Source organism: Aquarana catesbeiana, linkage group LG06 (assembly GCF_042186555.1).
Source record: "Aquarana catesbeiana isolate 2022-GZ linkage group LG06, ASM4218655v1, whole genome shotgun sequence".
Classification (NCBI taxonomy): Eukaryota; Metazoa; Chordata; class Amphibia; order Anura; family Ranidae; genus Aquarana; species Aquarana catesbeiana.
This window is the reverse complement of record NC_133329.1, coordinates 275,929,482-276,217,839: the sequence shown is the minus strand read 5'-3', so window position 1 is coordinate 276,217,839 and position 288,358 is coordinate 275,929,482. Positions and strand designations below refer to the sequence as shown.

General features: G+C 43.4%; 1 protein-coding gene across 1 annotated transcript; it reads left to right on the top strand.

Annotated features, from left to right (window-relative positions):
- Positions 1-116,159: 116,159 nt before the first annotated feature.
- Positions 116,160-287,102, top strand: CPO (carboxypeptidase O). Its single transcript, XM_073633393.1, has 12 exons — positions 116,160-116,996; positions 166,342-166,431; positions 181,766-181,841; positions 196,527-196,651; positions 249,866-249,977; positions 257,867-257,968; positions 258,051-258,155; positions 261,192-261,302; positions 273,841-273,931; positions 280,891-281,093; positions 284,542-284,626; positions 286,400-287,102. The coding sequence occupies exons 1-12, from the start codon at positions 116,899-116,901 to the stop codon at positions 286,663-286,665; spliced, it is 1,464 nt and encodes a 487-aa protein (XP_073489494.1). The 5' UTR covers positions 116,160-116,898; the 3' UTR covers positions 286,666-287,102.
- Positions 287,103-288,358: the final 1,256 nt, after the last annotated feature.

The window sequence follows — 288,358 nt, the reverse complement described above, 5'->3', positions numbered from 1 at the left end:
ATTACCGGAATGAGGTGCCTTATCTACTAAGGACATTCCAACCACTACTTCCTTCTTTTTTTACTAATACATGTCAAAGTTCCAGAATTGGTTTGGTGCTTTAAAGTTTGTTTTGACCTTGGTCATGAAGGGGTTAAAGCAGTTGTCCATATTTCTGGAAATTAAAGTCACCATACATAGGCTGATAAGCAAAAATTATAGATCAACATAAGCTTTACTTGAAAACGTCTGGGAGTTTAGGGGATTCGCTAGAGTATAGTATAAATCCCTTCCCACTGATAAGTAACATTTACATTTTAGTCTTGGGTGCCTTGAGATTTTGCATACTTTTAGAGTGTCATGACTGAAAAAAGGTAAAGAAATGCTGCTCTAAGCACATTACCTTTATACTTTACAAAATATTTAATATTTCCTGGATGGTGACCCTTGTGTGTGTTTCTCAGTCAATGTACATTGAAGCTGAATTGTGGTCATCTTAAAAAAATTGAGGCTGCCCCCCCTCCTCTATATTCAGAATATAATGCTCTGTTGCTCTAGACCAGCGATATACATTTAGCGGATCTCCAGCTGTTGCAGAACTACAAGTCCCATGAGGCATAGCAAGACTCTGACAGCCACAAGCATGACACCGAGAGGCAGAGGCATGATGGGACTTGTAGTTTTGCAACAGCTGGTGGTCCACTAATTGCATACCCCTGCTCTAGACTCTAGAGTAATAGAGAGGGATACTTACCCTATTCCACAGTCACAAGGACACCCATTACATTTTTTGGGCCAGCCTTGAGTTGGGAGCTAATGTTTTACTTTACCCTTCCCATTCACACCTGCAACACCACTATATCTTTACAGATGGATACCTTTTTTTTAAATATATTTGTTGCTGAGTTCATCAACACCCCCAGTTGGCCCCCATCAGTCATCCCTGCCATATTGGGCATTCTTTAACTTGCATTATTTAAAAACAGTCCTTAGCAATTTGCCTGTTATATAATAAAAGATATTTGAAATCAGGATTCGAAAACACATTTAGTAATCCCAAAAAAATGTCAAAACTGGTATGTTTCTAAAAAGCTATAGCTGTTGGCTTGGATCCAGAGATAAATCCTGGACACTGTGACAGCATGAAAATTAAGCTTCAGGCCATATAGAAGAGCTGAACAGGAAAGGTTTCTTTTTCTTACAGAGAACGCTTTCCAACTTATCACCACTTACATACTTTATTCTTATTATCTGTAAACCTGCTAGTCAGACATTAATTCCCAAGCACTTCTTCGGATAACAAAGACTATATTAGAAACACATGCTTTGCCTCTTCCTTCAGTAAGCTTCTTAAGCAAGCTTATATATTATCCAGCCATGTACAGTAGACATTTTGCTGTCTTAGGCTCCTTCTCCCAGATCCCACCTTTATAACAGGGGATCAAAGTGTGGCTCATCGTATTGCATTAACTCCTTTGTTATGGCACAGCTGTAATAAGTATCTTACAAGTAAAGCTGGCCATAGGTGAACAGGTGTCTCACAGATAATGCCAGTTGGTGAGGCATAGGGATCAGCCCACATCGGGGGTTCGTTTATTATAAAACAGACCAAACATATGGGGCTTTCGCAGAAAATTCGAGCACCGCGGAACACCCCATAATACACTGCGAGATTGCAGTGCATTGATGTATGATGATTGGCAAAACCATGCACCTGACCTGCATGCTTTGGCCAATCACAGCGCCCTGCTGAGAGAGCCATAATTGGCCAAAGGCAGGGTGCCTTTGGCCAATCATGGCTCAGGGGAACTAAGTCCACGCCCCACACTATATAAGGTTGCTTACAGAGAGGCCGTGTGTAGTGCTGTTGGCGTGGACAGAGAGATAGCTTGAGTTAGATTAAGCAGGCAGGTTATTCAGTTAGTGGCAGTGTATTTGATATATATATATATATATATATATATATATATATATATATATATATATATATATATATATATATATATACTCTGCATTTAGCATAGACTATATATTCAGTGTTTACTTGATTTACAGTATACATATATACATTATATATATATACAGTCTTGTATATATACAGTATCTCACAAAAGTGAGTACACCCTTCACATTTTTTAAATATTTTATTATATTTTTTCATGTGACAACACTGAAGAAATTACACTTTGCTACAATGTAAAGTAGTCTGTGTACAGCTTGTATAACAGTGTAAATTTTCTGTCCCCTCAAAATAACTCAGCACACAGACATTAATGTCTAAACCGCTGGCAACAAAAGTGAGTACACCCCTAAGTGAAAATGTCCAAACTGGGCCCAAAGTGTCGATATTTTGTGTGGCCACCATTATTTTCCAGCACTGCCTTAACCCTCTTGGGCATGGAGTTCACCAGAGCTTCACAGGTTGCAACTGGAGTCCTCTTCCACTCCTCCATGACGACATCACGGAGCTGGTGGATGCTAGAGACCTCCTCCACCTTCCGTTTGAGGATGTCCCGCAGATGCTCAATAGGGTTTAGGTCTGGAGACATGTTTGGCCAGTCCATCGCCTTTACCCTCGGCTTCTTTAGCAAGGCAGTGATCGTCTTGGAGTCTCCGAAGGGGATCATGCTCTGCTTCAGTATGTAACAGCACATATTGGCATTCATTGTTCCCTCAATGAACTATAGCTCCCCAGTGCCGGCAGCACTCATGCAGCCCCAGATCATGACACTCCCACTACCATGCTTGACTGTAGGCAAGACACACTTGTCTTTGTACTCCTCACCTGGTTTCTGCCACACACGCTTGACACTATCTGAACCAAATAAGTTTATCTTGGTCTCATCAGACCACAGGACATGGTTCCAGTAATTCATGTCCTTAGTCTGTTTGTCTTCAGCAAACTGTTTGCGGGCTTTCTGGTGCATCATCTTTATAAGAGACTTCCTTCTGGGACGACAGCCATGCAGAACAATTTGATGCAGTGTGCGGCGTTTGGTTTGAGCACTGACAGGCTGACCCCCACCACTTTGACCTCTGCAGCATTTCTGGCAGCACTCATACATCTATTTCCCAAAGACAACCTCTGGATATGACGCTGAGCACGTGCACTCAACTTCTTTGGTTGACCATGGCGAGGATTCTGAGTGGAGCCTATCCTGTTAAACCTCTGTATGGTCTTGGTCACTGTGCTGCAGCTCAGTTTCAGGGTCTTGGCAATCTTCTTATAGTCTAGGCCATCTTTATGTAGAGCAACAATTCTTTTTTTCAGATCCTCAGAAGAGAGTTCTTTGCCATGAGGTACCATGTTGAAATTTCAGTGACCAGTATGAGAGAGTGAGAGCGATAACACCAAATTGAACTCACCTGCTCCCCATTAACACCTGAGACCTTGTAACACTAATGAGTCACATGACACCGGGGAGGAAAAATGGCTAATTGGGCCCAATTTGGACGTTTTCACTTAGGGGTGTACTCACTTCTGTTGCCAGCGGTTTAGACATTAAAGGCTGTGTGTTGAGATAGTTTGAGGGGACAGCAAATTTGCACTGTTATACAAGCTGTACACTCACTACGTTACATTGTAGCAAAGTGTCATTTCTTCAGTGTTGTCACATGAAGAGATATAATAAAATATTAAATATATATATATATATATATATATATATATATATATATATATATATATATATATATATATATATATATACTCTGCATCCAGTGTGGCCTATGCCTATATATACAGTGCATTCTGTGGTGTACTGTTTATAATACACTTCAGGCGGTGTATTGTTATATAAATACAGTTTTATATATATATATATATATATATATATATATATATATATATATATATATATATATATACTCTGCATCCAGTGTAGCCTATATCTACAGTGCATTTGGTGGTGTACTGTTTCTAATACACTTCTTCAGGTGGTGTATTACTATATATATACAGTTTAGTTCCGTGGTTCAGTAGTTCCGTTTAGTTTAGTTTTATTCCGTGGTGTACAGTTGCTAATACAGTGCAGGCGGTGTACACAGTATCTAATACAGTGTGTACAGTTTCTAATACGCTTATGGTGGTGTACACAGTATATAATACAGTGCAGCCTTTGTACAGTTGCTAATACAGTGCAGGCGGTGTACACAGTATGTAATACAGTGTGTACAGTTTCTAATAGACGTCAGGCAGTGTATTAATATATATATATTTACAGTCTGATATATATATATATATATATATATATATATATATATATATATATATATATATATATATATATACTCTGCATTCAATGTAGCCTATATCTACAGTGCATTCCGTGGTGTACTGTTTCTAATACACTTCAGGCAGTATACACAGTATCTAATACAGTGTGTACAGTTTCTCCTACACTTCTGGTGGTGTACACAGTATACATACAGTGCAGCTGTTGTACATTTTTTATTACACTTCAGGCGGTGTCCACAGTATCTAATACAGTGTAGTGTGGTGTTGCAAAACAAAAAATACACCAAGAAGAGGCAGACGCTCTTAGGCCACTAAAAGAGGGCAAGCAGCATCTGTGTCTACAGTCAACAGTAGTGGTACTTAGTGCATCTTCTGCAGGTGGCCATGGGGCATGCTTGTCCATTTTTGCTGCTGCTGCTGCTGGCCGTGTTATTGAGCCACAACATGCAGAAGAGTTGGTGGAGTGGATAACAAAGGCCTCCACATCCCCCTCATCCTCTGTCACCCAGGCTTAGAGTAGTTTGCCTTCCAACGCAGCTCCCAAAGTGGCCTATTCCACTGGCTCCTTGTCCACAGTCACTCCTTCCGTAGCCCCACCATCATACAGTCCCCTAAATTATTCAACCACATTGTCGGTTATATGCTGCTGGAGGATGCGCAGTGATTTGAAGGCTCTGATGTTGGTTCCCAGGTTAAGGAAGGGAGTAACGTGAGCCTAGGAAGAGGGGGTGCCACAGAAGGACAAGAAACTGCACCACCCAAGGCCAAATTTTTCTGCCCCTGTTTAACAGGGGCATGTAATTACAACTTTTGATATAATTTTTTACAGCAGGGCCTGTTCCAGCATCCAACACGAGTATTTGTGAGGGGTTACAGTGTTGTAACACCACCACCACCCAAGGCTCAGTTTTTCCGCCCCTGTTTGACAGGGGCATGTAATTACAATTATTGATATAATATTTCACAGCAAGGCCCGTTCCTGTGCCCAGCAAGAGTAACTGTGAGGGCTTACAGTGTTCTGGTACCACCAACACCTAAGGTCCAATTTTCTGCAGAGTATATAGGGCAGGCCATATAGTATATATACAGCTGTTAAGAGTATATAGTGCCTGGGGGCCTGGGGGACCCCATGCCATTTTTTAAAAAATTTGTGTGCGGGGTTCCCCTTAATATCCATACCAGACCTGAAGGGCCTGGTATGGATTTTGGGAGGGACATCCACGCCTTTTTACTTGGTATATTTGGTATTTTTATCTATATTGCCAGGATCTGACAATACATTACAGCCGCTAGCAGTTTTAAATGACATTTTTTTCCTTTAGAAATGTCATTTTGCTGTGGCACTGTTATAAACATGGAAAAGATGTGCTATACAGGCATACTAAGGACACCCCACCTGCACGATATTTAAAGGAATATTTCATTTCTATTGTTTCACTTTAAGCTTTATTAAAATCACTGCTCCTGAAAAAATGGCCTTTTTCAAACTTTTTTTTGCATTGATTCATGTCCCCTGGGGCAGGACCCAGGTCCCCAAACACTTTTTATGGCAATAACATGCATATAAGCCTTTAAACTTAGCACTTTTGATTTTGCATGTTTGTGTCCCATAGACTTTAACAATGTTCAAACTAATTTTTTGCCTGTTCGCATGTTCTGCTGCGACCCGTACCAGGGGGGTGTTCGGCTCATCCTTAGTGAGGCATGTGCCTGTCCTTGAGAGCATCTCGGTACCTTTGGTACCTTCTGCTTTCATCTTTCTAAATCTGCCAATTAGTATTTGTAAGAGGTAAAAATCATGTTTTGTCTTTTTCCATAGCGAAGAGAACAAACAAAAGCACACTTACACAGATATTTGAAAAAAATTAGAATATGTCTATTTGTAAGAACAAGAGCTTTCAATGGTCAGATACAATATATATCACCATCTAGGAAAGCTCTTCATGCTTGCCCAATCCTGGAAAAAATGCAGAAATTAGTCAATATATGGCCACCTGAAGATTTACAAGGAAAATACAGACTTCTTTTTACTATGCTGCAAAAATGATTATGTGTTTATTATTCTAGAATGGTCTGACATGCAGGCTTATGCAATATAATAATTCAAGAAGTAAAGTACTTATTGTAAAGTGCAATAATCACAGAGCCAATCAAAATCCCTATTGTGTAGTAGTATGTCTTAAGTAAACACAGAGGTGTGTTGGCACAGTGGTAGTGGGTAGCACTCTTGGCTAGCAGTAAAAAGGCTTGCTGGTTTGAATCCCAACCACGACACTACCTGCCTGGAGTTTGCATGTTCTCCCTGTGCCTGCGTGGGTTTCCTTCAGGTACTCCAGTTTCCGCCCACACTCCAAAGACATGCTGGTAGGTTAATTGGCTTCTGTCCAAATTGGCCCTAGTATATGACTGTGAGTTAGGGACATTAGATTGTAAGCTCCTTGAGGGTAGGGACTGATGTGAATGTATAATGTATATGTAAAGCGCTTCGTAAATTGACAGCACTATATAAGTACCTTAAATAATAAACCGAACTTTGGTCATACATCTTACTCCTCTTCACAACAAATTTTTTGTTCTTTGCAATAATTATTGAATAACACTAACATTGTGAAAAGTAGTCGATGCAATGCTAGCAGTATAGTGCAAAGAACTTAAAGTATATCAAAAAGGCAAAATCTTTTAGTTAAAGTGGAGTTCCACTTTGAAGTGCAACTTCCCCTTATCTGTCTCCTTCTGTTTTTGACAGGTGCTATTCCCCACTTCCGGGAGATGGGGCCGCGGCCCCATCTCTCGGAAGTTCAGCCCCCTCCTCCTTCCTGCGCCGCTGGACCAATTAAAAACCGAAAGGCTTCACTGCTGGGTTCCCTTACGAGGAATGGCGGCAGCTGCACCCAACAGCCGATCCAAAGATCAGCTGGGGTGCCGACATCATGGGCTCCCTGGACAGGTAAGTGTCCATATATTAAAAGTCAGTAGCTGCAGTGTTTGTAGCTGCTGACTTTTAACTTTTCATGGGGGGGGGCTGGAACTCCTCTTTAAGTTTTATAGGAATGGTTAAAACTCCTGTCCCCCAAACTGTTCTGTCAGTTGTACCTCATTGGGGATATTTTCCTTCACTTCCTGCCCTGCAGACACAATAGGAGTTGAGTGTCAGCCCATCAAAAGTGAGGGAAATCCTCTCTTACACAGTTGTCGCCACATTAAAGCAGAATTAAACTGCAGCTGATCGCCACAAACTGAAAAACGATTGAATTCATTTTTAATATTCAAAGCAATCTCACCTATCCATCCGTGCCTCCATGGTTTATTTTGCTAATAAAAAAAAAAAACCTAGCATTTCTGGCTACGGCCATGTTGAGTAAGATCAGGTGATTTATGTAGCATTTACTGTACTTTATGGAATCAATCTGCTCTTAGACCAGGCCTGCATGCAGGAGAGTATGCTTAGAAATCCCCTCCTAAAGACTTCTGGGATGTATGACATAATTTTTCCTAGGCCTGGAAACCAGGAAGTAACTGAGGAAATGTAAAAAAGACTTTTTTAAAACAAGAAAATATGATATACTTTGCTATTTGCTAATGCTAACAGCATAAGGATTAAAAATAGTCAATGTTGATTGAGAGATCTTAGTTCTGCTTTAAGTGTTTCCATTGGAAGACATTCTTTATCTTCCAGTTTCAGTGACAACTCAAAATTTGGGATTTCCCATAACTTTCAGCATAGGTGTCAATGGTCAATTCATGAAGACTCTATAATTTAGCTTATTTAAGCTTGGTGCATGAACCAGAGAGTATTCTCATTGTTTCTTGTATAGTGAAAAGACAATGATTTTTCAATCCTGTACTCTGCAGTCATGAACTTAACGCACCAGCAGCATGGAGAGTGACTAGCTAAGGGCTAGTTAGGCACTGTCCTACCTATCCAGAAACAAAGGGGAGCGGGGTACAATGGAACATACCGAGATATAATAAACACAATACATGACTAGTGTAGTCCAGATGTACCCCATCTTATCCCATACTGTTAGCCACCCATACTCCACCCTCTTACCAACTTAAATAATGAGACCACACCTTTCTTCTGGAGTATAAATGGCCATAACAGCCTTTTATTAAACAACTGTATAAAATACCTCCAATATTAACTTAAATATATAAATAACATATAAATAACACATAACCTCAGATAAAACAACATGTTTTAAACAATCTGTTGGTCAATGACGGAGCTACCCCATTTTCACCACATATCCAAAAGAGTACACTGCAGGAACATGTTTCAAACTGATAAGGCCTCCAGCTGTGCCGCTCGGAGACAACCCCCTCCCGCAGTGCAACATACCGGTATTCCTTTCAGGAATACACAGGAGGGGCCATACTATTGATGACCCCCCACCCCTTTTAACATTTTATTTACCGCTACCGTCACCGACCAACAACAACAAACCAGCCACCACCCAGCTGTCATGACGACCAACTTCTTCCGATCCTGAAAAATAAACACACACATTAACAACACTAACAACACCATTACACAGGGAGGGAGGGTGGGTGGTAAATTCTGCCTCCTCGTGTCTCCTTCCCAGCACACTGCTCCGATTTTGCTCCTCCCCTCTTTTATATGGCCACTCCTCCCTACTTTCCTGTTATCTCGTCCCCCACTTCTCCTTGAAACATTAACCCTGTGTGTCACTAGACACACGGTCATGCCCGGCCCTGCACTATTCCTCTTCTTTCCATTATTCCGAGCCTCACTATAAGTGAGCTGCATAAGATTAGTGAATTTTGGCTCTATTCAAACTTTTATTTAAGTTTTTTTATGTCACTTGTATGATCTTTAAAAAATATATATATATATATATATATATATATATATATATATATATATATATTATGTCACTTGTATGATCTTTAAAATATATATATATATATATATATATATATATACCGGGTACCGGGTGAGAGATATATATATATATATATATCTCTCACCCGGTACCCTTCTTTAGAGCGGACGGTCGACTTTATTATAATAACAACCAACCTCCCCCCCTTCCGCTGCCTTCCACTGCTCGCCCGGGCACTGTCGTCCCACCGGGAGGCCCAAGCAACCAGCCGGCACGTCTGGGGGCTGGCAGAAGACGCGGCGGAACGGTGCTCCAGTGCACGCACATGCGCACTAGCGCACGTCCCACGTGACCCTTGGGCTGGCCTATAAAAAGGACTCAGGCACAAGGAACAATTGCAGGTTTGTCTTCAGCTTCCTGTGTATCTCTGCTTTCTGTTGTTACCTGATTACCTGCCTTTGACCCAGATTGACCTCGACTATTCTTCTTGTCTCCTGAACCTGACCCTTGGCTTGTTATACGGATTCCGCTCTTCTCTAGTGTTTGACCCTCTGCCTGTGAACCGGACCTGCCTGCTGTCTCCTTGCCCTTGAACCATTGCTTGTATCCTGGACTTCTCTTGTGTCTTCCTGCCGCAATACCTCAGCCTGTATTTGGATATACTAATCCTGTGTGTTTGACCCTCAGCCTGGTTCTGGACTTTCTCTTGTACCCGCTCCGGCTTACCCTCCACCTGCCAGTCGCTGCACAGCTACTCCTCTCTGACAAGGACTTCACGCCAGCAACCTCCTGCTTCCTGGGTAGCCTGTGCCTCTTTGTGCATCCACTCCCTGTCTCACCTCTAGGGGGCGGACTGCGCTTAGTCGCAAGGGTGAACCGCTCTCTGCATTTCGGCCTCGGTAAGTACTTCTCTTACAGTACAAACCTGTCATGTCTGAGGCCGACAGAGCACGTTCACCCCTGGAGATCCTTTGCCAGCAAATATCAGCACCTACGGATGCAGTGCAAAAATTGCAAGATGGCTACACCCAGATAGATGGTCGTCTCCGACAACTTGCTGGTCCATCCACAGCTCCTATCTCTGCTCCTGCACCCGCCAGCGGGTCCTCCTCTCAAATGGCTTCTAACCCTACAGTGGTCATGGCTACCCCAGAACCCAGGGTCCCCATACCCGAGCGATTTTCTGGTGATCGCAAAAAATTCCGAGCTTTCAAGAATGCCTGCTCTTTATACTTGGCTTTACAGCCCAGGACTTTCTCCTCCGAGGTAGTAAAATTAGGCTTTGTTATCTCTCTTTTAACTGATGAACCACAAGCCTGGGCCCACAGCCTGATGGAACAAAGGAGCCCGGTATTAAACACCATAGACTCTTTCTTTGAAAGTATGGGGCAACTCTACAATGACCCCCAACGCATGGCTACAGCCGAAGCCACTTTACATAATTTGTTCCAGGGACGCAGGCCTGTAGAGGATTATACAGTTGAATTTCGGAAATGGTCAGCTGACACCGGTTGGAATGAGCCGGCCCTTAAGTATCAATTTCGCCAAGGGTTGTCTGAAGATGAGCTGGCCAGGATGGAGACTCCTGCAACTTTAGAGGACTTGATTCAAACTGCCACCAAGCTGGACAGGCTCATGCGAGAGCGGCGCTCAGAATGCCTCCAGGTCCCTCGTCCCAGCTGGGTGACCCTAAACCAACTCCCATCTACCCACCTTGTACTGCCTTCCCAGCATCAACCACCTCTGATGTTGAGCCCATGCAATTGGGATTGGTCCAGGCTCCACTCTCCTCTGAAGAAAGACTGCGCAGGCGTCAGGCCAACCTGTGCCTCTACTGTGGAGGGTCGGGCCATTTCCTCCGCACCTGCCCTGTGAAACCCAGTAAGTCCTACTCACCAGTTATCATGAACTATTAAGCCTCTGGTTTTTTCACAGATTTATGTAACCCTCTTTGTTTCCCTACAGCTAACGGAAAAAGTAACCCGCCTGCCAGCCATAATTGACTCAGGAGCATGCAGCTGCTTCTTGGATGCCGCATTAGCTGCTAGTCTACATATCCCTCTGCTAACCAAGAAACAAAGTACACCTGGCTAATGGGTCTCTTCCCCGTTCCCGACTTATCACCCAGGAAACAAGACCCATTCTTATCACCACGGACTCCGGTCACTAGGAGTTCCTGCGTTTTGACATCATCCCATCACCTATGTTCCCTATCATATTGGGCCTTCCCTGGCTACAAGCACATGAACCCCAAATCAGTTGGAAAAAGAAGGAAGTCTCCTTTTCCTCCGAATATTGTTACCAGCACTGTTTCCTCTCAGTTCCAGCCTCTTGTTCCTCTGTTATACCAGTACCTGACAGCCTTCTGCATGTACCTTCGGCTTACCTGGAGTATAGGGATGTCTGCGATAAACAACAGGCTGACCATCTACCACCCCACCGGTCCTACGACTGCCCTATTGATCTTCTACCAGGCTCTGAAATTCCATTTGGGCGCATCTTCCCACTATCCGAAACCAAACTAAAGGCTCTCAAAGCTTACATCGGCAAAAAACTAAAAAAAGGATTTATTAGTCATTCCTCATCTCCGGCCGGAGCCGGCATCTTCTTTGTAGAAAAAAAGATGGCTCCCTCAGACCCTGCATTGACTACAGAGAATTAAATAAAATTACCATTAAAAACCGGTACCCGCTTCCTCTTATCCCAGAATTGTTTCAGCACTTCCGATCCGCCAGGGTTTTCTCCAAGTTGGATCTTCGCGGGGCCTATAATTTCATCCGGATGCGGGCAGGCGATGAGTGGAAGACCGCCTTCAGGTCCAGGTTCGGGCATTATGAGTATTTGGTAATGCCATTTGGGCTCTGCAACGCCCCGGCTACCTTCCAGCACCTGGTAAACAACATCTATCAGGAATACCTTGATGACTTTCTAGTCGTTTACTGATGTTATTCTCGTTTTTTCTGCCACTCCCGAACTGCACCAAGTCCATGTTAAGCTGGTCCTCGCAATCTTTAGGAAACACAAGTTGTATCTCAAAGCAGAAAAGTGTGAGTTTGAGAAAACAATGGTTCAGTTCTTGGGATTCATCATCTCCACCAACGGGGTTGCAATGGACCCTCAAAAAGTCAAGGCAATTCAGGAATGGCCGGCTCCATGGATAAAAAAGGAGTACAGCATTTTATAGGATTTTCAAATTTCTATCGAAGATTTATCGCTGGCTTTTCGGCAATTGTAGCACCCATTACCCAGCTCACACGCCAACGTAGCCGGTTTCTATGGTCCTTGGAGGCACATGAAGCTTTTACCAAATTGAAGGCCTTAATTTCTTCCGCACCAATCTTACGGCATCCTGATCCTCTCCTACCTTTCATACTAGAAGTTGATGCTTCTGAGACAGCCACTGGAGCCATCCTCTCTCAAAGGCAAGGTCCCAAGGCCCACCTGCACCCTGTAGCTTTTGCTTCCCGGAAGTTAAGTGCACCAGAGAGAAACTACGATGTTGGTGATAGAGAACTGTTGGCCATCAAGTTTGCTCTAGAAGAGTGGAGGTATCTACTAGAGGGAGCATCCCACCCTGTCATGATTTTTACAGACCATAAAAACTTGGAGTACCTCAGAACAGCCAAGCGTTTAAGACCCAGACAAGCTCGGTGGGTTCTCTTTTTCTCGAGATTTAATTTCCACATCGCATACAGGCCCGGCTCAAAAAACGGTAAAGCGGATGCACTATCTTGAATGTTCCATGAAACCACCCAGGAAATTGAAACCAGCACCATTTTATCGCCACAGAATTTTTGTATGATCACTCAGACTGATATGTTGACCACTATTAAAGTTGCATCCAGTTACTTTTTTGACGCTAAAATGCCTTTCTTACAGAAAAAAGATGACCTTCTTTGGGCTCTGGGAAAGATCTTCGTCCCACCAGAAGCAAGACCTCTAATTCTGAAGACATGTCACAACCATAAACTGGCAGGCCACTTTGGAACACTAAAGACTGTTGAATTAGTATCCAATTCCTTCTGGTGGCCGGGCTGGAGACAAGAATGTAAGGACTATGTGGCTTCCTGTATTCCATGTCAGCGCAGTAAAGGGTCAAATATGAAGTCATGGGGTTTGCTAAGACCACTGCCCATTCCTGAACGTCCATGGGCAGACATTTCCATGGATTTCATTGTAGATCTACCGCCCTCAGGAGGGTTCACTTCTATCCTGGTTGTCATTGACCGTCTCTCCAAAATAGCACATTTCCTGCCCATGGTGGGCACTCCCTCTGCTTCAGCTACAGCTGGTATTTTCTTCAAAGAAGTTGTTAGGCTTCATGGTGTTCCTGTCAGTATCACCTCAGACAGAGGGGTCCAGTTTACATCTAAGTTCTGGAGGGAACTCTGTAAATCTTTGGAAATGAAAATTTGCCTCTCCTCTGCATACCACCTCAGAGCAACGGATAGACGGAGAGAACGAACCAGACTCTGGAGCAGTATCTCTGCTGCTTTTATTCAGACTCCCAAGATGACTGGTCCTCCCTCCTACCATACGCCGAGTTTGCGTACAATAATTCTATTCATTCTGCCACTAATCAGACACCTTTCTGGTCAAATTTTGGCTTTCATCCTTCATTTCTTCCGAATTCTCTTTCAGAAATATCCTTCCCTGCGGTACAAGACCGAGTAAGCTCCATCCAGCTGAATTTTCGGAAGATCCAGGAAGCTATGCAAAAGGCCCAAGATGACTACCACAAGCATTACAATAAAGGAAGGAAGGAGAATCCAGTCTTCAAGGTGGGTGAAGAAGTGTGGCTGTCAGCTGTGAACCTTAGATTGCCAGTTCCAGCACGGAAATTAGGACCAAAATTCATAGGGCCCTTCAAGATCAAAAGGATGATCAATCCTGTAGCTTTCGAATTGGCCCTGCCCAACTCGTAAAAAACACACCCAGTTTTTCACACATCTCTTTTGAAACCTAGGATCCCTTGTCCTTTCCCTGGCAAAGAAGAACCTCCTCCACCGGTCCAAGTGGACAGTGAAGATGAATTTGAGGTAGAAAGAGGGGAAGACAGCTCCAGTACCTAATCAAGTGGAAGGGGTATCTCTCTGAGAACAATTCCTGGGAACCTTCTAAAAATGAGCATGCCCCACGTTTAGTCCAGATATTTCATCAGGAACATCCTGAATTGATGACCAGTTTGGGTGTCCGGAGGCCACCCCTCGGGGGGGGGCACTGTCAGGGGAATATTGCTTACGGACATCAAAGCCATGTTCCTGAACGCATGCGCGGCAGAACGGCACTCCGGCGCATGCGCATTTGCGGGCCGGCAATCCGTGCACTAGCGCATGTCCCACGTGACCCTTGGGCTGGCCTATAAAAAGGACTCTGGCACACAGAGCAATTGCTGGTTTGTCTTCAGCTTCCTGTGTATCTCTGCTTCCTGTTGTTACCTGATTACCTGCCTTTGACCCGGATTGACCTTGACTATTCTGCTTGTCTCCTGAACCTGACCCTTGGCTTGTTATACTGATTCCGCTATTCTCCAGTGTTTGACCCTCTGCCTGTGACCCGGACCTGCTTGCTGTCTCCTTGCCCTTGAACCATTGCTTGTATCCTGGACTTCTCTTGTGTCTTCCTGAAGCAATACCTCAGCCTGCATTTGGATATACTAATCCTGTGTGTTTGACCCTCAGCCTGGTTCTGGACTTTCTCTTGTACCCGCTCCGGCTTACCCTCCACCTGCCAGTCGCTGTACAGCTACTCCTCTCTGACAAGAACTTCACGCCAGCAACCTCCTGCTTCCTGGGTAGCCTGTGCCTCTTTGTGCATCCACTCCCTGTCTCACCTCTAGGGGGCGGACTGCGCTTAGTCGGGTGAACCGCTCTCGGTATTTCGGCCTCGGTAAGTACTTCTCTGACACCCGGGCAATGCATGCGGCTAGTTTCTCCACACAATAGGTGTCTTGAAGCTGTCATTACCAACAAAGAATGTTGAGTTAGCAAAATTGGGAGCCTGATCCCCAGTCAGGCTACCAAAAGAAAAGGAGGGCATTTGGACTATTGCGGTACAGTAAAAAATTACAATATAAATACTATAACAATAATGTAAAAATTATACAGTTGATTTTATTGATGCAGAAAACAAATCAACAGTTACACAATAAAACATGGTAGCAATACAGGTATATCACCAGTGGAGTCATTAACCCCGAAGGGGAAATATACAATAGGACAATTAATCTCAGATATCATGGTCCTCGACTAGTTTCACTAGTCACTGGCCGCTTCATCAGGAGGGAATCTGTAGATTGTTTATTCTGACTAAACAGTCTAAACCTAACAAATAAGAAAAATATAATGAGGTTTTGCCACAACACATAAACAGTAAAACCTTATAATGCAGCATCATAATTAAGAAGAGTATTGATGACATTAAAAGGGGGAAGGGAGCGAAGCTGCTTACCCATGTCCCGGCAGACCCCAGGCGCAGGGATCCACCAAAAAGGTGATCCCCCGCGGCGACCCGGGGGAGCTGCAAAAATGATGGAAAGTAATCTGGGTAAATAAAATGAAATAAAATAAAAGAATTGGGTATACTGGAGTTGCCACACTAGAGACAAGTGAGCCAGTGGATTCCTGGATGATGGTACAAGTCTCTATTAATGCCTACTTTAGTAACCTGCCATAGAGGCCACTCGGGTGTTTATCAACAAAGAATGTTGTACTAATTAAAACGGAAAATTGTATACTCACCTTTCCGTAATTTTCGTTTCCTGATGCATCTTCATGGCAGCACACACTGGGTTGTGACTCCGCCCCCACAACCTGACAGGATTGTTAGCTATAAATTTGAAGGGGAAACACCCCGCTGCATTCTCTGTAAATATATCACCATAAAACGGGGTGGGAATCTGTGTTCTGCCATGAAGATGCGTCAGGAAAGGAAAATTACGGAAAGGTGAGTATACAATTTTCCATTTTCCTGACGCCTTCATTGCAGCACACACTGGGAAATAACTCGCCAGGCAGGTGGGTGCAAGAAAATAATATTTATTCCTTATAATGTGGAAGAATTGGCTCTAACAACGGATCTACCGAAGTCTGCCATAAGGAAGTGAGCAGAGTCCACTCTATAGTGAGTAATGAAAGTGTGTCTGGAGGACCAAGTCGCTGCTTTGCAAATCGTCTCCGGTGAGACCCTGTAATATGCTGCCCAGGAGGTAGCCACTGCCCTAGTCGAGTGAGCCCTGATTTCTTCAGGAATTGCCAGATGGTGATAGGAGTATGCCTTCTTGATGGATTTGACTAACCAGGAGGCGATAGTACGTGAAGTAGCCACTTGACCTCGTCTGTTTCCATGGGGAATGACCACGAGGGAATCCATCTTCTTTAAAGGAGTTGTAGCCGCTAGGTAACTAATGATGACTGTTTTAACATCCAGTGGATGAGGTTCACCTCGATCATTAGTAAAGGATGGTAAGACAATGTATTGGTTGTAGTGGAAGGAAGATGCTACCTTCTGGATGAAGTGGTCTGAAGGTCTTAGTACTACTTTATCAGGGAAAAATACTAAGTAAGGTTCCTATGTCATCAGTGCTTGGATTTCAGGTACCCTCTTTGCTGATGTAATTGCAATGAGAATGACAGTTTCAGAGTTATATCCCACAGTGAGATTGATTCAGATGGAGTAAAAGGAGGATTGTTGAAGGCATTGAGGACTACTGAGAGGTCCCATGATGGAAAAGCTGGTTTCTTGGGAGGTTTGATTTTCAGACAGGCTCTCAGGAATTGGATTACCAGAGGATGTAATGTCCATCTAGTGCCTGTTTTGGTCAACAAAGCAGATACTTGTACCTTAAGTGTACTTGAACTTAAGCCTTTGTCGATTCCTGACTGGAGGAACTCTAAAAATTGAGAAGGTTCTCGAGAAATGGGGTTCCATCCCTTCTGCTGTGCCATGGAAAAGAACTTGCTCCAAATTCTTGTATAGGTGGTGTTGGTGGTATTTTTCCTGGCTTGCATCAGGGTTGATATTACTTCCTGAGAACAGCCTTGTTCCCTTAACCTAGCCCTTTCAACCTGGCCGTCAGATGCAACTTCTCCGGAGCTGGGTGTAGGAATTGGCCTTGAGATAGCAGATCCGAGGTTACCGGAAGAGGGATTGGAGGCTGAAGGCTGAGTTGTAATAGAGTTGTGAAATGGTCTTCTCGGCCAAAGTGGGATTACTGTGATTACTGTGGCTGAAGATCTCCGAAGCCTGGACAGGAATCTCGAAATTAACAGGGTTGAAGGGAATATGTACCCCAACTTGAAGTTCCATGGGTGAATTAGACAATCTATTCCCTCGGCTGATGGGAACGATGCTCTTGACAGAAACCTCCGACACTTTGTATTCGCAGGTGTGGCTGCTAAGTCGACCTCTGGCATTCCCCACGTTTCCGTAAGAAGGGAAAAGGCCTGGAGGCTCAAGGACCATTCGTTGTTCGCCAGAGTCTCTCGGCTCAGATAATCGGCTCTTTTTCCAATTGACTAGCGTCGTGAGTAGGATCTTCCAATGACATAGCAAAGTCTCCCGATTTTCTGCTAAGAGCAGGATGTCGTCTAAATAATGGTGGACTCAAAGACCCTTTTCCCTGAAGAATGCAACCAAGGGTAGCAGGACCTTGGTGAATGTCCTGGGAGCCGAAGAGATGCTGAAAGGGAGGCACTGGAATTGGAAGTGGCATTTGTTGATGGCGAATCGGAGGAACTTTTGAAAGGCGGGATGAATCGGAATATGTAGGTAAGCATCTGATAAATCTACTGATAGCATCCAGTCGCCCAGGTTCTCTGCCAGAATTATGGACTGAAGGCTCTCCATTTTGAAAGCCTCTATTTTGATATTCCTGTTGAGATTTTTTAAATCCAATACAGGGCGCAAGTCTCCTGTCTTCTTCTTTACCAAAAAAAAGGGGGAATAGAAACCCCTCCCCTTTTGACATGATGGAACTTCCAGAATCACTCATTTTTGCTTCAATTCTACTACATATTTTATTAGTAACTTCCTTTTGTTTAGTAAAGATGGCAGTCTTGTTGATTGGAAGTGATTTCCTGGGAGTCTGCCCATAAACTTCCATTTGTGTCCAAATCTGATTGTGGATAGTGTCCACAGATCCTTTATATGACTTGACCAGATCTGTATGAAGTTCTTGAGCTTGGCGCCCACCTCTGCTGGGTGGGCAGGCGAATCTTCAAAAGGACTTCTGCTGCTCCCCTGCCAGGGTAGTCTTGGACTTCTGCATCCTCAGGAAGGAAGGTCTGGCATTTTTCCAGTCCCTTCTAAACGGGGCGGTAGGATCTAGCTTCCTTGTATTTATCGGGAAGGTTGCGTCTGTAGGACGGACACTTTTGGGCCTTGGGTCTCCTGTCCGAGGGAATTAATCCCGACTTCCCTCCTGTTACCTTGGAGGTGGCGGCGTCCAATTTAGACCCAAACAGGTTTGAGCCATCGTATGGGATTCTGCACTAGTTTGTTTTAGATGCAGTATCGGTCATCCATGGTTTCAGCCACAAGGCCCTTCTTGCCGTGACTAAGGCTAGCATTGATCTTGCTGAAGACCTTATAATATCGACTGAGGCTTCTGCCACAAAGTCGCCTGCCAACTTGATTTCCTGAAGAGAGGAGATTATTTTCTCTAATTCAGTGCCGTCTTGAAGGTCCTTCTCCACCCGGGATGCCCATCCTGGTATAGCTTTAGCTACTGCTGCTGTGATAATCACTGGCCTGCAAGCGCCCCCAGCCGTGGAATATGCCGTGAAATATGCTTTTTTCAATTCTAGATCCAATTTCCAATCAAGAACGTCCCGAAAGGAAACTGCGTCCTTAATAGGCAGAGTGACATGCCGTGCAAGACGCATAAAGGAGGAGTCGACGGTAGGGGCGTTAATCAATGAATTGACTTTAGACTCTTTCAAAGGATACATCTTTGCCAATCTGTTGGTGAGGCTGGACCGCTTATCAGATCTTTCCCACACATCTTTAATTAGATCTTCCAGTTCACCTATACAAGGGAAGTATTCTGGATCTTTTCTTAAATTTAGGAAATATTTCCAAAATTTCTGTGGTTCCACTTTATCTTCTTCCCAGCCGATCGCTTCCTTAACTGATTTTGCAAAAGGTTCAACTAGGGAAAAATCAAAGCCTGCTGACATCTCCTGGTCCTCATCTCCGGAGGAAGATTTTGATGCCTGGGGCTGATGGAAGTCTGCTGCCGATGCGCTGGGAGCAGGCCTATCCGTTAGTGGTGACGTTGTCTCCATTATGGATTCTTGTACAGATTCTCTTATGAGCTCCGTAGCCACCCTTGCGTCTAATTCTTTTTCCTTTGATGCCTCATTGAAGCATGAGCGGCAGGCTAGTTTATCTGGCAAGGCCGGCATGCCGCATATATATATATATATATATATATATATATATATATATATATATATATATTTATTTATTTATTTAATTTTTTTTTTATTATTATTTTTTTAATACATTTTTTTTTTTTAAAGAAGGCTGGAGAGAGCCTGGAGCAGTTGATCAGACTTACCTGAGTTTGCTGAGTCAGTTCTGGCAAAGCAGGTCAGCTTTGCTGGTTCACTACAGCAAAAACACAGAGAAAGGCCGTGTTTCTAAATCTGGCGCCGCCGTTGCGGCAAAATGACGCTCCCGCGCATGCGCAGAGTGTCCTGAACGTCCCTGCGCCATCTTGGAGAAGGACACAGCTCTGCCTTAGGCAGTAACCTACTCTGGACACAATAGAGAAGCATGCAGAGTGAAGGAGAAGCGTCGTCGGCCATGACGGCTCCCGGTGGACAACTGGTACCAGCAATACCCTTAAGCAGGGAAAAAAACCTAACTGGAAAGAAAAATAAAGGGACAGGCATAATAGAGAGGAGGCCACTGCAATATATGAAGCTTCTTTAAAGCTTACTGTGCCAGACATCCAGACGCCCCCTGAGACCACCAGAACGGGGGTTCCTTCCATAGAAGCTCCTTTAGAGACTGTACAAGAGGGACTGCCAAACAGGAGAGGCTTGAACCTGCTGGGGCGAGTGCGGTAAGAGGCTTTTTCCTTGATCTTGTAAATAGGAGCAACCTTGTTCATCCCAATCTGTCAGGTGAGGATAAAAAAGAGAATGCAGCGTGGTGTCTCCCCTTCAAATTTATAGCTAACCAATCCTGTCAGGTTGTGGGGGTGGAGTCACAACCCAGTGTGTGCTGCCATGAAGGCGTCAGGAAATACATTTCTGTTAGCGTGTTCAATACTTTCTCCCTGTGTCATTTCATTTTATTGCACAACTTCATTTCTGAACTTATTTGTTTTGGTTTCTTGCATGGGTTCTTACTGACATGTGGTAAAAATTGCATGTCAATAGCACCTTTAGAAGTATATTTACCTAGAAAAGAGGTGACGTGTTCAATACTTCTTTTACTTGCTGTATATATAAAACTTATTTTTTTTTCTTTTTTACCGAGAGACTCAAAAACTTAGCTATTGTGATATTTAAATTGTTGGCAGCTCCTGTCACCAACTCTAGCTCTTCCCCTCGTGTAGACCTGTAGGTTAGAGAGGCCACCCATCATGGTGCCGCCCCAGTGGTGAGGAATAGCGATAAGCCTAAGGTACCTGGGTTTGCTCAGCAACCTTTACCAAAATTCGGATGCTGAATCTGAACCCCAATAGAAGCTGAATCTTGGAATTCAGTATGGACCATTTTCTGGGCTTATAGGCAATGCTTGTCAATCAAGCCTGCCTGAGAAGAGGCACACTGTATGATTTATACAACCTGCTACAGCAAAAAACTCAATAACAAAGAAAAGAAAATGTTGTTTAAGTTGCTAGTAAATGATAGCTCCTGGCTGCTTCGATATTCCCTTCATCTATATCAGACCCTTATCCTAGGTGAGGGTCTGATATGTATTTTAAGGGAGAACTCCATGCAAATCAACAAAGAAAAAAGCATGGTATCCCCTTCAAAAACCATATAAGATGCTTATACAAGAATGCAGACAGATGATGGGAGATAATCAGGCACCCCAGACCCAAACCATACTGGGCCATAAGCGCTCAACGTAGGGAGGGTACCTTGCCAGGGGGGGCCTGGGTCTGCAGATGGTGGGGGCTTATCGGGATCATTCATAAAATTCAATGTAAAGTAAAAAACACACAGACACACTTTGACAATTCCTTTATTTAAAAAGCCCCACAATGTAATCCATTATTAGTCATGTCATCCATCAATGCAGATACTCATCAATCATGGTAAACGATGCCCACCAACCTGCCAAAAGAAAAGACATGCCAAATGCTGACATGATCAGATTCTGACCACTGCTCACTGTAAATGGGCATGGGGATCTGGGCAGTGCCCATGCCCGTAGAAATATGTTTGTGCCTACAAAAAAATTACATGCTACTGTGTGTGCGTGTGTTTGTGTAGATGTGTGTGGATAGATAGTCACAGATAAAAAAAATATGTAAAAATGGTGTTTTCAAACTATCACATTTTCCATAATGGGAATGGATTTTTGTTATAACTTTTCTTTGTTTTTTCAAGTTGAAGACAAAAAATAAAATAAAATACTTGGATTCTTATTATCTTTGACTAAAAAAAATTGCATAGAGATTGTAATTTTATCTCCAGCTATTCAGCTCTATTGAAAACACTCAAAGTTGTACATTATTAGAAAAATGTAAGCTTGTACTCCACACACTATGATTGCAGTATATCTTTATTTTTATATTCTTCCAGCAGAATAACAATTCTGCTTATATTTTCCTTTTGGTACAGCATCCTCTGTACGTCTACCCAACCCCTCCACCTGACACTTGGGCAGTTTTGAATGACACCAGCACACTGTTGTCATGTCTCCATCTCTGTGTACACTTTCCCATTCACAAAACAAAGCCTGTAAAGACAGGTGTCAGCCAGAGGGACAGAGGCTGTACCAACAGGCAAAACTATAAGCTACATTTTAATGCTGTTGGAAGAAAAAAAAATGTAAACTGCAGAGGTAAAGCAATAACCACACATCTGCGCATAATAAAATCACGGTGCCCGGAGTTCAGCTTTAACCAGAAAATTTCATATGACATTGATTGTTTCAGATATACTCTGTAGTTTATGTGGAAATATCTTGAGAAGACAATGCACATACTGTAAGTATATTACGTGCATCAGGAGAAAGCAAAAAATACAAGAAGGGAAGATCACACTATATTTTTATTTTATGTTTTTTTCCATTTTAATCTGGCAGTTTGTATTGATCATACAATAAAGCTATTTTATCTCTGAAAATTGTGGTAAAGTCTGAATATTTTTTAGCCTAGTAATTATCATAGCTTTTAATAATTAATTATAAATTAATTAAAAATTAAATTTAAAAAATCAACCTCACATTGCTATGGCTTAAATCAGATCTTCCAAAAACCTGAGGTTGAGTAATACAGCAATCAAAATGGGGGCACCCTATAATAAAATGTATTTCAATTCAGTCAAAATGGCATATGGGCTTAAACAATATGACAGGAAATAGCTTATTAACCACCTCAATACCAGACACTTTCACCTCCTTCCTGCCCATGCTTTGTTTTCTGCGCTGTCACACTTTGAATAACAATTACTCGGTCATGCAACGTTGTACCCAAATGTAATTTTCATAATTTTTGAGACATATAGAGCTTTTTGTAGTACTTAACCACTTCAGCCCCCGAAGATTTGGCTGCTCAATGACCAGGCCATTTTTTGCAATGCGGCACTACATCACTTTAACTGACAATTGCGCTGTCGTGCGATGTTGTATCAAAACAAAATTGACGTCCTTTTCTTCGCATAAATAGCAGGTGGTATTTGATCATCTCTGCAGTTTTTATTTTTTGCGCTATAAACAAAAAAAGAGCAACAATTTTGAAAAAAACACAATATTTTATATTTTTTGCTATAATAAATATCCCCAATTTTTTTTTTTTAAGCAAATTTTTTCCTCAGTTTAGGCCGATATGTATTCTTCTACATATTTTTGGTAATAAAAATCGCAATAAGCATATATTGATTGGTTTGCGCAAAAGTTATAGCATCTACAAAATAGGGGAAAGATTTATGGCATTTTTATCAATTTTTTTTTTTTTTACTAGTAATGGCGGTGATCAGCGATTTTTATTGGGACTGCGACATTATGGAGGACAGATCGGACACTTTTGACACATTTTTGGGACCATTGGCATTTATACAGCGATCAGTGCTATAAAAATGCACTGATTAATGTGTAAATGTCACTGGCAGGGAAGGGGTTAACACTAGGGGGCGATCAAGGGGTTAACTGTGTTCCCTAGGGAGTGATTCTAACTGTGGGGGGAAGGGAACTGACTGGGTGAGGAGACTGATCATTGTTCATACTTAGTATGAACAAAAGATTGCTCTCCTCACCCCTGACAGCACGGAGATCTGTCTGTTTACATTGACAGATCTCCGATCTGTCTCTGTGTGGAGCGATTGCGGGTGCCCGGAGGTCATCGTGACCGCCAGGCATGCGCATCGGCTTTGGTGTCGTGCCACGTACAGTAGGTAACTGCGATATTGTGTCAATCTCTGCGCTGTTATCGGCGAGATTTGACACCTGCGAGCCCCGTCGCGGGAGCCAGCACTTTTTTTTCCTTTCGCGATGAGCGACAGGCAGTGCTGACAGCTGTCTGGTATGAATTATGAGGGGGAACGCCGCGCCAAATTTTATATAAAAAACTGGCCTGGGTTCCCCCCCAGGGGCATACCAGGCCCTTAGGTCTGGTATGGATTGTAAGGGAAACCCCCCTACGCCGAAAAATCGGCGCGGGGGTCCCCCCAAAATCCATACCAGACCCTTATCCAAGCACGCAGCCCGGCCGGTCAGGAAAGGGGGTGGGGAAGAGCGAACACCCCCCCTCCTGAACCATACCCTCAACATGGGGGGTTGGGTGCTTTGGGGGCGCAGACAGCGCAGAAGACTGGGCCACCACTAGCAAAAGAACGTCAGAAGATAGCGGAGGGGCCCATCAGAAGAACCGGACACCGGGAGAAGAGCTCGAACACCAGGAGAAGAGGCCGAACACTGGGAGAAGAAGCCGAACACCAGGAGAAGAGGTGGAACACCGGGAGAAGAAGCCGAACACTGGGAGAAGAGGCTGGAGAGAGCGGAGAAGTCAGAAGAAGATACCCGAAGTCGGAAGAAGACCCCGAAGTCGGAAGAAGACCCCGAAGTCGGAAGAAGACCCCCGTAGCTGCCTAATAAATTTCTTTTAAAACCTGTGTAGTGTGTTTTTTTATTGACACTTTTTCCCCTAGGTGAATGGGTAGGGGTACCATGTACCCCATACTCATTCACATAGGGTGGGGGGCCGGGATCTGGGGGCCCCCTTATTAAAGGGGGCTCCCGGATTCCGATGCCCTCCGCCCGCAGACCCCGACAACCAACGGCCAGGGTTGTCGGGAAGAGGCCCTTGTCCTCATCAACATGGGGACAAGGTGGGCCCCCCCCAAAGCACCCAACCCCCCATGTTGAGGGCATGTGGCCTGGTACGGTTCAGGAGGGGGGGCGCTCGCTCGTCCTCACACCCTTTCCTGACCGGCCGGGCTGCGTGCTCAGATAAGGGTCTGGTATGGATTTTGGGGGTGACCCCCACGCCGGTTTTTTATTTAAAATTTGGTGTGATGTTCCCCCTCATGATTCATACCAGACAGCTGTCAGCACTGCCTGTCGCTCATCGGGAAAGGAAAAAAAAGTTTTCCTTTCCCGATGAGCGAGCCAGCACGACATGCACAGTACCATGTCGCCGAGAACCAGCGTGATAGGATCGCGCTGGAAACACAATCTCGCGGTCAGGTACTGTACAGCTACGTCGGTTCCCCCAGGGGAGCCAACCTGCTGCAGTACAACTGTGGCGGCTGGTCGGGAAAGGGTTAATCACCACAGGGTTTTTTTTTTGCTATATAAACAAAAATATTATATTTTGAAAAAGACACTTTTATCTTAGTTTCCGTTATAAAATTTTGCAAATAAATAATCTTTCTTCATACACTTAAGCCAAAATGTTTTCTGCTACATTTCTCTGGTAAAGAAAATAACCCAAATCAGTGTATATTATTTAGTCTGTGTGGAAGTTACAGAGTCCACAAACTATGGTATATATATTTGAAAATTGATTAATCCTGTATTGACTGCCAATCTCATTTCTTGAGGCCCTAAATGCTAGGTAAGTACAAATACCCCCCTACATGAATCCTTTTGTGGAAAGTAAACAATCCAAGTAATTAGTAAGAGGCATGGTGAGTTTTTTGAAGTTGTAATATTTTTGGCACATTTTTTTTGGAAAAATAACATTTGTTTTTTGCACTAAGTTGTCATTTTAAGTTATGTCTCACACACAGCATAGGCATATCTATAATTACATCCCAAAAAACATTCTGCTATGTTTCTTGAGTATGGGGATACCACATGTATGAGATGTTTTCACAGTCTAGGTGTCTAGAGGGTCCCAAACTCCAAGGAGCACCTTTGGGCTTTGAAGGAGCACTCCAAAGATATGCTAATAGGTTAATTGGCTTCTGTCCAAAATTGGCCCTGGTATATGGGTGTGAGTTGAGGACTTTGGATTGTGGGCTCCTTGAAGGTAGGGACCGATGTGAGTGTGCGATGCATGTGTGGAGCACTGTGTAAATTGACAGCGCTATATGGGTACCTAAAAAAAATAATAATAATAGATGAGCATCTTAATGAATGTACGGGTATAGGTACAATTGTAGACACGCACCCACGCTCACTCAGGTTGAACTGGATGGACTGGTGTCTTTATTCAACCTGACGAACTAAATTCCACATCTAATTTCCTGACTACCTATCATATTTTATGAGGCTGTGGAGCACCAGGAAACACCCACACCCAATTTTGGAAAACAAACACTCCAAGATATTTTCTAAGATTCATAACGAATTTTTAATCGCACTGATCGCTGTATAAATGTGAATGGTTCCAAAATAGCGCCAAAAGTGTCTGATCTGTCCGCCATAATGTCGCAGTCCCGATAAAAATTGCTGATCGCCGCCATTACTAGTAAAAAAAAAATTATTAATCAAAATGCCATAAAACTATCCCCTATTTTGTAGACGCTACAACTTTTGCGCAAACCAATCAATAAAGGCTTATTGAGATTTTTTTTTACCAAAAATATATGGAGAAGAATACATATCAGCCTAAACTGAGGGAAAAAATGTTTTTTTATATATTTTTGGGGGATATTTATTATAGCAAAAAGTAAAAAATATTGCTTTTTTTTCAAAATTGTCACTTTTTTTTGTTTTTAGCACAAAAAATAAAAACCGCAGAGGTTACCACCAAAAGAAAGCTCTATTTGTGGGAAAAAAGGACGTCAATTTTGTTTGGGAGCCACGTCGCAGGACCGTGCAATTGTCAGTTAAAACAACGCAGTGCCGAATCGCAAAAAGTGCTCTGGTCTTTGGCCAGCCAAATGGTCTGGGGCTTAAGTGGTTAAACACTGAAAAAGTCTCACACATGTTTGGATTGATTATATATATACACTCACAGCCCACTTTATTAGGTACACCTGTTCAATTGCTTGGTAACACAAATTGGCAATCAGCCAATAAAATAGCAGCAACTCAGTGCATTTAGGCATCTAGATGTGGTGAAGACAACTTTCTGAAGTTCAAATCGAGCATCAGAATGGGGAAGAAAGGAGATTTAAGTGACTTTTGAACATGGCAAGATTGTTGGTGCCGGACAGGCTGGTCTGAGTATTTAAAAAACTGCTGATCTACTGGGATTTCACAGATTGCCATTGGCGTCCTTTCACTCCTCCATGATGACATCACGGAACTGGTGGATGTTAGAGACCTTGCGCTCCTCCACCTTCCGTTTGAGGATGCCCCACAGATGCTCAATAGGGTTTAGGTCTGTAGACATGCTTGGCCAGTCCATCACCTTTACCCTCAGCTTCTTTAGCAAGGCCCTGGTCATCTTGGAGATGTGTTTGGAGTCGACATTCACCTGTCCAGTGTTTTTCACTACTAATCCACAGTAGTGGAGTGGGTCCCACCGTGCATTCTGTGCAGGATCCACACGTGCACTTAACTTAACTCTTAAACCTCTGTACAGGATGGGAACCTCTGCAGCACAAATCTGCTTCTATTGCTCTGGGAGATAGAGTGCTGACAAGTTACAACATCTCCCTCACTGCTAGAGAGCGTTCCACCTATAACAGGTACATGCTATTGACAGACTGCTTGTTAATCTTCCGTTAATCTAGGTCAGCTTTTTTCAACCAGGGTGCCCAGGCACTCTGGGGTGCCTTCAGGTTTCTTCAGGGGTGCCTTGGCAAAATGATTAATTGCCCACAATTGTATATAAGCAGCGAGTTGATGAAGCCTGCCTCTTAGTTACACAAAGCCACAGGTTTTTATTGTGTACCATTACAACCTTCCAGCCGCCAGTGTCCTAACAACCATTGATGACATCAGTTGATAAGGAGGACATTGGGCACTTGCACAGCATCCTTGTTTGTTCCTCCCCTATCCCTCTCCATCAGAACTGGGGTCGCTGAGTGAGGGAGAAGAGAAACATTGAAATTCTAGTCAGTACCAGTGTGAAAAGGTGTATTTGCTTTGGAAGAAGAACTTGCCTTTAACGTTAGGTATCCTATGTGTGTTGATGTTGCTGTGCTCACATTATAGAATCGGGTGCCTTGAGATTGTGCATAATTTTAAAGAGTGCCTTTAAACAAAAATAAGGTTGAAAAACACTGCTGTAGGTAACCACTTGTGTCTTCACACTACTCCATCCCACACGAATGCCTTCATACCTCAATGCGTTGAGACCCACTCAAGACAAAAAAAAATGCAAAATGAACATTACACAGTCAAACATACAAATGCAAGATTATTTCTACGTCCCTACTCTTAACTACAGGCCCATTCTGCCCCAGCATACCTGCAAAGGTGAAGTCCAAGCAATTACAGTCCTTCAGAGGCACTCTCATGCAGACATAATTCCTTCGGAGGCATGTTCCAGTGTTTGTATCTTCAGGACAAACCCCAGGTTAAGAGGATTTTACATCCCAATGGAATTAGATGGCCTCATTCTGCTCCTTGCTTGTGTCATTCTACATCTCACTCCCTTACTGGCATTTTCATTAGTGATAAGCCTAAACTCTCCCAACTCTCTTGTTGAGCTCTCTGTATTAAACTCAAACCTCTGCCCCCTTCCTGTGCCCCCATATCACTCTCCCTTTTATATCACACAAGACCAGTGGGCCAGACCCAGAGAAGAACCCTCCAAAAAGACCAAAGAACTCCCACCCTCCCAGCCAGGACAGAACCCAACTATTTCGACCTGCCCACAACCAGATCAGCCTTTAAGAGCCATCCCAAAGAAATAAAGGACATGTATATGTTATAACTTTCAATTTTTAATTTACCAACTTTACACATCAAAACACACAATTCTACAGTCCCTCGTCAGTAAATAATTCCCGCCGACATCCGCAATCTTTAATTACATAAGCAATTAATAATTTACAACCTTCTTTTTATATAGACGCGCTCACTTAATTTACACTTCTGCTCTAGAAAGCAGAACAAACGCCTGTCTATATGATCTTACAACACTAAAACTGAACATTGCAACCATATTTTGTTACAATATTATATTATATTGTTACAATGAACAAGCTCCAAATCATTTACCACTATTGGTGGCTGCTACAAACCAAACTAAACTTATCCAAAAATCCGTTTATATAGATGCACTTTATATTATAATATACGTAGCTTCAGGGATTATTTTTTAACTGTTATATATGTGGGAATAAAGTTTGGCTTAAACTGGAAACCAGTTTTTGTAAATTTTTAATTAGATATACAGTCTGTACATAATAGATTTTTTTTAATACATTTAAAAGGGTTATAAACCCTCGAGGTTTTTCACCTTAATGCATTCTATGCATTAGGGTGAAAAACCTCCTGTTATGCAGCAGCCCCTCCGAGCCCAACTTTTACTTGCCTGAGCCCCATAATTTCTGCGTCTGGATTCCCGCCCCGTGCATTACACGTCATCCCGCTGGGGGTCATGTGTCACCGCGCCCGGAGGTATACATACACTCCGGCCGCGGTCTCCATGGGGACCGATGCACACGCCCCAGGCCCGGGAGGTGTTGACTTTTCACCTATTGGCCGCACTGGCCACCTATCGTGTGCCTGGCCACACCACTTAAACCCAGCAATCAGTACTCACTCTCAGGCTCCCCTCTACACTTGCACGCCTGCAGTGTACACCATCTCGATCCCAGGACCTGTCTCAGGTAAATCTCTCTCCACACACGGTTCTGTGGCGGCCCTCCTGGGCAACCTCAGACATAGACTCACTGGCTGTACCTTACCCCTATACTCTCTTTTTAGGCTGGATACTTTCAAACAACCCCAAACCCCCTCTGGTTTGGATTCTCGGCTAGGCACCTACCCCATGGTACTCTGAGACAACCTCTTTACCCATATCTGCAGCACCTGACCCCCACAATACCAGGCTTCATCTTGCTGGGGTTTGGTTCATGCCGCATTGGGCAATCAATTGACCTGCTGGTGCCTGCCCCCCCATATACATTCATAAAGAACCTCTAAGGCACAGCGTCCACCAACCACTCCAGGTACTTCCCTTTTTATCTACTTGTATACAACTAGGTATCATACAGGGCATGCATTATGCCTATGACTTCAACACCCTCCCAGGCATATACTTTATTCCGCCCTGACCTCCTCATACCCCTCTGTTTTCTCATACAGATTGGAGCCCACCCCAGGACCACCATACCCGTTGGTGCTTCTGACACCCTCTGTTGGGGAACAGTCCCCCCTGGTGCCCTTACTGGGAAAAGGTACACACGGCTCGCCCGACCTGGACCAGAATGCTTTTAAATGGATGCATTAATATACGCACTCTCCCAAGCAATACCACATGGTTAGTAATTATTGCTACACAATATTTATACATCTCTACACTTTTTCTTATGTTGATGATGAATATGTAATGTTTTACATCTTGCTCATAACTGTCTTTTTAAATTATAGACATACCTCTGTTTATGCTGTTTCCAATCAGATACCCCTGAAGAAGAGTGTATCTCAAAACGCGTCGGGTACTCCCCGTATGTGTATTCCATATGCACTCGAGTTCTATGATTGTGTATCTATGCATATTGTATTGCAATTTCTCTGTCTGTATTACGCATCCTGTAACCCCCCCTTTTTTTGTTGTGTAATCCTGTTACATTTACCCCGTGTACTACAGACCTCCTTAGGTCTATATCTTAATAAACACCTAATTTCATTTCAAAACACACACTGCTCATATTCTTTATTACTCCCAAGTAGGTTCTCCTTTTAAAGTCAAGCAAGAGGAACAATTTTCCATTTGCCTAGACATATTGGGGATGTGGGTTTACCCTACTCTCTAGACCAACTTAGTACCACCCCTATCTTTTTCCATAATTTTTGTGACGGGAACGAGCACACAAGCTCTGGCTGGTGTCTCGTATCCTGATTGGAAAGATTGATAGCAGCGCAGCCATTGGCTCACGCTGCTATCAATCAAATCCAGTGACGCGGGCGCTGGGGGGTGGGCCGAGTCCTGCTGTCTGTGTCAGTAGACGCAGCATCATGGCACAGGAGCGTGCCCGCATTGGTGCCCTGAAGGAGATCGCTTCTCTGATGGGGCACTCGAGAAAAGGAGGAGCCACAACCACCGCTGAGGGACCCCAGAAGAGGAGGATCGGGGGCCACTCTGTGCAAAACCAACTGCACAGAGGAGGTAAGTATGACATGTTTGTTATTTTAAAAAAAACATAAAACGAGGGTTTAGTAATTTGGTCTGTAGCAGTCACCAATGGTGGTAAATCATTTTGGATTTGTTATTTGGATCAATAACCCAATGATTACAGCTCATTTGTTGTATGGGGTGTTTGAGCCAATATTGTTACAATACCATATTAAAATTTACGTGATACCCAAAAGTTATGTTACTGTTTGTGAGGAGTACGCTTTATTTATTATTCTTATAAAATAAAAATACTGAAATTGAAAAGTGCAAAAACAGCATATGCCCCAAGATCTACCTTTTCAGTTTTTGTGTTATTTCATAACCTTAAAATGAGCACAAAAAGAATTGTATCGCACTAGCCTTTCCATTATCAGATATTAATTTGTTAGAAAAACACTCACAATATAAAATTGTGTACAAATATACATACTTATTTTTTTATACACTTCTTGTGAAAAGCTTAATGTACTCGTCAAAAATGCAAGTGCCCTTCAGACGATATTAATATTACATTTGCATATTTGATTTTGAATGGGAACGACCTGGCCCTCTTGCATCAATTGGTACTTGGCTATTGTTCAAATTTCCTCCATTATAACCCATCCCTTAATGAAAAATACACATACACCATTAAGTTAAAGCTAGTGTATATGAATCTTAACAATGAACTTTGATTTTCTCCCTTTTGTTCTGCTAAATTTACCAATGAAAGTGTTTTCTTATATCAGATCAACAAGCACAAAATATACCTGTGGTTCTAGAAATCCTATGGTCTGATAACTTTCTGTGTTCTCTGCCCGTGAAGAAGGAAGGGTTTAAGAGCTTTTCCCACAAAAAGGAACAGATTCCCCAAATGGGGTTTTTAGGCAGCAAAAAAAAGGGAGGAAGGCCAATATGTAAAAATATAAATTTTATTGTACAAAAGTAGCTTCAACACACTGGTTAAAAAGAATGAGCTCCAATAAGGGTATTTACCAATACATGACACTCAGCACATACACTGTAAGCACATGTTCATAACAACATAGCATATGCGTTGACGTATATCAGAATTGTAGACCTGACGCGTTTCGACCTATATATTCCAGGTCTTCTTCAAAGGTCAATCTGCTAAAATTATACCACAAAAATGCATGTGTCAAAAATTGAATATATATATTTGAAAACAGGTATACCACATGTTGATATGGCATATTTACCCAATGATGAGTGTCCTAGAACAAGAAGCTTTCTGTTGAGGAGATCCCTTTAAAATCGAAAAATTGCCTGTTCACTTTCCCCCAGAGGTCCCATGGCACCACCGCCGCAGCCCCTATTCCCAGGGGGAGATCCCAAAGATGTGGCTTACAAGAGATCACACTGTGAGACGCCCCCTATCTGTAAGCACAGACCACTCGGTCGGTCAGATGGGGAGGACACCTGCAGCAACAACCCAGGAAGGAAAAAACAACAAAATCGGGATAATATACATTAATATGCACTCCAACGTAGAGTCTAAAAAATGTATATGTGTTTGTATCTACTTGGTTATAAAATACCATAGATACATATATACACCCATTACATTGGCCGTAGCCTATGCATACTAGGTGTGTATGTCTGTGCGTAGAAAAGTCCACACACACATATACATATGTGTATACACATATATATATATACCATACTTGTGGTTTAAGGTACCTATTTTAGTATAGAAAAAATCGCGGAGTGCATACATAGGGTAAATACAATGCAAGATTAAGGGGGAAGTAGTTGATTCCATAATGATACCTCAACCATGTAGGTGAAGGGGTATGAATAGAATGAAGAGTGTAAGTAGTAGAAAATAACACTTGGGAGTGGAAGGAAGTGTGGAAACAAAAAGCGTGAATCCCTAATGTGGACAACAAAGGGGTATGAAAAGTGAACACACAAAGAGTGTGAAAAACAAAAACCACATAGAGGTGATGGGTGAATAATATGGAAAACAGGTGAAAAAGTGCCCACATGTGGGAAAAAGGCAAGTGTACAAAATATATTACCTAATAAACAAGGTGAAGATAGTGCGAAGACCACACTATGTTGCCCTGTGTGCTTGCACTTAGGTGTGACCTAGCCCGGGATTGGTCACAACCTTGAACAGGCTCAGTAAGCGCCCGTCCAGGTTACCATTTAGCAAGTCTGAAAGTATAAAATAAAGTGGAGAAATATTGTATACATTTAAATATTTAAAATGTATATATGGTCATTGTAGTAGACCAAGTATTGTATATGGGACAACAAAAGTGCGATGACATAAAAACAAAGTGGTGTACTTACAATGTGAAGCTGCAGAGAAAACCGCCAGCTGGACAGAAAGATATTCAGAGTGATCTGGGAGAGGCTGAGAGAATATATATAAGCCCTTAATTTGGGGCGTGAATCCGACGCGGGTTAATTGATGGCAGGTGCCAACATTCCATCCAATAGGGCCGCTCCGAGGAGACCGTGCTAGGGGGCATGGCAGCCATATGGCGGCCTCGTGTGGTCCCCCCGGCGTTCAGGGCGAGTGAAAACTCCGTCCGCTGACGTCATCGCCGTCGCAATTGCGTGACGCGTCCGCATCACGTGGTACGCGCGGGGCCCCGCGCATGCGCAGTGAGCGGAAACGTCCGGGGATGTCCCTGAACGCCGCCGGCAAGGAGAAATCCCCAACATGGTAGCCAGGACCAGCCTGGGTATCCAATGGGGGAAGGCGGGAGGAGGAGCCAACCATGCAGGAGCCCCTCCTCCCCGCCTTACCTTGCTGGGAAGGCACATCTAGGAAAAAAAAGCCCTGGTACGTGGGCAGCGGCAGCAGCCATGATGACTACTCGTGGGGGGAAGGGAAACAGAACATGAGGGGGACAAAGATTCGATTATTGTACAGGATCAAAAGAGAATAAGATTGATATACAAAATCACATATGTAAACATATCATCTTATATTAATGCATACATTAATTGACGAAAAGAATTACACATGAGATATCCATGTATGTAGAGTGAATTCACATGCCTGAGTATGTGAAAAATAAAATAAAACACATGTCTAGAAGAAAAAAGAAACAACAAAAAATGAAATAAAATGCAAAAAAATATATATACTGAATATCCAAAAAAACACAGAATCAATGCATAAATAATCATAAATGTCCCTAGGCTATCAGGGGGGGGGGAGAAAAGAAAGAGAGAAGAAGGGGGAAAAAAAAGGGGAAGAACATGGAGAAATGGTCGGAAAATGGAACAGAGGAAAAAACTATAAGAGGCACAATTGCTTTCTATTACTGACAAAGGGCAAGGAGGACCTTATTGGGTCTTGCCCGAAACAAACCCTTTTAGAAACGGGGCAAATGATATAGCATCATTTAATCCCGGGAACGAAGTGGCATTTAATTGAAATATCCACTTTTGTTCATGTTGCAACAGGATTTTGTTCCAATCACCGCCTCGATTTGGTATATGTACCCGATCGAGGGCGGTGAAGGACACTTTTGGCATTCTATAATTGTGTACTGACACTACATGTCGGCCCAATGGTAGGTAGTGGTTACCAATCTGCATATGATAAATATGCTTGGACATGCGGCGGTGGAATTCCTGTTTGGTCTTGCCAACATAATAAGCCCCACATTCACAAGACATAAGGTATACAATCCCTCTTGTTTGACAATTAGTGAAATGTTTAGGCTTAAACAATGCCCCATTTGGAAGACGGAAGATTTTGTCACGTCTAATATATTGACAGGTAGAACAATGTCCGCAAGGAAAGGACCCCAAGATTGAACAATGTTTGGATCTTTTTAATTCATCTTTAAACTCGCTTTGAACTAATCTATCTCTTAACGAGATAGCGCGCTTATAAGTAATTGATGGTTTATTGGAGATAAAATTGCGGACCTTTGGGTCATTCATCAGTATGGGCCAATGTTTTTGGATGATATTATTGACCACCTGATGTTGTCTAGAGAATCGTAAAATGATCCTGGTGGGGCCAGTGTTGGTACCATCCATTGGCTTTTTTTTGGATAAAAGTTCCGACCGGGATTGTGCAATTGCTCTATTATATCCTTTTCGTAAGCAAGAACGGCTGTAGCCTCGTGCTAGCAGTCTAGTTTGTAACTTATAGGCTTCCTCTTTGAAGAGGATGTCATCTGAACAGTTCCTGCGTAAACGCAGGTACTGTCCATATGGTATCGACCTCTTCAAAACTGTGGGGTGAAAGCTCTCGGCGTGCAACACTGTGTTGCCGGCCGTGCTTTTACGAAAGAGAGTGCTTGAGATCTTATTGTCAGGGGTACGTGCCAACTTGACATCCAAAAATGTCGTTTGATCACGATCATAGGTCATGGTAAACTTCAGATTATATTTGTTTTGGTTGATGCGATTCAAAAATTGGAGTAGCATTTCCTCTGAGCCCTCCCAGACGATGAGGACATCATCGATGTACCATAACCACAATTTAATGTGGCCCGTGTACACCGCGAGGTCCCCATCGTCTAGGAGGGCCTTCTCCCACTCCCCCAGGTACAGGTTAGCGTAGGCCGGGGCACAACAAGTGCCCATGGCCACGCCCTGCACCTGGAGGTAGTGGGAGTTATTGAAACAAAAAAAGTTGTGATGCAGGATATAATCAAGTCCATCTACGATGAACTCGTTCAATGCCTCATCGTATTTTTGGCTTCGATGCAGGAGCGCCCGCACAGCAGCGATCCCCTGAGTATGGGGGATCGAGCTATACAGGGCCTCGACATCGACAGCCACCAAAAAAGAATTCACTGGAAGGGTAAGCTCTTCAATTATTTGTAACAGATGTATTGTGTCCTTCAAAAACGAGGGCATACTCAGGACAAAGGGTTGCAGGAAAGAGTCGATAACTCGGCTCAGGTTTTCCGATATACCCCCATTACCAGAGACGATTGGTCGTCCGGGGGGGTCTATCTGACTTTTATGTATCTTGGGCAAACTATAAAAGGTTGCCACCCTTGGATGTTTAATACAAATAAACTCGTATTGGTCCTTGGTAATAACTCCCTTTTCAAATGCTGATTGAATCAGTCTGTAAAAATCAGTGTAGGAGGCTTGTATGAGTCTAATGGGGATGGTTTTATACCACTCCTCATTATCAAGAATATTTTGGCACATACGTACGTAGTCCTCATTATTCATCAAGACCACGTTGCCGCCCTTATCGGATGGTTTAATTGTGATTTTGGTGTTATTGCATAAGGAGTCTAAAGCTTGAGACTCCTCTGTAGTTAAATTTTCAGAACGTACATTTCTGTTATGTTGGAGCTTTAGGAGATCTCTTAGTGTTTGTTTAACAAAAATCTCTATACTTGGGTTCAAGTTGAGAGGAGGAAATTTTGCAGAGGGTTTCTTGAAACGTGTTATAGGATTCTTGGTAGGTTCATTGGCAGTGGAGAGTAGAGTCTCCAAATCAATTTGATCAATGAGATCCAAACTGTTACTTTCCTGAAAGAGAAGGGTTAAGTCCCGTAGGGCCTTAAACTCTCTCATGCTGAAGCTGGCCCAGTCCGTTGTATCAACATTTTCATCTACTTTTGCATGGAGGCTCTTGAGTAATAGCCGGCGTGCAAAGAGATGCAGATCAGTGATCACTTCAAAGGTGTCAAGGTTGTTTTGTGGGCAAAAGGTTAGGCCACGTGACAATACACTGCTTTCTGCTGCAGAAAGGAGATGAGATGACAAATTAATTACACTAAGGGATTCTGTTGTCCCCTCGTGACAAAGGCGTCCAAGTTTCCTGTTCCCCTGTTTGTCTGGGGTAGGGGAAATCCCCGTGTCGGGTTTAAAGGACTCTGAGGTCCAGTTTTCGGGCGCCCTGATGTTTGATTTGTATGAATAGTATTCATGGGAATGTTTGGAGGTAGAAGATCTGTTTCGCTCGTTCCAATAGTTGAGCCATTAGATCTAAGATTGGAAAGTATAGGTTGTTCACTTGTGGGGGAGTCATATACACCCTCCACATTATTGTCCACAATACGTTTTTTCCTTTCCTGCTCAGGTGAACCCCTGTTGTTCCGATTTCTTTTGAACTTCCCAGATCCCTTAAGGGATCCCTTTTGATTCTGACTAGGGCCAGATTTATCGTTGGGTTTGAATACGTTGTTTGTATTCTTTTTGTTATTAATATTCTTGGGTTGTTGTTGTGATGTATATTGTTTATTCTTTAAATTACGCGAGATCTGGGTATTCCATTTATATGCCCGCCCGTCTGTAAATGCCGATTTATCCCTCCAGAATTTTGACTCTTTTTTCTGTAGGATGCCCCTATTATGGGCCGACAGGCTATCCCGAAGGTTCCCCTGCAGCTCCCAAAAGAGGGCATGCTGTGTGAAGGGTTTTAGCGCTTCTTCTATGTGATTGATTTCTACATCTAATGATGCTATTTGTTTATTATACTCTCGGGTGAGGATAACCATCATCTCCCGAGAGCATGCATCAAGATTGGCCTCCCATTCGTTTTTAAGGTCGGCACTAATTTGATCCAGGTTAGGGAAAACCTGGATCCGTAGTCCCAGAGGGTTAATTTTTTCTTCAATATACCTATTTAGGGATTTGACGTGCCAGAAAAGTGCTGATTTTTTCTCCAAGATTTTATTTAACTTTTGGACTAAGGATGAGATCAAGGTTTTCACACGATCACCTTGTTCAAAATCCGTCTCATATCCCAACATTAGATTGGCCCATTCCTCTCCCTGATAGTTGCTCATTTTGAAATAAAACACCTAAAGTAACACAAATACCAAAAAGAAAGACATATGAATAACCCTACACTCTGGAGCTCATGTTTTTCCTCCCGTGTGTCGACGGGGAAAGGGGTGTTTAACCACCCAAATTTTAACAAAGAAAAAGAGGGGGACACAGGGAAGGAAAGGGAGTGCTGCTCACCCCTGATGATTGAGACAAAAAGGAACAGATTCCCCAAATGGGGTTTTTAGGCAGCAAAAAAAAGGGTAGAAGGCCAATATGTAAAAATATAAATTTTATTGTACAAAAGTAGCTTCAACACACTGGTTAAAAAGAATGAGCTCCAATAAGGGTATTTACCAATACATGACACTCAGCACATACACTGTAAGCACATGTTCATAACAACATAGCATATGCGTTGACGTATATCAGAATTGTAGACCTGACGCGTTTCGACCTATATATTTCAGGTCTTCTTCAAAGGTCAATCTGCTAAAATTATACCACAAAAATGCATGTGTCAAAAATTGAATATATATATTTGAAAACAGGTATACCACATGTTGATATGGCATATTTACCCAATGATGAGTGTCCTAGAACAAGAAGCTTTCTGTTGAGGAGATCCCTTTAAAATCGAAAAATTGCCTGTTCACTTTCCCCCAGAGGTCCCATGGCACCACCGCCGCAGCCCCTATTCCCAGGGGGAGATCCCAAAGATGTGGCTTACAAGAGATCACACTGTGAGACGCCCCCTATCTGTAAGCACAGACCACTCGGTCGGTCAGATGGGGAGGACACCTGCAGCAACAACCCAGGAAGGAAAAAACAACAAAATCGGGATAATATACATTAATATGCACTCCAACGTAGAGTCTAAAAAATGTATATGTGTTTGTATCTACTTGGTTATAAAATACCATAGATACATATATACACCCATTACATTGGCCGTAGCCTATGCATACTAGGTGTGTATGTCTGTGCGTAGAAAAGTCCACACACACATATACATATGTGTATACACATATATATATATACCATACTTGTGGTTTAAGGTACCTATTTTAGTATAGAAAAAATCGCGGAGTGCATACATAGGGTAAATACAATGCAAGATTAAGGGGGAAGTAGTTGATTCCATAATGATACCTCAACCATGTAGGTGAAGGGGTATGAATAGAATGAAGAGTGTAAGTAGTAGAAAATAACACTTGGGAGTGGAAGGAAGTGTGGAAACAAAAAGCGTGAATCCCTAATGTGGACAACAAAGGGGTATGAAAAGTGAACACACAAAGAGTGTGAAAAACAAAAACCACATAGAGGTGATGGGTGAATAATATGGAAAACAGGTGAAAAAGTGCCCACATGTGGGAAAAAGGCAAGTGTACAAAATATATTACCTAATAAACAAGGTGAAGATAGTGCGAAGACCACACTATGTTGCCCTGTGTGCTTGCACTTAGGTGTGACCTAGCCCGGGATTGGTCACAACCTTGAACAGGCTCAGTAAGCGCCCGTCCAGGTTACCATTTAGCAAGTCTGAAAGTATAAAATAAAGTGGAGAAATATTGTATACATTTAAATATTTAAAATGTATATATGGTCATTGTAGTAGACCAAGTATTGTATATGGGACAACAAAAGTGCGATGACATAAAAACAAAGTGGTGTACTTACAATGTGAAGCTGCAGAGAAAACCGCCAGCTGGACAGAAAGATATTCAGAGTGATCTGGGAGAGGCTGAGAGAATATATATAAGCCCTTAATTTGGGGCGTGAATCCGACGCGGGTTAATTGATGGCAGGTGCCAACATTCCATCCAATAGGGCCGCTCCGAGGAGACCGTGCTAGGGGGCATGGCAGCCATATGGCGGCCTCGTGTGGTCCCCCCGGCGTTCAGGGCGAGTGAAAACTCCGTCCGCTGACGTCATCGCCGTCGCAATTGCGTGACGCGTCCGCATCACGTGGTACGCGCGGGGCCCCGCGCATGCGCAGTGAGCGGAAACGTCCGGGGATGTCCCTGAACGCCGCCGGCAAGGAGAAATCCCCAACATGGTAGCCAGGACCAGCCTGGGTATCCAATGGGGGAAGGCGGGAGGAGGAGCCAACCATGCAGGAGCCCCTCCTCCCCGCCTTACCTTGCCGGGAAGGCACATCTAGGAAAAAAAAGCCCTGGTACGTGGGCAGCGGCAGCAGCCATGATGACTACTCGTGGGGGGAAGGGAAACAGAACATGAGGGGGACAAAGATTCGATTATTGTACAGGATCAAAAGAGAATAAGATTGATATACAAAATCACATATGTAAACATATCATCTTATATTAATGCATACATTAATTGACGAAAAGAATTACACATGAGATATCCATGTATGTAGAGTGAATTCACATGCCTGAGTATGTGAAAAATAAAATAAAACACATGTTTAGAAGAAAAAAGAAACAACAAAAAATGAAATAAAATGCAAAAAAATATATATACTGAATATCCAAAAAAACACAGAATCAATGCATAAATAATCATAAATGTCCCTAGGCTATCAGGGGGGGGGGGAGAAAAGAAAGAGAGAAGAAGGGGGAAAAAAAAGGGGAAGAACATGGAGAAATGGTCGGAAAATGGAACAGAGGAAAAAACTATAAGAGGCACAATTGCTTTCTATTACTGACAAAGGGCAAGGAGGACCTTATTGGGTCTTGCCCGAAACAAACCCTTTTAGAAACGGGGCAAATGATATAGCATCATTTAATCCCGGGAACGAAGTGGCATTTAATTGAAATATCCACTTTTGTTCATGTTGCAACAGGATTTTGTTCCAATCACCGCCTCGATTTGGTATATGTACCCGATCGAGGGCGGTGAAGGACACTTTTGGCATTCTATAATTGTGTACTGACACTACATGTTGGCCCAATGGTAGGTAGTGGTTACCAATCTGCATATGATAAATATGCTTGGACATGCGGCGGTGGAATTCCTGTTTGGTCTTGCCAACATAATAAGCCCCACATTCACAAGACATAAGGTATACAATCCCTCTTGTTTGACAATTAGTGAAATGTTTAGGCTTAAACAATGCCCCATTTGGAAGACGGAAGATTTTGTCACGTCTAATATATTGACAGGTAGAACAATGTCCGCAAGGAAAGGACCCCAAGATTGAACAATGTTTGGATCTTTTTAATTCATCTTTAAACTCGCTTTGAACTAATCTATCTCTTAACGAGATAGCGCGCTTATAAGTAATTGATGGTTTATTGGAGATAAAATTGCGGACCTTTGGGTCATTCATCAGTATGGGCCAATGTTTTTGGATGATATTATTGACCACCTGATGTTGTCTAGAGAATCGTAAAATGATCCTGGTGGGGCCAGTGTTGGTACCATCCATTGGCTTTTTTTTGGATAAAAGTTCCGACCGGGATTGTGCAATTGCTCTATTATATCCTTTTCGTAAGCAAGAGCGGCTGTAGCCTCGTGCTAGCAGTCTAGTTTGTAACTTATAGGCTTCCTCTTTGAAGAGGGTGTCATCTGAACAGTTCCTGCGTAAACGCAGGTACTGTCCATATGGTATCGACCTCTTCAAAACTGTGGGGTGAAAGCTCTCGGCGTGCAACACTGTGTTGCCGGCCGTGCTTTTACGAAAGAGAGTGCTTGAGATCTTATTGTCAGGGGTACGTGCCAACTTGACATCCAAAAATGTCGTTTGATCACGATCATAGGTCATGGTAAACTTCAGATTATATTTGTTTTGGTTGATGCGATTCAAAAATTGGAGTAGCATTTCCTCTGAGCCCTCCCAGACGATGAGGACATCATCGATGTACCGTAACCACAATTTAATGTGGCCCGTGTACACCGCGAGGTCCCCATCGTCTAGGAGGGCCTTCTCCCACTCCCCCAGGTACAGGTTAGCGTAGGCCGGGGCACAACAAGTGCCCATGGCCACGCCCTGCACCTGGAGGTAGTGGGAGTTATTGAAACAAAAAAAGTTGTGATGCAGGATATAATCAAGTCCATCTACGATGAACTCGTTCAATGCCTCATCGTATTTTTGGCTTCGATGCAGGAGCGCCCGCACAGCAGCGATCCCCTGAGTATGGGGGATCGAGCTATACAGGGCCTCGACATCGACAGCCACCAAAAAAGAATTCACTGGAAGGGTAAGCTCTTCAATTATTTGTAACAGATGTATTGTGTCCTTCAAAAACGAGGGCTTTTCCCACTTACTCCCCATTCTGCTAGAATGTGAGGAAGAAGTGTCCCATGCCTACATATGGTGGAATTGTCCACTAATTGGACCCTACTGGTGTGAAGTGCTTTGGCTAATAACTAATAACTAGGCTGTTCACTTTGTTTACTACAATTTTTTGTTTTCCTTGCACATAATTGGGTATTCTTTGCAAATTGAAATTTCACCACATTCACTAAGCTCTAGGGCAAATCCCCTTGCAAAGTGAACAGCCCATTTGCCTTTGATAAAGTAACCTCTATATTTTTGAAACATCAACAGTTATCTTTGTGTTTGTGTGTTTAAGCAGATAAGACTGTAGCAGAACCAGGGGCATGCAAGGGTATGCCATAGCACCCCAAAAATTATCCTACTCCCTCTATCTGCAGCTACCACAATCTATCATTTTATTGAAGACCTGCACTGCTGTACCTCTCTTCGAGTCTGTCATATTGGTTACAGGTAGACCTGGTCTCAGGCAGTGCTCCCGTCCCCAAGTCTGCCTCTTTGTGTATTTGCCGGCAAGAACAGGGGTGCAGTAAACAAGCACTTTTACCAGCCACTTCCATCATTTGCACCCACATGAATACCCTCCCCCCTTCTGCCACCCCACCAATATTGTAAGCATGCAGAGGGGGTAGTAATGAAACAAAGCCAAGCAATAAATGGGGACAGCCCACTATTGTAAAGGGGCACACTGAGGGGACTGAGAGCTATTGTAAAGGGGCACACTGAGGACTGACCACTAGTGTAAAGGGGCACACAGAGGACTGGCCACTATTGTAATTTTTTTTTTTTAAATAATGTGTATACAGGAAGATTTATTAAAAGGACAGGAACATAGCTCAGAAGATATTGTTTATTGGTAAAAAGTACAGCCCACAGCAATAATAAAATAAAATAAAAATGAGCGTAGGGCTAGCATGATATGGGACTCAGGGGAACTGGAGGTGACAGGGTTAACAATCTTGCAGTAAAGGGGACCTTTTAGGGGATTAGTGTGGAAAGTCATTTTGGGAGGGGCTTCATGGGAAGTTTTGGGAGGGGAGAAAAAGAACTCCAGACATCCGGGAAAGAAATGTGGGGGAAGAACGTTCCCACCTGCCCACCCTACATCGGAGTGATTCATCTTATGTAAGTTGTTTCATGCTATTACGGTTGGGTCTTTGGAGGCAGTTTAACCGCTTCAGCCCTGAAAGATCTGGCTGTTAAATGACCAGGCCATTTTTTGCCATTTGGCACTGCGTCACTTTAACTGACAAGTGCGCAGTCGTGCGGTGCTGCACCCAAACAAAATTGATGTCTTTTTTCCCCACAAATAGAGCTTTCTTGTGGTGGTATTTGATCATCTCTGCGGTTTTTATTTTTTGCTCTATAAAAAAAAAAAAGAGCGACAATTTTGAAAAAAAAACACAATATATTGTATTTTTGCGATAATAGATATCCCCATTTTTTTTTTAAAAAAAGCTAATTTTTTCTCAGTTTAGGCCGATATGTATTCTTCTACATATTTTTGGTAATAAAAATCGCAATAAGATTATATTGATTGGTTTGCGCAAAAGTTATAGTGTCTACAAAACAGGGGATAGATTTATAGCATTTTTATTATTATTATTTTTTTTACTAGTAATGGCATAAGAAAAAGGAAGGTGGGACTTTAAATGAGGCTATTGATTTGTGGGGGTGAGATAATTAGAAAATATATTTCATTGGCATATTGAGTCTGATAATACATAACAATAATGCACACAGTATAAAAGGTTTAATATGTATACACACACATACATGGTGTTGACCTCATAAATACATTACATATACATATCAAGAGGACGGCATATAAAATTGACAAAAGATCAAATATGGATAAAATGAACTATTGCAAATTCATATGTGTACACATCATCTAAATGGCACTATACAGTGTAATCAATGGTAAGAAACACTGTATAATCATTTGGTTGTAGATATTGAGTCTAAGTAGGTTCCTATCAGTAGGCTTGAGAATGCATCCTATAAGACTGACGCGTTTCGTGGATAATACCACTCTTATGGGGCAGATCCATGCAACTCTATAAAAGACAACAAAACATGAGTAGACCAGTATGATCAAACGTTATACCCCTCAACTGGGAGGGTGTGTACAAGGGAAAAGGGAGAAACATACTTACATCATGATAAGTCTGCAAAATGGGGGGACGAGGAATCAGAGGCTGTCCCAATTGTCTGTACCGGGAGCTGTGGAAGGAGCCTGCAGGAGAGGAACCGGGTGCACAAAATATCATCCCCAAAGAAAACGAAAGTCAGAAATCCAGATAGTGGTATGAGGGGCTGCATGTCGAAAAATATATACATATATTGGGTGTACTATAAATACTCTATATTGTGAGAAGTAGCTAATGCCTATGCCAAAGTGCAGGTGGACAAGTGAATGTTAAATGAGGAAGTGTGGGAAGAGAGAAAAAAGATCAGAGGTGAAAAAGAAAAAAGGAGAAAAAAGGGAAAAAAGAAGGAAAAAGAAAAAGAAAAAAGGAAAAAAAAGGAAAAAGAAAAGAAAGAGAAAGATAAATATCTTTCTCTTCCTTTTCTTTTTCCTTTTTTCTTTTTCTTTTTCTTTTTCTTTTTCCTTCTTTTTTCCGTTTTTTGTTTTTCATCTCTGATCTTTTTTCTCTCTTCCCACACTTCGTCATTTAACATGCACTTGTCCACCTGCACTTTGGCATTGGGCTCTAGCTACTTCTCACAATATAGAGTATTTATAGTGCACCCAATATATGTATATATTTTTCGACATGCAGCCCCTCATACCACTATCTGGATTTCTGACTTTCGTTTTCTTTGGGGATGATATTTTGTGCACCCGGTTCCTCTCCTGTGGGCTCCTTCCACAGCTCCCGGTACAGACAATTGGGACAGCCTCTGATTCCTCGTCCCCCATTTTGCAGACTTATCATGATGTAAGTATGTTTCTCCCTTTTCCCTTGTACACACCCTCCCCGTTGAGGGGTATAATGTTTGATCATACTGGTCTACTCATGTTTTGTTGTCTTTTATAGAGTTGCATGGATCTGCCCCATAAGAGTGGTATTATCCACGAAACGCGTCAGTCTTATAGGATGCATTCTCAAGCCTACTGATAGGAACCTACTTAGACTCAATATCTACAAGCAAATGATTATACTGTGTTTCTTACCATTGATTATACTGCATAGTGCCATTTAGATGATGTATACACATATGAATTTGCAATAATTAATTTTATCCATATTTAATCTCTTGTCAATTTTATATGCCGATATGATATTTTGATATACAATGTATTTATGAGGTCAACACCATGTATGAGTGTGTGTATACATATTAAACCTTTTCTACTGTGTGCATCATTGTTATGTATTATCAGACTCAATATGCCAATGAAATATATTTTCTAATTATCTCACCCCCACAAATCAATAGCCTCATTTAAAGTCCCACCTTCCTTTTTCTTATACCTGAACCAGGGATGGAGGCACATACTGTATGCTTCATTTAAAGTCGCAAACTTCCCATATTATTTTACTAGTAATGGCGGCGATCTGCAATTTTTATTGGGACTGCGACATTATGGCGGACACATCGGACACTTTTGACACATTTTTGGGACCATTGGCATTTATACAGCGATTAGTGCTATAAACATGTACTGATTACTGTAAAAATGTCACTGGCAGGGAAGGGGTTAACACTAGGGGGGCGATCAAGAGGTTAACTGTGTTCCCTCTCTGTGTTCTAACTGAAGGGGGGATGGAACTGTCTAGGGGAGATAACAGATCGCTGTTTATACTTTGCATGAACACACGATCAGTCTCTTCTATCCTCACGATCACTCATGACACACCGAGAACTGGGATCTGTGTGTGTAAACACACAGATCCCGGTTCTCGGTGTGTCACGAGTGATCGCGGCAGCCCGGCGGTCATCGCGACTGCCAGTCACCCGTATCGGATCCGGGGGGCGAGCAGCAGGTGCGCGCGCCCCTAGTGGCCACAGGGCGTCATTTCGTAGAGCCGTGTCATTCTGCCTCAGTGAAACTGCGGCGGCTGGCCAGCAAGTGGTTAAACAAAATGTGTGCTTATCAGATTAGGGACACATCTAAGTTATGGAGTCTCCGGTGGAATGCCAGTTATGGTGGATTAACTGGTAAGTTAAAATGTGGTATCTGCTGAATGTGGTTCGTCCCGGAGCCGGTGTGGTGCGGCTAGGGACCGTGTAAGTACTTATGCAGATATGAAATGTATAATTGATAATTGGGGCCTTCAAGGATCGGCACCTATTTTCTGGTGTTTGTTTAATATTTTTGGTTTCCTGTTTTAAGGAAGGTTTTTGTTATGTTTTTTTTATTGTTTTAATAAAGGGGCCGAGACGGCCATTTTTACTCCAACATTGGTGTCAATGTTTTTTTCTTGTAAGTTTAAGTTAGGGTAGAAGAGGGGGATTGGGTAATAGTTAGCGTTCAAGGGTCAGGATTGCATCTGAGGTACCTTAGTCATGCCCCTGGAACCTGGAAATTACTGAAGAAGACGCTGCTACTTCAGTGATCTCAACTTGCTTCCAAGTCTCCCGCTGAGCATCAGGCCTGCATTCTTAACATTCTACTTAAATGTGCAGTGGCTGCAAGCACTAACTTACTTCTGTGTCATCTCTGTAGCCTTACACATACCCCAGCACTGAGCAGAAGGTGGGCTAAGCGTGATAATCTTCTGGCCACACCCCCATCCACAAGTCCCACCCACTGAAACTGCGAACTTTGCAAGCTCTCCCTCTGCTGAGGATGCTTTTAGTGGATCGAGTCCCCAATGAGAGAACTGCCTGAAGACATCAGCTGCTGGGGGAGGAGGTAGGGAGAGAAAGCCCGGCAACACACCTGACCTCCTTATGCATGCTTTGGTGTGAAACACAGTTGCAGGCAGCACCAGTGGCACTATCTGTCCGTGATCAGCCTTGATTTCCAGAACGCAGCCCAGGACAAGGTCGTGTCGGGACAGATGATTAAAATCCATGACTGTCCCAGCCAAATCGGGACAGTTGACAACTATGGTATGTCACAATGCAAGCAACACCCCTATGAAATAGCCAGACTGCATTTAAGTTTTCTGAGCTAAAAAGTAATAGAAGAGGGGAGTAAAGGACATATTTGTTGTACATGGAGTAATCCCACAGCTCCCTGCAGCTCTCAGTTTTACTACCCCACTGACAGCAGTGGTTGTTGTTATCAGTGGCTGGGGATTATTGAGCCTGCCTTCCACCCAACACTTGCTAGAAGTTATTTGGTATTGCTGGTGGTTGTTATTGCTTGACCTGGTGCTTGCTGGGGATTACTGTGGTGGGTTATTGCTGGCTTTGCTAGCCCTGACACTTTCTGGGGCTTATCACTGCTGGCACTGACAACAATGCTGTGAGTTGTTATTGCTGCCACTGACACCAACAATGGGGCTTAACTTACTTCTACAGTCTCTTCAGTGTACTTCCATGTCTTATTTTGTTGAAACCATAGCAAAGCAAAGGGGGAAAGGTGGCACACTACAAGCCACACACCATGAAGCAACACCCACTTTATTGATCATGCCCCCTTTGTGGCCATGAGCACAAATCTATGGCATGAGGTGCGCATAGTATGCTGCATTTTTCTTCGCAATTTATGCAAGGCGCACAGCAGGTAGCCACATATTTCTTTTCAAATGTTGGCAACTATGGTTTATTTTTACACCCACTGACACTAATTATAGAGTTGATTTTTGTAGTTACATATTTCTAACCACTGTATTCTGTGTGCTTTATTGTGCTTAAAGGGGCAACAGTCTATGTTCTTATTACACTGTTCTATGTAACATTTTTTCTTTCATTTATGGCTAAGTATTTCTGTTCTAAGTTACAGTGCCTTGAAAAAGTATTCATACCTCTTGCAATTTTCCACATTTTGTCACGTTACAACCAAAAATGTAAGTGTATTTTATTGGGATTTTATGTAATAGACCAACGCAAAGTGGCACATAATTGTGAAGTGGAAGGAAAATGATAAATGGTTTTCAACATTTTTTACAAATAAATATGTGAAAAGTGTGGCGTGCATTTGTATTCGGCCCCCCATACACATCTAGAGAGCAAAATTTTTGCCCATTCTCCTTTGCAAAATATCGCAAGCTTTGTCAGATTGGATGGAAAGCATGTGTGAACAGCAATTTTTGAGGCTTGCCACAGATTCTGAATTGGATTTAGGTCTGGACTTTGACTGGGCCATTCTAACACATGAATATGCTTTGATCTAAACCATTCCATTGTAGCTCTGGCTGTATGTTTAGGGTTGTTGTCGTTGTTCCACTCAGAACAGGCCTCGCCATGGTCGACCAAAGAAGTTGAGTGCACATGCTCAGAGTCATATCCAGAGGTTGTCTTTGGGAAATAGACATATGAGTGCTGCCAGCATTGCTGCAGAGGTTGAAGGGGTGGGGAGTCAGCCTGTCAGTGCTCAGACCATACGCCGCACACTGCATCAATTTGGTCTGCATGGCTGTCATCCCAGAAGATAGCCTCTTCTAAAGATGATGCACAAGAAAGCCCGCAAACAGTCTGCTGAAGACAAGCAGACTCAGGACATTGATTACTGGAACAAATTAAGTTATTTGGTTCAGATGGTGTCAAGCGTGTGTGGTGGCAACCAGATGAGTAGAAAGACAAGTGTGTCTTGCCTACAGTCAAGCATGGTGGTGGGAGTGTTATGGTCTAGGGCTGCATAAGTGCTGCCAGCACTGGGGAGCTATGGTTCTTTGAGGGAACCATGAATGCCAACATGTACTGTGGCATACTAAAGCAGAGTATGATCCCCTCCCTTCAGAGACTGGGCCACAGGGAAGTATTCTAACATGATAACGATCCCAAACATGCCTTGCTAAAGAGGGTAAAGGTGATGAACTGGCCAAGCATGTCTCCAGACCTAACCCTATTGAGCATCTGTGGGCATCCTCAAACAGAAGGTGAAGGAGCACAAGGTCTCTAACATCCACCAGCTCTGTGATGTCATTATGGAGGAGTGGAAGATGACTCCAGTGGCAACCTGTGAAGCTCTGGTGAACTCCATGCCCAAGAGGGTAAAGGCAGTGCTGGAAAATAATGGTGGCCACACAAAATATTGACACTTTGGGTCCAATTTGGACATTTTCACTTAGCGGTGTACTCACCAGCAGTTTAGACATTAATGGCTGTGTGTTGAGATATTTTGAGGGGACAGAAAATGTACACTGTTATACAAGCTGTACACTCACTACTTTACATTGTAGCAAAGTGTCATTTCTTCAGTGTTGTCACATGAAAAGATATAATAAAAATGTGAGGGGTGTACTCACTTTTGTGAGATACTGTATATATATATATATATATATATATATATATAGATATATTATAATTTTTTTTAAATTTTCCTTGAGACTTTAAGACTTTTTAATGTAATGTTCTTTTGTGTTCCCACGCAATATACACTAGCTGCATAAAGGTTTAAATGTCTGCATTAAGCAATCTATATATTAGTGGTGTCTAAGCATCTGGATAATGAGGATGCCACTTATGTAACCCAACATTCACATTTTTCCACTGTGTTTTGTGATTACAGCTTCTCAAATAATATACAGATAATAACAGTACAGAGGATCACTGAACAGCAAGCTGTGCCATTTTTCCACATCTATGCTGTAAAGTGAATTGTATGAAACAGTGCAAAACTGTATATATCCAGCATCCCTGCATGATAACTGGATGAGTTTCTAGTAATCTTTGCTGTGCAAGCTGCTAACATCCTGGGTAAGTCATTGTCATGTGCAGACTTTATAATGACATTTGGTTACATTATCAGTGATGATCAGGGACAAGCTTATACGGTATGTCTGTTTAGTTGCTGCAGGCCAGACATATGCAGCATCTATTACATGTAAATTAGGTGCAGTGTGGAGCTGCTGCCGATCTTGGTTACTGTGCTGAATTCTTATATAGAAAAGCTTTTTCCATTTTTGCATGCCTGGCGACTGAAAACATAGATAGATAGATAGATAGATAGATAGATAGATAGATAGATAGATAGATAGATAGATAGATAGATAGATAGATAGATAGATAGATAGATAGATAAGTAGATCATCAGAGCAGCCAACATATGTGAATATGTACTTTAGGCATTTAAATGACATTTTGCAGTACCACTGATGCTTCTTTAAGAATACTCTTTAAAAAAATGAAATAAATATACATCTATGACTGTTTATGTACATCTGTATGTCTGGATAAATTCCATATGATCCTCATCCATCAATTACAGTAAATGTGTTTTTATTATAGTTATTTTTTCCTTTTGTTATATTATGCAATTTTTAATGCATTGCAAAAACTGGTATTATACCAGAATATACATATGGTATTAAGTAAGTTAAATGTATATTAAACACACACACACACATAGATTATACGGAGCCACTCAACTATTTCACTGTAACAAAGGAGGCAAGCACAATATCTCAAGGTCTCTGTTCTCCTGAGCTCAGCTTGTGTTAGTTGTAAAGGTGAAGAACAGTCACCTAGTGCCATCTAATGGCTATAAAACATTCCAGTCTCTGTGGATAGGAAATATTTATTGTGATTTTTACAGGGCTTCATTTATGATGCATTAGCTAATGCAGCTGTCCGCCTGTAACTAGGGATGCTAGAAATATTGTGTAAAACGTCTGGAGTCCAATTTCCACTGAATAGTGTTCAGTTACTAGCTTGAGGAAACTGTATAGAAAAAAGTAGGACAGCAAAGATGACCCTGATTACAACAAACCACATTCTCATCAGATTTACAAACAGCTATTTCTTAAAGAATACATTTTACCTTTTAGACCCCATGATTACCCACTAGGCACTGTAGGCATGTGCCTACAGGTGCCCTTCTTAGAGGGGCGCTCGTCTGTATGAGGTTTTTCTTTTTTCTTATTAAAACCCTTTCACCGCCAGGTCCATACATTGTACGGACCTGACAGTGGGAGATTTCACGCACCATCCAGGGTTGTGTTTAAAACTGACACACCCCCCCTGGTATGGGCGCTCAAACCCCCCACTCCCTCCCCCCCGTGCGCATGTGCGCCCCACAATATAATCCAGGGATCGCTTTCCCATCTTTGGACCCAGGACCGACTTGGCGGGTGCCGGCGGGTGGAGGGGAGGGACAACAGTGGACACACGTCCACGCACCTCCCCTTCTTGCTATGACCCGGAGAGTAACGCCATAGCATAGTTGAAAAGGGATGTATTGCAATTGCAATTCAGTGGAACCCAAAGGTCTTTTAGACCCTGCATTTCTCATTAAAGAGAACCTGTCACCTAAAAAACATCATATCTTCGACTTTTTGTCCCCTGTGTGATTAAAAAAAAAAAAAAAAGTCATAGTGGTTATAAAAGCAGAAGGTTTTTTTTATCTTAATGCATTCTATGCATTAAGATGAAAAACCTTCCGTGTCCAGCAGCCTCCCTCAGCCCCCCTAATACTTACTTGAGCCCCATCTCTATCCAGCGATGACCATGATTGCCTCGATAGTCCTTCTGAAAAAGAAGGTATTTCCTTTGAATTGCATGAGTACCTGACTTGTGCAGTGCAGTATTGTATAGTTCTCTTCATCAGCTATCCAGGTCCTGGAGGCGCCTGTTCTAGGACTCATCTTTGTACTTGTAATTTTGTAGTTTTTTAAGGGTCCACTGCTTTAGGATCAGCTGTAAAATAACTCATACCGTTTTTTAAAAATTATTTAGCAATTCACTAAAACACACATAAAATAAGGTATGCATTATTTCATCGAAATTTGCAGTATTTATCCCATGAAATCAATCAGTATTTTATTGCATGACATCACTGGGATGGATACAGGGGAGAGGGATTAGAACACCTGTCAGTTTTTATTGCTGTCTGTGCCCCTGTTAGAGAGATTCACTCTCTTTATTTCTACTATTTCTTCTTATCATTGAAAGCGAAAGAAAATTCCAAATTTTGGGTTGACATCGAAACACTAACGGAGGGGAAATCTCCCCAATGGGACATGGATGGGGGTTCTAACCCTCCCTTAATCTATCCGAAATAAAAAAAAAAAAAAACTTTTGCCATTATTTACACTTTAAAGTCATTTTTGCAGTGATATTTGTCAAATTCATTGCTATAGCTTTGAACATGTCTGTTTTGTCTTGCTAGAGAGTAGCCATTGGAAAGGATTTACTAAAACTGGAGCCCTGAGAATCTGGTGCAGTTGTTCAAAGTAACCGATCACCTGCTAAATTCAGCTTGTTCAATGAAGCTTTGACAATAGGGCTCCATTCACAGTTGCAACTCCAAAGTCGTGCGATTTACATTGTGATTTACATTGCGATTTTGAACTTTGGCTGGGTGTGACTTGGATGCGACTTTGGCTGTTGACTTTGGCTTTGACTATTACACAACTGTCTCATTGATAACATTAAGATGCAAATTTCATGTGACTTTTGAGCGTTTACACTGCAGTCTATGGTACTCAAGTCGCATGAAAGTTGCATCAAAGCAGTGCAGGAACGTTTATAAAGTTGCTGTGACTTTAAGTTGCAAAGATTTTAACAGCTTCTATTGAAATATATGGGCTGCGACTTGTCATGCGACTTTATGTGTCCAAAATTGCACAAGTGTGAATGGAGCCTTACTCCTAGTAGCTAATTGGTTACTATGCACAGCTGCACCAGATTCTCTGTGCTCCAGCTTTAGTAAATATCCCCCATTGTCATTCTCTGATGTTCTTCAAAGTGTCACTCTGGTATCCATCTGCCAAACCTTCAAATTGATGACACCCCTCTTCTACCAGCTAAAGTTCATCTTTGTAAGGATACTCGTCTATTCCTAATCCGCTTCTGTCTTGCGAGAATTTTCACCAAAGCTATCTCTAAATATATTAATGAAAAACAAAAGTACTCCCACTACATATGACATACACTATATTACCAAAAGTATTGGGATGCCTGCCCTTACACACACATAAACTGTAATGGCATCCCAGTCTTAGTCCGTAGGGTTCAATATTGAGTTGGCCCACCCTTTGCAGCTATAACAGCTTCATCTCTTCTGAAAAAGGCTGTCCACAAGGTTTAGAAGTGTGTCTATTGGAATGTTTGACCATTCTTCCAGAAGCGCATTTGTGAGGTCAGACACTGATGTTGAACGAGAAGACCTGGCTCCAAGTCTCCGCTCTAATTCATCCCAAAGGTGCTCTGTCGGGTTGAGGTAAGAACTCAGGCCAGTGCAGTGTCCATGTCTTTATGGACCTTGCTTTGTGCACTGGTGCGCAGTCATGTTGGAACAGTAAGGGGCCATCTCCAAACTGTTCCCACAAATTAGGGAGCATGAAATTGTCTGAAATGTCTTGGTAAGCTGGCGCCTTAAGAGTTCCCTTCACTGGAGCTAAGGAGCCAAACCCAACCCCTGAAAAACAACCCCACACCATAATCCCCCCTCCACCAAATGATTTGGACCAGTGCACAAAGCAAGGTCCATAAAGACATGGATGAGCGGGTTTGGGGTGGAGGAACTTGACTGGCCTGCTCAGAGTCCTGACCTCAACCCAATAGAACACCTTTGGGATGAATTAGTGCGCTGACTATGAGCCAGGCCTTCTCTTCAGCATCAGTGCCTGACCTCACAAATGCGCTTCTGGAAGAATGGTCAAACATTCCCATCGACACACTCCTAAACCTTGTGGACAGCCTTCCCAGAAGAGTTGAAGCTGTTCTAGCTGCAAAGGGAGGGCCAACTTTATGCCAATAAAGTTCATGTGTGTGTAAAGGTAAACGTCCCAATGATTTTGCTAACATAATGTATGTTTCAACAAGGAATTGGACCATTGGGATATGCATGGACATTGTATTATGTTTGAAGTGATTGGGAGGTCTACTCAGCAAATGATGTATATGCTTTTATATACACAAAAAAAGCCTTTAAAGATCTGGCAAAATGACACAAGAAAATAAATATATTTCACTAAATCAAACACTTCTGCATTTTTATCCATATTTTGATTTCTATGCATTACTGTTGAGAGACTACTGATCCAAAAAGGTAGAGAGGTAGAGACTACTCCACATTGGCTATTATATTTTTACATTCCTTAAATATCGCAAACCTGGATTACTACTTATTTATTATGCATTTATTTATTTATTCCCTTTAGTGAATTGACTTTAAAGCGGGGTTCCGGCCGGGAAAAAAAAAATGTAAAAAGTCAGCAGCTACAAACACTGTAGCTGCTGACTTTAAATAAGCACAATTACCTGTCCTGGGTGCCCGCGATGTCGGCCGCCTGAGGCCGACCCGTCCCTCGGCTCTCGTGTCCCGGCACCGCCATCCTAACTAAGGGAAACAGGCAGTGGAGCCTTATGGCTTCACTGCCTGTTTCCTACTGCGCATGCGCGAGTCGCGCAGCTCTTTGTGAATGGGACGCGATGTGTTGTGGGACACACACAGTTCCCATAACACACCGCGCCCCATTCCCCAGAAGACAACGCGGGGAGGGGAAGACTGAAGATCACTGCAGCGTAAGAAGAGGCAGATTAGGAAGACTGCCTAGCAACAGCCATTTCAGTCAAAAAATTTTTTTTCCCTCCATTTTTTTAGGAATTTTTTTGTGCAATTTTTTTTTTTTTTTTTTTAGGGTGGACCTCCACTTTAACGCCATTTTACTAAGTTTTTGCCTTTTTAGGTAATAGCCGCATAAAGATATGGCGAAATTACGTTTTCAATTTTGCATGCGCTATTTGGGAAAAATGGTCATGTCACCCAAATACCACATGTGATATGCTTTAGTGAATGTAGCCATATTGCTATCATAGCAATAAATGTAATGCTTCCTGCCCCTGAAGCATTTAGAGCATTTAGAGCAAAAGCACACTTTGAATGTTCACATTCAGGGCTGGATTTACCACTAGGTGCAGTAAAAGTTCAGTCTGCTGGACGAGAAAAGTTCAGTTAGCTGGTCGTTCACCAAATACTTAAAAAAATCCACCAACCATAAACTTAGCACATGACCCCAGACTATAAGAGACAAACCTTGTTATTTTCTATCACATTTATCCAGGCCAATTGATAAAAGCAAAAGGCATGGGTAGCTGGACAGTGTTATGGGGAACATGTACCAATGCACGAAAATACTGTGCAGCAGCAGCAGGTCTTTAACCTCCCTGGCGGTATGATTCTGTCTGGAATTTTGTGCTGAAAGCGGTACAATTATTTTGCATGGAAATTTGATGCTATGTATTATAGGCCTGCAATTCTTAGTAATTACTTACTTAAACCTGACCAAACAAGACTCTAGTAGACATCCCAGATGTGATAAAGTTTGAAACACAAAATCATGATTTTAAATTTTTAAATAATATAATTTTATTCAATAATGTAATACAAACTAAAGAAATTTGTCAGACAAAGAAAATTCAGTAAACATCCTGAGTGTGATAAATTTTAAAGCAAGGTACAGCACACAGTCCCACGTCACAATCCGGACAAAAGAACCTGCTTTCTTTTCGGATTTTTTTTCCCTTGTCATCTCTGTGTGAACAGCAAACCACACACATCCTGGTAGGTGCTGCCTTTTTTGCGGTTGGCGGTATATAGTCCATAAAGTGCCGACCTGTTAGGCATTCTGGGTTGGCAACACCAACAGCACGTCGTCCAGGTCTGTTCGCATCAACTGATGGCATCTGGTGTTTGGCAAAAATCTGCTCAGCCACCTTCCAGATAAAATCTGAATGAACAAGAGGCCTGTCACTCCCAGCTCGGTACAAGATGTAAGCGTTCCAAAGGCATTGTTCCAGAAGATGCCTGAAAATCTTTTTGTAATATTTTTTCTGCTGTTTCCGCATAGTCGGATAAAAGGTCATTGCCTGATCGGCTCGGTCGACACCTCCCATAGTGCAATTATAGTCTATGACGACTTGCGGCTTCAGCACATCTTTCCCACCTTTTGTGTGGACCGTGGCAGTGGAGGTATTGTGCACAGTGCTCATGAGACACACGTCCTTCTTGTCTCGCCAACGTATTGCCATCATCTTACCCTTCTGCCAGGCAACCATTTCTCCGGGTTTTAGTTTTTTCTTTCCAAACATTGATGGCATGTCACGTCTGTTAGGCCTAACTGTACCATAGGCATCCGTCTTGTTTTGAATCAAAACCTCAAACAGTTCCGGCGACGTATAGAAATTATCCATGGTCACACAATATCCCTGGTTCAGTAATGGCTCCAGCAGTGTAAGGACAGATGATGTGGCCATCCCATAATTGCTGTACCTGGGGTTGAACTTCGTGCCTTTACCGGTGTAAATGACCGAGTTCCATATGTATCCGGTGGATGACTCGCAGAGCATGTATGATTTGATGCCAAACCGCGCTCTTTTGGATGCAATATACTGGATCCAGCTTAGGCGTCCTTTGTAGGCCATCAAACTCTCATCCACGCTGACGTCCCTTTCTGGCACGTAGGCCTGCTGGAAATTGTTCCCAATAATTTGGCATACCTCCCAGATTTTTTTTAGCTTGGGCGCAGGATGCGTGGCCTCATCAAACTCTTCATTGTTAGTGAAGTGAAAATATTTCATGATGAGGGAAAAACGGTATTCAGACATCACAGTACCAAAAAACGGAGTGGCCAATAACTTGTTGGTGGTCCAGTACCATTTCTGGCGTGGTTTCCCCACCACCCCCTGAAGAATAATGAGTCCGAGAAACAGCCAGATGTCCTCTTTAGTCACCGGTTCCCACCTTCTGCTTCGGGAAAACCTGGCATGCAGCGTAGCGGATTGCTGCTGTTGGTAGCGATTTGTCTCTATGACAATTTTTTCAATTACCTCCTCTGTGAGAAATAATTGCAGGTATGCCAGAGGGTTGCCACGCTCAACTTCGACCTTCATCCCAGGTGATCCAGTGAAGGGAAATCTTGGGGGCGCTACCTGGTCCGTATCGCACTCAATAGGGCACCAAGTGCACACATCGCTGATGTCAGGTGCAGGATCATCACCGCTGTCATCGCTGTCACTTGTCAGATCAATGTCAGATGACAAATCTCCCCATGACTCGCTATCGCTGAGTTCTGGGAGCAACTCCATGTCGCTGTCGCTGTCGCTGTCATTCAACTGCTCCAAAGGCGATTTTGTAGCGAAATGGCGCTTTTTGGATTCCATTTTCTCAATATTTTATTGGAGGCAATGGGCACTGGGGCAAGGGGCACTGTATCAGTGAGATCTGAGATGATACAATGTAATCCTCTCAGATTACACTGTATCACCTCTTTTTATATGTGTGTTTTGTGTTTGAACTTTTCAACTTTGAATTTCCCGCCTAGTTCCGCTCCCGTGCGCCGCTGCTGCTCGCAGGGAACGGAACTAGGAAGTGAGATGCTGTGATCGCGCTGGCGATCACAGCGGAGCACAGCCGAGGACACTGGAGGGCATCGCTGGAACCCAGGAGAAGGTAAGGGCTCCGCTGGATGCTCTGCAATGTTACCCCGAGCGTGACTCGGGGTTACCGCTCCTGACAGTAAAAGTCAGACCCGAGTCACGCTCGGGATTACCGCCAAGGAGGTTAAATAAGGCTTAAAAAGTAATATTAAAAATACACATTTGCTTTATTTACAATGCTTGGAGGACGCGTTAAACCTCCAAGTAAAGTGGAACACCTGTAGGATGTATTTCAACAAAAATGGCATTGAAAAAAAATTCTGTTTGTAAATGAAGCATCCGGGGGATCCCAGGTGTTGTAATAGACTACATATATTCATGACCTTCAACCAGTATCCCAGGCCAGTTTGTTGACATCCAGCTGCCTGCAGGGGAGCTGTCATTTGCAGCGAAATTCATTATGTTTGTGTCATCGGGGGAGTCATTTATTGTGCTTAAAGGGTAAGTTTGCCTTTACAGAGGATATGTAAGGTGACCTTACACTGGACCCCCTCTTCTTCCCCCCTGTCCCGCTGTACCACAGTCCCATGATCACCCGCTGTCAGACACTGGGACGCCGCAGCACCGGTCCAGACATTAGAAATCCTACTGGATTTCCCTCCTCCAGCGCTGACAGGATGGACTAGATGGAGTCTGATTGGTCAATGCTATCCATGTGACAGTGATGACCAATTAGAATGCCTCCTATCCGTACACGCTGAGCGGTACGCATAGGAGAATAATTTGCTGGGATTTCAAATGCCCGAACCGGTGAAGCGTTGTCCCGGTGTCTGACAGTGGGGGATCGCGGGACTGCAGTACAGTACACTTTAATGATGGATCTACATGGATGGATGACATAATTGACATTGGATTTATACTGTGGGACACTTTTTTTCAATAAAATACTTTTTATCTGTTTCTGTGTGTTTACTTACCTTTTTCGTGGGGAAAAAGTAACAAGGGGTACTATACTTACAGTATTCCAGATTCCTATGAGTCCCAACCCCCCTCCTGTAGACCCCTACATCCACCAGCCAGGGATGTAGGGATGAGGCCCTTGTCTTCACCAACAAGGGGCCAACTTGGCCAAAGTACCCTCAGCATGGTATGGGCATGCAGCATGAAGCCTGGTATGGATGGTTAAAGAGAGGGGGGTCCCCCCATCCAATGCAGACCTTTTTCTTTGATAGGGTTTTGGGTTTGGTATGGGTTTTTCAAGGGGACCCCATGCAAAAAAAAACCTAGAAAATGAAATGGACACACCCCAAAATCCATACCAAACCCTTATCCTAGTTAGGGGTCTGGTATGAATTTTTAAGGGGGACCAAAGCAAAAAAATAGTGTGGGGTCTCCCCAAAATCCGCAGCAGACCCTTTTCAAGACACGCATCCTGCTGATCAGAAAGAAGAGGAGCAGCAAGCAAGCTTCCTGAACCATACAAGGCCACATGGCCTCATCATGGAGAATGCACCTTGCCTTGGAGGTCCCTTTAAACACACAGAAGCCATAGGAAAAGTATTTTATTGAAAAAAAAACATGTCCATGATCCATAAATCCTACTTCAGTCGTGTTGTCCAGTTATGAAGATCACAACAACCCGCGTCAATAATCTTCTTACAAATGACAGCACCTCGGCTGGCTACTGAATGCCCACAAACTGACCAATGATCTGGGCTGACGATAAATAATCAAATATCGTCATGACCATACAGTATTTGAGTTAGTGATAAATATGGAAGCATATGAGTGTGTTTTTAGAGAAAGATTGGTGGTGTGCATTACAATGAATCTCAGATAGACTCGTGAAGGCCTTTAGCGGTTCAGTCATTGCAAGCCTGGGGATGAAACTTTGTAGACGCTATTTAAAAATATTGATTGGCCCTGCAAGCATAAAGGCATCATATTGCTGAACACAATAGCATCCTTATGCAAGCCAAAGCACAATAGTTCATTGCAGGTCTCTGATTTGTTAAGCAATTGTTTGCTTTTATTTTTTGAATAAAACAGTGTTTATGACTCATATTCTAGAACGTAACACTAAATGCTTTGCTTGTAATGTTAATGCTTGTTGTAGTTTGCTTAGTATTTTGAAAGTGACAGAATAACGTTAAATGAAAGAAAAATTTTTAAAACAAAAGGCCGTTTAGGCCTGTAATGACTATTTATCAAAACATTTAATAATCCATAAAGCTGTTGAGTACTTGACTATATAGCACATTATTTGTAGTTGAGGCTGCTGTTATGCCGCGTACACACGGTCGGACTTTCTGGGAAGCTAGGTCCGACGTACTTGCCGCCAGACTTCCGGCGGACTACCGCTGGACTTTCTGAATGGACGGACTTGCCTACACATGACCGGACTTTCCGGAATCCAGTCTTCCCGACGGACTTCCGCTGGACTTTCAGAATGAACGGACTTGCCCACACACGGACAAGTCCGTTCATTTTTAACGTGACTTGGGTACGACAGGACTAGAAAAGGAAGTCAATCTCAACGCTTTTATCGGCGAGATTGAAACCTTGCAAGCCCCATTGCGGGCATCCCAGGCCCTTAGGTCTGGTATGGATTTGTAAGGGGAACCCCCTACGCCGAAAAACCGGCGTGGGGGTCCCCCCAAAATCCATACCAGACCCCGATCCGGGCATGCAGCCCGGCCGGTCAGGAAAGGGGGTGGGGACGAGCGAGCGCCCCCCCTCCTGAACTGTACCAGGCCGCATGCCCTTAACATGGGGGGGTGCTTTGGGGGAGGGGGCGCCCTGTGCGGGGCCCCCCCACCACAAAGCACCTTGTCCCCATGTTGATGAGGACAAGGGCCTCTTCCCGACAACCCTGGCCATTGGTTGTCGGGGTCTGCGTTCGGGGGGCTTATCGGAATCCGGGAGCCCCCTTTAATAAGAGGGCCCCCAGATCCCGGCCCCCCACTCTATGTGAATGAGTATAGGGTACATGGTACCCCTACCCATTAACCTAGGGAAAAAGTGTCAATAATAAAACACACTACACAGGTTTTTAAAGTAATTTATTAGACAGCTCCGGGGGGTCTTCTTCCGGCTTCGGGGGGTCTTCTTCCGACTTCGGGGGGTCTTCTTCCGACTTCGGGCGTCCCTCCAGTTCCTCTTCTCCCGGCATCCAGTTGGTTCTTCTCCGCTCTCTCTGGCCTCTGTTCCCGGTGTCCTGATCTTCTGCCGCCTCCTCCGCTATCTTCATGCCGCTCTTTTGCCAGCGGAGGCCCGGACTTCTGGCTTCTGCCTTCTGGCTTCTTGGCTTCTTCTTCTCTTCTTCTGATGTTGACACGACGGTCTCTCCGGCTGGAATGCTCTCTGAGCGCTCCGATGTGACTCATATAGGCGGAGACCCCGCCCCCTTATGCCGTCACAGTCTCTGGGCATGCTGGGACTGTGACGTTATAGGGGGCGTGGTCAACATCACCCCTTGTTGAGTAAGACCTATTCAATTGACTAGCGCAGTGACTGTTGTCCTGCACAACCACTTGCAATGCATTAGTGTGGGGTTAAAGCAGGTGGTGAGGAGGCAATATGCCACCTCACTGCCTGTCAAATATTCTCTGAAGAGCGATCCAAATGGTGACTGCTCTTCAGAGACCAAAGCACATGTGAACGAGCCCTTAATGTTTTAAAATTATTTTATAGAATTTTATTTTTTTTTACATTTTCTTTTTAGACTTTTATTGTTTATTTATTATTTTTTTTTACATTTTTTTAACTTCTCTGTTGGGGGGCTTAGGAATCTAAACAAACCCCTAATGTCTCACTTTTGAGACAGAGAAATGAACTGAGGACAGAGATTCCCCAGTCCCTTCATCTGCAGGCTCAGCGGCACTGGACAGTGAATGAATGGGATAGTGTTCTGCTAAGCGGCTCCCTACTCATTCACAAACTGAAGCATAGTAAATACAGTTTACTACGTTTCAGTTATGAATGGACACACAAGCAAAAGGTACTGATCTCCATCCTGAAACGATCCTGTTGTTCCCACAGCAGCTTCTGGCAGGAGAGGAGAGGAGGGAAGCCCGAAGCGCAGTGGGGGAGTGAGGGTCCAGACAGCGGGTGGAAGGGGTAGATATTAGAACTGATCTCCGTGCAGTGCAGCCATAGGGGGAAATCTGCCAGCGCTGCAGGGGGATGCACAAGAGTCACAAGGCAGTACAGCTGGCCCTCCTGCTTGGAAAGTGCCTGGGCCCTGTACAGGAGGGGCAACTGTACTGCCTTATCAGTGGCTCTGTTTGTAATTATCTTCCCAAGACATGTACATGCTCACATGGAAGAAATTAAGACATTTTACATTTGTAGTTTTATTGAAAACAAGAGAACACGCACAAGTGTACACCAGCTCAACTTTTATAATTGAACAATTAAAAATAGAGCAAAGTGAAAAAATAAAAATCTGTTCTTATGGCAATTTTCACAATCCATTCCTGCAATCTGATTCTCTGGTTTTGAATTCCCTAATAATTTATACTACATTTTCTTCCAAACAAACGTTTTTACATTAAAAAGATGTCCCTCCTTTCACACAGTTTGGTATCCTCTAATATACATCAAGAGGCATGTAAAACAAAACCAAAAAAAAATTCCCAGCTTAACTTATCAGCCAGCCTGCAACCAACCAAATTAACCTAATGCCGCGTACACGCAGTCGGAATTTCCCGACAGCAAATGTTCGATGTGAGCTTGTTGTCAGAAAGCCTGACCGTGTGTATGCTCCATCGGACATTTGCTGTTAGAATTTCCGCACACGAATGTTTGAGAGCAGGTTCTCAAATTTTCCGACAAAAAACTTTGTTGTTGGAAATTCTGAGCATGCGTACACAAATCCGACGTACAAAATTCCACGCATGCTCTGAATCAAATACGAGACGGAAGCGATCAGTCTTGTAAAACTAGCGTTCGTAATTGAGATAGCACATTCGTCACGCTGCAATTTTTAAATCTTTCAATGCAGCGCATTCTCTTCTTCTTTATAATGCTAGAATAATGAAGTTGCTTTGCTGCTGATATTCCCACGGAGTTCTGACAAACTGATTTCTTATTATCTCTTGTGATCTCCAGAATAATCTTTTTTTTTTTTTTTTTTTTTTTTACAGTGATCTACTTTTTTTTCTCAAGATTTCCTGAATTTTTTTTTTTATAGTGATCTCCATAATATTTTTGGTCATTTTGTGTGTTAAGTTACCACAACACCATTATTATCCTGTATTTTTTAACATCAAAAGAGGTTGGTTGGGTTTGGTGTCCCTTGTTAATTTGACATTGTATATTTGAAATGTACCTGCCTACTCACAAACAAACTGTCCTTTTTGAAGTAAAACCCATAGCCAAGTATTTGTCAAAACAAAAATTATAAATTTATTACGGGTCATAACAAACTAAAGAGGAAGGCAACGCTGGAGAAACAGTTGAAATTGGTGAAGCCTTTGTACCCCAGGGCAGACATCAATTATTTGACAGGCAAAATTGGTAGCCTGAGGAGTCCATTTAATAGGGAGCACAATCTGGTCCAGGACTACAAGAGATCGGGAGCAGCAGCAGATTACATATATGTCCCCAGGCTGTGGTCTTACAACAGTCTGCATCTTTTGCCAGACCGCACCAAACCCAGGCCATCACTCTCAAGACTTCCTTGCATGCTTTCTTCCAGGCTGTGGCTGTGGTGTTGGAGGTGATGCAGGAGGTGGTGGAGGAGTCATATGGTCCAACTCAGAGACATGGCTTTTATTGGTGAGTTGGCCCCTCACCCCCTTATTAAGCGCCTGCAGTATGACCTCCTCAGAGATGAGGCATTGGCCCTCCTCCATTACTTGCATTCTACTGGCCATCATACACCCAAAGGCCTCGTGGACATTGCGGGTGGTTGTGAGGACCGCAGTAGCCTGCCGAATCAAAGCAATCGCTGACTCCTCCAGATTCCTCCCCTTCCTGGTCCTTTTGTTGGAAGGCAGAGGGGAGGAACCTGGGATTCGGTCAGGCTACTGGGCAAGGCCCCTCCTGGCTGTTATTTTCCACGGCCACCTCCTGGCTGCCACTTTCCATGGCCTCCTCCTGGCTGAGACTTTCCTGTGTATGAAAATGGGACATAGTTTTAGTTTTTTGGTCATCAGTCACACACAATTTTGAGCTCATGACTGTTGCAAATTGAATGTTAACAAATAGAAAAGACTATCAGCATTCTGATCCCAGCATTTTTCATTCTTGTCCCAATCATTTTTGGCTACTACTGTCTATTGATATGTAAACCACTTTGTTAAATCAGAAATTAGTGATCAATAATAACATCTAGTTAACAACATACATTTTTTGGCAAGAAATATGTTGAACAATGCTATGCCTGGCTCAAGCTGGGCTCCTCCACATCTTCCTGGGTGGAAGGCCCAGGTTATACGTTGGAAGCCTCAGCTGAGGTAAAAGGAAGAGTGGAAGGAAGGGTTGAGAGTGATTGCCTGGGTTCACTCTGGTCTGACAAAAACCGCAGTCTGTCTTAGTACCAGAGCCTGGGTACATATATGCCATCTGCTGCTGCCCCTGATCTCATGGAATCCTGGACCTTTTTGCTCTCCTCAGGCCACCAATTTTGCACTTCAAATAGTTGATGTCTGCCGTGGGAATCACCGGCTTCACCAATTCCAACAGTTGATCCAGCGCTGCCTTCTTCTTTAGTTTGTTGTTATAAAATTGGTGTTTCACTTGCCACAGACAGGGCAGCTCCCTGTACTTATCAATGAAGTTGGGGAGGAAGTCATGGTCATTAAATTTATCCATTTTATCTGCAAGACACAACACAAGACAAACCCTAATGTTAGGCTAAACTCTCCTAATCTTGTCCCAATATAGGCCACTGATGCCCCAAGTTAAAATTGTACCTTAGTTTGCATGATCGGCGCTTACGCTACTCCGTCCTCCGCTCACGGATCATACGTACGACGCATGCGTGTTATGCTTTATATACATTACGCATGCATGAAACTCCGCCCCTGACCTTCTTTCTAGCACATGGCGGAGACACAGCAGGTGCGTGATAATAGCAGCAATGATGAAAGCCCGGAGCCAGAAACATCCTGATCCAGGAGGAGATATAAGGCCTCAAATATGTTCTTTGTAGAGATGGTGGAGATGGTGGACATCTTGAAGAGGGCAGACTATGATAGGAAGCATGGACCTACAGCAACCCTAATGTGAGAAAGGCCAAGATCATGACTAAAGTTGTGAGAAGTCTGCACAGGAATTTTGGGGTACGACAATCCAAGGAGCAATTGAGGAAACGCTGGTCAGACCTGAAATTGAGGGAGCACGATCAGTACAGAAGGATCAGGAAAGTGCTTCTAAAAGTGAGTATTTGTCCTGTGTTCCTATTATTATTATTACTTGCATGCTGCTCCATGTGCTTTTCTTTACTGTTGTACAGTTTAAAATGGCAACTTTCAGGTTCATGGGCACAGTAATCGTTCGTAGTAAACATCATTCGTTCGCCCACTAATACAATGTTTTTGGCAGATGCAGGTTAACTACATTTGTTCATGCCTATTTGTATTAAAAGAAGTTTAGTACATTGTTGTCTAGATGTGTTTGTAACTATAATGAAATGTAAACTTGATTCAGTGTAAGGAGAGGACACTCAGCAGCTGTTTACACATCTGGACGCAAGAGCACTAGTGTGGGACACCAGATCACCCTTTTTAGAGTGTCCCACACAGGTGCTCCAGTGGATACCAGGGGTCTCTCCATGTGTGAAACTTTACCAAAAAAGGTAAGTATTCCAGCTTTAAGAAATGGAAGAAAATCATGTCTTCAGCTTGGAACTCTACCAAAACAGACAATTGTACGACACTTCCAAGCAATGTTTCATATTCCTATTTCTTGCCTCAAATATCTGTGTGCTAAGTATACCTTTTTTGTATTCACATAGGGGAGAAAAGAATCGGGACATATGAGGACACCAGGAACCCCACTACTCCTGATGAAGGGGAAATCCCCACACACCATGAAGAAGATGTGGAGGGAGAGGTTCATGAAGTGGGCTAAATAGTGACCACAACAAGTCAGTGTCTGAGACCACAGCTTCAGGTAATAGATGCATGCCTGCATATTTATAATACATGGTGTGTTTTTTAATTTTTAGGTGATGTGGATATTGTGGAAGAAGAAAATAATTTCAACAGTGCAAGTGCACAAGTTCTCATCTGGGAGATAATGGTGTGCAATCGTGATTTAGAGATGGTCAAGCAAAATATCACCGATGTACAACAAAAAATGAAGAACATCATTGATGTTTTAGGCAGAATCTAAAACCCCCAAAAATTGAACAGTTTGTCGTTCAATTTTCTATTTTTAAGTTTTAAAGTAATTTGAAAGCCAAATTTTGAAGATGCACACAGTGTGTCAACATGTGCTATCTGCCATCATGGGATATCAATGTACGCGTGTTGTGGGTGCAACCCCTTCCTCGCAACTAAAGTAGATAAGAGGAAGTGGTTGCACCCCCGAAAAAACACGTCCAAGCAAAATATCACTGATGTACAACAAAAAATGAAGAACATCTGTCATGGTTATGCAATAGAGTTTCTCTGTCAGCTTACCTGTCTCCATGTGTTCATCTCTAAAGACCGGCTGCCTCTCACCTGACTGGTTTTATAACCTCTCCTCTGAGCATGGCCCCACCCCAGGCCCTATCAGGGAACCCTATATTAACCTGTGCATTGCAAGCCGGAAGTGCTTATCAACCATTGTGTGTTGGCCTCCGTGTGTACTTGCTGTGTTTCCTACGTCTGATTCCTGTTACCGACTTTGCCCTGTTCTCGACTCTCCCTGTCTGCTTGTTACCCTGACCTTTGTCGTGTTATGTTTATCCTTGTCTGCTAGTCGCCTTGACCTTTGGCTTACCCCTTACTTCCCTGTCATTCCAGCCTGCTGCCTCCTTCCTCTTCTCTTGTAGTCTACGGTGAGCGTGAGCTGTGAGACCCTGGGGGCTGCGACCTGGAGCCAGACTGCAGCGCTGGTGAACACCCGCTGGCTCTAAGACTCCGCGCCCTGGGGAATCTATGCTCTAGCTCCCACTGGGATCCATGTTAGTTATCCTGTAGACCTGCTTCCTGAACCTTCCAGGGTTCAATCCGCAGCAGTCAGTCCTAGGGTCCACTACCTTAGCGGTGCACTTCCGACTCCTACAGAGTGCATCTGTCACCTGGTCCCAGGTGACCTGACAACATCATAGATGTTTTAGGCAGAATCTAAAACTCCCAAAAATTGAATAGTTTGTCGTTCAATTTTCTATTTTTAAGTTTTAAAGTAATTTGAAAGCCAAATTTTGAAGATGCACACAGTGTGTCAACATGTGCTATCTGCCATCATGGGATATCAATGTACGCGTGTGGTGGGTGCAACCCCTTCCTTGCAACTAAAGTAGATAAGAGGAAGGGGTTGCATCCCCGAAAAAACACGTCCATTGATCCCCCATGATGGGAGCTAGCATATGTTGACATTAGGCATGGGATCAGGAGGGAAATCCACATTTTCACTCCCAATTTGTGTGCATGTTCAAAATTTGGCTTTTACGGGGGTGACATCACCCCATCTGATGAAGGCAGGATCAACACAGTTTTAAAATACTAATGTCTCATATTGCCTTTAATTTATTAAAGTTGAACTTTGTAAGTTCCTGACTTGTGTATGTTATGGTTTAACCAAAAAAAGGCTATATACTGTCACACATACTTGTTATACACCAAAGATGTTGGTTTGTTAAAAAACCCTTTTCTAACGCATATCTGAGTGCACGGAATAAAATGGTTTATACACAACAATGTGTGGCTTCTTCTTTCAATGCTCAATACCAGTTTTTGGAGTAAGTTGTTGTAGTACAGTGACAATGGGGGTATTTACTAAAGGCAAATCCACTTTGCACTACAAGTGCAGTTTCAGTGCAGTTTCAGTGCACTTGTAGTAAAAAGTGGATTTTCCTTTAGTAAATAAACCCCACAGTGCTCAAAAATTTGCCCCAATCAGGTCATTTTAGGGACTCAAAGCAATTAATTCATGGAGCTGAAAAGGATGATTATTTTTATTATTAATGCATTACATACATTAACAACAAAACAATGTGTGTGTGTAGCAGACACACAACATAATAGTTAGCTGAAGAAGAAATTGTCACCTCATGTATCAAATAAATTACGTTTGCACTATTGAAGAAAATAGCCAAAAATAAAAGGCCATTGGAGAACCTAGGAGACAGCTAAAAGAAACACAAGCAGTAAATCAAATGAAATATGAGTTCAGTTTATAAAACAAAAATGTATTTAAAAAATGTTTTACACATTGTCTGACATATCAATGGCCCCTACCCGCAAAGTACTCTACATACATTTGTCTTACTTCGCGGGTGCTTTGGGGGGGCAAGCCAGGACAGCCAGCTTCAAGAGTAGGATGAGCCGAACACCCCCCCGGTTCGGTTCGCACCAGAACCTGCGGACGGACTAAAAATTTGCACGAACGTCAGAAACCCCATTGACGTCTATGGGACTCGAACGTTCAAAATCAAAAGTGCTCATTTTAAAGGCTAATTTGCACTGTATTGTCCTAAAAAGGGTTTGGGGACCGGGTACTGCCCCAGGGGACATGTATTGCAAAAAAAACTTTAAAAAACGGCCGTTTTTTTGGGAGAAGTGATTTTAATGATGCAAAAAAAAAAAGTGAAATATTCCTTTAAATATTGTACCTGGGGGTGTCTATAGTATGCCTGTAAAGTGCCGCGTGTTTCCCGTACTTAGAACAGTCCCTGCACAAAATGTCATTTTTAAAGGAAAAAAAGTCATTTAAAACTGCTTGCAGCTTTAATGTAATGTCGGGTCCTGGCAATATGGATGAAAATCAGTGAGACAAACGGCATGGGTACCCCCAAGTCCATTACCATGCCCTTTGGGTCGTGTATGCATATTAAGGGGAACCCCGCACCCAAATTTAAAAAGGAAACAGCAGTATACAGGCTCTGTACTCTGAACAGCAGTATACAGGTGGTGCAAGCAAGACAGGGACTGTAGGTTTGTTGTTAAGTAGAATCTGTTTGTAATTTTGAACTGGTACATTTTTAACGTGTTAAGCTCCAGCCAAAAAATCTATTTTAAGCTTTTTGGAAAACATAGGGAAGGGTTATCACCCATGTGACATGTGTTTTGCTGTCTGTGCTCCTCTTCAGAAGATTTCACCTCACTTTTTGTATCAATGACAAATGTTTTTTGAAAATTTGGGGTTTTTTGTGAAACAAGGATTGGTGATAAAGCATCAGTGGAAAGGAGAAATGTTTTTCCCATATTAACTCTTACAGGAGAGAATTTCCCTTCCTAGGGGTAGATTTCATCTCACTTCCTGTTGTCTCCTTCCGTTTGCAAGTAGGAGTCGTTTGTAAGTTGGATGTTTGAAAGTAGGGGCCTGCCCTATATACTCAGCAGAAATTTGGGCCTTAGGTGTTGTTGTGGCCACAACACTGTAAGCCCTCACATGGCCCTGCTGTGAAATATTAGATCAAGAATTGTAATTACATGCCCCTGTTGAACAGGGGCAGAAATATTGGGCCTTTGGTGGTGGTGGTGGTGGTGCTGGTGCCACAACACTGTAAGTCCTCACTCGCTCTTGGTGGGTGCAGAAACAGGCCCTGCTGTGAAATATTAGATCAAGAATTGTAATTACATGCCCCTGTTGAACAGGGACTGAAAAATTGGGCCTTAGGCACTGGTTCTGGTGCCACAACACTGCAACCCCTCAGATCTAGTTGGAACGCAGGAACGAGCCCTGCTGCAAAAGAATTGCACCAAAAATTGTAATTACACGCCCCTATTAAACACTTCCCACGCGGCCCATAGCAGATGACGGCCGGGCGGTGGTTTAGTTATCCTGATTGGGCGTCATATGACGTCCAGCAGGATAACATGCCGTCACGCGCCCGCGGGGGGGGCGCACATCGTGGCGATCGGTGGATCCGTGTTTCAGTCTGAAACACCGATACACAGATCTTGATAAAGAGCCTCCGATGGAGGCTCTTTACCACGTAATCAGCCGTGTCCCATCACAGCTGATCACGATGTCAATAGGAAGAGCCATTGATCAGCTCTTCCTCACTCGTGTCTGACAGATGCGAGTAGGGGGGGCAGGGGGGTTTATCAGCGCAGCCCCCCCTCAAATCACCACACTGGACCACCAGGGATTGCCACTATGACCACCAGAGAAGGGGCAACATGTGGATGGCCAGGTATGTACCCCATGGCCATCCACCTGTGCCCAGTGTGCCCAGTCAGTGCCCAATCTGTGCCAATCAGTGTCCACAAATGGGCACTGATTGGCACCATTATGTTGCAGTAATGCCCAGCAATGCCACCCTTAGGGGCATCAGTGCAAACAATCAGTGTCATCAATGCCACCCATCAGTGTCCATCGGTGCCACCTGTCAGTGCCCATCCATGCCCATCAGTGCCCACCTATCAGTGCCCATCCATGCCCATCTGTGCCAACTATCAGTGCCACCCATAACTACCCATCAATGCCACCTACGAGTGCCCATCAATGCCACCTATGAGTGCCCATCAGTGCCGCCTATGAGTGCCCATCGGTGCCACCTATGAGTGCCCATCAATGCCACATACCAGTGCCACCTATCAGTGCCCATCAGTGCCACCCATTAGTGCCGCCTATCAGTGCCCATCATCAGTGCCCGTCAGTGCCACCTCATCAGTGCCACCTCATTGGTGCCACCTCATCGGTGCCCATCAGTGCCGCCGTATCAGTGCCCATCAGTGCAGCCGTATCAGTGCCCATCATTGAAGAAGAAAACGTACTTATTTACAAAAATTTTTAACAGAAACAAAGAAAAACTTGTTTTTTTTTCAAAATTTTCGCTCTTTTTTTATTTGTTGCGCAAAAAATAAAAACCGCAGAGGTGATCAAATACCACCAAAAGAAAGATCTATTTGTGGGAACAAAATGATAAAAAAATGTGGTTGGATAGAGTGTCGCATGACCACGCAATTGTCATTCAAATTGCGGGAAGGTGTCTAAGTGCCTGGTATTGAAGTGGTTAAACAGGGGCTGAAAAATTGGGCCTTAGGCACTGGTGCTGGTGCCACGACACTGCAACCCCTCACAGATACTCTAGTTGGAACGCAGGAACGAGCCCTGCTGCAAAGTATTGCATCAAAAATTTTAATTACACGCCCCTGTTAAACAGGGGGTGAAAAATTGGGCCTTAGGCACTGGTGCCACAACACTGCAACCCCTTACAGATACTCTAGTTGGAACGCAGGAACGAGCCCTGCTGCAAAGTATTGCATCAACAATTGTAATTACACGCCCCTGTTAAACAGAGGCTGAAAAATTGGGTCTAAGGCACTGGTGGCGGCGTCCAGAACCAAAAATGTTCTTACAAGCTATCAGCGTGATCATTGAGGAGGAAGAGGATAATTACTCAGGATAGTCACTCAGCATCAGCATAGGCAGTCTTTGAAGGGATCTGAGATTTCAAAGAAAATTATTCGGTTACATCAGCATCAGGTGCTTGGTAGCTGGTGGTGATCCAAGACTGATTCATTTTTATGAAGGTCAGTCGATCGACCGAGTCGGTGGACAGACGCACCCTGTGATCGATTACAAAGCCTCCAGCAGCACTGAATGTGCGTTCCGAAAGAACGCTGGATGCAGGACAGGCCAGTAGCTCAATTGCATACTGTGCAAGTTCTGGCCAGTGATCCACCCTCAAGACCCAGTAACCCAGAGGATTTTCGGTGGGAAAGGTGTCCAAGTCAGATCTTGCCCCTAGGTATTCCTGCACCATGTAAAACAGACGCTGGCGATGGTTGCTGGAACCGATCATATCTTAGGGCTGCGGACTAAAAAATTGTCTGAACGCATCCACCGCTCTTTCTTTGACTGACCGAAGCCTCAGCAACACGTTGGCCAGAAACAGGAGTTTGTAACCTCCCAGTCTCTGGGAACACATTGTACAGACCTTTCTGCAATGCCTCCCAAAGATGTTTCATCCTCTGCTCCCTCTGCGACGGTAAGATAAGGTCCGCAACTTTACCCTTGTAATGTGGATCATGGAGGGTTGCCAGCCAGTATTGGTCCTTCTCCTTGATACCACGAATACGAGGATCCTTACTCAGGCTTTGCAGAATCAGGGAGGCCATGCAGCGTAGGTTTGCTGAGGCATTCGGTCCGGAGTATTCTGGGTCACTAAGGACGACATGGTCCGCAGCCACCTCCTCCCAGCTACGTACAAGTCCATGTGTTTCTTGGGACTGATCCCTTAGACTGCTGCTGATGCTGAGTGCCAGGCTCCACCTCCATACTGACACAATCCTCCTCCTCCTCCTCCTCCCCCTCCTCCTCGTCCTCTTCCTGTGTGATCGGTGGGCACACAGGATCAAGGGGGCCTTGAGAGCTAAGGAAGTCCTCCTCTTCCTGCCTCTGTTCTGCCTCAAGTGCCCTGTCCATTATTCCATGCAGCGTGTGCTCCAACAGGTGGACAAGGGGGACAGTGTCACTGATGCATGCACTGTCACTGCTCACCATCCTCGTGGCCTCCTCAAATGGTGACAGGACAGTGCATGCATCCCTAATCATGGCCCACTGGTGTGGGGAAAAAAAACAAGCTCCCCTGACCCTGTCCTGGTGCCATAGTCGCACAGGTACTCATTGATGGCCCTCTGCTGCGTGTGCAGCCGCTGCAGCATGGCCAACATTGAGCTCCATCTGGTGGGCATGTCACAGATTAGGCGGTTCTTGGGCAGGTTAAACTCCTTTTGGAGGTCTGCCAGCTGAGCACTGGCATTATATGACCGGCGGAAATGCACACAGACTTTCCTGGCCTGCCTCAGGACATCCTGTAAGCCCGGGTACCTTCCCAAGAACTGCTACACCACCAAGTTAAGGACGTGAACCAAACAGGGCACATGGGTCATTTGTCCCTGTCGGAGGGCAGAGAGGAGGTTGATGCCATTGTCGCAAACCACCATTCCTGCCTTAAGTTGGTGTGGCGTCAACCACCTCTGAACCTGCCCCTGCAGAGCTGACAGAACCTCTGCCCCAGTGTGGCTCCTGTCCCCCAAGCACACCAGCTCAAGCCCCGCATGGCATCTTTTGGCTTGCATACTTGCGTAGCCCCTTGAACAGCTACGGAGCACCGCTGGTTCCGAGGACAAAGCACAGGAAGAGGCCATGGAGGAAGAAGAGGAGGGGGTGGAGGAGAGAGGTGTGTCACAATCATTAGTAGTGGCATTTTGGAGGCGTGGTGGCGGAACAACCTCCAACACTACTGCACCTTGTCCTGCATCCTTCCCAGTTGCCAGCAGAGTCACCCAATGTGCGGTGAAACTTAGGTAACATCCCTGTCCATGCCTTCTGAACCATGAGTCAGTGGTAATATGCACCTACACCGCTGACCGCACTGTCCAGCGAGGCATGGACATTGCCTTCCACATGCCGGTAGAGAGCCGGAATCGCCTTCCATGAGAAAAAGTGGCGTTTGGGTACCTGCCACTGAGGAACCACAAACTCACGGAAGGGGCAGAGTCTACCAACTGAAAAGGTAGCAGTTGAAGTGCTAGCATTCAACCGCTGGGCATGTGGATGGCTGGGAGTGAACTTCTTTCGGCGGTGCAGCAGCTGGGGCAGGGAAATTTGCCTGGTACAATCTGACGTTGGTGTACCGAAAGCAGATTGCCCACAAGTACTTGGCTGTGACACACCTAATTCTACACCTTCATTCCTCTCAGTGCAGGTCTCAGAGAGGACTGAAGGTATAGTGGGGTGGGAGATCTCAGCTGATGAGGAGCAAGGAGAGGTCCTCTTTGTTCTTTGGTGTGGGTCTTTTAGATACGCTTGCTAACGAACTGCGTGGCAGGTCAACATATGTCTGGTCAAGCATGCGGTTCCCAAGCGGGAGATGTTTTGGCCACGCGAGATACGCTTGAGACATATGTTGCAAATAGCAGCGGTGCAATCTAATGCACTCATCTCAAAAAAGGCCCACACCAAAGAACTTTTGGAATAACGTGCAGAGACAGCAGCGCCCTGCACATGCGGAGCTTTGCAGTGTGATGCAGTCAGTGTGCTGCCCTTAGGCTGGCCCCTGGAGGGCATCCTGCCTCGTTGGTGATGTGCCTTCTCCTCCTCCTCCTCTCTCCTATCAGGCACTCACGTTGAGTCAGTTACCTCATCATCCCCTCCCTCCTCATCACTGGAGCAAACCTGGCAGTATGCTGCAGCAGGGGGAGCATGACTGCCAGATTGCTGTCCTTCTTGGGCACCCCCTCTGTCCGTGCTCATGTTACTGCCTTCATCTAGCTCAGTATCATCATCAGAGCCTTCTAAATGCTGGGCATCCTCCTGGAGCATGTACCCAACACTGTGGTCAAACAGTTCGAAGGACTCCTCAGGAGGACATGGTGGGGCTAGGGAAGGAGTCACTGATGCCATTGAGCCGAGGGAAGAGGCCGCGTTGGCAGCTGCTTTGCCAGACAAAGTACCCTGAGCATGGGTGAGAGAGGATGAGGAGGATGAGGACGGCTTGGTCATCCACTCGACCAAGTCTTCCGCATGTTGCGGCTCAACATGGCCAGCTGCCGAAAAAAAGGCCAAGCGTGTCCCACGGCCACGTGCTGATGAGGATGCACCATCTCCATGACCAGCACTGTTGCCTCTAGACACAGAGCCTGCTTGCCCTCTTTTATTGGCTTGTGGCTGTCTGCCTCTCCTTGTTGGCCTTCCAGACATACTAATGGCCTGTAGCTGCACTAAGCTGGGATATATATATATATATATATATATATATATATATATATATACTGATACTGCAGCTAGCAAAATCAACTGCCTGCCTGTAGTATGAGAACACCACCAACCTTCTACAGGTAGCTTTAAATGAACACTGTGCAGAGCTCGCAAAAAAATAACTTGTAGCTTATTTAGCTGCCTGCGGTAGTGATAGGATCAGGAAAACACCACCAACCTTCTACAGGTAGCTTTAGGTGAACACTGTGCAGAGCTTGCAAAAAACTAACTTGTAGCCTATTTAGCTGCCTGCAGTAAAGATAGGATCAGGAAAACACCACTAACCTTCTACAGGTAGCTTTAGCTGAACACTGTGCAGAGCTCACAAAAAACTAACTTGTAGCTTATTTAGCTGCCTGCGGTAGTGATAGGATCAGGAAAATACCACCAACCTTCTACAGGTAGCTTTAGCTGAACACTGTGCAGAGCTTGCACTACACTAACTTGTAGTTTTAGCTGAACACTGTGCAGAGCTTGCAAAAAACTAAGTTGTAGCTTATTTAGCTGCCTGCGGTAGTGATAAGATCAGGAAAACACCACCAACCTTCTACAGGTAGCTTTAGCTGAACACTGTGCAGAGCTCGCAAAAAACTAAGTTGTAGCTTATTTAGCTGCCTGCGGTAGTGATAGGATCAGGAAAACACCAACAGCCTTCTACAGGTAGCTTTAGGTGAACACTGTGCAGAGCTGGCAAAAAAATAACTTGTAGCTTATTTAGCTGCCTGCGGTAGTGATAGGATCAGGAAAACACCACCAACCTTCTACAGGTAGCTTTAGGTGAACACTGTGCAGAGCTCGCAAAAAAATAACTTGTAGCTTATTTAGCTGCCTGCGGTAGTGATAGGATCAGGAAAACACCACCAACCTTCTACAGGTAGCTTTAGCTGAACACTGTGCAGAGCTTGCAAAAAACTAACTTGTAGCTTATTTAGCTGCCTGCGGTAAAGATAGGATCAGGAAAACACCACTAACCTTCTACAGGTAGCTTTAGCTGAACACTGTGCAGAGCTCACAAAAAAATAACTTGTAGCTTATTTAGCTGCCTGCGGTAGTGATAGGATCAGGAAAAAATCACCAACCTTCTACAGGTAGCTTTAGCTGAACACTGTGCAGAGCTCGCACTACACTAACTTGTAGTTTTAGCTGAACACTGTGCAGAGCTTGCAAAAAACTAAGTTGTAGCTTATTTAGCTGCCTGCGGTAGTGATAGGATCAGGAAAACACCATCAACCTTCTACAGGTAGCTTTAGCTGAACACTGCAGAGCTCGCAAAAAACTAAGTTGTAGCTTATTTAGCTGCCTGCGGTAGTGATAGGATCAGGAAAACACCACCAGCCTTCTACAGGTAGCTTTAGGTGAACACTGTGCAGAGCTGGCAAAAAAATAACTTGTAGCTTATTTAGCTGCCTGCGGTAGTGATAGGATCAGGAAAACACCACCGACCTTCTACAGGTAGCTTTAGCTGAACACTGTGCAGAGGTCGCACTACACTAACTTGTAGTTTTAGTTGAACACTGTGAGGGGGACGCACTACACTAACTTGTAGTTTTAGCTGAACACTGTGAGGAGGACATACTACACTAACTTGTAGCTTTAGCTGAACACTGTGCAGAGGTCGCACTACACTAACTTGTAGTTTTAGCTGAACACTGTTCAGAGGATGCACTACACTAACTTGTAGCTTTAGCTGAACACTGTGCAGAGGTCGCACTACACTAACTTGTAGTTTTAGCTGAACACTGTTCAGAGGACGCACTACACTAACTTGTAGCTTTAGCTGAACACTGTGCAGAGGTCGCACTACACTAACTTGTAGTTTTAGCTGAACACTGTGAGGAGGACGCACTATACTAACTTGTAGCTTTAGCTGAGCACTGTGAGGAGGACGCACTACCCTAACTTGTAGCTTTAGCTGAACACTGTGCACTACACTAACTTGTAGTTTTAGCTGAACACTGTGAGGAGGACGCACTACACTAACTTGTAGCTTATTTAGCTGCCTGCGGTAGTGATAGGATCAGGAAAACACCACTAACCTTCTACAGGTAGCTTTAGGTGAACACTGTGCAGAGCTCGCAAAAAACTAACTTGTAGATTATTTAGCTGCCTGCGGTAGTGATAGGATCAGGAAAACACCACCAACCTTCTACAGATAGCTTTAGCTGAACACTGTGCAGAGGTCGCACTACACTAACTTGTAGTTTTAGCTGAACACTGTGCAGAGGTCGCACCACACTAACTTGTAGTTTTAGCTGAACACTGTGAGGAGGATGCACTACACTAACTTGTAGCTTTAGCTGAACATTGTGCAGAGGTCGCACTAAACTAACTTGTAGCTTTAGCTGAACACTGTGCAGAGCTTGCACTACACTAACTTGTAGTTTTAGCTGAACACTGTGAGGAGGACGCACTACCCTAACTTGTAGCTTTAGCTGAACACTGTGCAGAGGTCACACTAAACTAACGTGTAGCTTTAGCTGAACACTGTGAGGAGGACGCATTACACTAACTTGTAGTTTTAGCTGAACACTGTGCAGAGGTCACACTAAACTAACTTGTAGCTTTAACTGAACACTGTGAGGAGAACGCACTACACTAACTGTAAATAGTCTAGCTGCCTGACTGTGGTACTAATAGGATCAAAAGAACACCAGCAATTTTCTTCAGGTAGCTGTAAATACTGTAACAAGACAAGCCTGCCTGTCAGTAGGAAGATAACAGGAACGGATCTAGCTAAACTGAATACAGTGTATTCAGTTTCTATTCGCGTCCGCACACCTGATCAGTATCTGATCAGATGTGGGGGGTATATCAGCAACCGGCCAGTTCCTCAGTCCCTCTGTTGGACGAGGGACGTGCCTGCTTCCACTCCACACACAGCATCCTGGTAATCCCCTTCTCTGATGATACTTTGCAATGATTCCTTTCTTGTGTACTACTTATAGTGCCCTCTATCATTACCTATAGGAGCTACTTTGGACTCATAACCTACTTTCTTGGCCAATGCTGCTCTCCTCCGAGTGACACTACATGCCATAGGGCTTATTAGGTAAGATACTCTCTGTCCTCTTATTAATTCCACCTGCCCAATAGAATCTATGTTGCCCTAAAACTTCCCTCCCGCATTTACTCTATCTAGGTAGGCACCGTAATTGCAGCCTTATTTCAAAGACTACCTAATTAAAAAACCTCCAAGCCAGACACTTCATACGTGTCACTGCATTACCATTACATCTTTAGTTGGTAGCTGATTACATTAAGTAAGTACCCTTTTGATGATTCGTGCCTAGTCAAATTTAAAGTAATCATTAGTACTATCTTTCAAGCAATTCATTCTTTCACTCAGGCTCTTTTCCAATTGATCGCCGATTTGGCTTACTCCATCGACTGTCTTGCTGTGTAAGTGTGTATCCACCTGCAGGCACTCTGTGTCCTCTCTATTCTACCTGCTTTTAGAGAAAAACGTGAGTTTATACCTTTTCAATGAGATTCAGTTACACTACTTATACACTTATACACATTTTTAGCTTTATGCAACCGACATGTAACTATCTCCTGCCCTTTATATGCTAAACTCAACAATTACTTATATAATGTCAATACACTCCATTGCCAGGTTTGCTGCTTACCCCCTGCAGGCACAATTTACGGCGCAGCCTGCTCACTCCCCTGTGGTGACGCCTCCGTGCGGCCTCCCCTTGGCACTGACGCCGCAGGTACGTTTGCATTGCCAGGATCGGTGGGTTCCTTGGGTTGCATGTTTATCCAGCCACAATATTGACTTTTTTGAATGTATACGATGTACTGTATTGATAAATAATTGTTGATTATATGATGTCTTCTATATTTTCATATACAGAACCCCCTTTATATATCCACTTTTTGAGCTCTTGTTCTCTGAAGAAGCCAATGTCTTGGCGAAACATGTAGGAAATTGAGCCCCCTCTCTGTCGGCCACTTCCATCTGGCCGGCTCCATCATACTATGGGTCATATACAGTATACGTATTGATTTTAATGTGTTTATTGTTCTAAGTGTAATTTTTGATTTTTGTATTACCATTAATAAACTTTGCAATTTTTGTCTTTTATAAATTTTCCTTTCTCGTGCTTTTCTTCTACATACCCCTTGACCTGAGCACCGTTATAATCCCCCGTCCACATACCCAAATAGTTATCTGATTATTTTGGGGATGAGGTGCTGCATCCTATGGTACCACCTAGCCACCCTTACATTGTTTGAAGATTGAAGCTTTAATGCTTATTGTTCTCCTGGCTAGCTTTGGTCCCTCATATATACATTTTAGTACTCCCATACTTTCCTTCCTATTACCCATTGTCTTTTTCAACCTTATCTATTTCTAAATCTCTTTTTATTTCTTAGTAATTTCGTATCCTTTTTACGGCCATTTTGTCTCCAATGTGACTAACCACTGTGAGGAACTTATATTTCATTTGTTTGTATACAGCTTCAGTGCTGTTCTGGGATCCATCGGGTGCAGCTATGGCAGATTTTTGTGGAGAGGCCTGGGAGGGCCTTATGTCACGCATCCAGGCATCTCAAAACGCTTCCACTATAACCGACGCTGAACTGGACAGGGCATTTATCAGACTACAACGCCTTTTAGAAAAGAAAGTCAGAATCTACTGGCACAAAATGTATTTTGAAAAATATGCTGAACACAAGATAATCCCCTGGGGACTAAGAATACAACTATTCCCAAACATCAAAAAAGTTAATGACACACTAAAGGCAACCTGGGAGAGCAATCTTCTGTCATGCTCCCTCAACATGCTTTCCATGTTATGCAATGAATACACCACTGAGTTGATACAACTTGACGTTGCGATCAACCGATGGTATTCAGACCATGCACAAGGTCTGTCTTCCCCCAGGTATAGCAAACGGGACAAAACCCTGCGAGCTCACCTGGAGGAATACACACTCACAATAATCAATGACAAAGAAAGCAAGTTTCTTAGAGATTTAGCGGCCCATGAAAATGGCTATGCCTACAATTGGGATAACGCCAAGGAAACTAAACCCAAAAACAAGCCTTTCACTTCCAATATACCTACCTCGAACAATCATGCCTCTAACACTTTATCTGCTTCCTTTTCATCCAGTACCTCCACCGTATATCAAGATCTGACACAGGAACAACTGGCTAAAAGAAGAAAAGGTGACCTATCGGCCACGTCCTCGGAATCACTACATCGCATGCTTGGACCCACTCCTCTTCCTCACTCATCCACAGGTCACTCTAAGACTGCTCACGTATCCACTCCCTTCACTAAAACACAATCAAAGACATCAGCAGCATCAAAATCATCCACCAACAAGGCACCTTCGGTCACATCGGCACTTTCGCACTCCCAAGCGCACACGGCCACTCGTAGGGTAAGTGAACCTACTATCACTTCTATGTTCCCAGTCAATTCACTACCTGCGGATCCCAAACTTGCACCTATTTTTTTAGGACAGGGCCAGGACTCCCTTTCGAGCCCAACTCCCAACTCACACACACAAACTCTGGCGATGCACGAAGATCATCCACCCCTGATGTAATCAACCTATCGTCTATCCCACTCAACATGGATCAAATCCATGTACTTCAACTTGGCCTGACATTCTGTCCATCTAACGACTTTGACAAATTCGCCCTTATCAAAGACATCCACCTCTTCGCACGCAAATTGCTTTACAAAGTGATTTAAGATAAATCTCCCTCCAGCACTGTATCCCTCCAAGATACCAATCCCCCTCAACAAGCTCCCACCTTAGCCGAAATACAAGCTCTTGAGGAGCTGATGTCACTCTGGGAGGAGGGCGACACTGACGGAGACGACCTCTTGGACCCCTATGACCCTGAGGTGGCCTCCCTCGGTGTCTCCTTCCCCCCTCCCGCCTCTTTTAAACCCAAATCCACCAACTTCCCGAACCTATCTACAAATCCCAATATTTGGGCTTTTGTACAACAGGTCACTAACACCATTGAAGGTTTAAATCTCAACTCCTCATATCCTTCCAACCTTACCCCGGCCCTTATCAAAGCCATCAAATCTCTTCAAAATCATCCTGAACTAATCATTAAGCCAGCCGACAAAGGCGGCAATGTGGTGGTGATGGATGTGCCCTTTTATGAACAAATGTGTCTTGACATTTTAAATAATCGCGAGTGGTACAGACCAATCTCAACAACACTTATTGATCATTACATATCCGAATACCAACAGCTAATATTCGGAGCCCACCAAAAGGGCATTATAGATTCCAACACATGGAAGTTCTTGAGTGTTACACAACCTAGAACCCCCACCTTCTACTCCCTCCCCAAACTACATAAATCCCTAGACCATCCCCCGGGCCGTCCAATTGTGTCCGGTCGACAGTGTCTCACTGAATCGGCCAGCGCATTGGTCGACAAATATCTGGCACCCCATGTAGTGGCCTTGCCTTCATATATTAAGGACACCATTCATCTTCTGCGTATACTTGATGGTCAAACCTTACCAACCAACACATGGTTGGTAGCTTTAGACGTGGAAAGTCTGTACAACATCATTCCTCACAATAGAGGAATCTCAGTAATCAAAAAATTAATCCGGGAGAGAGGCCCCCAATATGACACATACGGTGACTTTGTCCTTGACCTGCTGAGATTTATATTAACTCGGAATTACTTTATGTTCGGTTCCTCCCACTTCCTCCAGGTACAAGGTGTGGCCATGGGGACCAAGTGTGCCCCTGCTTATGCCAACCTCTACCTGGGGGGGTGGGAGAGGGAACTATTTGATCCGGCCCATTCTAATCCTTACCGGTCCAGGGTGATATCCTGGTACAGATATATAGACGACATATTGCTGTTTTGGTCAGGTACCAAGGAAGAACTTGTCTCGTTTGTCCAATATCTCACCCTGAACACGTTCAATCTCAGGTTTACCATGGAGTGCAGCCAGTCACAGATCCACTTTTTGGACCTTGTGATCGGCCTGCAACCCAATGGCCAAATTTACACCGCCCTCTACCGCAAGCCCTCTTCGGGCAACACGATATTGCATGCCCAGAGTGCCCACCCTGAGCCTCTCCTTAGAAGCATCCCGTTCAGTCAATATCTGAGGATAAAACGTAATTGTACCCGAGAGGAAGATTTCCTCAGGGCAGCACAGGAACTGTATGACAGACTCCTGGATCGAGGCTACAGCCACTCCCTGTTAAAAAAAGCCTATAACAAGGCAAAGAAACTCAACAGAAAAGACTTGGTCTTCTCTGACAAACTACCTGATCCCAAACAACCGATACGACTCATCACCCAATTTTCGAATCAACATACCCAAGTAAAGGGTATTCTCAATCAATTTTGGCCCCTACTCACATCAGATCCTAGCATTGCCAAATACATCAACACATACCCTGACATCACATATCGTCGACCCCTTTCACTTCGTGATCGACTTATTCACAGCCACCATGCGATTAACACTGCACACATGCCCACTGCCACAGGTACATACCAATGTGGCAGATGTGACATATGTGCATTCGTCACCAACTCACAATTGGTGAACCTGCCTAATGGAAACACCCATGCCATTAGACATCGTGTCACCTGTGCCACCGTAGGTGTCGTATATTTGGCTCAATGCCAATGCGGCTCATACTATGTTGGCAAAACTAAACGTCCATTCCAGATCCGCATTCGTGATCATATCAAACCGTTATACAAAAATATCACTACCACTGCCATCAACAGGCACATCGCTGCCCAGCATAATTCTGATCCCCATGTGATTTTGTTTTCCGCACTCGAACATGTCCCTTTACATATTAGAGGCGGCAGTATTGACAATAAGTTATTACGACTTGAAACAAAATGGATCCATACATTAAATGCCACCAATTTTCCAGGACTTAATGAAAACATCAGTTTTAAACCCTTTCTTTAACATCCATCTTTGGGTGTTTCATACTCGCAATGTATCATACACCTCTTTTTCTTATGCCCACCCCTCAGTCAGCGTCGTCTGGATTTTCTACCTGCCTTCGCTTTCACTTACCTGTCCTTTCTTGCTCCATTCTTCTTCGCTTCGTCTTCCATTTCCCTTGCTTCCCAGTCTCTTTGCCATGGCTGCACCTGTGGTTCCCCTTACAGCTCTTTTAATACATCTATACCACCGTGACATTGCTATTAGCTACTAATATACTTTTTCCTCTCAGTAATACTTTTTATTCACTATTTATTTTTCAAGCCTTGTTTAACCTCGATACCTTTTTGTATTTTCAGATATGTTAAACTTTTTGATATTGTATTAACATTAAAAACATATCTTTGACCTATTGGTTCCTTTGATGTCAGTTTATGTCACACAGTATTTCTCTTTTGTTTTTTCATAGGCTCTACTTTGTAACTAGGACCCCGTGGTCCTCTATGCATGATTCTCAATTTGTGGCTGGATATTGTGGGCTGACATACAGGCATCTTCCGGCATCCTCATGGACCCTTGTGGACTGCCATGTAAGGGTAGGCTTAGCTCCCTCACCCTGTGTCTCCGCCCACTCCTTCACATGCACTTGACGTGCCCCACCACCGGATTGCATCGTATCTCCGTCCTCCCAGGGCCTTGGTGTGATGGTCGTGGGGCTGGCTCCCCTTCGGGAGGTGCACCGCCAGCGCTGTTCGTGCTTGTACGGACGCCCAGGGCAGATTCCTGTCTGTCCATGGTGTCCGCGCCGCACTCGGACTCTCTGGTCCTTCTGTCTCCATCGGCCGGTGGGAGAGGGATGCGCCTTGGTACCTCCCATTCCACTGCGTCTCGCTCTCCTATTCGCCACCTGGCCCGCTAGCTCCGAGCATGCGCGCGCGATGCATGATGGAACGTGTAGTTCCACGGCACCGCATTGTGCGCAGGCGCGGATGCCTCCCATTCGCGTCCGCACACCTGATCAGTATCTGATCAGATGTGGGGGGTATATCAGCAACCGGCCAGTTCCTCAGTCCCTCTGTTGGACGAGGGACGTGCCTGCTTCCACTCCACACACAGCATCCTGGTAATCCCCTTCTCTGATGATACTTTGCAATGATTCCTCTCTTGTGTACTACTTATAGTGCCCTCTATCATTACCTATAGGAGCTACTTTGGACTCATAACCTACTTTCTTGGCCAATGCTGCTCTCCTCCGAGTGACACTACATGCCATAGGGCTTATTAGGTAAGATACTCTCTGTCCTCTTATTAATTCCACCTGCCCAATAGAATCTATGTTGCCCTAAAACTTCCCTCCCGCATTTACTCTATCTAGGTAGGCACCGTAATTGCAGCCTTATTTCAAAGACTACCTAATTAAAAAACCTCCAAGCCAGACACTTCATACATGTCACTGCATTACCATTACATCTTTAGTTGGTAGCTGATTACATTAAGTAAGTACCCTTTTGATGATTCGTGCCTAGTCAAATTTAAAGTAATCATTAGTACTATCTTTCAAGCAATTCATTCTTTCACTCAGGCTCTTTTCCAATTGATCGCCGATTTGGCTTACTCCATCGACTGTCTTGCTGTGTAAGTGTGTATCCACCTGCAGGCACTCTGTGTCCTCTCTATTCTACCTGCTTTTAGAGAAAAACGTGAGTTTATACCTTTTCAATGAGATTCAGTTACACTACTTATACACTTATACACATTTTTAGCTTTATGCAACCGACATGTAACTATCTCCTGCCCTTTATATGCTAAACTCAACAATTACTTATATAATGTCAATACACTCCATTGCCAGGTTTGCTGCTTACCCCCTGCAGGCACAATTTACGGCGCGGCCTGCTCACTCCCCTGTGGTGACGCCTCCGTGCGGCCTCCCCTTGGCACTGACGCCGCAGGTACGTTTGCATTGCCAGGATCGGTGGGTTCCTTGGGTTGCATGTTTATCCAGCCACAATATTGACTTTTTTGAATGTATACGATGTACTGTATTGATAAATAATTGTTGATTATATGATGTCTTCTATATTTTCATATACAGAACCCCCTTTATATATCCACTTTTTGAGCTCTTGTTCCCTGAAGAAGCCAATGTCTTGGCGAAACATGTAGGAAATTGAGCCCCCTCTCTGTCGGCCACTTCCATCTGGCCGGCTCCATCATACTATGGGTCATATACAGTATACGTATTGATTTTAATGTGTTTATTGTTCTAAGTGTAATTTTTGATTTTTGTATTACCATTAATAAACTTTGCAACTTTTGTCTTTTATAAATTTTCCTTTCTCGTGCTTTTCTTCTACATACCCCTTGACCTGAGCACCGTTATAATCCCCCGTCCACATACCCAAATAGTTATCATATATATATATATATATATATATATATATATATATATATATATATATATATATATATATATATATATATATATATATACAACACCTGGGAGGCATATATATATACACAATACACTGTAAGTGCAGCTAACTCACTGACTGTCCTGCCTAATCTATCTAACTTAAATCAAATGACACTGTCTCCCTGTCTATCTCTTTCAACGCCGGAACACACACTACACAGGGCCGCCGTGCAGGCGGCCTTATATGGTGTGGGGTGTGTACTAAATCCCCTGAGCCATAATTGGCCAAAGCCTCCTTGGCTTTGGCCAATTACGGCTCTCTGTTCAGACGGCGATGTGATTGGCCAAGCATGCGGGTCATAGTGCATGCTTGGCCAATCATCAGCCAGCAATGCACTGCGATGTTGCAGTGAATTATGGGCCGTGACGCGCCACATAAATTTGGCGCCAAAGGCCCATATTGTTTGCAATTCGGCGAACGATCGAACAGACGATGTTAGAGTCAAACATGGGTTCGACTTGAACACGAAGCTCATCCCTATTCAAGAGCCATCAAGGTTGTTTGATTTTGAAAGCCGGCCTCAGTCCCAACTGAGGCCACATATAGTTTGATGCATTTTTCCTTAAAAAATTATGGAGTATGCAGCATACAAGGACAATATGATTTATTTTATATTCCGCCATGTCGATGGCTGTGAGAAATAGGCGGAGCCGGCTGGCCATGATTCCAAATGCTTTCTCCACCACTCTTCTGGTTCTGGCCAGCCGGTAATTAAAAACCCTCTGGTCCGGGGTGAGGGTTCTCATCGGGAACGGCCGCATCAGATGAATGGCAGTCATGCCATGTTGTCTTGCGGAGGTGGCAAGCCCAGGCCGCCATTCTGGAGATGTCTGAAGAACTCCGTCTGGGCGATGACTCCACCATCCAACATCCGGCCATTTTTCCCCACGTTCACATACAGGAACTCCTATGTTGCCGACACTACCGCCAACAACACAATACTATTAAACCCCTTATAATTGTAATAGTATGACCCCGAGTTGGTGGGTGGGACTATGTAGACGTGTTTCCCACCTATTGCCCCTCCGCAGCTGGGAAAGTCCCACTGCTGGGCAAACTGGGAGGCCACAGTCTGCCATTCCTGTGGGTTTGAAGGAAACTGTGGAGTCAAACAAGAAAAATAAAAATTAGTACTTTTGCACATAACATTGCAAGCAGATTAGACACAAACATTCTTGGCCAACATAAGTATAACATTTATTTTAAAGAGTATTTAAAGACAAAAGTATATTGTACACTTATCAGATTCCCCACCCCCTCTGATGGCCCATTGTAAAAATTTTAGGGTGAGGGGGAGATGTTTTGGACAGGTGACCATCTCCACTTCATTGAGAGCTGAATGCATAAATAATGTGTGTTACTTTGGCCAGCCCCTCCTTACTTACACTATTGGCAACCCACTGGACAGGTAATAATGTCATAATACAAAAATATGAATACACACTGTCCTAATTGAAGCACATTTTTACATTCTGCAATTACCTATCAAGATAATAGTAGAACAAAACTTTAAACAGTACCATTTGAAAGTATTCAGGCAGGCCCTTGCACTACATGCTTTGGTGAATTCATCCATAAATATAAACACAACAGAGGTAGGTAATAGTGTGTATGGAATCCACTCCTTTCCCAATCCCACTCCCTCTCCTGTACCCCCCCTCACTTCCCCATCTCTGATCCCCCTCCCCCCCTTCAACCTCTGGCTTCCCTTCTACAAATATACACAGCAAACCATCATTCTAGCCTTTTAACCACTATGGCCTTTCTCACCCCAAAGTCATCTGACCTCTCTTTAAAGGTACTGTCCCTTAATACCAGGGGCCTTAACATCCCAGAAAAGTGCTCCCAGCTTCTAGCCAACATGCGTAGCTCAAAAGCAGACGTGGTTTTTCTCCAGGAAACCCACTTTTTGCTCCAAAAACATACCTAAATTGAAAATCACTCTTTCCCCCACAGTTACCATGCCACTTCCCCTATCTCAAAATCTAAGGGAGTCTCTATACTCCTGTCTAAAAATGTACCCTTACAAATCAAAGACACTCTCCTTGATGACAAAGGGAGATTCATCTTCCTAAAGGGCACCCTTAGGAACAGGCCAATCACATTAGCAAATATATACAGTCCCAACACTGCCCAAATCCCCTTTTTCAGAGAAATAACTAGACAGCTTTCCTCTTTCCAGGAAGGTACCTTAATACTAGGGGGAGACTTTAATGTCCCACTAGACCCTCTCCTAGACACCTCCTCTGGCAAGTCATGTCTACCTTACAAGGCTCTGAGACAAATCAGACGCTGCCTTCAGGACCTGTCACTCTATGACACCTGGAGGACGCTCCATCCAAAAGATAAGAATTACACTTACTTCTCTGCCCCCCATTCTAAATATTCACGCATTGATTATTTATTTCTTACGCAAGAAGATCTCCCAACCTTGACAAGGGCAACCATAGACCCAATGACACTATCTGACCACCATCCCATATCAATGACACTCACCTTCCCTGACAAACTTCATCACACATTCACATGGAAACTAGACCCATCGATTCTGACAGACAAAAAGAATGAATAGGAAATTTGTGACTGTTTAACTAACTATTTCACTGAGAATGATACACCAGACACATCGAAGCTGACACAATAGGAAGCACACAAATGTGTTGTACGAGGCAAACTGATTTCTATTGCAGCCACACTTAAGAAAGCTAAGAAAGCTAAACTCGCTAACTTATTTTACAAGCTGAAAAAGCTAGAATCTCTGCATAAACGTAATCTAGCCCAGAAAACGCACTCAGAACTGATTGAAACCTGTACTCTCATTCAGGATGAACTTAATTATAACCTTAAGAAAAAACTACACTCTATCTCAAAAACTCTTCTATGAGTTCGGAAACAAGAGCGGTCACCTTCTGGCACAGGCACTACGAAAGAAAAAAGCTAACACCACGATACACCACATACACTCTTCGACGGGTAACATCATTACAAGCAACATAGACATAGCGAAAGAATTCGAAAAATACTACTTCTCCTTATATAACCTCAATACATCGGACCCTTCCACGACATCGCCTCCCACAAGATCTAGAGAAATTATTTCATTCCTAGACCAATTTGCTCTAGAGAAAATCTCCAAAGACACAGCTGCCACTGTAGATTCCCCAGTCACCATCTCAGAGTGGGAACAGGCAATTAAACAACTAAAACCCGGAAAGAGTCCAGGCCCAGACGGCCTCTCAGCTGTATATTATAAGACTTTCTCAAAAACTCTCCAAACGCCCTTCCTGAAAGCCTTCAATTCTCTCTCCTCCACAAATCTTCTTACCCGGGAGATGCTGGAAGCCCACATTGTGGTCATTCCTAAAGATGAGAAGGACCCCACTCAAACTGGGAACTACAGGCCAATCTCACTACTAAATTCAGACATCAAGCTATTCTCCAAAATACTAGCAAACAGACTCCTACCACTCCTTCCCTCTATCGTCTCTCAAGACCAAGTAGGTTTTATCCCTGGACGTGAAGCCAGGGATAATACAATAAAAGCTATTAACCTACATCATCTGATTACCCATACAAAACAGAAAGGCTTCTTTCTATCATTAGATGCGGAGAAGGCATTTGACAGAGTGTCTTGGGACTACATGACAGCGGTCCTACATGCCATAGGCATGGGCCCTCACATGATAAGCCTGATCCTCTCATTATACACAAACCCGACAGCCAAAGTGCGGGTCAACAACACTCTGTCAGATGCCTTCCCCATCCGCAATGGAACGAGGCAAGGCTGCCCTCTGTCTCCTATCCTCTTTGTACTAACCCTTGAACCACTCCTCCGCAAACTGAGACTTAACCCAGACATACAGGGAATCCGATCATCCAAGAAGGAATACAAATATGCCGCATTCGCAGACGACATACTGTTATTCCTCACAAACCCTTTGACTACACTACCAATCATATTAGCAGAATTCAAACACTTCCAATCCCTTTCCAATCTCAAAATTAACCTCACTAAATCTTTCGCCCTTAACATATCGTTACCACAAAAATTGGTAGATCAATGCAATGACAATTTTCCCTTTCAGTGGAAACACGATTCGATCACATATCTGGGCATCCAAATCCCTTCCAAGCTAGCAGATCTATATACAAAGAACCACCTCCCCGTACTAAGTAAACTAACCTCGGACCTTAAAAACTGGAACAAGCCACTATTCTCCTGGTTCGGTAGGGCTGCCATCCTGAAGATGAATGCCCTACCGAGAATATTGTACTTACTTCAGACGATTCCAATACAAATTCCACCTTCCTTCTTTAAAACATATAGACAAATATGCTCCAGGTTCCTCTGGGGCGAGCGCCAACATAGAATTAGTTACAATCAACTTACCCGCCCAAAAAGCCTTGGAGGCATAGGCCTTCCGAACCTCCTAAATTACTATACTGCTACCCACCTCACCAGGATAGTGGACTGGAATGTCCACGTTCCACACAAAGACTGGGTATCTCTGGAAGCTTCCTTTACAAATCTACCACTGAACTCATTACCATGGATCTCTACATGCAACGTTCCGCCAGAAATCCACCTTCACTCCCCAATAGGGCCCACTCTACTTTGTTTCCATCAGATGTGTAAACATACCGCCGTCTCCTCCTCCCATGGTCCACTGACCCCAATCAAATTAAACCCGGACTTCCCTCCAGGAATGCACCACTGCTACCTCTCTGACAATTGGCCTCTAGACCGAATAAGGGTTCACCAATTCTTTCATCAAGGCAAACTACTATCCACGACTCAGATTGCCACAAAAGAGAGAGAGGCCACCTATCCCTACCTGGACATACCTACTGATTGCCCAATACATTACAATTCTAGACAAGAACAAACACTGCTCAAGACCACTCACCCCTTTAAAACTCTTTGCACAAAGACGACACCGCAATACCACCTTATCTCCTACATACACAACCTCATCTTTGATGATCTCAAAGCCAATGAAAGCCCTGCCTGTAAAAAATGGGAAGCAGAGCTCCCCATTTCACTCACTACAGAGGACTGGGAACAAATCTTTCTGAACATACATAAAGGGTCAACAAACGTGACAACCCAAGAAAATGGATACAAAATTCAATCTAGATGGTACTGTACTCCAGTACTCCTACATAAATTCAAATCAGAGATTCCAGAGACCTGTTGGAGGTGCCACCAAGAAAGGGGCACCCTACTGCATATCTGGTGGTCATGCCCCCCTCTGCAAAATTTTTGGGCAGAGGTCAGCCGCATAACTGCCCAAGTAACTTCATACACTCTAGACTTCACACCGGCCCAATTCCTCCTTCATCACTCGACCATTCCACACACCTCCTATCACAAATCTTTAACAATGCATATGATCAACACAGCAAAACAATGTATCCCCATACACTGGAAATCAACACAGATACCCTCTCTCAAAGAATGGTTCACCAGAATTCAAAAAGTTGCCTAAATGGAGAAGCTCATCCACATCTCACGAGACACCCCGACAAAATTCAGCCATAAGTGGGCCTGTTGGCTTCACTACCAGACATCACGTGAATACTCTGACATCCTAAACCCAACCACTTAAAAAAGGCCTGAAATTGAGACAGAATCCATTCAGAATATCCTCAGAAACTACCATCACAACTATTAACTCCCACCTCTTCAAGTATCCCCTTAACAAGTAGCCATTACCCAAAATTCAGCCAAAGCTTAAATTACATCTACTCAGGAGTAAGACCACAGTCGAGGGAAGCCAGAGGCGCCCCATATCCCCGCCCCCCCACTACTCCAACCATCCCCTCTCCACTCAGCCCCTCTTTACCCTCCATTTCACCTTCCCCCTCTCCCCCTATAAGTATGTCGGTTTGATACCCGCTTCATCGCATATCTTCCCCACTTCACACGGACATAAAACTTTGCACCCAGAGATTAGGCACAGAGCAAGCCAAAACTACCTTATTTATCATTAGACCATGCCCACCTCCAACTCGATCAATTCCTTACTCACTCCCCCTATCAATCAGGACCTCCCACTATGTAACAGGGCCTGCAATCCAACACTACTACCGAACACATACTTACCTTTACTCCAAGCTAAGTTCTCCTTCCAACCTTGACTCCATTTGGACCTACTGAGTGTGTCCCCACTCCCCTTCTCGAATAAACCAGTGTCGAAGTGATTGTTTCTTTATGCTAAGGTATTGCATAACTTTATGACTACCTGTTATTGAACTACTGTTAAGCTATTGTTCCTATTTCTTTGTATTTGCTGTATATTATTCTATTTCAATAAAAGAAAACATTTGGGAAAAAATAGTGTGTATGGGTTAGGCAAAGTCAGCAGATAGAGTATTAGTAGCGGTTGACTTAGCGGTTGGGGGGAGGGAGGGTTCCAAGTGAGTATTGCCCCCCCCCCAAAAAAAAGCCTCTTGCACTATGCATGAATTTAAGCACAACAATAACATTTGGACACATTTTAGGGGGTGTTTAGGGTAAGCACTACAATGGAGCTGACAAAATACATGGTTAAGTGACTAGGCTAGGTGTGTATGGGTCCAGGATAGCATGCTGGGGAGGTTAGTGAAGGCAAATATGCATGAAGGACAAAAAAGGAACTTTAAAAGCTTCCAGCATGCATAAGGACAAAAAGAACATTCACAGCATATTACAATCATGGTAATTAGGGAATGAAGAAAGAAATACAATACATTAGCAAACATTAAATACATAGAATGTGATGTTAAAGGAGAAAACTTACCTTAATATAGTCCTTCTGCAGAACCTGTATGATGGCAGAACAGGTCTCTGGAATAATGATTCCCAGAGCCTGGGAGGAGATTCCAGTCGAGAACTTGCAGACTTCTCCCCGTTGCCAAGTACCGCAAGGTGGCGATGAGCCTTTCTTCAGGAGTGATGGCTTGCCGCATGCAGGTGTCCTGCTTCATAATATAAGGGGAACAGCAAAGCCAACAGGCGGTGTAAAACAGGGTCCGTCATCCGGAGATAATTGCTGAAATCATCAGGATTATTCTCCCGGATCTCCCGCAACAAAGGCATGTCCGAGAACTGGTCACGCTGGAGCTACCAATTCTTCGTCCGCGAACTCCTCCTCACCCTGTTCATGGACTGAACTTGGGTCAAAGCAAGAACTCCAACACCAAGCCCTTGCACAGCACGAACTCTACGATGAGTACGTACCCGCAACATGGCTAGAAAACGGTCGGCTGGTAAGAACAAACTAACAGAACGCACTGAAAATCAGAAAGAACCTGAGAAAAACGAGCTGAAAATCAGAAACGAGCGGACAAGGAAGCACTGGAAAACAGAGACGAACTATTAAATAGAACGCACTGAAAGACAGGAACGAACTGACAACACGCACTGAAGAACAGATACGACCCCACAAGCACAAACTGACAAGCAGTAACAAACTGAAAAGCAAGAGGCTGAAAAGCGCAAACTGTCTCTCACTAAATTTCTACCAACACGAGATTAGCAGAAGGAGCCCAAAGGGTGGCGCACTGGCTATTGAACTTCCTTTCTATAGTGCCGTTGTACGTCACCGCGTTTTTGACGTTTGGAATTTCCGACAATATTTGTGTGACCGTGTGTATGCAAGACAAGTTTGAGCCAACATCCTTCGGAAAAAATCCACGGTTTTGTTGTCAGAATGTCCGATCGTGTGTACGGGGAATAACAGTTTGCGTTAAAAAAAGGGGTTTCATTTACATCTTTGCAAATACATGCGTAAGCTGCGGAGGCCGCGACATTGGCACCCCAGTATTATCTGCAGTCCTAACTCTATACATTTATTATACATTTTATATCTAACGCAAACTGTTAGATAGGTGAATTAATTTAGTTGGTTGCAGGCTGGCTGACAACTTGGGCTAGGAATTTTCTTTGTTTGGTTTTACATGCCTCTTGGTGTATATTAGAGGATACTAAACTGTATAAATGTTGTGCTAAGGTGGAACATCTTTTTTTAATGTAAAAACATTTGTTTGGAAGAAAATGAAGTATGGATAATTGGGGAATGCAAATTTGAACTGGGAATTTTCTTTGGTTTTTGTTTTACATGCGTTGCCCTTCCATGTGCTCCTTGCTGCTAAGGCCAGTTATAGGTGAGGGCAGTGGCCATTTGTTTGTACTGTTGGAATACTGGTGAGGGGGTGCACTGCTGCCATAGTGCTATGTGCTGGGTGTCCAGTGCGCCCCTGTGCCTTTAAGGAGGGATGGGCTCCTTCCAGGCTCACCTGCCCTCTGCCTATCCATTATAATTATTAGGGCTGCAGATAATACTGGGGTGCCTTGTAACGGCCTCCGCAGCTTACATATGTATTTTCAAATGTGTGCACACTAAGCTTCTGTTTTTAACGCAAATTGTTAGACAGGTTAATTCAGTTGGTTGCAGGCTGGCTGACAAGTTGAGCTGGGAATTTTCTTTGGTTTTGTTTTACATGCGTTGCCCTTCCATGTGCTCCTTGCTGCTAAGGCCAGTTTTAGGCGTGGCAGTGGCCATTTGTTTGTACATCAAGAGGCATTCCCTAAAAATTGGGCCTCCCTTTCAAAACACTAACTTTAAACTGTTAGGCCTTGGGCTTTAAATGCCTTATGCTAAAACACATGGGGGGCACTTTATTGCAACTTATCAGTTTCCTTCACATCAAAACTTATTCAACTAAAATTCCTAAAATAGTGGACATAGTAAAACATTTAGAATAGAATATATATTCAAATCTATCTATCTATCTATCTATCTATCTATCTATCTATCTATCTATCTATCTATCTATCTATCTATCTATCTATCTATCTATCTATCTATCTATCTATCTATCTATCTATCTATCTATCTATCCAAAAGCACCTATTTTCAGACATCCCAACCTGCAAAAACTCATTTCAGGGAGGTAGCAAACTAATTTCAGGGAGGTGGAGCTTCACGCAGTGCTTCTGGGGAAGGGGTGGGTGGTATGTGGCAGTGGACAGTGTCAGTAGTTTTTTTATTTTTTATAATTATTTTTTTTTTACAATTTAATTTGTTTTTAATTTTTTTTCACAACGCTTTTTGGGGGGTGAGGGAAGGGGGTTGGGGCAGTGGACAGTGTTGGTAGGGCAGGGGAGAGTGGTGTCAGTAGTTTTTTATTTTATTTTGTTACACTTTTTCATTTTTTAGAATTTTTTTACAATAATTTTTTTTATATTTTTTGGGGGGCTTTGGTGAGATGTCAGGGGTAAACAGACCCCTGACACCTCCCTTTTGAGACAGAGAAAAGAACAGAGGACACAGATTTCCCAGTCCCTTTCTCAGCACTAAAGATGAATGAACAGGAGACAGAGGCTCCCATTCAATCATAAACTAAGCAGAGTTAACATAGTTTACTCTGCTCAGTTATCACAGGAGCGATCTTGCTCACTGTGTCCCTCCAATTCCTGACAGATCCCCCCGGCGGAAGAGGGGGGGCAGAGGAGGAGGACAGGAGCGGCAGAGGAGAACACGGTGGCTGGGAGAATGGGGGGGTGGCGGAGAAGGACACGGATGGGACCTGGGGAGGAGCACATAGAACAGCTGGGAATGATCGTGCAGCGGGAGGGACACTGTGAACACCGATCTCCCTGTATAGCCTTTTAGCTGACAGCCGCGGGAGGGAGAGAAGGAGAAGCGTCTGTCAGCTAAAAATCTATACAAAGGAGATCGGTGTTCGCAGCTGTTCCCTGCCGCACCGATCATTCCCGGGAGATCGGGAGGCGCTTGCGGGTGTGCGGGAGCCACCGTAGAAATGCGGGAGACTCCTGCACCTTGTGGGAGACTTGGTGTGTCTGCGTATATTTATAGCTATTTGAGATATAGGGGTTGATTTACTAAAGGCAAATAGACTGTGCACTTTGCAAAGTACAGTTGCACTCTGCAAGTGCAGTTGCTCCAGCGTTTATAGCAGGGACCAGTATGAGCAGGAGACAGTATCATTATGAAAGGAGTGCAGAAGGTATGAAAGCAGCCAAAATGCGTATTAAAAAATTGCATTGGGCATGGCAGTATATGCAGTAGAGGATTGTAGAGAGTATAACAATAGATAGTATGCGCATTAGAGTGTGGAAGGTATGACAGTGGCCAGTGATTACAGCAGAGTACTGTCTTTAGAGAGCAAAGTAAGTGCAAGTGTGGAGTGGACAGTATGAGGATGGGCATTATGATAGCATAAAGGGTATGATTGCTTGCAGTACGTGCAGGAGAGGTATGCAGATGGTATGACAGTAATCAGCATGTGCAGGAGAGCAGTGCAGAGGGTATGATAGTTGACCCAATGTTTGGGAGAGGTGGTAATGACAGAATGCTATGATAATGTGTATAAACAATGTACAGACCGGGCATGTAAGCCATGGAGAGAAATGAGTTGAAAGTATGGAAGCATAGGTAATTCTTTTGTAACCAGGTGCTGGGCTACAGCAATATGGAGATAGAGACATCACCCTTTATTCTCTTCTCCCTCTACTGAGATACTGATGTTATAATGCACCATCCTCCTTTGGCCAGCAGGAGGAGAGCTAAAGCCAAGCAAGCCGATAGACTTCTATGCTGAGAATCCTGGGAGTTGTAGTTTGAGACGGCAGCCATATAATGGCTACACTATAATGGTTACACTACAGTTCCCAATAGGCACTGGTTACACTACAGTTCCCTGTGCAGTAGAACAAGTGGAGAGATGATTTTTATTTAACTGGAGAGAAAAGTTCTTCCACTTGGCACTGAGGGAGTTAGAAAGAGAGAGCACCTCTGTCTGAATATTCACCTGCCAGCTGGAGACCAACAAAGATCCAAGCTTAAACTGGGAGTGAGGACACCCAGGGACAGCGCAGCACTACCCACATCACAGCACCTGCACCACTGCTGTATTGAGACTGGAGCATAAACAACTCACCCTCTGCTTCCCACCGCTAACCACCAGAGGCTTTTGGGTTGAGACTAAGGGGGCATCCATTCTACAGCGAGAGGTCACCACAGAATGATGAGAGTGTTATTTGCCCATTGCTGATACCACTGGCAGGGACTGAGTCACTCAGAGCAGGACACAAAGGGGTTAATTTACTAAAGGCAAATAGACTGTGCTCTTTTGCAAAGTGCAGTTGCACTCTGCAGGAGCACTTGCTCCAGAGCTTGGTAAATGAGCAGAAGCTCTGCTGACTTTCATCATCCAATCAAGTGCAAGCAAAAATGCTGTTTTTTTATTTTCCTTGCATGTGATTGGGTATTCTTTGCAAAGGGAATCTTTACCTCATTTACTAAGTTCTGGTGCAACTGCACTTGCCAAGGGCAACTGCACTTTACAAAGTGCACAGTCTATTTGCCTTTAATAAATCAACCTCAAAGTGTACCCAATCCATATCGTACCCAACCTGCACTTATTTGAAATCTAGAATGGATCCTATTCCAACCCTATACCACATTATACCAAAGCTTTACTGCATCTGAACCACATCTACCTTGCACCTGTGCCAAGACTATACTGTACCTATATTGCATGCTGGTTAACTGTGACAGTCATTAAGTACACCAATGCTCTTAAAGGGCCCAACAATAACCAGCAGAAGAACATCTCAAATGATTGCTCCTCCTATATAAAATATTCTGCAAGCCCCGTTTGCTATATTGCCCCCATTGCTATCATCCTTTTTCTTATGGGCAGTGCATACCCAGTCAGTCTAGGACTAGCATCCCCGCCATAAATGCGCTCTCATTATAGTCAGAATAGTTCCAGAGATTGGTAGATTAAACATTAGTATTGCTCACTGCTGCACTTGAGGTGGTCATCAATGCAGCCTGCCCATGTCCATCAATGCAGCCTGCCCATGTCCACCAATGCAGCCTGCCTGTGCCCACCAATGCAGCATGCCTGTGCCCACCAATGCTGCATGCCCACCAATGCAGCCTGCCCATATCAATCAATGCAGCCTGCCTGTGTCCACCAATGCAGCTTGCCCGTGCCCACCAATGCTGCATGCCCACCAATGCAGCATGCCCATGTCTACCATTGCAGCCTGCCCTTTCCCACCAATGCAGCATGCCCATGTCCTCCATTGCAGCCTGCCTGTGCCCACCAATGCCGCATGTCCACCAATGCAGCATGCCCGTGACCCCCAATGCAGCCGGCCCATGTCCAGCAATGCAGCCTGCCATGCCCACCAATGCAGTGTGCCCATGTCCTCCAATGCAGCCTGTCCGTGCCCACCAATGCCACATGCCCACCAATGCAGCCTGCCCATGTCCATCAATGCAGCCTGCCCGTGTCCACCAATGCAGCATGCTCGTGCCCACCAATGCTGCATGCCCACCAATGCAGCATGCCCATGTCCACAAATGCAGCCTGCCCTTTTCCACCAATGCATGCCCGTGTCCTCCATTGCAGCCTGCCGGTGCCCACCAATGCCACATGCCCACCAATGCAGCATGCCCGTGACCCCCAATGCAGCCTGCCCATGTCCTCCAATGCAGCCTGCCCATGCCCACCAATGCAGCATGCCTGTGTCCACCAATGCAGCCTGCCTGTGTCCACCAATGCAGCCTGCCTGTGCCCACCAATGCAGCATACTTGTGTCCACCAGTGCAGCATGCCTGTGTCCACCAATACAGCATGCCTGTGCCCACCAATACAGCATGTCTGTGCCACCCAATGCAGCATGCCTGTGTCCACCATGCAGCTTACCTGTGCAGGGGAAGAGAGGAGAGGAAGAAGATTGCCGGCCGGGTGATCAGAGCGCCGAGGAACCTTACTGGAACAGCTTTCATTTCAATTGCTGTGTGTTCCTGCCGCCTGGCCAGGGAACTTTGATACATGTCACCACATCCCGGGATTGTACGGATGATCTGTCTGTCAAAGTTCCGGGACCAGTAGGTGGGGCTGTATGTGGCAGCGAGTGCAGGGAACACACAGCATTCTAAATGAAAGATGTTACAGTGATGTTTCCCGCGCTCTGCTCATCCGGCTGTCTCTCTCTTCTCTCTTCCCCTCTGCGATCACTGGGAGAAGGACTCCAATTCAATCCCCCCCCCGCTCCCAGGCAGCCCATCCTCGCCAGCCCTCATTTTCCACTCGCAAAATGTGAGTAGGCAAGTGGAAAATTTGAGGGCTGCTGTGTGTACATAGTTTGTGTCCTGAAGAATCCTTTTGTACTGATCAAGTGGGCATCCCATAATACCCTATACCCTATCCAAGTTCAACTGCCTTTGGTAATGTAGCAAAAAAGAAGTCCCAGCGCTTAGCTGTCCTATTCCTGTGGCTACTGATCTCAGTACCACCTCTTCAGACACTGCCAGCCCACCTGGCTGCAGCTGCCCCTTTCACTATCCTTCCTGGCTAAGACTCCACAGTCCTCCCAGACTGACTCTGCATTCATCCCAGACTGCTTGCACCTAGTCCTTTCAGGCATGCCTTTCAGTCCTCTGACTGTAACACTCACCAGCCCACCTGGCCGTCTTCCTCCCTGGAGATTTGCCCGGCAGTGTCTTCTTGCTGTCCTTTCCTTGCTCCCGTGCCTCCTGGTCAGGATCCTTCTGTGTGTCATGAAAAGGGGTCCCTTACACACCCTAGCCCAGGCCTGAGTTCAGCCCCCAGACTAGAAGGTTACTCTAAAGGCCTCCGACAGCCTAACACTCCATCTCCAGCTTCCACCCAAACTCCACTTCCCCCCAGCTGGGCTGACCCTGAGTATTTGAGGGGGCCTGCCCCCTGCCAACCCATCTTTTTGGGATTGGTCAGGGCCCTCATGAATACTCCAGGCAGCTCCTCCGGCTAGTTTCCAGAAGTAGGGGGAGTATCAGAAATGCAGATGGAGGTGAAGAAGGAGTTTGTGCAGACTTAATTGACTGCACTAGCAGAGCATCTGCAGAAGGTGGTTGCCCCTAGCACCCCAATGACATAGAGGGCAAGCCAGTTCATATAGAAACGTACTCCCCATGATGACGTAGAGGCTTTTTTGACCACTTTAGGGAGCATGCCTGAGAGAAAGGGGTGGCCTCAGGACCATTGGGCCAGCCTCATTATCCAGTCCTATAAGAAGAACCGCAGAAGGCCTACTATGACCTGCTGGCAGCTGATGCCAAAGACTATAATAACTCAAGGAGAAGATTTTAGTCCACCTTGGGGTGACTGTGGCTGTTCGGCCACACCGGATGCACAGCTGAAGGTATCATGCTTCCCATTCACTTTGGTCCCAAATGCATGACCTGTTACAACTGACTACAAAGTACATGCTGTACTAGGGTATTACACCTGGGGCCCTGTACAGGCTCAGTGTCCTCTGCAGGAGGAACACATGGAATGTGAAGCTACACAGAGGATGTTTTTCTACATCTAGAGGATCTCTGCTGCCCATCTGCATCTGACCAGGGTGTGGTTCAAATGTGACATCTGGGTGAACTGGCTTCATGCTATTGGCTATTGGACTCAGGTAGTATGGTAACCCTTGTCCACACCAGGGTAGATGGGAGAGCTGGCCCCATACATAAGACCATCAGTGTAGTGTGTATACCCCATACCTGCTTGTGCCAATGACAATAACTACTGCTTGTGGCATGGTTACTCAAGAGGTTGGGGTGGTGCCCAACTTGATCCATGATATCACAGTGGGGTTGGACTGTCCTGTGTTTGTGCAAGTATGGGACTATGGGCTCCATTCACAGAACCAGATTGCATGCGGTATTTAGGTGTTTTCCCAAATACTACATGTGATCCTGAAAATGTCAATTCACTACTGCTTTATGCCGTATTTGTATATACAAAGGAGCATGGGGGAGCTCATGTCCATAATGGGAATGGTTTTGACACAGCCCCAAATGATCCACAATGGCTCAAATGTGATATGGTCCAGAAATATTTTGACAGAATAAAGGTGGATAAAGCACCTGGATTAGAAGGCATCCACCCACAGATTCTAAAAGAATTGAGCTCTGTCATTTCAAAGCCATTGTTTCTAATTTTTAGGGACTTGTTAATGACTGGAATTTTACCACTGGATTGGCGTAGGGCCAATGTGGTGCCCATATTTTGAAAGGGATCAAAGTCTTTACCAAGTAACTATAGACCTGTTAGTTTAACTTCTATAGTCGGGAAGATACTAGAGAGTTTAATAAAAGACCACATAGATGAGTTCTTGCTGGAAAAAAAGTATTTTTAGCAACAGACAGCATGGATTAATGAAAGACAGAAGTTGTCAAACAAACCTGATTTCTTTTTATTAGGAGGTACATAAAACCTTGGAAAGAGGGGTGGCTGTTGACATAGTATACTTGGATTTTGAAAAGCGTGTGATCATGGTGAACTGTCTATTCCAACACCTGCTTTATATACCTAACATATATAAACTTAGCTTCTATGCTTATTAAGCCTTAAGTGATTTACAGATATTCTGCAAAGCTCAAAGCTTGCTTAGGAACTGGACTGACTGCAAAGAGTTAATCAAAAAGTTTGCGCCTGCTTCCCAGAATACATTCAGAATCTAACAGCATAACACAATGGAGCAAGAGAATGCTGCAAGAACAATTATTCACTTCTGTAAATGTGCATCAGCTGAAAGCCAAAATGTTGTCACATATTTGTATTTTTGTATTTGTGGTTTGTATGCGCCAGTCTTGTTGACGTATCTCAATCTTCAATGGAATTGTACAAAAGTCTTGAGAAGCGGAAATATTAAACAGAAAGTAATTTGACTCTGAACTAAGCAGTCTCAGTGTGAGCTTACTTGAAGCATGCATGCTTTTGTATTCAACAATCTGATCGGGGTAGATATAATAATATCAGAACTTTTGTTCTGCATCCAAAACATTTTGGTGGTCACAACGTGGGGCTCGAGGCTAGGATCCCAAGGGATAGCGGATACAGAAGGGACAAGGGGACAAGCCAACATGGAGAGACAGGATATGGAGACTGATCACCTCTAAAAAACGGTAAGACACTTTTGATATCTCATATACCGGTATCTAGTCTACTGTTTATCCTGTACCCCTGTGGCTGGTCAACCCCTGTGCCCATATCGGCTTCCTGTGGCCCTCAAAGACAGGTATATATCTTGCCTCGAGTCTGTTGATAAATTAAGGAACCTGCAATTATATCTACCGCCTGTTTTGTTCTGTTCTGTTTTGTTGATCGATCTTGTTTTTAGTGGTGGCTGTTGGGAATGAGGGATTTCTTATATAGTCACGGATGAAAATAGTTGACGTGGTTAAACTTCTCCTGGGGAAAATAATTGTGTGGTAAAGCACGGTGCAAGAAAGTGCACGGGTAACGTAACCAGGAGAGGGAATCAGGAATAATGCGCCAAGCGGTGGTGTGGGGATCCCGTGGGATCTGAGCAATCCTGTATTCCTTTACGGTTGTCACACATTGTGTTGTTGGTCACATTTTTGTTGTTGGTGGTAATGTCGTGTCCTAAGTGTGTTTGTGGTCTGTTATTTGCCATACAAGAAGAGGGCTGGGGGTTGGTTAAAGTGGTAGAGCCAGGATATAGGGCTGAGTTTCTTGGTTACAAACCCCTACTGCCACATACTGCGCATTTAATGGTATTCAGATTAAATGTGCATTACCCAGTCAAACTTGAGGTTGGCAAGTCACCACAGGCTATAGAAAGTGAAGTTAGAAGGAGGGAAAACGCAGCCGAAAGGTGCCCCTTGCAACCTGAACAACCGGAAGGGTTAGAAGAAAGGGAAGAAGACAAAGTGAGAAGTTTGGGTTTTGAGTTGGAACATGTAAATAACATTTGAAGTGGTACGTTATTGAATATTAACTGCTGTACTCCTCTGTTTAATAAGAGTCTTGATGAGAGGTTTTCTTTCTCTCTCTCTCTCTCTCTCTCTCTCTCTCTCCTCTCCTCTCCTCTCTCTCTCTCTCTCTCTCTCTCTCTCTCTCTCTCTCTCTCTCTCTCTCTCTCTCTCTCTCTCTCTCTCTCTCTCTCTCTCTCTCTCTCTCTCTCTCTCTCTCTCTCTCTCTCTCTCTCTCTCTCTCTCTCTCTCTCTCTCTCAAAAGTTAGTGAGGCCCAAAGAGGGCAGTTTGGCTTAGAGCGGGAAGGAGAGGGTGTTGTCAAAAAAGGGAAAGAAATTGGCAAAAGTGTGTGGTTGATATGCATTTGGGTGGGAGGTTATTATAGACGAATGGCGCACTCTCTTAAAGGGAAAAAGGGGTTTGCTGTCAGACCACGGCCTACTGACTCCTGGTTTAAAGTTGCAAATGCTATTCGTGAAGAAAGGGGTGGACAGAACATGAAATTAATATAATAACAAAACAAAATAACAAAATATATCGAAATGGTCGTATTGTATATGTGTATAAAAAACTAGAAAAGAGGAAGCTAAGTAGTCAGCCACTGCCTTATAAGGCTCCATTCACACTAGCGCGTTTTTTGATGCATTTTGCATTTTGCAGAAATGCACGGGAATTTTTTAACATGGGTTCCTATGGAACATGTTCACATCAATGCCTTTTTGTTTCTCTGCATTTTTGGAAAGGGTCAGGGACTTTTTTTCATGCAAAATGCAGCGTTTTGCATGTAATAGAATTCAATGGACAAGCATCAAAAACGCAAGTGCACCGTTTTTGCAGCATTTTTGCAGCGTTTTTGATGCGTTTTTGCCGTTTTTTTTTTTTTTTTTTAATTTTTTAAAAATTTTTTTTTTAGACTGTAAAAAAAACTGTAAAAAAAAAAAAAAAAAAAACGCAAAACGCATATCGCGGCAAAAACGCCGCAAAAACGCTGCTCAAAAACGTGGCAAGCATGAAAAAAAAACCTCCAAAAACGCTCAAAAGCAACATGCATAGGTGTGAATCGAGCCTCATGGCGTCTGGACCCCAGGAAACTGCCCTTCGTCTACCGCCCCTCTGTTCTAAGTGACACCTCCCCCTGTGGCAACACGCCCTATGCCACCACCCCCTGAACCGCCCACACCGAAACCCACCCACATGTTTCCAGTGATGGAACATAGTAGCAATCAATGTAGCATTTTAATTAAATAACTAATTTATGTATAGGATGTCTTGAATATTTCTGAATATTTCAGTCAGAGTCTGAATTTAGTTGTAATTGCTTACCCTTGCATTAGTTGTAATTGCTTATCCTACAAGGTGTTTCTTTTCTAATAGCAGTAAATGTAGCAAATGTGCTATATTTATGCAAATGGGTTTTAATTGTGTTTAAGCTGTATTAGCAACATTTGGGGAGTTTAAAATGTTCAATGTCAATATTTAACAGTATTATAAATAAAGAGGAAGTTTATGTATTCTGGGCGTTATGCCAGAAGAACGAAAGAGGAAGTGCTGTCCTTGCTTAAATCTATGTGTTAGATTTAGGCCCCATTCACATCTGAGCGTTTTGTATTCTGAAAAAAAAAAAAAAACAATTATTCTGTATGGAGATGGTTCACATCTCCACTCTAAAACGCCTGAAGTCAATATGTGTACAAGAGTTCACACAAGAAAAGGCGAATCTGTTGAAAAACAGCACAAGAAGTTTACTGATTTGGGTTTTAGCGTGTTGAACATAGACACATGTTAGCTGCCGCATTTATTTCAGGTCTTAAAGAGTCAATCCGAAAGGGTATGAGTATAGAGTAATGGAGCTTGAGACATTGTTATTAGTAGTTATTAGGTCCAGAATCCTCACAGAGAAGTAGAGAGTAGCTCCTGTCATGATGGCCTCTGACACACCCTATCTGCACCCACCAGTACCAACTCCACGTGCCTGCTACAACTGCGGAAGACCCGTCCACTCCAGAAGGGAATACCGAAGCCCATGGAAATGTATCCACAGTCAACCAAGCCCCAACCGTGGTCCACATGAAAGCGCCCAGTACCAAGGACATGACACCCCACCTCGCCTACCACCTCACCCACCTCTCTGGATCACATGGACCTTCTCCACAAGGATTCAGGCAAGCCCGTTTCACCTGCCAGCTACACCTGGATTGTTATGCCACAAGGTGCCCAGAACTCCCCCTCCCAATTCGCCAAGGCAATGGCCCTCATTCTGGACACCTGGATGAAGTTACACCCAGACATTGTACTCCTTCAGTATGTAGATGACTTCCTGCTTGTGCAGATACCCTTGGTGATGCCTCAATCTTCTCTGAAAGCCTCCTCCACTACCTGGCTGAGCAAGGATGCAAGGCCTTAAAGCAAAAAGTCCAGAGAGAAGGTGATTTTCCTAGGCCACTGCATCTCACAAGGCACCCGACATCTCACTGAAGAAAGAGTTGCTGCAATCAAGGGCATCCCTTTGCCTCAAGGTCAAAAGCCCCTTCACAGCTTTCTAGGATTAATCTCCTACTGCCGTTCTTGGATCGCAGTTCCAGAAGCCTCTCTTTCGATGCAATCCCTTTATGATGCCCTGAAATCTGACCCTTTCCTGCTTTCACCAGAAGCTGTGGACAATTTTAAAACTCTGAAGGAGATCCTCTCAACAGCCCTTTGGGCCTCCCAGACTAAAAGACTTTCAAACTGTTTGTCTTAGAGAGTACCAAGTACAGCCCTGTCCCCAGCAAGACACCTCCTCAGACTCCAGTGTTCCTTGCTTTTCCCTGATAACATCACCGTTCTACCATGTGATACCCTTAACCCATCCACTCTGCTTCCTCTTCTCGAGGGGGGAACCTCTTTGGAGAATAATCCTCATCTCACCGTTTATGACTGCTTCAAAGTGATGACAGCACTTGAGAATCCTGACTTGACCATTTTTGTGGAAGGTTCCAGGTATGCAGACAGTACTGGACGGTACCACACAGGATACGCAGTTACCACAGAAGATACAGTTCTTCAAGCTTCAGCCCTAACTATGGCATGCAAATTGGCAGATGGAAATTTTGGGATCATCCGGAAAACCAGAGGGTTCCTGACAGCAGCAGGAACACCTGTAAAACACAGTGCAGCTATCAAGGACTTAATGGATGCCCTACTCCTCCCAGCACAAGTGGCTATACTTAAGGTAAAGACGCACGGCAAGATGGTTTCCCAAGAAGCACGAGGCAATCACCTGGCAGATACCGCTGCAAAACAAGCTGCAGATTGAACGCGAGAAGTGGTCAGCAGAGTGAATGCACCTATCCTGGATGATACTGTAGAAACCACTATGATTCTACAAAACCCTCCTGTAAACAGGACCCACCTCAAGGAGCAACAAGAGACAGCTGACAAAGAAGAAAAAGAAATGTGGATCAAAAAAGGAGCCACAGAAGTTAAAGGAATCATGTAATTAAACAAGAGACTGTGTCTGCCACGTGGGCCGGAAGCCTACCAACACGACGGCAAAGACCACAGCTAAAAGACTTTTAACAGAAATAGTGTGCAGATATGGTGTGCCAGAGGTCATAGAGAGCGTTCAGAGGCAGGCTTTCACGGCCTCAGTAACCAAGGAGATATGGACAGCTTTAGGTAGGGGTCACACTAGCTTTCCACACCAGATGACCCATCCTCAGAGCAGTGGGAAGGTGGAAAGATTAAATGGCACAATAAAATCTAGAATGCTGAGAATGTCTCAGGAAACGGGAATGAGTTGGCCTCAGACAGCCTACCCATTGCCTTATTCAGTGTTAGGTACACTCCAAGGGGAAACCATGGTCTGTCATCCTATGGGATATTGTGTGGTTCAGCCCTCAGACTAGGTTGTTATTTCCCACAACAGTTGCAGCTCCAATCTGATGTATTGACTGATTATGTGACTGCTTTATCTCTAGAATTAACCCATATCCATTCGGAAGTGTTTTCTTCCATTCCAGATCCTGAGCTAGATACAGGAAAGCACAAGCTGGTTCCTGGTGAATGATAAAGAAGTTTGTGAGAAAACATACTCTTGCACCCAGATATGATGGTCAATTCTAGGTACTCCTAACAACTGCCACATCAGTCAAGGTGGCCAGGAAGAACACGTGGACACACGCCTACCACTGCAAGAAAGTCCCTGTACCTGAAGAAGAGGCTGAGGGGACCAAATGATTTTGTATATCCTTTTCATAGTAATCATTGCCAAGCGCAAGAGGTAGCCATCAAACAAAAAGATGGTATAACCCAGTTCTGGTATAACTCATCCAATACACGTTGCCACTTTTATATCCTTTTATGAACAGATAATTCCAGGTACCAACTACAAGATCCGGACCAGGGATGAAGCAGTAAGACCCATGACTGTGTATGTATGCATCACTGACACTTATTGGGGTAACAACTGTGATTCCTGGGGAGCAGTGGGTTGGAACACTGGGGGTACAAACTGGGGGTACAAACCTGAGAACGCCCAAAATAGGAAAGACAAAAATGGGAAGTCACTCTTAGATAGAATGACAATCAACAAACACACAGATCAGCCTTACACCAAAGAGTTCAGGCTGACCATTGAGAATCCTAGCTCAGGAGACAGTGGGACCTATGTTCTGTGCCTATGGTGGGGAAGTGGATATCCCGGATATCCCGGTTTTAGAAAGCCTTTCCAACTGAAAGATATGTTCAATAACCCAGAGTGGGGAGTTCCCCATTCCACATCTAGCTCAAACCCCCTGAAGCCCCATATACAGACATTGAAGGACATGGTGGCCATAGCAGACCCTACCTTTGCGGATACCATGGCTGCAGAAACCAGGTTCTCAGATGTCAACTTGTGGCTCGAGTGGATGAGGTACAGTGCAAGGAAACACAATAAGACCAATTGTTATGTGTGTGGGGGGGCTAGACCACACTTAGGAATGGTACCACTGAACATATCCCCTGAACATGAAACATGTTTCCTCAGCCTGTTTACCAACACAACCACTAACCACTCCCTGTGAGAACATTGGAAGAAGGAATATCCCATAGTTACCAAGACCCCCAAGCCAGGAGAAGGTATCACCATATATCCTGGCAATTACACATGTTATGGACGGTATCAGGGAGTGCGAAAACATCTTGGGAATTTCACTAAGGGTTACTGTGGATCTTACAGTGAGGTGTCTGTAGATCTAGTGCAAAATCAAGTACAGTCTTTGGGAGACGTGTACTGAATCTGTAGAGTGATGAAAATTAGGAGCAGATTGATAGGACAGTGGACATGAGAATGTGCACTGGCCAAGGCCATAATGCCTCTACATATTCTCTCGGAAAACCCAAAGCCAAATACAAACAACACACCCAGGCCTAACAGGAGGCGTAGGAGTGCCCCAGCAGGAAGCTTCGACCCACATATATACATAGACGCCATAGGGGTCCCTAGAGGGGTCCCAGATTAATTCAAAGCAAGAGACCAAGTAGCAGCAGGGTTTGAGTCCATGATCCCCATCATCACTGTAAACAAGAATGTAGACTGGATAAAGTACATCTACTACAACCAACAAAGATTTGTCAGTTACACCAGAGATGCACTCCAGGGTTTAGCTGAACAGTTGGAAGCAGCTTCACACATGACTTTCCGAAACCGTATGGTCTTAGACATGCTCCTAGCTGAAAATGGTAAAGTGACTTTAGCCATCCAGAAACTAGAGGACCTGTCCAAGGAATTAAAACAGAATTCAGGGCTCACCAACCCCTGGGATCAGTATTTTACCTGGATAAAGGGAGGATGGCAGGGATTGTTGACCCAGATAGGAATAGCTATCCTGGTAATGGTGGCTATAATCTTCTGCGTTCTCCCCTGCATCAGGAGGTGTGTGGAAAAGGCTCATGAACCAAGAGATACCAGATGATGATGACGATGTCTATGTAAGGCTTGATGAAAATTATGATGAAAATTATGTGTTACACTCCATTACAAGCATTTGACACAGTTCCCCCCACACATGGCTAATGTATATGGTAAAGTCTACCAGTTCTCAAAAAGGATATTGGGGAACTGGAGAAAGTGCAGAGAAGGACAACCAGACTGATAAGAGGCATGGAGGAACTGAACTATGAGGGAAGATTAGAGGAACTGAATTTATTCTCTCTTAAGAAGAGGAGATTAAGGGGGATATGATCAACATCTAGAGGAAAAAAGATTTCATTTCCAAATACAAAAAGGTTTCTTCACAGTAAGAGCTGTGGAAATGTGGAATAGACTCCCTCAAGAGGTGGTTCTGGCCAGCTCAGTAGATTGCTTTACAAAGGCCTGGACTCTTTCCTAAATGTACATAATATAACTGATAGAATATTGGTAAAGGGGGCTTCCAGATTCCGATAAGCCCGTGGCAGACCCCCACAACCACCGGGCAAGCCTTGCGGGGATGAGGCCCTTGTCCTCATCAACATGGGGACAAGGTGCTTTAGGGGGGGACCCCAAAGCACCCTCCCCATGTTGAGGGCATGTGGCCTGGTACAGTTCAGGGGGGGGGGGCGCTCTCTCATCCCCTCCTTTTCCTGCGGCCTGCCAGGTTGCATGCTCGGATTAGGGTCTGGTATAGATTTTGGGGGGACCCCCATGCCATTTTGTTTTAAATTTTGGCTCAGGGCTCCCGTTAAAATCTATCCCAGACCTAAAGGGCCTGGTATTGATTTTGGGGGGACCCCCACAACAATGTTTTTTTTAAAACATTTTGGTGTGGAGTTCCCCTTAATATCCATACCAGACCCAGAAGGCCTTAATATGGACTGGGGGGGGAGACCACGTCCTTTTTTTCAATGATTTTTATATATATTGCTGGGATTTGGCAATACATTACAGCCTTGGGGAATTTTTTATGTAATTTTTTCCTTTCAAAATTTCATTTTGCTGTGGGGACGAGAGAGCACCCCCCTTTTCCTGTGACCTACCAAGTTGCATGCTCGGATAAGGGTCTGGTATGGATTTTGGGGGGCACCCCAATGCCATTTTTTGAATTTTGGCACAGGGTTCCCCTTAAAATCTATACCAGACCTAAAGGGCCTGGTATGGATTTTGGGGGGACCCCCACGCCATCTTTTAAAAACATTTTGGCATGGAGTTCCCCTTACTATCCATACCAGACCCGAGGGGCCTTTATATGGACTGGGGGGGACCCACACCGTTTTTTTCAATGATTTTTTATGTATATTTCCGGCATTTGGCAATATGTTACAGCCATGAGGAATGTTTAATTACGTTTTTTCCTTTCAAAATTTCATTTTGTTACAGGGACGATCATGCTCAGATAAGGGTCTGGTATGGATTTTGGGGGGGGACCCCACGTCATTTTTTTTTTAAATTGGCATGGGGTTCCCCTTAAAATCCATACCAGACCTGAAGGGCCTGGTATGGATTTTGGGGGGGACCCCCACACCATTTATTTTTTACATTTTGGCGCAGGGTTCCCCTTAACCGCTTCAATACACTGTGTTATATAAACTACATTGCCTGCACTGACTGAATATAGAGTCAACACTGAATATATAGTCTACACTAAATGCAGAGTATATATATATATATATATATATATATACCGAATTTATGATTTCTTTTTCATTTTTCAGAGAATATGACTGATAACTTGAAGTCTTTTGTGGTATTTGTGGATGAGGCTCTTTATCTTCTCAGATGTTAATGCTGCCCATTCCTCTTGGCAAAAAGCCTCCTGCTCCTGGAAATTCTTGGGCTGTCTTGCATGAACTGCACGTTTGAGATCTCCCCAGAGTGGCTCATGATATTGAGGTCAGGAGACTGTGATGGCCACTCCAGAACCTTCACTTTATTTTGCTGTAGCCAATGACAGGTAGACTTGACCTTGTTTTTTGGATCATTGTCATGTTGGAATGTCCAAGTACATCCCATGCGCAGCTTCCTGGCTGATGAATGCAAATGTTCCTCCAGTATTTTTTGATAACATACGGCATTCATCTTGCCATCAATTTTGACCACATTTCCTGTGCCTTTGTAGCTCACACATCCCCAAAACATCAGCAATCCACCTCCCTGTTTCACAGTAGGAATGGTGTCATCATAGGCCTTGTCAGGGCTTTTATTCTCGGAGAATAGGTGCAGGAACTCTCCCCGTTCCTTGATTCCACCCCCTACCCACCTACCAGTACTGCCGCTTTTAGAGAATACAGAACCAAGTATCATTTTGTGGTGCTAAATCATTTATATGGAACATGTTAATGATAAAAAGAAAAGCAGTAAAACAGATTCCCTGCAGCCAACAACAATAGAATCCCAGCAATAGATCCCCACACAACAATAGACTCCCCCAGCAACAATGGACTCCACCCCAACAACAATAAATTCCCTGCAGCAACAATGAACCACCCACAACAAAATATCACACCCAGTAACAAAACATCCACCCAAGCAACATTTTACCTCCCCCCCAGCAGCAACAACAGATCTCCCAGCAGCCAGCATCAATAGATCCTCCAGCAGCCAGTAAAAATAGACCTCTCCCTCAAACGTAGATCCCTTCCAGCAACATAAGACCCCCCAGCAACAATAGATTCCCCATCAGTAAAAATAGACCCTCACACATTATCAGATCTCCACCAGTTACAGTAGATCCCCCAGCAGCCAACATCAATAGAACCTCCAGCACACCCCACACCCTATGCTATTACATACATTCAGTGCTGGAGGTGCGTTCCCCCGCGTTCCCACTGAAAAAAAAATGGGCCTTGTTGACTCCTCTCCAAATTAAGCGCTTATGGTTGTGGCCAAAAAGTTCAATTTTGGTCTCATCACTCCAAATGACTTTGTGCCAGAAGGTTTGAGGCTCGTCTCTGTGCTATTAGATGTATTGTACGGGGGATACTTTGTGACATTTGCATAGTAATGGCTTTCTTCTGGCGACTCAACCATGCAGCCCATCTTTCTTCAAGTGCCTCCTTATTGTGTATCTTGAAACAGCCACACCACATGTTTTCAGAGAGCCCTGTATTTCACCTGAAGTTATTTGTGGGTTTTTCTTTGCATCCCGAACAATTTTCCTGGCAGTTGTGGCTGAAATATTAGTTGGTCTACCTGACCATGGTTTGGTTTCAACAGAACCCCTCATTTTCCACTACTTGATTAGTGTTTGAACACTGTGAGCGCTGTGATTGGCCAAAGCATGCAGGTCAGGTGCAGCAATGCACTACGATCTCCGCGGCGCTTGATCTTCCAGTGAATGCCCCATAATATATGTTGTTCGGCAAATTGGCGAACACCCGATGTTCAAGTTGAACTTGCGTTTGACTCGAACATCTAGCTCAGTGTTTCTCAACTCCAGTCCTCAAGGCGCCCCAACAGGTCATGTTTTCAGGATCTCCATTATTTTGCACAGGTGATTTAATCAGCTTCAGTGCCTTAGTCATTACCACAGCCGTTTCATCTAAGGGAAATCCTGAAAACCTGACCTGTTGGGGCGCCTTGAGGACTGGAGTTGAGAAACACTGATCTAGCTCATCCCTAGTAGCAACAGAGCTTTATTTACCATGACACATTCCTGGGCTCATGCATGGTGACAATGTAAGAGGGAACCACATTAATGTATATAAATTTCTATATTGTATTTTCATTTTTGCAAAACCTGACCACCTCTTTAGACAGATAAAGCCTGCTGCAGGTGACAGGTCCTTGTCAAGCACAAATCATGCCTAAATAGCTGCATCCTTGGCTACACTAACCAAGGAATGACAGCTGTGACCCCAGAAGTGATTTAATACATGTCAACTCCAGGGTCATTTGTGGCAGGAGAGATTGGGGAATGAATATTCAGAGTTCCTCCTGCTCTCACTGGGCAAGCTGCTTCCCATAGTCTTTTGGGCTCCTTGGTGGAACAGAAGAGCCCAGGATTCAACACGGGTGCTGTCAGCCAGTGGGGGGTGGGAGCTCCATAAAAATGTTCTAGCAGCATTAGAGCTTCCTGGATCACTTTTATCAGAAAGCTCTTTGCCAGCTCTTAAAGCTGTTACCAAGCTCATAGCTTCAGCAGCAACTGTGAGCTTGATTTAACCATTTGTCTACCATGTAGTTTATAAATGTACCTTGGTGACTTGCACTTTAGTGACATACTGTACATAAATGGATATTTAGTAATCTTATATGAAGCATTATTTTGGGGTTTGTGGCACAATTAGAAGATACAGATGCACTTGATTAATGTGTGTATATTTATATACAGTGGAACCTTGGATTATGTGCATAATCTGTTCCAGGAGAATGCTTTTAATCCAAAGCACTCGCATATCAAAGCGAGTTTTCACATAGAAGTCAATGGAAAGGAAGATAATTCATTCTGCATTGACTTCTATTGCATGCAATACCGCATGTGGCCAGACGTGGGGGGCGCCGGAGAGCCTAGGAATTACTCGGAGACAGCTCAGCTGAACTCGGAAGCCCTCGGAAAGGCTCAGAAACACTCGGGAACGGAATGATTCCGAGTTTTTCCGAACGGCTCCGAACTGTTCCGAGTGTCACTGACGCCCCCGCACCTCTGGCCAAATGCTGTACCGCACACCCCATTGGCTTGAATCCTGCTCGTTTTGTGAGACAACACACTCGCAAACCGAGTCAGGATTTTTTTTAAAAGTTGCATATCTTTCAAAAGCTTGTTAACCGCGTTACTCGTAAACCAAGGTTCCACTGTGTATGTATATATATATATATATATATATATATATATATATATACTGTATATATATATATTATGTTTTTTAATTAATTTGGCACATTTTGTATATTTGCTTTTATATATCATGTTTAACACATGTAAGTAGGAGGAACGGGAGTGATTGTGGAATATATCAAAGAATGAGAGATAAAAAACTATGTTCAGTATCCCTCCCTCAGCGCACACATAGAAAATATTGATATAACAATAGTCAGCAGCTGCTATACTAAAATGAGATGCATCAAATATATGTCAAAGAAAAATTTCTAAAACATTAGCAGCGCTAGTGCAAAAATAGTAAATATTTAAAAATATCAATGAAATTGCTAAAGAGTCCACTTAAACAAAGTATCAAATTAAACTCAGTGAAAGTCTATTAAGAAAAGGCAGGTGAGTATAAACTAGACGATCGTGGAAGAAAATATTAGCAGCGATCCCAAGTCTCCATCACCACACCACTTGTGCCACAGCCATGTAGGTAATCCACTTACTAGACCCTGCTGATTAACATGCTTATCAATCAAAGGGATAATCACTGTTCACTGGACACTTTTCATCTTTTGCTCTCCTAGACAGAAGTTATCTGAGGTTCCCAGGCCAAGAGGCCAATATTTTCTTCCACGATCGTCTAGTTTATACTCACCTGCCTTTTCTTAATTGACTTTCACTGAGTGGATCACCATTTGATACTTTGTTTAAGTGGACTCTTAAGCAATTTCATTGATATTTTTAAATATTTGCTATTTTTGCACTGGCGCTGCTAATGTTTTAGAGATTGTGGAATATAATTGTATGTAATTTACACTAGATTTAATTTAATTTGTTTAAAGGGGCAGGCGCTATATCAATACAATTATTGGTGCTCTGCATATCCATGTGATATTTGTACAGCAGCTAAGGGTAGGAAAGAGGAGGGGTGAAATTAAAGCACGGATCTTTTATATAGATGAGTTTTCATCCAGTAGTATACCTGGTGAAGCGGATGGAAGAGGCTATTTGCCATGGCCACAGCCTTGTTGGGGTGCTCTAGAACCTCAAGCCAGATGTAGATTGCTGCATTGTGTGCAACTCTGCAAGCTTTGTAGTACCACACCCAGCAGCCCCATTAGCCCTCAAATACAAAGGTGGCACAGATGGAAAGTTCTCCTATGCTATTTTTTGTAGGTTGAGGTATGGGGGTAGATTTTTACAGTGGTTAGGGTCAGCATTGAGGGATGGATTTTTGCCTGGGGGAAGAAGGAAAGAACATTGTTGTCTATATATTGTCATGATTGCACAGTTGTTGTCCGCAAATTTATAGAAGATTAAGGCTTATGTAACTAATACTCAATGCAGTTATCCAGCGACCACAGGGATGACCAGATCGATGAGCTACATTTAAAGAAGCTGGAATTGGACTAAGCATGAATAAAGTAATATTTATTAATAATAAAAAAAAAGCCCATTCAACAACAGCAAACAGTATAGAAGGCAAATGTCGAAATATATATGAGCAGTGAACTAGGTGAATGAAAACCTGACTAGCAAACTAACTATAATACAATATATCCAAACAATGGGGTGACATGATACAGGATGCAGGTACTGGGCAGAAATGGGAACAGGATTGCGGGAGGAATAAGGATCAGGATAAATCAGCAAGCAGGCATATGGCTAACAGGCAAAACACTGAAGCACTGAAGAAAGTCAAGGGAGGGGTTAAATATCTTCCCAGGGAGACACCCACTGGTGGCAACTACGCCCTTCAGCTCTGAGAACCACAGTGCCACTGGCAGGTTATCCAAAACCTGACAGCCCCCCGATGGAGCAGCCCTTGGCTGCTCCATCAATCCCTGAACCTCAAAGTTCAACTGAATGATTCTTGTGCTGAGTAAGTCCAAAAAGGTGAAGGTCTCCCATCATTAGTGTCTGCAAACATTCAAGACCTCTTTAGCCCATAGTTCAACTTGCAGAACATCCTGCCATTGGGGTCTGGAAACTGGCTAGGTGCCCCACTGCCGAGGTCCTCATAGATATATGGACCTTGACACCTCACGTGCCTCAAGACAGCAGGTGCCCCAATGGGATACCATGGATCAGCCAAAGATTTAGCACTGGTGTCATTTGACAGTACTGGAACCCTGACACCAGGGTGTCTTATCATAATCAAATAGCTTACCTGATTCCAAAGACCCATTCTGCACACCAACTGCCACTTTTCCAGGGCACAGCTACCCAAATTGGGTCCCCTAGTGACAGTCACAGCAATGGTGTTTGGATCATGGCAAGGCACAAATGGTACTCTGCCACACCCCTGGAGATCAATACTACTATTAGAGCTGTTCGGGCAAAGTCAACTACTGACTACAGAGGAAATGCCTGGACCACCAGACTTTGGTGCAACAGGAGCAATACACTGCAAAAGGGACTCAGGCAGGCTGGGAAGCAGATAGATCATCAGAGGTAGGCCTGGCAGCAGGTAAAAGATCAGCAGAGGCAGGCTGGGCAGCAGGTGCAGGCTCAATAAAGGTTAAATAGCTGACAGAGGATCAGTGAAATCTGGCTGGACAGCCGACATTGGATCAGCAAAGCCAGTCTGGGCAGCAGAGAGAGGGTCAGAGTAGTCAAGCTAAATAGCAGGCAGAGGATCAATGGAATCAAACTGGACAATAGCCAGAGTATCAGTAGCTTCAGGCTGGATAGCATGTGGCATATCAGCAGAGTCAGAATGGACAGTAGGAAACACACAGTATCAGTGACATCAGACTTGGAAGCAAGTGGCGTATCAATGACAGCACACTGGTCAGGGGTAAAGGATCAATGGCATCTGGCTAAGTAGCCGGTGAAGCACCAACAGAGTCAAGCTGGATAGCGGGTAAAGGATCTGTAGAAAAAGAGTGGACAGCAGGAAAAGGATCAGTGGCATTAATCTTGATAGTAGGTGAAGCACTAATGAAGTCAAGCTGGATAACAGATAAGGACCCCACTTGGCTGGTCACAAGGATGGATGGAACCTATTAGAAAGGCCTGAGCAGATGTTATTGCTATTGAAGGCCAGGGTGCTGAAAGTCCCAAATATGAGATGGTAGTAGTCAGAGCTGAGGCTGCGTCAGAGTAGCCATCTATAGATGATGCAGTGACAGGCTCTACCTTTCCAGCAGCCATCATGAGGTGGAACCTAGTCACTGGGATTTGCTGATTGATGGGAGACACCCGTGGGTGGCCACTGGAACTTTGACCTTCAGCTCTGGAAACCACAGTGCCACCACCAGCAGGTGACCCAGGTTCTGACAGTTGTCTAGAGGGGAGGGGAGAGTAAAAACACACAAATGTGCTGCATTTTTACCATCCCCTACAATCCCCACATAAGCTACATGCAAATATTTGCCTCTTTTTTTTAAATCAGGGTGCACTATTTGTGCCACTATTCAGACTTTCAATTTTACTTTCCTTGTCAACATGATTATACATAAAACATTCAGATATTCCCCCCATTGGTATTTATTTTATTTCATGATTACCACTGAGAATAATTTTGCTGTATAAATGAGTGTGAGGTGTTTGAAGGGGGCATGTTAATAATTAATCTTACCGAGGTGTTAATTACGTTAGGTACACAACTAATGACACCTATTATTTCTTAAAAACGACACTTTTTGAAATTTCCCTGCATTACGGTCTCTGGTCTCCCTCTTTCAAAATGCTAACAAAGATGTCTTGCAACTCCATTCCTCAGCTACTTGGTTATTCTACATTAGGAGGAATAAAATTGAATTTTATTCGGTCTTGCAGTATCTGCAATATCTGCAGCAGTTTAGTGAATATTGTAGTTTATATCAAATCTTGAGCCCCCAAGAATGGTAAGAAGTCATCAAGATGATTAAACTTGCTAGGCTCTGGTAACAAATTACAATTTTTCATGTTTTTTTTTTCTTACAGCTCTTAAAAAGGAAAACTGAACTTGTTACTGTGTAGTACCAGTTTCTGTGTATCTTGTGTTTTCTCCAGGAGGTGGCTGCATTGTCCAGAACAGTTTTTTATTATAGTCTTTCCAACTTAATGGTAGCAGCTAGTTTCTGATCATTCTATTAATATCACAATGAATATCTGCTGTGTTTTCATTTTACTGTATTTATACATATATTTCAAGTGATATAATTATCAAAACCAATGAGCAATAAATGTATCTCCGTCAGTGTCAACATCAGTCAGTATTACCAGTAGTAAGCCATCTTAAAAAAAAAAAAAAAACTCTAGCTCTCTGTCTCCTATATATAGTATATTGTACTGTACACAGTATAATATAAATTACATTGTACAGCTAATACATACTTCATTTAAATTAAACTTACATTACAGTTTATATTACAATATTTGAAATCTAATAGTAACCATAAAAAATTGTTAATTTGTAAACTTTTTATATTAAAATCTCATAGTAATGGAACCTTAGAAGGTGTTAAACTGCAAAATATTTTCTCCTGTAAGGCAGTGCCAGAGGATGTCTGTAGTAAGTGGGAGTGTAGCTTTAAGGGATCATCGGATTAATTAAAGCGTGCCTTTCTCCATATGTGCATTCTCTTTTGTTTAGAAAAGAATAGCTAAGGACCTAGCCATGCGCGCCATTCATTTGTTTAATTCTGTCACTATTGTTTTTAAAAACCTGTCTTCAAATCGTCACCATAATGGGCTCCGTTCAGACACGCTCCAGGGAGCCTGCTGATGCGCTGACATCAGCTCCCGGAGCATCGTGGGTAGCCAGCGTATTAAAATGGAGCCAAGCACACAAGATTGTGGGCAGCTGGCTCTGGCCAGTACTATCCCAGCAAAGAACAGATTGAAGAGAAAAAGAAGAGACAGCTTTAGCAGGTAAACATCTGGGATCTTTTTTTTTTCTGTTAACCATTTTGCTGCTAGAAGATGACTTGTTAAGCAGTCCTTGTGTACTGTTATATGTAGTGGTTTGCTTATATGCTAAAATACATTATGAATAGAACCAGTTGCACTACGTCCACACTTTAATTCTAGCTATTGACATCAGAAGATTTTTTTGATATGTGGCCGTTAAGGATCTTTCTTGTAAGATCTTTCTATAAACATGCGTACACCTGTCTTCTGATCGTATATGTTTATGACTGTGAATTGGAGGGGAGTTCAGCAGGATATCCTTGGTGTCAGCTAATCTCCAAAAAAAAAAAAAATTTAAATCTAGGCACAGACATACCAGTGAGAGTAAATAGTGGGCAAGTGTAGTGGAAATACTACTCATGGCGCTACCCCTTTAAGTGGTGTTTTCAGTAGGCGGTTTATGCCTTAGTAATAGCAGCAAAACCATCGTCCGATGAATATTGTACAGTATATACACATAAGCTACAAGTAGGGGTTTCATTTTTCACAGTTTTTTTTTTTTTTATTATTATTTTATAATTGATGGGAGAAATCATTTTAGGCTAACACATTGAATTAAAGAGGTAGCGCTGTAACCATTTGGATATAAGTGGACAAGTGTAGCTCATCTTTAGGATCCTCTTTATTGAAACTCTGTTAACCCCCAGGACTTAATACACAAATCTATACACTCCAGCTGTAGGATGTGATTAGCATAGCCAAAGTTAGAAAACGGGACAGCATACCATATGGCAACGGAGGTAACAAGATGGAGGTCACTCAGGTGGAGCAAGGACAGGTGACAGATAGTAAGCGTAGTCTGGACAGAACAAAGGTAAGGGCAAGAGGCGCACAGTAGGTCAGGGCTGGTGGAAAGTAGTAGTAGATCAGCAACAGGAACAAACAAATTAATTAGGTGCACTTGGTCAGCAGGTAATGCTATACCAAGCACAGAGGTACAGACAGATGAGGCTTAAGGGTAACTCCACTTTCATGGGGGGAAAAAATAGCAAATAAAAAATAATATTATAGCATATACAATTGAGACACAAGTCATATTGTAATCAAATGTTATTAAAAATTACCTCTCCTTTTCAATCTGCAGCTCTGTAATTTTCTGTTAAATGCAATGCAATATGGCCACCTAGAGGTGTTCTGTACATAGGATGTGTACAAAACGCCCCCCAGAAACATCATTTTATGCTTGTGTGATTGGCTCACTGATTTTCCCAGAAGTCTATACTAAGATACAAGTCAGATTTAGGGCATCCCCTGCAACAAAAATATAATTTTTGGTGAGATACCCCCAGAAGAAAATCACGTCCAAGGGGGTGAAGATACTGCAATTTTCCTCATTAGAGCCCTGCAGGTGCATCAGCTGATTAATAATTATGAAACCACTCCCATTAGATTCACCTACCACATGGACAGAGGCAACATACAGGGAATTCTTCAGAATAACAAAAGGTAGGAATCTGCAACAAAGTTTGTTAAAATTCTTGTAATGTACATAGATCACCCAGAGGGGAATGTTTTTTTCTCAACAAAAATGGATTTACTCTTTAAATAAGGCACCTACTGCACCAGGGACCTCTGGGGGCATGTGGTCAGACTTATTGTCCAGCAGCTAACAAGAAAGTCAGGGAAACTACAGGGTGGCAGCAAGTAAACTATGGGAGGAACTAGGAGAAACTGGGAGGCTGTATCCCATTGCCCGGAAACCAGGATTCAGGCTGTTGCTGGGTAGATAGACACTGCTTCCTGTTGCCTGGAAAGAGTATTCTAATGCCGCATAAACACGAGTGGAATTCTCGTCGGACTGAACTCTGAAGGACTTTTTGACAGAGTTCCGACGGAGTTCCAGCGAAATGGACTTGCCTACACACAATCACACCAAAGTCCGATCATTTTGAACGTGACTAGACCGGACTAGAATAAGGAAGTTAATAGCCAGTAGCCAATAGTTGCCCTTGCGTCGTTTTTGGTCCATCGGACTAGCATACAGACTAACAGATTTTTTGATAGGAATCGAGTCGGTCGGAAAGATTTGAAACTTGTTCTATTTCTAAGGTCCGTCAGATTTTTAGACAGAACAGGTCTGATGAAGCCCACACACGATTGAATTGTCCGACAGATTCGTCCTGTCTGACCTTTGATGCCGAAAAGTCCGGTCAAGTGTACGCGGCATAAGGGTGCATAGATTTCCGTTTTTTAAGCCGGAAGGTTTCGGACAAAAAGAAACAAAAGCTTATCTTCTGAATACCGTAGGGAACAATGAATCTAAACATTGAATATGGGTGCAAGTTTCTGTGAGGACACTGAGAGAAATGTTCTTCATTCTTGTGTCTCAGCCACACTAAGCCACCAACCTTGAAGACAGAAGATGGGCAATGATAAGCTTAAGCAAAGATTTTCTGGGTGGATGTTGCAGATTATCATTGTCTCCTAGACCTGGATGACATTTTGGATTACTGAACTAGCACCAGGAACGCTGGAAGTCACACTCGGAAAAGAACTAAGCTCTAGATGATATCCATAGACACAAAAGAAGGGTAACCCCCAGAGAAAAAAAATATGGTTACAAGCAAATTTGGCTCACAACAAGTGACTGTGAGTCTAGTTGGTGATCTGATAGAAGGCTAAAAAAAAAGCTTCAGAGACTGATTGGTACTTCTAGTCCAGCCATTGGACTGGGGGTGATAGGTAAGATATCTCCAGCAAAGAGTAGAAAGCTTGCAAGAACTTCAGGACAATTTGTGAACCTCTAGTAGAGACAATATCCAATGGTATACTTGCAGCTGGAAAATGTGTTGCATAAACAAAGATAGTAGTTGATTAGCTAAGGGTAACTTGGGTGGAGCCACAAAATACACCATTTTGCTTCATTGATCCACAGTAAGCCAGGTGGCTGTATAGCCAAGAGGACGACGCAGAATTATGATAAAGATTCGATTATAAGTCTTGGTGGAGGAGAACTTTGGGTCTGAAGGGGTACAAACAATTTTCAACCTGGGAGGTCATTTAGAACTGCTTCAATGTACTGGCAATGACAGAGATAAGATCAGTAGAATATGTTTCCAGGACCTGTCTGGGGAGAAGGATATTTAGGAATTGTGAATATGGACTAATGTAAGAAGCTATGGGAAAGCGTGTCAGCCTAAATTATTTTGAAAGGTCTGTAAGTGATTTGAAAATTGTAATAGTTATTAATTTTTATTATACAGGATTTATATAGCGCCGACAGTTTACGCAGCGCTTTACAACATTAGGGCAAACAGTACAAGTACAATACAATTCAATACAGGAGGAATCAGAGGGCCCTGCTCGTTAGAGCTTACAATCTAGGAGGGAGGGTCAAGTTATACAAAAGGGTAATAGCTGTGGGGGATGAGCTAATGGAGAAAATAGTGCAGTTGTTAAATGGAGGCACGATAGGCTTCTCTGAAGAGGAACGTTTTCAGGGATCGTCTAAAAGTGGATAAATTTGGAGACAGTCTGACAGATTGGGGTAGGGAATTCCAGAGGATGGGTGAGGCTCGGGAGAAGTCCTGGAGGCGTATATGGGAGGAGGTGATGAGGGAGCTAGAGAGCAGGAGGTCTTGGGAGGAACGGAGAGGGCGATTAGATTGGTAAATAGTAGTTAATAATAGTTGGTAAGTAGGGACCAATGTGTTTGCCTGACGTTCAAACATTTGGCCATTACAGGCATAGTCCACTTTTAAGTACACAATGGGGTTTATTTACTAAAGCTGAAAAGTTCAAAATCAGGCTCACTTCTGCATAGAAACCAATGAGCTTCTAACACCAGCTTGTTCAATTAAGCTTTGGTAATAAAACCTGGAAGCTGATTGGTTTCTATGCAGAAGTGAGCCTGATTTTGCACTTTTCAGCTTTAGTAAATAAACCCCATTGCGTACTTAAAAGTGAGGTATGCCTGTATATTATACTCAAGTTTCTTATGGTCAGTATACACCATGAGCAAGGGCCAAGCACCTTCAAGGCAGTCATGCAACTTTTATAGGTCCCTTTTTGACAGCCAGAAACTTTCTGTTACCAATATCACAGTTTCTCAGAGGAGAAGTTCATAAAGAAAAAGGTACGTGGACAATGGAATTGCACAGAGTAACCCTGAACCTCCTCTTCTCAGGTCTCCCTCCTTTTCTTGGTGTGCCCCCAGCAGTGGGGGCCAATGTGTAGGCAGGTGCATTCCACTTTCTGCACTGCAGATGGCACTCAACCGCAGCAACACTGCAGAGGGAGAGAGGAACATGGTTCCCCTATAGTTTCCTGGGTCACTGGGGCAGCAATCTGGTTAAATTCTGGCTGCCCATGTGACTCTGGCAGCCATCTTAGGTGTGGAACAGTCTATTTAAGACCCTGGCTTCTGGGTTTGGTGTGTATTCAGTGAGTGGGTAGTGTAGAGAAAGGTCACCCATCTGTCAGGGACAGTATTAGTAGTAGGAAAAGGTTCAAAATTAGTAGGGAAAGCTTAGGGATCTTCCAGTCTCCTTGTACACCTTCCCATTTGACTTTAGACTAGCCAAACTGCAGTCCACTATTCTTGACAGACGCTGTCAGTTCGGCTGAAACATGCTCCGTTACACATTATTGGCATCCATCAGTGTTCCCGGTTGGGCTGCCTTCCACCAGGCTTGTTGTAAACTGGTTTTCTTTGACTTAATTCAAGTTCTATTATTTGCACCTGGAGTGTATGTTATTGTCACTGCACCATGCTGCTCCCACCCACGCTTGGTGGCAATCAACAAGATATTTCACTTCTCACAGCAGGTACAGACATGGGGGTAGGGTCCATCACAGAACCCCTTAGGATCAAACCTGGCCCTGGTTCCTGAGTTTGGTGGCTAAATATGCCAGTGATGAAGCGGGAGGTAAGACTAGAGAGCATTGTGTGCCTGTACTATTTTCCCGCCTGGTTGATCGCAGAGCTAGCCAATAACTCCTTGGAGGATGACACCCTACAAGCAGTAATGGTGGTAAGAAGATCGGACCACAATATAGCAGATTCTTTGTATGGAGACAAAAGAAGGGCGAGAGTCTCCCACACTTTGCGGTGGTGCTCCAGCACCTCTAAAAATGACTGGAAAAGGAGGATGCATGTGGCTGTGCAGAAATTAAAGACTCGGCCACATCCTGAGGGGTCAATTCATGACAGAACTGAAAGCAGGCCCACCAGTCAGGAGGGCTCTGCAAGAGCAAATTATAGTGCAACTCACCATCTCTTTAAAATGGCATTGTGGTAGAGGGGCACAGGTGGATGCAGAGGCAACGGTAGCCGTGACCAAAAAGTATGATCTGTTGCATATGCCAGAAAAGGCCTTGGCTCCTTCACCTGTAGCCTCATACAGGCTACAGGTGTCCGCACTTCAATGGGATTTGGCCCCTCCCCCTAAATCCACTACAGAAGCGGAAGACCGCAAGTGCAAGCAGGTTGGTTGTTTTGAGCATGTGAGCAAGAATTGTGGCTGGCCTGAAATTAAAAGCATTGTTAAACTAGTGGCTCCCAGAGCAGAGGGATGACCTCTGGAAACCAGCAACACAAGGTCCCAGCCAACCACAGTCCATGGTTGCCCCAAGCCCAGTAGCGTCCACCATTGTCAATTGACTGGAGGTCCCATGCCTAATTGACACCAGGTAAGAAGTCACAGTCATGAAGTGCGACTTCTATACAGGCATACCTCACTTTTAAGTACACAATGGGGTTTATTTACTAAAGCTGAAAAGTGCAAAATCAGGCTCACTTCTGCATAGAAACCATTCAGCTTCCAGGTTTTATTACCAAAGCTTAATTGAACAAGCTGGGGTTAGAAGCTCATTGGTTTCTATGCAGAAGTGAGCCTGATTTTGCACTTTTCAGCTTTAGTAAACAAAACCCCATTGTGTACTTAAATGTGGGGTATGCTTGTATCCGTTGTTTCAGGACGCGAGATTACCTGGACCCTCCTGGCTATTCCTTAATGTAGCCAATACTTTGCCCATTCTGGTGAAAGGCATCACCTGCGTGAATTTCCAGATTGACCACCAGGTCGGTGATTATTATCACCAGTGGCCCATTGGCACCCAGGGAATGGCTGGTTGTACCCACCCTGCCTAAGGTTCACAAGGGGAAGGAACAACTAATCAACCTGGGGACAACCCCCAATCATGCCACTTTAGTGGACCTGTACAGAATACTCCGTCACTGCATCTTGGAAGTGTAGTCTGGTGTAGAGGCCACATGTGCCCCACTTCAAGCAGCCATGGCCTCATTGGATGAGTCCTCATTTGATATGTCACAATACAAGTGATTGCTGGAACAGCTGGACATTCCTTTCCAGGAATATCCCCTGCCATAACAAAGGATGCACTTAGAGAAGCATTTTCTGGTCTTTGTTGCCAGCCTAAAGGACTATAGATACACAGATGTCATTGACCACCCAATTCATACAGGGGACAATATAATTGTTTTCTCCAAGACTTTTGAGGACACTTGGACTGGGTGCTGGTAAAAATACCAGAAATAAGAGGGAGGCAGCAAAGGGCCTGAAGGGCCTAATCCTATTAAGATATGTCTTCACCATAACCTGCTGAGGCCGTGTTTGTTAAGTGGTGATCGCTCTACCAAGCCAGCTGGGGACAAAGAGCGATTCAACTAGAATGGTACCTGCCCGCTCTCCTGCTAGCCTCTGGCTCCTGACACTCCAGGGGTGAAAATCTCTATTACAACAGACATGAACAGTCCAACTACTATGGAGAGTACCACAGACTGTCCAGAACTGTCTGAGGAATTGGTCCTGGGCCCAGGTGAAGAGGGTATGGAGTATGCAGATATTGTAGCCCTTACCCTCCTGCAGCCCTGCAGTCTCTCCCAGAAGCTGATTACATATCACATGACTACACAGAGGACACCGTGACTCGTTGCCCTTTGTGGTCTAACCACCAGCAGCTTCCTGCAAAGTGCTCTATGTTGCTTGAATTCTGTTTATTACGCCTTTACACTGTTGGTTGCAAATTTCATGTGTTCTTTATTGCATTTTCATGCTGAGGACAGCATCTGTCAAGGAGACTCAACCTCAGGGGCACTGCAGAGGGAGAGGAAGCCAAGAGGAATATGGGTCCTCTACGGTTTCCTGGGTCACTGGGGGCAGCAATCTGGTTGGGTGCTGGCTGCCCATGTGATTCTGGCAGCCATGTTAGGTGTGAAAAAGTCTATTTAAGACCCGGGCTTCTAGGTTTGGTGCACATTCAGCATGTATGTAGTGGGTAGGTCACCCATCTGTCAGGGATAGTATTAGTAGAAGGGTTCCATACCATTGGGGAAAGCTTAGAGACCTGCCACTCTCCTTGGACACCTTCCCACTTGGGCTCAGACCGGCCACATTCAGCTCCTCAAGACAGACGCTGTCAGTTCGACTGAAATCCACTCTGCTACACATTGGCATCCATGACTGTTCCCAGTTGGGCTACCTACTTATTGTAAACTGTTTTTCTTTGACTTCAATAAAATCCCTTATTTTCACCGGGACTAAGCGTGTTTTATTGCCTCTGCACCAAATTGCTCCCACCCACAAATGGCTCCCACTGCCTCAGAAAACCTGTGAGAGTGGAAAGTAAAAAGAAAGAGCTGCTGCAGACAGGCACAGTGCTGGATCAAGTGAGGACTGTGAGGTAAGTATGGGGGGGGGGGGGGGGAGCAATACTTTTACCTTGTAGCACGTTCCTTGACCTCCAAAGGTCTAATGGTGACCTCCAGAGTCAGGGATAGCGTACATCCATCTTTGTAGAGTGGGTTACAAGGCATGGTGGGTGTGATGCAAGATGGAGTGATGGGTGCCAAACACTTTTTGAACGCAAAAGAGATTTATTGTGAACTGTGGGAGAATGGGTTAGGGCCAGGACACCCTTAAGTAGATGCAATGATAATTGGCAGACTCCAAGACTTCTATAGGTAGACAGCTATACAGTGGAAGGCCTCCAGCTGGATACCACTTCTGTATAGGTAGGACCTCTGTCTCCTATGGTAACAAATCTTGTACCAGTCACTAACGGTATTGTACTTAACTATTGGTAACACAGAATAGTTCTCCTCACACTCTACAGTCTCTCACTGTAAGTCTTCACTCACAGAGCTCCCAGTCTCTCAATAGACTCTCAGACCCAATCGCCACTGGATCCCCTGAGCTCTTTCACTTCCATGACTCAGTATTTTCCTCAACCATCACCCCCTCTTCCTTGCTGGGTCCCTGGCTTGGCACTTCCTGAAGTTTTCCCACTTCCTCACCGTCCCCGGCTGGTGAGAAGACTGCTCTGGTACTGGCTCCAGCTTACTCACAGTGGTCTCTGGTAACAAGGTGCATGGTCTCTTAGTGGCGCCAGCTTCCGACCAAAACTGGTTCCCTGTCTGGCTAAACCTTTACTCTCGGCTGGACTCCAATCCTGCAGTCCCAACCCTGCGCTGCTTCACCTGCTTCTGGATAGGCCCTCAGACATCCTAGCAGCCAGATGTCCTCGGAATAGGCCTCAGGATTCCAGCCCAGCAGCCTGGGGCAGCATAACACATGTCCACCCTGAGAGCCACCCAGGTTGGACAGAACCACAATCACCTAACTACACCCTAATATATAGGCTCTCCCAGCAGGCCAAGGGGTTTAAAGAAACTCCTGCCCATTAGCTGAGACACCCCATCTATTCGTAACCTGACCTTGCTAAGCCCTTGTCTATCTAATGTCACCAGCATAACGCCACCTAGCAACAGAAGAGAGAAGGTGCAGCAAGTCCAGAACTAGAGAGGAATCAGTAGATCTACTAACAATTAACCAGGGCAACTACTGCCTGGCAAACTAAATTTACTAGCAACCCTTCTTAAACACCAGGGTGCTACATCCTTAATAAAAGGAATGCATTATGGTAAAAATGTTTAGGCTTTATAACCTCTTTAATTAATTTTCTGTAGAAATTGACAAACCCAATAAAGTGCTGTATTGTTTTCAAATCGTAGGGTAGAGCTTAAAGTATATCCTTACCTTGTAAAATAATCCATTCAGTTTAAAATAGAAATTAAAAGCAAAATGTGTTTATATAAATAAAAAAAAATATTAATGCTTTTTTTTCTTTTTTTTTTAAGTGATCACAAACCCTCTGGTCACTCAGCTTGATGAGGAGCTCAGAGAGCTAGGGGGAGGAGAAACAGCAGCCCACTGGTCTTTCCAGTGAATGGCAGTGTAGGGGGGGGGGGCATGTCAGGACAAGACTGATCATTGGAGGAGACCAGGCTGAGTTCTCAAGCACAGCCAGAAAACTGACCAGGCTGTACTGCCTAGTGTGGTCAGGCTTCATAGGAAAGCAGAGTGACTGGCAGGAACACCAGGGCTTTCACACAAAGGAAGCAATACAAAGAGAACAGGATACTTTTTATACAAGTACATGGTGCAGCAGGCACATATCAGGAATATGGAATGTTGAGTTTACATATTCTAACAGAGCATTGTCTGGACTTTATCCGAATCCATGGAAATTCCAGTGTCTGAAATGATGTACGTATCTGGGAACCGAGACTTGAGTTTGGTGCTTTTAGCGCTTGAACATTCATTCATTTCAACGTCTAGAGTAAAATACTATTCTGGCCAATGAAATGAACACCCAAATGCTTGATGCATCTGAACGCATCTAAATGCGTTTGAAAAACGTGGCTTTGGGTGTGTTTTTAATGCTGCTTTTCTCCTGTCAGGAGAAAGGTGTTCAGAAGAACCTAGTTTGCAAGAGGCCTAACTAGAACTCATGACAAAAGTAGGCAAAATGTATCTACCAGTTTGGGTTCAGGTGAACTGTGAGTACATAATGCACTATTCCACCAACAATAATGCATTGAGTATGCAGTACCATAAACAATGAGGACACTACTAGGTTTCCTTGGCAGACAGAAAGGCAGTAGATAACCTTTTATTACAACAATGACTGTTAGCAAAGTTTTTTTAAAAGACAGATACGCTTCAAAAGTAACGCAGCCGATGAGTCTAACATTCTCCAGGTTTACCCCTCAGACAGTGCACCATAATACTTCCTTAGCCATGACCATGACTTCAAGAACAATCAAGTGTATTATTGCTAAGCGAGTGCCTTCTCAGCTTGAAGACAAATTTCTACCCATTTCTCTGGGGAGAAATACTGATTTACTGTATTCTCTATCTCCCTTCTGTCACTCCCTTTCTGCCAATAACTTAATAAATATAAACTGAGTAAAATATTTTTTTTAAAGGCAAAATTACATTTTGTTGACTTCACAAATAAGCAACCTGTGGTAACAACAATTGTCAGACATACCGAGTCTCCCGCAAGGTGCGGGAGTCTCCTGCATTTCTGCAGCGGCTCCCGCACACCCGCAAGCGCCTCCCGATCTTCCGGGACTGATCGGTGTGACGGGGAACAACTGTGAACACCGATCTCCTTTGTTTAGATTTTTAGCTGACAGCCGCGTCTCCTGCTCTCCCTCCCACGGCTGTCAGCTAAAAGGCTATACAGGGAGATCGGTGTACACAGCTGTCCCTCCCGCCGCACTGATCATTCCCAGCTGTTCTATGTGCTCCTTCCCCGGCCCCCTCCATGTCCTTCTCCGCCCCCCCCCCCTGTTCTCCTCCGGCTACCATGTTCTCCTCTGCCACTCCTGTCCTCCTTCTCCGCCCCCCCTTGTCCCCCCCGCAACCGGCTCCCCTCCTCTCCTTTCCCGCCGGGGGGATCTGTCAGGAATTGGAGGGAAACAGTGAGCAAGATCGCTCCTGTGATAACTGAGCAGAGTAAACTATGTAAATGTTTACTCTGCTCAGTTTATGAATGAACAGGAGCCTCTGTCTCCTGTTCATTCATCTTTAGTGCTGAGAAAGGGACTGGGGAATCTGTGTCCTCTGTCCTTTTCTCTGTCTCAAAGGGGAGATGTCAGGGGTCTGTTTAGACCCCTGACATCTCACCAAAGCCCCCCCAAAAATATTTAAAAAATTCTAAAAAATGAAAAAGTGTAAAAAAATTAAATTAAAAACTACTGACACCACCCTCCCCTATCCTACCAACATTTCCCACTGCCCCAAACCCCTCCCCCCACCCCCCAAAAAGCAGTATGAAAAAAAATTAAAAATTAGAAACAAATTAAATTGTAAAAAAAAAAAATCAATTTTTAAAAATAAAAAAAACTACTGACACTGTCCACTGCCACATACCACCCACCCCCTTCCCCAGAAGCACTGTGAAAAAATATTGAAAAGGTGACTTAAAAAATATATTTTGCCACCGGGAGGGGGGGGGGGGCGTTTGCCACCTCCCTGAAATGAGTTTTTGCAGGTTGGGATGTCTGAAATGTGTTTTTTTTTTTTTGTTTAGATTATTTTTCTGGGCTCATTTACATGTGGGTTATTGAGGTGGATTGCTTTTCAGGCATTTGACAGGCAGCTCGAACGTGATATGTCGCCTTCTGAAACCCTTTTTTATCCAGTGAGAGCCTGTGGCATTGTGGCTCAGGACGGTTGTGGTCGGTTGGTGGTGATGCCACCAAAAGACTCCCTCAGTACTGCTTCTCCATCTCCCACCTGACTCTCCTGCTGGTATGGCCCATGTCTATTTAAGGGCTTTTTTCTTCCCTGCTAGGCCTACTCCTGGGGACTGGCCAAGGGCCCCCAAATGTGTAGAACAACCCTTCCTCACCTCCACCCACTACTATCTAGAAGATTCTTCAACTTTCCAAATCCAGGGGCAGGCACTAGAGGGCTGTCTGTATGAGTTGTCCAGCCTAACCTCTAATAACCCTGACCCAATTACAGACTCACAGGCTAAGCATGAGTCTGAGTATAGTTTGTCTACACTCACTCTAGTAGCACACTCACTAGAGGGTGCTACACAAGGTTAGATAATTACCTCTATGCTGAAAGTAAACTAACCAGTTCCCTGGGAAATGGTATGATCCTTCAGTCAAGGAATTGAAGGTTGAATATGCTTTACTCAATGCACGTTTGATAAGAGCGGGTTTGAAGGATGTCCATTAAAGCAACCTATAAGAATTCTGACCTGGGGGAAACTCTGGGTTCCCTATTATAGGAAATGGATAACAAATATGTTTTGAGAAGGAAATTCCATATGTGGAGAAATGGGGGGGATACAGAGTGGATATGAATTATACTTAGGCCAGTAGTTGGGGCACCCGGGGTAGGGAGATTAGGGGAATGGACGGGATTTGGATTGCTAATTTTGCCCATATTTATGTTAGGCATTAAAAATCTAGTCTAATATTCTCATCATAAGTAATGATGCAGTATAAAAAAAAATTATGTGGAACAAAGCCATTCTGTTATGTTTTCCACTAATTAATATAATAGAGCCCAGTCCTGCAGGGAAGTTATCCCAATTATATCTTAGCAACATATTAACTTAATGAAAGCTGCAGATTTAAAAGATTCAAATGAATAATACATTCATATGTTAAAGTCAAAGTATAACTAAAGACAAAACCTTTTTTTTGTTTTGGATAGTGCAGAGGGATTAGAACGCCTGTCAGGTTTTTATTTCTGTCTGTGCCCCAGTTAAGGAGATTCACCCTCTCTATTTGTTCTGTTTACCATTATCATTGGAAGTGAAGTTAAAAGAAAATCCCATATTGTGGGTTGTCTCCAGAAAAGTAATAGAGGGGAAATCTTCCTATCCAAAGTGAATAAAAAAGGTTTTGCCTATAGTTCTGCTTTAATATAAGATTTTAGTTACAGGATTTACATACACTTTAAACTGGACCTTGCATTACTAAACAAGGTGCGCTTTTTTACAGTATCCCCATCATAAAAAAAAGGTGTAGAGCAATGGAAAAATTAGGAAAATTGGTGGATAAATCCTAATACAGGGATTATTGTCAAATTCTTTTCCAGCATGACCCTGGACATTGCTGAGTACCCCAAAGCTTGTGAAAAAAAACACAGAGATTGGTTTACAAAAACTGTAAAGTGCAAAATCTGGTGCAGCTATGCATGGTAGCAAACTAACTTCAGCTTGCACAATTTGGCTGTGTTCACCATGTGCATGGTGAACAATTTATGATAGTCTCTATGAGGAAGAGATGTGTGGTGAAGAAAAAATGGTGCAGGTGAGTAATCCAAGGTATAGGTCATCACGTGAGAGATTACAGAATGTACTCCTGTCCAAAAGGGTTGTAGTCAGGGATATGGATTAGCGTGCCATCATCTTGGTGGCACCTCCAGCAATGTTTGGAAAGGTTCGGGTTGATTTTGTGTAGAAGAGTAGGAGTCCATGTCAGGGCTGGGCTCAGCCCTTCCTTCTCTGAGCTGGCCGCTCAGCTGTCGGCTAATTGCCAGCTCCTTTCTCTCCACAGTGACTCAGCTGTTGATTATCTGCTCATCAGTCCTGGCTACTTAAAGCCGTCCAGCTCACTTCATCTCCGCCTTCGCCTTTGGTCACATCTCAGAGACTTTCTCCTGCGTTCCTGTTGAAGACTTGCTTGACGTCCCTTCTAGCTCCTGATCCTGCTTGCTGTACTACTGCGTTGATCTCTGGCACTCTGACATTGGCATTGGCTGACTACCCGATCTGGTTACTGAACTCTGGCTATGTATTGGCTACGCTTACTCTGTTTACCTTTTTTATTATTATTAAGCAAGTGTGATTAACTGTACTTCTGTCTCAGTCTGATTCATGGTTTCTGACAGTAGGCGAAGGCCATGAATTCAGAAGATGCAGTCAGTCCACTTGTTGGTAATATTTTTTTCAGATTGGATGACCAGGATCACAGCATGGATTAGTTTGCCTTGGTGATACAAATGCTCACATGGCTCACCTGGAATCTTCCACTATGGCTGCTCCGGTACAACCTGTGTTGCAGGCCGTCCCTGCTGCTGCTCCAGTCTCTGTGCAGGCACCCGCCTCAAGTATTACCTCTATAAGAGGCATGTCTGGTTCTGCTCCGCTTTCCCAGTGATTTGGGGGCTATCCAGTTCAATGCAGAGGGTTTCTCAACAAGGTTGAGATATACTTTGAGATGCTGCCCCAGGCATTTCCCACGGACAAAAGCCCTTGTAACATGGCTGTAGATTTATTCATTGTCAGCTCAACATTAGACTTACGACCCTATTTGCATGTGTGCAAACGCCCGGCCGTCTTTGTAACACATGCATATAGACACCCGGCCGACCATGTAACACACCTGTATATTGATTCAATGTCAACCTTGTGTTTGTATATTTATTTATTATTGTTAATTTAACCACTGCCATCTGTGCCCTGTACCCCTGTGTCAAATTCCTTCAGGACTTCATTGTATATAGCAATGACGTTAATGATCCATTTTGCGAGTGCACGGTCATCTTGGCCGTCCTCGTAATACATCTGTCACTTCCCTTATCATTGTGTATTCAACATCTACCCACACTCCTCCCCTTGCTCCTCCCCCTCACCATTCATAAGCCAGCTTGAGGAGTATGGGCGTAGGTCTGACGAAGGAGCTGCACATGCTCCAAAACGCGTTACCACCCCCTTCTCTACACTGACACCATCAGCCTTGTGTGTCCCGCAGTGAATACAGGCTTCCCTGCTGCCTCCTTTTTCCAACACGCATGAGAACGCTTTACAGCTGCTGGACGGCTCTACACTGCTCTCTACCACCATGCTGAGGATGGACACATGCCACAGATGAGGACTCCTGATTTTATCATGTCTTTTAACACTCAACAATCTTGTAATTGCTTTTAACCCTTTGTGCACTTTATTAAATTTTGGATACTGCACTTAGAGGCGCCTTTCTTTTCCTTTCCTGCTTGGAACAATGAGGCCCTCGTGGCTGCCTTCTCTCATGGTCTCTCCAATAACATCAAGGATGAGATAGCAGCCTGAGATATACCGACTGAGCTGGAGAGGTTGATCACATTTACCATCCTCATTGACTCCAGACTCAGAGAAAGACTCTCTTTTAAGGAGCGCTGGCGCAAGCCTCCTGTACATTTGTCTCCGAGCTTTGCAGTCCCACCCTTGCCTCCCTCACCTCCCATGCCTCCTGGTACCGAGTCGGTCTGTGAAGATGAACTCATGCACTTGGGCTTCACGTGTCTCTCTGCGGATGAGAGAGCCCTTAGGAGGAGGGAGAGATTGTGCCTTTATTGTGGCCAGGCTGGTCACTTTTTGAAGTCTTGTCCTACCCATCCAGGGAATGCCCGAACCTTGAGGTCCTGTCACGAACAGACCTTAAGTGGCGTTGTTTCGTCTCCAGTTTCCCAGAAAGATAAGCCCCTGGTTTCGTTTACCATGAGTCATCCGTTGAGATACAGGCTCTAATCGACTCTGGCGCTGCAGGCCTGTTCATTGATGCTGCCTTTGTATCGAAGCACTTAATTCCACTGCAGCTGCATAACACTCCACTTGCCATTGAGGCTCTTGACGGAAGACCTCTACAGCCTGCCCATGTGACTCATAAAACTGTTCCATTGTCCATGGCCGTAGGGGCCCTTCACCATGAGATAATCCAATTCCAAGTTATTTCCTCATCTAAGTTTCCGCTGGTTATTGGTTATCCTTGGTTACAGAGGCACAACCCTTCTTTTGATTGGCTCCATGCTGAGGTTCTGTCCTGGTCGCCACAGTGCAGTGAGAGATGCTTCCAGAGGGTAGCCAAGGTCCTGTGCACCTCTTCACTCTCCGCCCTGCAGGAGGAGTACCGCGATTTTAGAGATGTCTTTGACAAAGGTCAAGCCGGTACTTTGCTTCCACACCGGTCCTATGATTGCGCAATTGACCTTCAACCTGGTGCCATACCCCCTCGTGGCCGGGTTTATCCTTTATCGGTCTTCGAGGATAAGGCCATGGAGGAATATGTTGCAGACGCACTTTCTCCAGGTTTCATCCGCAAATCCTCGTCTCCTGCTGGTGCTGGTTTCTTTTTTGTGAAGAAGAGGGGTGAGCTGAGACCTTGTATCAATTATAGGGGTCTCAATCGTTTCACGATTAAGAATGCCTATCCCATTCCGTTGATTACGGAGTTATTTGACTGCCTCAAGGGTGCAACGGTTTTCATGAAGCTTGATTTGAGAGGGGCATACATTCTCGTCAGGATTAAGGAGGGCGATGAGTGGAAAACTGCATTTAATACCAGATCAGGTCATTATGAGTATCTCGTAAATGCCTTTTGGCCTTTGTAACGCTCCGGCAGTTTTCCAGGAGTTCATTAACGATGTCCTCCGAGATTTATTGCAATTATGTGTGGTGGTTTATCTCGATGATATCCTCATATTTTCCAAGTCCCTGGAGAGCCACCACACAGATATCTGTCCTGTACTTCAGAGACTAAGAGAGAACAATCTCTATTGTAAATTGGAAAAGTGCGAATTCCATTGTGAACAGGTTAAATTCACGGGCTATGTCATTTCCACTGCTGGTTTTTCGATGGACCCAGAGAAACTTTCAGCAGTACTACAGTGGCCTCGACCCGTGGGTTTACGTCCTCTGCAGTGTTTTCTTGGCTTTGCCAACTATTATCGGAAGTTTATTCGTAACTTGTCGTCTCTGGTCAAGCCCCTGACTGATATGACCGGGAAGACGGCAACCCACAGAGTTGGTCTCCGGGGTCCATTAAGCCCTTTGAGAGTCTCAAGGCTGCCTTTGTTTCTGCTCCTGTGTTGGCACACCCTGATCCTACGTTGCCTTTTATTCTAGAAGTTGATGCTTCTGAGACTGGAGTTGGCGCCCTTCTGTCTCAACATCCTAACTCTGAGTGCACTATGCATCCGTGTGGCTACTTTTCCAAGAAATTGTCACCGACAGAGTGCAATTACGAGATTGGTGACAGAGAGCTGTTGGCGATCATTTTAGCCCTGAAAGAATGGAGACATCTCCTTGAAGGTACCACTGTGCTGGTTCTCATTCTTACTGACTCTCCCAGAAGGGCGCGATGGCCTCTTTTCTTGTCGAGTTTTAATTACATTGTCTCATTCTTACCCAGTACTAAGAATGTAAGGGCTGACACCTTTTGACAACAATTTACCTCCACTTAGCGTCTCTGTGCTCTCCAGGAGATGGAAACCCTACCTAACTAACAGCTCTTCTACTGTCGTTATACAGTCCCACGTGGATGACTAGATGGATATCCCATGTGGGCTTTTCTGACGCCCCATAAGGATTGGTGGAGCTTTGGTGATGTGAATGTTCACCTTTATGGCCAATAAGCAAACCCCCTATCCTCTCCTTTACTGGGAATGAACCCAGAATTTAGAGATACATGGCAAGAGCTGACGGTTGCTTTTATGATAAAATAATCTGCACTTTGCAGCGGAAATATGAACTACAGAGTTTTTTCTAATTATTTAAGTCTATGAAAGCCTCCTTTAAGATAGCAAGACCCCTTTTTTCCTGTACTTTCTGAAACCTGGATGTGTCCCGAGGAAGTTCTTTAAAACGAAACGCGTTGACGCACCGGGGTTTACATCACGTATATCTTTCACATAGATGCTTTTTAGATTGTTTGTCAATGTTTTTGTCATTTATACTTTGGTATTTAATAAAATTTACTATATTGTTACTTCGTATATGAATTTTTTCTTTTCTTTGATTTGCTGTGCCTTAAAAGACCGATCAGGGGTTCTTTGAACTACCCCCCATTCTCCTTTTTCCCCCTTTGTTCTGACCATTCAATTATACGGACGTGGCAATAGGAGTGTTTTTTCCCTTCTCTATATTAATTTACCTCCACTGACAAAATGGAGTCGGTTCAGGTTCCTGTGATTCCTCCTGATAGTATTAAGGTTCGCACCAGTCTTACTTCTCCTTTGGGTGACAAAATTCTTGCTGCTCAGGTCGATGCTCCTCCTGAGAAACCGTGTGACCGCTGCTTTGTCCCAGAGAGTCTCTGTACTATCGTACTCCAGACCTACCATTCTCCCAAGGCTGCTGGCCACCATGGGAAGAATCAACTCTTTTGGGCCATTTCCCAACAATTCTGGTGGCCTAGTCTATGTGCTGATGTAACTGCCTTCGTAGCTGCCTGTTCCGTGTGTGCTCAGAGTAAGACTCCACGACACATTCCAGTGGGCCTCCTATAACCCATACCCAATGGAGAGAGGCCCTAGACCCACCTGTCTTTGGAATTCATTGTGGAGTTACCCAACTCCCAGGGCAACACAGTTATCCTTATGGTGGTTGACCGGTTCTCGAAAATGTTGCATTTTATTCCACTCAACAAGTTGCCTACTTCTAAGGAACTGGCTTCTATTTTTGCTCAGGAGATTTTCCGCTTACATGGGCTACAAAGGTGATTGTCTCAGATAGGGGTAGTCAGTTTGTGTCCCGGTCCTGGGAGCCTTTTGTGCACAGTTGGGAATTCAGCTTTCTTTCTCCTCTGCGTATCACCCGCAGTCTAATGGGGCCCCAGAACGAGCCAATCAGTCCTTGGAGCAATTCCTACGTTGCTATATTTCTGATCATCGTAACAACTGGTCAGACCTCTTACCGTGGGCGGAGTTTGCTCACAATAGTGCCTTGAATTCAGCTTCCCATTTGTCCCCGTTTATGGCGAACTATGGTTTTCAACCTTCCGTGTTGCCTGCCTCATTTGTTCCGCAGAGTATTCCTGCATTAGAGGAGCATCTCCGTGGCCCTCGTTCCACTTGGGCACAAGTCCAGGAGGCTTTGTGACATGCTAATGATAGGTACAGACTCCATGCTGACCAGAGACGCCTGCCTGTGCCTTCCTAACAGGTTGGGGACAGAGTCTGGCTGTCGTCTCGCAACCTCCGACTTAGTGTTCCTTCTTTGAAGTTCGCACCTTGGTTTATTGGGCCGTATCCTTCGCAGGATTAACCCAGCGGTTTACATGTTGGACCTTCCTCCTAGTATGCGCATCTCTAATGTGTTTCACGTCTCCTTATTGAAACTTTTGGTCTGCAACCGCTTTACCACCTCGGTGCCACGTCCTCACCCTATACAGGTTGAGAACCATGAGGAGTATGAAGTACAATCCATTGTTGACTCCCGTAGGTTCCATGGGCGCATACAGTACCTGGTGCATTGGATGGGCTACGGTCCGGAAGAACGCTCTTGGGTCTCATCCTCGGACGTACACACCCTTGTCCTCCTCCGTGATTTCCATAGATGTTTTCCCCTCAAGCCCGGTGGTCCTCCGAGGGGGAGGGGTCGTTGAGGAGGGGGCACTGTCTGGGCTGGGCTCAGCCCTTCCTTCTCTGAGCTGGCCGCTCAGCTGTCGGCTAATTGCCAGCTCCTTTCTTTCCACAGTGACTTAGCTTTTGATGATCTGCTCGTCAGTCCTGGCTACTTAAAGCCGTCCAGCTCACTTCATCTCTGCCTTCACCTTTGGTCACATCTCAGAGACTTTCTCCTGCGTTCCTGTTGAAGACTTGCTCGGCTGACGTCCCTTCTGGCTCCTGATCCTGCTTGCTGTACTACTACGTTGATCTCTGGCTCTCTGACATTGGCATTGGTTAACTACCCGATCTGGTTACTGAACTCTGGCTATGTATTGACTACGCTTACTCTGTTTACCTTTTTTATTATTATTAAACAAGTGTGATTAACTGTACTTCTGTCTCGGTCTGATTCATGGCCTCTGACAGTCCGGTACCATCTTCATACAAGTTTGTATCCATTTTCCTGCGTTGTTACATTGATGGAACCTATATGCATATGAGTGAAAATTAGGTCCCAGTTTTCGGGAGAGAGGGTTGTATCAATGTCCCGTTCCCAAGCCGCACATGCCGTGCCCATATTAGAGGGTCACACATGCTTTTTTTCATTTTGCTACAGCATTTTGTAGGGGTGGGGTGTGGAGCATTTTTGGTGCAAGTTTCGCTTCATGTATGGTGTGACATACGCTCTTCCTGTATTGTTCTTGTTCCTTTTTTCTTTTGTTGAAGAAATAGTAGACATGCAGAGGTTGTGCCATGGATGTTAACAATGGTAGATCTGTGTTGTGTTGTTTCTAAGGTTCCCTTGTATTTGTGCCATCAGTTGTTTTTTGTTTATATATATATATATATATATATATATATATATATATATATATATATATATATATATACAGTATATGGATATATAATATATTTAATCACTGTTGCCAGGTTCTTGAGATGACATCCTACCTGCTCCTATTACTTGCCTTACAATTTTACTTGCCATGCAGTGTCTTTGTACTAAATAATACCAGCTTACATACAATGGGGTTGGTTTACTAAAGGCAAAAAGACTGTGCACTTTGTAAAGTGTAGTTGCACTCTGCAAGTACAGTTTCTCTAGAGCTTAGTAAATGAGCAGAAGCTCTGCTGACTTCCATCTTCCAATCATGTGCAGGCAAAAATGCTGTTTCTTTTATTTTTCTTGCACGTGATTGGGTATTCTATGCAAAGTGAAGCCTTATCTAATTTACTAAGCTCTGGAGCACCTTCACTTTCAGAGGGCAACTGTACTTTGCAAAGTGCACAGTCTATTTGCCTTTAGTAAATCAACCCCAATGACTCAAGTCATTACACATCAGTCTAATAATATTAAATGTAATGAATTTCTCATTTATAAATTAGTGTGATCTTAAACTGAAAATCACTATAAATATATTAGCAGTCTTTATTTTTTAAATAAACTTTTGAAACATAACAAATGATTCCCAGAGCACTAATGGTTATCTAATAAAAGCACCCAGCAGAGCTTTAGAAAGCCACCACTCCAAGCCACCACTATTGCCTAGCTGTCAGGTGCCGGTCTTGAAGCCCATTATTGAATGCAGTTTATTCAGCCAAATGAACTAGTCACTAGCTGAGGAATGACTAGAGACCACTCTTCTCTGACATATTTCACCTAATCGGGTTTAATCATATTGATAACACAGCAGAGTTGCTTGCACAATTTACCTCATTAAAACATCAGACTGAGACATCCATAAGTTGCTCAGTTACTAATTCAATTTATTTTTACTTGTAGTGTACATGTAGTGAAAGCTTTTTCATGTAAGATAGATCTGAAGGATTACCAATAAATCACCAAGCATCAATAAAAATAGTTAATATGTTTTTCTAATTTTAGTTTAGTTTCATTTTAGACTTTAAAATGTAACAGAACCACTGTGCCCTACATTTTTAAGTGACTTGTACTGTTTCTGGTACTGGCAGTCTTTCTCTCCTTTGTACCATTGTGTATATTTTATCGGTTTGCATTTTGTTTGGTAAAAATAGTGAGACTATAGCGTGGTCTCACCTTTAGTAGCCACCTTTTTTTTAAGGCAAGCTGGACTACTGGTTTTTGGATGCTCCCAGAACCTAAGGTGCAATACTTTTTTTACAGATCCAGGAATGCGCCCCAACACCCCTTGAAAATAAATAGTTTATGTATCTTGTCAAATGGCTTTAGGGTGGCTAGGCTCAAGACAGGTGCTGTGTTCAGAAACAACCAGGGTTAATGGTTGGCGAGAGGCTTAACCAGCAGTGGTCTGAGATGGCAGCAGACAATAGCAAAATTCATTATCCAGGCAAATGTCAGAGCAGGCAGCAATCAGTAGTGTATACTATCATCCAGGCAAAGATCAGGGAGGTGTCAGTCAGTAGTGTAATCCTGTAACTATACAAAGATCAAGACAGGAGGCAGTCAAAGGGTAATCCATTATCCAAGCAAGGGTCAGGGCAGACAGAAATCAGTAGCATAATCTGTTACCCAAACAGGGATGTCAGATAAACGGAAGCAATCCAGAGCAAGGTAGTACAGGAGCCAGATAGCTAAAGGTTTTTACAAGCCCAGAGCCCTGGGCTTCTGATGTTCAAGTAGAGAGTCACAGCGCAGCCAGCCAATTAGGGCAAAGGGGGATGAATAAGCAATAATGAGCACTGAGCAATGAGCAATGAGGATGAGGATACTGCCCACTGCTGAGTAGGAATAGAGGGGTCACTGCTGGCAGTATAGGTCCTGTTGCCTGGCAACTGACACTGAAATAATGGATAACGAAAAGGGTGTATCTGAGCTGTGGGGCTGCATTTAGAGTGGGATAGGCAGAGTAGGAATGTGAGACACATGCCTTACAACCTGGATCAATCAGTGGCAGCAAAAAATTAACTATTTTCCCTGTTTAGCAATAAATAAACAAAATCACCTGTTCTGCTCCAGGTTATTGCCTGTATATATTCAGGCTTTCAGGTGCTGCCTTCTTCATCAGCTTGTCTTTACCTCTTACATCAGGGGTGCCCAACCAGTGGCTTGGGGGCCACATGTGGCCTGCGGAGCCCTCTGATGTGGCCCGCAATCTCCTGCTCTGGGATGGTGGGTCCTCAAGCCTAGATCGCGGGTTACCGACCTGCCATCCAGGAGCATCGGTGTTGTGAATGAAACCAGTGGTAGAGGAAGCAATAGCTGTGGAGCAGAGCCGTATAAGCCGATGCTTCCTATATAGTGCCGGCTCCTGTCACATTGGAGTGATACCAAATGCACTCCGCCTGGGACAGCAACAACCAGTAATACCTAAATGGAAGACCTTTTTTAAAAAGTAAGTTTATTACTAAAATTACAGTATATATATGGGCATATCTCTTCTGCAGTCAAACTGCTTTCAAACTGATCTGCATGTGCATTTGGCCGATTGGGAGAAGCCAGGTGACGTCACTTCCAGTCGTGGCCTGAGACGAAAGTACTATATGTGAAGTCTATTGCTTTTTTTAAATACATATATTTTGGACTACTACACCATGGAGATTACTTTGTATTTCATGTGAGCGGTATATGGATAGAAGTGAGGACCTGTCTAAAGTTGTTATTGGCATCCGTGGAAATTGTGCCCAGTCTGATTGAAGGTCCCAGGAATAGGCATTTACTGTTTGCATTCTGGAGACATCCATTACATCCAAGCTCAACTAGACCTGTAGGGGTCTTCATGTGAGGTGAGAGGTTGGGGCAAACCACAAGCACACTTCGGATGGTGGAAGTGGTTTATGATCTGGATTTATTGATTTCTCTTCACACAAGCACTTTACTCTATGAACTTTTTTCTGATTGAGTACTTTTTTCTGACATGGATTTATTGATTTTTCCTCACACAAGCACTTTAATTCATGAACTTTTTTCTGATTGAGCAGTTTTATACTCATTGTATTGCATTGTCACTTTATTATTACGGCATCCTATGGTGCGTGAAGTTCACGTTATTTGATGCACTGTCATTTTCTGTATTTGCATATTATCAATTTTTTTTCTGATGTTATTGCTCATTGAGTGAGCGCCACATTTACTTTTATCAAATTAGCATTGTGTGGGAACACCTTTTCATGTTGACAGTTACTTATATTTAGTTTGCGCATTAGTATCTTTTCACTTTAATCATCTTGGTGTTGCAGTGCTTATGTTGGTACTGGATTTCTGCCAGGAGCACCATGGCTTGGTATGACTGCCTAAAGTGACCACAAATCCTTCTGGCCTGAGAAAAGACCTCCTAGAAGCCAGAGTACTTCATGATGCATTTTGCACCACTAGGTTGAGGACATGTGATGGGCAAGGTACATATGTGTTTTTTTTTTCCCAGGTGGAGGTTAGCGCCTTACCTGGCTGAAAATAGCATGGAGTCAGCCATCTCTTGACCTGGGCCTAGAGAGCTTCAGGCAGCTCTGACCCTGTGTGGCTCCTGACCCCCAGGCATACGAGCTGCAACATAGCAGAGCATTGTTTAGCCTGAGTCATTACATATGCTCTGGGGTATTTGGGGGAGAATGCTGGTTCTGAGAAGTTGGAGAATAGAACCAGTGAGAAGAAGGGTGTGCAGGTGACTGCACTGTCACCACCAGACAAGACATGTGGTGGCACCACCAGCTCCAGCAGTGTGCCTCATCCCAAATCCTTCCCAGCTACCAGAAGATTGACCCAGTGTGCTATGAAGGATATGTAGCATCCCTGCTCATGTTTACTGGACCAAGTGGCTGTGGTCATATGAACCCTGCCACTGATGGTGTAGTCTTTAAAACTTTTTCCAGAAGAAAATAAAAACTATTTTAAAATTGTTAGTTGTTTTTTTTTTTGTCATTTACCTAAAGCCTATCGAAAACTACATATCTATTTAATGCCGCGTACACACGGTCGGACTTTTCGTCTACAAAAGTCCGACAGCCTGTCCGACAGACTTCCGGCGGACTTTCAGCGGACTTGCAGCAGACTTTCTAACGAACGGACTTGCCTACACACGACCACACAAAAGTCCGACGGATTCGTACGTGATGACGTACACCGGACTAAAATAAGGAAGTTCATAGCCAGTAGCCAATAGCTGCCCTAGCATGGGTTTTTGTCCGTCGGACTAGCACACAGACGAGCGGATTTCGGGGTCCGTCGTAGTTACGACGTAAAGATTTGAAGCATGTTTCAAATCTAAAGTCCGTCGGATTTGAGGCTGAAAAAGTCTGCTGAAAGTCCGGAGAAGCCCACACACGATCGGATTACCAGCCAGCTTTAGTCCGTCGGCGTCCGTTGGACTTTTGTAGACGAAAAGTCCGACCGTGTGTACGCGGCATTAGACTACCCTCTCGAGGGTGACAGCACTGCAGTAATATCACTGTAGAATGAGCAGCATTGTTGGCCTGTTAAATAAAGTAACTAATGATCCTAATGACATGATTTACAGAAAATAAACCTATTTTACAGAGAGAGCTCAGAAAAGTGGACTTAAAGTGTTACTAAACCCAGATCCTGCATTCACTATTTCTGGTCTCCCACAGTACACAGAACATGGAAATGCAATAGTTTTAGTAAATATAAACTGATACACTGATGATACTTTTTTTCATCAGCAGTATATACCAGTTGCAGCAATCTTGTGACTTCTATCAGTGTGTGCTGATAGCTTGTAGAAGGAGTTTTAATTTCTCCCACTACTGTCCTATGAAGCTTCAAGACCTTTGATTGGCCCTGTGCTGATCACATGCACCCTCCCAAGAAAAAAAAACTCTCTACTCTAGCAATACATACCAAACTGAGCTACCTGACTCCATAGACTGTAAATATTAGGTTATTATTTGGAGTCCGTAGAAGAGGGAGATGATCAGAGAAGACAGGATTGAACAGCATTTTTACAAAATGCAGAGGATTAACCTCTTAGCTTCCACACTAAAGGGTATGTAGCAAAGTCTCTGGCCTTGTCCAGTCTAATTAGAACTTTCCAGGCCAAAGATAGCTGACATCCTTCTGTATGTGGTGGGTTGTGAGGCATAGTGGGTGCAAGGTGGACAAAGTTATTGGGCGCCAGACATTTCTTGGATGTAAGAGAGGTTTTATTTCTCTTAACAGTCCTTTTCGTATTTTTGGGGGAAAGAGGGTTTAGTGCCAGGACACCCTAAAGTAGTTGTAGATTCAATTGGCAGACTCCAAGACTTCAATAGGAGGACAGCTGTGCAAGGAAAGGCCCCAGCAAGGTGCCACATCTGCACTTGCAGGAATGCTGTCTCCTATGGCAAGAGTCTTTAATAGTTCCTAACTCAAACGTAACAGTTCCTTTGGCTTCACTACAACTGCCTCTTGTAGTTCTTCAATACACTGAGCTCCCGGTCTCTCACTAGACTCTCTGATTCACTGACCCTGAATCCCTCGAGCTCCACCAATCTTCGCGGTGGTATCTCCTTCAAGCGTCACCCACGCTTCCCTGCTGGGTCCCTAGCCTGGCACTCCAGATACTTCTCAAGCTTCACCCCTGCTGACCGGCTCGGTCCCTGGCTTGACTCACAAGGCTGCTCTGCAAGCATCACCTCCGCTGGTTGGGTCTCTGACATGATCACTGCCTGAAGTTTCCCGATTCTCCACTGTGCCCGTTCATTGAGAATGCTTCTCCGGTACTTGCTTCAGTTACTCACTGTGGTCCCTGGTAATAAGGTGGTTGGTCCCTTTGTAGCGACAGCTCCACTTCTACCTCCGACCACTGACAGATTCTCCGGCCGGCAGAACCATCACTTCTGGTTGGACTGCAAGCCACAATCCCAACCCTGCAATGCTCTCTTACTTCTGGATAGGCCCTCACACAGCCTAGCAGCCAGATGCCCCTGGGATAGGCCCAATCTCTGGCCTAGCAGACGACACATGTCCACCCAAACAGTCATCCAGGCGGCACAGAACCTAGATCACCTGACTCCACTCAAATATATAGGCTCTCCCAGTAGGCCAAGGGATTCAAGTAAACCCCTGCCCATTGGCTAAGATACCCCATATACTAGAGCTGCACAATTAATTGTTAAAAAATCGTGATCTCGATTCACCCCCCCTGATGACCTCTCCTGCAGATTTTACTGATTCTTTCATATAAACAAGTGGAGAGACTTTATCTGCTCACTCAGCTGTCAAAAGAAAGGATCCGGGCAATCTGCCAAGTCTTTAACTTGAAACATTGTAACTAAGCTTCCTTCTTAGATCAAAGGGATAGAACTTCTGTGTAAATAAATAATGAGTAGTCTGCCAAGTTTTCAACAACATGTAAATGCAGGAAGTTTAACCTCCCTGGCAGTATGATTATTTCAGATTTTAGGTGCTGAAAGCGGTACCATTATTTTGCACAGAAATTTGGCGTTTTATATTGTAGGCCTGTAATTCTTAGGAATAACACACTTAAATCTGTCCAAACAAGAGTATAGTAGACATCCCGGGTATGATAAAGTTTGAAAAATGAAATAAAAAATTATAATATAATAAATAACTATAAATAATTATAACAAATAATAATATAATAATAATAAAAATTATTCAATAATGTAATCAAATCAAAAACACTGAAATTTGCTCAGTTGCAGAATTATCGCTTTCGTTACTTTTAGTGTTTGGTAACAGATTTCCCCACAAATCACTATCGCTCAATTCTGCAAGTGATTCTAATTTATTATCGCTGTTTTCTAGCTGGTCTAAAGCCACTCTTGATGTAAAGGGACGGTTTTGGTTGCTATGGACAATCTCCAGTTTTCAGGCAGAAAGAACAATATAAAACTGCATGCAGGCCACTGGACAGACCACTAGGGACAAAGGGGGTGTGAAATTATTTGATACAGTACTGTAATCTGTAAGATTACAGTATACTGTATCTATACTGTGTGTTTTACTGTTTGAATTTGCCAACGAACTCCGTCCCCGTGCGTCGCAACGCTCGCAGGGAACGGAGCTCGGCACTGTGAATCGAGCGAGACACAGCGGCTCGCAGATCACAGCGGGGAGACATCGCAGGATCCAGGGGACAAGGTAAGTAAACTCTTCCTGGATCCTGCGATGCGATCCCGAATCTGGCTCGGGCATACCACTTTTGGTATTGAAAAACCACCCCGAGCCAGACTCGGGAATACCGCTAGGGGGGTTAACCACTTAAAGTCTAAATCTTTTTCTGACACTTGTTTCTTAAGTTAAAATCAATATTTTTTGCTAGAAAATTACTTGGAACCATCAAACATTTTATATATTTTAGCAGAGACCCTAGGGAATAAAATAGCAATTGCTACATTACACTAATTAATACACTTCAATGAATAAAAAAAAAAAAAAAACCAAACAGTAAAGTTAGCCCAATTTTTTTTGTTTTAATGTGAAAAGATGATGTTACGCCGCGAGAATTGTGAGAGAATTGTGAGAGAATTGTGATCTATCTTCTAAGCAAAAGAATCATGATTCTCATTTTAGCCAGAATCGTGCAGCTCTACCATATACCCATAACCTGACCTTGAGTTGTCCTTCTCATATCTAGTACCACCAAGTGCCCGGCCTCCTAGTGGTAGAACAGAAAAGTACAACCAGGCCAAGCTTAGGGAGAAATCAATGGATCTCTAACAATACCAGGGTAACTACTCCTGGCAAGTAAATTTGTGAGGAGCATCCCTGACTAAACCCCATGGTGTTAAATCTATAACAAGCATGCTTTACTGCATATACAGACTGATTTTACTGTTGTGGGTTTAGTAACACTTTAATCATTCGCCTCTATTGTTAACATAGTGTTCCATATTTCAATAAACCCCCATCCACAGACCACGTTACCCACCACCACACATTTGTGGGGAAGAGACCATTGTCCTCTCAACATTGGAATAAGCTGCTTTGTCAATGCAGGTGTTTGGAAGCTGGTAGTGGGTTATAAGGGAAATGAGGATGACAGGGGGTAGGGTGTTAGCAAGTGAGGTGCCAGGTGTGACGAGAATGAGGATGCTAGGAGGTAGGGTGTTAGCAAGGTGGCATTGGGGTGCCAGGTGTGATGAAGATGAGGATGACAGGGGGTAGTGTATTAGGAAGGTTGCAGTGGGGTGCCAGGTGTGAAGAGGATGAGAATGACAGGGGGTAGGTTGCTAGCAAAGTTGCGGTGGGGTGTCAGGTGTGATAAACATGAGGATGAAAGTGGGTGGGGTGTTAGCAAGGTATCAGTGGGGTGCCAGGTGTGATGAAGACGAGGATGAGGATGACAGGGGTGGGGTGTTAGCAAGGTTGCAGTGGGGTGCCAGGTGTGATGAGGATGAGGATGACAGGGGGTGGGGTGTTAGCAAGGTTGCAGTAGGGTGTCTGGTGTGATGACTGATGAACATGAGGATGAGGGTGACAGGGGGTAGAGTGTTTGCAAGGTGGCAGCAGTGTGGGATGAGGATGAGAGGGGAGAGAGAGAGAGAGAGAGAGAGAGAGAGAGAGAGAGAGAGAGAGAGAGAGAGAAAAAAAGGAAAGGCACAGAAAGATAGAAAGAAGGATCACAAATACAAAAAAATAAATAAAACATAACACATTTTTTGGCACGATGTGTATTATTTATGAATTTAGAAATAGGGAAACAAATGTATTTTTAAAAGTTTAGAAATATATATTACCTCAATATGCACGTCTGCAGGCTGTAACTGATGCTGTTGAGAGGTCAAAAAAGAACACTGCAAAAACATGTACAGGGGTGTTATCTTGTTTATGGGAATCACTGCCTCTTGAAATCCACTACAGCCTGTGTGCTCATGCTTTTATGGGAGGTGGAGCATCTATTAATCAAGATGTGACATCCCACCCACTGTGTTCTTTTTTAGTTACTGGGCATGGAGGAGGAGGAAGAGACTGGGCTGTCATTTAGGATCTATATACACCCAAATGTGTGATGTCAATATTATGTGACCCGAACAGCTCAATTGAAACAGGAAATGTTCTCTCCAGCAATAGAGGCCAAACTGAGCATGTGCAGCAGGATTACCCTCACTGTGTCTTATCTGGACTTGTTCAGAGTGACCCCGCAGGAGGGGAGCATCTGTGCATACAGGATCAAACAGACTTTTTACACAATGCAGATGATTAATCACTTAAGTTCCACAGTGAGTATAACAAGCATGCTATTCTGCATATACAGACATATTTTACTGTTGTGGGTTTAGTAACACTTTAATGGTCTTGACAGATTACATCATGTATTTAACTTTGTTTGTCCCTTTGTTCTATGAAGGTGTTATGTGGTCTTGGTAAACAAAATTCAGAGAAGCACCCAGAAGGGTTTTCAGTATAAACATCCTGTTCACTTTGGAGAGATTTTCTCTTATTTTCTGTTTACTTTGGAAAGATTTTCTCTTATATTCTGTTAAATTTCCATGTCAGGAAGAGAAGGTAAATGTCCCCAGCTATGCATAGTCAGCAATAAATAAACTGATATGGGTTTTAACCTTTCCATACTCTTTAAAAAACTAAAAAAAACTTTTTTGGCTTTAAATGTGTTTTAATTATTTAAGCTTATTTAAATGATGGAATATTGAACATTTGGAACCTGTTAATTACCCTAATTAACATAACCAAGGGACTCTTAAGGGAATATAAAAATGATTCAGACCCACAAGTTTCAACCTCTAACATCCTGGCTCTGCAATCCCATATTTCACTTCAGCTCCACTTTTTTAGCAAATTTGAGAGCATTAAACTTCTGACTATCACATAAAACAGTTTCAATTCAAAATATGCACAATTTACTTCATCATCAAGTCTACAACAATGGTGTTATTGCTTTTGAAAATGATGCATGTAAAAAATCTGAAACACATTGAGTAAAGGAACTCTGCTAACATTGGTATAGCTTAAAATGGATAAGGTAAATTGAGTTTGCGCCTACTCACTGGGGTTGATTTACTAAAGTCAAATAGACTTTTCTCTGCAAGGAAATGATCCCCAGAGCTTAGTGAATGAGGTAAAGCTCTGCTCATTTCCACCATCCAAACATGTGCAGGCAAAAATGCTGTTTTTTATTTTCTCTGCACACGATTGGGTATTCTTTGCAAAGTGAAACACCACATTCACAAAGCTCTGGGGAAGATTCCCTTGGAGAGTGCAACTTTACTTGCAAAGTGATCAACCCCACTCTATACATTACACACATATTCTGAAGTACTTGTATACACAAAATATGTCTTATCACTGTGCTGCAGTGTCTCAAAGACACAAATAAACCTTGGCACAAAAGATTATTTAAAAAGATGCCTTTCTACAAACAGCTAACATTATGGGGTTGATTTAGTAAAGGCAAAGAGGCTGTTCACTTTTCAAGGGAATTTATCCTTAGCTTAGTGAAGCTTTTTTAAACTTTCCTTCCACATGATTGGGTGTTATGTTCAGGGAATTTGTTCCACATTCTTTGTGTAGAACTGTCCCCATAGGGCTTGCTGAATGTTGACTTTATAGATCTCTCCCTGGTTACCTGCAGCTGGTTGCCAATGGTTTCCACTTAGATGCAGAGGGTTCCTGCTTAGGTGCAGAGGGTTTACCACTTAGGTGTAGAGGGTTTCCCACTTAGTTGCTGAAGGCTCCCGCTACATTGCTGAGGATCCTCGCTTGGTTGCTAAGAAGTTCCCGCTATGTTGCTATGAGTTCCCACTTGGTTGCTGAGGATTACCCACTACTATGTTGCTATGGGTTCCCACTTGGTTGCTGAGGATTACCCACTATGTTGCTAGGGGTTCCCGCTTGTTTGCTAGGAGCTCCCATTTGTTCCACCCTTACGTCCACTTGCTCGTTACTCAAAGACCAGTCCAGGGTATTTGGGTTTTAGCATTTTATTTGGAACTTTGATGTTGCTATGAGTTCCCACTTGGTTACTGAGTATTACCCACTTTTTTGAATTCTTTTATTTAAAATTTCACAAGTAAAATACATAGATAACATAAATCCAAAAGAATATGTTTAAACAATAAAAAAAACATAATGTTTGTACAAAATATATATTTTTTGAAGTGCATTATCAGACAAGTATTTACAATATTTACATAACCCTCCCACCTCCCTCCCAAAACCCACCCACTTCCCACCCAAACCCACTCACCAAAACCCAGAAGTACATAACAACAGTAAAGATAATAAAGACATCTCACAACAATAAAAGTATCAAGAAAGTTTCAAAACAACAATAAAGATAACAAGAACATTAACAAAACAACCCATTCCCACCCCTTATTAGCGAAAAAATGATAAACTATCCCTCCACCCTATCCCTACACAAACAAAAACACTCCTATGCACTTTCTCCACACTGTCCCTTTATCACCATCTGTACTCACCCTGAAAAACAAAAATAAAAAGGTTAATCGTTCAGGAATAAACATCAGTAACATAATCCAAATATTTACATTATATACACCATTGTTTCCACTCCTCCAATTTCCATAACTTCCTTGCATCCTTCTCTCCTAACTTCTTATAATCGTAATATGCATAATTGTAAATCTTTCCTCGGACCATGGCCACACATTCTTTCACTTTAACTACTTCCTGCCTAAAAATCAAAATTTCCGAACATCCCACAAACACTCTTTAATACAATTCACAACAATCCATAACAACCTCTCCTCATTCCTCCCCAGATCACACAAACCATATAACACCATCTCATACGTTACACTATTCACACCAGTCAATCCTTCAATCATCTTCTCCATCCTTTTCCATATTTTCTTCGCATAGCGACACTCCCAAAACACATGTACCACCCTCTCAATCCCCCCACACCCCAGTCTTGGACACACCTCACTGTCCACAAACCTTCTCCTTCTCTGAAACTCTCTTGTAGACAAACACCCATGCACCCCCATCCATGCAATATCCTTCTGTCTATTATCCACTCCTTTACAGCACACATTCTTCCAGACTTTCTTACATTCGGCTACTCTCAAACCACCTATTACTTCCACCTCCTCCCTTTCTTTCAGTATCTGCATAACCTTCTTACTCTCACACCATTTATCTCACGTCACATCTTGCAACCCATACCTCCTCATACACCTTTCAATCCTCACATAAAACCAAGGCGCAACAAAACATACAGGTCTCCTCAAATCGACTTCACACAACTTATATTTCCGTAACACACTCCCACATGCATATTTTACCATACACCCTGCAACATTTTCTTTCTCACTTAATCTCACACACATACTTACATACTTTACCACCAGAAATTTCTCAATACTCACCATACCTTTCCCGCCATTCATTACTCCTTTCATTATTTTCTCTCTTTTCAACTTCTCCATCTTAGACGACCAAAAAAAGGAAAAACACACTCTCACAATTTATTTCATCACTCTATCTGGAGCTGGAAACACATAATATAAAAATAACAAAATCGGAATCACAACAGCCTTCACAGTCAACGCCTTCCCTTCCAACGACAAAGTCCTTAAAGACCAAAAATCAATTTTCTTTTTTACTTTCACTAACGCATCCTGCCAACTCTCTCTCCCATACAAATCAGAATCAAACTTGACACCTAAAATCCTCACTCCTCCCTCACAAAACTTCCAACCACACTGTTCAATCCCCCTCCATACACCAAACAATTTACACTCACTTTTCCCCATATTCACACAAAAACCACTTGCCATACAAAAAATCTCAATCAGCAACTTCACTCTTTTTAGCCCTGCCATATCTCAACAAAACACTTTAACATCATCCATATATCCTATTACTTTCAAAACCCTGCCACCACTCCCTGGCACCTCCACCCCTCTCACACACTTATCTTTCATCAACATCCTCAACAAAGGTTCAATCACACAAATAAACAACACGGGTGATAACGGACAACCCTGTCTCACACCCGACCTAATGCTTATATCACTCGTCATCCACCCATTCACCAAAACCTTACTTACCATACCTCTATACAAACACTTAATCCACCCAATCAACACCTCAGGTAACCCCATTCTCCTCAACACTTTAAACATAAAATCATGCGACACTCTGTCATACGCTTCTTCAAAATCCACAGCCAACACTGCCACTTCCTGCTTCCTCTCCTTACAAAACCATAACACATCCCTCAAGCTCACCAAACTTTTTGCAATAGACCTCGCAGGCACCGCACACGCTTGCTCCTCCCCCACCAATTTCTCCACCACCGCACGCAACCTATTCGCCAACACCTTCGCCACCACCTTATAATCTACATTCAACAATGATATAGGCCTCCAATTTTTCAACTCTCGCTTGTCACCTTTTTTATACAACAAAACAATCACACTTTTTAACATAGATTCAGGCATCCCCCCCTCTTACAAAACTTTCATCACCATCTCATACAAGCAGTCACCAATCACCTCCCAAAACATACAATAAAACTCAACTGGCAACCCATCACTCCCAGGCGTCTTACCTTTCTTCATACTCCCCAGACATTCATCAACCTCACCTTTACTCACTTTCTCCCCTAAGATACTCTTATCCTCCATATCCAGACACATCTGCACCTGCTCCAACACTTCCTTCTCAATCCTCTCATCCCTCTTCTTTTCAATATATAAATCGGAATAAAACTTCCAGATTTCATCTCCCAACCTCTTTTTTCCACTTACCACCTGTCCATTCTCATCCAACACACTTGACAAATCCACCTTCCCACCATATACCTTTTTAAAGAAAAAACGCGTACACTTCTCATCCTTCTCCTTCACTAACATCCTTACTTGCGACATAATCTTTCTCCCCCTCTGCTCCATAAAGACCCTCAATTTTCCTCTTGCTTCCACCAATTCACACCCCACATTCTCTCCCCATTCCCTTAGTTCTTCCAAATATTCCAATCTCTTCAGCCACCATTCATACGCCTCACATTCCTTTTTTGCAATCTCACAACCTTTCCTTACAAAAAACCTCTTAGTCTGATCTCTCACCCACTCCCACCACTCGATCATACTTAAAAAATCATTCCTCCTCCTTTTAAGTTTCCCAAAAAACTCAACATACTCTCTTTTCACACCCTCATCTTCCAACAATTCCACATTCAACTTCCACACACCTTTACCATACGTTACCTCCGATTCCATACTCACAATACACTCGATCCGACCATGGTCCGAGAAAGGCTCCTGTTGGACGGTAAAAGATTCTGACTGTAAATTTTTTGAAAGAAAACAAAAATCAATCCTAGATTGCACAGTACCCCTATCACTAAAATAAGAAAAACCACCACCTTCGCCCACATCCCTTAGCCCAAACAACCGCAAAATCTCACCCAACTCCTTCCCAGACTTATCAACCTCCCCACCACCACCTCCACCCCCACACCTATCCCCATTATGCAAAATACAATTAAAATCCCCCAACACAATAATAGGATCCCTCCCCCCCAAAAAAACTTCATCTTGTCAAACAGATCCAATCTCCCCTTTTTATCCACAGGTGCATACACACAAAATAACTTAAAACAAATATCCCCATACTCCAAAGTAACAAATAAACATCGTCTCACCTCCACCTCCACCCTCCTTAAAATCTTTATTTTATTGTTTTTAATAAGCACTCCCACACCACTATTCCTGCTCCGACCCAAAGACCACACCGCATCCCCCTGGGTCCATCTTGCAGTATGTGGTTCCTCCCTCATGTTGCAGTCCTGTAAACAAAAGCTATCGTCAGCATATCCAGCCAAGATTTTAAAAACAGCTGCCCGCCTACATGCCATCCCAATACCTCTGCAATTGAGGGAAGATACCTGAAAGAGCATAAAAAATTAAGAAGGGATCACATTCCTGTCATGATTTTTTCTTTTTTCCACTTTTATCCCTGGCCCTAGTCCTCGGTTCCACCCCTGACCCAAGGCTCACCCCCCCTGTTTTTTTCTTTGCCTTCCCCTTTGGTACCCTGCAGTACCCTATCACCTCCTGCAGCTCGGACACCTGACATAAGATGGTGCCTGCGAGGAGTCCTAGTCAATCACCACATTCGATGCTTCAGGGTCCGGAGAGTCCGGGAAGGAGCCTATGACCTGGGAGGACTCAGCCATCTTTCTTTTTAGGGAGAATTGTCCCACCTCCATCTCCTCCTCCTCCTCTGAGCCCTCTGATTCCTCACTGCTCCCCTCCGACTCCCCCTCAGCCAGGAGGTGCCCAAGGACACTCTCCTCTGGTACAGGAGAGGCCCCCTCCTCCCTCACGGCGTCAACAGGGGAGGGACCTGGCTCACCCTCCATAGGTGGGCAGACATCAGCCCGCACCACCACTTACTCGGGCAGCACTACGGCCTGCTCTACGGAGTTCACCGTGGTACCTGGAACGGAACCCAGTCTGGCCACATCTGCGTAGGACAACACCTGCTTGCCCCCAACCGCCTCAGCCTCCACAGCTTTTCCCGCCACAGCTACTGAAGTGGGCTCAGCTGCCCTGTTAACCTTCAGGCATTGTCTTGCAAGGTGCATCCTACTACTGCAGATGTGGCAGCTCTTCTTCTCCGGACACTGACCGGCTCCGTGACCCTGCTTAAAGCAATTGCGGCATGTTAACCCAGCCTCGCACTGGTCTTTGGTGTGCCCGAAAGCAAAACACTGCCTGCAGAAGAGGGGCTGGCCAGGGTATCACAAGTAGCCACGATTCCTCCCAATGGAGAAGGACTGGGGAGGGTGCCTGACGCCACCTATACCCTCCTGATCTGCCCTAAAAGTCATCCAAAATTTACGCTGTTGAAGGTACCTAGCACATTCGTCAGCTTCACGCCTGCTGAAACTGACTCGCAGTACCTGAATAAAAAGGCAGCGATTTCCCCATCCTGTACAAAAGGATTGTACATATGCATAGTGATGGGGACCCGCACTTTCGTCTCACTCGACAGGAATGTGATCCCTTCCAGCATTTCATCGCCTTCTTTTTCGCCCTTCCGTAGAATACATGTCTGCAGATCTTCCTTTTTCCAGAAAGTAACATCATACATTCCAGTGGTAGGAAAACACTGCATGCAACTGCTTTTGAATGAAGTGCAATCCGATCTCGCTCCATCTAGGCTCGGCCACAACCAGCCTCAAAGTGTTTGGTGCGCTCGGCGGACCCACCATACCTACGCCAACCAATCCCACAGCCAACTCATGGATGGTAGGGAAAGGCGATCACTCTCGCACACTTCCAGTGGCGTCCCCCCCAATAGCAGCATGGGATGCACCCGAAGGAAACACCCCAAGGCCGAGAGGGACTGGCACCGGTCGTTACCTAATGACCAGAACAAGGCAGAAACACACTACACTTGATCTTAGCCAAAAGGCCGAACAGACATTTGTCCGTGGAAAATTTTAAAGCCTGTCATCCAACATTTGTCCGCGGAAAATCCGACAACAATTGTCCGATGGAGCGTACAAACGGTCGGATTTTCCGCCAACAGCCTGTCATCACACATTTCCTTTTGGAAAATCTGATCGTGTGTATGCGGCTTTAGAGTGGCTACAGTCCTGTATCTATGGAGGAGTAATGTAGCCACCTTTGGACAGCAACATTGTCAGCCTGCGGACAAAGTAATGTTGCATGGGCTAGTCAATTGAAATGATTAACAAATAAAAGCCTAAACTGTTACTTTTTAAGCAGTTACATTAACAGTTGTTTTCCCTTTTGAGATAAAGGTTTTAGTTATAGGAATAAAAGCTGATCATTTTAGGCATGCATGTAGGCAACTGCTTACTGCATGTCACTATTTTGTTAATTTGTTGTGTTTTTCCTGTCGTGTCATGAGTAAGCACTCATTATAAGTGCAAAACGCACCAGTAATCCCTGTACGTTCCTGCTGTAGTGTCTTGTACATCCTATGATCCAATTTTTTATCAATAAAGGCACTTGTTTTCTTGTCCGGTGTGCGGCTATCCAGATCACTTCGTCTACTTCTGCTCAACTCAGCATCAGCCAGCACCTGGGGCTCTTTTCCTTTGAAGGATTCCAATCTGTTCATTCTTTTACCGGTCCCGACCTACCTGAGCGGTGGAGTACTCTTCGCTTCGTTTGGATTTCTGGATAATCCTCCTTCCTGGTACATGTATGCCTTAGATGGCAAAACGGTTCATACGGGACATTTTTGATCCACCTAGGGTGATGGTTACTTCTAGCATGCAGGAAGGCGTTTCCCTCACTTGGTTTAAAGTGGGTCTTGGAAAGAATATCCCCATCGGAATTACTCCTACGTTCCAAATCCAAAAAGACTAAACAATCTTTATTGATGACATGAGTAAATTCAATACCAAAGGGGTTATCCTTACAATATTCCAGAAAGTTGTTGAGGTCTTGATCCGTCCCATCCCAAATAATAAGAATGTCATCAATATACCTAGCGAAGAGGACCAGGTTTGCCCCAAATGGGTTATTGTTCCATATGAACGACTTTTCCCAATAAGCCATAAAAAGATTTGCATAACTAGGGGCAAACCTGGCCCCCATAGCCGTACCCTCGATCTGTAGGTAGCGTTCCCCAAGGAAAGAGAAATAATTGTGTGTAAGGGAATACTCAGCACAATCCGACAAAAATTTAGCCTGCAAGGAGTTCAATTTACCATCTTCTAACAGTTGATGGCTCTTAAACCATGTGCGTGGTCAATAGATGTATAAAGAGAGGCCACATCCAAGAGAGCCATTTATAGCTGGGCTGCCATTCATAATGAGATAAAATTTCAAGCATATGGCTAGAGTCTTTTACAAATGATGGGAGGCCAATCACCATCTCCTGCAGGAAATGGTCGATGTAGCATCCCAAATTGCTGGAGAGACTGTCGATCCCAGCGATAATTGGTCTTCCTGGGGGATCTAACTCATTTTTGTGCACTTTAGGGATGTGATAAAAGTGTGGGGTGACTGCATATCTATTATAAAAGAATAGTACTAATTTTTTGTGAGAACTGCATCCACTAGAGCTTGATCCAAAAGTATATTTAGTTCTTTTGTATACTCTACTGTGGGATCTCTTCTTAATTTCATGTATGTATCCGTGTCTCCCAGCAATTTTTTGCTTCAACTATATAATCCTCTTTGTTTTGGATAACTAGGCTCCCACCCTTATCTGCCTTCCTTATAATGATGTCCTGATTTTGCTTCAGACTGTTAATAGACATACCTAGAGGGTCAAGATGTTTATTGTTATTGGTCCTATTGCCAAAATAAAACTTGGTTTAAAATGACTCAAAGACCATATCGTAAAAGGTGGAAATAAATCTACCTTTAGCCCAATAGGGAAAAAATGAAGATTTAGGTCTAAAGGAGATATGTACTATTGCACTCTCGTTAAGGGACCACCCAAGATTTTATTGTGGCAATACCAGTTCACTTTGCTGGTCCTCTACATAGAGTTAAATAGATTAAAAGCGTATCAGCGCATAGTGGTCATGCAGATACGAGATAAGTTACAGGTGCCACGTCTTATATTAAGTAGTTAGGAGAACAAGAGAATGTTGGTGGGCTCAAGACTTTATAGGCACAATAATGAAAATGATATGTAATTAAGATTCTATTTTATTTCGAAATTATTTAAAAAAAAAAAAAAGGGGGGATAGGGAATAAAATGAGAAAACATACACAGTTTACAAATTATGCTCTCCATACACAGCTGGATGGTTTAGGTAATAAAGATAAGCGAAACTTTAGAACCAACAAGAGACATGCAACTTATTGATCTATATAATTACAGTACATTTCGTTGAACCAAACGCTATGTGATGGTGGCAATCAGATTCTGTCTAGGCTCGACATGTTACGCGCCGCGTGCGCTTCTTCAGGAGCACAGAATTGAATACTGTAATGAATAATACAGTTTGTAAAGAAAGCAACATAACATTATGTCTACATGCAAAATTGTATTTAAACAATATAGTAAAATGGTAAGAAGAGGTTGTTCCTAAATTACCAAGGGGGTATCCGTCCTACAGTGATCAGGCGGAGCGAAGGCAATGCGGGGACGAATGTAACATCGTACAAATCAATCATAAGGAGATGAAGTAGGTTGTAGAGTACATAGTAAGACATATAGTCAGGTAAGGTTGGGGTAGGAAGCGAAGGAAGCGGAGGGGGGGGAAAGGGGGGGGGGAGAGGGAACGGGAGGGGAGGGGGGGAGGCGGAGGGGAGAGAGGGAACGGGGAAGGGGAAGGGGGGGGGAGAATGGGGGGGAGGAAGGGGAAGGGGGGGGGGGGAAGGGGAGGGGAGGTAGGAAAAGGGGAGGAAAAGGAAGGGGGAGGGAAGGGAAGGGGAGGGGGGAAGGGAGAGGGGGAGAAAAGGGGGGGGAGGGGGGAGGAAAAAGGGGAAGGGGGGGAAAAGGGGGAAAGAAGAGAACTCCAATTAATGAATAGTTTATGTAGATGTCCGTATATATGTAAAATGATATTTTTAAATGATTTGATAACCATAAAGATTACTAATAACGAGAGACTAAGAGGAAATTATATTATTAAATAGTGAAGTATATCACATGTAGTACAAGATGTGGCCCCTGGTATTATATATTATAGATAGCATTAGTGTTAGAGGATAAATTAAATTAAATTGCACTTACCCTGATAAATTTATAACTATGCTTGGAAAGAAGGGGAGGTAAAAAACGGAACCATAGCAGTCTCATTAGTCAGTATTGGTAATTCACAGCACTATCAGCAGTTATTATTTGATGGAAGGGGATATGGTATCAGTCAGAGGCAGATGTGGGTATTGCATCAAGGTGCATATAGGATTTTTTCTTAGGAAGCTATTCTTTCTGACCCCCAATCCTGCTGAGTCTGTTGAATCAGTAAGACATATTGTAAGAATGAGCCATGAGTGAGCTGTTATGGAAGATGGTAGAGATGCAAGCTTACCTGGATCTGTAGCATATAGTTGATAGGCGGAGGAGTTGGTGGTAAGGAGCCGCACAGCCGTCTCGCATAGAGCGGCTTGTGGTGTGGATAGTACAAGGGGAGACGCCAAACAGGCGTCTCTTGTACATCCGCCCCGCCTGTAGTCACCAATCGGCGTAGCCGACGTGACGTCATTCAGGCCGGCCGCTGGCGCGTACTGCGCATGCTTCGATCCCCGGCGTCATCCGAACAGCTGACTGTGCGTCGGGAGGAGGCAGTCGCGTCCTGGTATCCCGGCAACCAACCGGACCCGGAGCCACTGCGCAGGCTCCCCATCTCCAGCGCGAGCCAGACAGCTGACGGCGCAAGGAAGGGGGAGAGGGCGGACACGTCTCAGCATCCTGGCCAGCAAGAATACAGAGAGGTCCGCCGCCATGTTCACCCCCCTCCAGCGCCGCCAGAAAGTCGACCGCCCTACATGGAGAATAGGGGAGATGGAGCGTCCACGTCAACACGGCCATCTAGGGACACCTAATGTGCCAACCATCTAGATTTAGATGTGGCACTGGGCGGCCGCACATTACCCATAGCAACACCGTCATAACAGTGCAGGGGAGGGATAAACCCATGGTGAAGGTACAGCCTCTGGAGAAGTAAAAATAAGAATAAAAAATTAAGTCACATTGGTATAGAATATAGTAGTAATTAGCAATAAACGGCATGAGGGTATCATAACAACAATTGAGATGAAAAAAGGGGGGGGGGGTAGGGAAAAAAGGGGGGTGAGAACAAGTACAACATCTGCGACTATACTGTACGTATACCTAAGAGCATCAGGTATACCACTCCTTTTGTATCACAATCTGCATAGAATTTAGGCGTGAATTTTTCTCCATTTGGTAATGTAAAGGAGTTCCCTTCTTTGATCCATGGGCAAAAGGAACATTTGCCACATTGGGCCATTCCTAATTTAGGTTGTTTCAGTTTGGGGGTGGTAACAAAGTGGCTTGAAGTCAGTTGATCACCTAAGGACCTCGTTCGTTTAAATGTAATTTGGGGAAAAGGACTGATGTATTTGTTTATAATGGGATCCTCCTGGAGGATCGGCCAATGTTTATTAAGTATGTCCCTAAGTTTCTGGTGTTGTTGAGAAAATTTAGTAATAAATCTTACTGGGGCACTGGTAGAGACATTTTTCTGCTTGAAAAGTAGGGAGTTTCTTGACTGGCGGATGGCTTTGTTGTATGCGCTCCGTAGTATGGTTTTATTATAACCTCTTGCTAATAATCTATTGCGGAGCGCCCGTGCTTGAAATTTGAATTCCTCTAAATGCGTACAGTTGCGGCGTAGCCTGAGATATTGTGCATAAGGTATACTTTTAATAAGCGATCTCGGATGAGCGCTTTCCGCGTGCAGTAGGGTGTTCCCTGCCGTTTCCTTTCTGAACAGGGTGGTCGCTAAACAGTTCTCTTGGTCTTTAAAAATAGTTAAGTCTAGAAAAGTTATTTGATTCAAGTGGGCAGAAGTGGTAAATTTGAGATTCATCGAATTGTGATTGATCGTTTGGATGAAATCATCCAGAAGATTGTGGGTACCTGTCCTTAGGTGATCAACTGACTTCAAGCCACTTTGTTACCACCCCCAAACTGAAACAACCTAAATTAGGAATGGCCCAATGTGGCAAATGTTCCTTTTGCCCATGGATCAAAGAAGGGAACTCCTTTACATTACCAAATGGAGAAAAATTCACGCCTAAATTCTATGCAGATTGTGATACAAAAGGAGTGGTATACCTGATGCTATGTCAATGTGGCACGTTCTATGTAGGGAAGACAATCAGACACCTACGCTGCAGAATCAGGGACCATGTTTATTACTCTGGTGAAGGGAAAATGGTGACAGCAGTCAGTAGGCACCTCGACCTCTACCACAAATTCAATATCTCTCTCATTTCATTTATTGCACTAGCAGTAGTCCCAATAGACCCCAGGGGTGGAGATTGGGACAAAAGAGTGTGCCAGAAAGAAACCCTATGGATAGAACGCCTAGGTGCCACTTTCCCCCCTGGGATCAACGAAGCTCAGACCTACAAACCTTTCCTTTAAATATACTCAGCCTATTCATCTTGGGCCTTTTCACTATTCTACTCTTCTACTCTATTTTTTCTGGGCCATCTTGGTTAAACTATACAAGTATTCATATATTAAGTTATTGTTGTTTACCAACAGAAGTGAGACTATATCCCCTTTTTAGCCATTTTATGGTTAACTTAGAACTTTTCTTCCCATGTTCCCCTACGTAGACTTAAATAATGTAAACTAATTGACATGTTTTAACAATATCAGTATATGTACAGTATAACAAGAAGGGGAGCGGAGGGGGTGGGACTTTGAATGAAGCACATGAAAGCGAGATGATGGTAATTATGTGGAAGAGAGGAATTTTATTGTTACAATATAAATGTACAAAGATTGTTGATACATGATAACAACATTAAGAGGATAATATACGTATCTTGAAACATAACCATTGATGTCAAGGTACAGGTAAAAAACAGTACACAATAAATTGATAACAGGATACCAATTGAAAAGCGTGGTGATTCAATGAAAAATTCCAAAGTTCCACAAACATGATAGGGTAAAATAATAAATATAAGGTAAAACCTGCAGGGCCTATGGCCTCACTAAGCCTGTAAAGGTGATGATTGTATAAAAACTTGAACCAGGTAGAGAATAGGTGAAGACACGGCATCATGTAGCTCTACGCGTTTCGTGGCTGAGCGCCACTCGTCAGGAGCATGCACGTGGTAGTCTAAAAGTTGGATATAAAGATAATCAATGATGGATAGAAGTAAAATGACATCACCAGCAGCATGTCAGTGCATACTTACTGGTTAAGGTCTGTAGGGTAATGGAATAATGTGGGCCGCCAAGGCATCCGGAATAATATGTACAGTATAGTCGCAGATGTTGTACTTGTTCTCACCCCCCTTTTTTCCCTACCCCCCCCCCCCTTTTTCATCTCAATTGTTGTTATGATACCCTCATGCCGTTTATTGCTAATTACTACTATATTCTATACCAATGTGACTTAATTTTTTATTCTTATTTTTACTTCTCCAGAGGCTGTACCTTCACCATGGGTTTATCCCTCCCCTGCACTGTTATGGCGGTGTTGCTATGGGTAATGTGCGGCCGCCCAGTGCCACATCTAAATCTAGATGGTTGGCGCATTAGGTGTCCCTAGATGGCCGTGTTGACGTGGACGCGGCTGCGCTCCATCTCCCCTATTCTCCATGTACGGCGGTCGACTTTCTGGCGGCGCTGGAGGGCGAGAACATGGCGGCGGACCTCTCTGTATTCTTGCTGGCCAGGATGCTGAGACGTGTCCGCCCTCTCCCCCTTCTTTGCGCCGTCAGCTGTCTGGCTCGCGCTGGAGATGGGGAGCCTGCGCAGTGGCTCCAGGTCCGCTCGGTTGCCGGGATACCAGGACGCGACTGCCTCCTCTTTCCCCGACGCACCGTCAGCTGTTCGGATGACGCCGGGGATCGAGGCATACGCAGTACGCGCCAGCGGCCGGCCTGAATGACGTCACGTCGGCTACGCCGATTGGTGACTACAGGCGGGGCGGATGTACTGTTTGGCACCTCCCCTTGTACTATCCACACCACAAGCCGCTCTATGCGAGACGGCTGTGCGGCTCCTTACCACCAACTCCTCCGCCTATCAACTATATGCTACAGATCCAGGTAAGCTTGCATCTCTACCATCTTCCATAACAGCTCACTCATGGCTCATCCTTACAATATGTTTTACTGATTCAACAGACTCAGCAGGATTGGGGGTCAGAAAGAATAGCTTCCTAAGAAAAAATCCTATATGCACCTTGATGCAATACCCACATCTGCCTCTGACTGATACCATATCCCCTTCCATCAAATAATAACCGCTGATAGTGCTGTGAATTGCCAATACTGACTAATGAGACTGCTGTGGTTCCGTTTTTTACCTCCCCTTCTTTCCAAGCATAGTTATAAATTTATCAGGGTAAGTGCAATTTAATTTAATTTATCCTCTAACACTAATGCTATCTATAATATATAATACCAGGGGCCACATCTTGTACTACATGTGATATACTTCACTATTTAATAATATAATTTCCTCTTAGTCTCTCGTTATTAGTAATCTTTATGGTTATCAAATCATTTAAAAATATCATTTTACATATATACGGACATCTACATAAACTATTCATTAATTGGAGTTCTCTTCTTCCCCCCCTTTCCCCCCCTTCCCCTTTTTCCTCCCCCCCCTTTTCTTCCCCTCCCCCCTCTCCCTTTCCCCCCCCTCCCCTTCCCCCCCCCTCCCCTTCCCTTCCCTCCCCCTTCCTTTTCCTCCCCTTTTCCTACCTCCCCTCCCCTTCCCTCCCCCCCCCATTCTTCCCCCCCCCCTTCCCCTTCCCTGTTCCCTCTCTCCCCTCCGCCTCCCCCCCCCTCCCCTCCCGTTCCCTCTTCCCCCCCCCTTCCCCCCCCCCCTCCGCTTCCTTCGCTTCCTACCCCAACCTTACCTGACTATATGTCTTACGATGTACTCTACAACCTACTTCATCTCCTTATGATTGATTTGTACGATGTTACATTCGTCCCCGCATTGCCTTCGCTCCGCCTGATCACTGCAGGACGGATACCCCCTTGGTAATTTAGGAACAACCTCTTCTTACCATTTTACTATATTGTTTAAATACAATTTTGCATGTAGACATAATGTTATGTTGCTTTCTTTACAAACTGTATTATTCATTACAGTATTCAATTCCGTGCTCCTGAAAAAGCGCACGCGGCGCGTAACATGTCGAGCCTAGACAGAATCTGATTGCCACCATCACATAGCGTTTGGTTCAACGAAATGTACTGTAATTATATAGATCAATAAGTTGCATGTCTCTTGTTGGTTCTAAAGTTTCGCTTATCTTTATTACCTAAACCATCCAGCTGTGTATGGAGTGCATCATTTGTAAACTGTGTATGTTTTCTCATTTTATTCCCTATCCCCCCTTTTTTTTTTTTTAAATAATTTCGAAAATAAAATAGAATCTTAATTACATATCATTTTCATTATTGTGCCTATAAAGTCTTGAGCCCACCAACATTCTCTACATAGAGTTGTTCGAGGATATTAAGGATAGAGTAGTCCTCCACACTAGCTTCAGGAGACATAGGCGATGTTGTCTCAGTTCCATCAGTGACCCTAGTCTCATTTCCAGCTTCCTTGAGTATATAGTACCGTTGAATAGTGAGCTTCCGTATATGTTTATTCAAGTCTATAAATAACTCAAACAGATTGGGTGTACTAGGTGGAGCATACATAAGACCCTTTCTGAGGAGGTCCAATTCAGTGTCCGTAAACACAGAACTAGACAGGTTATAAATTTTAATAGCTGAATGGGCACCTTCTACAGTCTGCCTCTTTTTACATCCCTTTCCTTCTCTTTTTTCCTCGTCTTGTCCCTCCTCTCTTTTCCTTGTTTTCTTTGTTGATGGAGTGGACAATATAGGGTTCGCATTCTTGTTTTCCGTTGCAGAACTGTCTATTTTTGCAACATCCATCTCTAAAAAAGTCAGGGGAGGTGTAACATCAGCTATACTGCCACTATTAAGATCTGACTCTTGATTCTCAAGGATTGTGAAGGGATTATGGGTCTGTACTCCACTAGATAGCTCAAAGCCTATTTTTATATCAGTGGCTGTAGATGTACTAGAAGTCCCGGCCATAGAGGAAGATAAATCTCGTGTAGGGCCATCGGAGGATGTTCCTTGAACCCCCCTTAAAGATGATGAACTGTTGTTCCCCTCATCCCTAGTACTAGGACCTTTAGGCTGTTGATGTTTCTCTGTTCTATTTATTTGGGATAGATTGTTACTACTATTACCTTTATTATTATTATTACTTGATGACAAAGATTAAGACATTTTTGTCAAACTATTGTCTTTTGTGAAATGTTGTTGGTGAGAATTGTGAGTGTTTTCATGATGGCATCTGCTGTGGGAGCGGTGTCGGGCATTTTGTGATGGTGTTGCTCTCCTATTGTGCTCGCCTTTATATTTCCCTTTATATTTGGAGTTGTTCTTGAATCTTCCACTCTTAGATTGGCTATAGCCATTCTTTTGGGGATCAGTCTGGAACTGGAGTGGACAGGGTTCTTAAGTCAAGTTTTACCTGACCATCTTCCTGGTAAGCAGAAAGACCAAAAACTACACTCTCTTCTAGCACCTACCTAGGAGGGTGCTACATTTAAACTAAGGGAAATTGCCCTGCAAAGTGAACAGCCTGTTTGCCTTTAGTGAATCGACCCTTTTGTCTGATTCGACCTTAAAGTATAACTAAAGGCAAGTTTTTATTCCTACCTGTGTCCCCGTTAGGGAGATTTGCCCTCTCTATTTGTCCTGTTTACCATTATCATTGAAAGTGAAAGTAAAATAAATGCCCATATTTTGAGTTGTCCCCAGAAAAGTAATAGAAGGGTAATTGTCCAATGGGGACATTAGTTCTGGCGATCTGGGGTCCCCAAGGGATTCTCCAAATTTGCAAGGATTTCCTCTCACTTCTTGTTTGGCTATGGGACAGAAAATGAAGGTAAATCTTCCCAATGGGACAAAGGTGGCAAAAATAAACCTTACAGGGGTTATAACCCTCCCTTACTCTATCCAAAATGAAAAAAAAAGTTTTGCCTATAGTTCTACGTTAACAAGCTCTTTGGACATGTCTGGATCTCAATTGGTTAAAACAAGCTAATAACCACGTGCTTGTGTCTCTTTTGTACTGTTGGCTTATGGCTTTTATGTAAAAGTGATCAGGCAGCTATAAAGTCTCCTAATCCCCTGTTTCTAACCTGCAACAAACATACAAGTGGTCTTGGAGACAGGGGCACCACCCTCCCCAAGAACCCAAGTCTGTCTGGGAAAGAGGGAGGGGAGATTTCTTTTTTACTTCCTGTCTCATAGCCAAAACAAGAAGTAAGAGGAAATCCCTTGTTGTCACCAGGGTCACCAGAAGTAATGTCTCCCCTCTATTCCTGTGCAGGTAACAACCCAAAATGTTGGGTTTTACTTTTATTTTCACTCTCAGTAATTGGAGCAAACAGAACACATTGAAAGGGTGAATCTCCCTAAAACTAAAACATAGTTTTCCTTTAGGGCCCGTTCACACCATTGTGACTTGTCATGCAATTTGACAGGTCCAAATCGCATGACAGGTCGCATCCTATTGTTGGCAATGGAACTGCGGTGCCGCACTGTTTTGAAAAATAATTTCCTGCATTTTCAGTGATGTCAGGTGCGACTTGCACAGACATCCGTACATGAAGTCACACAGATGTCAGCCAAGTGGCACCTGAAGTTGCACTGACATGCGGCTTTAAAATTGAGTGTTTTTAAGTGAAGTCGCACAATTTCAAAGTTGGATTTGGTGTGAATGGAGGCTAAATGGACAGCTGTCACACAGTAAATCGCAGTGGTTTAATGTGGGGCTGCTGTCCATTCTCGCTGCACTGCACTGCTGTATAGTGACATGTAATCCTGGCCAGTGTCCTTTGCAGACATGCTGAAATTATTTTTCAGGTCACTGCAGCAGCTCAGCTGCAGGCTGCATTGCAGTGTGAATAGGACACATAAAAAAAATGTGTTTTCTGTGTGTTTTAGTGGTGACAGGTATATTTCCAGTGCGTAAAAACTTTGGTCACTGCACTATATGTGGCTAATGGGCTGTTCACAGCCTCAGGACCTGGGGCAACACACATCATTTTGGGGAATGTGTCCCAAGTGCCCTGTGTTAGCAACCACATCAACAAGAGTTGTTCCTCCAGTGCAGTTTTGTCTTCCTTAACTCACCTAATGTTTTTTTAGTTGTTAAAGTAGAACTATAGGCAAAACTTTTTTTCAATTTTGGATAGAGCAAGGAAGGGTTATATCCCCCGTCATATTTTTTTTTTTTTTTTTGCCATTTGTGTCCCATTGGGGAGATTTCTCTTCACTTCCCGTCCCATACATAGCCAAACAGGAAGTTAGAGGAAATCCCAGCAAATTAAGGGATATCCTTGGGGACCCCCAGGTCACCAGAACTAGTATCCCCATTGGAAGATTTTCCTTCTATTACTTTTCTGGGGACAACCCCAAATTTTGGAATTTTCTTTTAGGCTGGGTTTACACTATTGCGAATTGGATGCTGTTTTCTCCACATCCAATTTGCATGTCAGGAGACTGTGACCGCCTCTCAATGGAGCCAGTTCACCCATCTCCAGGACGGCTCTGTGTGTCCTGTGCGTCTTCTGTTCACCATTTCAGGTCCAAATTCAGCCAAAAATTCAGGCTGAAATCGGACCTGAAACGGTGAACGGGGACGCACCAGACCCCTGCTATGAGCCGCTCTGCACGGCAGTGTGACCCCAGCCTAACTTTTACTTTCAATAATATTGGTAAACAGGACAAAGAGAGGGTAAATCTCCTTAATGGGGGCGCAGACAGCACTAAAAACTGACAAGCGTTCTAATCACGCTCCACTCTAACCAAAACTAAAAAAAAAAAAGGTTTGCCTCTAGTTATACTTTAAGAAAAAAGCTACAACAAGATTCGACATGTCAGAAACATATTATATTGAAAGTTTTTTTTTTTTTTTAATGATCTTTGTTTGGGAAAGTTAGAAATTAGATCCTAACATGGAAAAGTTGAGATCTACTGAAGTGCTGGATATAAAACAGATTCTGGATAGACAGTTTTCCCCTGTGTTCAAGGACTGTATGTGGAGAAGTGTTCCTTATATGTCCCGTTAACGACTGTTTTATTTCATAGGTATCCAACATTGAGGTAAGGTTAGGACTAAAATAAGCCAGTATCAAGATTTTTATAAACACACCATAGCTGTTTCCTCCGTATGACTCTTTCTGGGACTCTTTTCCCTATAAAGTCAGCAGAAGAACAAGTGCATGCTGGAGCATAGAACTCATCTCCCATTACAGCAAATGATCATTCCTATAAGGAACTAGACAATGCTAGTTAAATTAAACATGGACAATGACATACCCTACTGGGAGTGCCAGAATGTCTGGTGCCGCTGCAGAGTGTGGATTAAACTGATTTGGGCCTTAACAAAGCTTTAGGGGGAGAATCCCAAACATTTTCTCGGTCAGGCAGGTGTGGGTTAATATTTGAGCCGTAAATTACAGTCTTCTTCAATAATTACACAGAGCCAGCAATCACTCTATTAACATCCAGCCAGCATCCAGCAGTTTGCAGTCTGTTTGCTAACTTATGTCTCTGTGCAGCTTCAAGAAGATGTATCTTCTTCTGTGGAACGTTGGTTTTCTGGGAATTCAGAGCCTGCAAGTGCTGGGCGAGAAGATAAACTATGATAGGTATGAATTTAATTCTTCTATTTTGATGACAGATGGATGCATTTATTGAGTTGTGCAATGAATATACACCATTAATTGTGTCTGGCTGCGATAGCTTGTTCTGTAAAATAAATTCACAAACAAAATGTATTCATGTTATGTCTTTAAGTGTGTTTATACAATATTGAAAACGCTTTTCTAAAGACAAAAGCAGCATGTGCGCCTGCCTTAAATACATACAACCTGTCCCATAGATCTGTCACTACGCTGTTACTGCTTCGGTGTCCTTGGCAGTGTGTGCCCTACAGAAATATCTTTTCAGTTACTATTGTTGTGACTTGTTCTTGAGACCCGTTGAAAAGCAAACTATATTTATCTAATTGAAATTAATTGCACTATATATGTCATACCACTCTACCCAAACTGTATGGTAGTTCATTTATCTATATTTTTTTGGATTTACGGATTTTTTTTTTTTTTACTTTTCCCTGGTATGTTATACTATGTACATGTTTATATACTGTATATTTTACTGTCAATAACATTTTACATTCTAAGATGTTTATTTTAAACTTTGAAATCAATGGCTCCATAATATTAGGCTATTATGTGTATATAGATATACAGTATCTCACAAAAGTGAGTACACCCCTCACATTTTTGTAAATATTTTACTATATCTTTTCATGTGACAACACTGAAGAAATCACACTTTGCTACAATTTATTTATTTTATTTATTTATTTCAGTTACTTATATAGCGCCGTCAATTTACGCAGCGCTTTACATATACTTTGTACATTCACATCAGTCCCTACCCTCAAAGAGCTTTACAATGTAAAGTAGTGAGTGTACAGCTTGTATAACAGTGTGAATTTGCTATCCCCTCATAAAAACTCAACACACAACCATTAATGTTTAAACCGCTGGCAACAAAAGTGAGTACATGCCTTAAGCCTTAACCCTCTTGGGCATGGAGTTCACCAGAGCTTCACAGGTTGCCACTGGAGTCCTCTTCCACTCCTCCACGATGACATCATGGAGCTGGTGGATGTTAGAGACCTTGCGCTCCTCCACCTTCCATTTGAGGATGCCCCACAGATGCTCAATAGGGTTTAGGTCTGGAGACATGCTTGGCCAGTCCATAACCTTTACCCTCAGCTTCTTTAGCAAGGCAGTGGTCACCTTGGAGGTGTGTTTGGGATCATTATCATGTTGGAATACTGGCCTGTGGCCCAGTCTCCGAAGGGACAGGATCATGCTCTGCTTCAGTATGTCACAGTACATGTTGGCATTCATGGTTCCTTCAATGAACTGTAGCTCCCCAGTGCTGGCAGCACTCATGCTGCCTCAGACCATGACACCCCCACCACCATGCTTGACTGTAGACAACTTGTCTTTGTACGCCTCATCTGTTTGCTGCCACACATGCTTGACACCATCTGAACCAAATAAGTTTATCTTGGTCTCATCAGACCACAGGACATGGTTCCAGTAATCCGTGTCCTTAGTCTGCTTGTCTTCAGCAAACTGTTTGCGGGCTTTCTTGTGCATCATCTTTAGAAGAGGCTTCTTTCTGGAACAACAGCCATGCACACCAATTTGATGCAGTGTGTGGCATATGATCTGAGCACTGACAGGCTGACCCCCCCACCCCTTTAACCTCTGCAGCAATGCTGGCAGCACACCTACAGTCAGGCCCATAAATATTGGGACATCGACACAATTCTAATCTTTTTGGCTCTATACACCACCACAATGGATTTGAAATGAAATGAACAAGATGTGCTTTAACTGCAGACTTTCAGCTTTAATTTGAGGGTATTTACATTCAAATCAGGTGAACGGTGTAGGAATCACAACAGTTTATATATGTGCCTCACACTTTTTAAGGGACCAAAAGTAATGGGACAATTGACTGCTCAGCTGTTCTATGGCCAGGTGTATGTTATTCCCTCATTATCCAATTTACAAGGAGCAAACAAAAGGTCCAGAGTTCATTTCAAGTGTGCTATTTGCATTTAGAATCTGTTGCTGTCAACTCTCAATATGAGATCCAAAGAGCTGTCACTATCAGTGAAGCAAGCCATCATTAGGCTGAAAAAACAAAACAAACCCATCAGAGAGATAGCGAAAACATTAGGTGTGGCCAAATCAACTGTTTGGAACATTCTTAAAAATAAAGAACGCACTGGTGAGCTAAGTGACACCCGGATGACCATGGCAAACAACTGTGGTGGATGACCGAAGAATTATTTCCCTGGTGAAAAAAACACCCTTCACAACAGTTGGCCAGATCAAAAACAATCTCTAGGAGGTAGGTGTATGTGTGTCAATGTCAACAATCAAGAGGAGACTTCACCAGAGTGAATACAGAGGGTTCACCACAAGATGTAAACCATTGGTGAGCCTCAAAAATAGGCAGGCCAGATTAGAGCTTGCCAAACAACATCTAAAAAAGCCTTCACAGTTCGGGAACAACATCCTATGGACAGATGAGACCAAGATCAACTTGTACCAGAGTGGTGGGAAGAGAAGAGTATGGAGAAGGAAAGGAACTGCTTATGATCCAAAGCATACCACCTCATCAGAGAAGCAGGATGGTGGTAGTGTCATGGCGTGGGCATGTATGGCTGCCAATGGAACTGGTTCTCTTGTATTTATTGATGATGTGACTGCTGACAAAAGCAGCAGGATGAATTCTCAAGTGTTTCAGGCAATATTATCTGCTCATATTCAGCAAAATGCTTCAGAACTCATTGACGGCGCTTCACAATGCAGATGGACAATGACCTGAAGCATACTGTGAAAGCAACCAAAGAGTTTTTTAAGGGAAAGAAGTGGAATGTTATGCAATGGCCAAGTCAATCACCTGACCTGAATCAGATTGTGCATGCATTTCACTTGCTGAAGACAAAACTGAAGGGAAAATGCCCCAAGAACAAGCAGGAACTGAAGACAGTTGCAGTAGAGGCCTGGCAGAGCATCACCAGGGATGAAACCCAGCGTCTGGTGATGTCTATGCGTTCCAGACTTCAGGCTGTAATTGACTGCAAAGGATTTACAACCAAGTTTTAAAAAGTGAAAGTTTGATGGATGATTGTTAATCTGTTCCATTACTTTTGGTCCCTTAAAAAGTGGGAGGCACATATACAAACTGTTGTAATTCCTACACCGTTCACCTGATTTGGATGTAAATACCCTCAAATTAAAGCTGAAAGTCTGCAGTTAAAGCACATCTTTTTAGTTTCAATTCAAATCCATTGTGGTGGTGTATAGAGACAAAAAGATTAGAATTGTGTCGTTGTCCCAATATTTATGAACCTGACTGTACGTCTATTTCCCAAAGACAACCTCTGGATATGACACTGAGCACGTGCACTCAACTTCTTTGGTCGACCATGGCAAGGCCTGTTCTGAGTGTAACCGCTGTATGGTCTTGGCCACCGCGCTGAAGCTCAGTTTCAGGGTCTTGGCAATCTTCTTATAGCCTAGGCCATCATATGTAGAGCAACAATTTTTTTCTTCAGATCCTCAGAGAGTTCTTTGCCATGAGGTGCCATGTTGAACTTCCAGTGACCAGTATGAGAGAGTGAGAGCAACAACACCAAATTTAACACAACTGCTCCCCATTCACACCTGAGACCTTGTAACACTAATGAGTCACATGACACCAGGAAGGAAAAATGGCTAATTGGGCCCAATTTGGACATTTTCACTTAGGGGTGTACTCACTTTTGTTGCCAGCGGTTTAGACAATTATTGGCTGTGTGTTGAGTTTTTTTGAGAGGACAGCAAAATTTATACTGTTATACAAGCTGTACACTCACTACTTTACATTGTAGCAAAGTGTCATTTCTTCAGTGTTGTCACATGAAAAGATATAATAAAATATTTACAAAAAAGTGAGGGGTGTACTCACTTTGTGTATGTATATACAAATTTAGTGTAGAGGCACTCGTGGGTTTTGCAGACAAAATAGATCAAAGCAGCAGCGTTTTTTTAATGTCAACATTTTATTGAAACATTGACAATAAAAAACACTGCTGTTTTGATCTACCTCCTCTGCAAGACCTGTGAGCGCCTTTGTACTACTTTTGCATGGATCTCTTTGTAGGTGAGCACCTGGGTATTTATCTCAAACTTAGATGTCCATGGCTACCCTTGGGATATATATATATATATATATATATATATATATATATATATATATATATATATATATATATATATATATATATATACATATATATACATATATATATATATATATATAGAGTTCCATGGCTACCCTTGGGATATATATATATATATATATATATATATATATATATATATATATATATGTGTGTGTGTGTGTATGTAGTATATATACTGTATACACACTATATACCAATGTGCATTAGGCCATTGCTCCGTAAAATAATTATTTTCATGGATCTACCCACTGTCTTGAAATATGGAATATTCTTCTTATTTTTAGGATATGTGGTGGAATGTGGATAACTTCTGTTTCAGGAAGGCTTTAGTGTGCTACACACTAAATTGGTTGAAGGACTTTTTGTTTTCGCTAGTTGCTTCTCATCATAACCTGTATGGTTAATTGTAGACACTTGTGGGAAATCCAGTAGTAGACATGATAGAGGATGTTTAGAGAAGTACTAAGTCTCTGTGTAGGACAAGCATTTTGTGGACATCTTCCCTTGATTGGTTGGCTTCAGAATGGTAGGTCTATATATAAAGGAAACAACTTGAGCCACAAATATCACCTCCTGGTTTATATAATAATTATATAATCTTTCAACATGGCTGATAAAAGGAGATGCCTATGAACTGGGCTGCTGTTAGAAATTATGGGGGGCCCATACAGCCTACCTGACAGCCCCCCCCAATGGTATTTTCGCTAAAATGCCAGGGCCGCGATGCTATGCTTTGCAACCATGGCAGAAATTATACCCTCATTGATCTGCAAGTGCCCCGCAGGTGCGGTGTGTTGTTAAAGCAGGCAGTGGGCAGGCAATATGCCTCCTCACCGCCTATTAAATGTTCTCTTAAGAGCGATCTAAATGCTAACTGCTCTTCAGAGAGTTAAGCACATGTGAATGAGCCCTTAGTTTTTTTTTTGTTTTTTTTGTTTTTTTTACTTTTTTTTAATGTTTTTAACCACCCTGTTGGGGGCTTTGGTGAAATATTATATATATATATTTAAATATATATGTTTCACATTTGAGACAGAGAAAGGGACTGAGGACAAAATTCCCCAGTCCCTTTCTCTGCAGCCTCAGCTGCACTGGAGAGTGAATAAATGGGAAGTGTTCTGTGCTGAGCGGCTTCCTGTCCATTCACAAATCAAAGCATAGTAAACACAGTTTATTATGCTACAGTTATGAATGGACACAGGAGTGATTGGTACCGGAAAGGAAGGGGCTGGTAAATGGCATATTTACCAGTCCATTCCCCACTCTCTATCCTGAGACGATCTCGGCAGGTGCTCAGGCCTCCTTTTTGAACTGATGGGGCCCGGGCCCAGGCCTGATACAGGAGGGCTGGCTGTACTGCCTTATCAGCAGCCCTGCCTATAAAGGACTCATAATTAATGAGTGTCCAGGAAAAGGTCAATTTTTATTATTGGATATACAATATATTCATTTTGATGAGCTTGTCATTTTTCTATTGTAAAAATACTTTTTAAAAAATGCAACGATGCCTTGAAAGGTACAAAAGAGGACATTTTTGACATCCATCAGTAAAGGTAATCCATTTGAGAAGAATAAGTGTGTGCTTTGAAATAAAAAAGACACATTTTCTCTATACATTGATAATACATTAACGGAGAATTACAGGAATGTATAATTGTAGACCTTTGTTCAGTTAAAGAACTTTGTATCCTATTCACTTTGGCAAAAATCCAGAGAAGAATTTCCGAAGAGAAACTGCAGAAGCAGTTAATAATGGAAATGCAAAGTGGTTTCATTATTTCTTGCATATCATATAAAACAGATCAGCTTGATGTAAATAACCTCATTAATGTATGTTAATCTTAAACCTCATCTCTGAGCAAAATAAGACTTTTTTAAAACCTTGTGCAGTAGGGATATACTCGCCTAACTTTGACGTTTGCCTCCCCCCGCTGGCACTTTTCCAGTTGCATGGAATTGGTACTCCAGAGATGCAGATGTGCCTGTGCTGGTCCTTGCCAGTCCCCTTTTGCTTTCTCCTTGTCATCCTTTTCTTGATCTTGAAAAGACCCTGTCTCTGTGCAGCCAATAAGTGTTCATGCCATGGAGGCAGTAATGTGGACACCCAAAGAAGAAACCTGCCTTCTGTACACAGAAGGTAACAGACTCAGGACCAGAATGTCAGTGACCTCGGATTTAGGTGAGTAGAAGGGGGTAGTTAGAGAGGGGTGGGGAAATGTATGTCTTTAGGAGCAGTCTGGAAAGGAATTTTAAAAATTATGTACATGGAGGAAACCTTATTTTTTAATGTCATACTCTTCTTCCTGCTTTACAGTTCTTCACAATGTTCAAGCTTTGCTGCTCTTTCTCACAATTATATAGTCTAAAGTCTATAAGTCGGCTGTCTTATCAAAAACTGTACACTCCTTATAATAAAGATGCAAAGATAAAATACAAGATAATTATCCCAGCATTAACAGTGCTAGAAAAAAATAACTAAAAGTATTTAGTGCAATTCGAAGTCAATAAAAAAACCCACACAAACAATATTTTATATGTGACAGAGTCCAACCAAAAGTCTGTAAGGTAGATGTAGTGCTCCGTGACCCCTCAGAATCATAGGGAAGCCTCAAAGTCTCTGTATACCATCACCGAAAAGAAACCTCATGCTCAAGTGGTCCCCTTTGGTAATGCACTTACCACAAAAGAGCTAAAAATCAGCCTTATTATCTCCAAACACTATTAAGTAGGCTACTATCCTGGGATCGGATCCTTCATAAGCCAGCAGTGATGATCAAGATTAAACCTGGTCTCTCCTTATAGTATGGAATAGGCTCCTTTCCTTGTATATGTCACAATTATTTCTTAAGGTTGCTCACCAAGTATACCATACAAAGAAAGAGGGAATTCGCATAGCATAACACTTTTTTCTGGTGAATGGGTAGGGGTACAGTGTACCCCTACCCATTCACATAGGGGAGCGAGATCTGAGGGCCCCCTTGTTAAAGGGGGCTTGCAGATTCCGATAAGCCCCCTGTTTGCAGACCCCCACAACCACTGGGAAAGGGTTGTGGGGATAAGGGGCCTTGTCCCCATCAACATGAGAACAAAGTGCTTTGGGGGGACTAAGGACTGAGGGACTCCAAAACACTCTCCCCATGTTGAGGGCAAGCGGCCTGGCATGGTTTAGGAGGGGACGCTCACTTGTCCCCCTCCCTATCCTGACCTGCCAGGTTGCTTGCTCGGATAAGGGTCTGGTATGGATTTTCGGGGGGAGCACCACCACTTTTTTTTTTTTAATGTTGGCGTGGGGTTCCCCTTAAAATCCATACCAGACCGGAAGGGCCTGGTATGGATTTTGGGGGGGACCGCCATAACATTTTTTTTTATTTTGGCACGGGGTTCCCCTTAACCATTTCAATACACTGTGTTATATATACTACACTGCCTGTACTGACTGAATATAGAGTCTACACTAATTGTAGAGTATATGCAGCCCACTCAAACCACAGGCTCATCTATAGTAGAAACTAGCCAAATTTCCTTGTCAAAAGAAGTTTATTGAGTATACAATGTTATAAAGATACATAAAGAAAGTTTACAAGGATCTATAAAGTAAGCTCATTGTTTTACAGTAGGGTTTATATAGGTAAATATCATGAAATTTCAAATATTAAACATTGGGTTCACGTAAACCTAAATTAAAGATATATATCATTTCCTTAGTTACTTTTGTAGGTATTTAAATGATTTATGCCTACTATACATATTGTTTACAAGTAGAGTGTATATAGGTCAAATAAATTCTGATAATGAGCTTTAATCGTAAGGTGGAGAAAAGGAAACAGAAAGAAGAAAAAGGGTTGAAAGGTAGAGGTATGGTCCACAAGGTTGTCCCGCTCGTCAGTTTATTATTCTTTTTAGTTCTCTTTGAAGCCTTAGAATGGGTGTCTCTGTAAGTCATTTAATCTGTTACCATGGCAACAGGACAGAGTCACTGAAGTTTGACAGGAACTGTTGTTTTATCCAAGGATGCCAAAGTTTTTCAAATTTTGGAATTTGATTTTGATCGATGGCTACCATCTTAGCATGGGACATTGTATTATTCATTCTGTGAATTGTTTCTGCTAGTACCAATGTAGGAGATTTCCATGCCTTGGCCACTGTTTGTTTTGCAGCCGTTATTAGTTGGATCATAAGTTTGAATTGAGAGAGTGTTAACCATTCCGGTTTTAGATTAAGTAAAGTTAAATATGGATCTGGTTGTATTATTTTTTTAAATATTTTAGATGCAATCACGAAGACTTCCTTCCAGAAGGTTTGGATTACTGGGCACGTCCACCATATGTGTAAATATGTGCCTATTTCTGGGCATCCTCGAAAACAAAGAGTTGAGGTATTAGGTGAATATTTTGCCACTCTAGCGGGTACAAGGTACCAGCGAGTTAGGACTTTATAATTTGTCTCCAGTGCTAAGATGTTGGGTGAAGATGACTTAGATGTGAGCCATATGTTAGACCAGTCCGTGTCTTCTAAAGTTCGTCCCAGGTCCTCCTCCCACCTCTGAACGTAAGAGGGTCTATTAAGATTTGCTACTCCATATAATTGATTATAAAGTGATGAAATTGTACCTTTAGCAAATGGATCTTTTGTACAGATTGATTCAAAAATGGATAATTGGGATAATGGTGTATCCCCCTTTAGGAATGGTGTATAGAAATTTTTGATTTGGAGATATCTAAATATCTCAGAGTTTGGTAGATCATATTTTTCTCTAAGCGATGGGAATGAAAGGAATGATTTAGATGTTATGAAGTCATTTAGTGTCTGAATGCCTGATGTTGTCCAAGCTTTAAAAGAATTTGGGTAGATCCATGCCGGATAAAAGGCCGGATTTCTGATAAAAGAAAGGAGAGGATTGTGTGGAGATTGTAACTGATATTTGGTTTTTAGTTTATCCCAGAGAGATAAGAAGTGTTTAGTTATGGGATTATGAATTTTAAAGCGGTCTTTAGGATCAAGCCATTATAAATTTGATATTAATAGAGGGTCATTTTCTGAAGCCTCTATAAATACCCATAATGGGATTTCCTGTTTTGCATGGTATTTGGACAGACTGGCCAAATGTGCTGCTCTGTAGTAGTTAGTAAAATTAGGGTATCCCAGGCCTCCTTTATTTTTGGGAAGATGTAGTGTGTGTATAGGTATACGTGGTTTAGAAGAGCCCCATATAAACGAAGTTGCTCTTTTTTGTACTATTCTCAAAAAATAGGAAGGAATTGGAATAGGGAGGACTCTGAATAGATAAAGCAATTTGGGTAGAATAGTCATTTTGATTGCATTAATCTTCCCTATCCAGGATAAAGGAAGTTGCGACCATTGTTTTATTAGATTTGTGATCTGTCTTAATACAGGAGGATAATTGGTTGAGAATAAGTCAGAATGAGATGCTGTTAAATGAATTCCAAGATATGGGATTGATTTTTCTGCCCATGTGAATGGGAGTGCAGCCCTAGCCGGGATCAATTCCATGTTTGTGAGTGAAATATTAAGCACTAGGCATTTCTTAGGATTAATCATAAGGCCGGATAGGGCTGCAAATCCATCAAGAGCTGGTATTAAGTTAGGACCAGAGACCTGTGGTGATGATAGAAAAAGTAATATATCGTCTGCAAATATACATAATTTGTGTGTAATACCTCCTACTTCAATGCCAGTTATAGTTTGGTTTGTTCTGATGTATTGGGCCATGGGTTCGAGTATAAGGGCAAATAATAAGGAAGATAATGGGCAACCCTGTCGGGTACCTCTTTCGATATTAAAGGCTTCAGATTTGTATCCAGCATATTTTATATAGGCTTTGGGTTTATTATATAATGCTTTGATCCATGTTAAAAAGTGGGGTCCAAAACCCCATTTTTGTAATAAATATTGCATATATTGCCAGGATACTGTGTCAAATGCCCTCTTAATATCGACAGATAGAAAACATAAAGGGATTTTCCGTTTTTTTGCAATATGTGCCAATAACACTGCCCTGCGTATATTATCGCCTGCCTGTCTATTTGGCATGAAGCCTACTTGATCTCTATGTATTAATTTTCCTATAATGCTATTGAGGCGTTTTGCTATTATTTTTGCTAATAATTTAATATCGAGGTTTAACAGAGAGATAGGCCGATAATTCACACAGGAAGTATCATCAGAAAGGGGTTTTGGGATCATACAAACAATTGCCATTAGTGTTTCTTGCCGAAAAGAATGTCCATCTAGAAGTTTGTTAAAAGTTTCAGTGAGAATGGGAGAGAGTATTTCTGAGAATGTTTTATAGTATAAAGCCGAGTAGCCGTCTGGGCCTGGTCTTTTGTTAAGTTTTAGATCTTTTATGGCGTTAGCAACTTCATCTATAGTTATAGGCTCATCCAAACTGCTTTTTTGATTCTGAGATAACTCAGGTAAGGTTATTTTTGAGAAGAAGGATTCAGCCTCTGTAGGATTAAATTCATTGTTTGTCTTGTATAAAGTTGCGAGATGTGAGTGAAATTTATGGACTATTTTAACTGGATTACAAGTGTAAACATTTTTTGATAATTTTAAACGTATTGGTTTGAAAGATTTGTTAGTTGAATTTAATGCCCGAGCCAAATATGTACCTGGTTTGTTTGTATTCATGTAGAAATTGTGTTTGGAGCGTTTGAGGGATTTATCAACTGACTCAGTGAGAAATAGATCGTATTCCAATCTAGATTTTTCCAGATGAGATTTTGTACTCGTCGATGGATTATCTTGAAATGATATGTAGGCTGCATTAAAATTGAGTTCTAGTTTTTTTGCTAGATTTTTGCGTTCCCGTTTAAATAGTGCCATTTGTCTTTGTATTTTACCACGCAAGACAGGCTTATGAGCTTCCCACAGTGTTATTGGGGAGATGTCTGTTGTATTATTAATTGATATGTATTCCTTTAAAGCTTGTTCAATGGCCATCTGATGTAGTGGGTGTTTAAGCATTATGTCCGGTAAGTACCACGTTGGGTCATGCGCTTTTGGTATGGCTGAGGCTATAGTAGTGTATACTGCATTATGGTCAGACCACGGAATCGGAATTATATCTGATGCAATAATTTCTGGTATCATTCCTATTGTTAGAAAAATTTGATCTATTCTGGTGAAGGTTTGATGAGGGTGCGAGAAATAAGTGAATTTCTTTTTCATTGGGTTACTTTCTCTCCATGAATCTACCAGATTGTATTTGGAAAGAAGTTGAGAAAAAGGTAATCTAGAGGTTATTTTGGATGGTGTAAAAGGTGATTTATCTAGAAATGGGAGGAGGACCTGGTTCGAATCCCCACACATTATCACTGTTCCTATTTTGTGTGTATTAATCACTTGTAATATATGTGTGAGGAATGGTGTAGGTTGTTTGTTAGGAGCGTAGTAGGAAATCACCGTGATTGCTGTATCCATTATATAACCCATGAGTAGCAGGTATCTACCTTCTGGGTCTTTAATTTCTGATGATAAGGTGAATGGTGTGGATCGGTGAAATGCAATTAGAGTTCCCCTTTGCTTGGTACAGGCAGAAGCCGTGTAAATTTGTTGATAAAAAGGAGAAATATATTTTGGAGTAGAATCTTTGGTGAAGTGTGTTTCTTGGAGGCATACTATGTGAGCCTTCTTGTTATGGAAAGTACGGAAGGCTTTGGTCCTTTTTTGAGGGACATTTATTCCCTGAACATTCAGGGAAAGTATATTCAGTGGTGCCATGGCAATAGATCAAATAGTTTTGACTTACTTTTTGTTATGCAGAGCTGACTGCGCAGATCAACCTGTGTGGACTGAAGAGATGAATAGATAGAAAAGAAACCAGTGAATTCTGGAGTAAAGAGTAAACAAAAAATATATGAGATTAGATGATACATTGTATAAATTATTTTTTGCCAGTAATCACAATTTACCCGTGAAAGAGAATAAATATCTCTCTCAGGGGAATAAGTGCCTTCGTCACACTCCCACATAATATGGTTGGGAGAATGAGGAGGGCTAATGGGGGTACACGGATCTTCCGCTTACAGGAGAGAAGTGCTATGTCAAAAGAGATCAAAATGATGTTTCATTAATTGGAGTGCAGAATATAGTTTTTGTTGAAATTATTTATTCCAGGGTGGTTGTATATGGTTAGTCTTGCCCTAGGCTAAATAATTCAGTTAGAAAGGTACTGTTAATAACTTTGGTATTGATGAAGATAGTTTGAATTATTTTGGGATTTTAACCCTTTTAGAGTAAACAATTACATATTTTATTCATATGTAACTGTTTAGATATGTTAACTCATAAAATTGAGGTTGTATTGCTTCAGATTAGAATAAACAAAAACATAATTCTAGGAACTAGTTAGGTAATAATATATTTGTTTTAAGAAAAGAAAGAAAAAGCTTCCATTACTTCTGGATTATTGAACATATTTGTCCTAAAAAGTAATAAATCTATTGTTATTACCTGATAATATATAACTGAACAAGAATTTCCTTATTTCACTTATATATTCTAAGGCTATATGAATCAGAAGTAATAAGAAATATAACTGGAATGTAACATGATCCCACACAGTGTGAGACTATCAGAATGCAGTTACATTCAGTTATAAATACAGGTTTTTTATAGAGAACCATCTCTTAGTATAATAAATGAAGAGATATCAGGAATTAGGATGTCAGTCCATTGAATCTTCTTGGTCCATGGATGATGTGGCATAACGGCCTCTTTTGTGAGAATGATGATTCCCATTTTGTTCTGAAATTTTCTGGGTGCTGCCTGAAGGTGAAGATGACGCCATTCTTCTGCGTGTAGGAGTGTTGCTGCTTGTGGGTTCTGTCAGATTTAATTTTAAAAGGGTTTGTTGTAGTTCATCTGCTGATCTGCTTCTGTAAATTGTACCTTGGTAGTTAAATCTGACTGAAAAGGGGAAGCCCCATTGATACATAATGTTGTGGCGTTGCAGTTCCATTAGTTGGGGTTTCATGGATCGTCTTTTAGTAATAGTAAGTTGGGATAGGTCAGCAAAAATTTGATAATTGTGTCCTTGAAAATTAAGTTCCTTTTTTTCTCTTGCAGCAGTTAGTATTTGTTCTTTCGTTCTGTAATAATGAAATTTTGTGATTATATCACGTGGGGGTCCATCTTTCTTTTTGGCTGTGAGGGCTCTGTGTACTCTGTCCAGTTCTAAACGTTCAATAGGGATATCTGGCTTTAGTTCTTGTAATAGAGCAGTAATAGTAGATTGCAGGTCTGTCACAGTTTCAGGTATTCCCCTTATGCGCAAGTTTGAACGTCTGGCTCTATTTTCGTAATCTTCGAGCTTAGTTTGAAGTATTAAATTCTCTTTTTTTAATTGTTCCAATTCTGTTATATTTTCTTGGGTTGTAATTTCAATTTCATCCATTTTTATTTCTAAGGCTGCGGTGCGGTTTCCCAGCTCTCTTATTTCTTTGGTTAGGCTTTTTGTTATTTGGTCTGAGGTTTGTTTTAAAGCCTTATGAAGCATCTTTTCAAATTGTAATAATATTACTGGGGATACTGAGGAGGCGAAACTAGCCAAATTTCAATCTTTGAAAGAGCAGGCTGGTTGTACCGAAGTTGATCAATTGATTGAGTTCAGTACAACCATCCTGTCAGTATTTTTTTATACGAACACTGCCGGCAGGGATAAGTTACAAGTAGAGATCACTGTATTCTGACTGTGGGGAAACCTTCTGCTGTCAGAATACAATAGCTCAATGGGAGGGATTCCCCCATCAACACTGTTGATGGGGGAATCAAGTAATTTTCTTCCTTCAACCACAAATTGGCTAATGCATGACCTGTCTAAGTACAGTAAAGCTGGCTATAGATAGATAGAATTTCAAACGAAAATTCTTAGGAAAAGTCCTAGGAAAATTTGTAGAAAATTCACAGAATATTCGTTTACCAAATGAAAACCACATATACTATAAGAAACTCTTTCATTCGAAAACAATTTACCATTCAGCCCCTTCAAATTTTCTCGTCACGGCAGTCAAAAACGAACACTGATTTGATCCACTAATGATTAGAAAAATGAACAAACTTTTTTTAAAACATTTCCGTAGAATTTTGGTTTGAAATTCTGCCCATCTATGACCAGCTTAAGGCATGGGCAGGGTGAAGATGTTTGGAAAACTATATGAAGTAAAGGAATTTGTTTTAGATTACTTACACTCCAATTAAACAGATACTGTTTTATATAACAGAATAAATTATAATATATAATAAAGATATTAAAATAATCTGTGCAGGCACTGAATATACAATGACTTCATACCTATATTACCTATATATATTATTTAATAGCTATATTTTTGAAAAATTCCAAAGAATCACAATTTCAATAATACTATCACAGGGAGGTTGCTTTTTTATGAGGTCTGTGATGGAAATCCCTGTCTACATAAGCATTTCCATAGGATCACTACTAGTTCTTGGTGAATTGATAGGGTTTGCTATAAAAAATATTTATCATGCCCACAAGATGAACACCTTCATAGTGTATTGCCATTTAATGGTTAATAAATTGATTTTCATCTTTTCCACAACTACCAGTAGACATTTTAGTTGCTTTTATTCCAGCACATCATTCAAATAATAAATGAAAGACTTCAATGGAGTAGGCAGTCAGACTAGAAATGATCATATTTTACAGAACCTGTCTACAAATGCTATAAAGTCTCCAATTTGTAGAGACCACTTAAACACTATTCTCGGTGGGATCCGCATCAGATTTAGTACTAAACTTTAGTGCTGTAATAAGCACATTAATTGTCCCCTTGGAGGGTTAAGCATGCCTCTTTTTTCAGAAAAAGAGAAAAAAATCGATTCAAGCAGATTACTATTCCTGAGAATTTAAGATGCCCGGAGAGATGAAAAGGAACCATGCAGAAATTCTCAAGGTCGTTCGAGTTATTAAATGAGCAAGGCATTAATGTATTAATAAATGGTTCATTCTTATTAGTATCTAACTGGGGAGGAGTCCCAATATATTTTCTAGTTTAGTCTGTTGCTTTAAAGCTGACTTGTTATACCCTTTTGATCCTTTAAAAATGAATTGTAATTGCCTAAACAAAATAATAAATATCTGTCTGCTCATACTATTTTTTACTTTTTAGGGACCAGGTTCTACAAATCATCCCACAGAATATGAAACAAGTTCAATGCCTATACCATATCTGTCAGTCGTCACAGGTTAGTAATTTAATTTAAAAAAAAGAAAACTAATTTGGCTGTAGAATTTAGAAAATACAAGCCACAAATTTTCAGCTATGTACATGTAATGGCATGACACAAGGAAAAAATTAACACAAGTGAGCAGGATGGTGCACCAAGCAGTATAGAATAAGTTGTGCAGTTCCTTTTAGACAGACAACCCACCATGTTTAATACATTATGAGGACAGCAAATATTTTAAATAGAAATAATTCCACCCGCGATTCCAATCACCCAGGTGTGAACGTAGCCTAAGCCTTGGAGAAACCTTGCTGATGCAGTATAACTATCTTGTGTCTTGTTGCTGTGCTCAGTCTTGCCATGGTGTATGACCTGTTACATTAAACTTCTTAAATGTCTTCCACAACCTCAACTTAGTAGCAGTTTGTGACTGTTCCTCACTCAGTATTAAGCCTCCTCCACAGTTGTTTATGTTTCAGTTAAAGACTGTGTTTTAACCTACATAAGAAATTCATGATCATTAGCATCTGCTTAGTATAATTGGTTAATCATACATCTGAATCCCACTAAATACCTGACTTTGTTCATATGTACAGAACCAAAGGGTATTCACACCAAATATTGATTTCATTTAGATTTTTCTTCTGTTCGTTCACTTTGCATTTTGTAAACTGATAAACAATTAATAAATTGATAAACAATTAAAATATATATTTTTGAAAGCATTCTTACTTTACAGCATTTGTTCACTCCTGACTAAAACGTTTGCACAATACTGTACATCACACACCAAATGTTAAAATTGTATCCAAAATGTATTATTCCACAAAGTCATGTTAAAGTTGTTTTGTTACTGATGCTTAAGTACATGCATACATATGAAGCTACTCCCTCCTTGGCTTTCCCATGCAGTTATATAACTGATATTATCTAGAACATTACATTGTCGGGACCTGGATCACCTGCTGGTGGCACTGTGGTTCCCAGAGCATAGGATCATAATACTGGTGTCCACTAGCAGGTGTCTCCCAGAAGCCAGCAGATCCTAGCAATTAGTCTCCAGCTGAAAGAGTATTGCATTCCTCCTTTAGGCCCCTTTCACATGGGTGCCTCTGTACAGTGGATTTCGCTTACTCAGTGGGGGATGGCTCCGTTGATCCCCGCTGAGTAGGCGGACGACAGGTCCTGTCCTCTCCACTTTGCAGAGTGGACACGTACACAGTCTCCTCTATGGGGAAATCGGATGGAAACAGATCGCCTGTCCATTTCCATATGATTCTATCCAATCCGATCCGCTCTCTTTTTCTTAAATGATGTTTGAAATAGGGATCATCATGTAGTGTCACCCCCGAAGGAGCCGCTTGAGTATTTTTGGTGCTGTACTCTGCCTGTCAACCCCAAAAACAGTCCCAGTCCCTCTGGCACACCTAACAAACAATGTAGTAAATAGACACAGGCGGTATTGAATCAGAAAGTATTTTCTTTACTGGAAGACCTTCTTTGGCATAGAATAAAGCAATAACAACTTGACAGTTAAATGTAATCCAACAACGCAACTGTGCCTTCTGGACTGGAAGATTTAGAGCAATGACATTCAACAATATAATTTGTCTACTTCCAGGGCCTCTTAAGGCAAAAGACCCTGAAGGCAGAGATAGCCACAAAGATAATAACAGATAGCAGTATGATAAGAACATTTAAACAGATTAACCACCAACTCTACTTTAGTTGGGCTCTATGAGTCCGGGCAGGAGGAGGGAAGAGGAATGACCCTTTCTTATGTCAAAACTCTCCTTTCTGTACCTCAAGACCACAGTCCCAAAGAACCATTTAAACAAAGTGTTTAGTTCAATATTGTATCTCAACTTGTAAGTTATATTTACCCGCTTGTTTGGTAAATAGAGTCTTAGGTAAAAGTATAAGCCCTTATGGCATCAATAAATGTAATCTCTTGTGAGAGGGATATGTTGTAGTCTTTCAGAAGAAATAAAGGCCTTAAGTCTTCAGCTAGCTCTTTGTTGGTGCACTTGGTGTCCTGTTTGGCTGAGGGAACAAGGTATATATATTTAAGGATATCCTGGCAGGCAGGGGTTATGTGCAGTATGCTGGCAGTATCCAGGTAAGCAAGGTGGATACTGTAACTGCACAGCATGGTGTAAGTGTAACACAGGTCCTACAGGTGTGGGCAAAGAGAAGGCAACGTTGTCTGCATGCAGTGTCTTTTGCTTGTACCTGTAAGATGGGCATGTACCCGCTCACCAATCCTGCAACCAAGGCCCAAAGGAGAGATGTCCCAGAATAGGCTCCTCAGGTTGCCCAGCTGGCTACCTAACCACTGGAATGCCCCGCGACGTCTGTGGAGATGCGCTTTGAGATGCAACCCCTCTCCCTCGGAGGACCACCAGGCTTGGGGGGAAAATGCCTATGAAAATCACGGAGGAGGACAGGGGCATGTGCATCCAAGGATGAGACCCAAGAGCGTTCTTCTGGACCGTACCCTTTCCAATGCACCAGGTACTGTATGCGCCCTCGGAACCTATGGAAGTCAACAATGTAATATACTCCATACTCCTCATGGTTCTCAACCTGTGCAAGATGAGGACGTGGCACCGAGGTGGTAAAGCAGTTGCAAACCAAAGGTTTTAATAAGGAGACATGAAATAAATTTGAGATACGTATATTAGAAGGAAGGTCTAATGCGTAAGCCACTGGGGTTAATCCTGCGAAGAATACGGAAAGGCCCAATAAACCGAGGTGCGAAATTCAGAGAGGGAACACGAAGTCGGAGGTTGCGAGATGACAGCCAGACCCTGTCCCCAACCTGGTAAAAAGGCACAGGCAGGCGTCTGTGGTCAGCATAGAGTCTGTACCTATCATTAGGATATAGCAAAGCCTCCTGGACTTGTGCCCAAGTGGAACAAAGACCATAGAGATGCTCCTCTAATGCAGGAATACTCTGCGGAACAAATGAGTCAGGCAACATGGAAGGTTGGAAACCATAGTTTGCCATAAAAGGGCACAATTGGGAAGCAGAATTCAAGGCACTGTTGTGAGCAAACTCCGCCCATGGTAAGAGGCCTGAAAAGTTGTTATGATGGTCAGAAATATAGCAACGTAAGAATTGCTCCAAGGACTTATTGGCTCGTTCTGTGGCCCCATTAGACTGCGGGTGATACGCAGAGGAGAAAGCAAGCTGAATTCCCAACTGTGCACAAAAGGCTCGCCAGAACCGGGACACAAACTGACTACCCCTGCCTGAGACAATCACGTTGGGTAGCCCATGTAAGCGAAAGATCTCCCGAGTAAAAGTTCCTTAGAAGTGGGCAACTTCTTAAGTAGAATACAATGCGATATTTTTGAGAACCGGTCAACCACCATAAGGATAACTGTGTTGCCGTGGGAGTTCACAATGAAATCCATAGACATGGGGGTCCAGGGCCTCTCCCCATTGGGTATGGGTTGTAGGAGGCCCACTGGAAGGTGTCGTAGAGTCTTACTCTGAGCACACATGGAACAGGCAGCTATGAAGGCAGTTACATCAGCACGTAGACTAGGCCACCAGAATTGTTGGGAAATGGCCCAAAAGAGTTGATTCTTCCCAGAGTGGCCAGCAGCCTTGGGAGAATGGTAAGTCTGGAGCATGGCAGTACGGAGACTCTCTGGGACAAAGCAGTGGTCACAAGGTTTCTCAGGAGGAGCATGGACCTGAGCAGCAAGAATTTTGTCACCTAAAGGAGAAGTGAGACTGGTGCGAACTGTAGCCAGAATACGATCAGGCGGAATCACAGGAACCGGAACCGACTCCATCTTGGAAGTGGAGGAAAACTGTTGTGACAAAGCGTCAGCCCTTACATTCTTAGTACTGGGTAAGAATGAGACAATGTAATTGAAACTTGACAAGAAAAGAGCCCATCACGCCCTTCTGGGAGAGAGGCGTTTAGCCTCAGACAAGAATGTGAGATTCTTATGGTGAGTAAGAATGAAAACTGGCGCAGTGGTACCTTCGAGGAGATGTCTTCATTCTTTCAGGGCTAAAATGATCCCTAACAGCTCTCTGTCACCAGTCTCGGAATTGCACCCTGCAGGTGACAACTTCCTGGAAAAGTAGCCACAGGGATGCATGGCGCTCTCAGAGGTAGGACGTTGAGACAGAAGGGCTCCAACTCCAGTCTCAGAAGCATCAACCTCAGGGATAAAAGGTAACGTAGGATCAGGATGTGCCAACACAGGAGCAGAAACAAAGGCAGCCTCTCTCAGCCTTGAGACTCTCAAAGGCGTTAGTGGACTCCGGAGACCAACGCTGTGGGTTACCGTCCTTTCTGGTCATATCAGTCAGGGGCTTGACCAGAAACGAGAAGTTATGAATACACTTCCGATAATAGTTGTCAAAGCCAAGAAAACGATGCAGAGGACATAAACCCACGGGTCAGGCCACTGTAATGCCCTGTACACATGGTCGGACTTTGTTTGGACATTCTGACAACAAAATCCTAGGATTTTTTCCGACGGATGTTGGCTCAAACTTGTCTTGCATACACACGGTCACACAAAGTTGTTGGAAAATCGGATCGTTCTAAACGCGGTGACGTAAAACACATACGTCGGGACTATAAACGGGGCAGTGGCCAATAGCTTTCATCTCTTTATTTATTCTGAGCATGCGTGGCACTTTGTCCGTCGGATTTGTGTACACACGATCGGAAATTCCGACAACGGATTTTGTTGTCGGAAAATTTTATATCCTGCTCTCAAACTTTGTGTGTCGGAAAATCCGATGGAAAATGTGTGATGGAGCCTACACATGGTCGGAATTTCCGACAACAAGGTCCTATCACACATTTTCCGTCGGAAAATCCGACCGTGTGTATGGGGCATAAGACTACTGAAAGTTTCTCTGGGTCCATCAAAAGACCAGCAGTGAAAATGACATAACTCAGGAATTTAACCTGTTCACAATGGAATTCGCACATCTCCAATTTACAATAGAGATTGTTCTCTCTTAGTTTCTGAAGCACACGACAGACATCTGTGTGGTGGTTCTCCAGAGACTTTGAAAATATGAGGATATCATCAAGATAAACCACACATAACTGCAACAGATCTCGGATTCCTGGAAAACTGCCGGGGAGTTACAAAGGCAAAAAGGTATTACGAGGTACTCATAATGGCCTGTTCTGATATTAAGTTCAGTTATCCACTCGTCGCCCTCCTTAATCCTCACGAGATTGTATGCCCCTCTCAAACCAAGCTTCATGAAAACTGTTGCTCCCTTGAGGCGGTCAAATAACTCCATAATTAATGGAATTGGATAGACATTCTTAATCATGAAACGATTGAGACCCCAATAATTATTACAAGATCTCAGATCACCACCCTTCTTCTTCACAAAGAAGAAACCAGCACCAGCAGGAGACAAGGATTTGCTGATAAAACCTTGAGAAAGACCGACAAAAGGGTAAACCCGGCCACGAGGGGGGATGGCACCAGGTTGAAGATCAATTGTGCAATCATACGACCGGTGTGGACCTTTGTCAAAGAGATCGCTAAAATCGTGGTACTCCTCCGGCAGGGAGGAGAGTGAAGAGGTGCACAGGACCTTGGCTACCTTCTGGAAGCATGTCTCACTGCATTGTGGCGACCAGGAGAGAACCTCAGCATTGAGCCAAAAGAAGGGTTGTGTCTCTGTAACCAAGGATAACCAATAACCAGCGGAAATTTAGTTGATGAAATAACTTGGAATTGAATTATCTCAAAGTGAAGAGCCCCTACGACAATGGACAACGCAACAGTCTCATGAGTCACATGGGCAGGCTGTAGAGGTCTCCCATGGCAAGTGGAGTGTCACGCAGCTGCATTGAGTGCTTCGATACAAAGGCAGCATCAATGAACAGGCCTGCAGACCCAGAGTTGATTAGAGCCTGTCTGTGACAGGACCTCAAGGTTTGGGCGTTCCCTGGATGGGTAGGACAAGTGACCTGCCTAGCCACAATTAAGGCACAATCTCTCCCTCCTTCTAAGGGTTCTCTCATCCGCAGAGAGACACGTGAAGCCCAAGTGCATGGGTTCACCTTCACTGATTGACTCGGTACCAGGAGGCATGGGAGGTGAGGGAGGCAAGGGTGGGACTACAAAGCTCGGAGACAAATATACCGGAGGCTTCCGCAAGCGCTCCTTAAAAGAGAGTCTTTCTCTGAGTCTGGAGTCAATGAGGATAGCAAACATGATCAACTTCTCCAGCTCAGTGGGTATATCTCGGGTTGCTATCTCATCCTTGATGGTATCCGAGAGACCATGAGAAAAAGCAGCCATGAGGTCCTCATTGTTCCAAGCATCCTCTGCTGCCAGAGTACAGAATTTAATGGCGTAACAGCTCATGTACTCTGATGCACATAAGGCACTTGGCAGCAGAAGCGGAGCATGCGGGAACATCAAATACCCTTTTAAAAGCAGCCACAAACTCAGGGTAACTCAAGACAACAGGTTTTTGCGTCTCCCATAGAGGGTTTTCCCAGGCCAAGGCTCCCTCAGATAGCAAAGATATCACAAAACCTACTTTGCTTCTGTCTGGTGGAAACGCCTGGGGCAGCATCTCAAAGTATATCTTAACCTGGTTGAGAAACCCTCTACATTGGACTGGATCACCCCCAAATTGCTGGGCAAGTGGAGTGGAACCAGACATACCTCTTATAGAGGTAATACACAGAGACTGGAACAGCAGCAGGGACAGCCTGCAACACAGGTTGTACCAGAGCAGCCACAGTGGGAGATTCCAGGTGAGCTGTGCGACTCAGGAGCGCTTGTAACACCATGGTAAACTGATCCATGCGGTGATCCTGCTCACCCAGTCTGGAAAAAATATTACCAACAAGTGGATTGACTGCATCTTCTGAATTCATGGCCTTCGCTTACTGTCAGAAACCATGAATCAGACCGAGACAGAAGTAAAGTAAAACCACACTTGTTTAATAATAAAAGTAAAAAGAACAAACGTAGTCAAAACATAGCCAAAGTTTGGTAACCGGAACAAATAGTCAGACAAGCCAGAAAGTCAGGAAGCCAGAGATCAGCATAGTGGAACAGCAAGCAGGATCTGGAGCCAGTAGAAATGACAGCCAAGTAAGTCTTTAACAGGAACGCAGGAGTCTCTGTGATGTTGACCAAGGTGAAGGCAGAGCTCATCTGGGCTGGACAGCTGAAGTAGGCAGGACTGACTAGCAGGATATCATCAACAGGTGAGTCACTGTGGAGAGATTGGAGCTGGCAATTAGCTGACAGCTGAGCGGCCAGCTCAGAGGAGGGAAGGGCTGAGCCCAGCCCTAACAGTAACACATTTTTGGCAACAGCCACGAACTCATAAGCAGAAGGATTTGCATGATTGTGTTATCTCTAAGCAGACTCCTCAGTCCAGGAAGTAAATGCCAGTCTTTCCTGAACAAAATTCAGAGGCTGTGCTATGATCTCTGATAAATATCTGCATGTGTTACGCAGGTTGTGTTATGCCGCGTACACACGAGCGGACTTTTCAGCATCAAAGGTCCGACGGTCTTTCCGACGGACTTTCGACGGAGTTACGATGGACTTTCAAACGACCGGACTTGCCCACACACGAACGGACTAAAGTCCATTCAAAAATCTGTTGGTTTGAACGTGATGAAGTACGAAGGGACTAGAATAAAGGAAGTTCATAGCCAGTAGCCAATAGCTGCCCTTGCGTCCTTTTTTGTCCGTCGGTCTAGCATAGAGACGAACTGATTTTTCGACTAGACTCGAGTCCATCGGAAAGATTTGAAACATGTTCCAAATCTAAAGTCCGTCTAATTTTCGACAGAAAAAGTCAGCTGAAGGTCCGATGAAGCCCACACACGGTGGGATTGTCCGATGGATTTGTTCCGTTGGACCAGTCCGGTCGAAAAGTCTGGTCGTGTGTAAACGGCTTTAGATTCACATTAGACGAGAGATCAGCATATGGTTTTGTATTCCCATAGATAGAAAGCTAAACTGCACTCCTAAACTGCAGGGGTGTTGCTAGGTCTACAAAAGATCTGGGGCCAGAGCCCATAGCAGCAAAATAAAGAAAGTCATACGCTTGGGCAGGCATACACATGTATATTATATCTATATATATATCTATATATATATAGATATAGATATATCTATATATATATATATAGATATATATAAAAATATTGTTACATATCTGAGTGTGGATACCCCCTTACATAAGGGTCCCCAGAGAGCCCCTTCCTTATATCAGGGTCCCCAGAGAGCCCCTTCCTTATATCAGGGTTCCCAGAGAGCCTCTCTTTACATCAGGGACCCCAGAGAGCCTCCCCTTACATCAGGGTCCCCAGAGAGCCCCTTCCTTACATCAGGGTCCCCAGAGAGCCCCTCTTACGTGAGGGTCCCCAGAGAGCCTCCCCTTATATCAGGGTCCCCAGAGAGCCTTCCTATACATCAGGGTCCCCAGGGAGCCTCCCAATAAATCAGGGTCTATAGAGAACTCCTTCCTTACATCAGGGTCCCCAGAGAGCCCCTATATACATCAGAATCCCCAGAGAGCCTACCCATACATCAAAGTCCCCAGAGAGCCTCCCCATACATCTGGGTCCACAGAGAGCCCCTTACTTACATCAGGGTCCCCAGAGAGACCCCCCCTTACATCAGGATGAGAGAGAGGGGGGTGAGAGATAGGAGGGGTGAGGGTGGGTAGGAGAGAGGGGGGTGGATGAAAAGGGGTGAAAGAGAGAGAGGGGGTGGCTGAGAGGAGGGTGGATGAAAAGGGGTGAAAGAGAGAGAGGGGGTGGCTGAGAGGGGGGTGGGGGAGGGTGAGAGAGAGGGGGTTGATGAGAGGGGGGTGAGGGAGGGTGAGAGAGAGGGGGGTGGATGAGAATGGGGTGAGAGGGGGAGTGGGTAAGAATAGGTGAAAGAGAGAGAGGGGGTGGGAAAGAGAGACCCCCTAGCCCTGCCTGCAGTCCCTACTGTCCCAGCCCCTGTCTGTGTGGGTAGGCATGTGTGATCCACCTACCTCCCGACCATCCTCAGACGGCCTGTTTTCTTCCTATTCCATGACAGTCACAGCGAGCTGGGAGAGGAGGTTGGGGAAGGAGTGCAGGGTCCTGGAGGTGCCAGGGATGCTGCTCAGGGTGGTGGTGAGGCCTTGTCTTCTCTCTTTCTCACTCCTCCCTTGGCTCTTCCCGGCTGCCCAGGCCTCCCCCTCCCTGTTTGAATGTGCCGCTGTCCTGCACCCCACCGCCACCGGACCAGTGGCGGGACGATCCAGTCCAGGACCATGACAAGGGGGCTGGGCTCAACTCTTTAGGCCCCATGAGCACTAGCGCAGAGGAGGAGAAAGTAGAATCCTCCTCCGCTTTGAATGCTGGGCAAGGAGGGAGTTGCGGCTGTGACATCACTGGTTGCTAGACGCTAGGCGGCTCTAGCAACCAGTGGCCAAGAATGGAGTCAGCTGGAGGCGGGGCAGAGCCGGAGCAAGCGCTACCACGACTCAGTCCGCCCCTGTCCCCTGTATTCCGGCCCCGGACATAACTGCTAATTGCGGGACTGAACCCACCCGTTAAGAGACTTGGGGCTATGGGCCCCAGACTCGGGGCTATAGCCCTAATAGCCACCCCCTAGTGATGCCACTGCCAGGGGGCCTATTTTCAAGCACCAGCAGGGAGCTAACCGTCAAAAATCTCTTCCATATCAACAATACCCAAGAATGCGATGCTGGTAATGTGAGGATGGAAAGTTATAGCACTTAAACTATTTTTACAGTGCCAATAAGTACCCTAGCATATATCCACTGAAAATGGACCCTGGTGAAAAAACTTTCACTGAAATTTCATGTCAGTTTTTTGATCACCTTCAGTTTTTGCTATTAATAAATGTAATAAGGACCCTTGGCAGTGGCAGCCCATCCATTAAGGGCGCACGGGCGCCGCCCCCTCTATCACACCACCCCCAAATATGAGTAATGGATAGATTCATGCATAGCATGAATTTATCCATTGCTGCCGCGGCCACCCCCTGTTCATGCATCCGGCCCCTTTCAGGACGCCGGACAGGCGATCCTTTTGGAGGAAGGAGGAAAGAATAGACGCACGGCGGAAGCATGGAGGACACAGAGGCCGCCGCCACAGTGGCTACAATTGATGGCACAGTGGCTGCATTTGATAGGCACAGTGAGGCTGCAATTGGTTTGTTTGCGCCCTCCCAAAAACCAGCCACCATTGACCCTTGATATACTCTGAAATTAAGCCACTACAGCTCATTGTGAAAAGACTTTTCAGGTCATTATAGGGAAAACACAGCATTTGTAGAAAAATAATTATATATATGTGTAGCGCTGGTAGATTTGTGATCTACCATATGTTAGGTAAATTTAGTAATTTGTTCGTTAAATAGGTTAAGTTTGCCTCTGTTCAAGCTTGGCTGTCGTTGTGTGTCGTTGTGTGTGTTTCCAGACTGACCGGTGGGTGTCGCTGTTATTGCTGGTCAGTGTTGGAAAGGCAACGTGTTGAAGCGTATGGATGCTCTTCTGTCCCGGAGACAACTCAGTGGAGGTGGTCCTCCGAGTTGCATTCTGGGCAAGGGTATTTATGGGACAGACGCCATAATAGGGGGTTCGTTTAACAGCCACCTGCTGGCCCTCCTGGCCAACAGGTATGTGTTAGAGAGCAATCTCGTGGTCCTCCGTTCCGGAGGCCCACGCAGCTGCGGCGCAGGGGTGGGCCCAGAAGCTTGTCTGGGGCCTGCCACAGCAGCCGAGGAATGGTCCTGAGCTGTCTATTCAGCAGGGAAGAAGCTGGACAACCGGGGAGATCCCAGGGGAGGCTGGTCTGGAGAGGGGCCTGGTGACCTGGTTGGAGGACGTATCCTAAGAGTAACTATACAGCATAGTGTTGCCGGGTTGGCTTAAAGGTTCAAGCACTGTGACTGACATTCACTACAAGAAAAACTGGTATATTTGAGTTTCTTCTGCAGTTTCCCTTCTGCTTCTTTCCTGCTACTTCCTTAGTAAATCGGTTAATAAAGCATTGGAAACGTATTCAAGTGTTGGTGCGTGTATCGTCCAGAGGTAAACTCAACGGAACCCTAGACCCGGTGCCGGTAAAACAGAGGGAAGGAGAGTGAAGGTAACAAACCCACTTAAACCAGTAGCTCCACTGAGAATTAGTGCTACATGTGGGCGCGTCGTCCGGGATTTGTTGACCGTCAATTCTTGCAACCCAGAGAGGTGTTTTACCGGGAATTTACGGAGAGAGCTGGACTTTGAAAAAATACTTCAGGAAGAGAAAAGGTTAAACTGCAGGACTTTATTTCTGAATGTGTAGACGGCGGGCGCCAGTGAAGGCCTGGGAGCTACGTGACTAGAAGAACAAGTGGGAGGAGCCTACCCTACTTGTTACCGCGTGGGACGCGTGTGTGTGTTTGGCGCCAGAGGGAGAGGAAAGGCCTCGTGATCCTCCTGAGAAGATCAGAGTGTGGCCATGTCTTTTCCGGCGATGCAGCCAATCATGGGACCAAGAATGTTCCCTGTAAGCACCGTGATGAATACTGTGCTATCTGGAACTCTGCTCACAGATACTGGAGTTTGTTTGAAGCCGCAGGGGAGGTTTGTCCTGTACACCTCAGGAGATATTGAGGGACTGGGTATGATCTGCCACCAATGTGAATGATTGGCCGTACATCTCCGTCCGTTTGGCCGATGTCCGCAATGTGGAGAGTACTTGTTTGTGGTGGAGCAACCTACCACATCGCCCCGTGCTTATCGGATAGATTGGGCAACAGGTATCGCCACAGTAGAAGCTGCTACCGCTACGGAGAGAGAACAACAGGCCACCACTTCGCCTGTTGTTGCTGACAATGTTCCGGAGAGAGACACTGCTGCTGTCGTCTCGTCAGGGGACATTACTTTGATTTCTGCATCCACTACACCTACTCCTGTTGTGCCTATTCAAAGGAAGGTAGGATATGTGAAGGCTTCCCGCGGCCGTGGTCGAGGCCTACCCCAGAGGTTACCTGAACCGGAGCTACCAGAGTCCACATCAGGAACGGGTAAGCCACTGATGGGGAATGTATCTGGGACTGTGAGTAAATATCTACCAGCAGAAGAGTTGAGAGACTCGGAATTAGAATCCATGTCGGATCTTTCCGGGGATGATGACCTATTTGAGACTATGTCACAAGAGCTGTTATGGTCACAAGGTGAAGATGTTGCCTCTGCTATGACTTTCCCTGAATGGACAGCTCTGAGTTCTGGGAAGACGTCACCCTGTGTGGAGCCACACAGTACTTTTACTGGTACTTTGCCAAAAGTTGCTAGTTCACTACAGACACCGGCTGGGTCTATGGTGAGCAAGTCATTGGATTCTTGTGTACCACCTGGTATGGGGAGAGACAGATCTTTGCCCAAACTTGCACGTTTGCAGAGGATGTTAAACAAGCGTGTCGCTGCCGAGTATGGTTTGGAGTTCCCCTATGTGCCCCAGGATATAATGCAGGTGATTGAAACTAATCTGGAACGTTGGTACAGTGAAGCTGTTTGGGACTATTTGTCTGTGCCTAAGCCTTTCCGAAAGACTGGATGTTCTGCTAAGATGGATGAACGTTTTAGTGGATGTTTCATGCACTGGAACTTCGGTGCTGACAAAGTGGATATCTGCAGGCCCGGAAAAGATGATGTTGTTTATTTCATTACCACTGTGGATAAAACGGGAAAACCACTGACATTGCCAGATCCCCGGTTTTATTGGTAATTCTGGACAAAAGAACTTTGCAAGTAGTTAGCTAGTTAGTGTTAGTGTAAAGAAATCTACGTGGTCAAGATTTACATATGCTGCTCAGTGTTTTAAATCCAAGGACTTCTTTTGCTAGCCGGATTTATTTTTTTTTCTTTAATTGAAGAAATCATAGTACAGGGATGGACTCCTTAAGTTTATTCTGATATGGATAAAAGGAAGAGAGGCTCATTTTCTCTAAAAATTAGGCTTTGCTCCTAATATTGTACAGTGTATACATATGCGTGTGTGTTTAATAAGTTTTACTTTTCAGGAATTATAGGATCTCCTATCAAGCTGGGAGGCTTTTCAGCTAAGATAGATAGTGAGGTTATGCATAATCGTAGGATGGTTTTGTTTGCGGATGTGAACATAATGTTTTATAGATGTAAGTCTTATAGTGTCTTTCCACTGTCTTTTCCTCTCTCTGTGTCTATCCAAGTTATAAGAAACTCAAATACTTGCTCCCAGGCTTGGGAGTTACTGTTACTGTTTTTGGACAGACGTTGGGGACAACGTCTACTGTAGTGGGGGGAGTATGTAGCGCTGGTAGATTTGCAATCTACCATATGTTAGGTAAATTTAGTAATTTGTTCGTTAAATAGGTTAAGTTTGCCTCTGTTCCAGCTTGGCTGATGTTGTGTGTGTTTCCAGACTGACCGGTGGGTGTCACTGTTATTGCTGGTCAGTGTTGGAAATGCAACGTGTCGAAGCGTATGGATGCTCTTCTGTCCCGGAGACAACTTGGTGGAGGTGGTCCTCCGAGTTGCATTCTGAGACAAGGGTATTTATGGGACAGACGCCATATTAGGGGGTTCGTTTTACAGCCACCTGCTGGCCCTCCTGGCCGACAGGTATGCGTTAGAGAGCAATCTCGTGGTCCTCCGTTCCGGAGGCCCACACCGCTGCGGCGCAGGGGTGGGCCCAGAAGCTTGTCTGGGGCCTGCCACAGCAGCCGAGGAATGGTCCTGAGCTGTCTATCCAGAAGGGAAGAAGCTGGACAACCGGGGAGATCCCAGGGGAGGACCCGTCATGGAAGGATCATGCAGCGTGCTGGTCTGGAGAGGGGCCTGGTGACTCGGTTGGAGGACGTATCCTAAGAGTAACTATACAGCATAGTGTTGCTGGGTTGGCTTAAAGGTTCAAGCACTGTGACTGACATTCACTACAAGAAAAAACGGTACATCCTGTGGCAGAGGACTTTTGTTCGTGCTACGTACTGGCTGCTAGGCAAGTGAGAGAGGCCTATCCAGGCGAGCAAAGAGTGTGTCTCACGAGGGGAGCGCATTCTATTATATTATCCAAATTCTACCAGGACATTTGTCAAGAACCTTATAAGAAGAAATTTGAGTTTCTTCTGCAGTTTCCCTTCTGCCTCTTTCCTGCTACTTCCTTAGTAAATCGGTTAATAAAGCATTGGAAATGTATTCAAGTGTTGGTGTGTGTATCGTCCAGAGGTAAACTCAACGGAACCCTAGACCCAGTGCCGGTAAAACAGAGGGAAGGAGAGTGAAGGTAACAAGCCTGCTTAAACCAGCAGCTCCACCGAGAGTTAGTGCTACATATGATTTTCACACAAGACACTTTGGAATTTAAAATTATTAAAAATCAAACTTTGCTTTCTTGCACTATGACATCTTAATTGTCACTTTTTTTGATTGGCTCTTTGCTTTTAAAATGTTGCCACCCATTGTGATAGAAGTTTCACTTTTGGTGAGTCACTTCCTAAGGCTAGTCATTATTTGCAGCTTTTCTTATTACAATGCAGAGATTACCCCAGATGGTTATAAGGAAGGTTGAACAAAACAAAACACTTTAAAATAGGCACCAGTATGTGTATCTCGAGTTTCTGGAATTCAAATACTGTATGTATTATGTTGTGTTGTGATATGTAATATAATTATTATTATGTTTAACATTACAGTTGGACCTTTGGAAACCTCTTTATTTAGAGGATGTCACCCCTAGTAGGGTAGTGCTCATCAGGATCCCATCCATTGCTCTTCAGACCGTGAAAGAGGAGCTGCTGCATTGTTCACTATCTTTTCAGTAAGTACAGTGATGAAGGTTCAGCTGCATTAATCTTCTGGAGTCTGGTAAAGATTACATTGAATATTAGTCATGCAGAGGGATACACTTATATTGACGGTAAGAAAACATCTACTGCAGAGTTCCTCAACTCCAGTCCTCAAGGTGCCCGACAGGTCATGTTTTCAGGCTTTCCATTATTTTGCACAGGTGATTTGATCAGTTTTGCTGCCTTAGGCTACTTTCAGACTGGGGCGTTGTGTGTGTCAAAAAGCAGCCAAAAAAGGGATGAAAAAAGAAAAGATGTGGCTTGCAGGACTTTTTGTACCGTCCTGCAAGCGCACCGCTCTAGTGTGAAAGCCCTTGGGCTTTCAAACTGGAGACACAGGAGAGGCGCTATACAGGCGCTATTTTTAGGGCTGTAGCACGTGTAAAGCGCCTCAGCTGTTTCATCTGAGGGAAATACTGAAAACATGACCTGTTGGGGCGCCTTGAGGACTGGAGTTGAGAAACACTGATCTACTGTATATATGTATGATGTTTTAAAGAAATCGCTAGGTAAATCTGTATTTACAAATTTTACCTATAGGTATTATCTTGATCTATAGATTTCACAGTTGTATTACTTATTTCCTAAAGCAACATCAGGAAATATACAAGAGCTACATTTGATACTCACTATAGTTCTTGGTATGTGTCATAAACAAGGTGTGACCAGAAATGTGTGGACTGCAATAGGGAAGACAAAAACCAAAATGCATGTAAAGTGAAAAAGTAATATTTATTAAAAGCATAAGTCATAAACAATAAAGCAAACCAGCAAAAAACCACAGTGACACACAAAATTAGCTTTCTAAACCAAACGTGAGTGCAGGATGAGATATAATCATACACGTAATCAAGCCAGGGTCATACATGAGAGATCAGTCAGATTGAACAGGGAGCAGGACAGGACAGGGAGAGGGCAACAGGAAGAAGGGATAAGTCAGCAAGACAGGGGTCGAGGGGCGGCTGCAGGGTTCAGGATAACAGGATCACAGGAGGAACAGGTTCAGGATAACAGGATCACAAATACAAGTCAGGGCTCAAGGACAATACCAAGGCAAATGTAAGAGCGTCTGCCGGGTATAAATACACACCTCCTGCAACCAGTCTCAGGTGATGCCTGATTGCAGGAGATGATGGCTCCAGACTGCTGGGAGACACCCGCTGGTGGACACCAGTACTGCGGCTCAAGGATCTGATGGTGCCACCAGCAAGTGAAACCTTTCCTGACAGTATGCCAATGCATATATAGAAGCATTACATTCATTAGGAAAAATAAGATTTGCATATAAATTCAGCTGTCTCTCTTGACCAACAGGTTGTGCTGATATGCATTTTTTCACTGTTTATAAGTTATTTTCATCACATATTTTTTGCAAACTTTATCTCATCAAACAGTATTGCTTTTCCACTATCTATATAGGTTATATTAAAATATAAGTGAATCTTACCATGGATCTTTTATTGTGTTTTTTGTAGTTACTATGAGGAGCTCACACAATTCTGTAGACCAAAACATAGTGAACATTCGTATGAGTAATGAAGTTATTAATTTTGAGGATAATCATTTCTGTTACATAGTTATGCAGTTGGTAAGGTTGAATAAAGACACCAGTCCATCCAGTCCAATACTGTTGCAGACAAATATTTCTGATTAAAGCAAAGGTAAACTGTATCTGAGCACCACAAACTGAAAATTGTATGCAATTTATTTTTAATTTTCCAAAGCAAACTCACCCATCCATCCACATCTCCATGCTTTGGTTTGTTAAGAAAACATCCCTTTGGAATTTCTTTGCTGAGAAAGCCCCTGGCAACAAAAGTGAGTACACCCCTAAGTGAAAATTTCCAAATTGGGCTAAAAATGTCAATAGTTTGTGTGGCTACCATTATTTTCCAGCACTGCCTTAACCCTCGTGGGCATGGAGTTCACCAGAGCTTCACAGGTTGCCACTGGAGTCCTCTTCCACTCCTCCATGATGACATCACGGAGCTGGTGGATGTTAGAGACATTGCGCTCCTCCACCTTCCGTTTGACGATACCCTACAGATGCTCAATAGGGTTTAGGTCTGGAGACATGCTTTGCCAGTCCATCACCTTCACCCTCAGCTTCTTTAGCAAGGCAGTGGTCGTCAGTGGCCGTCAGTGAACGGCATTGAATAGCAGAAGATCGGACAAAAGTTAACATGCAGGTAACCCTTGCACTGCTGGCACATCATCACTGCAAGGGATCATTTTCAAGTTCAGCTGGACTTTTAAAATCATTTTACGTTTTAGGGAGAGTCCTGAGGGGTTCCCTTTCAGCCTGAAAGTTTCAGGTTATGTTGTACCAGTCTTCAAGTTTGCCAGGTGGTAGAATTGTTGCTGTGTGAAGACTGGTCCTTGCATGCAATCTCCAGCAATAGATTGTATTTTATTTCCCATAGCAAGCATCCTGACAGTGTTGCCAGAGCTGGATAAGAGAGCTAGCTCTTGGGGTTTTAGAAAAAGCATGTGTACTTCCCTTCAAACACACAATGCAGTGCTTAGTGGCTAGGGCCACATGTAGCCCATTGCCACTTTTTGCATGGCCCATTGGTCCCCTTTATACACTTATCTGTAATATGTCATGTACTGTGTCTCCAGGGCATGATTGACTGCTGAAGCATGCCCCCAGCCTCCAACAACCCCTGTAGCATGTTCATAGTCTCTGACAGTCTCTTGGAGCATGTCCGCAGTCTCTGACAGTCTCTTGGAGCATGTCCGCAGTCTCTGACAGTCTTTTGTATTATGTCTGCAGTCTCTGACCACCTCTTATATCATGTTTGTAGTCTCTGACCATCTCCTGTATCATATCCGCAGTTTTTGACCATCTCCTGTATCATGTCTGTAGTCTCTGACCATCTCCTGTATCATGTCTGCAGTTTTTGACCATTTCCTGTATCATGTCTGCAGTCTCTGACCATTACCTGTATCATGTCTGCAGTCTCTGACCATCTCCTGTATCATGTCCGCAGTCTCTGACCGTCTCCTGTATCATATCTGCAGTCTCTGACCATCTCTTCTGTCATGTTTGCAGTCTCTGACCATCTCCTGTATCATGTCTGCAGTCTCTGACCGTCTCCTGTATCATATCTGCAGTCTCTGACCATCTCCTGTATCATGTGTGCAGTCTCTGACCATCTCCTGAATCATGTCTACAGGCTCTGACCATCTCTTGTATCATGTCCGCAGTCTCTGACCATCTCTTGTGTCATGTCTGCAGTCTCTGACCATCTCTTGTATCATGTCTGCAGTCTCTGACCATCTCTTGTATGATATCTGCAGTTTTTGACCATCTCTTGTACCAAGTCCACAGTCTCTGATCATCTCTTGTATCATGCCTGCAGTCTCTGACTTATTCTTGTATCATGTCTGCAGTCTCTGACCATCACTTGTATTATGTCTGCAGTCTCTGACCATCTTTTGTATCATGTCTGCAGTCTCTGACCACCTCTTGTATCATGTCCGCAGTCTCTGACCATCTCCTGTATCATGTCTGCAGTCTCTGACCATCTCCTGTATCATGCCTGCAGTCTCTGACCTATTTTTATATCATGTCTGCAGTCTCTGACCATCTCTTGTATTATGTCTGCAGTCTCTGACCACCTCTTGTATCATGTCTGCCGTCTCTGACCATCTCCTGTATCATGTCCGCAGTCTCTGACCATCTCTTGTATGATATCTGCAGTTTCTGACCATCTCTTTTACCATGTCCGCAGTCTCTGACCATCTCCTATATCATGCCTGCAGTCTCTGACTTATTCTTGTATAATGTCTGCAGTCCCTGACCATCTCTTGTATTATGTCTGTAGTCTCTGACCATCTCTTGTATCATGTCTGCAGTCTCTGACCATCTCTTGTATCATATCTGCAGTCTCTGACCATCTCTTGTATCATGTCTGCAGTCTCTGACCATCTCTTGTATTATGTCTGCAGTCTCTGACCATCTCTTGTATCATGTCTGCAGTCTCTGACCATCTCCTGTATCATGCCTGCAGTCTCTGACCTATTCTTATATCATGTCTGCAGTCTCTGACCATCTCTTGTATTATGTCTGCAGTCTCTGACCACCTCTTGTATCATGTCTGCCGTCTCTGACCATCTCCTGTATCATGTCCGCAGTCTCTGACCATCTCCTGTATCATGTCTGCAGTCTCTGACCTATTCTTGTATCATGTCTGCAGTCTCTGACCATCTCTTGTGTTATGTCTGCAGTCTCTGACCATCTCTTATATCATGTCTGCAGTCTCTGACCATCTCCTGTATCATGTCTGCAGTCTCTGACCGTCTCCTGTATCATATCTGCAGTCTCTGACCATCTCCTGTATCATGTGTGCAGTCTCTGACCATCTCCTGAATCATGTCCACAGTCTCTGACCATCTCTTGTATCATGTCCGCAGTCTCTGACCATCTCTTGTGTCATGTCTGCAGTCTCTGACCATCTCTTGTATCATGTCTGCAGTCTCTGACCATCTCTTGTATGATATCTGCAGTTTTTGACCATCTCTTGTACCAAGTCCACAGTCTCTGATCATCTCTTGTATCATGCCTGCAGTCTCTGACTTATTCTTGTATCATGTCTGCAGTCTCTGACCATCACTTGTATTATGTCTGCAGTCTCTGACCATCTTTTGTATCATGTCTGCAGTCTCTGACCACCTCTTGTATCATGTCCGCAGTCTCTGACCATCTCCTGTATCATGTCTGCAGTCTCTGACCATCTCCTGTATCATGCCTGCAGTCTCTGACCTATTTTTATATCATGTCTGCAGTCTCTGACCATCTCTTGTATTATGTCTGCAGTCTCTGACCACCTCTTGTATCATGTCTGCCGTCTCTGACCATCTCCTGTATCACGTCCGCAGTCTCTGACCATCTCTTGTATGATATCTGCAGTTTCTGACCATCTCTTTTACCATGTCCGCAGTCTCTGACCATCTCCTATATCATGCCTGCAGTCTCTGACTTATTCTTGTATAATGTCTGCAGTCCCTGACCATCTCTTGTATTATGTCTGTAGTCTCTGACCATCTCTTGTATCATGTCTGCAGTCTCTGACCACCTCTTGTATCATGTCCGCAGTCTCTGACCATCTCCTGTATCATGTCTGCAGTCTCTGACCATCTCCTGTATCATGCCTGCAGTCTCTGACCTATTCTTGTATCATGTCTGCAGTCTCTGACCATCTCTTGTATTATGTCTGCAGTCTCTGACCATCTCTTGTATCATGTCTGCAGTCTCTGACCATCTCTTGTATCATATCTGCAGTCTCTGACCATCTCTTGTATTATGTCTGCAGTCTCTGACCATCTCTTATATCATGTCTTCAGTCTCTGACCATCTCCTGTATCATGCCTGCAGTCTCTGACCTATTCTTATATCATGTCTGCAGTCTCTGACCATCTCTTGTATTATGTCTGCATTCTCTGACCACCTCTTGTATCATGTCTGCAGTCTCTGACCACCTCTTGTATCATGTCCGCAGTCTCTGACCATCTCCTGTATCATGTCTGCAGTCTCTGACCTATTCTTGTATCATGTCTGCAGTCTCTGACCATCTCTTGTGTTATGTCTGCAGTCTCTGACCATCTCTTATATCATGTCTGCAGTCTCTGACCACCTCTTGTATCATAAAACAACAAAAGATAGGGGTTAAGTGGCACTACCTGTTAACTAAGGGCACTAAATATAAAGGAAGGGGCGGGGGGCTGTGCCAAAGGTATAGAATGGACTATACCCTAGGTATAGAATCAACACCAAGCCTCAGCTCCTATATCGCAGCCTGAAGATCTCAACCCAGTGCCTAATATGGGAATACTACTTGTGTATATGTGTTTAAGTGTATAAAGGGCACACATCCTAAAAAACCATATAGATACTACATAAATAGATAAAATAATCCCTAAACTAAGGTACCGCAGGGGCTACCTTTAAAGTGCATAGTAAAATATGTGCATAAGATACGTGAGATACCAGCATAAAAAAATTGCATAACATATAAATCCCACCAATTACAATAAAATATTATACAAATGTGCATATAATCTGCATCTACACAATCAGACAAATCTAAGAATAAATGCCCAGTAGTGTTATATCCAGTGGAAGTTAAAAAATAAAATATGATAAGGTGAAAAAACATCCATAGAAAACAACATAGATAAAAAAATTTATAATGTCCCAAATGGTCAAATGGCCATAAGAAAGAGAAAAAATGACAAAGTTAAAAAAAATAAATAAAAATCAAAAAATCAAAACACCACCAAAAAGGATGTGTATACAAATATATAGATAAAAAATAGCAGTCCACATATAGAAATCACCATAGGTAACTTGAGTGCTTGCAATATATCCAGGTGACTTATATGCTCCCCCTCAAGGGTCCCCACTCACCGAATCCTATCACCCCTGCAGGGGTAATGCGTATAATGTTGCACTCTATATCGCCTGTTCACCAGAGTGTCTGCTATGTATATCCCAAAAGCATCCCTTTGGTTCCAGATAGGATGGACGTGGCCATAAATATATACCAAACTTCAGTTCTGGGTATTAATGCATGGGATAGATCCAGTTCACCTCCTTAATGATAATCCAGGTGTCCCACCAGCCCTGGGGTCTGACTGTTAGCCAATAGCCACACATCATTATTCATTGAGCATCATTAAGGAGGTGAACTGGATCCCATGCATTAGACAAAACTGTACGTGAATACCCAGAACTGAAGTTTGGTATATATTTATGGCCACGTCCATCCTATCTGGAACCAAAGGGATGCTTTTGGGATCTACATAGCAGACACTCTGGTGAACAGGCGATATAGAGTGCAACATTATACGCATTACCCCTGCAGGGGTTTGAACTTTGTCATTTTTTCTTTTTCTTATGGCCATTTGACCATTTGGGACATTATACATTTTTCTATCTATGCTGTTTTCTATGGATGTTTTTTCACCTTATCATATTTTATTTTTTAACTTCCGCTGGATATAACACTACTGGGCATTTATTCTTAGATTTGTCTGATTGCGTAGATGCACATTATACGCACATTTGTATAATATTTTATTGTAATTGGTAGGATTTATGTGTTATGCAATTTTCTTATGCTGGTATCTCACGTATCTTATGCACATATTTTACTATGCACTTTAAAGGTTGCCCCTGCGGTACCTTAGTTTAGGGATTATTTTATCTATTTATGTAGTATCTATATGGTTTTTTAGGATGTGTGCCCTTTATACACTTATACACATATACACAAGTAGTATTCCCACATTAGGCACTGGGTTGAGATCTTCAGGCTGCGATTTAGGAGCTGAGGCTTGGTGTTGACTGTATACCTAGGGTATAGTCCATCGTATACCCTTGGCACAGCCCCCGCCCCTTCCCTTATATTTAGTGCCCTTAGTTAACAGGTAGCGCCACTTAACCCCTATCTTTTGTTATTTTTTTGGCATTTTCTAGAGCTCTCTCAGGGGAGCCCTATCAGGGGAGGCAGCAACCTTCATTTTTTAACCTCACTTTTTCCTAAGCACGGCTTTCTTCTTTATTTTAACCCCTTGTATCATGTCCGCAGTCTCTGACCATCTCCTGTATCATGTCTGCAGTCTCTGACTATCTGCTGTATTAAGTATGCAGTCTCTGACCATCTCCTGTATCAAGCCTGCAGTCTCTGACCTATTCTTGTATCATGTCTGCAGTCTCTGACCATCTTTTGTATTATGTCTACAGTCTCTGACCATCTCTTGTATCATGGCCGCAGTCTCTGACCATCTCCAGTATCATGTCCGCAGTCTCTGACCATCTCCTGTATCATGTCCACAGTCTCTGACCATATCCTGTATCATGTCCGCAGTCTCTGACCATCTCTTGTATCATGTCCGCAGTCTCTGACCATCTCCTGTATCATGTCTGCAGTTTTTGACCATCTCCTGTATCATGTCTCTAGTCTCTGACCATCTCTTGGAGCATGTCTGCAGTCTCTGACCATCCCTTGTATCATGTATGCAGACTCTGACCATCTCTTGTATCATGTCTGCAGTCTCTGACCATTTCTTGTATCATATCTGCAGTCTCTGACTATGTCCTGTATCACGTCTGCAGTCTCTGACTATCTCTTGTATAATGTCTGCAGGCTCTGACCATCTCTTATACCATGTCTACAGTCTCTGACCATCTCTTGTGTCATGTCTGCAGTCTCTGATCATCTCTGGCATCATATCTGCAGTCTCTGACAATCTCTTGTATCATGTCTGCAGTTTTTGACCATCTCCTGTATCATGTCTGCAGTCTCTGACCATCTCTTGAAACATGTCTGCAGTCTCTGAGCATCCCTTGTATCATGTATGCAGTCTCTGATCATCTCGTGTATCATGTCCGCAGTCTCTGACCATCTCCTTTATCATGTCCGCAGTCTCTGACCATCTCCTGTATCATGTCTGCAGTCTCTGACTATCTCCTGTATTAAGTATGCAGTCTCTGACCATCTCCTGTATTAAGTATGCAGTCTCTGACCATCTCCTGTATCATGCCTGCAGTATCTGACCTATTCTTGTATCATGTCTGCAGTCTCTGACCATCTTTTGTATTATGTCTACAGTCTCTGACCATCTCTTGTATCATGTCTGCAGTCTCTGACCACCTCTTGTATCATGGCCGCAGTCTCTGACCATCTCCAGTATCATGTCCGCAGTCTCTGATCATCTCCTGTATCATGTCCGCAGTCTCTGACCATCTCCTGTATCATGTCCGCAGTCTCTGACCATCTCCTGTATCATGTATGCAGTCTCTGACCATCTCCTGTATCATGTATGCAGTCTCTGACCATCTCCTGTATCATGTCTGCAGTTTTTGACCATCTCCTGTATCATGTCTGCAGTCTCTGACCATCTCTTGGAGCATGTCTGCAGTCTCTGAGCATCCCTTGTATCATGTATGCAGTCTCTGACCATCTCCTGTATCATGTCCGCAGTCTCTGACCATCTCCTTTATCATGTCCGCAGTCTCTGACCATCTCCTGTATCATGTATGCAGTCTCTGACCATCTCCTGTATCATGTATGCAGTCTCTGACCATCTCCTGTATCATGTCTGCAGTTTTTGACCATCTCCTGTATCATGTCTGCAGTCTCTGACCATCTCTTGGAGCATGTCTGCAGTCTCCGACCATCCCTTGTATCATGTATGCAGTCTCTGACCATCTCTTGTATCATGTCTGCAGTCTCTGACTATTTCTTGTATCATATCTGCAGTCTCTGACCATGTCCTGTATCACATCTGCAGTCACTGACTATCTCTTGTATAATGTTTGCAGGCTCTGACCATCTCTTATACCATGTCTACAGTCTCTGACCATCTCTTGTGTCATGTCTGCAGTCTCTGACCATCTCTGGCATCATGTCTGCAGTCTCTGACCATCTCTTGTATCATGTCTGCAGTCTCTGACCATCTCTTGTATGATATCTGCAGTTTCTGACCATCTCTTGTACCATGTCTGCAGTCTCTGACCACCTCTTGTATCACGTCTACAGTCTCTGACCATCTCCTGTATCATGTCTGCAGTCTCTGACCATCTCTTGTATCATGTCCGCAGTCTCTGACCATCTCCTGTATCATGTATGCAGTCTCTGACCATCTCCTGTATCATGTCTGCAGTTTTTGACCATCTCCTGTATCATGTCTGCAGTCTCTGACCATCTCTTGGAGCATGTCTGCAGTCTCCGACCATCCCTTGTATCATGTATGCAGTCTCTGACCATCTCTTGTATCATGTCTGCAGTCTCTGACTATTTCTTGTATCATATCTGCAGTCTCTGACCATGTCCTGTATCACATCTGCAGTCTCTGACTATCTCTTGTATAATGTTTGCAGGCTCTGACCATCTCTTATACCATGTCTACAGTCTCTGACCATCTCTTGTGTCATGTCTGCAGTCTCTGACCATCTCCTTTATCATGTCTGCAGTCTCTGACCATCTCTTGTATCATGTCTGCAGTCTCTGACCATCTCTTGTATGATATCTGCAGTTTCTGACCATCTCTTGTACCATGTCTGCAGTCTCTGACCACCTCTTGTATCACGTCTACAGTCTCTGACCATCTCCTGTATCATGTCTGCAGTCTCTGACCATCTCTTGTATCATGTCCGCAGTCTCTGACTATCTCTTGTACGATATCTGCAGTTTATGACCATCTCCCGTATCATGTCCGCAGTCTCTGACCATCTCTTGGATGATATCTGCAGTTTCTGACCATCTCTTGTACCATGTCCGCAGTCTCTGACCACCTCTTGTATCATGTCCGCAGTCTCTGACCATCTCCTGTATCATGTCTGCAGTCTCTGACCATCTCCTGTATCATGTCCGCAGTCTCTGAACATCTCCTGTATCATGTATGCAGTCTCTGACCATCTCCTCTATCATGTCTGCAGTCTCTAACCATTTCTTTTATCATGTCTTGCAGTCTCTGACCACCTCCTGTATCATGTCGGCAGTCTCCAAACATCTCTTGTGCCATATCCGCAGTCTCTGACCATCTCTTGTATCATGTCTGCAGTCTCTGACCATCTATTGTATCATGTCTGCAGTCTCAGACCATTTCTTGTATCATGTCTGTAATCTCTGACCATTTCTTGTATCATGTCTGCAGTCTCTGACCATCTCTTGTATCATGTCTGCAGTCTCTGACCATTTCTTGTATCATGTCTGCAATCTCTGAACATTTCTTGTATCATGTCTGCAGTCTCTGACCATCTCCTCTATCATGTCTGCAGTCTCTAACCATTTCTTTTATCATGTCTTGCAGCTCTGACCATTTCTTGTATCATGTCTTGCAGTCTCTGACCATATCCTGTGTCATGCCTGCAGTCTCTGACCATCTCTTGTATCATGTCTGCAGTCTCTGACCATCTCTTGTATCATATCTGCAGTTTCTGACCATCTCTTATATCATGTCTGCAGTCTCTGACCATCTTGTGTATTATGTCCATACCTCTGCTATGCAGTCCCTGACTATTTTAATTAAGTTCTTTAAGTTACGATCAGACAAAGCAATCAAAGCATATTTTATAGGTACAAGGAAGCACGGGTTTTGTTTAACCACATCCCTTAAGCCCCTCCCACTGCTAGGCACTTGATCACACCCACAATGAAACGCGAAGTAGCGTATCACAGGTCTTTTTACTCCTCCAGCGTCCCTCATTATGAAGTTCAAAAGTTTGGAGGTATGGTTCAGTTTTTGCCCAAACATTGCCATACAGTACCAAGCCAATCCCTTTTATCTGTAATATAGTGATTCTGGAACCTACCTGCTGGTAATGCTGGAATCACATTTCTTGCTGCTTTTTACACTAAAAGCCTTATAGAAATAATAATATCAGTACTTTGAAATTTCTCACAGCTATCAGTCATATTCAACTCTGCCTTTAAAATTAAGCTCAGAAGAGGGAAGTTAGAAAGCACAACGTTAGAGAAGTGCACTCCTACTACACTCCTACTGATCCTGTTTTCAGGTGTGTGCATATTCTTCAAAAAAAAAAATGGCTTCTGCTGCACTTTGCAGTGAATTCAGGCACAGCGCAGCATCATTGCCACATGATCCCAGGAAATGTCAAAAGGTGAACTTCACTGGCAGAATCAATAGGTACTGGAAGGACTTTGGAGGGATACCGAGAAAAGCGCAAGTGTAATTTCATTTTTATATTTTAAACTTTACCCATAACAACTTGATAAGAAAAAAAATTATTTAGCAAGGAACATACATTCCCCATTTAATAATTATGCTATCAAAATTATTGTGTTCTGTAAATTGCCTCCAGCATTGCTCCTGCTACTTCTTTCTGAAGGCTGCCATTTTGCTGAAGCCCAGAGCCCCTGAGCAATAGTAAATCTATATGCTGATTGGCATCAACATTTTCCGCAGTGCTAAAAAATAAAAAGCAACTGAGCATGTGCAGAGCAGGGTGAGACAATGTATTACTGGATTTTAAACAGCATAGGCACTTATTTTTATTGTTCTCCATAGCTATACCTGCGAAAGGGGCCAGCCTGATGTGATCTAGCGGGACTTAATTATCTGACTAAAGTTCCACTTTAATGATCTCTGAAAACATTAGCCTGGCCTGTTTTAGGAAGCCTATAATGTTTTTAGGAATCTCTTTTACCTGCTGTTTTTAGGGCTCTTTTGACAAATACAGTGGAAAGTAAGTGTTGGTTTTAATATTTTTGAATAAATAGAGAATTAACACTCTCAATGAAAGGTGTGAGTTTATCTAAAATCACTGATATTCAGTCAGGTGTCAGGTTCAGAGACCAGTATCTATAACAGTAGATTAGGTTCCCATCGGCCAGTGAGATAAGTATACGAGCAGGTCACCCTGGCAGATAGAGTAGGCTCGGCCGAAATGCGGGATCTAAGCACTAACTGGTCTTCACCAGAGCTTCTGATGGTGGAGATGGGTTTTGCTGCATACTAGTGCTAGGTTCTATGGATCACACCACCAAGAGGTGAGCAATCCAAGGTCCGGTAGCAGATGTAGCAGGTAGGGATCAAGTAAACAAGCCATAGGGCATTAAAAAGTGGTTGCAGGTTGGGATTAAGCAGAAGTATAGTTGCGGAACAAGTCAAAGGTTGATAAGAAATCGTTGCAGGTTGGGATCAAGTGGATGTGTAGTTCAAGTGGTAGTGAAGATACAGATGGCAGCAGGAGGGAAAATAGCAATGTATTGGCTGGGGAAGAGCACAATAATCTGGCAAACAGGAAGTGCAGAGACATGGCTTACATCAGGAAGTTCATGGGAGGAGCAAAGAGTTCAAGGTTTACCAGAAACAAGGTACAAGATAAGATTGTCCAAAGGATCAGACAGAGATCTGGTGGCACAGCGAGAAGAGCTACAACCAGATGCCACAGAGGTCCCAGGTTCAGAACAGGACCCTGACATTTATAGACTAGTCCAAATCCTCATCAATGTCATTTATTCTGGTTACTGACCCCTAATGTGGTATAAGGCATGTTGCATAAATAGGAGTACATATGCTAGATAATATCAAAACTAATAATTGGCTTTGGCCAATTATGGCTCAAGGGGTTTAGTACTCGCCCCACACTATATAAGGCCGCCTGCACGTCGGCCCTGTGTAGTGTGTTCCGGCGTTAAGAGAGAGATAGAGAGAGAGAGAGACAGTGTCATTTGATTTAACTTAGATAGAGTAGGCAGGCGAGTCAGTTAGCTGCACTTACAGTGTATTGTGTATATATATATATGCATCGTAGGTGTTGTATATACTGTATATATGTATATATATATATATATATATATATATATATATATATATATACGCTGTATTCAGTTTAGCTAGATCTGTTCCTGTTATTCTCTTCCTACTGACAGGCAGGCAGGTGTTTTTACAGTATTTACAGCTACCTGAAGAAAATTGCTGGTGTTCTTCTGATCCTATTAGTCCTATTAGCTACAGTATTTAGTTAGTGTAGTGCGTCCTCTGCACAGTGTGCACCTAAAGCTACCTGAGGAAAATTGGTGGTGTTCTTCTGATCCTATTAGTACCACAGGCAGCTGCAGTATTTACAAGTTAGTGTAGTGCGTCCTCTGCACAGTGTGCACCTAAAGCTACCTGAAGAAAATTGGTGGTGTTCTTCTGATCCTATTAGTACTGCAGGCAGCTGCAGTATTTACAAGTTAGTGTAGTGCGTCCTCTGCACAGTGTGCACCTAAAGCTACCTGAAGAAAATTGGTGGTGTTCTTCTGATCCTATTAGTACTGCAGGCAGCTGCAGTATTTACAAGTTAGAGTAGTGCATCCTCTGCACAGTGTGCACCTAAAGCTACCTGAAGAAAATTGGTGGTGTTCTTCTGATCCTATTAGTACCACAGGCAACTGCAGTATTTTCAAGTTAGTGTAGTGTGTCCTCTGTACAGTGTGCACCTAAAGCTACCTGAAGAAAATTGGTGGTGTTCTTCTGATCCTATTAGTACCGCAGGCAGCTGCAGTATTTACAAGTTAGTGTAGTGCGTCCTCTGCACAGTGTGCACCTAAAGCTACCTGAAGAAAATTGGTGGTGTTCTTCTGATCCTAATATTACCGCAGGCAGCTGCAGTATTTACAAGTTAGTGTAGTGCATCCTCTGCACAGTGTGCACCTAAAGCTACCTGAAGAAAATTGGTGGTGTTCTTCTGATCCTATTAATACCACAGGCAGGCAGCTACAGTATTTACAGTTAGTGTACTGCATCCTCTGCACAGTGTGCACCTAAAGCTACCTGAACACAATTGCTGTTGTTCTGCTCCTATTAATACCACAGGCAGGCAGCTACAGTATTTACAGTTAGTGTACTGTGTCCTCTGCACAGTGTGCACCTAAAGCTACCTGAAGAAATGTGGTGGTGTTCTTCTGATCCTATTAATACCACAGGCAGGCAGCTACAGTATTTACAGTTAGTGTACTGCATCCTCTGCACAGTGTGCACCTAAAGCTAGCTGAAGACAATTGCTGTTGTTCTGCTCCTATTAATACCACAGGCAGGCAGCTACAGTATTTACAGTTAGTATACTGTGTCCTCTGCACGGTGTGCACCTAAAGCTATCTGAATAAAATTGGTGGTGTTCTTCTGCTCCTATTAAGATCACAGCCAGGCAGCTACAGTATTTACAGTTAGTGTACTGTGTCCTCTGCACAGTGTGCACCTAAAGCTACCTGAAGACAATTGCTGGTGTTCTCATACTAATAATACTACAGGCAGGCAGTTGATTCTGCTAGCTGCAGTATCAATATAAATTCATCCCAACTTTGTGCAGCTACATCTCACTGCAGGCCATTAGTATGTCTGGAAGGCCAACAAGGAGAGGCAAACAGTCACAAGCCAATTAAAGAGGGCAAGCAGGCTCTGTGTCTAGTGGCAACAGTGCTGGTCATGGAGACGGTCCATCCTCATCAGCATGTGGCCGTGAGACACGTTTGTCCTTTTTTTCAGCAGCTGGCCGTGTTGAGCCGCAACATGCGGAAGACTTGGCAGAGTGGATGACCAAGCCGTCCTCATCCTCTCTCACCCAGGCTCAGGGTACTTTGTCTGGCAAAGCAGCTGCCAACGCGGCCTCTTCCCTCGGCTCAATGGCATCAGTCACTCCTTCCCTAGCCCCACCATGTCCCCCTGAGGAGTCCCCCACACTGTTTGACCACAGTGTTGGGTACATGCTCCAGGAGGATGCCCAGCTTTTTGAAAGCTCCAATGATGCTACCCAGCTAGAGGAAGGCAATAACATGAGCCCAGAGAGAGGGGGTGCCCAAGAAGGACAGCAATCTGTCAGTCATGTTCCCCCAGCTGCAGCGTACTGCCAGGTTTGCTCCAGTGATGAGGAGGGAGGGGATGATGAGGTCACTGACTCCACGTGGGTGCCTGATAGGAGAGAGGAGGAGGAGGAGGCACATCACCAACAAGGCAGGATGCCCTCCAGGGGCCAGCTTAAGGGCAGCACACCGACTGCATCACACCGCAGAGCTCTGCATATACAGGGCGCTGCTGTCTCTGCGCGTTATTCCAAAAGTTCTTTGGTGTGGGCCTTTGTTGAGACGAGTGCATCAGATCCCACCGCTGCTATTTGCAACATATGTCTCAAGCGTATCTCGCGTGGCCAAAACATCACCCGCTTGGGCACCACATGCTTAACCAGACATATGTTGACCTGCCATGCAGTTCGTTGGCAAGCGTACCTAAAAGACCCACACCAAAGAACAAGGAGGACCTCTCCTTGCTCCTCATCAGCTGGGATCTCCAACCCCACTATACCTTCGGTCCTCTCTGAGACCTGCACTGAGAGGAATGAAGGTGTAGAATTAGGTGTGTCACAGCCAAGTACTTGGGGGCAATCTGCCCGACGTCAGATTGTGCCAGGCGAATTTCCCTGCCCCAGCTGCTGCACCGCCGAAAGAAGTTCGCTCCCAGCCATCCACATGCCCAGCGGTTGAATGCTAGCTTGGCTAAATTGCTAGCACTTCAACTGCTGCCTTTTCAGTTGGTAGACTCTGCCCCCTTCCGTGAGTTTGTGGAATGTGCGTTTTCTCAGTGGCAGGTTTCCAAACGCCACTTTTTCTCACGGAAGGCGATTCTCTACCGGCATGTGAAAGGCAATGTCTTGGCCTCACTGGACAGGGCGGTCAGCGGTAAGGTGCATATTACCGCTGACTCATGGTCCAGCAGGCATGGACAGGGACGTTACCTATCTTTCTCCGCACACTGGGTGACTCTTCTGGCAGCTGGGAAGGATGCAGGACAGGGTGCAGTAGTGTTGGAGGTTGTTCTGCCCCCACGCCTCCAAAATTCTACTAGTGGTGATTCTGCCACACCTCTCTCCTCCACCCCCTCCTCTACTTCTTCCTCCATGGCCTCTTTCTGTGCTGATTTGTCTTCGGAACCAGCGGTGCTCCGTAGGCGTTCAAGGGGCTACGCAAGCATTCAGGCAAAAAAATGCAATGCGGTGCTTGAGCTGGTGTGCTTGGGGGACAGGAGCCACACTGGGGCAGAGATTCTGTCAGCTCTGCAGGGGCAGGTTCAGAGGTGGTTGACGCCACGCCAGCTTAAGGTAGGTATGGTGGTTTGCGACAATGGCACCAACCTCCTCTCCGCCCTCCGACAGGGACAAGTGACCCATGTGCCTTGTTTGGCTCACGTCCTTAACTTGGTGGTGCAGCGGTTCTTGGGCAGGTACCTGGGCTTACAGAATGTCCTGAGGCAGGCCAGGAAAGTCTGTGTGCATTTCCACAGGTCATATAATGCCAGTGCTCAGCTGGCTGACCTCCAAAAGGAATTTAACCTGCCCAAGAACCGCCTAATCTGTGACATGCCCATCAGGTGGAACTTAACGTTGGCCATGCTACAGCGGCTGCACACACAGCAGAGGGCCATCAATGAGTACCTATGAGACTATGGCACCAGGACAGGGTCAGGGGACCTTGTTTTTTTTTTCCCCACGCCAGTGGGCTATGATCAGGGATGCATGCACTGTCCTGTCACCATTTGAGGAGGCCACGAGGATGATGAGCAGTGACAGTGCATGCATCAGTGACACTGTACCTCTTGTCCACCTGTTGGAGCACACGCTGGGAAAGGAAATTCTCTCCTGTAAGAGTTAATATGGGAAAAACGTGTCTCCTCTCCACTGATGCTTTATCACCAATCCTTGTTTCACTAAAAGCCCCAAATTTTCAAAACACATTTGTCATTGGGACAGAAAGTGAGGTGAAATCTTCTGAAGAGGTGCACAGTCAGCAAAACAAATGTTACAGGGGTGATAACCCTTCCCTATGTTTTCCAAAAAGCTTAAAAATAGATTTTTTTGGCTGGAGCTACACTTTAAAAATGTACCAGTTCAAAATTACAAACAGATTCTACTTAACAACAAACCTACAGTCCCTGTCTTGTTTGCACCGCCTGTATACTTCTGTTCAGAGTATATAGGGCCTGGGAGCCCCCCGCCTTTCCTTTTTTTAATTTGGGTGCGAGGTTCCCCTTAATATCCATACAAGACCCAAAGGGCCTGGTAATGGACTGGGGGGGTACCCATGCCGTTTGTCGAACTGATTTTCATCCAAATTGCCAGGACCCGACATTACATTAAAGCGCAGTGCATGCATCAGTGACACTGTACCTCTTGTCCACCTGTTGGAGCACACGCTGCGTGGAATAATGGACAGGGCACTTGAGGCAGAACAGAGGGAAGAAGAGGAGGACTTCCTTAACTCTCAAGGCCCCCTTTATCCAGACAGTGTTCCTGCGTGCCCACCGATCACACAGGAAGAGGATGAGGAGGAGGAGGATTGTGTCAGCACGGAGGTGGAGCCTGGCACTCAGCATTAGCAGCAGTCTTCAAGGGATCATTTACAGTCCCAAGAAACCCATGGACTTGTACGTGGCTGGGAGGAGGTGGCTGCGGATCATGTCGTCCTTAGTGACCCAGAGGACTCCGGACCGAATTCCTCAGCAAACCTATGCTGCATGGCCTCCCTGATCCTGCAAAGCCTGCGGAAGGATCCTCGTATTCGTGGTATCAAGGAGAGGGATCAATACTGGCTGGAAACGCTCCTTGATCCACGTTACAAGGCTAAGGTTGCGGACCTTATCTTGCCGTCGCAGAGGGAGCAGAGGATGAAACATCTTCGGGAGGCCTTGCAGAAAGGTCTGTGCAACGCGTTCCCAGAGACTGGGAGGTTACAAACTCCTGTTCCTGGACAACGTATTGATGAGGCTTCGGTCAGTCAAAGAAGGAGCGGTGGAGAAGGTGGACGTCTGACCGATGCGTTTAGACAATTTCTTAGTCTGCAGCCCCAAGGTATGATCGGTTCCAGCAACCATCGCCAGCGTCTGTTTTACATGGTGCAGGAATACCTAGGGGCAAGATCTGACTTGGACACCTTTCCCACCGAAAATCCTCTGGGTTACTGGGTCTTGTGGATGGATCACTGGCCAGAGCTTGCACAGTATGCAATTGAGCTACTGGCCTGTCCTACATCCAGCGTTCTTTCGGAACGCACATTCAGTACTGCTGGAGGCTTTGTAACCGATCACAGGGTGCACCTGTCCACCGATTCGGTCGATCGACTGACCTTCATAAAAATGAACCAGTCTTGGATCACCACCAGCTACCAAGCACCTGATGCTGATGTAACCGAATAATTTTTTTTGAAATGTCAGATCCCTTCAAGACTGCCTATGCTGATGCTGAGTGACTATCCTGTTATGCTGAGTGATTATCCTCTTCCTCCTCAATGATCATGCTGATAGCTTGTAAGAACATTTTTAGTTCTGGGTGCCGCCACCAGTGGCTAAGGCCCAATTTTTCAGCCCCTGTTTAACAGGGGCGTGTAATTACAATTTTTGATGCAATATTTTGCAGGAAGGTTCGTTGCTGCGCTCAACTAGAGTATCTGTGAGGGGTTGCAGTGTTGTGGCACCAGCACCAGTGCCTAAGGCCCAATTTTTCAGCCCCTGTTTAACAGGGGTGTGTAATTACAATTTTTGATGCAATATTTTGCAGGAGGGTTCGTTGCTGCGCTCAACTAGAGTATCTGTGAGGGGTTGCAGTGTTGTGGCACCTGCACCAGTGCCTAAGGCCCAATTTTTCAGCTCCTGTTTAACAGGGGCATGTAATTACAATTTTTGATGCAATACTTTGCAGCAGGGCTCATTCCTGTGCTCCAACTAGAGTATCTGTGAGGGGTTGCAGTGTTGTGGCACCAGCACCATTGCCCAAGGCCCAATTTTTCTGCCCCTGTTCAACAGAGACATGTAATTACAATTCTTGATCTAATATTTCACAGCAGGGCCCGTTCCTGCGCCCACCAAGAGTAACTGTGAGGGCTTACAGTGTTGTGGCAACACCAATACCTAAGGCCCCAATTTCTGCAGAGTATATAGGGCAGGCCCCTACTTTCAAACATCCAACTTACAAACGACTCCTACTTGCAAACGGAAGGAGACAACAGGAAGTGAGATGAAATCTACCCCTAGGAAGGGAAATTCTCTCCTGTAAGAGGTAATATGGGAAAAACGTTTCTCCTTTCCACTGATGCTTTATCACATATAATATGGGTGCGGGGTTCCCCTTAATATCCATACAAGACCCAAAGGGCCTGGTAATGGACTGGGGGGGTACCCATGCCGTTTGTCAAACTGATTTTCATCCACATTGCCAGGACCCGACATTACATTAAAGCGCAGTGCATGCATCAGTGACACTGTACCTCTTGTCCACCTGTTGGAGCACACGCTGCATGGAATAATGGACAAGGCACTTGAGGCAGAACAGAGGGAAGAAGAGGAGGACTTCCTTAACTCTCAAGGCCCTCTTTATCCAGACAGTATTCCTGCATGCCCACGGATCACACAGGAAGAGGACGAGGAGGAGGAGGATTGTGTCAGCATGGAGGTGGAGCCTGGCACTCAGCATCAGCAGCAGTCTTCAAGGGATCATTTACAGTCCCAAGAAACCCATGGACTTGTGCGTGGCTGGGAGGAGGTGGCTGCGGATCATGTCGTCCTTAGTGACCCAGAGGACTCCGGACCGAATTCCTCAGCAAACCTACGCTGCATGGCCTCCCTGATCCTGCAAAACCTGCGGAAGGATACTGCTGTTCAGAGTATATAGGGCCTGGGAGCCCCCCGCCTTTCCTTTTTTTAATTTGGGTGCGGGCTTCCCCTTAATATCCATACAAGACCCAAAGGGCCTGGTAATGGACTGGGGGGGGGTACCCATGCCGTTTGTCGAACTGATTTTCATCCATATTGCCGGGACCCGGAATGTCATTTTAAAAATGTCATTTTGTGCAGGGACTGTTCTAAGCACGTGAAACACGCGCCACTTTACAGGCATACTATAGACACCCCCCAGGTACGATATTTAAAGGAATATTTCACTTCTTTTTCACTTCAGGCATCATTAAAATCACTGCTCCCGAAAAAACGGCTGTTTTTTAAACTTTTATTTGCATTGATACACATCCCCTGGGGCAGGACCCGGGTCCCCAAACCCTTTTTAGGACAATACCATGCATATTAGCCTTTAAAATTAGCACTTTTGATTTCAAACGTTCGAGTCCCATAGACTTTAATGGGGTTCTAAAGTTTGCACGAACTTTCGGTCCGTTCACAGGTTCTGGTGCGAACCGATCCGGGGGGGGGCTCAGCTCATCCCTATTCAGCAGCTACAAAAAGTGTAGCTGCTGACTTTTTTTAACCACTTCAATACCAGGCTCTTAGACACCTTCCTGCCCAAGCCAATTTTCAGTTTTCAGCGCTGTCGCAATTTGAATGACAATTGCGCGGTCATACAACACTGTACCCAAATACATTTTTTTCATTTTGTTCCCACAAATAGAGCTTTCTTTTGGTGGTATTTGATCACCTCTGCGGTTTCTATTTTTTGCGCAACAAATAAAAAAAGTCCGGAAATTTTGAAAAAAAAAAAACAAGTTTTTCTTTGTTTCTGTTAAAATTTTTTGTAAATAAGTACATTTTCTTCTTCAATGGCGGACATTGATATGGCTGCACTGACGGGCACTGATAAGGTGGCACTGATGGGCACCGATGAGGTGGCACCAATGAGGTGGCACTGATGAGGTGGCACAGGCACTGATGATGGGCACTGATAGGTGGCACTGATAGGTGGCACTGGTATGTGGCACTGATGGGCACTCATAGGCGGCACTGATGGGTACTTATGGGAAGCACTGAGAGGTGGCACGGATGGGCACTAATAGGTGGGCACTGATGGGCACGGATGGGCACTGATAGGTGATGGGTGGCACTGATGACACTGATTGGTGGCACTGATGACTAATGGGTGGCATTGCTGGGCATCTCTGATGTCACATGTTATATAATGGTGCTAGTCAGTGCCCATTTGTGGGCACTGTTTGGCACAGATTGGGCATAATTTGCACATGTGGATGGCCATGGGGTACATACCTGGCCATCCACATGTTACCTCCATCCCTGGTGGTCCTGGCGGCTTCCCTGCTGGTCTAGTGTGGGCATCTGAGGGGGGGCTGCACTGATAAGCAATCAGCGCAGACCCCCTCCCTGTCAGGAGAGCTGCCAATCGGCTCTCTTCTACTCGAGTCTGTCAGACGCGAGTGAGGAAAAGCCGATCAACGGCTTTTCCTGTTGACATCGTGATCAGCATGATTGGACACGGCTGATCATGTGGTAACACAATTCGATCTGCTCCTAGACATATGCTAAGTCAGTCAGACAATTATCCACAGGCAAGCACTATTATTCATTTTAATGTATTTATTACAGGTGTTTATATAGCGCTTTCAATTTACGCAACGCTTTACACATATATTGTATATTAACATCAGCCCCTACCCTCAAAGAGCATACAATCCAAGGTCCTTAACTCACATTCATACTGGGGCCAATTTAGACAGGATCTAATTAACCTACCAGCATGTCTTTGGAGTGTGGGAGGCAACCGGAGTACCCAGAGGAAACCCACGCATGCACGGGGAGAACATGCAAACTCCAAACTCCCTAAATTTCTCATGGTCGCTGTGTAGGCCAACCATTCCTGCTCTTCTCACATCCGAATTGCTGGGCCAGATTTATACTTCCTGCCCCTTAGGCCCACAGTCTTCTGCTGCCTCCTTCTACCCCCATAACTGCCATGGTATCATGCTAACAAAATAAGTGGTCATGATGACACAAGTTAACTGGGAAATTTGGTTGTGTAGAGGCAGTTTAACCACTCTGTGTCTGTATGTCTATAACTGAAGACTTAAAGCGGTTGTATACCCGCACAAAATGTTTTATTTTTTTAAAACCTGTAAGGCAAAAGGCATAATGAGCTAGTATGCAACGCATACTAGCTCATTATGAAATACTTACCTTAGAACGAGGCATCGGCAGGTGATCCCGGTCACTGCCGAGGGAGCTGACATTTCCCCTCAATGTGTCTTCTGGATTCACGGCTTTGGCACTGTGAGTGGCCGGAGCCACGATGTAGGACCTTCACAGTGCATGCGCCACTGACGTCAGCAGCTGCATGCAAAGTGAATATCTCCTAAACCGTACAGGTTTAGGAGATATTCATTTTACCTACAGGTAAGCCTTATTATAGGCTTACCTGTAGGTAAAAATATAAAAAAAGGGTATACAACCACTTTAAAGTGGATGTAAACCCTCACATATACCCAGTGAAGTGAACAGCCTCAGATGATACACAGAGATGAAACAAATCTCCCTACATAAGTTTTACATGTATATCTGCTGTCTTCACCTGTATATATCCTTTAGAAAGTGCTCTTTATGTTAAAATTTTTCTCTTTCTGGTTGCCACTGGGAGTGGATTATTGGCATACAGCCAAGACAGCTGATTGAAGGAAAGGCACACACCCCCAAGGAATGTGCAGAAGTCTGCTCTTAGATGGCAAGCTGACTGCTAATCTATTTATAGCAACCTTCCCCGACACACACTTCTATCTCCCATCTCGCAGAATGTGTGAGAAGTTATCAGGCTAATAACAGAGCTACGGAGCAAGAGACAGCTACAGGACTTAGTTCTTTGGAGAGAGACAAGAAAACACTGCAGATATATGTGCCCGGCTCAAATTTCATGATTCGGATTTACATCCACTTTAAAGAGCAGGGTAAACCATCACCATACAGTCCTCTGCTAGTAGTTTGGTTCTGATGAACTTTAAGTATATAGAATACAAGTGTGAAAATGTGAAAGTACAATGGTGAGGACCCAGCAACTTTTAGTCCATAGGGTTCAATATTGAGTTGGCCTACCCTTTGCAGCTATAACAGCTTCAACTCTTCTAAGAAGGCTGTCCACAAGATTTAGGAGTGTCTATGGGAATGTTTGATCATTCTTCCAGAAGCGCATTTGTGAGGTCAGGTATGTGGAAGAGAAGGCCTGGCTCGCAGTTTTCACTCTAATTCATCCCAATGGTGTTCTATCAGGTTGAGGTCAGGACCAAATCATTTGGTCTCTAAAAAGAAAAGAAACAGAGGGCGCACCAGCCTAGCGCATTACCTTTGCTACAATTTATTTTTAAGAACGTATAAAACATACTCACAAACAAATGATAAAGTCATGCAAAATATAGAATACACCAGATGCTCCATCCAGCATGATCCGCTGGCCAGTGACAATTGTGGAAGGAAGAGTCCAAATAAGATGAAGCGTTTTGAGGGATGTCCTCTCTTCTTAAGAGCTGAATTTGGAGTGGAGGTAGCTGGTCTTTATATCATCAGTATGATTCAAAAGATGTCCCATGTGAACTCTGGTTTAAGCCCCTCCCTTCTATGGGAGGGCTGGTGCAATCAGATCATACAATTAGATAAGAGCACACGTAAATAAACCTCCATTAAGACCAAGCATCACAAGGATTATACACACACACATATAGAGTATATATATATATACATACATATATACACATGGGATCTATATGAACAAAACATTTAAAAGTCATATCTTTGGCTCTGTACCTTCAAGCACCATGCACTATACATCAGACATTGTTTGCATTTCTATGAGAATGCATACTCACTATCATCAGATGGAGTGTTTAACCACTTCAATACCAGGCACTTGCCGCCCTTCCTGCCCAAGCCAATTTTCTGCTTTCAGCGATGTCACTTTTTAAATGACAATTGCGCGGTCATGCTATACTGTACCCAAACAAAATTTTTATAATTTTCTTCCCATAAATAGAGCTTACTTTGGTGACATTTGATCGCCTCTGCATTTTTTACTGCTTGCTAAACAAATAAAAAAAGACCGAAAATTTTGAAAAAAAAAAAAAGGTTTTTCTTTGTTTCTGTTTTCTCCTTCACTGATGGGCACTGATAAGCTGCACTAATGGGCACTAATAAAGCGGCAACGATGAGGTGGCACCAATGAGATGGCACTGATGGGCACTGTTAGGAGGCACTGGTGGGCACTGAAAGGCTGCACTGATGGGTACTTATGGGTGGAACTGCTAGGCATTGATGGGCACTGATAGGCGGCACTGCTGGGCACTGATAGGCGGCATTGATGGGTGGCACTGATAGATTGCACTGATAGGCACTGGCACAGGCAGGCAAAATTATTGGGCACTGATTAGCATATCCCTGGTGGTCTAGGGTGGCATACCTGTTGGGGTTCCTTTGTGGGCTCTGGTGGTCCTGGCAGCATCCCTGGTGGTCCTGGGCAGGCACCTGTGGGGAGCTGCGCTGATAAACAATCAGCACAGACCCCCCGTCAGGAGAGCCGCCGATCAGCTCTACTCTACTCACGTCTGTCAGGCACGAGTGAGGAAAAGCCGATAAACGGCTCTTCCTGTTTACATCGTGATAAGCCATGATTGGACATGGCTGATCACATGGTAAAGAGCCTCCGTCAGAGGCTCTTTACCAAGATCGCTGATGCGGTCTGTCAGACTGACACACCCCACCACCGATCGCCACGGGTGCGCGATCGCGGCTTATCCTGCTGGACATCATATGACGCCCAGTCAGGATAATTGAACCCCTTCCCGGCTATAGGCCGGGCAGGAAGTGGTTATGTGGGAGGCCATGCTGATGGTTACCAGATGGAAGGGCTGAAACCTGGAAGTTTGGCCATGCTGTGCATTCCAGATGCTGGCCCTGTGAAACGCAGACACTTCCGGTGACTCAGGATAGTGTTATATCCGGTCATCAGGGCAAGGAAACGGAAGCCATGCAGTTAATGTCACTGTGTGGGGGCGGGCCACAGCGCAGCACATCCACAGATAGCCAAATCATTTGGTGGAGGCGGGATTATGGTGTGCGGTTGTTTTTCAAGGGTTGGGTTTGGCCCCTTAGTTCCAGTGAAGGGAACTCTTAAGGCATCAGCATACCAAGACATTTTGGACAATTTTGTGCTCCCAACTTTGTGGGAACAGTTAGGGGATGGCCCCTTCCTGTTCCAATATGACTGCGCACCAGTGCACAAAGCAAGGTCCATAAAGACATGAGCGAGCGAGTTTGGGGTGTAGGAACTTGACTGGCCTGACCTCAACCTGATAGAACACCCTTGGGATGAATTAGAGTGGAGACTGTGAGCCAGGCCTTCTCCACAACAGTGCCTCACCTCACAAATGCGCTTCTGGAAGAATGGGCAAACATTCCCATAGACACACTTCTAAACCTTGCGGACAGCCTTCCCAGAAGAGTTGAAGCTGTTATTGCTGCAAAGGGTGGGCCAACTTAATATTGAATGACAGGGATGCCATTAAAGTTACTGTGTTTAACCACTTCAATACAGGGCATTTTCACACCTTTCCCGCCCAACCTAATTTTCAGCTTTCAGTGCTGTCGCACTTTGAATAACAATTGCACGGTCATGCAACACTGTACCCAAATGAAATTTTTATCATTTTTTTCCCCACTAATATAGCTTTCTTTTGGTGGTATTTGATCACCTTTGCGGTTTTTATTTCTTTCGCTATAAACAAAACAATAGTGACAAGTTTGAAAAAAACTTTTAGCTATAATAAATATCCAATTTTTTTTTTTTTTTAAACAAATTTTCTCCTCAGTTTAGGCCGATACGTATTCTTCTACATATTTTTGGTAAAAAATATCGCAATAAGCGTATATTTATTGGTTTGTGCAAAAGTTATCTGCATCTACAAAAAAAGGGGATAGATTTATAGCATTTTTATTTTTATTTTTTTTTTACTAGTAATGGCGGCAATCTGCTTTTTTTTAATCATGACTGCGATATTGCGGCGGACACATCGGACACTTTTGACACATTTTTGGGACCATTCACATTTATACAGCGATCCGTGCTATAAAAATGCATTGATTACTGTATAAATGAGACTGGCAATGAAGGGGTTAACCAGGAGGGGGCACTGTAGGGCTTAATTATGTTCCTAAGGAGTGATTCTAACTGTGGGGGGAGGGGACTCACAAGGGGAGGAGACCGATCAGTGTTCCTCTGTACAAGGAACACACCATCGGTCTCCTCTCCTCTGACAGGATGTGGATCTGTGTGTTTACACACACAGATGCACGGTCCTGCTCAGTTACCGGGCAATCGCGGGTGCACGGCGGACATCGCGGCCGCCAGGCACGCGCACTGGGACCCGAGTGACGCGGGAAGCGCGCATGCGCCCCCTGGAGGGCCTGGAAGGCTGTCACGTCATATGACGGCGGCCCAGGATAACAGCTGCACTGTCCCGCCGTCATATGACGGTGGGCGGGCAGCAAGTGGTTAAAGGCAGGCGTCCCAATACTTTTGGTAATACAGTGTTTGCCTGGTGTGCTGGGCTCATAACCTTCAAATGGAAGCTGCACAAAAAAATACATATTAAAAATTGTAAAACAAAAGAAAAATCCCCTGGAGGATTAAATACTAGCAGGTCATCAGCTAATTTATGTTAAGGAATCTACATCATATGCAAATTGGATGCATTTTAAACAAATGAAAACTTGGCATACTAAATTACTCATCCCTAATATAAAACAAAGTTGTTGATTTTGTAAAAGACTTACAACTAATAAATTGTTCAGACATAGAGCACCAAAGTTGGCTGAAATGCAGAGTCAGAGTAAGAGTAGACATTTTTTTTACTGGTGTATGTGAAAGAATAACCCTGTAGTTCACTTGAACAAAGTGCAATATTCAGTAGTTGTGTATATCTGTCTCTCTTTAAAGCTGGTCTGCTCTTACTGTTGCAACTCCAGCCATAATTGCAACTAGGGATGAGCCGAACACCCCCCCGGTTCAGTTCGCACCAGAACCTGTGAACAGACCGAAAATTCTCACGAACGTTAGAACCCCATTGACGTCTATAGGACTTGAATGTTCGAAATCAAAAGTGCTATTTTAAAGTCTAATTTGCATGGTATTGTCCTGCCCCAGGGGACATGTATCAATGCAAAAAAAACTTTTAAAAACGGCTGTTTTTTTGGGAGCAGTGATTTTAATGATGCTTAAAGTAAAAAAAAAAAAAAAAGTGAAATATTCCTTTAAATATCGTACCTGGGGGTGTCTATAGTATGCCTGTAAAATGGCGCTTGTTTCCCATGCTTAGAACAGTCCCTGCACAAAATGTAATTTTTAAAGGAAAAAAAGTCATTTAAAACTGCTTGCGGCTTTAATGCAATGTCGGGTCCTGGCAATGTGGATGAAAATCAGTGAGACAAACAGCATGGGTACCCCCCAGTCCATTACCAGGCCCTTTGGGTCTTGTATGGATATTAAGGGATACCCCGCACCTAAATTAAAAAAAGTAAAGGCGTGGGGACACCAGGCCCTATATACTCTGACATAAAAAGAGAAAAGGGCGCACCAGCCATGTGCATTATCTTTTGTAAAACATTTATTAAATAAAATGATAAAGGAAATTACTCACAAGCAGTAAAAAATCATGTGCCATAAACCTTGGACATCAACTTGCAACAAGTGGTATAGATGATGAACAAAACCTTCCAAAGGTGTTTCCGAGGAATATATACACTGCCCGCTTACGCGTTTCGAAGGGCTCATCCCTTCTTCATCAGAGCTCAGCACTGCTGTTGCAAGTTGATGTCCAAGGTTTATGGCACATGATTTTTTACTGCTTGTGAGTAATTTCCTTTATCATTTTATTTAATAAATGTTTTACAAAAGATAATGCACATGGCTGGTGCGCCCTTTTCTCTTTTTATGTCTTTGTTTGCTAGGAATCCCCATCCTTGAGGGCAGCAAGGCCAGTGTGTTCCTTCTATATTGGGTCGACCACTTGTGCGCAGGAGTCATTTTCTGTTTTTATATCGGCCTATATACTCTGAACAGCACTATACAGGCGGTGCAAACAAGACAGGGACTGTAGGTTTGTTGTTAAGTAGAATCTGTTTGTAATTTTGAACTGGTACATTTTTAATTTTTTTAATTTTTAATTTTGTTTAGCTCCAGCCAAAAAATCTATTTTAAGCTTTTTGGAAAACATAGGGAAGGGTTATCACCCTTGTGACATTTGTTTTGCTGTCTGTGCTCCTCTTCAGAAGATTTCACCTCACTTTTTGTCCCAATGACAAATGTTTTTTGAAAATTTGGGTTTTTTTATGAAACAAGGATTGGTGATAAAGCATCAGTGGAAAGGAGAAACGTTTTTCCCATATTAACTCTTACAGGAGAGAATTTCCCTTCCTAGGGGTAGATTTCATCTCACTTCCTGTTGTCTCCTTCCGTTTGCAAGTAGGAGTCGTTTGTAAGTTGGATGTTTGAAAGTAGGGGCCTGCCCTATATACTCAGCAGAAATTTGGGCCTTAGGTGTTGTTGTGGTCACAACACTGTAAGCCCTCATAGGGCCCTGCTGTGAAATATTAGATCAAGAATTGAAATTACATGCCCCTGTTGAACAGGGGCAGAAAAATTGGGCCTTTGGTGGTGGTGGTGCTAGTGCCACAACACTGTAAGTCCTCATTCGCTCTTGGTGGACGCAGAAACGGGTTCTGCTGTGAAATATTAGATCAAGAATTGTAATTACATGACCCTGTTGAACAGGGGCTGAAAAATTGGGCCTTAGGCACTGGTGCTGGTGCCACAACACTGCAACCCCTCACAGATACTCTAGTTGGAATGCAGAAACAAGCCCTGCTGCAAAATATTGCATCAAAAATTGTAATTACACGCCCCTGTTAAACAAGGGCTGAAAAATTAGGCCTTAGGCACTAGTGCTGGTGCCACAACACTGCAACCCCTCACAGATACTCTAGTTGGAACGCAGGAATGAGCCCTGCTGCAAAGTATTACAAAAAAAATTGTAATTACACGCCCCTGTTAAACAGGGGCTGAAAAATTGGGCCTTAGGCACTGGTGCTGGTGCCACAACACTGCAAACCCTCACAGATACTCTAGTTGGAACGCAGAAACGAGCCCTGCTGCAAAGTATTGCATCAAAAATTGTAATTACATGCCCCTGTTAAACAGGGGCTGAAAAATTGGGCCTTAGGCACTGGTGGTGGCGCCCAGAAACAAAAATGTTCTTACAAGCTATTAGCGTGATCATTGAGGAGGAAGAGGATAATTACTCAGAATAGTCACTCAGCATCAGCATAGGCAGTCTTTGAAGGGATCTGAGATTTCAAAAAAAATTATTCGGTTACATGAGCATCAGGTGCTTGGTAGCTGGTGGTGATCCAAGACTGATTCATTTTTATGAAGGTTAGTCGATCGACCGAGTCGGTGGACAGACGCACCCTGTGATTGGTTACAAAGCCTCCAGCAGCACTGAATGTGCGTTCCGAAAGAACGCTGGATGCAGGACAGGCCAGTAGCTCAATTGCATACTGTGCAAGCTCTGGCCAGTGATCCATCCTCAAGACCCAGTAACCCAGAGGATTTTCGGTGGGAAAGGTGGGAAAGGTGTCCAAGTCAGATCCTGCACCATGTAAAACAGATGCTGGCGATGGTTGCTGGAACCGATCATACCTTGGGGCTGCGGACCAAAAAATTGTCTGAACGCATCGGTCAGACGGCCACCTTCTCCAACCCTCCTTCTTTGACTGACTGACGCCTCAGCAACACGTTGTTCAGAAACAGGAGTTTGTAACCTCCCAGTCTCTGGGAACGCGTTGCACAGACCTTTCTGCAAGGCCTTCCGAAGATGTTTCCTCTGCTCCCTCTGTGATGGCAAGATAAGGTCCACAACCTTACCCTTGTAACATGGATCAACATGTAACATGGATCAAGGAGGGTTGCCAGCCAGTATTGGTCCTTCTCCTTGATACCACGAATACGAGGATCCTTACGCAGGCTTTGCAGGATCAGGGAGGCCATGCAGCGTAGGTTTGCTGAGGCATTCGGTCCGGAGTCCTCTGGGTCACTAAGGACGACATGGTCCGCAGCCACCTCCTCCCAGCCACGTACAAATCCATGTGTTTCTTGGGACTGATCCCTTAAAGACTGCTGCTGATGCTGAGTGCCAGGCTCCACCTCCATACTGACACAATTCTCCTCCTCCTCATCCTCGTCCTCTTCCTGTGTGATCGGTGGGCACGCAGGAACACTGTCTGGATAGAGGGGGCCTTGAGAGCTAAGGAAGTCCTCCTCTTCCTGCCTCTGTTCTGCCTCAAGTGCCCTGTCCATTATTCCACGCAGGTTGTGCTCCAACAGGTGGACAAGGGGGACAGTGTCGCTGATGCATGCACTGTCACTACTCACCATCCTCGTGGCCTCCTCAAATGGTGACAGGACAGTGCATGCATCCCTGATCATGGCCCACTGGCATGGGGAAAAAAAACAAGCTCCCCTGACCCTGTCCTGGTGCCATAGTCGCACAGGTACTCATTGATGGCCCTCTGCTGCGTGTGCAGCCGCTGCAGCATGGCCAACGTTGAGTTCCACCTGGTGGGCATGACACAGATTAGGCAGTTCTTGGGCAGGTTAAACTCCTTTTGGAGGTTGCCAGCTGAGCACTGGCATTATATGACTGGCAGAAATGCACACAAACTTTCCTGGCCTGCCTCAAGACATCCTGTATGCCCGGGTACCTGCCCAAGAACCGCTGCACCACCAAGTTAAGGACGTGAGCCAAACAGGGCACATGGGTCATTTGTCCCTGTCGGAGGGCAGAGAGGAGGTTGGTGCCATTGTCGCAAACCACCATTCCTGCCTTAAGTTGGCATGGCGTCAACCACCTCTGAACCTGCCCCTGCAGAGCTGACAGAACCTCTGCCCCAGTGTGGCTCCTGTCCCCAAAGCACACCAGCTCAAGCACCGCATGGCATCTTTTAGCCTGCATACTTGCGTAGGCCCTTGAATGGCTTCGGAGCACCGCTGGTACTGAGGACAAAGCACAGGAAGAGGCCATGGAGGAAGAAGAAGAGGAGGGGGTGGAGGAGAGAGGTGTGTTACAATCATTAGTAGTGGCATTTTGTAGGAGTGGTGGTGGAAAAACCTCCAACACTACTGCACCTTGTCCTGCATCCTTCCCAGCTGCCAGCAGAGTCACCCAATGCGCGGTGAAACTTAGGTAATGTCCCTGTCCATGCCTACTGGACCATGAGTCAGCGGTAATATGCACCTTACCGCTGACCGCCCTGTCCAGCAAGGCCAAGACATTGCCTTCCACATGCCGGTAGAGAGCCGGAATCACCTTCCGTGAGAAAAAGTGGCGTTTGGGTACCTGCCACTGAGGAACCGCACATTCCACAAACTCACGGAAGGGGGCAGAGTCTACTAACTGAAAAGGCAGCAGTTGAAGTGCTAGTAATTTTGGCAAGCTAGCATTCAACCACTGGGCATGTGGATAGCTGGGAGCAAACTTCTTTCGGCGGTGCAGCAGCTGGGGCAGGGAAATTTGCCTGGTACAATCTGACGTCGGTGTACCGAAAGCAGATTGCCCACAAGTACTTGGCTGTGACACACCTAATTCTACACCTTCATTCCTCTCAGTGCAGGTCTCAGAGAGGACTGAAGACATAGTGGGTTTGAAGATCTCAGCTGATGAGGAGCAAGGAAAGGTCCTCTTTTTTCTTTGGTGTGGGTCTTTTAGATACGCTTGCCAACGAACTGCATGGCAGGTCAACATATGTCTGGTCAACCATGTGGTGCCCAAGCGGGAGATGTTTTGGCCACGCGGGATACACTTGAGACATATGTTTCAAATAGCAGCGGTGCGATCTGATGCACTCGTCTCAAAAAAGGCCCACACCAAAGATCTTTTGGAATAACGCGCAGAGACAGCAGCGCCCTGCACATGCGAAGCTTTGGTGTGTGATGCAGTCAATGTGCTGCCCTTAGGCTGGCCCCTGGAGGGCATCCTGCCTCCTCCTCCTCCTCTCTCCTATCAGGCACCCATGTTGAGTCAGTGACCTCATCATCCCCTCCCTCCTCATCACTGGAGCAAACCTGGTAGTATGCTGCAGCAGGGGAAGCATGACTGCCAGATTGCTGTCCTTCTTGGGCACCCCCTCTGTCCGTGCTCACGTTACTGCCTTCGTCTAGCTCAGTATCATCATCAGAGCCTTCTAAACGCTGGGCATCCTCCTGGAGTATGTACCCAACACTGTGGTCAAACAGTTCGAGGGACTCCTCAGGTGAACATGGTAGGGCTAGGGAAGGAGTCACTGATGCCATTGAGGCGAGGGAAGAGGCCGCGTTGGCAGCTGCTTTGCCAGACAAAGTACTCTGAGCATGGGTGAGAGAGGATGAGGATGGCTTGGTCATCCACTCGACCAAGTCTTCCGCATGTTGCGGCTCAACACGGCCAGCTGCCAAAAAAAAGGCCAAGCATGTCCCACGGCCACGTGCTGATGAGGATGCACCATCTCCACGACCAGCACTGTTGCCTCTAGACACAGAGCCTGCTTGCTCTCTTTTATTGACTTGTGACTGTCTGCCTCTCCTTGTTGGCCTTACAGACATACTAATGGCCTGTAGCTGCACTAAGAGCTGGGATATATATATATATATATATATATATATATATATATATATATATATACTGATACTGCAGCTAGCATAATCAACTGCCTGCCTGTAGTATGAGGACACCACCAACCTTCTACAGGTATCTTTAGCTGAACACTGTGCAGAGCTCTCAAAAAACTAACTTGTAGCTTATTTAGCTGCCTGCGGTAGTGATAGGATCAGGAAAACACCACCAACCTTCGACATGTAGCTTTAGGTGAACACTGTGCCGAGCTCTCAAAAAACTAACTTGCAGCTTATTTGGCTGCCTGCGGTAGTGATAGGTTCAGGAAAACACCACCAACCTTCGACAGGTAGCTTTAGGTGAACACTGTGCAGAGCTTGCAAAAAACTAACTTGTAGCTTATTTAGCTGCCTGCAGTAGTGATAGGATCAGGAAAACACCACCAACCTTCGACAGGTAGCTTTAGGTGAACACTGTGCAGAGCTCGCAAAAAACTAACTTGTAGCTTATTTAGCTGCCTGCAGTAGTGATAGGATCAGGAAAACACCACCAACCTTCGACAGGTAGCTTTAGGTGAACACTGTGCAGAGCTCGCAAAAAACTAACTTGTAGCTTATTTAGCTGCCTGCGGTAGTGATAGGATCAGGAAAACACCACCAACCTTCGACAGGTAGCTTTAGGTGAACACTGTGCAGAGCTCGCAAAAAACTAACTTGTAGCTTATTTAGCTGCCTGCGGTAGTGATAGGATCAGGAAAACACCACCGACCTTCGACAGGTAGCTTTAGGTGAACACTGTGCAGAGCTCGCAAAAAACTAACTTGTAGCTTTAGCTGAACACTGTTCAGAGGACACACTACACTAACTTGTAGCTTTAGCTGAACACTGTGCAGAGGTCGCACTACACTAACTTGTAGTTTTAGCTGAACACTGTGAGGATGACGCACTACACTATCTTGTAGCTTAAGCTGAACACTGTGCAGAGGTCGCACTACACTAACTTGTAGTTTTAGCTGAACACTGTGAGGAGGATGCACTACACCAACTTGTAGCTTTAGCTGAACACTGTGAGGAGGACGCACAACCCTAACTTGTAGCTTTAGCTGAACACTGTGCAGAGGTCATACTAAACTAACTTGTAGCTTTAGCTGAACACTGTGAGGAGGACACACTACGCTAACTTGTAGCTTTAGCTGAACACTGTGCAGAGGTCACACTAAACTAACTTGTAGCTTTAGCTGAACACTGTGCAGAGGTCACACTAAACTAACTTGTAGCTTTAACTGAACACTGTGAGGAGGACGCACTACACTAACTGTAAATAGTCTAGCTGCCTGGCTGTGGTACTAATAGGATCAAAAGAACACCTGCAATTTTCTTCAGGTAGCTGTAAATACTGTAACAAGAAAAGCCTGCCTGTCAGTAGGAAGATAACAGGAATGGATCTAGCTAAACTGAATACAATGTATATATATATATATATATATATATATATATATATATATACACAACACCTGGAACTGGGATGCATATATATACACAATACACTGTAAGTGCAGCTAACTCACTGACTGTCCTGCCTAATCTAGCTAACTCAAATGAAATTACACTGTCTCTCTCTCTCTCTCTAAGCATGCTGGTACACACTACACAGGGCCGCCGTGCAGGCGGCCTTATATAGTGTGGGGCATGTTCTAAACCCCCTGAGCCATAACTGGCCAAAGCCACCCTGGCTTTGGCCAATTACAGCTCTCTCTACTGACGGTGCTGTGATTGGCCAATAATGCGGGTCATAGTGCATGCTTGGCCAATCATCAGCCAGCAATGCACTGCGATGCTGCAGTGAATTATGGGCCGTGACGCGCCACACGAATTTGTCGCGAACGGCCCATATCATTCGCAATTCGGCGAATGATCGAACAGCCGAGTCGAACATGGGTTCGACTGGAACGCGAAGCTCATCCCTAATTTCAATATTGAAAACTGCTCTCCTTATGTCTGTCTTTAACTCTGGTATGTTATTTTTGCTTAACCATCTGTAGACTGTCCACATTGCTATTCTTTATTTACTCCCTATGCCTTACGTTAAAGTGGATGTAAACCCACCTCATCATTTCTAAATTACTTCCATAGTGCTGATCTATAAGGATATACATGCCTCCTGCATGTATCCTTACCTGTCAAACATCTCCCCTTTAGCTGTTTGGATTCTGTGGGCAGGTCTGTTGGCCAGGGCTCGGTGGGTGGAGTCGTAATGTCAGTAGACTCCCCACTCACCTCTACACTCCCCTTGGCCAGGCATCGATATTTCTTACACTGAAGTTCTGCTGGTCTCGTGGATCATGCCCCATGATCACTAACATCCAGTCAAAACCCAGGAAAGTCACCACATAACTTCAGCATGCCCAATCATGCTGAGGTGTGGAGCAGCCAATCCTGGGAGAGCTGGAGAAGAAAAGAGGGGAGATGTGAAGTACACAGAATGCCTCTCTCACACTGGTGCATGAGATAAGGAAATGAGCTGTCTGTCACAGCAAGGGGGAAGAATGGACATCTATTTCTCTGTGTGTCTGTTTTTATCTTACTGAAGAAAGATAAGAGGATTGCTCAGAGCTGGATTAACTCTTCGTGGCAAGACTGGGCACAGATGAAATGCCATCCTCTGCTGTAACAGATGTGAATCTTAATTTAAAAAAATGTTGGGGTTTACATCCACTTTAAATTATGCCCTGTTCTTATCTTTATTAGCTGTCCACTTGTAAGTTTCTGAAGTGAGAATTTTGCTCTGTTTGCCCAGCCATCTTTTATTAACTCCATTATTAATAATTGGAAAGCACCTACTCACATCCTTAGCAGTATAAACTAAAGCATCTCTTGGGAAAGGCACATTTGCCAAGGGGTGGCACATTTGCTGTGGGGATTCTTTCTCAAAGTGGGGATATTTCTATAAGTAGGAGCACTTCTGACTCTGCACTTCAGCGAACGCCCAAGGACAATGGACATAAGAAAAACACCACACAGACTACAGGTGACCTTGTTTACCCCTTCAGCTCTTTCTCCCCTTGTAGCATGCACTCTCTACCACCTCTTCTGACAGCTGTGTCCTTTATCCTTAAAACGAATGCCCGTACACACGGACGGATTTTCCAACGGAAAATGTGCGATCGGAGAGAGTTGTCGGAAATTCCGACCGTGTGTGGGCTCCATCGGACATTTTCCATCGGATTTTCCGACACACAAAGTTTGAGAGCAGGCTATAAAATTTTCCGACAACAAAATCCGATCGCATCAATTCCGACCGTGTGTGGCCAATTCCGACGCACAAAGTGCCACGCATGCTCAGAAGAAATTCTGAGACGGAACAGCTCGGTCTGGTAAAATTAGCATTCGGAATGGATACAGAACTTTCGTCACGCTGCAATGTTTTAAATTGTTTAATACAGCGCACTCTCTTTTTCTTTATAATGTGAGAAGAATGAAGTAGTTTTGCTGCTCATATTCACACAGACTTCTCACAAAATTCTTTCTTTATTATTTTTCGTGATTCCCTCAATATATATTGATTTGTCACATCTGTTTAAATTTCTTTTTTGTGGTTTTATTTTTGTTTTGTATTTTTTTTCAAGGCTGATTATTTTTTTTTGTGTTTGTATTTTTTTCCAGGCTGATGTATTTTTTTTTTTTTTGGGTTTTACTCCATAATATTTTTGTGTGTGTTTTGTGTGTCAAGTTACCACAACACCATTATTATCTTGTATTATTTAATCTAAAGGAGGTTGCTTGGTGTTGGTGTCCCTTGTTAATTTCACATTTTTGAAATGTACCTGCCTCCTCACAAACAAACTGTCCTTTTTGAAGGAAAACACACATAGGCGAGTATAATTGAAACAAAAATTCCTTTATTAAGGGCTCAGAACCAAACAAAGAGGGAGGCAACGCTGGAGAAACAGCAGAAATTGGTGAAGCCTTTGGCCCCCAGGGCACACATCAATTATTTTCCAGCAAAATTGGTGGCCTGAGGAGTCCATATATAAGGGAGTACAGTCTGGTCCAGAAGTCCCAGAGATGCTGAAAGCAGCAGATGACATCTGTGTCCCCAGGCTGTGGTCATACAAGAGACTGCATCTTTTGTCACACCAGACTCAACCCAGGGCCATCACTCTCTGGTCTTTCTTCCACGCTTCCTTCCACGCTGTGGCTGTGGTGGTGTAGTTGTGGCAGGAGGAGGAGGGGGAGGATGGTCCAACTCAATCACGTCGGTATTGGGTGTGATTTCGCCACTCACCCCCTTAGTTAGGACTTTATAAAGAAGTTTCTCACACATGAGGCGTTGACCCTCCTGCATGCCCTTCAGTCTGGTGGCAGCCATGCAGGCAAAGGCCTCTTCAGGAGTGGGTAAGGCTCTGAGGGATGCAGAAGCCTCCTGAATGAGCCTGAGTGCTGAATCCTGCACGTGACTCCCCTTCCTGGGTCTTTTGTTTGGAAGGCGGAGGGGAGGAACCTGCAATTCGGTCAGGCTCCTACTGGGCCCAGGCTTCTTCTGGCTGCCACTTAGCCCCGCCTCCTCCTGGCTGCCACATTCCACAGGCTCCTCCTGTGTGCCACATTCCAGAGCCTCCTCCTGGCTGAGGTCTTCCTGTGTATGAAAAAGGGACATAGTTTGAGTTTTTTATTCATCAACCACACACAATTTTCACCTCATGACTGTTGCAAATTGAATGTTAACAAATATAACAGACTATCCTTCTGAGCCCAGCATTTTTCATTCTTGTCCCAATTATTTTTGCCCACTCTCTATTGATATGTAAAAAACTGTATTAAATCAGCAATTAGTGATCAATAATAACATCTAGTAAACATCATTTCTTTATTGACCAGAAATCTGTAGAAGAATGCTATACCTGGCTCAAGCTGGGCTCCTCCACTTCTTCCTGGCTGGAAGTCCCAGGTTGGACATCCGAATCCTCAGCTGGGGTGGAAGGAAGAGTGGAGAGGGATTCCCTGACTCCAGTCTGGTCTGACAGAAATCGCAGTCTCTCATAGTACCACGGCCTGGGGACATAAATGTCATCTGCTGCAGCTCCGGATCTCTGGGAATCCATGACCTTCTTGCGCTCCCTAAGATAAGTGCTCCTCAGGCCACCAATTTTGGCTTTTAAATAGGGGATGTTTGCCGTGGGGACCACCGGCTTCACCAACTCCAGCAGTTTCTCCAGCGCTGTCTGCCTCTTTTGTTTATGATTATAATGTGGATGTTTCACCTGCCACAGACAGGGCAGCTCCCTGTACTTGTCTATGAACAGGGGGAGGAAGTTGTGGTCATTGAAGCCATCCATTTTATCTGCAAGACACAACACGAGACAAACCCTAATGTCAGGCAAAACTCTCTTAATCTTGTTACAATATAGGCCTCAATCTAGAAGCTGTATAGGCCCAAGTTTAGATCTTACCTTCGTTATCACGATCGGCGCCTCCGATACTCCTTCCTCCGCTCACAGATCGTACGTACTACGCACGCGTGTTACACTTTATACACACTGCGCATGCGTGTAACTCCATCCGCCCCTGACGTTCTTTCTAGTCTATTCCCCACCCCTTTTCGTTCGACGCAGTGGGGGAAGAGCACATGGCGGAGACACAACAGGCGCGTGCTAATTACAGCAACGAGGAGGAGGAAAGTCTGGAGCCAGAAACGTCTGGATCCAGAAGGAGAAGATTTAAGGCATCGAATTAGTCCTTTGGGTAGATGTTGGAGATGGTCGACATCCTGAAGAAGGCCGACTATGATGTCTGCACCGGAATTTCGGGGTACGACGATCGAAAGATCAGCTCAGGAAGCGGTGGTCGGACCTTAAATTAAGAGAGCATGAGCAGTACCGAAAGATCCGGAGAGTGCTGCAAAAAAGTAAGTAGTTGTCCTGTGTTCCTATTCTTTATGTTTATTACATTAGTGCTGCTCCATGTGCTTTTCTTAACTGTTATCCAGTTTCAAAAGGCAACTTTCATGTTCATGGGCACATTATTCGTTCGTATAAAACATTGTTCGTTCGGCCTAGAAAACACCATTGTTTTGGCCATATGCATTTGCCCACATTTTTTAGGGCCTACTTGTCTGAAACTAATTTGGTTGTGTAGATGTGTTTGTTACTAGAATGAAATGCAAACTAGACTCTGTATAAGGAGAGGACACTCAGCAGCTGGTTACACATCTGGATGCTGGAGCACTAGTGTGGGACACAAGAACACCCTTTTTTATTAGGGGGCCCACACAGGTGCTCCAGTGTATACTATAGGGGTGTCTCCATCTGTGAAGCTTGTACAAAACAGGTAAAGTATTGAAGCTTGACAAAGGACACTAAAATTTCTACATCTTGGAACTCTGCCAAAATAGACAATTGTACCCCACTTCCAAGCAATGTTTCATATTTATAGTTCTGCCATCAAATATCTGTGCGCTAAGTATACCAATTTTTTTTACATAGGGGAGAAAAGACTCGGAGGACACCCCTCACCTGAGGAGACCACAGACCCCCCACCTCTGGAAGAAGGGGAAATCCACCCAAGACAAGCAGAGCAGGAGGAGGAAGACGTGGTGAAAATTGGCACCACAACAGGTGAGTGTCTGCGACCACAGGCTCAGGTAAGAGATGGATGCCGGCATATTTATAATACATGATGGTTTCTATCTTTTTAGGTGATCATGATGTTGTGGATCCAGATCTTTTCACGTCGGAAAGTGCACAGATCCTGATCGGGGAGATCATGGGGAATAATAGGGACTAATAGGGTAATAGGGACTTGGAAAACATCAAGAAAAACATCAATGATGTTCTTCAAAAATGAAGAACATCATTGATGTTTTAGAGAGAGTTTAAAACCCCTCCAAATCCCTTTGTTTTTTTGTGTGCTACAAATTTTTGATATTTTTTGACAAATTTGAGAAAAGCCAAATTTTGAAGAGGCACGCAGTGTGTCAACATGTGCTATCTGCCATCACGGGAGATCAATGGACGTGTTTTGGGGGTGCAACCCCTTCCTCAATAATAAAGTAGCTGTGAGGAAGGGGTTGCACCCCCCAAACACGTCCCTTGATCCCCCATGATGGCAGGTAGCACATGTTGACATTCGTAAATTTGTGTGCATCTTCAAAATTTGGCTTTTCCTGGGGTGACTTCACCCCATCTGAACGCAATATCAAACACAGTTTGTAAATACTCATGTCTGATATTGCCTTCAAGTTCTACCAAAAGTGAACTTTGTAAGTTCAAGATTTGTGTCTTTCTTGTTGGTTTTAAACATGCCTGTTTTATCTTAAATGGACATATCTACTTTTTCTAATGTGACCTCAAAAAATTGTTATACAACAAACATGTTGGTAAAACATGGTAAAAAACCTTTTCTAAATGCACATGTGATTGTGCTGGTATTAAAAAGATTGTTAATCAAGAATGTGTGGATTATTGTCTCAACGCTACAACACTTTTGTGGTGCTCTAATTGGTGTTTTCTGTGACAATGGGTGTTATTTCCTAAGGGCAAATCCACTTTGCACTACAAGTGCAGTTTCAGTGCAGTTTCAAGTGCACTTGTAGTGCAAAGTGTCTTTGCCTTTAGTAAATAACACCCAACAGTGCTTTGTAAGGTTACACAATCAAGCCATTTTCAGGACTCACCACATTTCTGTCAGGGTCAGCTAAAACAAACACAAGCAGTAAATGTCACCAACGATTTGAGTAATTTTTTTTTTTTTTAAAGGTTTTAGACATTGTCTGGCATATTGATAGCCCCCCTACCCACAAAGAATTCAAGGTATCTTAGCTGGACATCACGGGCACTCAGGGGGGGCAAGCCAGGACGGCCACTTTCAAGCGCCATCAGGGTTGGTTCATTTGGAATTCCAGCCTCAGGCCCAACTGAGCCAACATAGTTGGCAGAATGTTGCCGTAAAAAGTTGTGTAGAACACAGCACGCCAGGATAATATGATTCAGTTTGTACTCCGCCATGTGTATGGGTGTAAGAAATAGGCGGAACCGGCTGGCCATGATTCTAAACGTGTTCTCCACCTCTTCTGGCTCTGGCCAGCCAGTAATTAAAAACCCTCTGGTCCGGGGTGAGGGTCCTCATCGGGAATGGCTGCATAAGATGGTCTCCCAGTGCAAATGCTTCATCCGCAACGAAGACGAATGGGAGTCCTTCCACATTGTCTTCTGGAAGTGGCAAGTCCAAGCTGCCATTCTGGAGATGCCTGTAGAACTCCATCTGGGCGATGGCTCCAACATTAGAAAAATAAGAGGCTCCCATCATGCCGCATAGAGCAAGGTGGTCTCATCCCTATACATAAGAACAAAAAAGTGGTAACCCCCTCATTTGGGACTTTGAATAGACCACTCACTCAAGAAGTATATAAAATGAAAACTTTAATGATACAAAAACATCTAAAATCCACAAGTGACAAATATGCACAACATAAATTACATGGAATGTCATAAAAATGTTATACACGCTGGGGGGCGTGGCGACCAAGCTCCAACATGGACGCTTAATGTAAGAGCTCCTCTCGGCCGCCGGAGAGAATCCGAACCCATCCACGCTCACCGGCAACATCCAGACCCCACGATTCATCCACAGGATCCCTGGAACCCACTGAGCCTGCTGATATGCCCAGGCACCGCGAGAATCCACAGAATCTGCAGAAATTGCAAGATTTCTTCCAGGCGCGCGATCACCACCAAAATGGCGCCGGCGCGAGGCTGAGCCAGAAAGCACAGCGGGCTGCATCCACACTAAACGGCCGTTTTCGGCCCTCAAAACGAGCAGCGAAACACCCGAACGGATAGCGGGTCTTCTTCTGGGACCTCTAGTCCGTCCACCAGGAGTCCAGCAAAGCAGAAACAAAGAACTGTTTCCCCTGAGAGACCGCTGATGGACCCTGACATCGAGGTAAGCAGGCCTCACAACACTGAAGCGCCAGCTACATCCCATACACCAGACCCTATAGCAGCTTTCCCCACTTCTGACAGACCGGTGTCTGATACAGTCCTAAAGGACATGTTACTGTCATTAAAAGCCTCACTGCATGCTGATATGACAGCAGGAATCAACCACTGTCAGAGGGAAGTGCAGGCCCTGGGTAGCAGAGTAGACCATGTTGAACACAGTATGAGTGACTTTACCTCATCCTTCAATACAATGGTGGATGCACACAGCTACCACACGAAAGAAATCGCATGGCTGAAATCAAAAGTAGCAGATTTGGAAGACCGTTCCCGGAGGAACAACCTAAAGATTAGGGGGATACCTGAATCGATTCCTGCTACACAACTACTGGCGTACACCCAAGCGCTCTTCTCCACCCTAATCCCATCTCTGTCTCCCCAAGACCTCATTGTAGATCGCATCCACCGTATCCCCAAACCATCCTTCCTTCCAGAAAATAATTCCAGGGATGTATTACTCAGGGTACACTACTATCATATCAAGGAACAACTCCTGATAGTGTCTCGCAAACCTGACAGCAGACATCCGCAATATGCTGAGCTGCAGCTGTTACCAGACCTATCTAGACACACTCTCCAACAATGTCGCAACCTTGCGACAATCACCAAGGCTCTAAGAAACCACAACATTATCCATAAGTGGAAATACCCCGCCAAGCTGTCCGTTACTCACAATGGTACTTCAGTCCTGATCTCCACATTGGATGAAGGCATTGCAGCACTGCGACAATGAAACATACTACCAGCCCATACTCCGCCACTTGCCCAAGCTTCTACACCTTCTCCAATACAAGATGACTGGCAAGTGGTTTCACGCAAACGTTCCTCTAAGAAATCTGCCGGTGAAAACGCATAAGCGCACCACGACTTTTGGCATTCCTTCTCTCCGGACACAGGGTGTCCAAGTTCAATCCCTGTTTTCTCCCTGCCTCTACCTAAACAGCAGTTACGTCTGCAAATGGATCTATTTAATGATCCCTTTCTTAATAAGTTTGTTAGCTTTGCAACATTAACTTTATTTCTTCTATATTGTTTTCTTTTACCTCCTTTATGATGGAAGCACGCCGACCAGTAGTGGACGCCAGTTACGAACCGGAATTACACAGAATCAACTCTGCCGTGCCAGAAGATACAATTGGCCACAGTGAGTACATAACCTGCACAATGACGCCTCACAATCCCCGAAAATATCTACATGCCAATTAACTGCCTATCCATAAATGCCAGGGGCTTAAATCACCCTGCCAAACGGCGCTCCATGTGGGCCGAGGCCCTTAAACACAAGGCAGACATACTATGTGTACAGGAGACTCACTTCCAGGAATCTAACGCACCGACATGCACCAACAAAGAGTACCCCCATGTGTTTCTGGCATGCACACCAGGACATAAAAAGAGAGGAGTTCTAATTGCCCTGAGAAATACGCTATCCTTTCAACACAAGGAAACCATTCTAGATGCTAACAGAAGATATATCATCCTCAAGGGTGACATTAACTCATCTCCGTATACGGTAGTGTCTCTGTACGCTCCTAATACACATCAAACCCGCTTTCTCAACAGGCTTCTTAAGAAGACGAAGTCCCACTTGTATGGCAACCTCATACTCTGCGGTGACTTTAATCTCATTATGGACCCGAAACTAGATACGACAAACACCAAAATGAATGGGAATACATTCTTGAACAAAACCGTTCATAGCGCAGAACTCTTTAAAACCTGGCGCTGCTTAAATGCAAATGCTAAAGATTACACTTTTTTCTCCCATAGGCATTGTTCTTATTCACGAATTGACTTATTCTTTACTGATAAATGGTTATTACAGAAAGTCTCCTCTGCACAGATCCACGATATCACGTGGTCTGACCATGCAGCAGTTACTATTACTATCAATGACCAGGTTGTCTCCTCTTCTACACCCATCTGGCGCAATAACATTAGAATATTACAAGAATCCCGCACGTCCAAAATCATATCTCAACACCTTAGCAATTTTTTTCATGAAAATGCAAAATCGGTAGAAAACCCTTTTACTCTATGGAACGCCCATAAGGCGTATATGAGGGGAATACCGATTCAGTTAAGTGCTAGAGAAAAAAAGCGACACAAAGCCCATATCGATTCCATTCTGTCGGACATACAATCCGTAGAATCACGAAATAAACAAAAGCCTGATCTGAATCTCACACAACAACTTTCCTCACTGAGAAACAAACTAAGAGACCTATTGACCCAACAATATGACCACCACCTACGCCGACTGAAACTGAACTCATACGCTAATGCTAATAGAGCAGGCAAATACTTGGCCAATCGAATAAAAGCAATACAATCCAAATCAAGAATCGCACATCTGATTCACCCCACCCTCAAACACAAAATTACTAATCCACAGGACATTGCCAACCAATTTGCCAATTACTACAGCAGTCTGTACAATATTAAAGATGACTCTACCACACACCAACCAACTCTACCAAATATACAAAACTTTCTTCACAACCTAAAATTACCTTTCCTATCGGAATCCCAAATCAGCTTACTTAACTCCCCATTCAATATACCTGAAATTGAAAATGCATTAGCCTCCCTACCTAATGGCAAATCGCCAGGACCTGATGGGTTCTCCAATGAATATTTTAAAATATACAAATCACACCTTACACCTTATCTTCTTCAAGTCTTTACAAAAGCAGCAGACACATCATCCTTCCCCCCAGAAATGCTAAAGGCATACATAGTTACTCTGCCCAAACCAGGCAAAGACCCTAATACACCACCTAATTTTCGTCCAATCTCCCTACTAAACATAGACATAAAGATATATGCAAAACTCTTATCACAAAGACTAGCGGAATGTGTACCATCCCTTATACAACGCGATCAGATGGGCTTCATGAAGGGGAGACAAACCTCAGATGCTACACGGAGAATGGTCAATATAATCCACTATGCTGTTAAAAAACAAACGCCTTCTCTGCTGCTATCAATTGACGCAGAGAAGGTGTTTGACAGGGTCCACTGGAAATATATGTCGATGACTTTGTCAAAGTTTGGTTTTTGTGGTCATATACTAAACGCAGTGCTGGCCCTGTACTCTTTCCCTTCTGCGCAGGTGTACACATCCAGCATGCTTTCCATACCATTTCAAATATCTAATGGTACTCGCCAGGGCTGCCCTTTATCCCCAACGATCTTCAACCTCATGATTGAACCCCTGGCCGAGGCCATTAGAACTCACACTGATATACATGGATTCCATTTTAACACCTCCCACCATGTCATCAATTTATTCGCAGATGATGTGATCCTTATGCTATCAAACCCACTAAAATCCCTCCCAGCAGCACACAAAATATTGAAATCTTTTGGCGATGTCTCATATTACAAAGTAAACTTTTCAAAATCCCTCATACTTAATTTGGGTGTACCGAAAGCAGATTGTCTGGAACTACAACATTCCCTCCCATACAAATGGAGCACTAAAGGCATAAAATACCTGGGCATCACCCTAACCAATGATACTACTTCACTAATGGACATTAATATGAAGACACTCATTCACAACCTAGAAACTCAAACCTGTAATTTAGCGAAAAGAGAACTATCTTGGTTAGGTAAGCTAGCAGCATTTAAAATGATGATTCTCCCTCAAATTTTATACATGTTCCGAGTGCTTCCACTTGCTATTCCCGAACATTATCTTAAATCCCTCTCTAACCTCCAATGGAAACTCTTATGGGGATCCAAAAAAGCAAGATGCTCTCAACTCAACCTAATACCCCACAAATCTGCAGGGGGCGCAGGTCTGATAGACATACATGATTACATGTGGGCAACTAGACTTGACCAACCCAAATATTGGTTTTTGACCACGGATAATCTACTATGGGTTGACATAGAAAGATATTTAGCTCCTTTACCAGACCTACAAACGGTCCTCTTGGGAGACACTTGGATACCTTGGAACCTCAAACACCTACCCCCAACTATCGCCATAACATTACAAGCTTGGAGATTCCTCCTAACATGCACACTTTATAACAGCAAGTCAATAGATTTTACTCTACCTCTAAGCATGATTGAAGCTAATATTCCAATGATTTCCTTGAAAGCGCTCCCCAACTATGGGATAACAAAAGTACAGGACCTCATCACACATAACACCCCACAATCAGGAGAACATATTATGAAAGCACATAATTTACCTCAACATATGCTCTTTACATGTTTGCGAGTATCTCACTTTATGAAAAAAAATCCAATAGGTACCTTCAAACTCCCGCTCTCCATTTGGCGACACCTCACTCAAGGGGCTAAAAACAATAAGGGTATATCACTATATTACAACAACACACTACAAAATAAAAGAGTGTTTAAAAAAAAAGCAGTACATATGAAGTGGGACATGGACATAGGTAAAACGCTTACTGAAGACCAATGGAAATTCAGGTTTCAAACTATACACTGTGCCTCACACTGTATCAATCACTGGGAATCTTCAATAAAGGTGATGAACCGATGGCAATACACCCCGAGCAGAATTGCACACATGTTTCCCAACTCATCACCCCTATGCTGGAGGAACTGTGGACATAAAGGTCACCTTCTCCACATGTTCTGGGAGTGCCCCAATGTAATTAGCTTCTGGAATCAAACTTTTAAACTCATATCGTCCATTACAGGAATACTCACGTCCCCAAATCCCGCATTGGCTATCCTACTAATAGGGCTAGAAAAATTTCCGCATGACATGAGACACATAGTCACCCATATACTACTAGTAGCTAGGTCCCTGGTACTCCAAAACTGGAAAAATACCCTAACACTCAATATAAACGAGGTGATCAGAAAAGTGCAACAAAACTATACATTTGAACGTCTCTTAGCAATTAATTCACTTTATTGTGATAAATTCGACAAATGTTGGGTGTTATGGACTAGCAAATATCATTATACATAAGTATCTGTAAATATATATTACTGTAATTATAAATACGATCACTCTGGCTCTGTGCTTCCTAACTAAACTTGTTACTTATATTAGTTTACATTCTTCTTTATGTGTTTTAACCCTGTCTCTGTATCATATTGACAAACTCAATAAAAAACCCTTTAAAGTTAAAAAAAAAATAAAAATGTTATACACATAGTAGTATGAGAATACAAATGCCCAGATACCCGATGCGTTTCCGGTATTAGATGTTCAAATACCTTCATCAGGGGTCAGGGGTTCAAACAATTTTTAGCATTCAAATATATTCCAGTGTGATGATTCCATGTGAGCTGGCACTAAGGACCGAAGAGTCCATATTGATATTGTAATGTACGCAGGTTAAAAATATTGTGTGTGTAGGGCACAATCATAAGGTGCACAATCTAGCGACATCTATTAAATGGCAAATGCCCATAGGCTTCACATCTGAAAAGGTGGGGCAACTAGTTTGCTGAAACCAGTAGTATAGGCTGAATAGCCCAGGAATGAATATCCAAAAGTCCCACCACAGACGAGTCCTGTGGCTTTGGCTGTGCGCCGTGTAGCGTGTGATGCCTGGATGCATGCCTGGACAGCGGACATCCAGCCATTCTTCCCCATGTCCACATACAGGAACTCATAAGTATCCGACACCACCGCCAACATCACAATACTATTGAACCCCTTATAATTATAATAGTACGACCCCGAGTTAGGTGGTGGGATGATGTGGACGTGTTTCCCATCAATTGCCCCTCCGCAGTTAGGAAAGTCCCACCGCTGGGCAAAGTGGGAGGCCACAGTCTGCCATTCCTGTGGCGTGGAAGGAAACCGTGGAGTCAAACCAAAAAAAAACAATTATTCATTTTGCACATAAACAGGGAAAGCAGATTAGACACAAACATTCTTGGCCAACATCAAGATAACTTTTATTTGAGGGAGTTTTTAAAGACCAAAGTATAAGGTACACCTATCAGATTCCCCCTCCCCCCTCTCATGGGCCATTTCTAACATTATAGGGGGGGAGCTCTTGGGCAGGTAACCCTCTCCACTTCATTGAGAGATGAATGCCTAAATAATGGGTATTGCTTTGAACAGCCCCTCCTTAGTTACACTATTGGCAGCCCACTGGACAGGTAAGAAGTGTCATAATACAAAGATATAAATACACATTGTACACATTTGAGCACATTTGGACATTCTGCTATTACCTATCAAGATAATAATAGGATACAAAAACTTTAAACAGTACCATTTGAAAGTATACAGGCAGGCCCTTGCACTACATGCTTTGGGGAATTCATCCATAAATCTGACCACAAAAGAGATGGGTATAGTGTGTATGGGTTTGCCAAAGTCAGCAGATAGATGATTGAGGATAGATAGAGAATTGGTATCAGCTGACTTAGCAGTTGCGGGGAGGGAGGGTTAAAAATGATTTGGGGACACCCAAAAAAAGCCTCTGGCACTCTGCCTGAATTTAAAGCACAAATCACATTTATAAACATTTTAGGGGGTATTTAGGGTAAAGCACTACTATGGAGCTGATAAAATACATTGTTAAGTGACTACATGAGGTGAATATAGGGGCAGGAGACCATGCTGCGGAGGTAAGTGAAGGCAAATATGTATGAAGGAGCAAAAAAAATAATTACATAAAAATCCAGCATGCATGAGAACAAAGGGGACATTCACAGCATATTTCAATCATGGTAATTAGGGAATGTGGAAAGAAATACAATATATTATCAAACATTATATACAATGAAATGTGATGTTAAAGGATAAAAATCTTACCTTAATATACTCCTTCTGCAGGACCTGGATGATGGCAGAACAAGTCTCCGGGATAATGATCCCCAGAGCCTGGGGGGAGATGCCTGTCAAGAACTTGAGGTCCTGCAGGCTTCTCCCCGTCGCCAAGTACCGCAGGGTGGCGACTCATGCAGGTATCCTGCCTGCTAATATAAGGGGTCAGCAAAGCCAACAAACGGTGAAATACGGGGTCCGTCATCCGGAGAAAGTTCCTGAAATCATCAGGATTATTGTCACAGATCTCACGGAGCAAAGGCATGTGACAGAACTGGTCACACTGAAGCAACCAATTCTTGGTCCATGAACTCCTCCCCACCCTGTTCATGGACTGGACTTGTGTCAAGGTCAGGACCCCAACACCAAGCCCTCGCACAGCACAAACTCTACGAGGAGTACGTATACGCAACATGGCTAGAAAACAGTCGGCTGCTCAGAACGACGTAACAGAACGCACTGAAGAACAGCAAGGCCTGTGAAGAGCGACCTGAAAAACAGTAACGAACGAACAAGAACAAAATGATAAGTTTTGGTTAAGTCAATGGTACTCGCTGCACGCACTGAAGAGTAGATACAAACCCACAAGCACAAACTGAACAGCAGAAAACGATCTGAAAACCACGAGTCTGAAAAAGCGTGAATCATCTCTCACCAAACTTTTACTAACACGAGATTAGCAAAAGGAGCCCAAAGGGTGCCGCACTTGGTTCTCAACTGGCCTTTTCTAGTCTCATCGTACGTGGCGTACGTCACCGCGTTCTTGGCGATCGGAAATTCCGATAACTTTGTGCGACCGTGTGTACGCAAAACAAGTTTGAGCCAACATCCGTCGGAAAAAATCCATGGATTTTGTTGTCGGAATGTCCGATCGTGTGTACGAGGCATTACTCTCCTTCACCCCTCTTCTCCACCCCATAGCTTATACATATCACCCTCTGTCCTCTCCTTATTACTGCACTCACCAACTCCTGCTAATTCTAAATCCACATGCATAAAAAAATCTCCAGGACACTGGAGCATGTCCCTTCATTTAATCGCACTCCTACATTACCTCCCTCACCCTTCTGCTTCTCCTAACTTCTGGAGATATATCCCCAAACCCTGGGCCTCCACCATATAACAGTACTCAACACACCCAATATCCTGCACCCTCTGGCTGCAGCCGCAATGCATACAATTTAGTTCCCATTTCTCTTCTTCCCATGACTAGACTCCCTTTCTCTTGCATGCTTTGGAATGCCCACTCTGTTTGTAACAAACTCACCTCTCTCCATGATCTCTTTATCACTAACTCATTTAATCTACTCACCATTACCGAAACCTGGCTTCATGATTCCGACACTGCGTCTTCTGCTGCCCTATCCCATGGTGGTCTTCTCTAGACTTACTCCCCCAGACCCAGTGGATGCAAGGGAGGGGATGTCCTTCTAACATAGCACCTTTCAGGTACTTCACCCACCTCCCTCTCTGTCACTCTCCTCATTTGAGGCACACTGGATTAGTCTTTTCTACCCAGTTTCTCTAAGGATAGCCATGATCTACCGGCCCCCTGGACCAGTATCAACCTTTCTTGATGATTTCTCTGCGTGGCTACCCTACTTTCTCTCTTCTGAAATCTCCACAATCAATCTCGGGGACTTCAACATCCCTACTTATACTAACATGCCTGCTACTTCCAAACTTCTCAGTCTAACCTCCTCCTTTGACCTGAAGCAAGCATTCTATGCATTAAGGTGAAAAACCTTCTATAGTGCAGCACCCCCCCCGACCCCCCCTTTTACTCACCTGAACCCGGTCTTCCCAGCGCAGAGAGTGAGCACACCAGCTCCAGCCGGTGTCTCAGGTCCTGATTGGATAGATTGATAGCAGCGCAGCCATTCAAACCCAATAATGCGGGAGCTGGGGGGGGCGGGGCCGAGTCCTGCTGTCTGTGTCAATAGACACGGAAGCACACCTGGAGGGAGGGTGCTTTTCCGACAGGGCACTTGAGAAGAAGAGGAGCCAGGAGCGCTGCTGCGGGACTCCAGAAGAGGAGGATCGGGGCCACTCTATGCAAAACCAACTGCACAGAGGAGGTAAGTATGACATGTTTGTTATTCTTATTTTCTTTAAGGATCACCAGACAAGAAAACATGTGTTCATTTCTCTTCTTGATAAACAACACTTTTCTTGGTAAAAAAAAATTAGATTTTCCCTCAACTTGTTTGAGTGCTTGGAAAGATTAAGCTGAATCGATTATCTTAATGACTACAGGCTGGGATTGTGTAGAAGTCAGTGCTATTGAATAAACGTAATGGTTGCCATCATTAGAGTTTAGCATGGTTTTCGTTTTATGGTGTATGGTTGAACTGTGTTTGCTGTTTTTATAATGCAACTTAAAACCTGGGTTTTAAAAAAAATAATATTAATTTGCTGCAAGTGTATTTAAGAGCCATTATACCGTATTTTTTGGTCGGTAGAAGATGGTCATAGTGATTTGGCTGCCTTATACAAATGTCATCTGAGAGTACCCCAAGGCTGCTTTACTAGGCACAACCAACTGGTAAATGGTCCATAGACAGACTGGCAACACCTTGAAATCTCAACGGAAAAACTGAAGTTAGTGGCCTTGCATAGAGAATCTTGAACCAGCCTATTCACTTATCTTCCCAACCTGAAAGGATTTGAAAGGTCTAAATTGATGATGATGGTGATAATGGTGATGGTAAAAATATTTAGCCAGCAGTATTGAGCAAAAAATTAGTGCCACATCCAGTATTAGAGAAATGAAATAATGGTGATGGTGGTAGAAATTATGATCAAAATGTGAAATATGTATAGTATAACTATATAGATGGAAAATACATTACCAGCAAATATGATTTTTAGTTAGTGCACAGTATTACTGTACTTAATTTTCCATATTTCTATATCCATGAAAATAAAGGTTCTGGGACTAATCTTACACTAGGGTAGAGGTACCAAAAAAACATTTACGCTCCCAGCAGCTGTCAGGTAAATTGCTACATTGTAAAATTGTAAACATTATCTGGAAAGGGCTATAAAATCAAACGATTCATCCCTGATCTAAAATATGATAAATGAAATGTACAAAATTTATCAGAATGAGTCATACTCATTTAAACTGAATGCCAAGAGACAAGTTAGGATGTATAAAATAAAGTAAAATTTCACTGTGCACAAATATCAAGGGACAGCTTAAGTTAGATGAAGCTTTATCCGTTTAACAAGCTCTGCTCATTTTAATAATAATACATTTCTGATGCTCTTTGCCTCTGTGGTATTTATGAGTTGAATTAATGTTTAAATTAAGAAAAATAAAACATTAACTGTTATCCTCCCAGGGCATAAATGTCCACATAATGTAGTGCATATATCAGGCACTCCTGTTCTGATGTAAGGGTTAACATGGAAGCAAGCCAAGACTTTCACATACCGGACTTTATTAACCAGATATAAACATTAATTTCATTTTTTTCAATTTACTTGTCAGTTCTTTAACTGCATTCCAATAATGGGTGCTGCCTCTCATATTAGGGAAGGTGATAAAGCAATTGAGAGCTAACAGGCACTGTGGGAATTGCCTTGTATATGAATGTTGACTGAAGATACTTAGGTATGTATAGCAAGAAGGCAGGAGATGGCTGTACGGGCAACTGAGGAGTCATTATGTGTATAGGAAATTACATCCTCAAACCTGTTATTTCTCTATGAACTGTGTGTTTGGGAAGATTTTAGGATTTTAGAGCCTTAAGCTAGATTTAAATCAATATTTGGCTTTCAGTAGATTTTAAATACTTCTTAGAAAAAAATGATATTGCTGAATATACTGTATGTAGTTATGTATCAGTACAATACCCACGAGTAAGATTTGTTTTTCCTTTTTTATTTAACGTTTTTCTAGAACTGATACTAGCTAGTGTTTGTTACTTTCTTAGTCCACTTTTCAGCAGTTCAGAATCAACTGCTCCTGGGAAGAACATGTGCATATGTCTACTATAACTATAATTGCTCTCTAAGGTGAATGGTGATGTCAATACTCACTGACAACTCAAATCCTACTTGTAGCTTCTTCCAGAAAAAACATGGAGAGAGGCAGGCAAGGTGAGGAATACCCATACATACAATCGCATAAAGCTAACTCTAATAATTGGATATTAGAAAAAATATATATTTTTTTCGTATTAACTAAAAATGTTCCTGTACACAAATCTCTTTAATCCATTTGATTTACTTTATTGGACATTAAGGGGTTTATTTACTTAAGCTAGAGAGGGCAAAATTAGTCACAATTCTGCAGAGAAACCAATCAGCTTCCAGGTTTTATTGCTCAAGCTTAATTAAACAAGCTGAGGTTAGAAGCTGATTGGTTTCTATGCAGAATTGTGACTAATTTTGCACTCTCTAGCTTTCGTAAATAAACCCCTAAGTAACCATTTTACCTAGGTCCTAATTGTGTTGTCATTGTGTCTTCTATCTTGTTTTGTAGTGTTCTGCTTAATAATATAACTCAGGTAATGGGCAGTGTGGAGAAAACAAAACTAAGAAGAAAGAGATCAACAACTGACTATGTCTACACCAAATATCACCCAATGGAAGATGTAAGAGAAGGATTTAGTGTTATACTATTTTTCTTCTGAAGTGTTTTCATGTACAGTGTTCCCTTAATATTGTATTCCATACCTTGGAAACAATTGTAAATGTGGAAGTTTACAATTACATGGATGACCTATTGCAGTGATGGCGAACCTTGGCACCCCAGATGTTTTGCAACTACATTTCCCATGATGCTCAACTGCACTGCAGTGTGCATGAGCATCATGGGAAATGTAGTTCCAAAACATCTGGAGTGCCAAGGTTCGCCATCACTGACCTATTGGATAGGCTTTCAGAAAATTGTGAACATTGAACATGAACCATAAATCAATTAAATATTCACTTGTCTAAATATATTACCTACAAAAAGTCCAATATTAAATGTTTAGGCTTTTAAAAGTGTTTGTACACTCCACATCGGGGTGGGCAATGAATTTTCCCAAGGGGCCACATGAGAAACTGAAACTTTTGTGGAGGGTCAAAACAAAGGTTAGTGTGTAATAAAAGAAAATATTTTTATTTAATCAGCAGCCTTAGGTGAGCAACATTGGACTGGGAAGGTCCGCAAGTATGGAAACATATAGAAAACAAACACCTGGCACTAGGAATAATAGGTACAACTGCTCATGAAATAGTGTGCACACTCATAATTATTAGAAGCAGTAGCAAAGAAATGTCCTTTGCTCATCTGCAGGTCACAATGTTGGTGTAGGGCAGGTTGGTAACATAAATGAGAGAGCTGACAGGTACAGGGGTTATCTGTCATTCTAAATGCCAATGTAGGACTGACAAGCTTGGGGAGATCCCATCCCAATGCACTACTTTAGACTTGCTCTTCCATTTGACTCCTGGACTTTGGGTGCAGGTCCAAGAAGCCCACCCTTGGTTATTATCAGATGAATATAAAGAATAAGAACCGCACTCCAAACTGTGCTCTCCCGAGTTACTTTATTGGATCATCCATAATAGATATACAGCCAGAGTGTCTCCACCAAAAGAAACCAACTCTCCCTTAACAGGTTTTACCACAATGTGACTTGGTCACAGCTCAGGGAGATAACTGGCAGAGCTGCAAGCACTGACTGAAAGGAGAGAGCCTGAGATCGTTACAGTGAGGATTTCTGGAGATCCTGACCTGGAATGAACAGGTGCACAGCAACTTTGCTTTGCAGCAGACAGGCGCTTAGCACAGGAAGAACTTGACCGGGTAGCAGAGTTGTGTGAGAGCATTGGAATGTCTGTTAAACAACACTCTCCTGCCAGAACTGCCTTGCCCGCTACAGCTTTTCAGGCTCTCTCCTTCCAGTTTTAGCAGCTATCCCCATGGACAACTCTCAGCATGTCTGTCTAAGCCTGTCAGCTTCCTCAGTGAGGAAGCTGACAGGCTCAGAGTGGCATGCTAACAGTAAAGGCATCTTGGGCTGGACTGGAACAGCCAAAGGGCCAGGTATGGCAATTTGCACAGGTCTGCTCTACATTGCAATAAACTGTATATGGAAGTCACAGTACAAGCTTGCTTTTTGGCTGTCTCAGTGTTAATAATAGTACATGGGAGAATGGATAGTACAAAGGATACTGGTGAACCTTCCATGCCACCAGGAATAGCAAACAACTGTAGTGCATGAACCAGGTAATTGGTTAGAGCAGGTGGCAAAGAGGTAGGCATATAAATACAAGAACAGGTCACTACAACCAGGAAAGAAACGTTGGATTACTAAAGCTCGCAGACACGGTGATGAAGAGCTAGAATAGGGAATAGCATGTCGTAGGCCTTCTATGAAGGGTGATTGGGAGTGTCCAGGTTGTGGTGGAAGTTGTATAACTGACAGTTCACTATACTTCTGCACTGTCCCACCTGGGCAAGCTTCTGTTATGTTTCGTCCCAAAGTCCAGCTATAGCATATTCAGACCCTTGCAGTTAAACAAATTTAAATGATTTATTGTGTTCAAAATGTGCTCTCTTGCATTCATTAATAAAAATGCAGTATGTACTTTGTATTTTGTGCTACTGTTGTGTGAGGACAAAGAACCCTTTTAGCTGTGATGAGTATCTCATTAAGCCAGACTGGATTAACAAGTTTTCATATGAAGCCTTTGAAAGGTGACCTCAGTTAAGGATTTGATCTACAGTATGTATGTTCCGTTTACTGAGAGTACATCAATGTATTGCATCACAACACAGTAGATAACAATTTGCATTCTGAGCATAGTCCTTTCTTGAGCCAATCTCTACCCACACTCCACTTGTATAACACTGGTGAAACAGAAGCAGAGATGTGAGTCATATTTAACCTCTATCTACTGTGAAGTAATTGGTTAAGACAGACAACAATCTTATATCCTTGTGTTCAAATTTCCATGTATATATAGTCTCTAGCTTGTCTGCTAACCTCATTGTAGGGATGGTCCCGCGTTCGACTTGAACATCGGGTGTTCCAAACATTATGGGGTGTTCGCAGCAAATTCGAGATCGCAGTGCATTGATGTCTAATGATTGGCCAAAGCATGCACCTGAACTGCATGCTTTGGCCAATCACAGTGCACTCTGCTGTTAGAGCCATGATTGGCCAAAGGCCAGTGGGTCCATCGGGTGGCGTGATTGACGATGGATGTACATCACGGGACACTTTATTATTTCTTTATTTTTTAATAAAGGAATTGTCAAAAACTATCTTTTGTAGTTTTTACTTTTTCACACTTTGTTTGATGAATGGGTAGGGGTATCCCCTACCCATTCACATGGGGGGGCAGGATCTGGGGGCCCCCTTCTTAAAGAGGGCTTCCAGATTCCGATACGGCCCCCGCCCGCAGACCCCCACAACCACCAGGCAAGGGTTGAGGACATGTGGGCTGGTATGGTTCGGGGGGGCGCTTGCTCGCCCCCCTATCCTGTCCTCCAGGCTGCATGCTCGGACAAGGGTCTGGTATGGATTTGGGGGGGACCCCATGGCAATTTTTTTTTTTAAACTTTGGCATGGAGTTCCCCTTAAAAACCATACCAGACCCGAAGGAAATGGTGTGGATTTTGGGGTGGTCCCCACGCTGTTTTATTTTACATTTTGGCGTGGAGTTCCCCTTAATATCCATACCAGACCCAAGGGGTCAGATATGGACTGTGGGGGGGGGGACCCATTCCATCTTTTTTCATTAATTTTTTAATTGCCCTCGATCTGACCTTCGCGGTGATACTTCACATGCATGGTGAAATTTCTGTTTACATATGACACCAGGCCGACGCTTGCGTTCGCCTTTGCGCGTGAGCACGGGGGACAGGGATGCTTTTTTTTAAAATTATTATTTATTTTGCTTTTTTGTTTTATTTTTAAACTGTTCCTTTCATTTTTTTTATCATTTTTATTGTTAACTCAGGGAATGTAAATATCCCCTATGATAGCAATAGGTAGTGACAGGTACTCTTTTTTTGAAAAAATTGGGGTCTATTAGACCCTAGATCTCCCCTCTGCCCTCAAAGTATCTGATCACACCAAGATCGGTGTGATAAAATGGTTTCCCGAATTTCCCAATGGCGCTGTTTATATCCGGCGAAACCTAAGTCATGAAATGATCATAGCTTCTGTTTTCTTAGTCCATAGAGATGATTGGAGCCATTCTGGTCTCCAATCAGCTCTATGGTCAGCTGGCGGAACCACCGGCTGCATTCTCGTGCTCTACTGTCCCAACAGGGAACCCGAGAATGCAGTCGGTGCTTAAAAATCATGGAAGATGTTTGGGGGGGGGGCAAGCAGTCTAGAGGCTAATTAGCTGCTAGGACTGCTTTTACATGAAAGCCGACCGCTGGCTGAGAAGAATGATACCAAGATGATACCTAAACCTGCAGGCATCATTCTGGTGTAACCATTTAAAGTCCAGAAATATACCAGTACGTTGCTGGTCCTTGTCAGGCATATATTGTAATGTTCTTTTTTTCATGCAGCCTGTTGGCTGAACAAAAAAAAGAGATTGATCGGTGGGTATGCCCACCATTTGAATACCACCCTTTATCCACCCACTTCTAATGATGGGTATACATGTACCATTTTTTTTTTAACTGTGGTGGTGAAATCATCTCCTACAGCGCTGGAATTGTGAGAGCAAACACTGTTGCTGTCAAGATAAAAAAATCAGTGTTGCAGCTGAATAGCGTACCCAAAAAGCAAACATTGGTAACGATAAAACATTAACTCAATAAAACAACTTGATTTTTTAATGCAATCTGTGCCTAAAAAATATATGCCGAAGCATGGGGGCAATCCGCCCCTAATGTTAGGAGCAAATTGCTCCTCCACCCCTGCCCCCATGCTTTGGCATATACGCTCTTTTTTAATTGTGGTGGTGAAATCACCTCCTACAGCGCTGGAGTCACGGCTTTACGTATCGTGGGAACAAACGCTGTTGCTGACAGAATAAATAAACCCATGCTGCAGCTGAATGGTGTACCTGCTAAGCAAATAATCGTTAACAATAAAACAAAGTAACATTACAGTATAAAAGTAAGACATACCATACCTGCAAAGCAAATACAATAAAACATAGTAAAAATAAAACATTACAGTTCTAAAATACAGTAACAATAGAGAGTGAACATAAGAGAGAGAACAATAGATAGAGAAGAAAAACAAAAACAACTATTTTTGGCTTTGTTTTTTTTTATTGTTTTTGTTTGTTTTTTTTGCACTTTTATATAAACTGTAAACGTTCCAGATTAGGGTCTCTCAAAATGTGATGGCCATCTCACCTTTCAAGACCCTGTGTAAGCGTGCTTAGGACTGTGCAATGCTGTACCCAACGCTAATATTCCACTAGTGTGTGGTAGCGTTCGAAACAGTCACCAATGCAAAGACCAGGTTGGTCAGGACAGGAGGGACAATAAAAGCGGGTGTCTTGCCTATATCTGCGCTTTCTACAGACACAACATCTTCTTTGGGGATTTCTTTGGGTAGGGGTACCAGGGAGGACATGCAGAAAATGCCTCTCATGCAGCAGGCTCACTGCATTTGGATTGGGAAGTTGGGCAACAGCACCGTCTGGAAACAGAAGGGCTGTGATGATCTCTTCCTGGAATTTAAGGAAGGATCCAATTCATCCTAAAGCTTCGTATAGCACATAAGCATTCAGCAGAGCCAATTGAAATAAGTATACAGATATTCTTTTATACCAGCGTCTGGCCTTTACGGGCAATAGGTATGGCGCCAGCAACTGGTCGTTGAGGTCCACCCCTCCCATATTAAGGTTATATTCATGGACACAGAGGGGTTTCTCCACAACATTAGTCGCCGTAGGAATTTGGACCTTCGTGTCTCCATGAAGGGAGAACAAAACGAAAACATTCTTACTATATGTATAGCCTGTTGCCCTGTCACAGCGCTTATACATCTTGACCCCATATCTGGCACGCTTGCTGGGAAAATACTGTTTGAATGACAAGCGGACAGAAAATGTAATCAGGGACTCATCAACACGACAACTTGATAGAGAGTAAACAAGGCTGCAAACTGCTGGTTGAAGTGGTTTACGAGGCACCAAATTTTGTAGAGCTGATCGTATTCAGGGTCACTCCGAGGATGACAGAGTTCATTGTCATTGAAATGCATGAACCGCAGGATCTGCTTGTATCGTGTCCTTGTCATGGAGGTAGAGAGCACAGGCATATGGTGAATTGGGTCAGTGGACCAATATGACCGCAACTTACTTTTTTTAGTTATGCCCATGAGGAGGGATAGGCCCAGGAAAGTCTTAAATTCAGAGACTGTAATAGGTTACCAATCTCTGGCACAGTCAACTGCTGATTAGAGGCACTGAATTGACTAGCATACAAATTGCTTTGGTCCACAATAATAGATCTATAGAGATCTTCCATGAAAAACAGCGAATAAAAATCAAGTGACATAAAATCAACTGTTTCCACCTGAATTCCGGGTTGGCCAGTGAATGGGGGAAGTACGGGTGTTGCAGAAGTGGTAGGCTCCCAATTCGGATTGGCAAATGCAGCAGGAAGGGCACTATGGGCTCGACGGGCCTGTCTTTCTCTTCTTGGTGGCTGCAGGACACTAGTTGCGCTAGCCACCTCACCAGCTTGAACTGCACTTATGGGACTCGCCACGTCACTGCGTGATACCGCAGTGCTGGATATACGACCAGGATGTACTAGGCCACTGGTGCTTGCCAGTTCACCAAAAGGATAAGCGGCACTAGTACTGGCTCTCTGCTCCATACGAGAGCCCTGTGTTTCTTGCACCTCAACAAGAGCAGAAGAACAGGGTCCAGTACGCCTAACCTTGGCAGGGACCACAACTCCGTCGTCAGAGCTATCTGTCAGGGTGCTGCTGCTGTCTACGGGTTCGTGTTCTGAGCCTGAATCTGACAGATGGGTGAGTTCCTCTTCACTCTCATCTTAGGCCTCTTCACTAGTGTACCTTCGAATGGACATTTTGGCCTCTAAATTTACTGGTACACTAGTGAGACTCACAGAAATAAAGGCTGACTGACTGTCAGCGACTGCTTCCAACGCTACCAAAAAAACTGTTAGCGTTCACAGGGATCAGGCCAAACTCTGCGAATGCTGCAGTTAGGTGTTTAGTGTTTTGTAAGTGACAGTGATCGATTGACACTGCATTTGGGTGGGTTAGGCTGGGCAGAGGGGCTAAACGCAGGTGCTAGTAGGTATCTGGGCTGATCCCGCTAATACTGCGTTTTTTGCAACCCTAAACTACTGGAGATGCTAGTATAGATCTGATCAGATATTGATCCTTTCAGACACTATACTACTAAGGGAGGTGTATGGTGCGTGCGTGGGTGTTAGCGCTACTGGCACTAATCTGACACTGCCCGGGGCAACGCAGACCCTAATTGACCCTAAAACCTGATGAAAAACTGATGTCACCCGCTGGGTGATCAGGGGGTTAAACCTTTTATTAGGTAATATACGGTGGGTGGCCTGACGCTATGAAAAAATAACTACCTGACCAGCGTCACCTGTAACACTAATACAGCAATCACTGGTGACAGGGGGTGATCAAGGGGTTAAACCTTTATTAGGGGGGGTTAGGGGGGTCCCTAGACCTATCTGGGGCTACTACTAAGTACCCTAACGCTGATTAGTGTCACAAATGACACCAGTACAGTGATCAAAGAAAAATATGAACACTGCACTGGGTGACACAGTGACAGGGAGTGACGAGGTTAACTGGGGGGGGGGCGATCGGGGGGTGAAATATGTGCCTATGTGTACTGTGTCAGTGTAGTGTTTGGACGTCCTCTCTCCCCTCTTTTGAACGGAAAAGAGTTTGTGCTTACATTTACACAGGCAGGGGAGGATTTCATTCGTCAGGACAGATCAGCAGGTCTGGGCCATAAATCATTGGCCTGGGCCTGGAGACTGATCGGTTCTGAAACAAATCTGAGTGTCTCTTCGCCCACCCGTACCATTCTGTGGCGGCTGGTCGGAAAGTGGTTAAAGGAATATTTCATTTTTATTATTTCACTTTAAGCATTCTTAAAATCACTGCTCCTGAAAAAACGGTTGTTTTAAAAACATTTTTTTTGCATTAATACATGTTCCCTGGGGCAGTACCCGGGTGCCCATACACTTTTTAGGGCAATAACTTGCATATAAGCCTTTAAAATAGCACTTTTAATTTTTCATGTTCGTGTCCCATAAACTTTAATAGGGTTCGCATGTTTGCACAAATTTTTTGCCTGTGTGCATGTTCTGGTGCGAACCGGGGGGTGTTCGGCCCATCCCTACCTATTTGCAAATGCTACTGGATTTGAATTGATTGATTATATGTATGTATTCTTTGCATACTTAATTAATATAGCTAAATGTTTTATGTGCCTTGATAGGTCTATTTTACAGATGCACATTCTAAATCAGTAATTTTTTTATGTTTTTAAGATTTACAACTGGATCAGTCTAATGTCTGAAAAGCACAGTGATCTGCTTACACAACATCACATGGGTTCAACATACGAGTCCAGACCCATGCATTATCTAAAAGTAGGTAACGTTCACGTAGATAATTTCAAGGTCAAGTTTCTAAGACATTGTTGGAAGTACTAACTTGTGCTTTTCCTTACAGATTAGTCAACCATCAAGTAATCCTAAAAAAATTATCTGGATGGACTGTGGCATTCATGCACGGGAATGGATTGCACCAGCTTTTTGTCAGTGGTTTGTTAAAGAGGTAACATTTCTTGCTTCACTTAGTCACTTATAATGTAAGGGTTCTGTATATGTGTGTAAGTCACCTCTCATTCTGCGTTCCTGCTAAAATTGAGCAACCCTGTGTAATACATTGACATTTGAAATGAACAACAAAAAAGAAGAAAAATGGCTAGTAGTAGTTAAAAAACACTCAACTGAGCTCATTCGTAGCAATTCTTAGGTTCCAAAAAGAATACTCCAGCATTTATTTTCATACAAATAGCACAGATGCCTAAATCCAGTCACTGATATGTTGATGGTCCAAGAACAGGATAGGAGGTGTGAAAGTTGTAGAACAATCTTGTTAGGGTTATATAATCCCATCCTTGGTATCTGGGTGCTTCAACAACTATCCCCTATCCATAAATCAAATTCAAGCACTTCTTTTCTGAGCAGCTGTCTATATGGTATGACTTTCTTCTGAGTGGGGCATGCCGAAACTTCTAATAACCTGTAATGTTGGTTATGCTGATCTAGCAAGTTAATAAGAATAGAAGGAAAAAAGGAGAGCTGTGTAGGGAGATGAGGATGAACAATGGCAACTGAGATACATTCTCATCCAGCTTTATAGCATCTGCCATCCCATATCTATAAGAGGTCCTAGAAGTGAACAATGATTTAACTAAACATACTTTGACTGCTATTTCTCAGTAAGAAGTATAGTCATGCTTTTTAAAACACTTTCACAGAAAGAGTCCCATTAGTTTTCTCAATAATATTCACATATAATTGCTACTGAATACTAAGCTTATTCCTGAGAATAATGAAAACCATCATTATTAACATATGTTTACATTGACTGACAAAAACTTTGACCCTGGCTTTGATGCCGACTTAACATGCACTGACACCCACTGACAGGAATTTCAGCAGTTCTTTAAGGTGCTTAAGAAGATCAGTAGTAGGCAAAACATTAAAATGAATGCATTGTCACAAATCCCCAAGCAGCAGCAGTTAATCATTAGACTTTCATACATGCCCAGAGTCTAAGGGTCAAAAGTTAAAGACAGTAGGAAGCATATATGATCACACTTCATCATGCATGATTTTTTTTCCTAGCATAGGTGCACTAACATATTTTATAGAATTACCTTTTCAATAAATGCACATAATATATTGTCAGTATGTGTGGTATACTTCAAAATTAATCAAAGTAAATGCTTAAAAGTTCAGTCCATTGCAAAATGATATTCAGTTATTAGATGCATCTGGTTGGCTGAGTCACCTGCTGACCTCTTGTATCTTTTGAGGACCCCAGTGGTGAGATCTTCCTGACATGGTTGCCAGCTGTTTTTCCACCCACCTTTGTGTTTACTGATAATGCCTTCCTTGGGGTGTTTCCACTTCCCATATTGTATTCTATACACTATAAAAAAATATATAAAATAAAACCAGGACAGAAGGGAGTTCTCACAATAGCATAGACATTTGTGTACACTTTTCCCCTCCAGAGTCCCAGGATTATTAAACATTTTTAGGTGATTTCATTTTCCAGCATCTACCAAAAAATAAAATATCTATTTTTGGTTGAATGACCTTTTAACAACCAATTATCTTCAATCCACCCTTAATATGTGTGGCAGTTTGACAGCTTTATTAATCAAGGTCAGATCTATTATAACTACATTTATAAGATATTCTGCATGGCCGTATTCTGTTAGTATTGCTTTACTTGGTTCTTAAGATTCACTCAAGGTTCCTTCTTTAGATAAATCATTCATCTTTATCATCCAGGATTAAAGCCAATTTCAGCTAATGTCTAAGGCTGGGTTCACACTATTGCGAATTGGAGGTGGCTTTCCCCGCATCCAATTCGCATGTCAGGAGATTGTGACCGGCTCTCTATGGAGCCGGTACACACATCTCCGGAGCGGCTCTGGTGAGAAATGCACAGGAGTCCTGTGCGTCTTCTGGCCCATTTCAGGTCAAATTCGGCAAAATATTTCGGACTGAAATCAGACCTGAAACGGTGAACAGGGACGCACTGGACCCCTGCTGTGAGCCACTCTGTGCGACAGTGTGACCCCAGCCTAAAAGCTTGTAGCAATTTCTAAAGCCCCATTATGAGAGATTGTTATTCTATGTTCCATTGTAGAACTAGGAGCGTGAACCTGTAAGTAACACGTTACTAGTTCTGGGGCCATCCTGGTGACAAAATAATGATCAGAAACCAACCAGCATGGTGCCTGTTGATGTGCTCACCATAACAGTCAATCATGGTGATCACATGAGTTTGGTTTGCAAACATGCCTTCTGATTCCAACTGTCAGTGTGTCTTAGGCCTCATTTACAGAGACTGCATTCTGATCTCTGCACCAGACTCGCACAGATGTACAATTCGGGATGCGTGTGGAGGCTTGTGAAGGTTCATGCAGCTGGTTGCCTGTCATTGATTTCAACAGAATGCCTGCACGCCCCTGCACAGAACATCTGTACATCCCGGGTGGTTTACATGGCGTACTGATCTGTATGCCCCCTTCGCACGGGCACACAGATCAGTACGACCGTGTAAATGAGGCCTTACACAGATAGTAGATTGCACGCAAAGTTTTTAAAAAATGATTAAAAACTGTCATTTGTAAAATGCAAATTGGATATAGAAAATGCATTTTAATTAGGACTGTCCATTTGTCTATGTCCATGAGCAACATATTTTTCTAAACGGTGTATCAGGCAAAAGCTCAATATGCCCTAGGTAGTCATATAGAGTTATTGTCAAGCTAACCGACACGTTCTGATGCTGTTAAATTGGGTCTTACCATTTAGGCTTCAATGACCTCTAGTTGTGAAAGGGTTAAACAGTAAGTATTTTTCCACAACATGGACTGATGCATCTTTTGACTTTTTGTTAAGTTAATGGCATGAGTATGGTGTAACTCTTTATGGGATTAATTTTATTATTTATTTACTAGAACATAAATAGATAAATAAACAGCATAATACAGTATAAGGCTGTAATTTCTCAAGACAAATGTACATGCACGATTGAATTTGATTGTTCTTTATTTATCATTAGATCGTACAGAATCATCAGAAGGATGCACGTATAAAAAAGATTCTCAGGAACCTGGATCTGTATGTCTTGCCTGTTCTAAATATTGATGGTTACATTTATACGTGGACCACTGTAAGTTAAATTGGAAAATACTTTTCATCCTTTCTTGTTAGATATACTGACAGAGACCAATCTGTGTGTGAAACACTATTAAAATGTTATATTTGAGTGTACTCCTTTTATTGTCAGATGGGGGCCTAGGTTTTCATGTCACCTCCCAAAGCCTTTTCTGCAGCCTTCTTAAAGTGGTTCTAAAAGCTAGACATTTCTTACCGTAATGCATTCTCTGCATTAAGTGATTGTAGAGTCTCGTTTTTTTTTCCTATAAAAATAAAAAAACATGTTATACTTACCTGCTCTGTTGCAGTGGATCTGCACAGAGCAGCCCAGGTCCTCCTCTTCTCGGGTTCCTCTTCCTGGCATCTCCCTCCTGTTCAGTGCCCCCACAGCAAGCAGCATGCTATGGGGGCACCAAACTGAGTCACAGCTCCCTGTGTCCATTCAGACATGGAACCCTGAACCGGCCTTGCCCCCTCTCTCCCCTGATTGGCTAGATGACTTTGATTGACAGCAGGGGGAGCCAATGGCGCCACTTCTGTGTCTCAGCAAATCAGGAAAGAGAATCTCGGTCGGCTGAGACACTCATGGACATCGCTGGACAGAGAGGGACCTCAGGTAAGTGTTAGGGGGGCTGCTGCACACAGAAGGCTTTTTATCTTAATGCATAGAATGCATTAAGACAAAAAACCTTCTGCTTTTACCCCTTTAAGGTAAAAATGTCCCAGTATTTGTATTGCCCCCTTCACTGTCCATTCACACGCTGCAGAAGGAATAAGACGTTTAAGTGCTAAAAAGTAGATCTAAACCCAAGAAGTAAAATGTAACTGCTTTCTTGTTAGATTTACAACCACCAAAAAAAGTTGGGACGCTGCGTAAAATCTACACAAATACAGAATGCAATGATTTGTAAATCTCATAAACCAATATTTTATTCACTATAGAAAATAGAAAACATATCAAATGTTTAAACTGAGAAAATGTACCATTTTAAGAATAAAATAAGGTGATTTTGAAATTGTTAGCAGCAACACATCTCACGGAAGACAGCCATGTTTACCACATTGAAACATCCCCCTTCTTTTTAACAACACTCTGTAAATGTCTGGGAATTGGGGAGACCAGTTTCTGGAGTTTTTGGGAGTAGAATTTTGTCCCATTCTTGCCTGATAAAGGATTATAACTGCTCAACAGACTTTATAATACAAGCAGAAGAAGACTCCTCTTCCTTTGTTTTTTCTTACATGTTTGAAGTGTGCTTCTGCTTCCCTGAGCTGTGGACTGTCCATTCTTTCTGCTGGATTTTAATATCCTCTCACCCAATTCATGTATTTGTCCCTGAACCCCATGCCCATAATTGTTCACACAGACTATGTTTTTGGCATTATTGACTGCAGTTTGTGCCATTACCTACTCCTTTTTCAATTGTTCAACAGTCCTGGGTCTTCCTTGTCGTATTTTTCATTTCAAGATGCACCAAATATTTTCAATTGGTTAAAGGTCTGTACTGCAGGCAAGTCAGTTAAGCACCTGGACTCTTCTACTTCAAAGCCATGCTGTTGTCATAGATGAGGTATGTGGTTTAGCATTGCTCTGCTGAAATACACAAACCTTCCCTGAAAAAGACATCTGGATGGGAGCAAATGCTGCTCTAAAACCTGAAAAAATCTTTCAGTATTGATGATGCCTTTCCAGATGTGCAAGTTGCTCATTCCATACGCACTAATACCGTCAGAGATGCATGCTTTTAAACTGTGTGCTGAAAACAAGCCAGAAAATCCTTCTCCTCTTTAATCTGGAGGACGCATCGTCCATGGGTGGCCAAAAGAATGTCAAAATTTGATTCATCTGACAACAGAACAGTTTTCCACTTTGCAACAGACCACTTTAAATGAGCTTTGACCCAGAGAAGATGGTGCCGTTTCTGGGTCTTGTTCAGATATGACTTCCTCATTGCATGATAGCGCTTTACCTTGCATTTTTGAATAGTAGGGGGAAATGTGTTCACAGACAGTGGTATTTGGAAGTATTCCTAAGCCCATGCAGCGATGTCCATCACTGAATCATGCCTGTTTTCAATGATGTGCAGGTCCCAAAGATCATGGGCATCCAATATTGCATTTCGGCCTTGTTCCTTGCGCACAGAGATTTCTCTATATTCTCTGAATATTTTGATGATATTATGTACTGTAGATGAGATATTTAAAGTCTTGCAACTTTACTTTGAGGAACATTATTCTGAAATTTTTCCACAATTTTTAGATGCAGATTTTCACAGATTGGTCAACCTCTGCCCATCTATATTTTTGAGACACTCTGACTCTCTAAGATCCTCTTTTTATACCCAATAATATCACAGACCTGTTGAGAATTAACCTAATTAGTTGCAAAATGTTCTTCCAGCAATCCCTTGTTAGTACCAGTTACTTTGCCAGCTTCTTGTTGACCTGTCCCAACTTTTTTGAGACATTTTACTACCATCAATTTCAAAATTACCGTATTATTTTCCTAAATTTGTACATTTTCTCAGTTTAAACATTTGGTATGTTTTTTATTTTCTATTTTGAATAAAATATGAGTTTATAATATTTGCAAATTATTGCAGTCTGTTTTTATGTAGATTTGACACAGCGTCCCAGATTTTTTTGCAATTGGGATTGTAGTTGCTGCATTAGTTTTCTTTTTTCAGACTAAGTACATTTTCTGCAAGTATATGAGATGCCTGTTGATCCTGCCAGAAAAGCAACGTCACCCTAGTACAGGAAGTGTGTTATTTGCATGATCACCAGGTAAAAATTAAGGGGGGGGGGTAGGACCTAAAATAGGTAAATTAATGCAGCCATCTCATCATCTAAGCACTGGTAAGCTACATTACACTTTTGTTCCTGAGTTTAGATATCCTTCAACTGAAGAACATAATCAGGTGTCCTGCCCGGCCTGAAAGGGATGTGTGGTATGGCAGAGCTGTGTGAATGAAGTGACAGATAGAAATATGAACCCCCACGACAGGTAAAACAGCTACCTTATATGTATTCACCTGTATACTTTGCTAATTGCCTGGAATTCAACTTAAGGCTCCATTTACACTTGTGTGACTTGTCACGCAACTTTGCACATCAAAGTCGCATGGCAAGTTGTTCCCCATGTTTTCCAATGATAACCATTCATATATGTGCAGCCTAAAGTAGTTCATTCACTACTTTGGTTTGACTTTCATGCAACTTGTGGGCCATAGACTTCAATGTTAACCCTCAAAAGTTGCATGAAAGTCGTACCTGAATATTATACAATGCAACAGTTGTGCAATCGTTCTCCATTATCACTGGCAAAGCCAAAGTCGTATCCAAGTTGCACCCATCCAAAGTTGCATCAAAGTTGCACTCCAAAGTCAGCGCAACTTTGGAGTCGTACAAGTATGAATGGGGTCTTAAAGGTTTGTTCACACAGGCAGCCAGGTGCAGTAAATAAGTAGCTGGTTGAGCGTTTTTTTACTACCCCGTTAAGCTGCAGTGGTGACTGAATGGGATTGTAGAAATGAAAAACATAACAGCCAATGCAAAAATTATACCACCTTTCTCAGTACTGCTGCTGAACACATCCCATTCAAGTGAATAGAGATGCACTACCTCCATGAGGCAAATGCTAGGTTTATAATGGTGGGATGGAATTTCAATTCAAAATTTCATTTAAAAAATAGGAAAAAAAGGGCACCAGTATCTCTTCCTGAATACCTGGCAGCTGCTCCTGTACCACTCTCTGAAAAGTGATCCAACACAAATCTATTCAGACAGGCAACAAGGGTTGCGGTCCATGGTGAATGAGTCCTAACAGTTGCTGTAACGGAAATCCTATAAAGATTAGTTATGAATTAAACAGCAATATAAATCTGTGCATCTTTTTGTGTTCCTTAAAAAAATTAAAATGATGCAAAGCATGTGGCAGATTTGCAGGTCGTGAGGCCTTGAAAATGCAACAAGGTAGTTTCCCCTGGTGTGTTCAAATGTTAGAACGACCATGAAAGTGTTTTTTTTTTCTTTTGTAGGGCTTTTTAAGCTGAGCCTGCTGGCATGTACTGCCTGGCTCTGATAATGTGCTTCAAACTAATTCTGAAGAGGTAGATAGGCAAGTCAACATTGCAGTTACATCTACTGCCAAGTATCTCAAGAGCTGCATTTGTTGTTAAATACAACAAAGGTGCATCTCTAATGCCAAGTACAAAGAACACAAATAGCAGTGTCTTCCATTTAAAGCAATAACCGGTACAAGGTTATCTACAGTGGGAACGGAAAGTATTCAGGCCCCCTTAAATTTTTCACTCTTTGTTATATTGCATCCGTTTGCTAAAATCATTTAAGTTCATTTTTTTCCTCATTAATGTACACACAGCACCCCATATTGACAGAAAAACACAGAATTGTTGACATTTTTGCAGATTTATTAAAAAAGAAAAACTGAAATATCACATGGTCCTAAGTATTCAGACCCTTTGCTGTGACACTCATATATTTAACTCAGGTGCTGTCCATTTCTTCTGATCATCCTTGAGATGGTTCTACACCTTCATTTGAGTCCAGCTGTGTTTGATTATACTGATTGGACTTGATTAGGAAAGCCACACACCTGTCTATAAGACCTTACAGCTCACAGTGCATGTCAGAGCAAATGAGAATCGTGAGGTCAAAGGAACTGCCTGAAGAGCTCAGAGACAGAATTGTGACAAGGCACAGATCTGGCCAAGGTTACAAAAAATTTCTGTTGCACTTAAGGTTCCTAAGAGCACAGTGGCCTCCATAATCATTAAATGGAAGACGTTTGGGATGACCAGAACCCTTCCTAGAGCTGGCCGCTGACACTAACCAAAGAGCTGACGATATGGAAAATTGCCTGCGTCGCAATAATGTTCGTATTGTAGGTCTGCCTGAGAAAACGGAGGGGAGAGATATCGCCACCTTTGTAGAGACCTGGCTGACTGAGATATTTGGGAAGGAAGCTTTCTCCCCTTTCTTTACAGTTGAACGGGCACATCGCACACCGGGCCGCCCACCGCAAACAGGGGCCCCCCCAGACCTATATTGGCCCAGCTTCTGCATTATAGAGATAGGGAAGCGGTGCTGAGAAACGCACGGGAAAAAGCCAATATAAAGATAAATGGGGTCAGAGTGTCATTCTACCCAGACTTCTCGGCAGAGGTGCAGAAATCCAGAACCAAATTCTCAGATGTTAAGAGGCGCCTGAGAGCTTTGCAGCTACCCTATGCTATGCTGTACCCAGCCAAACTCAGAATTACAGCAAATAGACAGTCCCATTTCTTTGAGTCGGCCTTGTGGCTGGATCGCAACGAACAGGCCCTACGTCACCGAGCTAGGGATGAAGATGGAGAAAGGCCTGCCTGACTTAGTCATCACTGAGCTCCTCCAGACTCCTCCTCAGGATTATTACAGGAAGGTTGTTTAAAGCTCACTTGTTGCCCCCTGGATGTTGCTGGGGTCTCCCCCTCTTTGTTTGTATGTATACATGCCTCTATTTCCCCTTTTACATCTTTTTTATGGCAACAAAAGAGTCTGCACTTCAGGGGAATTCCCCAGCCTTATGCTGCTGGGAGACATAATATTACCTTGTGATTCGTGAGCTATCTTGTGAAGTAGGCAAGAAAAAATGCGCTTCCCCTCTGTAAGAGGTAAATCAAGATCACCACGTTGGTTCCTGTTTCAGGTTTACATTCATGGGGTTGTCCTGCTGACAGCCTGGTTCTTTTTTGTTTTTTTTCTTGGATTATATTTCTTTTTTTACTTATACCGAAAGCTATACCTGCACGCTACTGCGCTTTGGTCGTAGGATTCTGCATTTCCTGACACTGATGGGGTTTCCACCTACTCTGACATTATGCCCCGCACTTGGAGACTGTATTTGCGGCCACTATCTATACTGCATGTGAGGCAGGGAGAACCCCTGAGATTACCTGACCAAGGAGACTTAGCTCTATCACATCATTCTCAGTACTCTGGTTTGTTATTGCATTACTCCTTGACGATATGTCCGCTTCTTCCAGATGGCTGAATTACCAATAGTTTCTTGGAATGTCAGGGGTTTAGGCTCCCCACTTAAGCGCATGATGGTATCTACATGTATGAAGAAATATCACCCTATGATTCTATGTATGCAGGAAACGCATCTAACCAATAAAACGAAATGTTGCCTTAGATATGCATGGGTGGGCAGGACCTACCATTCCACTCACACCTCCTATTCCAGGGGTGTGAGTGTAATGATCCATAACTCAATAGACTTTCAGGTAATTGATGTCTGTGTTGATACTGAGGGCCGATTTATTTTTTTGCATTGCCGAGTGGGAAAAGTGTACTGTATTCTGGCTTGTGTGTATATACCCCCGCCGTTTTTGGTGGCGGTACTCCGACTACTGCTGACGTATTTAGAGGGCAAACAGGATCTACCGCTATTGATAGTGGGGGACTTTAATTGCTGGTTGAGTCCCTCCATGGACAGACACCCGAATTCGGGGGTCTCTGTCGCATTGAGGGAGTCTCCATGGCTGAGACTACTAAATGAGGTGGGATGGATTAATATATGGAGGTTTAAACATCCTGTTGATAAACAATTTTCTTGCTTCTCCAAGACCCATGGGATATTGTCCAGAATTGACCTTGCTGTGGGTAACCCTGCCATGCTCCCATCCGTCTCGGAGGTGATGTATAAGCCCCGTAGTGTATTGGATCACTCGTATGTAGTGATATACTTGATTGTAACCCCGCCAACCACACTCCCCAGAGCCCCGTAGAAATGTAATGCCTTCTGGCTAAAATTATTTTTGACACACGATGAGATGGAGCGGAGCATGAGGGAATTTCTGGATGGACAAGACTTTACTGATTCCACGGCGACACTGTGGGACGCTTTTAAGACATATGTTAGGGGGCTACTTATCTCTGAAATTAATAAGGTAAAGAAGAACTCCTCTGGGCACAGAGAGGACCTTGAAAAACAGGTGGCGGCTCTGGAGGAGGCCTATGTACAAACCCCGACAGACTTGGCCAGGGAGGCATGGCAGTCAGTTCAATCAGTTTATGAGCGACTGCTGTCCTCCACGGAAAACATTTTTTTTCTCCAAGGTAGCTTTCTATGAGGAGGGGGAGAGCACGGGCCGCATGTTGTCCAGGATAGCGAACTCCCAACAACGCTCCCCGACTATCGGGGCTATCAAAACGACAGAGGGCAGTATAGTGAACTCCCCTGACTTGATATTGGAGGAACTGACCAGATTCTACGAGAATCTCTATCTCCCGGCTGGACAGTATACCCAGATGGAGCTTACAGAATACTTACAGAGCATTGCTTTTCCACAACTCACGACTGAACAACGTAGGGCTCTGGATGCCCCTATTACTTTGGAGGAGCTACAGACAGCTCTGGCGGCGTTTCCCAACTGTAAGGCCCCAGGGGAGGATGGGATACCCATGGAGGTATATAAGCAATATGCAGATATACTCCTGCCCAAGCTTTTAGCGGTGTTTAACGTGGCTAGGGAGCAGAGGGCTTTGCCTTCTTCCATGGCTGTGGCTAACATTGTCCTCATATTGAAACCCAGAAAGGACCCTATGGACCCGGGCTCTTACAGACCCATATCTTTGCTACAGAGTCACATTAAGCTTCTGGCCAAAATTCTGGCAATTAGGCTGAACGGGGCCATCACAGGAATTGTTCACCCTGATCAGGCTGGCTTTATGCCTAATAAGTCGACGGCTGTCAACTTATGGAGGCTTTACCTTAATATGCAATCCCCAGCGGATAATGTAGGACAAAGGGCCTTGCTCTCATTGGATGCTATGAAGGCCTTTGATAGCATCGAGTGGGAGTATCTCTGGGAGATTCTCCGCCGTTTCGGCTTTGGAGAGTCATATATCTCCTGGGTGCGACTGCTGTACCACAGTCCTCAAGCAGCCATCTGGGTGACCAGAGCTATGTCCCGCACTTTCACGTTGGGTAGAGGCACGCGCCAGGGGTGTCCTTTGTCACCCCTCCTTTTTGCATTAGCCATCAAAGCCCTAGCAATAAAGGTGAGAGCAAATCCAGGAATTGTGGGATTTAAATATGGGATCAAACAAGAGAAAATAATGCTATACGCAGATGGCACTATGATCTTGCTGGGCGACGTGGAAGGCTCTCTTACAGAGGCAATGGTCACTATAGGGGAGTTTGGTGGATTCTCTGGCCTTCTCTGATGCTAATTGATGAGGGTGGGACACCCCCGACCTCTAATATAGTACCACGGACTACTTCATTTAGATACCTGGGTATTCAGGTGACACCCAATATTTGTGATTATGGAAGACTGAATGTCTCCCCGCTGCTACAAAGATTTAGAGACCGGATTAAAAAGTGGGGCTCACTCTGCCTGTCGGTAACGGGCAGAGTGAATCTAAATAAAATGATCCTCATGCCACAATTACTCTACGTGCTCCACAATGCCCCGAAGGTAGTGACTCTGAAGGTGTTTAGAATTGTTAACTCCCTGTTTAGTACACTTATCTGGAAGAACAGCACACCTAGAATTAAACTTGAACATCTTCAAAGACCAAAGGATGAGGGAGGACTAGCTCTCCCAAATCCTTGCTTATATTATATCGCTGCACAACTACTACAGTTGATAGGTATGATCCACGTGAACACAGACAGAGAGAGGGAGACTGGTGACTCTTCTGAATTAGTAATGCTACATACGGTAGGGAGGGACTCAGTATCAACAGCCCTGGAGCCGACAGCATTTGGGAAACCAAATAAAATATTCCCGACATATAACCTTATCCAAAAAATTTGGAATAAAACTAGATATCTGCAAGGGATGATGGGGTACACAGACTATAGCCCTATTTGGGCTAAGGACGCATATCCAGAACTAGCTAAACTACAGCACGGCAAGTTGTGGAAGAGATATGGGGTGGTTTACCTTAGTCAGATCTTCCACAATGGGAAAATGCTTACGTTTGAAACCTTGCAGGGCCTTTTCGGTCTACCGCAATCTATGAGATTTAATTATATGCAATTAAAACATGCTATAACAGCTCAAAGTAGATCCTCTGAGTGGGTCCTCTCTCCGACTCCATTGTTTAATTTAATAGCAAGAGCGGCTAATGCTAAGGGATTTATATCACAATGCTATAATATGCTATTACAGAACTTTTTGAATAAATACCCGCTGCGAATGCTGGACAAGTGGGAGGGGGAGGTGGGCCCAATTGACGGAGACCAGTGGGAGGAAGTCCTGCAGGCAGGACCCACTTGCTCCTTAAATATATCACATAGATTGTCACAGCTGTATCTACTGTTCAGAGTGTATTATACCCCTCACAGATTGTTTATTATAGGCCTGCGACCTACCCCGCTTTGCACCAGATGTAAGAGGGATCATGGAGACCTGATCCACCTACTGTGGAGGTGCCCGAAGCTCCACCCCTATTGGAAGGGAGTGGTGGACACTATAAACAGGATGTTCCAGGTCTTGGTGCCTACAAATCCCAGACTGTGCCTTCTCAATATTCTGGATGAATTGGACTGGGAGGATTGTACTAAGGTAGCAGTCATTAGATCCCTGTTTAAGGCACGCAAGTTAATTATGGCTCACTGGATATCAGAAGATCCCCCTACGCTTAAGGAGTGGATTAATATAATGGGAGATATGCTCCGGAAGGAGAAGGTAATTTACCAACATAGGGGCACTGCCCAGAAATTTGAGAAGCTATGGGGACCGTGGCTGAATGTACCGGGACTTGCCCCCTGTGGATTTGGTCATGGGCAGATTGCTGGATATTGGTACTTAAATGGGGTATACCCTGGATGATTGGCTCGAATATGCGGGTGCCGGTAATGTAATCTAGAACAGGGCATGTGACATGACCAGGTTGTCAGGAAATGTTCAGAGAAATGTACAGAATGTGCAAAATTAATACGTGTAATGTTCTTATATGTACTGAAATGTATTTCTAGCTTCGGTGTATGTATACCTATGTTCTTTAATAAACTTTTTCTTTGGATTAAAAAAAAAAAAAAATACATTTAACCACTTCAATAACCGGACACGTTTCTGCCCTTTCTGCCCAGGCCAATTTTCAACTATCATTGACTTTCAGCTGTCACACTTTGATTGACAATTGTGCAGTCATGCAATACTGTACCCAAATGACATTTATTTATTTATTTTTTTACATAGAGCTTTCTTTTGGTGATATTTAACCACTTCAGGACCGAGCCTCTTTTTTAAAGTTGTTGTTTAAGTTAAAAAAATTTTTTTTTGCTAGAAAATTACTTAGAACCCCCAAACATTATACTTTTTTTTCTAACACCCTAGAGAATAAAATGGTGGTCATTGCAATACTTTCTGTCACACTGTATTTGAGCAGCGGTCTTACGAGCGCACTTTTTTGGGAATTTTTTTTTTTTTTTTAAGTGAAAAAATAAGACAACAGTACAGTTAGCCCAATTTATTTTTATATTGTGAAAGATAATGTTATGCCGAGTAAATTGATACCCAACATGTCATGCTTCAAAATTGTGCGTGGTCGTGGAATGGCAACAAACTTTTACCTTTAAAAATCTCCATAGGCGACGTTTAAAAAATTCTACAGGTTGCATGTTTTGAGTTACAGAGGAGGTCTAGGGCTAGAATTATTGCTCTCGCTCTACCGATCATGGCAATAGCTCACATGTGTGGTTTGAACACCGTTTTCATATGTGGGCGCTACTCACGCATGCGTTCGCTTCTGCATGCGAGCTTGTCGGGGTGCGTTTAAAAAAGTTTTTTTTTTCCTTATTTATTTTTCCTTTTATTTTTACACTGTTCTTTAAAAAAAAAAATGTGTCGCTTTTATTCCTATTACAAGAAATGTAAACATCCCTTGTAATAGAAAAAAAGCATGACAAGACCTCTTAAATATGAGATCTGGGGTCAAAAAGACCTCATATTTACACTAAAATGCAATAAAAAAAAATGTTGTCATTTAAAAGAAATTAGAAAAAAAAAATGGCCCTTTAAGAGCTATGGGCGGAAGTGACATTTTGACGTCGCTTCCGCCTAGCAATGGTATGCAGACGGGTGGGGGCCATCTTCCCCTCACTCATCTCCATACCCAGCATAGAAGAACATCCGATCACCTCCACCGCTGCCGATGGCTCCAGTAAGCGCGGAGGGCACCGGAGAGCAGCAGGAGAGGGGGGCCTTCTCCCGCCGCAGATAAAAGTGATCTCGCTGCCTATCAACCGCAGAGGCCACTGTTATCAGAAACCGGACCGCTGGCCAAAAAAAGAGGATACCGGGTTATGGCAGGTAGCTGCTGCCATAACGATATTCCTCTTCAAACTTAGGACGTATATCGGTGTGCGGCAGTCCGGAAGTGGTTAATCCACATAGGGTTTTTATTTTTTGCTAAAAAACATTTTCTAAAATTTTGAAAAAAAAACATGCTTTAATTAATTTCTGTTATAAAATTTTGCAAATAAATAATCTTTGTTCATAAATTTAGGCCAAAATATATTCTGCTACATTTCCTTGGTGAAAATAACTCAAATCAGTGTATATTATTTAGTCTGAAGGAAAGTTATAGAGTCCACAAACAATGGTATATATCTTAAAATTGATCAATCTCGATGTACTGATGGCCTATCTTATTTGTTGAGACTCGAAAATGCCAGGACAGTACAAATATCCGCTAAATGACCCCTTTTTGGAAAGTGAAAGGTATTTAGTAAGAGGCATGGTATGTTTTTTGAAGTTGTAATATTTTGTCACTTTTTTGGGAAAATAAAAACATTTTAGAAAATTGTTTTTTTTTAATAATTTTTTTTTTTTTACATACTGTAACCGTTGCAATACAGCATTATCATATAACCGGTGTGGCGGTGATCAGGGACATCGACTGTTTGGTTTTTTTTGTTACATACTGTGACCAGAGCAATACAGTGTTGCCATTCTGGGGGAGTGATCAGGATTTTTTTAAAAACACTATAATTGCTTATATCAGTGCATTATAGTGCTATAAGCAAACATTGTTACTGTATGAAAGCGTGTATTCACTGTGTATTGATGTGATTAGCTGTGATTTGCCACAGCTAATGACATGGTACAGATGGGCTTTGATTAGCCCTGTCTGCACCATCTGATCACTGTGATCAATCACAGCTAGCAACTGAGTTGCTAGCGGTCACATGGTCACAGCGAGCACATGTACCGGCAGCGTGCTGGTACACTTATCAGTCATTTGCTGTGTCCAGTGGAGTTAGTGCGCATCGTCACCCTAGAACAGGAAGTGTGCTACTGACAGAATCAACAGGTGAAAATAAAAGGTAAAAAGTGAACTAATGCAGCCACTACAGCTAAGGACTGGTAAATTGCAATTTTTTAGATTTTAGTTCTTGGGTTTAGATAAACTTTAAGAATATCACAGTTTATTTGTGGCCATCTGAAATAGAAACAAAACATAAAAAACATTCAGTAGCCTGTTTGGTTAGTGATTTACTTGTAATAAATGGATCAATCATTCCCTAGGACAGACTTTGGAGAAAGTCACGTTCAAAGCATGAAAATGGGACGTGTTTTGGGGTGGACCTTAATCGGAATTTCAACATTAAATGGTGCAGTAAGTATGATCTCGAATATCTGTTATATATGTTCCACAGTGAAGTCTTTTTAATTACCAGGTACCATATTGTCTTGTGCTAGTATGCATAACATACTAGCACATTATGTGAAACTTACCTGCAAACAAAGCCCGCATTATCCCTGCTGTAGGCTGCATTCATCTTTGCCCATCTTCCTTCCAGGGCCACGGATTCCGGCTCTGTGACTGGCTGGAGTCACGTGACGTCACTCACCATCGGTCACGGCACTCGCTTCTGCAGAAACGGTACGGGCGGACGTTCCTTCGGAGTGCATGCGCCGATTACATCATCAGCGCAGTATACAGTAAATATCTCCTAAACGGTGCACGTTTAAGAGATATTTACAGTACCTATAGGTAAGCCTTATTGTAGGCTTACCTATAGGTACAAAGTACAAAGGAAGGTTTACAACCTCTTTAAGTAATCTGTACCACTTTACAATTGTAGAGTGGTACAGATTACCTAATATAAATAGTTATTTTAAGATCAGGACTTGGAGATCAGCACTTTAGTTAGTATGGTGTCTGTGTTTATTTGTACACAAATCCTTGTCCTTTCCTTGTCTGGTTGTTACATTGATCCATCATTTTCAATATTGAGTCAGTGTCCCAGAATAGGTCTACATATGGAGTTTTGTCTTAAAACATACTTTTTCCAGGTCAGGAATGAAAAAGTACTAAAGTCAGCAATAGCCAGGCATCTATTGTTTTCAAAAGCAGGTTAGCAGTGGCAGGCTCTATATTTTTTCCGTACAGGTTTTACAAGTTCACAGGTCTTTAGTGCATATACATTAAGTCTTGAGTTAATGTGTAGCACTCTAAGGCAGCCAATTCATTTTAAATGCACCCCAGCACACCGAAAACTGAACTTGACCCTTTTTTACTGATGCAGTGCACCACAATGCAAAGTAGTGAATAACATTGCAATGCACTAATGTGTGCATGCTGTGGCATCATGCAGTGTGGCAACACAAAGGTGTAAAGCTGGCTTTAAGCTTATCAATCAGTGTGGAGATCTCTGTCAGGTCACTGCAGCAAACTCTGTGACATTTGGGGTAAAAAAAACGATAGGCATTTTCTAAAAGCCCCAAATATCCTAAATCTTTGGTCCTGGGTCTTTATCCTCTTCCCTGATGAAGAAAAGATTCCTTTTTCATATGTCCACATCAATGCCTGGGTGACATGGACATATTTTATTTGCTGTACAGAGGTGGGGTTCTCTCATGACCCAAAAGACAGCATCACTGTGATGATGTTATGAAGAGGTGACCAATAAGCACAGGCATGGACTGTAGCACCGGATCGCCACAAACAGAAAAGCCACCGGCGAGGGACACAGAAAGCAGACCTAGGTGAGTAAAAACATGCTTAAAAGGGTATTACCCTCCACACTTGCTTTAGGCCTGGCAATCTACCACAATATCCTGGGTTGACATGATATATGCAATTAAGATGTCATGCTTATCCAAAATTCTTTACCATGTCAAGGTCCTTCTAGTCACAATGCCTAGTCCCATCTTGAAATTCATATGACCCTCCATGTAAGCCAATAAATACCTAGCAACATCTTGTAAACTTTCTTGAGGACTAAGCATTTAGCACCTGGGCAAATCTTTAAACACACAGGGTCGGTATACTGAAACACCCTTTTTACCTCTTTAACCACTTCAGCCCCGGAAGGTTTTACCCCCTTCCTGACAGAGCACTTTTTACAATTCGGCACTGCGTCGCTTTAACTGCTAATTGCGCGGTCATGCAATGCTGTACCCAAACGAAATTTGCGTCCTTTTCTTCCCACAAATAGAGCTTTCTTTTGATGGTATTTGATCACCTCTGCCGTTTTTATTTTTTGCGCTATACACGGAAAAAGACCGAAAAATTTTGAAAAAAAATGATATTTTCTACATTTTGTTCTAAAAAAAATCCAATAAACTCAATTTTAGTCATACATTTAGGCCAAAATGTATTCGGCCACATGTCTTTGGTAAAAAAAATGTCAATAAGTGTATATTTATTGGTTTGCGCAAAAGTTATAGCGCCTACAAACTATGGTACATTTTCTGGAATTTACACAGCCTTTAATTTATGACTGCCTATGTCGTTTCTTGAGGTGCTAAAATGGCAGGGCAGTACAAAACCCCCACAAATGACCTCATTTTGGAAAGTAGACACCCCAAGGAAATTGCTGAGAGGCATGTTGAGCCCATTGAATATTCTCACACAGGCCATGGGCATATGTGGAATTGCACCCCAAAATACATTTAGCTGCTTCTCCTGAGTATGGGGATACCACATGTGTGGGACTTTTTGGGAGCCTAGCCGCGTACGGGGCCCCGAAAACCAATCACCGCCTTCAGGATTTCTAAGGGTGTAAATTTTTGATTTCACTCTTCACTGCCTATCACAGTTTCGGAGGCCATGGAATGCCCAGGTGACACGAACACCCCCCCCAAATGACCCCATTTTGGAAAGTAGACACCCCAAGCTATTTGCTGAGAGGCATGGTGAGTGTTTTGCAGCTCTCATTTGTTTTTGAAAATAAAGAAAGACAAGAAAAAACATTTTTTTTTTTCTTTTTTCAATTTTCAAAACTTTGTGACAAAAAGTGAGGTCTGCAAAATACTCACTATACGTCTCAGCAAATAGCTTGGGGTGTCTACTTTCCAAAATGGGGTCATTTGGGGGGGTTTTTTGCCACCTGGGCATTCCATGGCCTTCGAAACTGTGATAGGCAGTGAAGAGTGAAATCAAAAATTTACGGCCTTAGAAAGCCTGAAGGCGGTGATTGGTTTTTGGAGTCCCGTACGCGGCTAGGGTCCAAAAAGTCTCACACATGTGGTATCCCCGTACTCAGGAGAAGCAACAGAATGCATTTTGGGGTGTAATTTCACATATTCCCATGGCATGTTTGAGCAATATATCATTTAGTGACAACTTTGCGCAAAAAAAAATAAAAAAAATAAAAAATTGTCTCTTTCCCGCAACTTGTGTCACAATATAAAATATTCCATGGACTCGACATGCCTCTCAGCAAATAGCTTGGGGTGTCTACTTTTCAAAATGGGGTCATTTGGGGGGGTTTTGAACTGTCCTGGCATTTTATGCACAACATTTAGAAGCTTATGTCACAAATCACCCACTCTTCTAACCACTTGAAGACAAAGCCCTTTCTGACACTTTTTGATTACATAAAAAAATAATTTTTTTTTGCAAGAAAATTACTTTGAACCCCAAACATTATATTTTTTTTAAAGCAAATGCCCTACAGATTTAAATGGTGGGTGTTTCATTTTTTTTTCACACAGTATTTGCGCAGCGATTTTTCAAACGCATTTTTTGGGGAAAAAACACACTTTTTTAAATTTTAATGCACTAAAACACACTATATTGCCCAAATGTTTGATGAAATAAAAAAGATGATCTTAGGCCGAGTACATGGATACCAAACATGACATGCTTTAAAATTGCGCACAAACGTGCAGTGGCGACAAATTAAATACATTTTTAAAAGCCTTTAAAAGCCTTTACAGGTTACCACTTTAGATTTACAGAGGAGGTCTACTGCTAAAATTACTGCCCTCGATCTGACGTTCGCGGTGATACCTCACATGCATGGTGCAATTGCTGTTTACATTTGACGCCAGACCGACGCTTGCGTTCGCCTTAGCGCGAGAGCAGGGGGGACAGGGGTGCTTTTTTTTTTTTTTTTTTTTTTTTTCTTTATTATTATTATTATTTTTTTTTTATCTTATTTTAAAACTGTTCCTTTCATTTTTTTTTTTTTAAATCATTTTTATTGTTATCTCAGGGAATGTAAATATCCCCTATCATAGCAATAGGTAGTGACAGGTACTCTTTTTTGAAAAAATTGGGGTCTATTAGACCCTAGATTTCTCCTCTGCCCTCAAAGCATCTGACCACACCAAGATCGGTGTGATAAAATGCTTTCCCAATTTCCCAATGGCGCTGTTTACATCCGGCGAAATCTAAATCATAAAATGCTCGTAGCTTCCGGTTTCTTAGGCCATAGAGATGATTGGAGCCACTCTGGTCTCTGATCAGCTCTATGGTCAGCTGGCTGAATCACCGGCTGCATTCTCAGGTTCCCTGTTGAGACAGGAGAGCCAGAGAAAAACACGGAAGACGTTGGGGGGGGGGCATTCCCTCCCACTGCTTGTAAAAGCAGTCTAGAGGCTAATTAGCCGCTAGGATTGCTTTTACATGAAAGCCGACCGCTGGCTGAAAAGAATGATACCAAGATGATACCTAAACCTGCAGGCATCATTCTGGTATAACCACTCAAAGTCGTGAATGGCGTACCTGAAGACAAAAAAATGGTTAACAATAAAGCACAGTAAACGGTAAAGTATAAAAAATTGCATACCTGAAAAGCAAACATGATAAAACATAATAACAATAAAACATTGCAGAATAGAATACAGTAAAAAAGAGCAGAACAATAGAGAGAATAGAGAGAGAAAGAACAATAAAACGACAACTATTATTTTTTATTTTATATTTTTGTTTGTGTTTTTTTTTTTTTTTTACACTTTTTTTTGTAACTAACTTTTATAACTGTAACCGGTTCCAGGTTCGGGTCTCTCAAAATGCGATGGCATCTTGGGAGACCCTGTGAAAGTGTGCCTAGTCTGTGCAATGCTGTACCCTACGCTAATACTCAACTAGTGAATGGTAGCGTTCAAAACATTCACCAATGCAAAGACCAGGATTGTCAGGACAGGAGGGACAATAATAGCGGGTGTCACGCCTATATCCGCGCTTGCTGCAGACACGACATCTTTTTTGGGGGGGTTCGTTGGGTAGGGGTACTCGGGAGGACGTAAAGAAAATGCCTCTCATGCAGCCGACTGCATTTGGTTGGGGATGTGAATGGGGGAAGTACGGGCGCTGCAGAAGTGGTGGGTTCCCAATTAGGATTGGCGAATGCAGCAGGAAGGGCATTATGGGCACGACGGGCCTGTGTTTGTCTTTTTGGTGGCAGCGGGACACTACTTGTGCTTGCCACCTCACCAGCTTGAACTGCACTTATGGGACTCGCCACGTCACCAAGTGTTACTGCAGTGCGGGTTTGACTACGACCGGGGTGTACTAGGCCGCTGGTGCTTGCCAGTTCACCAAAACGCTACAAAAAAATCTGTTAGCGATCGCAGGGATCAGGCCTGACTCTGCGAACGCTGCAGTTATGCGTTTAGTGTTTTGTAAGTGTCAGTGATCGATCGATACTGCACTTGGTTGGGCTGGGCTGGGCCGGGCGGAGGGGAAAAATGCCGGTGCTAGCAGGTATCTGGGCTGATCCCGCTAACACTGCGTTTTTGGGAACCCTAAACTGCTGGGGACGCTAGTATAGATCTGATCGGATCAGATATTGATCCGTACAGATACTATACCACTAAGGGAGGCGTATGCTGCGTGCGTGGGTGTTAGCGGTACTGGCGCTAATCTGACGCTGCCTGGGGCGACGCATACCACCGCCGGGCGATCAGGGGGCTAAACCTTTATTCGGTAATAAACGGCGGGTGCCCTGACACTATAAAAAATAAACGAACTACCCAGCGTCACCCGTAACACTTATACGGTGATCAGTGGTGAAAGGGTTAACTAGGGGGCAATCAAGGGGTTAAAACATTTATTAGATAGTATATGGGGGTCCCTGACGCTATAAAACGCTGATGGCGATCCTAAATATTTACCTCCCTAACTAGCGTCACCAGCGACACTAATACAGCGATCAGAAAAATGATCGCTTAGTGACACTGGTGACAGGGGGTGATCTAAAGGGGGCTACCACTCACTGCCCTAACACTGTAACTGTCACAAACTAACACCAATCAGTAATCAGAAAAAAAAAAAAATACTGCTTGGTGTCAGTTTGTGACAGGGGGGGGGTGGTTGGGGGGTCGGGGGTGTTTTATGTGCCTGGCATGTTCTACTGTGTGTGTTTGTGTTTTGTGCACTTACATGTCTTCTCTCCTCGGCGCTGGAACGGAAACTGCCAAGCCGAGGAGAGATGACATCACATCCTCTGCCTGTGTGAAACTACACACAGGCAGGGGAGGATTCCGATTGGCTGGGAGCGATCGCGAGGGGGGGGCCACGATCGGATGGTCTCCCCCTCGCCTCCCAACGCTCCCAGTGAAATGCCGACCGCCGCTGGCACCGGGGGGGGGGGTCCGATCGGACCCCCCGCCCGCGGGAGGCAGATCACGTACAGGTACGTGATTCTGCCTGCCCGTGCCATTCTGCCGACGTATATCTGCGTTAGGCGGTCGGCAAGTGGTTATTCCGGAAAGCCTATGAAAAAATATACCAGTACAATGTTGTTGTCTTGGAAGTTGGAATGTGGTTGGTGTGTGCAGGAAGATGACACAGAGACAATGGGGGTTATTTATGAAAGGCAAATACACTTTGCACTACAAGTGCAAAGTACACTTGAAATTGCACTGAAAGTGCACTTGGAAGTGCAGTTGCTGTAAATCTGAGGGGTAGATCTGAAATGAGGGGAAGCTCTGCTGAATTTATCATCCAATCATGTGCAAACTAAAATGCTGTTTTTTATTTTCCTTGCATGTCCCCCTCAGATCTACAGCGGCTGCACTTCCAAGTGCACTACAGTGCAATTTCAAGTGCACTTTGCACTTGTAGTTTGCACTTGTAGTGCAAAGTGGATTTGCCTTTCGTAAATAACCCCCAATGTTACACAGCACAGGCATTGCAAACTCATACAGCCTTCCATTGGACCTTGTCAGCTGCCTGCTGAAATCTGAAAGGGGGACTACGCACAACTCATATTAAAGTAAATCACTTGGATATTTTGATTTAAGCACAATTGTAGCATTTGCTGGATACCAATAATAGCTTCCTGAATACTTTAACTTGATGCCCAGAATTGTATATTAATTTCAGTGTGGTGTTTGCAGATCTTGGATCATCCAAAAATTGCTCGGACAACTCTTACTGTGGAAGTTCACCTGTATCTGAACCAGAGACGAAAGCAGTGGTGGATTTTGTGGAGGAGAGAAAATCAGACATTATATGCTTCCTGACAATGCATTCATACAGTCAATACATCCTGACTGCTTATGGCTACACCAGAGACCTACCAAAAAGCTATAATGAAACGGCAAGTTATGTTTTTCTAAACCTTATTTGTCATTTTTGTAGGTATGGAATCACAGTAGTTGGATAAGTATTTATAGGCATGCTTTAAACTTGAAAACTGAGAATTTGGGGGTTATTTACTAAAGGCAAATCCACTTTGTGACTACAAGTGCAAACTACAAGTGCAAAGTGCGCTTGAAATTGCACTAAAAGTGCACTTGGAAGTGCAGTCGCTGTAGATCCGAGGGGGACATGCAAGGACAATAAAAAACAGCATAGCTTGCTTGCACATGATTGGATAATAAAATCAGCAGAGCTTCCCCTCATTTCAGATCTACCCCTCAGATTTACAGCGACTGCACCTCCAAGTGCACTTTCAGTGCAATTTCAAGTGCACTTTTCACTTGTAGTGCAAAGTGGATTTGCCTTTCGTAAATAACCCCTTTTGTCTTGTTATTTTATAGAAGTGACAGTGCTTGCATCATGGCTTTGTCTGTGTAGTAAATACGGTAAAAGTGACAAGGACTCTCTTTTGGAATTATAGAATGTTTACAGCTGCTTTTGTCTTTAAAACATAATGGGTGTTATTTACGAAAGGCAAATCCACTTTGCACTACAAGTGCAAAGTGCATTTGACATTGCACTTGGAAGTGCAGTCGCTGTAGATCTGATGGGGACATGCAAGGAAAATAAAAAACAGCATTTTAGCCTGCACATTGGATAATAAAATCAGCAGAGCTTCCCCTCATTTCAGATCTACCCCTCAGATTTACAGCGACTGCACTTCCAAGTGTACTTTCAGTGCAATTTCAACTGTACTTTGCACTTGTAGTTTGCACTTGTATTGCAAAGTGGATTTTCCTTTCGTAAATAACCCCAATATGTTTCCAGTAAATTGGATTTATATATTTATATTAGCCTTGTTTTATTTTACGTATATTAGAACTGCACAGTGTGTCCTATATATTGTATTATCCCATTTTGGGTAAGTGTGGGAAGTGCAGGCAGCTGATTATAGTTAAATCTTTTTTGTGTTAATTTAGGTTATTTTCACAAGGTTTCACCTATTGGTTTCACCTATTGGTATCTTAACCACTTCATTACCGGCGTATAGTAAAATGACGTCCACAGATGGAATCTCCCATCCTGGGTGGATGTCATATGACGGCCTGGGCTTCCCGGCCGTCTAGGGGGCGCGCACCCGCCGCGTTGCTCGGGACCCGGTGCTTGTGCCCGGCGGCCGCGATGTCCGCTGGGCACCCGCGATTGCCGGTTAACTGGGCAGGACTGTGGATCTGTGTGTGTAAACACACAGATTTACGTCCTGTCAGTTGAGAGGAGACCGATCGGTGTTCCCAGTACAGAGGAACACCGATCGGTCTCCTCCCCTTGTGCGTCCCCTCCCCCTACAGTTATAATCACTCCCCTAGGAAACATTTAACCCCTCGTCTCCCCCTAGTGGTTAACCCCTTCCCTGCCTGTCACATTTATACAGTAATCAATGCAATTTTATAGCATTGATCGCTATATAAATGTGAATGGTGCCAAAAATGTGTCAAAAGTGTCCGATGTGTCGGCAATAATGTCGCAGTCACGAAAAAAAATTGCGATTGCCGCTATTACTAGTAAAAAAAATAAATAAATACATTTTTTTTAAAAATGCCATAAATCTATCCCGTATTTTGTAGACGCTATAACTTTTGCGCAAACCAATCAATATACGCTTATTGCGATTTTTTTTACCAAAAATATGTAGAAGAATACGTATCGGCCGAAACTGAGGAAAAAAATTGTTTTGTTTTTTTTAAATTGGGATATTTATTATAGCAAAAAGTAAAAAATATTGTGTTTTTTTTTAAATTGTCGCTCTTCTTTTGTTTATAGCGCAAAAAATAAAAACCGCAGAGGTGATCAAATACCACCAAAAGAAAGCTCTATTTATGGGGAAAAAAGGACGTCAATTTTGTTTGAGTACAACATCGCACGACCACGCAATTGACGTTTAAAGTGCGACAGCGCTGAAAACTAAAAATTGGTCTGGGAAGGAAGGGGGTGAAAATGCCCTGTATTGAAGCGGTGGGAAAAAAAAGTATCAAATAAACAAAAAATAATATAGTGTATACAATTGCGACACAAGTCATATTGTAATTGAATGTTATTAAAGATTTCCTTTCCTTTTCAATCTATAGCCTCTGTAATTTTCTAAAAATGCAATGCAATATGGTTACCTGGATTTGTTCTGTACACAAAATGTGTACAGACCGCCCCCTAGAAACATAATTTCCTGCTTGTGTGATTGGCTCACCAATTTTCCCAGAAGTCTGCACTAAGATACAAGTCAGATTTCAGGCATCCCCTGTAACAAAAATTCTATTTTTGTTGAGATACCCCCAAAAAGAACATGTAAAGGGATGCAGGCCCAGTAGCTTTCCTCATTAGAGCCCTGCAGCTGCTGCAGCTGTATGATAATTATGAAACCACTCCCATTAAACTCACTTTCCCACATGGACACAGAGAAACACACAGGGATTTTTTTCAGAACAACAAAAGGAATAAATCTGCAACAAAGTTTGTTAAAATCCTTGCAATGTACATAGATCACCCAAAGGGGAATGTTTTTTTTTTCTCAACAAAAGTTAGTTAGAGTTACGCTTTAAGAATGAACCAGTAATGGCACCATCTGTAATTCACTGTAAGTTACTGTAAATTAGCAACAAGTGAATTGTGTCTTCAGAACAAGAACTTATTTAAAGGAGAAGTATGGCCAAAGCTCTTTTGGCCACACTTCACCTTTGGGTCACAAGACTGCATTAGTTTTGCACTCCTGTGACCCAGATTCAGTTGACAGTGGATTAAAGTTCGCTGTCGGCTGATGTCACAGAGCTGGTCCAGGCTCTGCAGGGATCCAGATAATAATGTTGGGATCCACACAGATGCCTGACCTGCAGCTGGCTTAACCTCTCAGCTCGCTACTGAGAGCCTAAGCCAGAAGCTCCCACCCTTTGCACAGTCCAGTGCTCCAATAAGCGCTGACGGGGCAGGGCACAAAGCAGTGACTGTCAGTCACCACTCTGTGCTCAGAACAAACCTGAGACATGAGTGACCAGCGATCTTTGATCGCTCATAAAGGTGGCAGGGGACAGCTGCCACTCGGATTGATTAGTTAGATTTTTTTATTATTGTATACTCCTGCACTTCTCTTTTAACCAGGTCCAAGAACAATTTAACCATTGCATAAATGTTCACAATATTTATGGATCCCTGTGAGCAATCAGTTCTGGAATATTCTTCATTATAAACTGTACCCCCAATCTGTGCAACTGTCTATACTCACTGCCATGTGTTTAAAAATCTGCAACAGCATGACTGAAAGTGAGTTACAATTCTTACCCTTATCTAATTAGCATTTCAGCTACGAGTGATATGAAAAAACACGGCAGTACATTTTTTCAAAATATACTTCTTTTTAGATCAAGGTTGCACAGATGGCAGCATCGGAGCTGAAGAAAAAGCACAACACAGTTTATAAAGTGGGAAGTTTTGCAAATCTTCTATGTAAGTATATTCATTGAAGGCTTTGCAAGTCTATAATTTTAAGTATGGTACAAGAGTCAGTATACAAAAAATCAATATAATTTTCCTTTGACAGATATCATCTTCAGTGTGATACAGAAGCCTAAATTATCTAAAACTTTATAACCTGTATATGTATATGGAGCTCATTAAGGGTCTGTATCGATAGGCTATTGTTTGCATCAGAACCACTTCACTGCCCTGACAAGTCTATGGGAATGCAAAAGCAGCCGATTTCAGGTCAGAAGGAGGATAACTGTTGGTCAAATGTACCTGTCAATGAATTCTGAATTATCTGAGAAGATTTCAAACACATGCCCTTACCACGCTTGTTGTCTCTTGTATTTGGCCTGCAGCTATTTGGTTACATAAAAGGAATCTATAGATGTTGTACAATAATTTATTTAACTTATTATGTTTGGGGCTAAAAAAAAATTAAAATTACTTCTCCTTATTCTTTTAAGTCAAGTAAATATTGTAATATTATGTCTTCAGGACTTTTCACATGTGAAGCATTGTATCACTTTCACCATTGCTGAAACAAGCATATCGTTTACAAAACCTAAAGAGGAGCTCTAGGCTCCTTCAGGAAAAGATTAAGTCAGCAACTACAAATACTGTAGCTGCTGACTTTTAATATAAGGACACTTGCCTGTCTTTAAATGAGATGATTCTTCAATGCGTGGGAAGGAGGGGCAAACTTCCGTCCCAGTTCACCACGGCAATCTGAGCCGGAAGTGGGAGCGGGTACCTGTCAAAAGCAGGTACCTGCTCCCCACCAAGTGCCAAATGTGGCAGTGAAGGGTGCAAACAAGTGGAGCTTCCCCTTTTGGATGGAGTTCGGCTTTAAGAAGTCATCACATCAGTGACTCATGTATTATCAGACAGCTAAGTCCAGGGTTTCAGTCAGACAAAGGAAGCTGTCATGTAAGTTGCCTTTTTATGCTGTCTCTTTAGGTAACCGATAGTGCTCAAGGAACCTTTTATTGTTCATTAAATTACATTTAAATTAAAATTACATTTAAATTTAAAATCAATTTAAAATTGAAATTTATTTTAAAATGTAAAATGAAATTAAATTACAACTTGAAATGGAATTAAAATTAAATATATTGTTTATTATTAAAAAGAAACTTTGCATATTTATAAATAAAAAATAGATCATGACTATCAGTTTAAAATATAGTATCTCAAAAAAAAAAAAAATATATATATATATATCTGACTCAAAACCATTCTAATTTCCCAATCATAAGTGGTAGACATAGTGGTAAGCTAACACCATAAATATATTATTATTTTTCTACAACAAAAAAAAAGGGAAAAAAAGGGCTTCAAAGCGCCGCTAGAAACAGATCGCCATAGAAGCTTTGAATATATAATGTCAACCATTTAGTTTAATGATAACCGTATAGTTAATGCATGAAAAATGCAATGCCCACTTATCTCCTATCTCCTGACTGCCTGATACAAAACACTGATTAAAAAAAAAAAAAAAAAAACTAGAAGAAACAAAACACTAGAAGGCAAATTAAATTCCTTCTGACATTGACTTCCAGCCACTTCCTGTATGTCCATTATTGTGCTGAAAAGCTCAGTGATGTCACATCAGGAAGTGGCCAGAAGTCCCTACAAAATTTATTCTCTCTTATTTATCAAATATGTAATTAAACTAGTTATTACTGTAAATAATAACCAAACTTTTGTAAATATTGTCACACATTAGGTTTATATTTCTTTTAACTCTTTCTGTAGATGAAGCATCTGGAACATCTCAAGACTGGGTCCACGACCTAGGAATTGAATTCTCTTATACTATAGAGTTAAGAGACAATGGTACTCATAAGTTTATATTGCCAGAGGACCAAATCCAACCAACGTGTGAAGAAACAATGGCTGCAGTACTGACCATCATAGAATATGTAAATGACAAATATTTTCCTAATAAGGCATCTACAAATGTTTACATACTTTATCCAGTTGTCCTTCTCCTTAATTCAGGAGTTAAATTACTGGTATAGCTTTATTGATGAATTAAATATATAAGTATAAATGAAGTTGTTTTCTTTTAAACCTGAATTGAAATTTAATATCCAGTATACTCAGTTATTGCGATACTGCTTACTTGTCAAGCAAAATGATTCAAAGAGCAAAATAATCAGAATCAAGTGAGCTCTTATAGAGCTTTTTAATAAACAATGATTATGTAAGTTTCTAGAATATAAATAACAGCAAAACACAATAGAATAGAAACAATAACACAATCCTGGTAACGTAAGCACATCTGTTTTCTGAAAAACTTGAATCATCAGTGAAACAATGAACCTAGCTCCAAGTGCACTAGGCCTCATTGAAAACTGACGAATGACTGTACACTGTGAGCCTAATAACATATTCTTGATGTTAAACGTCTTATCTTCGACCTGTGATTGTATTATATTAAGATTTTCACCTTATCAAATGAACTTCCTTAAAAAATAAAGATTACTGGTTGACATTTTTGTTGAGTGTTTTTACCTGTCAATTCTCCTTTTTAGCCTACACTTTACTGAAAAAATACTTATTGCCTTGGTGAACAGACTATTTAAATCAAAATTATTAGCATGCATCAAAAGTGCTGTTGAAGCTCATCCCATGACTTCTCTATTGTCTTGGGTAATTTAGGAGTAAGTTACGCAATTTTTAAAACTGTGAACCATAGATAAGCAAGTACAGATTCCATATGGCTTCATCATGCAACTCATCTGAATGTGCTGTGTAAGTCATGGAGGTTAATAAGCAAAGCCTAAGTTTGGTCAGACAGTCATAAATTAACTGAATTACGGTAAGTAATTCTTTCCCTTATTTTACTCATCAAGCCCATTGCTGGAGTTAGCTTGAATCTGATTAATTAATTTCTGCCAGTTACTGGCTGAGCCTTTAACACTGTTTGGTGTGTATAGTCACAATACCGGGTAAAGCGAATATTTAAAGAGACTTAAGCTGACCTCATGGATAAGCAAATATTGTCTGAACACATGGGGCATAAATCTTGATGTGTTTTTTGTATTTTTTTCAGATCTGTACAGTATTCCAGCTTGAAATATTGCCTCTGTGCAGGAGCTTTCAGTTATTAACCACTTCAGTCCCGGAAGATTTTACCCCCTTCCTGACCAGAGCACTTTTTACAATTGGGCACTGTGTCGCTTTAACTGACAATTGCGCGGTCATGCAATGCTGTACCTAAACAAAATTTGCGTCCCCCACAACTAGAGCTTTCTTTTGGTGGTATTTGATCACCTCTGTGGTTTTTATTTTTTGAGCTATAAACAAAAAAAGAGCACCAATTTAGAAGAATTTTTTTGCTATAATAAATATCCCCCCAATTTTTTTTAAAAACAAAAAACACATTTCTTTATCAGTTTAGGCCAATAACTATTCTTCTAAATATTTTTGGTAAAAAAAAAAAAAAAATCGCAATAAGAGTATATTGATTGCTTTGCGCAAAAGTTATAGTGTCTACAAACTATGGGAAAGATTTATGGCATTTTTATGGCCTTTTAATTTTTTTACTAGTAATGGCGGTTTTTAGCGGTATTGCGACGGACAGATCAGACACTTTTGACACATTTTCGGGACCAATGACATTTATTCAGCGATCAGTGCTATAAATATGCACTGATTACTGTGTAAATGTCACTGGCAGGGAAGGGGTTAACACTAGGGAGCGATCAA

Coding starts and splice junctions, on each gene's coding strand:
- CPO (XM_073633393.1), top strand. CDS start 116,899: ATGGAGCCAAGCACACAAGATTGTGGGCAGCTGGCTCTGGCCAGTACT. Junction 196,652..249,865: donor CATTGTTCACTATCTTTTCA/GTAAGTACAGTG, acceptor CTTGTTTTGTAG/TGTTCTGCTTAATAATATAA. Junction 284,627..286,399: donor AAGTTTTGCAAATCTTCTAT/GTAAGTATATTC, acceptor CTCTTTCTGTAG/ATGAAGCATCTGGAACATCT.